At 51.3% G+C, this 231,987-nt stretch overlaps 12 protein-coding genes across 27 annotated transcripts; 5 read left to right on the plus strand and 7 right to left on the minus strand.

Annotated features, from left to right (window-relative positions):
• Positions 1–10,788: 10,788 nt before the first annotated feature.
• Positions 10,789–23,647, plus strand: CCDC167 (coiled-coil domain containing 167). Of its 2 annotated transcripts, none has more exons than XM_036379701.2 (4): positions 10,789–10,834; positions 18,123–18,217; positions 20,637–20,689; positions 22,801–23,647. In XM_036379701.2, exons 1-4 carry the CDS (start codon positions 10,796–10,798, stop codon positions 22,902–22,904), a joined length of 291 nt encoding a protein of 96 aa, XP_036235594.2. In that variant the 5' UTR covers positions 10,789–10,795; the 3' UTR covers positions 22,905–23,647. The 2 variants fall into 2 exon arrangements, with proteins under 2 accessions (XP_036235594.2, XP_036235595.2); XM_036379702.2 differs by having other exon boundaries at positions 23,404–23,647.
• Positions 23,648–24,056: 409 nt separating this feature from the next.
• Positions 24,057–50,659, minus strand: CMTR1 (cap methyltransferase 1). The gene is given in 25 exon segments (XM_036379700.2): positions 24,057–26,504; positions 28,220–28,328; positions 28,884–28,996; positions 29,577–29,624; positions 31,005–31,073; positions 31,680–31,771; positions 32,473–32,595; positions 33,089–33,220; positions 33,398–33,466; positions 34,121–34,178; positions 35,132–35,188; positions 35,596–35,775; positions 36,714–36,846; positions 37,972–38,068; positions 38,324–38,442; positions 40,937–41,135; positions 41,333–41,405; positions 41,510–41,604; positions 42,865–42,936; positions 43,682–43,774; positions 44,231–44,307; positions 44,310–44,388; positions 45,120–45,262; positions 48,511–48,654; positions 50,568–50,659. Coding segments are annotated over 24 exon segments (2,493 nt in total). The 5' UTR covers positions 48,641–48,654; positions 50,568–50,659; the 3' UTR covers positions 24,057–26,371.
• Positions 50,660–53,095: 2,436 nt separating this feature from the next.
• On the minus strand, positions 53,096–108,822 carry RNF8 (ring finger protein 8). Of its 3 annotated transcripts, none has more exons than XM_036379613.2 (8): positions 108,807–108,822; positions 63,303–63,431; positions 61,035–61,772; positions 59,895–59,957; positions 59,432–59,521; positions 58,167–58,274; positions 56,978–57,182; positions 53,096–55,111 (listed from the first exon to the last, which is right to left on the minus strand). In XM_036379613.2, exons 2-8 carry the CDS (start codon positions 63,369–63,371, stop codon positions 54,966–54,968), a joined length of 1,419 nt encoding a protein of 472 aa, XP_036235506.1. In that variant the 5' UTR covers positions 63,372–63,431; positions 108,807–108,822; the 3' UTR covers positions 53,096–54,965. The 3 variants fall into 3 exon arrangements, with proteins under 3 accessions (XP_036235506.1, XP_036235504.1, XP_036235505.1); XM_036379611.1 differs by lacking the exon at positions 108,807–108,822 and adding an exon at positions 65,693–65,906; XM_036379612.1 differs by lacking the exon at positions 108,807–108,822 and adding an exon at positions 65,693–65,907 and having other exon boundaries at positions 54,980–55,111; positions 56,971–57,182.
• AARS2 (alanyl-tRNA synthetase 2, mitochondrial) lies at positions 66,061–83,435 on the plus strand. The gene is given in 23 exon segments (XM_036379610.2): positions 66,061–66,123; positions 66,126–66,284; positions 66,638–66,826; positions 67,472–67,617; positions 68,370–68,564; positions 69,060–69,204; positions 69,622–69,767; positions 70,068–70,176; positions 70,504–70,542; positions 71,187–71,298; positions 71,836–71,963; positions 72,692–72,842; positions 74,613–74,782; positions 75,786–75,899; positions 76,642–76,782; positions 77,419–77,556; positions 77,960–78,069; positions 79,185–79,293; positions 80,796–80,918; positions 81,258–81,368; positions 82,217–82,300; positions 82,440–82,550; positions 82,918–83,435. Coding segments are annotated over 23 exon segments (2,958 nt in total). The 3' UTR covers positions 83,083–83,435.
• TCTE1 (t-complex-associated-testis-expressed 1) lies at positions 97,698–108,660 on the plus strand. 2 transcript variants are annotated; one of them, XM_036379614.1, is made up of 5 exons: positions 97,698–97,772; positions 101,840–102,097; positions 104,024–104,592; positions 105,612–106,061; positions 107,978–108,660. In XM_036379614.1, exons 2-5 carry the CDS (start codon positions 101,914–101,916, stop codon positions 108,152–108,154), a joined length of 1,380 nt encoding a protein of 459 aa, XP_036235507.1. In that variant the 5' UTR covers positions 97,698–97,772; positions 101,840–101,913; the 3' UTR covers positions 108,155–108,660. The 2 variants fall into 2 exon arrangements, with proteins under 2 accessions (XP_036235507.1, XP_036235509.1); XM_036379616.1 differs by lacking the exon at positions 97,698–97,772 and having other exon boundaries at positions 101,794–102,097.
• A 343-nt stretch (positions 108,823–109,165) lies between the features above and the next one.
• TMEM151B (transmembrane protein 151B) lies at positions 109,166–128,891 on the minus strand. 3 transcript variants are annotated; one of them, XR_004979994.2, is made up of 3 exons: positions 128,715–128,891; positions 119,641–121,625; positions 109,166–114,309 (listed from the first exon to the last, which is right to left on the minus strand). XR_004979994.2 is itself a non-coding variant. In XM_036381163.2 (2 exons), exons 1-2 carry the CDS (start codon positions 128,805–128,807, stop codon positions 120,189–120,191), a joined length of 1,530 nt encoding a protein of 509 aa, XP_036237056.1. In that variant the 5' UTR covers positions 128,808–128,891; the 3' UTR covers positions 109,166–120,188. The 3 variants fall into 3 exon arrangements, 1 of the variants encoding a protein (XP_036237056.1); XR_004979993.2 differs by having other exon boundaries at positions 119,166–121,625; XM_036381163.2 differs by having other exon boundaries at positions 109,166–121,625.
• Positions 128,892–138,262: 9,371 nt separating this feature from the next.
• NFKBIE (NFKB inhibitor epsilon) lies at positions 138,263–151,809 on the plus strand. The gene is made up of 7 exons (XM_036381346.2): positions 138,263–138,571; positions 138,630–138,760; positions 148,989–149,091; positions 149,981–150,212; positions 150,385–150,473; positions 150,752–151,000; positions 151,320–151,809. The coding sequence occupies exons 1-7, from the start codon at positions 138,368–138,370 to the stop codon at positions 151,383–151,385; spliced, it is 1,074 nt and encodes a 357-aa protein (XP_036237239.1). The 5' UTR covers positions 138,263–138,367; the 3' UTR covers positions 151,386–151,809.
• Positions 151,810–153,815: 2,006 nt separating this feature from the next.
• SLC35B2 (solute carrier family 35 member B2) lies at positions 153,816–161,234 on the plus strand. Of its 2 annotated transcripts, XM_036381343.2 has the most exons (4): positions 153,816–153,879; positions 156,573–156,766; positions 156,993–157,153; positions 159,105–161,234. In XM_036381343.2, the coding sequence occupies exons 2-4, from the start codon at positions 156,607–156,609 to the stop codon at positions 160,041–160,043; spliced, it is 1,260 nt and encodes a 419-aa protein (XP_036237236.1). In that variant the 5' UTR covers positions 153,816–153,879; positions 156,573–156,606; the 3' UTR covers positions 160,044–161,234. The 2 variants fall into 2 exon arrangements, with proteins under 2 accessions (XP_036237236.1, XP_036237238.1); XM_036381345.1 differs by lacking the exons at positions 153,816–153,879; positions 156,993–157,153 and having other exon boundaries at positions 156,616–156,766.
• Positions 161,235–163,087: 1,853 nt separating this feature from the next.
• On the minus strand, positions 163,088–169,975 carry HSP90AB1 (heat shock protein 90 alpha family class B member 1). Of its 2 annotated transcripts, none has more exons than XM_036381342.2 (12): positions 169,906–169,975; positions 169,652–169,798; positions 169,268–169,474; positions 168,822–168,981; positions 168,499–168,632; positions 167,721–168,032; positions 167,125–167,290; positions 166,740–166,930; positions 166,308–166,455; positions 165,773–166,041; positions 165,012–165,345; positions 163,088–163,665 (listed from the first exon to the last, which is right to left on the minus strand). In XM_036381342.2, the coding sequence occupies exons 2-12, from the start codon at positions 169,796–169,798 to the stop codon at positions 163,556–163,558; spliced, it is 2,178 nt and encodes a 725-aa protein (XP_036237235.1). In that variant the 5' UTR covers positions 169,906–169,975; the 3' UTR covers positions 163,088–163,555. The 2 variants fall into 2 exon arrangements, 1 of the variants encoding a protein (XP_036237235.1); XR_008508257.1 differs by lacking the exon at positions 163,088–163,665 and adding an exon at positions 165,561–165,667 and having other exon boundaries at positions 165,235–165,345.
• Positions 169,976–172,273: 2,298 nt separating this feature from the next.
• On the minus strand, positions 172,274–206,063 carry SLC29A1 (solute carrier family 29 member 1 (Augustine blood group)). 8 transcript variants are annotated; one of them, XM_036380265.1, is made up of 14 exons: positions 205,897–206,063; positions 199,836–200,000; positions 179,734–179,816; positions 179,174–179,255; positions 178,781–178,953; positions 178,415–178,554; positions 178,073–178,207; positions 177,823–177,920; positions 177,411–177,501; positions 177,208–177,296; positions 176,957–177,065; positions 175,576–175,661; positions 173,803–174,002; positions 172,274–173,262 (listed from the first exon to the last, which is right to left on the minus strand). In XM_036380265.1, the coding sequence occupies exons 3-14, from the start codon at positions 179,760–179,762 to the stop codon at positions 173,151–173,153; spliced, it is 1,344 nt and encodes a 447-aa protein (XP_036236158.1). In that variant the 5' UTR covers positions 179,763–179,816; positions 199,836–200,000; positions 205,897–206,063; the 3' UTR covers positions 172,274–173,150. The 8 variants fall into 8 exon arrangements, with proteins under 8 accessions (XP_036236158.1, XP_054370295.1, XP_036236160.1 ...); XM_054514320.1 differs by lacking the exon at positions 205,897–206,063 and adding an exon at positions 205,394–205,409; XM_036380267.2 differs by lacking the exon at positions 205,897–206,063 and adding an exon at positions 205,151–205,246.
• A 1,564-nt stretch (positions 206,064–207,627) lies between these two features.
• On the minus strand, positions 207,628–214,524 carry LOC118685260 (uncharacterized). The gene is made up of 11 exons (XM_036380710.2): positions 214,069–214,524; positions 213,636–213,755; positions 211,004–212,503; positions 210,513–210,593; positions 210,205–210,291; positions 209,987–210,078; positions 209,698–209,783; positions 209,064–209,130; positions 208,776–208,939; positions 208,373–208,507; positions 207,628–208,164 (listed from the first exon to the last, which is right to left on the minus strand). Exons 1-11 carry the CDS (start codon positions 214,522–214,524, stop codon positions 207,935–207,937), a joined length of 3,018 nt encoding a protein of 1,005 aa, XP_036236603.2. The 3' UTR covers positions 207,628–207,934.
• On the minus strand, positions 214,460–228,684 carry LOC118685259 (spectrin beta chain, non-erythrocytic 5-like). The gene is made up of 24 exons (XM_054514226.1): positions 228,617–228,684; positions 227,382–227,461; positions 226,335–227,350; positions 223,169–223,276; positions 221,808–221,963; positions 220,982–221,113; positions 220,667–220,858; positions 220,502–220,585; positions 220,268–220,386; positions 219,999–220,113; positions 219,648–219,734; positions 219,226–219,341; positions 218,904–219,048; positions 218,581–218,687; positions 218,382–218,460; positions 218,116–218,217; positions 217,909–218,040; positions 217,393–217,649; positions 217,152–217,275; positions 216,801–216,986; positions 216,338–216,493; positions 215,655–215,875; positions 215,163–215,340; positions 214,460–214,846 (listed from the first exon to the last, which is right to left on the minus strand). Exons 1-24 carry the CDS (start codon positions 228,682–228,684, stop codon positions 214,529–214,531), a joined length of 4,278 nt encoding a protein of 1,425 aa, XP_054370201.1. The 3' UTR covers positions 214,460–214,528.
• Between the last annotated feature and the right edge of the window lie 3,303 nt (positions 228,685–231,987).

The following is a 231,987-nucleotide window of genomic DNA, read 5'->3' on the forward strand; positions in this document are numbered from 1 at the left end:
ATGTTTCACTTCTTTACATTCATCAGACAGACAGTCTGAGAGGAGAAGGTAATAAGGTTATTAGTCTGCTTCACACAGCTACAGCCTCTGCTGTGCCCAGAAGGAAAACGTCACAGCCCAGGGAAGTCCCTTTTCACACCAGCATCCTGATGGTTGAAATGTCACCCTTGAAACAAGGCAGAAACACATAAAACTGTTCCTGAACCACCTCCCAGCTGAGCTAAAAAGTCTCTTGGACTATATCCACATTGCTCTGCCAGAGCAGCCTCCAGAACCAGCAACAAAAAGGATGCTCCTGCATTCCTCCAGCACAGCTTGTACTCAGGACCCCATCCAAACTTCAGACTGTGTTTAACCTGTATGCACAGGTTCACCTGGTCAGAATTCCCATAATTGAACACGCTTTGACTGGGCTAAAAAATACACTGTCAGTGTGGAACAAATGCTGAGAGGCTGGAATGGGCACTCAGCAAGGGAGCTGTAGCTCATCCAACTGTGGATTCTATTCCTGTTCCTATAGTCAGAACTGTTCAGGCCCAAGTAAGAGCAGCATTGCCTAGCACAGCCCAAAGCAGGTGGCCTGAGCCCAGATCCCCATAAGGGACATGAAGACAATTGAAAGTTTGTGTTTCAGAAACACAGTCTTTGGGGTTCACCCAGGACTAGTTTATCTTATCAGGGAGAGGGAAAACACTCAGCTCTCAGCAGTTATTTCAGGATGATGCCTATGTGGGGTGTTACAGCCTGCAGTCTTGCTTGTTGAAGGGAGAGGGTTGGGGACATTCCTCCATGGGCTGCTTTGATGCTACCACTTCAGGAGGATCCAAAAGTTGAAGGGGGTGCAAAGCATCTCTAAAATGGGGACACTGTTGCATTGCCAGGAAAAGGAAGGAAGTGGGAGTCTGAGCCTCATGTAAACACAGCCATCTCTTCCTAGCAATTTCACAAGAATTGTCTTCATGCTGTGTAGGAACAACCCCTGCAGCAATTGACAGGGAGAATTTCAATCAGAAATACATCTCCTGTAAGGACTGCTTTGGGGGCAAAACAGAGAAAGCAACCTGCAATCTACTTCATATTGCTGAGCAATAATGGGACCAGGTGAGATGAAAAGCAGATAGAAAGAAAGAGAATAAGGCTCCAGTCACTGGGGAGAGTGGAAACAATCAGAACAGTGACTGCCACAGTACAGGATGATGCTGTTTCAACCAGCTCTGCACTAATCAGAGCCCCAGCTCTCACTCCCCTCCAAATCTACCTCAGGACATTCAAACAGTAAGCAAATTCCTGACCACAGACTAGATTTAAAAACACTCTGTCTGCAGCTTATCTCAACAAATAAAAGACCAGGAGCTGGCCTGAGTGCATGACTTCACTCAATTCTTCCTTCAGATGGCTTGTGCAGAGCTGCTTTCACTCTCCCTGCAGGATTAGCACCCAATGTACTCACAACCTGATGGATAAGGTGATATCCGACCATTGCTCTGTGCAGTGCCTAAACCAGACACACAGCAAGCTGGTCAGGCTGTTGCTGCCAGCTGATGAGGGGGAAATGAAGGGAACATCTGCAGGGAAGAAGAGAAAAAAGTGGGTCACCGTGCACATCCCACCTCTTCTCACCAGGTGGAAACAGCAAACCTCCGTATCCCCAGGCTCACCCTTTCTGGGATGGCCTTGGCTCTGGCACTCACTCCTGCCTTCCTGCCAGGATTTGGCCAGCTCTGCCTTGTCACCTCCACCAGCTGTTTACACTACAGGGAAGCCTGGAGCTGCCTCCCAGCAGGTCAGCCAGGGGCAGCATCCCCCAGCCAGCTCCACCCAGGCACGTTCCAAAAGCTGCCTGGCAGACAGACTCCTGCCCTGGAATGAAGCCCGAAGGACACAGCAGCCAATGCAGGGCAGCAAAACCTGATTTTCTCAGGCTGTCAAAGTAGAGGAAGCACTTTTTTGATGACCTCTGCACTAAATGGAAATCTTCTGAAACTGACTTTATTCCCCAGATCCCTGCTCCAGTAGGTGCAAGGTTCAAAGGGACAACCTGGAGGGAATACAAACCATAGCTAGGTTGAAGAAAGGCTGGAACATATCAACTGAAGTAACACAGGAATGGCTTCTTAGTGCCCAGAAAGATTTCTGAACAAAACAGAAGAAACACAGGGCAACTTTAAGGACCTGGAGTATCCCATGAGGAGAGGAGCAGCATCCTGCTCTCCCCACTATGTGCTTTTCATTATTCTTCCCCATCAGGCACAGCACCTGCCATGGGTCCTCCTGAAGCCAGGGCACTGGACAGACAGGACTTCCCATCTGCCATAGAACCTCTGTTCTTCCTAAAGAACTTTGGGAGGCCACAGACACCTCTATGAAGGGAGCAAAAGGCGCTGCAAAATTTCAGAAAGTTTTACATAACTGTGAAACCATTTCCCAGGAAGCTGTATTTGTGCCATCTTTTTATATTTCAAGCCTGTTCTCTTTTTTTTTTCCCTTCAGTAGCAGCAGCAGTGTACTTAGCCTGGTAAATAATGCATACTGCTCTCGCTGCTATGCAGATAGACAAAGGCAGGTAGTGTATCAAAGAACAAAATTGTACAGCGAATTGCAGTGTAATAGCTGTAATTTAGTGCCCTGTGGGCGATCCGGAGATTCAGAAAGTATCAGAGACCCATGCTCAGTGCTGACTGACAAGGTGACTGGAGATACAGCACAGTGTTTGACCTTTGGATTGTTTCCAACCTAAGCAGAGCCATAAAAAATTCAGGAGACCATGCTGTCTTCCAGCAAAATGGTTTGTGGGGTGGATAAATAGATGGATTTTGTGTGAACACACACACAGTATATTTATGTGGGTGCACAGAGATAATTAAAGAACCACTGATCAAGACCCAGACTACTTAAAGAACAGAAATGGCTGGGGAAGCTGGGGGTGTATCACGGTTGTTTTTTATTGTCTGCTTGCAAGAACGAAAGGAAGTCTTCATTAGGGTGCCAGCTGGATCCCAGCTCAGGAAATCTCAATTGATTTCACATTCAGGCTAGCAGCTAATGATGTGTGTGCGTGTCTGTCTGTCTGTCTGATTTCAGCTCTCTGGTCATCTCAGACTTGGGGGCATTCAGGTTTCTTGCCAGTTTCCCATTTCTGGAGCACTTGTCTCCCCCAATCACCCAGTAAGTCATTTGAGAAAGGAGAAATGATAGCAAGAGAAATAATGCTATTTTCAGACTCCCTACTAACCTCCTGATCAGAGGCAGTGAGCCGCACGTTCCCTTGGAGCTCAGCAAAGACCTGGAAGGATCTAATCACTCTCTTTCTACCTAAACAAGACAAGAGCATGCAGGGATGCACAGGGCTGTCATCTCCCATTTACAGATATCTTTGTGTAGGAGCAAACTTCTCTATTCTCTCTCTCAGGGAGCCCAAAGCACCCCCTGTCCTTACAAGCCTCTCTCCCATTACCCCAGGGAAAAAGAGAAGCAAGGGGTCAACCCATATTCTCCTAGGAGTACAGGGGCCTGATGACCACCAGGATGAACAAGAGGGGCTTTGAAGCAGGAGGGTGACTGGGAAGGACAGTGCTTAGCATAAATATTAGGCACTTTTTTTTTCAGAAAACCTTTCACTGTCCAGAAAACCACAGGACACACTAGAGGACAAGTCCCTCACTGTCCCTGCAGACGAGGATGGACTCAGTCTGACAGCACAGCAAGGTGCATGAGCCAGGGAATACATTTACATGACTGTCCTCTCTCATAATGACTGACAGCTCTGTGAGGATTGGCCACAGCACTCAGCAGCCTCTCTGCCACATGATAGGCCTGCAGAATGTAGAAAGAGGGACAGATTTGGTTTCTCCTGACTCTGTCAGCAAGACTACAGAATCCTTGAACACTTCACTACTCTAACAGCACCTGGAACCTTGTAGGACAAGTTCCCCATGGGATCTGAATAGAGAATGTGGTGCTTTTGACAAACAGCAGATGTGATTCAGCTTCCTCATGCCTTTTACAGCACTGTCATCTGATACCGGAGATCTTAATGCCCGTGGGACAAGGAGATGAGGGAATGCCACACATAAATTGAGTAGAAAAGTCAAGATGGGAACAGAGGAGGATTTGCCACCTGGCCATTATCTCCTAAGAGACAGGCAAGGAAGTAAAGCAGGTGAGAATGGGGTGACAAGGGCAGTAATAGAGACGCTGTGCACCAGATGACTGAGCTAGAAACCAGACACCCAGCACAGGACTACAAATGCAGTGTGAGCAATGCATCACCAGGCCAATCTTGCCACCTTAAATCTCTGCAGCCTACTTGCCAAGTAAGTACTTTCTGGTTCCCTGAAGCCTATTCAAGGGTATAAATCTCCAAGAAAGGTCTTGGGTTCTGAACATAGCTGAGGGACCCCGAGTTAAAAATATTGTATAAAGCCAAGTCACCCAATTTTGAACTGGCAGGGGAGCTCAGGGGGTACTCCTCAAGAGACACTTCAAGATCCCTCAAGCACATCAGAAGCAAACTTGTCTGGGGTAACTGTGATGGCCACATTTTCCCTGCCCTGATACTTGGCAAGTGTTAGAAGCAGGGCACGCTGTTCTTCTCAGCCATGCCCTGATTCAGAAATGCACAGCTCCCTGTGACTCCCAGGCAAGCCACAGGACCCTGCACTGCCTCTGCATCACGCTGCCTGTCCCTGTGATGGATGCACCTCTGCTGGCTGCAGAATAAACTCAGGCACAGGGTTGTGGCCCCAATAACACAGCACTTCATAAAGCTGCTTGGGTCTCTCTCTCTAGTCTCAGATATTTATAAGGGACCCATCCCCACAATATATCTGACCACTTCACACTCAAATAGATTTTTTTTCTCTCTTGTATCTGCGCTGTTATCCTTGCTCAATAGATAGAAACCTTGCCTACACAATTTCTTAGATCCTCAAGATGATGCAGTGTGGTTTGGGGAGGACAGAAATACTTTCATAAAGCATAGAACAAAAATTACTGGGACAGGCTTAAAAGAACGCCTCCAAACTGGTACCTGGCATAAGAACAGCTGGGCTGATGTGCTGAGGTAATGGGCAGAGACTAAAGCAGAAGGGAATCTCCAATTTCTGTAATCCATTTGGGCAAATCTGTACCTCTGTTTCCAGGTCTGCAGAGTGGGACACATCCACTGGACCCATGGAACCCTCTTAGATCACTTCTCTAAAAGCCATTGCTCCAGTTCTCCTGCTTCCTCTGCATTAACACACCACAATTTGGAGTTCAGCTTCATTCAGCATCAAAGCAAGATCTGTGATTACACGTTGTGCCTGGCTCTGTGCAAAGCAGGACTCCATCTGCTCCCAGTACAATTACTGCCCTGCATGGACAGACGTGATCCTGCATGAGGCACACAGCTCCTGAGAGCCCCTCATGTTTGACTGAGCTGTATGTGACACAGGCTTTCATCCAAACACAATCTATTGATGAGGGCAGGCATCAGCCTGAACTACAGAGTCCCTTCTTGGTCCAACTCTGCATTTCACTGATGCCAGTTTTGTCTCCGGTAGGTTGTTTTGATTAATTTCATTTAATTAATTCTATCATCTCAAGTTGTTCCCAGAATGTGTGTGAAGCCCATCAAGGTGGAAGCAGAGAACATGATGCACACAAACTGAAGATGCAGTCTGTTGGATTCTCAATATTTATCTTCCCAGAGGAAAAAAACATCCCACACTACAGGAGCATCTTTCAAACATCTGAAATCTGACAGTGCTTTTTGTTGCTCTTCTGCTCCCTGGTGGAATTTAATTCTACTGTCTTTGCTGGTAGGGGCAGACATGTCTGCACTGGAATTTTTGTTCCCTGGTCTTCATTGCAAGGAGGCAATTTCATCCCTGCTTATAGAGCTTGGGGAGAAGGCAGGGAATTTATATGTTGGTCCTACAAGAGGGAAGTGGGGGAATAATTAAGCTACATAGTTGAGTTCTAGCTCACGGCACCTCTCAACTTGTTTTCTGCCTTGTTTGCACTTAGTTTTTGTTTCCCCCAGGAGGTCAACACACAACCTCTGCCCCAGAGAAATCTTCTACTTGTTCCAATGTGTTAGAAGTCATCATGTCCCAGGGATTCCCCATTCCTGGCTGCCTTCAGCATCATGAGGCTTCCTTCTATCTCTTCACAGGTGCAAGTATACAGACAGAGGCCAGCTCACCCTGCCTCCTCTCACCTCTGCTTCTCCCTGCAGAGAGGCTTCTCCATCAACATAGCACAGTGATCTCCTTCCTTCTGTGCTCCCAGAGGCCAGCTGCATGAGGTACAGCAGGGCTGGGAGGGGAGAAGAGACACAGCACCAGGCTAGAGCTGGACACTCACTATGCTGGGGCACAACTGTTCTCAGAAGGTTCCTGGAAGGCTCCCTCCTGTCTCATGGCCTGGTCTCAATTGAGACTTTGCCTAACAAGCTGGGGAAGGATGTGCTTAGGACACAAAGGGCTGCTCCCCATGGTATAGCCAAGCATAAGAGGTCAGGCCCCTGATTCAGTGCTAGCCCAGCTACTTCATTGCTGTGAAGATTGGGTCAGATACTGCCTCACATCAATAAAGTGAGACATCTAGCCTCAGCTTCCTCTCAGACTTGTCAGAGGACTGATTCATTTGTCCTTACAAAGCACAGTGAATCTTGCAGATGGAGAATGCAAAAAGAGGTAGGAAGGCAGTAAATCAGGAGTGCCCAGGAACATTGTCCTAGATACATCCTGTAAACTAGCACCAAATGGCTCACATCCATATTATTAAACTCTCTTCACCTCTGAAACCATGACCTCATTGAGCAGCCCATTGGGAATGGTCCTCTGCCTATAACTCCCAAATCATGCCTGGAAATTGTTTGGGACAGTCCTAGTGGGACCAAATAAAATCATGTCAGTGGTTTGCTGACACTTAAATCGGATGATTGAGTTTGTATTCTAGGAACGTTTCCTGATGTTGCTTAATTTACTAGTAAAGACTTAATTACTAGTGAAGACTTAATGTCTGTTCTATTAAATTACCCTCAAAGTCAGCACTGCCCTGATAAAAATCAGCAAGTGCTCCTAAACCTTCCTGAAAACTTTGATTCCTCAGTCATTACTTTCGCATCTCCTCAATAAATGTGGAAAAAATTATTAAATAATCAATTTGTTATCACTTAAAGATAATCAGGTAATTCAAAAAAGCCAGCAGAGAAAAACCAAGAACAAATAATGCAAACTGTTTAGCTTTCTTTGTCACAGTAACTGAAATAGTAGAGAGAGCAAGCCCAGCAATACAGGCTATCCTGATGTGTAGTAAGGCTTTTTGAAACAATATTTGTCATAGGTATGCACTCTGAAACTAGTTATCAGTAGTTTGTCATCAGATCAGGAGGACTTACAAAGAACAGATCTATCAACTGGTTTCTCCAGTGACTTGGATAATCAAATAAAGTATATTTATAAAATGCATAGTTGGCTTCTGGAAGATCATGCAAGAAGGCACAATAGGGGAAAAATATTTTAGCAAAATGGAGAAATAGCTCACATTCAGCCAGCTAAAATTTCATAAAACTGGTGCAAAATACTGAACTGAGAAGGGGAAGAAATTAAATGCACCAATAAAGAAATTGGGTAATAAGGTATAGGGTAAGACCTACCTAGACTTCAGCACTGAGGAAACATTGAGAAATTACAGGGCTGTGAAGCAAATATGAATTGCCATTGTGAAAGTATTGCATTAAAAGACAAATTTCCTTCTGCATCAGTAGGGCATACTGCCTATAAGACAAAGGGGATAATTTTTTGCTTTCTCAATACACCCAAGTTAGATAGGATTAGTCTAGGTTTGGATGGGAGAATGGTAACAAACAGTATAAAAGGTGCAAAATGCACAGGATTGAAAGAAGAAGACTGAGTCTAACAGGAAGAAAACTGAAGAGGGCATATGATAATGAACCTCAAATATATAAGGTTGTTAGAAGATGCTGATCAATTGCTCCCCATGTGTGCTGACAATAGGTCAAGATGCAACAAGCTCAATTAGGTTACAGAGAGGAGACAAACCTTCCCTGCTGCCAGTCAATAAGCAGTGTAACAGGTGCTGAGGAGGTGCCAGCATTCCTGCTGTGTTATGCACGGGTAAGGAAAACACCTGCTTGAGTGGCATCAGTGTATCTGATCCTGGCTCTGGACACACAGCGCAGTGTCTCCTGAATGTTCCTTTAAGGCTGACACTTGTGTATTTTTAGTTTCTAACACCACTTTGTCACTCATTTTGGCTGCAAGGATGCAGTAGGGACAGCATAATCAGGGACACTGAGCAGGGTCTCACCAGGACCATATCCAGTCTCATTACTGGATATGTTATTTGGTGCCCACCTGTATGTCATCACATCCTGCACCTTCCTCTCACAGGCTTTCTTGTTAGACCGTCCCATTCCAGAGCCTACTAAAAACCATTTCATTCTTTTCTTCCCACCTTTCTGGCAGGAGATGTGTTCCATAATATGACTGCTCTCAAAGCTAAAAACTTTTGATTTCCAGCTTAGATATGCACGTTGACAGTAGCAGCTGCTTGATATGGAGTAGTTCAAATTCATACTCATGTCCATGAATATTCTAAAATACAGAAGCTGATGTCATTGCATGTGAAAAACCCCCAGATCTGTTCTTCATGTTTCAAGAAGAAAAATACCATAAATTTGCAGAGGGAAAGGAAGTTTTTCTTTCTTGCATTAGCACGTAGATGACATGAATGACATTACATAGGAAATGAAGACATAAGAGGGATGGATGAAGAAAAGGTGCCAGCTGAGGGCAGAACCAGGAGACTCAAGACCAGGTAACAGGCATAATGAGTTTATCAGCTTGATGGATTTAGGAGTGCCAAGAGGAGTAATGCATGAATTGAAAACTGCTGCTTGCAATGGTGGGAATGGGGGCTTGCTTGTGAGGGAGGAACCAGTTCCCCTTTTCTGTCTTCCCAAAAGATGCGACAACAAAGGTCACAGTCATCTGCCCGCAAAATGCTGCATGTTTGTCTCTCTGTGGAGAGGTCTATGTGAGAATTGACAGTCCTCCCCTGAATCAATACTCACCTTTGTGAAGGAGAAAATGCTTTCTGTTGAACTAATGGCTATTTCAGCCCATTGTAAACCATAACAGATGGGTTTCTTCAAACCTCTATGCATTTTTAGATTGTATTTACACTCACTAATCAAGTCTTCTGTCTAAGATGGGAAAAAATAACATTCTCCCACTTTTTCATTTTCTACCTCCCCCTGATGCTGTGCTTCCCCAGGACTGCTGGTTGGGTCCTACTCAGCTTCTTTACTGCCTTCTGACTAGCTGCTTCTGCTTGGAAAGCAGTTATCTCACAGTATCTCAGCTTGGAGATGGGAGTTCTGGCTCCTTTGGGTTCCGAAGTACAGACTCTGTTGCATAGAGTCAAGTACCACACTGGGAAGCAGAAAAGAGTCCAGCTGTCCCTCATTTTTCTCCAGACATTAAATGAGAGTGATGCTGTTACCAACACATGGTATCTCTCACAGTAAAAATGAAGGAAGGGGGGGGTGTTTGAAAGAAAAATGAAACACACTAATTAGGTATCAGTATTATCACTGTTTGTGTGGCACACATCTTCGCTCCTGCCATTCTAGCAAAATTTCAGTCAGCAGAGGGTATTTAGTCAAAATGAAAATTCAGTCTGTATGTCTAATAAATGGTGCTGCTGCCCAGCCTTCCTTTTTTCCAGCAAATAGCACTGCTGCTCTCTGTCATGTAGCAGCCATGTCCTACCCTGAAGATAGATGCACTTCAGTGGTGTTGGCTTTTTTTTTTTTTAATACAAGATTGCAGCGTTTCATAAAAAGCTTTCTTGGTCAGAACAAGTGTTGTCATGCATATGTAACATCATGATTAGTATCTTGCACTGAACTGGCTGGCATGCACAAAGTGCTATTTCCAGGTAGATCACACAGCCAGTTTTTCCTCAGCTGCTTTAGCACAACGCTAGGGTTTGAGTAGGAAGCCACAAGGACAATCTGAATAAGACAGTCACAGAATCAATTAGGTTGGAAAAGACCTCTGAGTCCAACCTGTAATGAAATACCACCCTGTCAACTAGACCACGACACTGTGCTCCACATCATCTTTTCCCTAACACCTCCAGGGATGGTGACTTCACCACTTCCCCGGGCAGCCCTATTCCAATGTTTGACAACCCTTTCAGTGAAGAAATCCCTCCTGATGCCCCAAAAAGTTCTCATTTATCCCAACATGCCACAAAGCAGCCATTCTGGGTTTGCCTGGTGTTTCCGAGGTTGCCTTCTTCCCGAGTGACCCCAAGCACTACAAGCTCTGGTCTGGAGTAGCCAGGAATGAGCTGGCTCTACCTGCGGGAAAGCCAAGGGATCACTTCGGATCTCGCCAGACAGCACCCGAGGGAGCCGAGGTCCCTGAGGGGCGGAAAGGCAGGACCACGCATGACCAAGAAGTCCCACCTCAGCTTCCCAGCCTGCTGGTCCTCCCGCAGCCATCCCTCACCCGCTATCACTAGAGAGGGCAGAGCAGGATGGGCCAGCAGCGGCACAACGCGGGAGGCGCCGCTCTGGCTGCCGCTCGCCCTCGGCTGTGTCGGAGCCACCCGAGCGGGCTCGCAGAGCCGGCCCCGGCCCCGGGGCAGCGGCTCCATGGGCGCGGACAGGCAGCGCTGCCCTCCCCAGCATGGCACCCGCCCAGCGCGGCCCCGCTCCAGGGCGGTGGCGCGCGGGGAGCCCCTGCGCATGCGCGGCGGGCGGGGCCGGACCATGGGCAGGCGGCGAGCGGGGCCCAGCGTGGCCCGGGAGGTGAGGGGGGTGCGGCGGCCGGGCTGGCGGGGGGCCTGCAGCTGCAGCCTTACTCCCATCGCTCCCAGCCTTGAGCGATGGCGTGCGGTGCCCTTGCTCCTGCCGAGCCCTTGAGCCAGTGCCATGAAGGGCCGTGGGGGTGTGTGTGCCCGTGGGGGTGTTTGTGCCCGTGGGGGTGCTGCGGCGGGCCGTGACCACCAGCCCGTTGTGTGCGTGCGGCGCTGGAAGTCAGCCGTGTGCTGCTGCTTCTTGAGAGGAGCCCAGTGGTAAACCGGCATGTGAGGGGCCTGTAAATCACAGCAAGGAGAAAGGGGAAAGGCTGGGTTTCAAGAGTATGTCTCCCTTCTAAGGCTGTCTTTTCATTGTGCTTGGGTGTTTTGTCTGTGTCTCCCTCATTGGAGATTGCATCTGTGCCATGTGCTTGAGGATGGCTCTTCTTGAGCAGGGAGGTTGGAGCAGATGACCCACTGTGGTCCCTTCAAATCTTACCCATTCTGGGGTACTGTGATCTCCTGGGTGGCAGGAGGGCTGCTGGTAAGCTCTGCTGAAGCTTTGTCTTTCTCTAACCAACCTGAGTTGTGTTAGTTAAGATCTCCTTGAAGCTTATGTCTTTCTGGCTCCTGCACTGAACAGTCCAGCTGTCTGGACTCAAGTCTGTTTTAGTTCAGGTCTGTGGGTTTGGATACTGTGGGGACAGTAAATCCTGAATGTTCCTCACAAATGGCTGCAATGGGGCAGAATTCATTCCGTGAATCTCACCGGTCACCTCTCTGCCCTGAAGTGTTGTCAGGTGAGCACATGCACAACAGACCAATGTAACCAGAATGGAAAAGCCAGGGAAATGGCAGGGCATGTCATATATGTGTCACCAGCTAGTAACGTAAAGGTGAGTGTCACAGAGTCCTTAGGGCTGGAAAGGACCTCTGGATATCATCTCGTCCAACTCCCTTGCCAGGGCAGGGTCACCTAGAGCAGATCACACAGAAATGTGACCAGGTAGATTTTGAATGTCTCCAGAGAGGGAAAGCCCACAGCCTGCTTGAGCAGTCTGTTTCAGTGTAAAAAGTTTTTTTCCTCATATTGAGGTGGAACTTCCTGTGTTTTAGTTTACAGGCATTGCTCCTCCTCCTGTCACTGGGCACCACTGAAAAGAGTTTGGCACCAACCTCTTCACATCCACCTTTAAGATATTTATATGTATTGATGAGACCCCCTCTCATCCTGCTGTGTGGAATGGGAGTTTGGTTTATGATTATCTGGTGTGTTTCATTGGTTAGGCTTTTATTAGAGAAACACAGTTCTGGGCACTCTAACCCAAATATAACCACCAAAGGGAGTTCAGAGGGCTTTGCTGACTGTCCAGGCTTCCTTTGGTGAGCCTACCAGAGAGAATTGAACAGTGACAATTTTTTTTTTTTTTTTTGTGGTTGTGGTTTGAGAAGTGGTAGACAAGAAGTGTTGAGATGGTAGGGTCTAGGGTCTACCTTACAAAAAGAGACGTGGCAAAATGGCTCAACCTGTTAGGGACCTGCTGTTCACAGAATGAAAAGGGACTGATTTTAGCTGCCACAGAAAATTCCTGCAAAGTGTTTGAGGACTTGTAGTAGCTTTAGATTAAGTTTTGTTTTTTTTTAAAAAAGTTTTCAGGATGGAACATACTAGTTTTGAAAAGATTTTAGAACTACTCCTTTTTATGTGTTACAGATAAAACTGTCTGTGCAAAGACACTACTACCAGATAAAATTCTTTCCACTTGCAGTCATGAGAACACTACTGAAAAGAGGTTAGGGAGGAAGAAAAAATAATGCCTTTTAGCCAGAGAAAAATAGGGCTGTGTTTGCATGACAACCAAGATACTTGATTCATAGGTTAAAATTACTCTGTTCAGTATTATCTTCTGAGCAGTTGTAAAGAAAACTTTTCAAATGCGTCTTAATATGGTGTGATGCATGACTAGCTTTAAAAGGCCTCATCTAGGCAGAGTCATGCTTGTTTAACTGAAGTCATGATGCTAAATGAATGCAATTTTCTATATGGACACTTATCAGATTAGCTTGCACTTACAAATTGCAGGTGTAATTGATATGATCTGGTTTAAATAGATATAAATGGGTCTCCATAATGTTGTGTTGGTTTAAATTCATGCCACTTCTTTCATATAGCTCTAGACTTTTGACAGGCAGCCCTATTGACAATGCTGAGCTGCATAGGACTTGCTTGAGGAAATTCATCAGGAAAATAAAACTGGCAAGACTGGTCCATTTTGTACCAGAATAGTGAAAATGAAATTAACTCAAGAGAGTGACAAGGATGACCAAAGGTGTGGAGAGCTTTATGCAAGAAACTACCAAGCATTTCAGGTCCTTTTAAGCTGGAAAATATGACTGCAAGGAACCAAATATAGGCCCATATCCTCTGCATGCTATTTGTAGCTTTAAACAAAGAATGAACATACACTGTCAATACAAAGTTAGGGCTATCAAATGAAACCAGCAGCTGACAAGCTCAGAACAAACAGGAGGGGTTGGTTCTTTCCATAACCTGCTGTGAAACTTCTCACCAAAGAATATTGTAACCACTAAAAATATACTTGTGGCTCAGGCAACAACTGAAAAAAAATATCAGAGAAGCAGAAAAGTGCATTAAATTAGAGGCAGTGCCTGGGCAGCAAAATGTCAGGTGTGTGCTTCTGTAAAGTATTGTTACATGTGTTGCTGCTTCTGACAGGGCAATGGCTGATCGGTGTCTGTGAAGGAACATAAAGAATAGGGAAAAGGCCGCCACAGTTTGTGCTCAGTGAAGCTGTTCAGGCAGAAGTTTTTGAAAATGTGGCTTACTGCTCTGTGGTCACGTCTGTGTGCGGTCCTGCAAAGCTGCTGTTCTGCGCTGAGGCAGGATGGGCTGACTAACGAGATGGTTCCTGCAAAGCTGAAGGAGGAGGTGGAGGTAGGATCCAGCCTTTCCTCCTTTAGCAGCACACAGGGTTGTTCTGTAGGAGCCATCTTTGCTGGTGGATCATCGTCTGCTGTGAATAGCTTGTCTGGTAAATATTTCCAAGCATGCTGTGGGCGGCATGTCTCTGAAATGATTTTCCAGTGTGCAAAATGATTCCAAGAGCATGGAGAAAATGGAAGTGTGTCCATGAACAGCAAGTTAGCGCTTGAATTTAAACAAAATTTGTCTCTGCTGGACTGATTTTAATAATCCAGCCAAATTTGTGGATGCAGGAACCATTAATTCTTCTGTGAAAGAACAGCTCAAGTGTGCTGGCAGGTGACAAGGCATGTAAAGACTGCTCAGGGAAGGGGGTTTTTCTTTGCCCCCCCCTCTTCAGTTGGCTTTGATCTGTTTTATTAGGGTCAGAAGATAAAAACCTCATTACCTAATGCTGTTGGATGTCGACGTATGTGTGATATGGCTCTTTGCCAGTATCTTAATTAGGGAATTCATAAAAGCGGAGGGTGGATGCCAGTTCTTGAAAAGCACTTTTAGCCTTTCTGCTGGAAAGAAAGCTTTCATTAATTCGCTACAAAATGTATTAAATGGGATCCAGCTCAATTCTATAAGCAAACCTGCTTCTTTTTCACTTCTCTCTTTCTCTCTGCCTTTATGTGAGCCATTTTGGGCTCACTGCCCAAGATGGTCCCAACAAATGGAATTTGTAATAAGCATGTAAGTCAGTTTGGATTGAAATCCATTCCAGGTCTCTCTAGTTTAAAAAGGTTTCTAGATCATGAGCAGGTGTTGCCAGAATTCAGCAAAAGTAGCTGAATGCCTTGTCAAAACTGTGGAGCAAAGGAGGCATCTGGTCTTAGATCCCTGTGTGGATCCAAAGCTGCTGGGACTTGACTTTCTGGAGTGTCTCCTGAGGACCTTCAGAAGGGCAGCTCTGTGTGCCCTGATTGCTGCCTGGATGTGAAGCACATGTTTCCTTCCCCCTTTTTAACTGGAACTACTTAAAGATGTTGCTGTGAATGAAGTCCTGTGTCCCTGTTACCATCTGTGTGAACCTGAGGAGCTGTCATGTGAGCTTTCTGCTTGCTCCATTTCAACTCTGTCTCAAAGGATCCCCTTCAAGGAAAGGAGAGCTAAAGGGAGGAAAGGTTCATCTTTGCAACTTAGGAGGCACTGTGCTGAGATTGCCACTAAAGAAATAATGCAAGTGTGAAGTGCAAGGGTGGTTCAGCTAAGCGAGCTCGGCTCCTTGTTTTCCTCTGGGCTTCCATTGTGCCCAAGTATGTACCCCAACTAACCTCACATATTATTCAGTAGGAGGGAAAGCTTTCCATCCAAAGCAAGCTCAGGTGAGCACCTGCTTCTAGGATTGCTCTCCTGGAGGGCTAGCTGTAGCAGGGAATTATGGCAAAGCCCTACAGATTTTCTTGTGTTACAATTTTACAGACTACGGCTCCCCCTAGGAGTTTCCTTAGCAGCCCAGAGGGTAATCAATAGTTCCCAGATATTATTCTGATTTTTTTCCTTGTGCTTATTTTCTTTTCTTTCTTTTGTTCTACAGTGAAGAGTTACTTGGGTGGCTGAGTTGCTGAGAGATTCCTGGCTTGCAGGAGCAGCTCCTAAATGCCAAGCAAGGCAATGCCATTGACATATCAAGATAGTGCTCTGCCCATAGTTTGGGTTGGTGTCTGAGGCTTCTTGTTCAAATGAGCTGCCTTCAGGAGGCAGAATTTATTGACTTAATTTATAAGTGGGGAAACTGAGGCACAGTGAATGGATAACATCTGTGAATCCCCACTCTTGTCCTTCCTTCTAACCCCTAATAACCCAGGCTAGCCAGAACAAAAGAAGTAGTGAGATTCTGAAAAAAAAGTATTTTGTTCATTCAGCAATCTTCCTTGCTTGCTTTTTCTTTTTTTTTCTGGTTATTTTTATCCCTTGTGCCCCCAGCTCAGCACAGCTGATGGTGCAGTTCTGGGGCATGTGGTTTATTAGCAAATTATTGCTCTCCAGCAGGGGACCCAAACTCGGGTTTTGATTTAAGAGCAGTAAAACCAGTTGAAACTTTAAAGTATTATGTGGAATCTGGAGATTTTTAGTCAGCAGAAAGTGAAAGCACTGACAAAGTTGGGCAGAATATACTCTTGTTAAGTCTCATGAAATGAGGGAAGTATGGGCAGAGAATGTACTAGTGAGAGCAACTGCCAGCTAGGAGGAGCAGGCATGGAGGAGAGGATTGGAGTGCAGTAGCATGGATAATTTAGTGGTGGGGTTGGCAGCTGACTAAGTAAAGCTCTCATTAATTCTATAATGTATTATTTAGCATTATTTTTAAATATATTTCTAGAGAAGCCATGGTGCACTGTAATAATTTAACAGGCTAAGGAGGAGCCAGGTAACACATGCTGAGGAATCTTTTCCTGTATGTGCATGTAAGGGTTTCCAACAGCTAAGGGAGCAGAAACAGCCATTTGCAAATGGTAGGAACTGGTGAGGGAGATGGTAATCCTTAAATTTCACTGGGCCAACACCCTACCTCTGCTGTACCACACTGGTACTTAAAGTAACTTGTTGGTAAGTGTGGTCATAGCTGGCCTGGGTGAAGTCCTTTCTTGGTCCTGAAGCAGACTGGAGCAATGCATCCTGCTGAGTTGTAGTGCATGACATGGCCATGAGCAGCTACAGTTAACAACCTTAAGTGTCACAGCTGGAAATGGAGGAGGACAATTATCCTCATCCAGGCAAAATCAAGCATTGCCAACAACAGAAGTGCTATTCCCTAAGCTTTGGGATCAGGTGACATGCCCTGGTGCTCCCCTTGGGCTCAGGAAGCTGTGCATGTGCCTCTGGGAAGTTTGGCATCTTGAGTACTGGCAGAGTTGCCTAATAGCCCAGGACTTTGAGATTGCTTGATAAATCAAAGATTTATTTGAGCCTTCTTATATGTCCCTCTCCCCAGCTCTGCTGTGCTCCTTCCAGACTATTTAACTGACTGGTTAAACTTCTTTTCATGGTCTGCTTTATGTCAAGCCTCTTCTCTCCAGTCCTGCTTAGTTATAATGCTTGCCTGCTTTTCCTGAGCAGAAGGTGTGAGATTGTTAATGAGCTCATTAACAGGAGCTGATCAGAACAGAGCTGATCCCAAAGCAGCAATAATTAGGGAACAGTACCTTTGATTTTGTTTCCCTTATTACTGTTTATGAGTGTTTGTGCTCTGGGCTGCTTTTGAGGCTGGTGTCCAGGCAGCTTATTCCACCTTTACCCGGCACTGTGCTGCCTCTTAGTGTCTGGTGTGTGAAAGCTCCCACCACAGGGAGGCCGTGCTGCCAGCCTCGGCCTTCCCTGGAGAGCCAGGCACAGCAGCAGTGTTGCACTAAGTAGCTGAAAAGAGAGGTCACTGCCACCTTAGTGCACCGAGGCCGTTTTCTTTCAGGCTAGGTTGTTGTGTTCATGTTGTCTGATTAGCCCACTGTTTCCCTGCTGGAAGCAAGCTTGAAAGACAAAGTTTTCCTTGAGATGTCTATGCTGTGGTTGCCAGGCAGAAGAGAGGAGTGATTCCCAGAACTGTTGCCTATGGTAGGGTCCCCTCCTGGGCAGTCTGTTTGCATACAAGGAAATGAACCCTCCTATGCCTAGCTGTGGTTACTCCCCTCCACAGGAAGACACAGGGGTGGCTGTTTGGATACTTGATGAAGAGACAAGGAGATAACCAGTGTTTTTCTGCACAGAAACTTGTTGCTGCCAACACTTGGTACAGGTTTGAAGGAGGCAGTGGCGAATGCTCTCTTGACTATACTGTGCCGACTCCTGTTGCTGTTGTAGATTTAGTTGAATAAAAGAGACTGGAAGTATCCCTTTGTTCCCTCTTCACCCAACCAGACAGCTGGGGGTGCTTTGTAGATTTCTGCATCCATTCACAGTGCTAAAATAAGACCCTGTCCCTCAGGCTTTGGTTTAGGCCAGTGTCTCTGCTTTTATCCTCTAATTGCATAAAGATACCTAAGATCACACCTTTCCTTGTAGACCCACATGCAAAGAAACTAGAGCAGGCTGCAACAGGATCAGATCTAGCAAAAGGGTGCTGGCCAGCCACACAATAGGTAGCGTCAGGGCTGGTTTGGCTTTGTCTGGGGTGAAGATGTTATAGTTGTCTGGGCTAGAATACAGGCTGAGCTGGAAGATGATGAGTTCTCTGTGGTGTGATCTCTACACAGATCTGGGATTCTTCCCTTGATCTAGGGAGGAATAGTAGCTGAACTCCCACCATTTGAATGGGGATGAGTCCTTGTAAACTGGGAGAAGAAATGATGGTGACTGGAGTGATGTTTTTCAGATTGATGGATTGGAGGAGAAGCTGGCACGCTGCAGACAGAGCATGGAAGAGGTGGACCTTAAACTGCGCAGGGAGAAGCTCAGCCCTGAAGGAAGGTATTGCTGACCAGCTCCTTACACAGCTGTGTGTGTGCACTTCAGCTTAGCTGTCATCCTGCTGTAGGACCAAGCAAGGGCTCTTGAAGGGGTGGGAATGTGTGATTTGCCCATGACAAGACTTTCTTCCCACAGCTTGGAGCTTTCTTGGGGAATTTGCCTCTGTGAGAAGTGCAGTGATATAGAGAGAGAGCTCTATCTTATTAACAGCCTGACTCCAACCTGTGCCACAACCAGACAGTAGTGCCTGAAACTTGCCAGTTCATTTGCAGGCCTGGCTCCTGGCCTGTTAGGAACCTGCTCTGTGAATCTGGCAAAGGTTTTCTGCACACTGCTGCTCAAGCCTTGCAGAAGCCACCTGGGTTCAATCAGGGAGATGTGCAGCAACTACTACTGAGGGCCAAACCAGGCTGGGATCCTGCTGCAAAAGCAGCTGAGGGAAAACATCTGTGCCTGTGTTGCTAATGTGTCTGGATGTAGGGATGACAGACACAGCCAGACACACTGGCTTTTCTTGGGAATGCTAAGAGGGACAATTCCCCTGAAATCTGTGGCTGCCATAGAGGCAGCAGTTGTTGGCTTCTAGAGCTGCGACTCAGGCAAGGACTTTGGCCTGGATTTTGTAGTAGACATAGGCAGAACCTGCTGTTTCTCTTGACTGTGAAGCAAGAGAATTAGATGTCCCAGCTGATTCTCAAATCTCTCTGCTTGAGGACATTTTTTCAGTCACTAGCATCCTACTGCTCTGCTCCAAGCAAAAAAGGCTGGGAAGCTCAGTCATCAGTCCAGGGAATGGTCCTGATGATCCTGGTGTTTGCTCTACACTACTGTCCTGTAGAACCCCATTACAAATTATCATAGCAATAGTGATGTCTCCATCCCCTGATATTTATCAAGCTTACTTTAACTTCTTTGTTAAATTTTAAACTCTCCTTTGCACTCCCCCCTCTTCCTTTACTGGAGTTCTATATCCCCATCAATATTTAGACAGGGTCCTGTCTCTTCCCGTCCCTCTTGTCAGTAGCTCCTCAATCTCAACAATCCTTTCCTGGCCTAAATTCTCCTTTTTAGTGTCTGTATTCTTTATCTGGGGCTTAGGTGGCCAACAACCAAACCTACAGCTGTGGTAACTTGACAGGATGTGATATATGATAGTTTCTGACTGAAATATAGGGCCTAGAGCAAAGAATTATGAATTAAGATTCTTGGGGCCTTCTATGAGTTTTACAGCTTGTATGGAAATAGAACTTCCATTGTCCTCTTCCAGACCCTTTGAAAAACCCTGGAGGGAAGGTACCATGATCAAAATTATCGATTCGGTGTATAGCACACAAAGAGGAGCTCTGCTTTTCCACTTTGAAGTTCAGTTGTCATGGTTTCTTCATGTCTCTTTCTCAAAGCTTCTTCCCTTGACTCTCTTCACAAGGCAAATTTTTAAGTAGCAGCTCAGTCATGTTGGTAAATCTGTCTTCTCACTTCCTACTGGCTGCCCTCCACCCAGTTTTCTTCTAGAGCCCTTTCCTCTCCTGCTGCTCCTGATGTAGCTTGCTTTCTTGCCCTCCCTTACACTTAACTAGCTGTACACATAGATTTGGATCTTTCCTCCTACAGGTTGTTCTTGCTGTGCCCCAAGGGGAACAACAAACTCTGTTACACTTTCTGCCTTCTCTGAACCAGGAGATAATTTGTTAGTTCATGTTTATTTATGTGCGGAGTCTGAGAGGACTGACCGTGTCCTCACTGCCATAATGGAAACACTGCTGCTTTCAGGAATTTCATTTTGGGTTTATATTTTAATCTGCATATTAATTAATCATCTTGTGCAATTTAAGACAAGGGCTGGGTTGGCCTAACTTAGTCTTTTCTGTTACTATGAGTCTTCAGTCTAATGACAGGTTGTTTAACTCTATTAGTACTGGGCTTGGATTCAGCTTGTTTCCTTTGAGTTCACCAATTTCTGTAAATTGGATACCTCTGACAAAGGGATCCCAGCTTCAGATGGTGAGAAGAATTACTATTCGAGCTCTAAGCCCAATGTGGTGGGGGGGAAGGATCCTCCAGAGAGCACATAAGGACCTTGCCCCATCTCATAGCTGTTTCAGAACTTCCTGCCTCACCTAGGGGGAACTGGAGCAGGGAAATGACCCAAGAGCCCTTTCTAGCTGTTTGCCTACGCTGCTCTCCTGAAAGGAGAGATAGGAAGCAATTTGGGGGAAGGGAAAAATAATCTAAAATGCTGCATTTCTTCTGTTGCACAACTGGGTATTTCTAAACTGTCACCCTTCCAGCAGGGAGGGGTGAGGGGCTCATCCTCTGAGCAGATATCCCCCGCAGTGGGGACAGTCTCTCTTCCATCATGTAAGCAAAGAAATAGGCTGTGTTCTGCCTTGCAGGTAATGAACTCCTCTTCTCATTACAGAAAGTCACTGGAGAGAGAGCGAAACTTACTAATGACCAAAGCTGACAACTATGGTAAGAGCTTCATTAAAAATGGTCCCTCTGGGCAGGATGGGATCAGTGCTGCAGCTTAGCTTTGTCTTCAAGCTCCTGCCACCTCTGACTTCTGCTTTTGAATTTAGCTTCAACCAAAGGGAGCTAGACTAATGGAAATGTAGTCAGCATATTATAATAGGAGTCTGCATCCTCCTACTTGAGCTGTACTTCCATAGGGAAAAAAATAAGCATCAGCTAATGAAGGGGAGAAAATGTCCCCGTCCACACACCCCAAATTACCAGTCTTTAGATAATCATAGCTAACAGATTGGCTTGAGTAGCTAGCAACATCCCTCTCCCCAACCTTTTTTTTTTCCCTTAGTAGAGGCTTGCTAGGCAAGAAGGTAAGTGCTATCAGGAGTTTAGCAAAATATACCTTCCTTGGGGAAGGTTCTTACTGCATCAATTTATGAGCCTACTCAGCACAAGAGCATAGCAATTCACACTGATGTGCTGCCTGCACTTCTAGAGAGCCAGGGTCTTTCCTTGGTGCAAGTCCTGCTGTAGACACTTAGAATGAAAGCCTCTCTGAGATACCATATTAACAGGACTTCCATTCCACTAGAGGTGATGCTTTGTACATCTTTGGGTATTGATCAGTGCGTTACCTGCTTGGCAGTACTCTGCAGCTGTGCAAGCAGCAGAGCTCACACAAGGGAAAGAGGCACAAGTATTCTTTTGGGTCTAGAGGGTTGAAAGCTGGGGGTATGGCCAGCAAATTTGTAATTGTAACTCATGCTAGAGGACTGTTTCCAGAAGAGTAACAGTTATTTTAAAAAGACTGAAAGCTGTTCCCTAAGGGCCTACCACTAGAGACAGCAGAAGCCTGAAAATTGCTGCCACCCTTTTACCAGCCAGCAGCCATCCTTTGTGGCATCAGCAGAGCAGTGTGACAGCAGCTCAGAGACAGCAGCAACAGCCTCACCTAATGGTGACATCACTGCTATGGCCTCTGACTAAATCTTTCCTTATTCCAGCTGATGCACTTGAGGCCATGCATCACTTTAAGTTGGCACTGCTGTGCATGAGGTTATGTGACCCCATCACCTCCTTTGTGGCCTTGCAGATTCAAGCAGGTTGCTCTGTGGCTGCATGAGAATGCTTGTATTAGGTGAAGAATGGGGCAGAAAGAACAGCTACAAGTCACTTTTGATTATCAACACCACTTGGGGAACTGCTGGAGGCTGCTTGTGCAAACTGTAGAGACAGTAAGGTGTGCAGTCTCTGCAGATGACCTCAGCAACAGAAGCAGTCAGTCTCTGGACAGTGCACACCCAACCTTGCCTGACACACACTTGGTGCTGTTTGGCCTTGCAGTCTGTAAGGCTGGAGGCCTTACTACTTGCCTGTACCAGCCAGCAAAGTTTTGTGGAATAGAACTAGTAAGAGTGGGATTCTCATCTTTGGTAAAGGGAACCAAACAGAAATGGAGATTGGCAAGACTCCATACTTGAAGTAGCCACTCTACTAGAGTGGCTAGAGTGTTCCTCTCTCTGCATCTGTGGTTCTAAGGTTGCTTTCCTTCTCCCTGGTTTACCTATCTCTAAAAAAACTAAAAGCTTCAGACCAAACAGAATAAGAGTGTCCAGGTTTAGAGTTTTTCCACAATGATCTTTCTGAGGTGTAAGGAAACACAGATTCTGCAGCATTCAAAGGTGGCTACAGTTGTGTTTAAATTTTAGCACTAGAAAGAGCTACCAGGCTGTTACATCTAGAATATAGTATAAATAGCTCTCTGCCCTCCTGTCTCCTTCATTCCCCTAGGGTACAAGCACTTATTCTAATGACACACAGTCTGTCCTTAGTAGAGGCCTACAGCAATGTCATTTCCCAACAGGAACTGGTCTGGCACTGAAGTATTCCCAAGCACAGCTACTATGAGTGTCAGGATGAGAGCGAATGAAAGGGCTCCTACTAGTTTGGGTAGTTACTTCCCATTCAGCACAATACTCTGTTGGCAGCTTTGCATACTGCTCCCAAAATTTTTGCCTGTGGCCAAGGTAGCTTTGTGCTTCTTAAGAGAGTTTTGAAAGGAGATGCAGCTGCAACATGAAGAACCTTCACAGGCAAGTCTTTTGTTTGTTTCCCAGAGAAAGAACTGAGTGTACTTCGTAAGGAAAATCGCAAGAATGCTGCCCTTGCTGTGGCCATGGCATTGCTGATTGCTCTTATTTACGCCTGCTGGACAATGTGATTGCACTCAAGAATTCTCCCTGCTGAACAAATGACTCCTGCAAGGAGCTCTTCCTCCTCTCACCATTGTGCCTCCCCCAAGGGTGAGGATCAGCATTTCAAATTACTGTTCTTGTTTATTGTGTCTCCAAGTCTTGTTGTAGGGAAGATTTTTCTCTGCAAATTGAGGAGGACAGGAGACAAACCAGAAATCACAGCACACTTGCACTTGGAAATCAGGTCAAGCAGAGCTCAAGGTGGTGCCATCTTAGCCAAAACACAGTCAGGACCATGCAGCCTGATCCAGGAAGGCAATACATTCTCCCTTTTGAAGAGGACCTTTGTGATTACAGACAGGTGCTTTCTGCCCAGCCAGGTAGAATACACACCTTGGCTCCCGTGACACAGTCATAAACTGAAGGGACCAAGCTCTTGATGCAAAGGGTAATCTGTAGGTGTTGCAATTCTATATATTTCCAGAGCTGAGCTAAAGATGCTTCCTCTTCCACCCTGACTTCCAGGACCAAAGGAATCCTACATCCACAAGAGCAGATGGGATGTAGGTATCTCTGCAAGCAGGGAGCATCCACATTGAGATATGGGTGCTTGGGCTGTGATATGATCTGCCTACCTCTCCAGTGCATCAGAGCTTGGTAACCATTTTGTGCCTTTGAGAATCAGCATTTGCAGAAGACAATTTACTATCAACCCTCAGAGATGAAAGTGCTTCTGTAGAGCTTTAAATAAAATAATTTGACCTTTTAATTTCCTGTTTTGTTTATTTGGTGGATTTTTTTCTCCTGTTCTGTCCTGTTTTTCAGTCACTGCTTTATTCTCATCCTACTATTTCCTTACTGGCACATATTGCACTATGGTAAGCCTAGACTAAGTTATGCACTTAAGCTCCTGGTCAGTGAGCTCTCAGCAGTGGGTTACTGGTCTGTTGTGGCCTGGAATGTACTTCCTTTGACTGGAACAGGAGCCTGTCCATGCTGCAGGAGTTCCAGAGACTGTCCCCTGTAATGCCCTCTCATTCCAATGCTCTAAACTTGCCACAAAAACTTATAAAATGGACTGCCTTGAATATTTAACTCTGCTGACATTTCTCTGCTGCCACACTGACAGACACTGCTGGCCCGAATTGTGTGGGAAGCAAAGGAAAGAAGGACTGCTGTGAACTAAAGGGGCTGTATTGGTAATAGAACATGAAAGCATAGAAGTCAACACAAAATGATACAAAGCCTAATAACAATACATTGTGCAATTAACATACATAAACATTCCCTTCAGCAAGACCTTCCTCACCCGCCCTTCCCAACATAATCCCTCAGCAGGGAAGCAAGTAGCTTGGTGGCTCATGCCTGCCTTCTTGAAGGGAGATTTAGAATCAAGGTTCAGTGCATCAAAAATAAAAATAAAAGCAAATTAAAATGAGCAACTAGAGACAACTGAATAAACGAAGTATCTATTCATAAAAGCTAGCCTGCAGACTGACCAGGTTTTTTTGTACCCTCCAAGGCCTACACTGATCCTAGTTTACTTCCTAGTCATTCTTCTGTCTGCCAGCCCACAGGAGTCAAAGCTCTGAGCTGAGGACACAACACTGCAAAGGAGCCTGGCAGAGGGAGCAGCATGCATTGCTGGCACTGGAACAGCCTCAAGGCAGTCCACAGAGGTCCTTAGAACTCAAATTGCTGGTTGGTTTAAAAAACCAACTGTACACAGGGTTGGACACCAGAGGTTGAGGTACTTTATTGCCCACTGGGAGAGATTCCTCCCCATCCCTCATGGAAGTGCATTTGCCAAGACAAATCTACTAATGACACACCTCTTGTTGTTTAGGGGGAAGAGCCATCATTTCTTTCATACACGTTTTACCAATGTTTGAGAGCAGAGAGGGTCTACAGATCAGCCAAGAGGATGCACTAACAGCCTGCAGTCCTCCAACTGCTTTGGCAGACCTGTGTCTAAGTCAAGGTTTCTATGTCTTGCTGCACAGGCTTGTTCAAATCATTCATATGGATGTGGAGAAAAAGACAGTCTAAACAACTGCTATAGATACTGGAACTATAGCTTTCCTTAAGGCACAGTTCAGATAAACCCCTAAATCACTTTTCTCCCTACTGCCAATCAGTGTTTAAAAACAAGCCAAGAACAACAAACAAAACAAAACAAAAATTGGACTATCTTGCTGTTTATCCCAAAGCATTCAACTATGTGTTATCTTCTGATTTATGCGGAAGACTTGGCAAAGTGCCATGGAAACCAGAAATGAAGGTAAAACATGCAACAGAAGCCAACTTTGAGGCTGGCACAGAAGTGCATGGAGAAGTCTTGACACAAATGCCATACTGAGAGGAGTTTCCTGGCTCTGTGCCTTCACCTCAGATGCAGTTCCAGAGTCAAATGAGATACAGAGGATTTCAAAGCCAGTCTGATATTTTAAAAGGAAAGTCTGGTTACCTTTCCAGTGGGTACAGTCAGGGGACAGGAATTGCTTCTTATTAACCTACATGGTTAAAGTTGAGATACCTTTCTACTGAAGCCCTGGGTCTTTTTAACTAAGTTAGACATTCCCATCATTCGTTCCAGAGACTTCAGCATCCTAGCTTTTCTATGTCTTCCCTCCCACATCCACTTTCCTCACTGAAGGTTTAGGTAATAATGTTAAGTACCAAGAACCAAAGCACCTTGGTCTCAGAAGTACCATGAAGCATGTACACCACCCATGGTACATTTTCACAAATTAGGCCCAGGCTGCTGGCTTGGCATCAGTCACTAACCTGGAGAGGGGAAATCCTTGTCACAGCAGCTTGCAGAGGTGTGAGCACATCAGATCTATGCCAGGAACTGTACTCATCACCTGCATTGGCCTTTGTCCAACAGGGAACCATCACATAAGAACTGCCAGTGGCTAGCAGAAGCGTTGGAGACACTGACAAGAATATATAACTTTTGCCCACAGCTCACCAAAGACTTAACACCCTCCACTGGATAGTGTAGCCTTTGACAAGGCCAAGGAGACAGCTGGCAGGGGGAATGCAGGGCCTCTTCAATGTGCTGTTGCCCAGCCCTGCTATCAAAACATCTCTGCTCCTTCCCACACTGCAAGAGAAGCAGAAGCCTGGGGAGTTCTGCACACACAGAGCTCCACAAACCTTGCTGAATGTTTGAATAGGAGCAAAGAAAGCTGCCAGCCCCTTGGCCTCATGCATGCAGTAGGTCAGGACAAAAGGACACTAGGCCTCGGCTCCAGGAGTCACCTTGGGTACTCTGGCAGCAGGTGCTACCTGGGCTGTACTCTTATATACACTACCAGGGCAAAGCCTCATCCTGTGCCTTCTGCATACCACCCTCTGGTTCCATCATCTCCAGGAAATCAGCTCTGGAGAATATCAGGATAGGAGTTGTGGAGCCTTCCCAGTCCCATCAGTCCCTGAAGAATCCAAGCTGGGCTCAGCCCCTCCCTGCACCCTCAAGAGAGCAGGGTTAGGGGTGGTGTGCTTGGATGAAAGACAGAACAGTCTCCTTTGATAGCTTCTCTGGATCTTGTCTTTTCTGAGAGTCGTGCACTTTGACACCTTCCCCCCATTCCCAGAAGAGGCGGCTGTAATGGCAGACACTGTGGGCAGAGAGGAGAGCAAGGTTAGTTTGGCAGGGAAGGGAAAGGAAAACACTTCCTTTCCAGCGAGGGACAGCTGCCCTTGCTATGGGAGCCACACAAAAATACTCAGGTGCCTTAGAAAAGACCAGTGCATTTATTCATTCACCTTACAAACTCTACAGCCCTCAAAGTAAAGCAACAGCCAAGCCTAAGAGATTTCCATGGAAACAAACTTGTTAATTCTAGCTTCACTCAAATTCAGTTCAGTATTTGCTGCAAGGAGTCAGGTCATTAGGGAAAAACCCTACCTCCCCCTAAGTTTCTCAGAGGATGAAACTGTCATTGCAGGCAATGGAAAGACCTTAATGAAGAATTTAGAAAGCCTGCCAGGAGCAGCAACCTAATCCCTCACCACATACCTACCATAATCAGTAACAGCTGTCCTATGTAGCTTTGCAAACAAACAGCACTTCCCACGGCACAAAAGCAGCTAGGATCATTCCCTCCTTCCCCTCATGTGAAATAACTGAGCTCTGCTTTGCTGCTGAGAGTTCTGGTCCTACAATGCCATCTCCCACTCCATCCATCAAGCACAGCCCTCCCTCACTGCATCCACACAGTCCCAGCCATAATGAAATCAGAGCTGCTAATTACTGCCAACACAGCAGCCTTTAGTTTTGTACAATTACTGACACTTAATATTCATAGCTTATTTAATGCTTCTGTTCTAACAAAGCAGTACTAGCACAGCGACAAGAGCACATGTCAGTGGCTAATTATAGACATATTAGTACTCACTAACCACAACACATCCCTTCTGGAGTCCCACACAAGCACTCCCTCCACCTCCTCAGCCATTCCTGTAGATTCATGCTGGCCTATTTCAGAGTACATAGGCAGAACTAACCCCACCCTGACACACTGAGGGAAAAAACATCATGTGCCTCTCCTTTTAAGCCTGTTCTGCCATTCACCACATGAAGAAAGGCTTAAGGATTCTTGAAAGCGCTGCTCTTAGACAGTAAGGAGGTTCAAAGTGAGAAAATCAGGAGTGCTATTTCATACCAAGTTCTTACTCAGAGGCACAGTCTTGGGTAATGGTGGTAGTGCAGAACATCTCTACCGAGGAGCCCTGAGGCATCAGACTCAGGATTTGCTGTACTTGGGTAATGCCCTCAGCCTAGTACTCAGTAGATAGGGATGGTTTTCAGCAGGCACAATGTTAATAACTGTCCAATGGCATGCCACTTCATCCTTTCCCAAGGAGCTACTGTTTTACTCTCTCACTCTCTTAAAAAAAAGCTCCCAGCTTCCCACAGGTTATTCCAGAGCCTGGGCTAAATGAGCTGGGATTTGCTTTTAAATTAGCAACTTCCAACCAAACATGTTAAATACAGAGGTGCAGCAAACTACAGTTGCTGGGCTCAATTTCTACTTCCCTGCATGCAGGAGGTTCAGTAACTTGTAGTCTGCTGCAGACAGCGGAACGAAGTTGTGACATGTTCGCTATTCATAGCCATTAATTGCAAAATCCATGATTCCACATCAGCAGTTTCCTGACAGCCTGACAAGGTGCCAGCTCCTGCAGCACACCCTTCTGGTGATCAGCTACACTTGCACTGCAAAAGACTGCAAGGACACAGCCCTGCAGAACTCCCTTCCAAACACCCAGGCACACACACACATTGGCAGACACATACCCGTCCACAGCCTCAGCTCTGGCTCATACTCACTGAAAGGGTGCAATGGCTTCGGGAAGGAGGTTGTATGTCGCTACATTGGTCATTTTGTTGAAGAAGAATTTCTTCTTGAAGTTTTTGCTGTATGCCATTGTCCAGGGATCTAGCAGAGGGGTTACAGGGATCAGGTAGAAAATAAAAGAGGGGGAAAAAAATCACAGAAGAAATACACATACAGTAAAAGTAGGGAGGAGGAATCTAATCTGTAAGAGTAACTGTGATCCTTCTATTATTCCTTTTTCCTTCCTTCTCCCAAGACAACCTGCTTCCCAAGCTGTTCTCTATTCACTGAGAAAAATCCCTTCTCCCTCCATTTAGAAGCTAACATTTGAAACAGGGTATTTCCACTTCCTATTACTCTGGAAACCATCTTGATGAAAAATTATGATCTCATTAAAAAAGAAGGTAGTCAGTCATGTAAATAAATGGAATTACCCACATGATATCTAATCAACCCACAACAGAAAAACTTACATATAACACCCTAAACCTCACCCAAGTCCAAGCTACCCTCATTACATGCAAACCCTTAATCTCTAGCCATTCAAATATTGCCAATAATTTTTTACCAACTTACAAAATAAGCAAGTTTGGTCAGTACTTTTTACTTGGAGAGACAAAGAAAAGTTGAGAGGGAGTGGGGACTCTCTCTTCCTACCATTCATAGTCCGTACGATGTAGAGTCCCGTGGGCACAAAATGCCGATCATCTCGGCCGGTGTAGGACAGCCGGGGCATTCCTCCTGAACTCTTGATGACTTTCATCTCTAACCTAAACATTGACAGAAGGCAGTGATAGAGAGTGTTTCTTCCTTTACTGTGCTTGTACACACCTGGTACCACCTGCAGCCTCTTCTCCAGAGTGTCACAGTGAGAACTGACAGCACTGCACAGCATAGGATTAAATCATCACACCCTGAAAAACTGGAGTTTTTGCCGTTCCACACAGGACAAAAGAAACCAGTCAGACCTGTCTAGACCAGGCTGCAAATTGAGTGCTGTGGTGAAAAATCTGTGATAAGCTACCATAATTAATCCATATAGGGTTCCTATTTCAAGTGTGAATTCTTGACCTTTCAAGCCACTGAGAAGTCATTGATACTTCTGCACCCAAACTCAGGCACTGTTGCTACTCCAGCTGTTATGAAGTGCATTGGCCACATCTATGGCTTTAGAATGCAGCAGAATAATGCTCTGAGTGAGCAGCATCTCAGGAACAGCAGCCACCACGAGCTCTAACAGCTCTTTCTCCATGACCACACTAGCACAGATCAGAACATCCCTCCCATTGCTCTGCACAGTGACTGATAACCTCAGTGGGCCCTAACATTTTATTTGCACCAATTGCTTACCTCACAAAAATCTTGTCCATTTCTTCCAATCTGTATACTTCCTTCACTCTGGGAAGACAAGACAAAAACATTATTTCAAAAAAGTTTAAATTGTGCTTCTTTTTTCTGCCCAGCTAGAGGTAGCAGACAAATGGTTGGTTTCATATAGCATGAGATAGTCAGGCTCAAATGAGTTTCACCCTTCTTTATCTCCTCTATCTTTATGCTTCAGTGCCTAGTTTTTCCTGGCTTGAGAAAACCTGACACCTGCATGCTCATGGCTGGATTGCTGTAAGCAGCAGATAAATGTCCTTGCTGCTAAGGCAACTGTGCATTTTTACCTCGGGTTGACTATACAGGAAAGTGAAAACAGTGAAAGTCAGGTGCTTTTGCTTTCCCATCAGATAAATTGACCAAGGTCAGTCCCAGGCATGTTCTGGCTTCAACATGCTGGCCTCACAGTAAAATTAACAATCTGATCTTCACCATTACTATCCTCAGAGGTACAACAAAATTGTTAGTTACACTGAGGTAAAAAGAGCTTTTTTTTTTAAATCAGGAAAGATTGTTTTGAGTCCTCATTCTGTCATTACATCAAACTGGTTTTGTTGTTTTGAGATACAGAAAAACAATCAGTAAGTTAAAAAAGCACTGCCTCTGATTGGACACCCCAACCACTCATTTCCCACATACTGCTACAAGCATCAGGCTTCAAAGAGCACAGCAGAAACACTTTAACACCTTTCCACAAAAGCAGCAAATGACCCCTCTACAATCCATTTCCCCAGCTCTCCTTCTCACTTCACCTTCAGCCTGCCCCAGCATTTTGGGTTCCTCCAATTATTACAACTGTTCATTTGTCATTAGGCAGAGATTCCACTCGTTACCTTTCATTAAGCCATCAAGGAGAAGATCCTCTTTTCCCTTCCTCCAGATTTTTTCATGATATTGCTGCACTTCAGCTTGTGAATGAGAAGCTGTTTTGTCAGTAGAATTAATGAAATAGAAGGCCAGGAGACAAGCAAAGCTGAAGTCCTTTGTCAGGAACTTTCCTGGGGGTTTTAACTAAAGCCTTGTCCTCAGAGATGCTGGTCAGTCCTGCATTTGCTAACAGTCAGCATCACTGTACTGCTGCTGACCCTTCAGGGCAGACAAGGACAGAATTCTTTGCAATGATTAAGCTCACTAGGTACTAGACCTACAATCACACATATTTGGAATCAACACCAGCCAATCCACCTATGATGAAAATGTGACTGTTTGACATGTGAAAGGAGGGCACAACTTCTCCATTAACAATATTTACCTTAAATGTATAAAAAGCTTTTAGCCCCTTTCCAAAGAACATAACAGAACAATGAATTTCAGCCTGAAACTTAACTCCCCTTCATGTCCTCCAACACACTGACACCAAAGCAAGTGAGGCTGAGGGAAGGAGGTGTCACTCACCGGATGGGGTTCATATCCGGCCGGCTGGGTTTGGAAACAGCTTTGACAAACTTCTCTGCCAGCCGAATCCTGAATGAACATGGAAAGAGAACCCAGCAATTTAACGGGGCCTTTGGCACAGCAGGTAGGGAACAGCTTCAACAGAGTAAGTGATTTGACAACTCAGGACATGCAGACTGCTAGGCAAATGGGTCTAGCAAGACTTCTTTTCACTCCACCCTCCCAATGCAGTACCCAGTGATACTGCCTATTATCCATTACAAATGAATCTCCATAGTTTACTCTCTAAGTCCTCATGCTGTTGAACATGGATATATTTATCAGGCTAGCAGGATTAGCAGAGACCTTATGTTCCCAAAGAAGGAAACAGAAGGGCTCGTTCTTTCTCTCTCAGCTCATTCATATTCCCAGAATGGTCAGTTTACCCCAGCCGTGCCTGGCTCACCCTAAGCTAAGAAAGAAGCTAGAGCTGCCGTCATACACAGAGAAGATACAGTTGGAAAAGCCTATATGTACTTCAGTTCAGAGCAGCTTCATTCCCAGTTCATCTTTATAGCAGTGTTTCAGCTGAATGCACTTGTGTCCCCATGCTCAGCATTCTGCTTTTTGTCTGAACACTGTTTCCCAGTCATTCCTAGACATGTACAGAAAAAAGCTTCTCCAGAACCTACATACCTCTGGTTGAAATGCTGCGTTCGAACATCATTGCCATTCAGCACCAAGACATCAAGGATGTGGATGGCACTGATTTTTCTCTGGGCTTTCCCCTAAGGACAGCAATACAGAGATTGATTATTCACACTCTTGATATTTCAGCTTTGATTTATAGCCTGTTTTTTGACAGGACATCTCTTCTAGCAAGAAGGCACCTTTCCAGGTATTAGAAACACACAAATTCCCTGCTGCCCATTATACAGGAACATGGCATCCTCCAAGAACTGGTGCATCTCAAATACCCAGTTCTGTCTTATGGGAGGGAGAGGGGGCAAGACCACAGCTGCCATCACCAGCTATCTGTGCTTTAACAGGTATCACAAAGCCCAGCACACTACAGTATCCTTGTCTGAGGTGGAGGAGGACAGGGAAACTTCCCAGGCAGCTGGGATTTTTCACTTTACACTGTAAATATACCACAAGGATCTTCTCCCCATAGCCTGCAGTCACTGCTGAGCAGTTATGTACCCACAGAGCCACAGACACATGAAGTCATGGTGGCAATGTCACGTGCAGCTCCACTTAGAACAGCTACACATCAGGTCCAGAATGTTTTCAAAACAATGCTGAAAGATCATATTTCTAGGACTGGACAGAAAGAACTTAATCCAAAATAGCTACTCTAAAGATCCTATAAAAAAAAACACCTTGTACCCGGCACAGATGGAACATTTATTCTGCAGTATCGTACAGAGATTAAGTGAAACTGCTTACCATTTGTAGCAAAATGGTAAGAGAGAGAGTAAGTTCCTACCTCTCCTTTCAGCTCATGAACAATCTCCACAGAGAGAAGGGTATCTCGTGGCAGCTCAGTTTTCAAATCCAGCTTTGTCCAGCGGTCTGACTGGCGACCACCCCAGGTGTAGATCTGTGATTTCTGTACATAAAGACAGAGTCAGATTCAGCCAAGGTTTCCTGAGGGCAGGGGTGGAGAAGAGACCTCTAACAGCAGAGCAACCCTCAGACAATGTTTTTGTCCTAGGCTGTCACAGGCAGTTTCTTTGTCATAAGTTTTAAGAACCTTAACCGCTACAGCAAAGGAACAAAAACACCAATTCTAATCTACCAGTGACTTTTCACACCCACACAAAGAAGCAGAAATAGAACACCTTTAAAAGGACAGTGAAGATAATTAGAGACACTAGCAGGAGTGCAGGTCTCTGTGTAGGCTGAGATTACAGAAAAAGGGTTAATTAGTGTGAAAGGCAGTGACATCAGGAGAAAGAAACATAAATAACTAGCAGTCTCAGCTACTGCTGATGAGATTCTTTTAGGCCTTTAGGGGCAGAAAAAGATGGGATGAAACTGCAAGGCAGAATAGTAGCATTGAAATTAATCAGCAGGACTCCCAGACTGTTCTTAGCACTTACCCCTAACCCCAAGAGGAACTTCTGCTCACTTCCAGACACCATACACCGGTAATCTAACACTTGGCGAATTTTTTCCAGTGTGCTGGAATTCAGAGGAGTGGGTTTGTAACTGAAGGTATCAATGTCTGTGCCCTAAAGAGCAAAATATGGAAAAGGCAAGATAGACACAATGCATCAACAGGCAGGTAAACATAACTTCTACATGAAGCAATAATCCAGGACTAGCTTCTTCATCTCTTAATTCCAATATGAAAAGAAAAAAGTTATATTTGTATGAAAGGACTCAAAGGACTCTAGGCAAGCTCTCACCTGAATCAGCTCAAAGAACTTGGACTTGGGATCTGAAGATGAAGGAGCAACACGAGCCTGATCAGGAATCTGAAAACAAATTCAAACAATTGATACTGAGTGTTAATTCTTTGGCACATTCAAAGGAACATTTCTGGTTTCAATATATGACAGGACATTCTGCCCCTGAAACTCCTGCTCTTGGGATTCAAGATGAAGAAGAGATGTCATGTGGCAAATAAAATGTCTCACATGTTTTGCAAATTTAATGTAGGCATGCCACATCTCACAGAAACCAACCAGCAACTCCAGAAAGATTTCATCTAAACCTTTGATGTCATGCATGTTTTGATGAAACATCCTTTCATCAAAGACACACCATCAGGCTGTGAAACTAACTGCCATATCTATGGCCCCACTGCAGTCAAAAGCTTAAGAAACAGAAACTGCAGACTCATAAAACAAGACCTTTTAGAGAGCTCTGCTGCTTGGGATCTAGGTGCTAAGTTCACCCTGTGTACAATGAAATATTCTCAACTGCAAAGAAGCCTGCTCAGTTAAGGCATACACAGTAAATCAGGGACATCCTGTTTGATTACATAACAGCTTGAAACGTTTTCTGACTTTCCCACAAGACAAGATATTCAACCTCTGTCTAGAAAGTCCTATCTTTACTGCAGCTCCACTCTTGTTTCACTATAGCAAGGACACCTTCACAATTTGCCTGCTTGACACCTTACTTACCCCCCATAACTGGAGACATTCCTTTCGGATTTCAGCCTGCCGCGGCTCAACCAGCGTTCTAAAGAAAGACCGCAAACTGTTAAAGATGGTGAAACCTCTTTGATCTTGCAGCATTATATATCTCAGACTTATAAAATCTGGAACTTTCAGCATCTGGCTTGAGAACAACAAACAAACTGCTCCACAAAGGGTTGTATGAAAGAGGCTGCTGCTTTCCCTCCTCACCCTCCAGTTCCTGTGTTTAGCTATGTTTCATGGTTTGCACTACTATCAGCCATCACTTCATTCCATGAAAGTACCACTGGGTATAAATATTTTCACTGAGTTATGTATTTGTACAAACTTATGCTAATCTCCAAGAGCTGGGTACACAGACCTACTTAAGAATAACAGTGAAAACCTGCTGAAGGCCATACAAATTACAGTTTCAAGGTAGAATCAGCTCTAAGATAACTTCTAACAACCATATTCACTCAACTTTCTACCACATATTATGTCTGGATAACACCTGAGCAGAAAAGCCATAGCAGGGAAACATTGCAATGGCTTTATTTTTATGCAAGCAATTAACATCAAACTTTAGGTAATTCTAGGTCTGTAACATAGATGTTTTGAATTGCCCCTGGAAAGATGAACAGCTATGAACCACACTCAACTTGGATGGTTACTGTTGAATTGAAAATACCAGCTGCAAGTTACTTTTCTGCTTACATTCCTGGTAAGAAGCAAGCTCACTTATGGTAACTGGAAATCATCCAATGCATGGAAGCCTTCTCAACAAGGGTGATAACAGGCCATCAATTTTCAGGACTCCTCCAGCCACCCACACATCTCTGCAAATAACTCAGGTGGAGACACAAACTGAGCTACCTAAAAGTACTTTTCACTTTCCTGGCTCCAAAGGCCAAGACAAGTACCAGCTCAAATCAATAACTTATTAAATAAGGGCAAAACAATTCATTAATAGTAGGTTAATTCAGTCTTCACCAAAAGGCAGAGGAATATACTCACGTGTCTTGAACAAAGGCACGGATTTTGGCTAGTGCCTTTATCTGAACTTTGCAGTGGCTAAAAGAGAAGAAAAGTTTTAGTCAGGGAACAAATTAATCACCACCAACATTGTTCTACTGTTCAAAACAAGAAAGAGTGCTGGGACAACAGGGGGAAGCCAGTCTGATTCACAGAGCAATGAGGGATCTTAGCCAACATGATTCAAACTGACAGGAAGATCACTGGAACAAATTAGGCAGTACTTTCTTTTCTACACAGTATTCTGAGGCCAAACAGTCACTAACAGTAATACAGAATTTCTGTCTGCACAGAGACCCCTGCTCAGCTCAACCCCTCAGAGAACAAAAGCAGAGCAGTGTGGCAGCATCAACAAGTACTTCCATGAGTGTAGGAAGTTAAACCAGAAAGCCATGCTAAATTAATCTGCCTACAGCCAGCAGCCTTCATCACCCACAGTAACTCACTTTTCATTGGATTGGACAATGTAATTGTAGAAGTCCTGGTTGTCTTTGATCACGTTCAGCGGGACGATAAGATTCACATCCACGTCGGAATTGCGCAGCTGGTTGAGTCTGATGTTCACTGTGAACAGGTAATCCCGCACATCTTCAATGCCTGACTTCAGGCCTTTGCACACCACGTACCTGCACAGCAAGGCAGAGAGATCAGTTCTTTCACACAGCCAACTTTTCTGCCACACTCCCATTATAAGGAGAGCTTCCCAAACCCCAGGAAGTCTTTCTTCCTGAATATCCTTAGGAAGATGCAAACTGACCTATCACTGAGTCATCGTACATTTTCTAAGCTCTGGAAAGACGGGGAAATGCAACCCTATCTAAACCCCTCACATATCTCTCCCAAGTAGTATATCAATGCTGCTAAAATTGACAGGTACAACGAAAACACAGATAATATCACAGAATCATAGAATGGTTTGGGTTGGAAGGGATCTTAAAGATCATCCAGTACCTTCAAGTACTGGAAGGCCCCAGTTAGGCCACCCCTAAGCCTTCTCTTTTCCAGGTTGAACAATCCCAATTCTCAGTCTTTCCTCATAGGAAGTGTGCTCCATCGTTGAAATCATGTTGGTTTTCCTCCTCTGAACTTGCTCCAACAGGTCCATGTCCTTCCTTGTGCTGGGGACCCCAGAGCTGGATGCAGCACTGCAGGATAGGTCTCACCAGAGCACAGTACCAGGGCACAGTCCCTTTCCTAATCCTGCTGGCTATGCTGCTTTGGAAGCAACCCAGGATACAACTGGCTTTCTGGGCTGTGAGCACACAGTGCCAGCTCATGTCCAACCTCTCATATATCCTCTAGCTTCACTGAAACCATAGCTGTTTCATGCAAAACAAGATCTGTTACATACCCAGTTCCATAGCTTCCTTCCCATAACAGCAATTTGGCAAATAATCATCTCTACCTTGTCTGTAATTTACCAAACATCTAAAATGTTTCCTCCTCTAAGACAGCTGCTAATTGAGGCAGGTCACAAAGCCTCCACTAGGCTTACCCAAATCCATCTATCACTGTATTTAGAGGATTGTTTTCTTTAGTAGACCGTCAAGCTCGAGCATCTCACCTCTCCGAGTTAGCAGGGCGGCTTGTCACAGGTTTAAAGATGCAAATTCTCTCAAAGCAGCAATACAGCAGATAAACAAGACCCACACTGAATGGAGTAAACAGGTCAAAGGTTTTGCAGACAAAATGTCCTCCTGTAAAAAAAAAGAGGAAGTATGCTGATGCCAGCAGAAAATAAGGAAATACAGAGATACTGAGCACCTCAATCCTTCTGCAGAACTAGTAACAGAGTTTTTGTGCAATTAAACAGCATCCAGAACACAGTTATGAAGTGGGCCAGCAAGACTTCATGAAACATCTTCCCTATATCTCTGCAGCAAAGAGAGAAAAGCATTCCCTTGGCAAGAATCTAAGCTGTATGTAGGCTGTCTCACAAGCAAACCTCCTATCTGCCTCCCATCCTTCCCTTCCAGGCCCAGACTGTGCCCTAAGGCCTGGCAGCATGCTATCCCAAAGCCTCCAGGGAAGAGGAGCCCTGATATATGCAACAAGGAACCTCAGACTAGAGGAAAAGACTAATAGATGTTACCTAAACAGAACAACTTGTCATCTAGAGAGAAAAGAGTCTGTGTTGCCCCTCTCCTTCAAACAAGATTCCCAATTTCTCCAAGCAAAAAGCAGGCAGAACTATCATCATTTTTACAGAACTATCATCTACCCATGTAGGAAAGACTTAAAGAAAGCTGCCCCTTTTATCACATCACATTTGAGACTACTCCTCAGTAGATCATAGCCTCAGGTTCCTCTAAGCATAGGGCATAAGGTACAAATTATCACTTTGTTACTATTTGTCTTCTAGATCAGTGCCAAAGGCTAACTAAACTCAGTGGAAGACAGGACCCATCGGAACGAGACACAGTGTAAGGTCCATCATTTACCAACAACGAGGTGCAGCTAAGACAGGGTAAGGCATCATTAGTTCTTATCCACCAGATGACAGATTTAAAGGAGAAAAGCTAGAGGAAAGAAAGAACTGGATAAACACCACTCAGCTCCAATCAGCTGGGATATTGAGGAAGTTGGTCCAGCTAGTGCCATAAATCTCAGGTAGACTGCCCAGTTATCACAACAGATTAGCTTATTTTTCTCACCAGATCTCTTAGCCTTGTGACAACCATCTCAGGACTTATGCATACACATTCAATTCTGTGCAACTCATGGCAGAGCAGACTTCAAGGCACTAATAAAAATTGTACAGCAACGTTCCCCAGTGCCATAGACACCTTAGAGAAGGAGGAAGATTAATGGACAAAACATACCTGTCCGGACAATGGACAGTGCTGTGAGGAACTGGCAAAGCATGAGCTGTTTGCTCAGGATTTCTTGCAGATTCTCCTGGCCCTCCACTGAGAAACCCTGCAAAGTGCATAGCATATGATTAGTATCTCCACAAATCTGTTGGTCAAGCAAAGGATTCTGAGGAACTAAATAATGGAATCATGATCATTTCTGTTTGTTTAAAGTAAAAGAATCAGCACTAGGAATTTTAATGGCAAGGCTTGTACAATTTCATATTGTAACTACACGTGTCAAACACCCTATTGCATGCAGACAAAGGTGTCAGCTTTGTCAGGGTTTTTTTAGTGCAGGAAGAAAAAGAAATTAACCAACCCCATCAGCCATTAAGAAATGCACTCCCTTGTGATCAGTATTGTCCAAAACAAAATTCTGGAAAGCAGTAATGTTCTCTGATCGAGTGATGTCTCCATCTCCATCAATCCCACCCTCTCCTAAAGAAAAAAAAAGGAGACAATCAATAATACATTTGCAAGTACAAATAAAAGATCAGTATGTGCAGATGATCTATTGTATTCAATCAACATTTAGTCAGAAATTACAAAGACCTTGATAGGTGGAATAAACACTACAAAGTTCCTTGTTTACCACCAAAGATACTTTTTAATTCAGAAAAATTATTCAGATTGAGTGGTTGGGGGGCTGAAACAAGACCATACAAGAACCATGCTCAAATGCTGAGTTGCACATTAGCCTCAGCACAAGACAAATGAAGACTATATGACAACATAATATTCTCATCCAAGCAGGAGTGGCACATAGCTGAACCTACTGAAAATGTAAGATCCAACTGCACTGCACTGCACAGTTCACCTGTTAAAAACTTGTTATTACAGACAAGGCAAAATTCTTTATATTGTGCATTTGTAACCTTCTACTAAGAATTCAAATCATTCCAAAGAAACATAATAGCCTATCTTCAAGCACAGTGTAATTTGGGCTTTAAAAAAGCAAACCCCCCCAAAAAAACTGTGAACAAGTTTATAAAGGGAGTAGGGAAAGAGACGTAGGATTTGTGCACGAATACTCATACAGTTTTCCTCTATGGCTCTTTTAAAAGAGCTACACTGTCCCCCAGCTGCTGTTTTAGAAAGCTGACCTAAGGTATATTCTAGAGCTCCAGTCAGTTGTGCCTCAAGTAAGCCCGAACTTCTATTTAATATTAGACCCTGTAAATCTTCTACGACTACAGATTCTATTACCTCAGCTGGAGGACTAGAAAGCAGAAGAGATCAGGATCCATGATATGGTTTTGATAACCAAACTCCTCACAACCATCCTGTCAGTAAGTGAAGTGACACTGGAATTTTTTACCATTCTTCACAACAGAAATAGCATGCCAGGCTACTTCCTTCCCATTAGTTTGTACACACCTCACTAGACTTTATAGCATAACAGAAAGGGATCAAGAAAATTAATCAAAATCATTGGGCTATTAATTTCTCCAGGTATCTCCTCCTTTCCGTAACACCAGTTTGCTGTGAACTATGAAGATCTAAACACTGCAACCAAGGTGTTTATTTGCCTTGCTGCCCTTGCCATGAACCTTCACTTTAACTAAGATCTAATCCTTAAGTGCTACTAACCATTCTCTAGGAAGAGCTCATAGTCAGGTGTCAAGAGTGGCAGCAACATGAGTAAGTGGTGGAGAGAAAAAAAAAAACCACACAAGGCACAACAACAGAAAAGCAAACTCCCTGCTCTACACAACAGTCACCTTACAGTTTCTTTAATATAGTCTGAAATAAGAAGCACAAATACTAGCAATCCTTGGATTTCCCCTCCTAGTCCTAAAGGCAAGGCAGATAGAGGGCTCAAACACATCATCAAGATTAACAAGTTACAATGCATGAGATGAGATGCAGCAATTGTCTGTGTACACCTGTTTAGTCCTTCTCAATGCTAGGTAAAACATGTTAACATAACAAACCTCCTTGGATTAAGCAGCTCATTTAGTCACAGTGATTCAGATACAGCCTCTAGCCCAAATCTGTTTTATTTATCTTTACTAAGAGCCCACAATCAATCATGAGAGCACAGCTAGGAAGGTCTGATACAGAAACATGCTGACAGTTGGGTAAATGAGGTGTCTAACTGGCTCTGCTAATAGATCTTTGGGCACATCAGGAGGCTGGAGCACCTCTCCCAGAAGGATAGATTGAGAACACTGAGGCAGTTTAGCCTACAGAAGAGAAGGCTCTAGGGAGTCCAGGCACCCTTCAGTATCTAAAGTGGGCTACAGTAAAGACGGGAAGGGACTTTTTATCAGGGCATATAGTGATAGAATAATGCATACTGGCTTTAAACATGTTAAAGAGGGCATGTTTAAAATAGACATTAACAAGAAATTCTTTACTCAGAGTGATGAGTCACTGGGAAAACATTGCCCAGAAAAGTTGTGGATGCCCAGTCTCTGTTCATGGCCAGCTTGGATGGGGCTTTGAGCAATCTGGTCTCTTGGAAAGTGTCCCTGTTCACAGCAGGGGGGTTGGTGCTAGATGATTTTAGGTCCCTTTCAATCCACACAATTCTATGATTCTATGACAAGTCATCTCATTCACAGTGTTTCAGGCTGAGATCAGTGATTTGAGAAAAACATTGTCAAGCAATCTTTAAGCACTCTATAATGTTCAGATAAGCAAAGAACTCAAATATCAATTGCTACAATGAAACATATTCCCAGGTCAGACTGGTAATAAACGCAAATGATTTTGAAAAAATGAGAATTACTTGTCAGAAAAATTTCTCGATATGCAAGCTCACCAACCTCAACCCTTTTCTCCAATGGCAGCCCCCTTCTACCTTGCAAAATGCTTCCCTAGGCTTCTCCTAGATCCCCCTGCTGGTATCAATACCAGTCCTGCCACTAATACAGAGGCTTCAGCATAAGCAAAAACGTCAGGTAACACTCATGGGTGCACTACATACCATAATAAGGCTCAAAGAGCTCACTGGAAGCAGAATAGAAGTCCTCCAGTTTAAAATCATTTGGTCCTTTCAAGGTCATGCCAAATCCTTTTGCATGCCACTTGCGCCTCCACAAGACGTATTCAGAGAAGCCTCCGGGACCAGCACACACATCAGCAAAGTAGAGCAGCTCTGCATCATACTCCTTTATCAAAGGCACCTGCAAAAGGAAACTGAGGAAATTCTTCTGACCCGTAACAGCTCCCGTCAGTCAAACCACATACATCATAAACTACACTGTGCAGAGGAATCTTTCAAGGACCTGTTTTCCCAGCTAGTATCCTAAAGATTCTCCTTTCTTCCCACCTTCCACATTCTCTGAGAAAGCACTGCTGTTTGAAAGTTAGAGGAACTCACCCCTTGGCAGTCCTTAGGGTTTGTAAACATGTAGTCAAAGACGTGGTCCATATTTGCCATCTTCATCGCAGCCCTGTGAACACGTAAATAGGGCCTTGATAAGTTTCATCCTTGGCTCCCTCAGCTGCAAATGGACATACATGGAAAAGGGACTGCAGTACCAGACATTCTACAAACCTGTTCAGGAAGAAAGCTCCACGGATCATCTCATAGGGGTTAGACCTTGTTCGGGCTCGACGCATTTCTTCTCCATCCAGCTCATCAAATACACTCTGCACAAACAGAAACAAAGCTCATCTGGACCTGGCATTGGCTGGAGGGATAGGTAGGCATCAGCATTTCCTATCTTCTTGCTTCTCTCTCCTTAGACAGCAAACTCCATGCAGGATTTGGTTCACCAATACAAAATGATTTTCTGTCTCATAATGATATTTGCTCTTCTTCTAAGCCACCTCAGCTCTTAAGCAAATTTAATAACACTGACAAATTCTGTACTGATAGCTCCAGAGCCTGATAACATGGTTAGCCACCTCAAAAGCAGTCCCAGCCTAAAGTATTTCTTTCACATATATAAACACACACTCTACTGCAGTATACAAAAGCATGATAAAATCTAGGAGAAAAGACTGAACAGACAAGAAAAGAAGGGGAGCTCATTTCCTTAGTTTAGTCAAGCCTTCAGCCTTTCAGTCGGACTAAGGGCAGGTGACTGCTTTCTGTCCTCTTTGAGCTGGTTTTGGCTGGGGGTAGTAGTTTCATATTAGCTAGTATTGAGATACATTTTGGATTTGTGATGGAAACAGTGTTGATAACATAGAGATGCTTTTGTTACTTCTGAGCAGAGTTTGAACAGCATTAAGTCCTTTTCTGATCCTCATACCGCCCTGCCAGCAAGTAGGTGGGGAATGCATTCTTGCAGAGTTTGGAGGGGACATAGCTGGGACAGGTGACCCCAACTGTCCAAACAGATATTCCATACCATACCCCATAATGCTCACTATATAAGGCTGGGGGAAGAAGGAGGAAGCCAAGGACATGGGAAGACAAAACCCTAACTCTCCAAGTAACCCTTGCATATGATGGAGCCCTGCTCTCCTGAAGATAGATGGCTGAACACCTTGCCCATGGCAAGTAGTGAATTAATTCCTTGAATTAATTCCTTGTTTTGCTTTCTTTCCATTGAGTGGCTTTTGCTTTACTTATTAAATTGCCTTTATCTAAACCTATGACTTTTCTTCACTTTTACCCTTCCCATGCTCTCCCCAATCCAGCTGGTGGTAGAATGGGTGAGCAGCTGCAGGGCACTTAGCTGCCAGCTAGAGTTTTACCAAGAAAATCTCTCAGAAGGCTGAGATTCAAAACAGGCTGCTGAACAGATAGTAAAAAAAAGGATGCTAGGTCATCCCAGTGACATCAAGGTGACAGAGGACATTCTGAGCTCTTGTCAATTACCTAACTACTCAGTCTTCTTTAATTACTTATTTCACTTGCTTCCCCAAAATTTCAGTTCCTCTCTAAAAAGGGGGGCTCACCTTGCACTGCAGGACATTATGTAAAAGCTCTTCATTACAGAACTCTGTTTCATCTTCAATCATCAACTTCCTCTGCAACAGGACAAGAGCACAGGGAGCAATTAGCAAGCATGATATTGTCATTTCAGAATGCAGCATGTACCAATAATGGATGAAGGCTGCCAATCACACACTAGGCTGTATCAGCAGAAGTGTGGCAATTAGGCTGAGGAATTTTCTCCCGTGTTAGGCATCTTGAGATAGCATATGAAATACTATATCCAGTTTAAGCACTCCCCAGTATAAGAATGGACACACTGGAACAAAAGCAGCAAAAGGGCCAGCAAAATGACAAGGGTCAAAAAACACCTGGTATATGAGAAAAAGCTGAGAACAGTTTGTTCAGAATGCAGAAAGGGAGATCCTATTGCTGTACCTAACAACGGGACAAGTCCCTAACAGGAGGCAGAAAAGGTTGACCTAGGCTCCTAGAGATGTACAGCGACATGACAAGAAACAATGGACAAAAGCCACATTAAAAAATGCTAATTAGCCATATGTAAATTTTCTTTTGTCAACTGGGTTGTCAAACACTGAACAGATGCCCAAACAGGCTGTGGAGCTTCCATCCTTGAAAATACTCAAAATTCCATTAAACAAGGCCTTGAGCAACCTGATCAGATCTAGCTGGATCTGCTTTAGGTAGGAAGCTAAACTAGCAACCTCAAGAGGTTGTTCAGAGTTCATGCTATTCTACAGCTATTTGACATGGCAACTGTCCCAGGCTGAGTATCCTGCTTTATCTTAGGCTGGTGAGTACCAAGACATAAAAAATTACCTTCCCCACAGTCATCCACTCCTTCAGCTCCTGAGCATCTGGGATCTCTGTGGTACACTCAGGGCACCAGTCCACCTTCTCATAGGCACTAGGCTGCAAACACAAGTCATGGGAAGAGCCAAAGATGTTTTTACTAGAAAAACATAAAAACTAATTGCTCCCCAAAAGTTTGCCTCCCAATGCTAGCATAAGGGGTTATGCCATGACTTCAGCGCCAACTGTAGAGTTTTTTCCTCCTGGACTAAAACATGTCTTATTTATTTTTAAAATAAAAAACAACCTCAAACACCTCCATGACAAAAAAAAAAAAAAAAAAAAAAAAAAAAAAAAAACCAAAACCAAAACAAAAACCAAAAAACACCCAACCTCACCACATTCCCCTTTATTAGAGTCTGATAATCAAGGCAGAACAGAAGTCTAGTACTCAAAGTACAGTTTAGAGACACTGGAAAAGAGACAGCTGCCAAGAAAAACCACAGTTTACACATTCTTTCACCCAGTCTTTGCTGAACACAACAAGAGAAATGGCTTAAAACAGAAAGTACTTACCTCTGGCTCATCCTGCCAATCAATATTGAGCTCCCCATCAAACCCTTTGAGGGTCAGGCCAAAGCCTCTCCTCCCTTCTGACTGGAGGCCTCAACAATATCTTTCCTGCCTTGGCCATATTTTCCCAGACCTTCTCCTTCCCGGAAGCCCATCTTGGCCTAAAAAGGAGCAAAGGGAGCACTCTGAGGCAAGTGGACTTGAGTTTCTGTACTACTGCAGAGGTCAAAGAATAGTGCAGAAAATGGCACATCGCCCTGAAGTGACTTGAAGGCACTGAGCACTTTTAATTTCAATTGTAGCTTTCAGGACTTTCGAGTGAGTTCACTTCACTTAGGCAAGATACAAAAAAAACTAGATCTGAAGAATGATGTTTGAAATGACAGCAAAAGGCTCAGTAATGCGGGAAGAGCCTGCTCAGAGAGAAAAGTAGTGAGGAGCCTGGAGCCATTCATCACAGGGTTCAGTAAGCATGAATGGTTCATAAAAAAAGACGGTGGTATAGAAAAAAATTCATGTTGTGATGATATTCTTTGTTGTGAACATGCATTCACATGCATTTCAAATACCAGTTAAAACTTCACATAAAACTCAGAGGAGGAATGCAAGACATTGCACCTGAAACACATACACATCTCTTAGGTTAAAAGAACTATGACCATTATCTGCTAGTTTTTCAGGTTTTCTCTCAGTAAATTTTAGCAATAAGAGAACAATAACAAAACATGGGGATGCAGTCAATTTCATGTATGTACAAAACAGTAAGGAAATAAAAGACAGAGAACCCTGCTACAAAGAGGATCAGAATCAAAGTATTTTTTATAACAAACTGGTCTTTTCACTTTGCTCTCATCAGTTCTTAATAGTTTGGTCCAAAACTGTTTTGACCTACCATCAGCTTTTGGGAGACACTGTTATACATTGAGTAGCGGGATGAAGTACCCTCCACAAGAGAGTCTTGTTTGAACTCATTGCTGAAGACTGGTCTTTTTTCATCACTCTCACTGTCAGAGCCACTGGTGCTACTGGAAGATTCTGAAAACAAACAAAAAAGTGAGAATGAAAATATAAATAAAATGGAAGAAAGACATCTCAGTAATCACAATACAGTGAGACTCATTAAATCATCTGAACACACACAGAGGACACTTCAGTATCTCAAATGAGTTACAGGAAGCATGCAGGTGCAATATAACACACCCTGTGCAACCAACACTTGGTTATCTTCCCTGTTGCTTCAGGGAAACACACAGCTTCTCTGACCCCATGGATTCCAGGCCCCACAGAGGGCTGGGCAAACCCCATCACACAGCAGAGCAGCCACAGCATGACCACAATAGTACTGTAGTGTGCCTGACCTTTGCAATGATCCTGAGGAGCTGAGAAGGTCCACAGGGATTCTCTCATGAGAATAGTGACAATTACACCCTGATGAAACATTTTGAATTTTCTTACATATCCTATCTAACTTCAAGTGCCAATCCATCCCTAACTTAGCCAAAACCTCACATCAAGTACACAGGCATCTACCAAATGGCCAACACTGCAGAAAGAAGAGAAAGCTACATTTATTATACTTCAGTTAAATAGCAAGGATTCCCAAGTTCACTACAGCAAATGAGACAGTTTTTCACCTCTAGAATTTACAGATACATACAAGCTCAAGTGAAAGACAAGGTCAGAGGAAAGCAATCTTTTTTAAAATACCATGAGAGACGTTTGAGGAAGAACTTAAGTCAATGGTTCAGTCAAGGTAATATCAACATATATAGCAAGCACTCAAAATAAACCTTCTTCACCAGAAACTGATGCACCAAAACCTTCCTGGGCACAAATAAAGAAGCTCTGTCTGTGCCCAGTTCCACCTTGGGATCTAGTTGATAAGAACCAAGGCCTGTATGAACTGTGAAGTCCTCACTGCTACTCTCCAGCTGTGAGATGCCCAAATCTACTTGCTCCAGGCAGGATGTAACTGGGATCTGGGCAGGAATAATGGCAGTTTCATTTGTCTCAGCCTACTCTGTACCAGCTGGGTGCCCAGGGAGGCCCTACAATCCAATGAGTCCTTCTGGTTTTCCTGGGGTAATATCACTATGAGGATGAAGCAGTGGCACAAGTTTCTCACTACAGCTAATTCATACAGACTACAGGAGCAGCAATTCACAGCAAGCCCAGCCATGCTCTGTGTTGGCCCTCTGCCTCTTGAGCTCCCTTGTTTGCCAAGTGCTAGAAATAATTTTGTGCTGGTTTGTACAAATAGGGGAAGCTGAACTACAAAAGTTGTCCTGACATAAAACACAAGATTGTTAGCAGAGTTGATCTTTTTCTGTTTATCTCTTAAGAAGGAATAATTTAATTCCACAAAAGTGTTAAAAAAACCCAAAAGATATTAAAATACTTAAAAGAAGGATTGAACTTTTCTTAGATTTGTCTAATTTAAGGAAAAACACAGACTATTTCTCTCTCAACTCACAGATCTCTGTATATTCCTGTTCTGGAAAACTGAGCATCAGTGAAGTAACAGGACACAACTGAAAATCAGCAAAAAAAGGCCATTACAAGAAAGTGAAGTAAAAATGAAGAACACTACTGTAAAATATACAAGTGTAGTTAAAACCCTTTCAATGTGTCCTCAGTGTTTGTTGCTGAGCAATCAGTTTTTAAGATTCAGGACTTGTGTCCCCACATTACTACATTCGAGTTTTACAGTATCAACATTTGAGGCTTCCAGCTCCAGACAAGGAAGGCTATGATTCAACCTGTGTTTGCAACATTCTGTACCCATCTTGATTTTCAAATATCTATCACACGATATACTCCTGTTTCTTTCACAGAGCTTTTACCTAAGAACACACTTACAAAGGATTTTTGCTTTAGGGTCAGTTACTGCTTTCTGCTTCTTCAGTACAGAGCTTCAGTTAACTTTGCTACCTGCTTTTTAACTTTTTGCTAACTGCTACCTGTCTTATTTTCTAGAGACTCATAAAGTGCCTTAAACACAATTACCTACTGCATAAGTTTCAATGGAGTCCCTTTACAACTCTTCTTGTTTTTAAGATATGCTAAGCCATGCTCAGCTGAGATTAAATCTTAAATCAATTCTTTCCCCAACCTCTCTTCTTTCATTAGAAACCACAATGGGTGTAATAGATTAATAAACAATTAACTGTACCCATAATATTGTCATTGAACTGTATCAATTTGTTTCTTAAACACTAAGGCTTACAGCCTATTTTGATTCACGTATGAACTCAATAAGCAAAAGGAGGGGGAAAATGAAAAAAACATCAGTTTGGATTTTTTAGCTCAGCCCTGAGTGCACAGAGCACTGCCTACCCCAGCTCTCACATGCTGCACCTCTGGCCTCCTCCCTCACCTTGGGCCTTGTCAGACAGGTACACACACTATACACTGCAACTACAGCTACTCCCACACCAACCCCCTCACCTTCCACACACACCCCTTCCATTTTCACAAGGGAACGCTTCTTTATGTGTTCAGGCACTTGAACACCTCATGACCATGAGAAATCCTAAGACTCTGACATAGCAGGCACACAGTGAGGCAACCTGAAGTACCATCTTGGGAGAGTTTAGAGTGTCCCACAACAGCGACACCGATTGTGTGGGTCACATGCCTCATCTGTGGTATATCCCAACTCCAGGTGAGAAAGCACACTCCAAGAAAAAGTAGGCAATTAGTTAATAGATCTTTCTGAAAAGAAAGACATAGCTGTGAGCTCTCACAACTCTGCCCCCTGGCAAAATCACACTGAGCCAGCAGAAGAGATAATCCTACAAAGTAGAAGCCCCAACCAACTGGCTCCATTGTATTCGTCTCAATTTCTCCCATCTGCAGAAATGTGGTAAGACTACTGGTTTCTTTCTTCCTTTTTAAACAAAATTATGATGCTTCTTTATGGTGTAACACCCACAAAGCCTCAGTACTGAGTTTCCAAACCAGAAATAACTGCTGAGACTGAAAAGATCAATATGACAAGAATGTTTAGAGCTTTGGATCATGCACGTCATGATCCAAATCCAGTTTTCTACGTCTGAATTCATACAATTCCCAGATTAAAAGGTTTACATAAGATTTTTAAAAAGCCTAAAAGAATTCACACCAATCCAAGGTTGTGAAAAAGAAATAAAGTAGCTTTTTTCCTAAAAAAGGAGAATATCCTTGAAATTCAGGCTATCAATCAGGATTCAGGAGATGTAGGTTCAATTCCTGGTTATTATTTACATCCCCTGCAGCAGCACATTCCAGATCTCCAACCTTACCTTGAGTAGTATGATTACTAAATTGATTTTCATCATCTGAAGTAGAACTGAGGGTTAATCCCAAGTCTTCTATCCTCTTCTTCTGCTTATTTTGGGGGCTGCTAAATATGGGTTCTGTCCTTCTCTTCATGTTTTCCTGAAAGGCTAAAAGAAGAAGATCACACTTGGCAAACATTAAGCATAACTTTTTGTAATGCACAGCAGCGTGGTGGCATAGATCATGTTATGCTGTTCAGTATTAGGCTTCTCAGCTTAAACGTCTTCAGGTAAAAGTCTTAGCTTCTTTTGAACTCGCCTTTGCAAACACCTAGTCTAACTAATCAAATGGGAAACTGATATGGAAATTCCCCTATAACCGATGAATTTTAAATCATTTCTACAACCTACTTATCCCCAAATGCAAGTAGATGAAGTCAACCCAGATGTAGACAGCTAAATAACTTAAATATATGGCAGTTCATTACTATTACTGAATCAAAGATTCATTTTATCCAAACACACTGAAAAAATGTCAGATCCATCTAATAGAGATTATGCAAGGTGGAACCAATTTCTCACGAGACTCCAAACAACTCTGACCTCACCTCTGCAAATCTTAATTAATAAAGGAGCTTTTCTACACAACCTTTATAACAGAACTTCATTAAATATGTGTGCTCAAGTTGTGTGTGCAGTTGTGTTTTTCACCAGGCATCACTGGCAAAATATCCAGCTTCTGGATGTGGCTGATAATTTTGCATAAACTCAGAGAAAGGTCTAATGCTTAAGATGGAGTTAATAGAAGCCAGCTTGGAAGGCTTGCAGAAGACAACAAGCAAGGAAAGGGAAAAGTGTAAAGGCAAAAATACTTAGCACACCAGCTAAAACCTCCCTGCAACTGAAAAAAAAAAAAGAAACCGTACCTTGATTAGTGTTTATTATTGTACATAGGATTGTTGGGCTATAAAAGATGTCCCAGGTCACCAATTCAAACCTTTAGTTATCAAACTTATTTTCACAAACACATACAAGGCAGCTTAAGGCCAAATCCTTTCTTTAGCCCCACGACCTCACTGCACTATGGCTAAGAAAACTTCTCCCTTCCACCAGAAGTTCTATTATAGACAACTCACCTTTATCTGCTCTTACCTTAATTGAGGGGTTTGTTTTTTTACCCTTGTTTATCTCTAACAAACCAGCCATTTTCTATTTCTTCTGAGAGAGCCAAATGAGAGACCAACACTCTCAGCTCACTCCTGCCAGCTCCCTATCAAGATCCTCACCCTCCAAACTCCACCAAGGGTCCCTCAGCACACTTGACTTCCCAACAAATTTCAAACCATGCAAAATTAGGTACAACTTAGGGACACCCGGTCCCTCAGGAGCCCCGCAGGTGCGAGGGAAAGCCCCTCCACATCCCCAGCCATGCCCCACAGCCCCCTTGCACCGCACCAGCGGCTTCTCACAGAATCGTTTAGGTTGGAAAAGACCTCTGAGGCCGTCGAGTCCAACCCATGACTGAACACCACCATGGGAACCAGACAATGGCACTGAGTGCCACGTCCAGTCTTTCCTTGAGCACCTCCAGGGATGGTGACTCCACCACCTCCCTGGGCTGTCCACTCCAAGGTCTAATCACCTCTTCTGTGGAGAAATTCCTCCTGATATCCAGTCTAAACCTCCCCTGGCGCAGCCTGAGGCTGTGTCCTCTTGTCCTGGTTGCGTGGGAGAAGGGGCGAACCCCTCCTGGCTACACCCTCCTTTCGGGGATTGCAGAGAGCCATCAAGTCTCTCCTGAACCTCATCTTCTCCAGGCTAACCACCCCCAGCTCCCTCAGCCGATCCGCAAAGTCCTTACCCTCCGAACCCTTCACCAGCCCCGCTGCCTTCCCTGCCTCTCACCGCCGTCACCCCGCCCGCCGCGCAGCCCCCGGTCCCAGAGGCCGAGCCGAGACCCCCCCGCAGGCGGAGCGCGGGCAGCGGGGAGACCGCGGGAGCCGCCGGCGGCCGCGCCCTGCGCTGACCCGCACACGACCGGGGTCGACGGACAGCGCCCTGCTGGAGCGGGCGGTACTCACGACGAAAGCGCGGCGGGCTCCGAAGGGCTCCGGCGGGCTCGGGCTCTCGGGTGCGGAGAGGGGAGGACGCGAGGCCGCTGCCGCCGCTTTCGTTTCCCCGCTCTGACGCGGCGCCGTGCCCGCCCCCGGCCCGCCCCTGGCGCGGGGCCTCGGCGGCGGCCGGCGCGCGGCAGTGACGCACCGCCCCAAGGGCCGCGCCCGCAGGCGGGGCCGGGCAGCCGCGGGCCGCGCTGAAACCCCGGGGTTCTGTAGAAAACGCTGCAGACTTAATAATTTGTAAATATATGGATATAAAAATGTTTATCGATCGTGTAGCGTAGCGGAAGGTAGGAGTGTTTTAGGCTGGAGAAGAGGAGGCTCAGGGATGACTTTATCGCTCTCTACAAGTCCCAGAAGGTCGCAGCCAAGCGGGGATCGGCCTCTTCCCCCCCAGCCATCAGTGCCAGGACAAGAGGCTATAACCCCTGACTGCGCAGGGGAGGTTCAGGTTGGACAGCCGGAGGAATTCCTCTACAAAAAAGGTGATTCGACATTGGAATGTGCTACCCGGGGAGGTGGTGGAGTCACCATCCCTGGAGGTGGCTCAAGGAAAGACTGGACGTCTTTCAGTCCAATGCACTCAGTACCATTGTCTGGTTCCCATGGTGGTGTTCAGTCATAGGTTGGACTCGATGACCTCAGAGGTCTTTTCCAACCTAATCCTGGGAGCCGTCTTGTAGTTTGCATTAAGCTCGAACCCTGGGGACACAGAGCTCAGCACACAAGCTGGAATGCTTAGTCTCACAAAACCAAAGCAAACACAGTAGTATCAAGAGACAGGGGATCCTACTTGGGAAGTGTGGCTCATGGTTATGTAGTTGCCGTAAACTGTGTGTCTAAATAGGTTGAGTTATGGCAGGACAGGAGGATGAGGAGGAGAAAGTAAAACATTGACTAGTCAGAGCATACCTTTGGAAAAGAAAACCTGCACTTCACTTGGGGGAAGGGGGGCAGAGCTGGATTACTGAATTGTCTGTTACATGTTCTGCAGTTAGATTTGACAGTTGTTGCTAAGGCTCTGTAGCAGGATGCTTGCCTGGAATGGGAAAAACAACTTGAACAATGACTATGGGAAAAGCTATCAATTGTAAATGAAGACGCGGTCATCATGATGCTTTAGATGCTCAATAATGCTGAAACCAGTCTGACTCATCAGTCCCAAAATTAAACATTCTGATAGTGAGATGAAGATGTGGTAGACCTAGTAAAATACCCAGAACCAATAAGCGATACTACGGATAATTTATCCAAAGTTGCTGAGCTGACACAGCTAGCCTGGAGACCTATGATTGACAGTCAATAACTTCGTACTATAAAAGCCCAGTCCCAAATATATTTTAATATACCCTTTCTTGAAGTGTATGTGTGAAGATTTCTCCCTTGACAGAGGATGCTGCTCAAGTTTACTCCTCATGACTGAGCAGAAGAAATTAGTCATGGGTGAATAACATTATCTCTACTTAACTGGGTTTTTTCCTAGCTTTAATACAATTGCTTTAAGACAATTGCTTCAATATTGCATCATAGTGCACTGTAAGAGCTGTTCTACCTCCTATACTGTTTAGTAAATAATTCTGATAAGATATTTTTGTCCAATCATTATCATAATAAATCATACATATTTATATATCTGGTTTACCATCCTTAAATCCTCCAGGACCAAGTTGTATAAAGGTTTATTTACACCTATATAATCCTTTACACATGAACCACTGGCAGTCTGGGGCTAAGATTGGATCCAGCTGCATCCAGGCTCCTCTCTGAGAAGAAAGCAAGGGGGCCCTGTCTGCACCTTGTGACTCAATGGGAGGGCTTCTTTAATAACTAAACTTTGTCTGAAGCTCCCGCTCTGCCTGCAGCAGGCTCACCACACACGTGGTATATTTTTCCTGCACAAGATTGTCAGATTGGTCTTGGACTCCACAGATCTGTATGAGGTAAACACCCCTCTGTGGTGATCCTCTTTTACCAGCACCCCTTCCCAACTCTTCCACTGATGCTGACATTGTATTGCTCTGAAAGTGTCTGATTATCACACTACCTGACAGCTGTCTTCCAAGGGAAACAGCAAGTCTTGAACCTGCCCTGCACCATCTGTGACTAGCTCAGTTGTAGCCTGACATCTGGAAGCACTTGATGCCATCCCAAGACAGGTAACAGTTCAGGGCATAATATCTCCGAGGGCACAGCCAAGTAGAACCAAGCAGACAACCAAGTAGAAGAAAGGATCCAGACCTTAGAGCAAAGGAGAGCACACTGCAGATACACAGGTCTGCTTTTGTCAGTGGACACTATTAATACTTAACCTCTCTCTGTGGACATTTTCACACTGTGCATCTACCAGTAAGAGTGAAAATAATTTGTAATACACCACTTACATTCTTTGTGTTCTAGTGAAAAGAGGACACAATCAGAAACCAAACCGAAGATTACCACTCTGCTACCAGGGGAAGTATTATCCTTCTCTGCAATATGCATAAACACCAACATAATAAAATAAATATGTATTTTGCAAAATGAAACGAGAAAAAAAACACAGCAGTATGGAAGAGATACAGAGTCGAAGAATTCGCAGTCCTATGTAACCAGAGTATTTTCCTTCCACTTCTCTTCATCGGAAATGCCTGTTCCACATCAGCCTATTTCATGAGCATTTTGAGTTCTCTTCTCTTGCTCATTCTAGAAAGCATCTATTCACAAAAGCAACTCTCAAGAGCACATACAGAAAATGAACATTAAAAGAGAAAGAAGAATACAGAAGATGTAATGTCTCCTTCACAAAAGAAACCTTACACTAAAGTTTTAAGCAAGCTGCCTGGCCCACAGATCAGGCCTCCCCTGTTTGAATCCTACTGACCAAATTTGTCAGCACTACTCCCTTAGGACATCATTCATGCACCTTTCTAATGGGATCTTTCTCGGGGGAAGCAGGTAAGAGGTATGATTGTAGCTATTAAATTAGCATTAGGGTAGTCACAGTCTTGAAGGATTGGGCTGTCTTTGATCAGTTCCTGAATACAAATGTCTTTCAATTAACTTTACAATAGTCACACTGCATACAGCAATCAAAAAATGAAGCAAAGTCATTAAATTAGATAGTCTGTTTTCTAAAGAAAGTCTAAGACAACTAGACGACATCTCAGTGGCTGCACCAAAGAACACTAATGCAAAAATGGATTTATATTTTTGTTCTTAAACAAAATAAACATAGAACCAAAAAGGTATATACAAAGAGCCAAAGAAATATTATAGATGAGAAGGGTTTCCCCATCCTGTTCTCACAGTGTAAGAGTCCTTTCTATGTAACAGCTAAGTCAAAAGCGTAAGTCACTAGAAAATGGAACTCAACAGACAAATACATGATAGGATGAGGCAAGACTTGATCAATCTCTTATGAACAAGTGATTTGGCATGAGAGTAGTACAACCCACAGCTCAACAGTTAGGTCTTGTAAACAATAAAAAGAAGTGCTTCATTCTGTATCTTGTGGTTGTCTATGGATGCTGCTTTCCTACCCTGCCAACAGGACGTTTCATTAATTTGGAGAGCAGTACACCTAAAGATGCAGAGGTTCCTCTCTTGCTGCTGATTATACGTTTTTAAAGTCATTGCTAAAAGTTTCTGGATGTGCTGCTTCCCAGTTCTAAAATCCTTTATGCAAAAGCCTGAAGAGGGAACAAACCAAAGACACTAAATGAAAAGAACACTAGCTAAAGGCTTCTGGAAGATTTAATCTCCTCTATCCCTATCTAATGGAAAATGGGCTACATAAACAGAGCAAGCTGATGGCCAGCAGCTAGCTTACAATGCACTTGCAGCCAACAGTGTCTGTATCCCACCCTTTATCACCTTCAATGCCAAAGGCCTGGGATGACTCTAGTTGCCATATGAAATTCAAGAGGAAAACCCACACTGGCACTTTTTCCTGCTATACCTATCTCCTGCCTGCGGGTGGGGATGGCCAAGTTCTCAAAAGGCTTGGGACATTCCCTCTGTTGCCTGAAATAAGGGATGCTGATGTAAACATGTAATTTGTTAGGGAAAGGGCAATGATTCAATACAAATTCTTTCATTACACTGAGCAGGTCACAAGCTAAAGTAGGAAGTTTAGGGTTTGTAATTCAATTAGCCAGCATAATGGCAGTCTGTTCTCTCACAAACCCAATTTTGCTTTAGAGATCAAGCTTCTGTGTATTCATTTGGAAAACAAGATCCTTCTTCCAAATGCTGCTAGTTTACAGCTCCAGCCTCCTGACAGGTCCTTCCAGGTGCCCAGTCCATTCCTCCAGCAGCAGTCAACCAAACACCATTGGGTTGGTTCTAGGCAGCACAGGGGCAATAAGTCTACAGTAACAATGTTCAGATAACATAGTAGCTTTCACTATAGGCAGAATCCTCCTCAGAGTCCTCACTGTCACAACTGTTCATTGACAAGATGGAGTAGGTGGTAGAAGGGACACCGTTGTCACTGTCTGTGGCTGGCTTCACCATCACATTCTGTTTCTCTGCATTCAAAACACACAGATATAAAAGTTAGCTGTGACCACTGTACCCACAAGTGCTAAATTACGACTTGTCTTTGAAACTATATTTGAGCTTCTCACGGTCAGTTTGCAATAAGTCTTTCAAACTGCAGGATATAGGCCTTTTTCATTTCAGTTTTCAGCATTAAAAAAAACCAAAGGAATGGGAGTTATTTATTTGCTTGTTTTCTTAAGTGCTCTAAAGTGTTCGCTATGTCTTTTCCTATTAAGGTAACACAGGTGAGGAGGAGACCTTCTCCACCCCTTCACAGGGACACAACAGGCAATGGAAGTGGCTAACAGTGTCTTGACAGGTAAGAAAAGGAAAGAAAAAAACGTGGTAAGGGGCTCTCAAACAAGTACTGTTTGTTCAGGACATTTATAGCCTAATCAAAAGCTTCATCTATTTAAGACTGCAAGCTGTCCTTCTAGTGCTGGGGCTACTAAGACTCCTAGAAAGGTTTCTTAGAAAGCCTTGACAGCTTCTTAAGTGCCACTTTCAACATTACTCTTCTTTTAACGGGTATATTTCTTAGGAATTAATTTTAAAGAGACAAATGGTTATCTTCATTTCAATCAAAATGTTTCCATCACTGCACAAAAAGAGGCACAGAAACCATTTCACCTTCCAGCTGAAATGTGTCACAGTAAATTTAAATTATTTCCTACTGGTAATTATTTCTGAAGGTACGCTATGAACTCATTTGCTTTTTGTTTGAGCAAGGATGAAGACCACTGGTGTAGCACACAATGGGTTGCAATGAAGGCACCACTTCAGCTAGTGCCCATCAGGCACCTGAGCAGACACTTAGGAGCACTGTGGCACTCTGCAGATGCACGCATTGCACAGGGGCTGCCTCAGTTCCACAGAGGTAAAAGCAATTCTTGTAGCTGAGCTGGGCAGCCTCTCAGCAATGCAGCATTTCCTGAGGGAATCAGACTGAAAGGGTTACATAGGTTATCATTTCAGGCTTGAACTAGCACTGCTTAGTGATGTCACTCCATGTCACCATGGAACATCTATCAAAAGCACCTTTCTTTTGGTAAAAATACAATTTGATACACTGCAAAATTAAGGATCATGCACTCCTCTCTATGAAGGGAAAACAAAACAATTACTTAAGAGAATACAGCAATAGAAATTTAATGGGTAGCAGGAACAGACATCTACATTTCAGCACCTAGATACCAATGTCAAGTGCTCTAGAAAGAAATTTAGAAGGAAGCAGACTAGGAATAACCCATACTGGGGTTTTTAATAAACCAATCACCATCATGCACAGTATTTTAGCAACAACTAGGCAAGATGTTATGCCTGTAAGCCACAGTGGCTTTAATTCCACAAAAATAAACATCTCAGAGCAACTGTCAGTTCAGCCATACTTACATGATATACCAGTGTCTCTTTCAGAGACTTCCTACATAAATCTAGCACATAGAAAAGAATTCAGAGCTTCTTGTCAGGTCTGCTGAGTTTCTGTAATTAGGTACTCCACAGTTTCATCAAAAGTGCCTGGTAAATTTTTCAAGGACCATTCTATGTATTTTTGCTTTTATTTGTTGTGATCTCTTTCAAAGAGCATAACCTTTAGCATGGTTAAATTAAGTTTTCCTGCCAGACCATGAAATTCATACTGAAGCCTTTTTCCAAACTTTGTACTAATTTTGTTTTACTGTGCAGTAAAGCTAGTTAGTTGAGAGATCTCTTTTCTTTTTTTTTTTTTTTTTTTTGTGTGTTTCTGCAGCATTCCCTGAGCATCTTCTTGGTATATAGGTGCCAAAGAAAGTTGTGCAAAATAGATGGAATAAGAGATTGTACTCATCATGCAACATCCACCCACCTCTCACCTTTCCGCTCTCTGATAAGGCTCAGGCGATGCTCTTTCATTTCCACATCCAGTTTTTCTACCATCCTGTTAATGCAGTTGTCCAGCACCAGAGAGCGCGTCTTTGATTTGATCTCCTGCCTGCAGATAGGGCACTCCACTTTACGTTTTGTCCACTCATTGATGCAGTAGGAGCAGAAGCTGTGTGCACAGTTCAGAGTGACCGCCTGTGGGATTCAGCAGAAGGACACTGGTCACAGCAAGCTCACACAGGCACTGTCGAGCAAATATGTACTGAATACAGGGAAATATTAGATGAATATTTTGTATAGGGAAAGGGACTGGAGAGCCCAAAGCCTTTAGGGCCTTCACAGGAGTCACACACAAACTCCCCCAGGCCAGCATTACAAGTCAGTTAATGGAGTCACTGTAAGTCACAGCAAGTCAGAAACAGGAAAAAGTAATTAATTTTATTACAAGTTACCCCAATTTGAAAAGGATAAATTATGGAAAAAACTCAGATACTGCAAAATAGCATCTTAATATACTGAGAAACCAGAAATTAAAATTTCAGCTAGCTCTTAAGCCATTATAACAAGGCTAACACATCAGGTTTCCCATAGTAAAACAATAATGTAATGAAACTGACCTTCTAGCAAAACATAAACAAAAATAACAGTCTACACGACAAGCATACACTATAACTTGTAGAATCAAATGAAAACAGGCCAATTTCTCAAAGAAAAAGTTTATCTGAACAATATAAACATCCCAGGACTTGACTGAATACTGTACCTCCCTTCCTTTACTAACCTCTCCATATAGCTAAACCTCAAACAGTCCAACTCTAGTCAGCTTAAAGCAAGGTCCACTACAAAATAATTCTTTCCCAAGCAGCTGTCAGCAGCAACTCAGGGCACCAGTTCAAAAACCTACACAAGTGCTCCAAACTTATGTGCATTTTAGGATTAAGCACTCTTGTCTATGCAGATAGAGACATGAAAGCTGAACTTGCTGTCAAGCAAAGAATAGTCAGAGCAGATGGAATAGATCTCTGGATCAACTCTTTCCCATAAGAACTCACTGTGGGTCTGTTGGGACTGTTAAACAAGGTAAGTAAAGAAAAGGGCTTAAATATTGTGTTACTAGAGCTATGGAAAGCTTCTCAAGTCTCTCTTTTTACTGGCAAACCCATACAGGTTTAAACATACCTCGATAAAGTGCTCAGAACAGATTGTGCACTGCAACTCATTCTCCAACACATCATTCATCTGATTCAACACCTCTTCTTTTTGGGCTCTCACCTTTTCCTTCTCCTCCTGGTGGAAAAGTACATGTTGTTGTGTATCAACAAAGAACAAGATTTTTCTCAATTGGCAGGAGTGTGTGCAGGGGAAGAAAATCATACTGTAAATCTCCACACGTCAAGTGGAGTGGATATCTATCACATACCCAGATCTGTAATCTCTTTCCTCTTTCTAGTCTCAACAGTATTGAGAATATTCCCACCTACTATGGAGAACTTGGAAGAGAGAACAGCCATTACCCAAAATTCCCTTCAGCCTAAAGTAACTACCAGCAGATCAATCTTTTCAGAATCTTTTTCAACCTGTTCCTAGCAAGAGTTTGGCTTTAATCAGTATTTTTTTTGTGTCTGATATAAAAAGCACAACAACCAACAGACTAAACACCTCAAATACTAAAAAAAGGAAGTAATACAGTTTAAAACATTTACTTGCATTTAACAACCTAATCTTTTTGTTTGCCTGTTAAGAGTTAAATTAGGTTGATTAGGCTAAGTACCTGCTCTATCTTCTAAAAATAACAGGAAAATTCTACTAACTGAAGCAATAGTTGAAACTAAATTTCCAAAGATGACATTAAAAAAACAAAGCAAACTGTCAGTGGTGGATAATGTGATAACTTCCAAAAGTAAGACACAGGAAAGGATCTCCTTAATTATTTTCCACTCATCACTTTGTGTCAAGGGCAGGAAGAACTGTGGTTTATCTCATTCATTATTCAAATTCCATGTTGGTTCTGTCCTACAATCCCTTCTGGAACTGCTGTCACAATGCAGTTTTACTTGAGTACACTTTGACTGAAAATGAAGCACCTCACTTTTCAAACACTTTTGGTTTGCCAGTGGATTTTTTCCTGTTATTTCTGGCTTGATTTTTTGTTTGTTTTTCAAAGAAAGTGTGCGATGGGCCCATTTCTCTTCCAAAATGCACTGTTCAGCTGCTTTGGGCTTTCTTTATGATTGAGAAAGATCTAATAACAACTGTTTGACATCAATTTATGAAAAGGGCAAGGTGCCTCCTTCCAGTGTTGGCTGCCACCTCAAAACACAGAAATTTTGCACTATAGGAAGCCAGGCAGAGCCAAGATTAATGTTAAATAAACCATTTCCTCTGCTCATGCAGCATATCGTGTTTCACTTATGAATAAAACTAAGAATGCAGTTATTCCTTACCTTGGTTTCCTCCAGTTCTTTATTTTTGGCTCGAATTATCTCCTCAAAATCTTTTTTATTACGATTGAGTTCTTCCATCAAAGCACGATGCTGTAACAATACCATTCCAGAAGTTATAAGAGTACCATTCTAAGCTATCCTATTAAAGATACATCGTCATAGTCATAAGGTTCAGCACACTCATTTCTCCTATTCTCCTCTAGAAGAGCAACACATATAAGTTGAGGTGTTAAGGCAGTTTATCTTTAACTTAAAATTGGATTGCACTGCCAGTTATTTATGACCTTCCCCGTGCCATCACTCTTTGCATTCCCTCTTCCAGGTTATTCTTTCACTTCAGTTAGGCTTTTATTCAGTCACCTAAGGCACAGTCCTTGTCTTCTACCAAGAGTCCACAACATTTGGAAAGATTTAAATATCCGAGTTACACAGTTAGACCAAACCTAGACTCATAATCACTTGCCTCTTGCAGGACCTGGGCCAGCTGCTCCTTCAGATTCTCTTCCCCTTGTTGACACTTTTCTCCCTGGGTGGGGTAAGAAGTGGGGGGAAAAAAAAAAGACTTGAAGAACATAAGAGAGAAAATTACTACTCTGCACACTCTCTTTAGAGGATATGCTTAAGGAAACAACACTGATTTTCAACAAGCGGTGAGATGTTCCACTCAAGGGTTACATGTGTACAACAGAAATTAGACCGATCATTTACTGAGTTAAAATGGATATATCATTTACAGTTCCATATTTGGAACACCTCCACATTATTCTAGCTCAAAAGGCACCAGCATATTCATAGAAGCAAAGAGATCAGCAACAGCTTAAAAGCTGCAACTCTGTCTCTGAGTACGTTCAAAGACTTCAGAGATACCTAAAGCTCCAGGTAAATGTCCCATTGTTTCCAAGGACACAACTCCAAACTTTCTGTACTTCTGATACTGGTATCTTGCCTTTAGCAGTAGACTTTAAGTAAGTAACTAATAAATTATTAGACTCACTCCAAGATGAATCCTCACTTTCTTTAAACCCGATTTTGAGCAGTCTCATCAAACAGATTTCTGTCTGTTACCAAAAAAGCAACTTATCACATATACTTACTGCTTTAAGGTACTTACAGATTGCAAGAGAGGGTTTTTTGAAAGTAGGAAAATAATCTACTTCCCCCCAGGGATTAAGGCATACAGAATTTCATTGACTGTAAAGACAGTGCACTTGCCATGCAAACTGGGCTTTATTTCAGCCATATACTGAGAGAAATTCACACTTTAAGTGATTATTTTTCTACTTGTCCTCTCTATAAGCAAGAGAGATCATGCAATGACTTTCATTTTTTTATTTAAAAACATGCTTCTTTACCAACTAAAATGCTTTATTTTGCACCTTTTTCTGAATTCCCCATGCAGCCAAATCTCTTGTGTCTCTGCACTTTCTTTTGGTACGTGCACTGTGATACATGCTAAGTTAAATACTTCCACGAAAACTTTAGTAGGGGTAAATCACACAAGCACTATTTTTGTTACTGTTCAAGAGCTATTTTGGATCAATGCCTTATATGAAGCATTCCATCAAAGTGAAGACACAGGTCAAAATTATTGCCACCACTATACCTCTAGCTTCTGCTGCTCTTTACAGAATGTCCTCTCCAGCTCTTCCACCTGCTGCTGCTGATGCTCTTGTTCCATGCAGAGTTGGTTCTGCAACTCCTGCAGCTCCTGTTCCATTACTAGGATCTCCTTCTGATCACATTTCCTGTGCTTCTGCTTGACATTTAGAACTGCAGTCTGCTTCTCCTGCACTTTGACCTTTAATTTCATTGTATCTTCTAGAGATTTTCTCAGCTTTTTCAAGCCAGTCCATGACTCTACAAGACCAGAGCCTTTCTGGTCCTGCTGGGGGACAGTCACAGCTTTGGACTGAACAGGGCTACCATGCACTGGACCACTATCCCCCTCACTGGGTCCAGGAGAAGGCAGCTTGACATCCATCTTCTCTGTTAGCCGTCTGGCCTCCTCTGCCTGTCTCCATGATTTATCTAAAGGTTCACTGCCACAGGACATTCTGTCTCTTTTACATCTGGAGTTTGAAGGGCCTTCTGATTCACATGTCTCCAATTCCTCCAAACTGAATTTACGTTTAGGTCTTGAACTCTTAGCTTTCCCCAGGTCACTTCTTTGGGCTAAAAAGGGTCTAATTTTCTCCCATTCATCTTTAATTACTTCATACTCATATTCAGCAGTCTCTCTGTTTTCCAAAGGCACTCCCAACTCGATACGGTCTCCTTCAGCTATAGGATAGACTTTTGATGGATCCAGGCGCTGTTTATTAAGCCAAACTCCATTTAGACTCTGCCAATAAACACAGAACCACCAAAATTTAATATGCAGTTACAGTGTCCTCTGAAAGTTATTTCTGGCAACTGTAAATAAACACAGCCAACCTCTTCAGTGCTTTAATCAGAACAAGCCACCTCTTCAAATAAACCTTGTGATATCCAGTTTACAGGCTCAGTGTTGCATTTATTACAATTACTGCACTGTATTATTTACTGCACATTATTCTTGCATTATAGATTTTGTGTACAAGCACCAAGAACAACATTCTGAAATACATGCTTGTGCAGAAGGAAAACAATGAACTCTGAGGGGAAAAACCTGCACAAAAGCCTCAGAAATAAGAACCAAATAATTAAAAGACTCCACAATAGATCATTCTCAGGAACATAGAATACTACAGTAATTTTTCCTGACAATTAATGTTACCTGAAATTCCAGAAAAAAAATAGGAAATTGAAAGAAGCATTGGCTATACTCCTTGAAGAAAACAAAGTTTTTCATTAATGCAAGGACACTGTAAAGAAGGAAAATGTTCTTCTAGAGATAATGTTCAAAGCACAAAAAAGGTTTCAAAATTAGCTCAAGAAATAGTTTTCAAAACCAGCAAAACTGCTCTGTGCTCAGGATGAACTGCAGAAACACTAGGAACTGACATAATGAGATTCAATGAAACAAACTGACCAACTGGTCAACAGTGAAAACTTTTAATAGTTAATCTATGGCAGATGTTTCCTATCATGCAATAACACTAGGTTTTCAAGTTTATACATGTACTACAAGAGGGTTTTGTTTAAGAGCAGTGTAATTTTAATAGTAGCCACTCCATTCCTTTCTGACTAATCGGCTGTCAACCCAAACATCCTTCAAATGTACATGACGTGTTGAACATTTTTGTTCTACCAGTGCTGTTTTAAAGCAAATTATTCATTTTACTGTTTTCAGACCAAATGAGAAAGTGAAGAGATCATGATATAAAAAACAGATTACTGAAGTCAAAATGAGACACAGCTGAGGACTCTGACACCAACATTTTATCCTAATCAGCTGAGGAGAACTTTCAGGAGAAACTCATTTGAACACAACATGAAGCTTGGTTTTTCTAACACTAGATTCTTGTTGAAGTTGATTATCATTAAAGCAATTGTGTCACTACAATAAGGAGTTGCACTTCATCTTTTCATTAGCACTCCAATAATGTTATCCTTTTGAAAGGATAAAATGCTATGTCAAAATTCATATAGGGTATTTTTTAACAAAGCAACACCAAACAGGTTCATAGACTGCAAAGTGCCCTTGGCCAGGCCACACTGGTCTGAAAAATGCTAAACCAAGAGGTGGATCTACATAGAGAAAGTAATCCAGTTTGCATCCCTACTGCAGCAGACTGAAGTTTCCTGCTGGAAGTGCACAACAGGTAAGACATATTCCCATGGACCTTCTATCACACTTTTTCTGTATCAAAGCCCATACATTCCTAGATCCAAAACAATGGATTCTATTCCATGAATCTCAGAGTACCAGGTCTTCAACTGGTCTCTGTACCTTGTTATCCTTGACAGTCCACTGCCCTTCTGCATTCTGCTGGAAGACACAGTGCTTACGAGAGATCATCAGGGGACAGGTTTTTGACACCAGCTGGTACGTGATATCTAATCCTCGGCCAATAGTCACCTAAAAATAAAGTAGTGTAGTTACTGTAATCAGTAATGACATGGTCAATTCAGTTTATGGCATTTCAATTTAAGTACAGCAAAACTCTAGATCAACATTTTATGGTTATTCCAAAAAGTTTGGCATATCATGATTTTTTTCATTGAAATTTGAGAGTACATAGAAAATGGAAGCTTACAAAGTATTATCCTTCTCTCCCACTTAGGAAATTTTTATTTCTCTGAGGCACATTACAACCTTGGTTTCATGGAAATCTTCCTCAGCAGCAAAGCTGCTCAAAGCCGCTCACAAACCATCTGTGTCCCACCTCAGTCATTACCTAACCATTTCTTCAAACTAGCACTATTGTGTGTGGGACCAAGATTACTTCTTACCCTTTTCTTTTGCTAGATCATCTGTTCAACCATTTGTGAACCGGAAAGATACAGGAAAAATATAGCCCAGAAAACTGCCATCAAAAAAGTGCACACTCAACATTGCCCTAAATACACAATACTTTTGTAAGTCACACCATCAATCTTATGGCTCAGAACCTAAGCTACATGCAGCTCATAACCAGTAGTAAAAGTGATCTAAGTAACTGGATTAGACTCTAATAGTATCTTCTGGAAGAAGGGACATAATTTAATTGTACTATTGCACAGTATCTTATTGAATCTCATCTAATTTCAGATGGCTATTTAAAGCACATCCCTACTCTCCCTCCCTCTGCTGCCTCCTCTGCACACTTCTCTTAATTCATGTGTGCATTGCATTACCTGAGCAGTTCTCAGCTTGACTTTAGAGCAAGAACTCAGACCCCCATGTCATAACCAAAGGCAAGGAAGCAAATTAAGATGACAAAAGCAAACTTAACCGTGTTAGTGTCTACCCCTTAAATGTTTCATATAGTTTTCTGTCAGCATGGATTACATATGTAAGAGGTACAGAGATTCAAATGGATAAAGACTCCCTTCTTCATGAGGATTCAAACATAAAACCAGCTTGTTCCTGCAGTGGCATCCTCAGGGGCCAGTCACACACATATGCAGGACCTCACATACCAATATGAGTGAGAGCAAGCAGGGCCAGTCACAAAACTCCCCCTTAATCAAGTTCATTTAGCAAACAGGGGTCCAAGATGTTACCTCTCACCTGCTGGAGTTCAGTGCTGCTCACAGCAGTACTGGCAAATCACATCCTATCCCCATATCAGCTGTGTCCTTTGGCACCAAAGTGGTCACAGCACCAAGCCTGATAATGTTCAAGAAGCGTTTGGACAACACTCTCAGGCATGTGGTGTGATTCTTAGGGCTGTCCTGGGCAGTCAGGAGCTGGACTCAATGATCCTTGTGAGTCCCTACCAACTCAGGATATTCTATGATTATGATTTAAGTCTCCAGCAAAAGCAGTTTGTGCTCTGTGGCCTGGCACACCTACAGCACCAGAATGCCATCAGCCTCCCTGCTGCAAATGACAACCACTGTGCAGACAATCAGAGCAGTAACATCCCAAACTGGATTCCCTACACAATTATCAGTGCCCTGGCTGCAAGCTGAGTTACCTCCAGTCCTTCACCGAGGAGATCTGCACATCTCAGGGCTTCAAATCCATGATGGGAGAGTAACAAAAGCATTGATTTGGATGGGTGCTTTTTGCAGTGTGTGAGCACAAGGCCTTGCCGACAGCATCAGCCACACCACCTGATTTTGACCACCATAACAGCAATCCTCTTACACTGCCCCAGCGTGAGCACACATCTTTGCCTGCTGGGTTTTAGGGAAGAGTACCAGAGCACATTTTTCAATTAAAAACCACGATCGCTGAGAAAATGGCTATTTCTGTACTGCACCAAAACATAACTAACACAATTTAAACATGACCTCGTTTACACCTGAATACCCAATGCCTTAGGTACTGTTAACCTCGCCAAAAGCATCGCCTTGTTAATTAGGCTACGGACTCCCTGCGTCCTCACTTACGTTACCGTCACACGAACAACTCTATCTAAATACGACAGAAGAATTTAAAGATTTAAACAAGCGAAGGCTTGACCAAGGCGACTCCAGCGCCGGGGTCCGCCCTCCCCGCCCTCGGGCGTTACCGGGGCTGAACGGCGGCCGCTCCGAACGGCCCCGAACGGAGGCTGCTCCTTAAGCGGGACGAGGCGGTGCTTTTCCCTCCTGGGAAGCGCTGCAAGAAACCACGAGACCCCACCAAACTGCGCCCCGAGAGCCGTGCCCACCCGCCCGCTCCGAGGGCCGGAGCCCGGCGCGGCTCACCTGCGTGCCGGCCTCCAGCAGGAGCCAGTCGCCACTGGCCCCGACTCGGCGGAGGCACCAGGCCAGGCACGGCACCCCGCGCACCGCCATGGCGCCCGCCCGCCGCAACCGGCGGCAGCGATCGCTGCGGCGGGGGCGGGGACGGCGCTCTCAGGGGGCGGAATGGGATGGGGCGGAACGGGATGGCCGCCCCGACAGAACGCGGGCTGCGACCGGAGCCCGCGCGTGCGCCGCGGGGCCGGCGGCGCGGCGCTTTCCCACCGTCCCGCGGTGCTTCCCCGCAGCCCCGCCGCGTTCCTCCGTGTCCCGCCTTCGCCTCGCACCGCCCCTTCCGGGCGCCCCGGCGCTGCCATCCGCCGTGGGGCACCATGGCTGCTGCCGCCCGGCTGCGGCGGCGGCTGCTGCTGGAGGTGCCGTGGCGCTGGCGCTGCAGCCCCCGCGCGGCGGTGCCGCCTGCCCCTCGGCGGGGCAGATCCGCGCCGCCTTCCTGCGCTTCTTCGAGGAGCGCCACGGCCACCGCCGCCTGCCCTCGGCCCCCGTGCGGCCCCGCGGCGATCCGCGCCTCCTCTTTGTCAACGCGGGCATGAACCAGGTGCTCTCCCCGCTCCCCGCTCCCCTCCTCCGGCTCACTGGCGCTTCCTTGTCTCAGAGGAGCGCGGCCCGCCTGGGGGTGCCCCTGCCACGGAGATGTCCGGCGTTGCTTTGGGCTGCCCGCACCGCCGTCCTCCCGGGCGCCTCTCGTGGTGCTGTGGGAGTCTCCCTCGCTGGCCATGCTTAAGAACCATCTGAACACAATCCTGTGCCGTGTGTTCTAGAACGAACTTGCTTAAGCAGGGAGGTTGGACCAGATGATCCACTGGTCCCTTCCAGCCCGCCCAGGAGCCCCGGGCGCAAGGTCCCTGCCCTGGGTGGCATCTGTCCACAGCGGGTGTCTCTCATTTGCAGTTCAAGCCCATTTTCCTGGGCACGGTGCACCCCCGGAGCGAGCTGGCCCAGCACCGGCGCGTGGTGAACAGCCAGAAGTGTGTGCGTGCGGGAGGGAAGCACAACGACCTGGAGGATGTGGGCCGAGATACTTACCATCACACCTTCTTCGAGATGCTGGGAAACTGGTCCTTTGGGGATTACTTTAAGGTGAGGTGATAGGAGTGCACCCTTTGTAGGGGAAAACATAGCCTGCCTTTCGGAGCTGTGCTTAGTGCCATAGGACTGCGTGCAGAAGACGTTTTGGTAAGATCCATATTAATTCCTGGGAGCTCTGTGGCCTGCAACAGAGGTGGTCAACTCATGGGCTCTGTCACTGAATGTGTCCTGCAGACTCTCAAAGCTCTCAGCCTGCCAAAGCTGTGACCAACATGTAAAAATCAAAGTTTTCTGTGAGAATGCCAGTGTTGACCACTTAATATAGTGAAAAGAGGTTACCAGTTCATTTGATGCTTAGTACTAGAAAGTTTGAAAAGGGAAGAAGAATAAAGGATGCTAGGTTTTTTAGGTGGCGAATACATTTTTTTCTTTGGAAAGAAAATAATCCATGTAACTCTGCCAGTAAGCACAAAGATGCACACCATGCTGAAGGTCTCACAACATTTTAGGAATGTCCATTTTCCACTGGCAGCAGTGAGCTGTCTCACTCTCCTGACCTTCATCCTGCCCTTTGCAATACACCTGAAAATTAGCAAGGGAGAGAAGTGGTTGAAATTAACTTGTTTGTTGTTCAACTCCCATTTTAAAGACCCTTCCTGAATTACTGTGCTTCATTTATGTTCCCCACCTGCTCAGGAGGAGGCATGTAGCATGGCCTGGGAGCTCTTGACAGAGGTTTATGAGATCCCCAGAGATCGTCTCTACGTCACCTACTTTGGGGGAGACCCCTCGCTGGGGCTGAGCGCAGATGAGGAGTGCAGGGACGTGTGGCTCCGCCTGGGGTAAGTGTGTCACAGAACAGGTTCTGACATCTCACTTTCTACAGTTCTGCATTTGCTCTTTAGTTGATCAGTTGTAGGGGCCAGAGAGTGTGTTTTAAACCCATTTTGTTTCTGGTTTCTTTGGGCTGTTCAAAGTCAGCTGGGCTCTGAGCTCACTGGGTCTCTTGAACTTCTGGTTCATTCTCAGACAGTGTCGGTGAGGGTGGGTATGTGCCTAAAACTGGCACAGGGCCTGGATGAAGTATGTACAGGATCTCCAGTCCTTTGCTTCCTCTCCATCACGAGAGTACGTTCTCTGAAAGCAGGCAATGGCTGCTTCATGAGAGGGTGCAGCCATTGCAGAGAGCACTGCTGTGCTTTGGGAGCTTGTTCCAGCTGTATGTAGGCGTTGAACCCAAGGCAGCCAGCTCTGTGCCACTGATGGTGTTCAGGTCTTGCCTCTGCCCCAAGAGCAGGGTGCTCCACAGACCCAGTGGAGAGCCTGTCTTGGTCATCAGGGGCCAGGCTGTGTTTGCCTGTCGTTCTGGGCTGAGACTAGGGTCCTGTATGGTTTGGCTCACTAATCTTGCTAAGGAGTGTAATTCTGTGTGAACAGAAGGAAGTAGAGAAGCAGAGGAATTCTGCTGTGTTTGCTTATTGAGTCTGTAGTAGGAAGAAAGGATTCCTTTCTTTCAGCTTTCTCTATGATCTAGGCTGCTGTGTGGTTTGTGTGTATGCCTCGGCACTGCCATCTCTGTTATTTGCCTTTCCAGGGTTCCTGCCAGTCACGTTCTTCCTTTCCCATTGAAGGATAACTTCTGGGAGATGGGGGACACAGGTCCCTGTGGTCCCTGCACGGAGATCCACTATGACCACGTGGGTGGTGGCAGAAATGCTGCAGCACTGGTGAACCAGGGCAGCCCCGATGTAGTGGAGATCTGGAACTTAGTTTTCATGCAGTACAGCAGGTACCAAACATCTCATCTCAACTCCAGAGCCTTTCCCCCTAGCCTGACTCCAAAATCAGGTGTATATTCTCAGACTTATCACTGTTTTCCAGAAGGTGGCAATACCAGGAGCAAGAGAGAAGCTATGGAGATTTGTCCAGCGTGGCTCTTGGTCCCCTTTGCTTTATTTCTCTGTCTTCTTCAACCTTCACTGCCTATTCTCCCTTAATGCTGCATTCCAGAGGTCTCTTGAGGTCTGCAGCAGCCTGGAGGAGGAGGCCTTTTTCCTTACATTGTAGCCTATCCTGACTATGTGATGGTCAGATCCTGGCTACCTGACAGGGCCAAGGCATGCTGCTGTAACTCTTGTGCCTGAGCTTCCTTATGCTGGGTCACCCCCTGTTTCCATCCCCTATCGTTTCCCCTAATTCTCTTTGATTCACTTGTTCCTTATTTTTGCCCATGAACTGATCCTTGCTTCTCTTTTGCCTTTTATTTTTCCTGCCTGGCTGACAGAGAGGTGGAGGGGAATCTCCTTCCCTTGCCGCAGCACCATGTGGATACAGGAATGGGTCTGGAAAGGCTGGTGACAGTTCTGCAGAACAAACGTTCCAACTATGACACAGATCTCTTCACTCCCATCTTGGATACCATTCACAAGGTGATGGTGCTTCTGCTCAGAGTCACAGCTCAACAAAAGCTCCTTGAACGCAGACTGTTTGCTGGGTACTGAGCAGTATCTTGAGACAGGAGGTTATGTCCTGCCAGGTCTAATGCAGTGTTCTAGAAAAAAGGGAGAATTCCAGCTTTGAAATCTGCTGGAATATCAGCACTGCTGATTCGTTTTTCCCTCAAAGTATCTTAAGTTTCTCAGTTCCAGGGCATTGGCTGACCTGTGTTGGGTACAGAAGCCTTGGTCTGTAGTGCTGTGGAAGGATTTAATGAGTACATCGTAGGTGCACGAGGTTCAGAGGTAGTTGAAAAACATGATGTCAGGGGTAGCTGGCTGCCTCTAGCATTGGAACTTCTTCTGCAGCCACTACTGTCTGATAATTTGTCTCCCTACTTTCTCTTTTAGGGCTGCAGGGCACCCAGATACCAAGGTTTGGTCGGGAATGCTGATGTTGGGCGTGTGAACATGGCCTACCGCGTGGTGGCAGATCACGTGCGCACCCTGTGCGTGTGCATCACTGATGGCATCTACCCAGGCTTCTCTGGAGCAGAGTAAGGACATAAGGAAATGGCAGGGGGTGGAGGAAGTTAGGTCTAGAAAGGAATATGAACAGCCAGGGAAGAAGTTCTGGTGTGGGCCCCAGATAGGGAGTACGTGGGCTTTTGGGGAGACAGGAAGATGAGAGCTGGGAAGGGATGCCAATCTGCAGACTTCCCCTTGGATGGGTGTTGAGTGTTGGGAGCAGCTGGCCTGTGCTGATGAATCAGACCAGATGAGCTGGGGGATGCTGGATGTGGCAGCTGGGCAGGGATGCTCACAAGGCTGCCTGAGGAATCCTGCTCTGTTTTCAGACTGGTGCTGCGTCGGATCCTGCGCAGGGCTGTGCGCTTTTGCTCTGAAGTTCTACAGGCGCCACCTGGGCTCCTGGCCTCCCTGGTGCCTACTGTAGTGGAAGTGCTGGTGAGTAAAACTGTTGTCTTGGGGGAAAAAAGGTCATCACACATCCTATTCAACCCCATGTCCATTTTCTGCACACTGTCAGGAGTCAGTCTTGGATGGGAAGGAGCTCCAGGAAAGTGTACCTGATGCTATGCATTCCAGTATTAAAAACCTCTTCTCCCCATATCACTTGTGATGGGAGGGAGGGGGCCTAGTGTCATCATTGGTACAGTCAGCACAAGTGTGTGTAAGTGTATGCAAGTAACCTCTATAATGTTGTGACATGCTGCAAGATCCCCCAAGGAAGATGCTGAAGATATTATCACTAACTGAGGCTCACTTCCACAGGGAGATGCTTATCCAGAGCTGACAAGGAATGCCAACCAGGTGAGCAATGTAGAATCCCCTTGTCTCATTATCTTTGTGAGGCACTGCTCTCAAGCCCAGAAATCATCCTCCCTGGATTTAGCTGGAGGAGTTTGCGTAGCCTCCTCCGCAGCCATGTTCTCGTGGGTGGACTGAGATGTTCTGGGCACAAGCATCTGTGGCAGATTTCCATATGGTCCACTAGGTCCCTACCAGGGACTGCATGTGCTGTGTAAGGTGGCTGCTGCTCTAAAAAAGCTACAGTGGCTTTTTTGGTTGAGTGCAAGTACAGCCTGTCCTCGCCCGGGTACCCTTTGCCTAAAATGGAGCGATGATTTAAGGCTAGTCCCAGCTTGCTTCCACTGACAGCAACTTCTCTGGCTGTTCCAGACATACAGTTGTAATTGGGTCACAGATATGAATGCCCAATAGGGAACATTTGTCAGCCTAAAGCTTTCCCCACGTGGATGGTCAATATTTCTTTGACAGGAGTGGTGACAGGAGACACAATGACTTTGGCACTGTTCAATAATGCATCAGAGCCATGTTGTGATGGATACGTGCAGAACAAAAAGGCTGGTGATATGCTTTGAGCTGACTGAGCAGGGCTGAGCTGAGCTGGGGAACTCCCTGAAATGTGGGTAACCCTTCTGATCCTTGGGCAGATCAAGGATATCATCAATGAGAACGAGGCTGCATTTCTGTCCTCCCTGGAGCGTGGGAGGCGCATCATCGAGCGCACAGTGCAGCAGATGGAGCCCTCCACAAATTTCCCAGGTGAGTGTCCCTCCTCTGACAAGCTGCACTTAGAGACAGTTTGTTCCAGGTCCTCACAAGCATTGCAGTCAAAACTGGTGGATCTTTGCCTCCCCTGCATTTTCTGTGACACTTAAGCCCCAGACAGAGGAGCAGATGTTCGTTTCTCCAAATTGCAGTTGATTTCTAGTACTTTGTACTCACAACAAACTAGGTACCAGGCAAGTTAGAAACATTCCCTTGCTGTTTTACTGACTGATCAATGAAGTCATTGTAGGACACAGCTGAGAGGAGTAGCACAGGACCCAACCAGTGCAGCTGCCTGTGTAGATGTGCTGCACTGAATTTTAGCAGGAAGGGAGCTGTGGAGCATTATTAATACTCAGTCCCATGCAAGAACTCCAAGGCTTCTGTTCCCTATTAACTGTGCAGTTGCACACAATACAGGTGGATCCAGTTACCAAAGCACACACTAGATTGGTCCCATCCAGACAAATCTTGAGATGCCTTTGCTTTCTGTGTTCTCACAGAGTTGTTGACCTTCTTTTTGTCTTACAGCTGAAGTAGCCTGGTCTCTCTATGGGAGTTTGGGATTCCCTCTTGATTTGATTGACTTGATGCTTGAAGAGAAGGGAATCAGTTTGGATTCAGCTGCTTTTAATGAACTTGTTTTGGAAGATGCGAAGGTAAGAGGGAGACCTGCCTTGTCAGAATAATTCAAAGCCTTACCAGTCTCCTGTGAATGTGGAAGCAGGATCCCTTTCACTGCTGAGGCTCTTCAGAGCACCACAGGGCTACATGACTTCTCCCTGAAGGGGAAGTGAGTCTGAAATAGCAGTGTCATCACAATCCCCTTGTTTCTGAATGTGGAACTGAAGTATTCGTTGGTGATTTTTCTTCAGGTATTTTATGATGCTGGAGTGAAGGTTATGAAATATTTATATAGGTTAGGACAGTCCTCTGTTAGTCATGTAGTCTAACTTCTCACGCAAAGTAGAACCAGCTTAGAGCTGAAGCAGCAAATTATTTATGAAGAGTTTACAGAATCTCCATGATCTCTGTAGTGCTGAAATACTTGCACTGCCCACCCACCACCACCACTCCCTAGTGCAGTAATTGGCTTGAGGCCTTGCTCTCCTGAGCTTTAATGGCTTGGAAGCTTCACAGCTACACAGCAGGCTGTGCCAGCTGGGATGTGTTAGCAGTTGGTATGGCCTGGCTCAAGGCTAGCACAGAATGGTATTCAGTGCTTGTGAGGTTTGAAGGGATGGGGTTAGTTAGCAGTAGCCTACACCAGCCTGGACCTGAACAAGCCATGGAGGTGGAAGAAGCCATTCCTAGCCTTACAGCTCCAGTGACCTGTTTGCTTGCCCCCAGGGATCTCCCATCTAACTGTGCCTTTGCTCTGCTGCAGCGGAAGGCTGGTGGCCCACAGGCAGGACAGCCAGGGAGCACAAACGCCCCCCTGGATGTGCACTCGCTGGCTCGGCTGCAGGGCAGCAAGGTGCCTGCCACGGATGACTCTCCCAAGTACGCCTACACCCTGGGGCAGCACGGCCACTACGGTGAGTGCCCGGCCCGCCTGCACAGCAAGCCCTGCTGGAGTCCCTCGCGTGGCTGCTTTTGCTGCCTAACCCCATGCATGCACAACGTGTACTTTGTGCTCCAAACCTGTCCACCTTGCTGCCACATCTGTTCCCTACCCCTGTACCAGATCCCAAACAGGGTGCTTTTCTTAGTGCTGTTGGCATGTCCCTAAGAAGGCTCCGGGCTGAGCTCTGGGTTGTCACCACTGGGTACAGTGGTGAAACAGAGACTGTTGATTTCTTCTAGAGATAAGTCTGTCTCCAGCAATTAGGCTCCTGGGTGTGTGCTCGGGAGAAAGAAGGATGGTTACGCAAGGGTTTTAGGTGGCTGTGTGGAACCGTGCCCTGGCTGTTTCCCTGGCAGGCCGCTAGGTGCCAGCGCAGGCTCTTTGTCACCGAGGGTGACTGAGGCTGCTGATGCTCCAGGGAAGGCATCAAGATAAGCCACAGGGAGCAAGAGGTGGTGTGGCTGTCACAGACAATTAGAGAAGGCTGTGTACAGCCAACTCCCTGTTACCCAGTGTGCTGGTGACAGCCCACGCTAAGCAGAAAGGGAGGCAATTCAAGCTGTATATACTACAGCAAGAGCACAACAGAGGAAAAAAGCCTAGCATTGTGACATTGGTGCAAATCCCCAAACTAGAGCTGTCCCACCTTCTCCTTCTGAGTCATGGAATAATTTGGGTTGAAAGGGATCTCTGGATGTCCAATTTCTTATTAAAAGTAATATCAGTTTCCCAGTTGGATCACATTGCTCAGAGCTTTGTCCATTTAAGTTTTCACTATCTTCAGGGACAAAAATCTCACAGCCTATCCGTTCCCTGTTCTTTATCACTCTTAGTGTGTAAAGGTTTTTTTCTTTACATACAGCCAGAATTTCCTGTACTTTTGATGTAGTCTCCCAAATGCTAAATAGGGATGAATAACCTCTTTCTTTGACTGCTAGCTGTGTTTGTGTTCATACAGCTCAGCAGGCAGGCAGCCTTCCTTGCTGCAAGGGCACCCTGCTGGCTTGTGTTCAGCTAGCTCCTGAGAACCTCAGATTTTCTGTCAGTTTGTTTCTGTAGACTGGTCAGATGCCTTCAAAAAACAGTCCAGTTCTTCAATGTATCAGCCAGTCCCTGCCTATTTAGTGGGATATGGGTACATCCCATTTTGTCACGGATAGTCATTGAAGATGTGAAGTGGTGTTGTCTCTTAAATCAGCCACCAAGTAGCTCTGCCAGTAGCTGAATATCAGTTGAACATTGAACTACTGAGCAATTCTCGCTGGGGCCCTCTGCCCAGCCAATTGCACACCCACCTCATGGTCCACTTGTCCATAGTGCCCAAATCTGGGTTCAAGGAGCCTACAGGAAAGCATGGTAGAAGCTTTCTGCACCCAGGAACATGACATCCCTGCTGTCCCCTATCCACAGCATCTTCAGAGTCAGTCAGGTTTGCCAAGCTTGCAGTGTAGCAAGATGCAGATGTGTCTGTGTCACATTTTCTTTTGCCAAGCTCATGTGGAGCTGGATTGGGTGTCCCTGCCTGCTTAGCTGCTACTCTGTCATTAGGAGAGTGAGGGGTGACTTAGTTCCAGTCCTTTGTCTCTTCTGCCAGTAGCTGTTCCTCTCCTACCAAGGCAGAGTGCCAGCTTTCAGTGTAGCCAGGTGTTGGCAGGGTTGGCACAGGGAAGTGATCCCTCCTTTCCTGTTGCAATCTGACAGGCTGTGTGCACTAACTGCTGCTGTCTTCTTCCCCTGACAGAGTTCAGCCCGTGCCAGGCCACTGTGCTGATGCTGTACAGAGACCAGTGTCTCCAGAAGGAGGTTGGGGCAGGGCAGCGCTGTGGTGTCATCTTGGACAGGACTAACTTCTATGCACAGCAGGGAGGGCAAGACTCTGACCGAGGCTACATGATACGTTTAGGACAGCAGGTAAGGCCCTTTGCTGCCTAACCCAAGGCTGCCATGGCTTCTGAGGCCAGGCAGAATTCTCCAAGTGATGGGTTGTTCTGCTGTGTTAATTTGCAAGCTGCTGACTCTTTGACAGTTCCCTTGGCATAGCATCAGAGTTGGTGGGGTAAGGCAGAATCAGCAGTAACTTCACAAGGGCATTCTTGCTGCTCTGATTGTCTCTTACAGCCCTTTGCAATTTCATCTTGCTGAGGAAGACTGAAGTCTCTTCCTTCTCAGGTCTTCCTTCAGTGTCCTGTGTTCTTGCCAGCTGGGTTGTAATGCTGAGAGAAGGGCAAACATAGATAAGAGAGTCTGTGAACTGAGTAACTTCTCTCTGGTCAGTCCTGGACAGCTGCAAGTGCTGCCCAACCTGAGACCCAGTGCAAAAACTCTTCTTCCTCCCAAGAGCATCAGGGAGGACCTCCACTTCTGCAGCATGTTCCTTCAGCCTTGCGAAAGGGAGAGCTTTGACCCTGTCCTGGGAAGTTACACAGAGTGCAGAATTTTCTCCTTTCCCCATTTCCTGGTCTTGATAATCACCCCTGGGCCTTTTTAGCCTTGCAGAGGGTTACAGTGCCTTGCTCAGCAGTTCTCCCCAAGATATAGTGGTGGTCCAGTTTTGTTGCCATCCCAGTGAGGCAGAAATGGTACCTTGGATGCCACAGACATGCCTTGGGAGATGCTGTTCATTTTCTCACAGATGAGCATAGTTGTTAAGAAAATTTGTCAGCCTAGATGGTGTTACTGCCCCTCCACTGCAAGCTGGCAGCCTCAGCATACTGTGTAGTGAGTGGCTGGGTACAGGTGAGGTCTGAGACACCTTGGTTATGTTTGCAGTAAGCTTCTCTCTGCTTTTCCCACCCCATCCCTGTCTTTAAGGGATCGGTGGGAATTGTGTTTCCCAGTAGGGTCAAGCAGGTACATAGCACAGATATTTGGATCTTCCTTATGTCCTAACTCATTTTTCTGTCTCTTTGCTCAGGATGTACTCTTCCCTGTAGAGTCAGTTCATCTCTGTGGTGGCTACGTGATCCATGAGGTCACTGCTGTGGAGACCCTGCGTGCTGGTGACCAAGTGCAGCTCTTTGTGGATGAGGTGATGACTGAGTGCTCTTAACCTTTTCCTTGTGATGTCCTGAGTAACCCAGGCACAGCAGATCTTTGTCCCTTGTATTCTTGAGACTGTTCTTCATCATAGTGTGCAGTGGGAAGGAGATACCACAGCTGACTGTAATCTTTGTGAACCATTGTGTTGGCGATGGAGAGAGATGGGGAGACTGACTCGGTGATCAGAATCCAATTTTATTGTGGGATACAAGTGCTTATATACTATTTCAGGGAGACTAGTAATGTGTTTTGCAGTGATTAGGTTAAAATCACATAGACAAACTTGTGCATGTAACAACATCTCTTGCTTGCAGAGTTTAATAGGATTTTCTTTTTCCAGTAAACCTGTTTGATTTAATCTTCTTGCAATCTAGGTCTAATTTTCAAGGTTCTGTTTGTTTTTGCCAAGGCATCCTGTTATCAGATCTCTTATGTTAACCAGGTTCAAAGTCCATCATCTGTCTTTTGTCCCCCAGCATTCCAACACCATTGGTTTGTCAAAAAGTCTCCAGCTTACCCTTTACTGTTTTACAAAGATGATCCCATGGAGAAAGGAGTTAGATCTGCCCTGTCACATAACTCATCTGACAGCTGTACTGCCTGTTGGTTTTCCTCCATCTTCTCCTATCCCCTGATAGGAGGGGTTAGGAGCCTTTTCTTTCATTCCATCCCCTGCTCCCCTGAGCTGAGGAGAGCCAGCAGTCCCTGCTAATGGTGGTGTGTGCTTTCAGGCGCAGCGCCTGGCCTGCATGACGAACCACACCGCCACTCACCTGCTGAACTTCGCGCTCCGGCGCGTCCTGGGTGACAGCACCGAGCAGCGGGGCTCCCACGTGACAGCAGAGCGGCTGCGTTTTGACTTTGACACTAAGGTGACTCTGAAATCCAGTCCCCTGGTTCTCAGCACTACCAGCATTCCAGTACAGCTCTTCTCTCCAGGGATTTGTCCCCTCTCCCCATAATCGCTCCTTTAGAGACAAGTCACGTTTTATCTGAGTAATGAAGCTTGGTCCTCTGGATGTGACTGTGTCCATTGGCATTGATTTGACCCTGAGCAGGGCTTGCTGAGGGGATGAATGGGGGTCAGAAGGGAAAGGACTTAGCAAGGCCAGTGGCCATGGGACTGACACAAAATAGTGTAAAGGAGTCTCTGAGAGATGGTGCTTGGCTGTGGCATGTATCTGATGTCTGTACAGGACATTCAGGTGAGAGTATTTGTGAAGCTTTGGGTCAGGCTGAATGCTGGCCCTGGTAACCTGTCATTCATTCTAGTATCTCTTTTGAAGACTTTGGCTGATGCTCTTGCATCAAAAATCCTTATCTCTCATGGGAGGAGAAGGTGGGAGGGCCATGATGTTCACAGTTCCCTTTTACAAGCAGAGAAGATGAGATGTAGGGGAAGAGTGGTGTGCCCAAGCTGAGTCATCTCAGCTATGCCCCAGATCTCCCTCCTTCATTGTGTACCTCTCAGGAGGCTTCTCCTGAGTGTGGCTGATTTGCTTCTTCAGGGCCATGTGACTGTGGAGCAGCTGCAGCAAGTGGAGCAAGTGGTCCAGGACCTGATCCAGAAAAATGAGGTGGTGCATATGGCTGAAGTGCCCCTCACACTGGCAAGAAGAGTTCAGGGACTCCGTGCAGTGGATGAGGTATGACAGGATGGCAGCACACATCTTCATGAGCCTTCTCTTCAGCAGGAATAGTCTGGGACACGAGATGTTGACACGACATCTTTCTGCAAGGGAATTGTCTCCCAAAACTCAGATGGGAAAATAGGACAGAGATGAGGTCTCAGGACACTGTTGTAAAACATGAAGACTGGTGATGCACAGGCTTTCTGTTTATGCCTGTGGATCAAAAGCCTGTTGTGTCACCAACTGTTTCTTTCTCCCACTGGTGGCTGGTTGTGGGGGAGAAGCAGTGCCACCCCTGACTCAGGGGCTCCTCTAGAATAGGGGGAAAATGAGGCAGACACCTGAAGCTGTGTAGTTAGTCTGTAAGTGGCCCTGAACAGCCATGTTGTTAGCTGCTGATCCCTGTCTCCTCTGTCAGGGCTATCCAGATCCAGTGAGGATAGTGTCCCTGGGGGTCCCTGTGGAGAATGTGCTGACCTGTGACTCCAAGGCTGCAATGCAGACCTCTGTGGAGCTCTGCTGTGGGACGTAAGTGACTTTTGCTTGCAGCCAGAAGGCATGTGTGTGGGCACTGGTGGCTGAGGTAGAAACATCACTACAAGCTCACATCCCTGTCCCTGTGAAACTAAGTTTCCTCACTGGAAAAATATTGCGAGGACAGGATGGGCTATTTACAAAGCTTTGGAAGTTCCAGAGTGAGCAAGCTTTAACAAAATGCACAGCATTTTTCCTTACTTCATAGTCTGAAACCAACCTGGAAGCCACAGAGCACCAGCAGAGTATGGGAAAGGTGTGTGTGACTTGTCACACCAGGGTTGTGGTGCTTTGTCTTTGGTGTTACAGAAGGGCTGGGTACCCAGCTGGAGACTCCAATTCAGCTGTGAGAACTTGAGACTGCTCTGATTGTTTTAATTAATTATCTTCACCCTCTTCTGCTTTTAGCAGTAATGAGAGTAGAAGAATAGTTAATCCATCTTAGGACAGTGCTGACATAAAAAAAAAAAAAAAAAAAAAAAAAAAAAAACCTGGCCTTAGAGCCCTTAGAGCAGATAGAGCTGAAAATGAGCAATTTTCTACCCATGAGATCTTCTTGTGGGAGTAGTGGGACAAGAAAATGCATGGGAGATGATCAATTCTTTTGAAGATGTCTGGAATGATTGCTTGTGGTAACAGAACCCAAGACACCATAGTTTTCATATCCAGCATTGAATAAACAAGAAGGAAAAGGGAGGTTGTCAGTGTCCTAAGACTGCACAACAATCCTTTTTCTGGAGTCTACTGGCCAGGCAGTGAGCTGGCCTGACAAGAGAGTGGTGGGGTAGAGGAGCTGAGTAGAGGAGAAAAACACCAGTTCATCTCACTGCTGAAGGAGAGGAAAGGAGGACAGAACTTGGCTGCACCATTTGGCTGAAGCCTGCTGGACAGGTAGCTCAGAGGTTCCTCTGGAGTAGCCTCAACTCTGCTGTCTCTTGCCTGACAAGGTTCCATCAGGATTTTAGGGATGGAAAAGGATTCAAGGTACTGGGATTATGATTAGGAAAGAGCTGCTGGACTTCAGAGTTTTTGAAAAAGAAAGCAGCGTTCCTGATTTCTGTTTGCAAAGAGCAACTTGCTTTCTTTCCTGTTCTCTGCTGACATTCTAGGCACCTTCTCCAGACAGGATCTGTGGAAGACCTGGCCATCATCAGCGAGCGCCAGCTTGTCAAAGGCATTAGCCGTGTCATTGCAGTGACAGGGGGACGAGCCAAAGAGGTGAGAAAGAGGGAAATGAGATTTCTGCCATGTCAAGGCAGTGCCAGAAGGACCAACCTTTGTAGGTTCCTCATAGACAATTAGCTCCCCACTGCTTTGGTTGGAGCCTCCCTGCTGTGCCACATCTGGCTTCCTGCTTCAGCCTTGGACTCAGCTCTGCTTCTGTACCTCACTGTTCACTTCCTTTCCCTCCCATCCTAGTTCTCTGTCTCCTTGACCTTCATTTCTCCCTTCAGACTCTCCTTTCCAAGATAAAAACTTGCACAAAATATCAGGAAGCCTCTGGTCTATAAATTTCAATCCCCCAGTAGGTATTTTAAGGTGTAATTCTTGGTGCATTGATTTCGCCTCCTGCCTATCACAGCTGGATTTGCACTTTATGATTACAGGGTTTTGGCCTCATTCTTACAACCCTTTTGCTTCCTGTCTTTAGTCTTTCTCCTGCTAAACTGTGATTCTGGTCTGGCTGGTTCTGTATAAAAAGTGTACAACATACTATTGTGTTTGTGAGATCACTCTGTCCTTTGAGTGTTTGGAAGTGTCAGGTGCCCCATAAGCCTTCCCTCTTCCTTTAAGGCTGCTGTCAGAGGAGAGTGACTCATAGTCACTGGAATTGGAAGGACTAAAAGCAAAGCCCACCCCTGCAAATCTGTTACTTTTTGGCTGGCCGTCCCCTGTGTATCTGTGTCCCAGAGAGGCTTTTCTTCATGCAGAAGAACAAAAAGCTGCAGGGCACATCTGCACGCTTTGTTGGAAGTGCTGACCTGGAGAGCCCCTGAGAGGAGCTCTGTGCAAGTGTTAATGAGACATGGGAAACTGCAGAGAGATTTACTTGGAACAAGGGTTGTGTATCCTAGCTAGGCAGAGCAGTCCTCTGCTGTCCTGCTCTAAAGTCTTGCAGGACCATCCTGGGCACAGAGATCTGGCAGGAAGGAAATGCTCCAAAACATAAGGATTGGCACTGGTGAAAAAAGCTTGTAATCATTCTTTTTAAAAATTATTTATAGTAGCACTATCGGTGAAAAACAATAAGAGATATATCAGGATAGGTAAACTCAGGAAATATGGTTCAATGGCTGATGAGGTTTCTTTTAGTGTTGGTGTTTCTCTTGTTTCTTCAGTCAGCAGTTTCAAGATTGCATTTGCTAATGGAAAAAGATTTCTAAGATGCTCTACAGAGCTCCCCAGTTTTTCCTCAATGAAATCCTGATGATTTTATTGCAAATTTTTGAGGAAACATGAATTTTGACCATAAATATCACCTAAAGCTCGACAGCTTGGTCTGCCTGAGTGTGACCATCTAGTGTTGGTTGCAAATCTAGAGAGGAATGTTGTATTTCAGAGTCTTGCAGGAGCCATTCCTAAACCATCTGTAGGTGTCTTCTTACTGAATTCTGAGCAGCACTTCAGTGTTCATGGCCCTGCTGTCTCCCTGCTTTCTCCATCCCTGTGGACTCTTTCTGTTGCTGCATTTGAAGCATGCATTCCTTCCATCTCTGCAGGCCCGGGAAGTAGGCCAGTGCTTGGCTATGGAAGTGGACTCTGTCTCCCTACGGATGAAGCAGAGGATCACCTCTATTCCTGAGATGCAGAACCTCTCCAAAGAAGTGGGCCATTTGACCAAAGTAAGGGTTACACTCCTGTACAGAAAGCCCAGCATGGGCACATGAGACACATAACTCTTTCCCTATCAGGTTCACATCTTACCGTGGTCAGTAGCAAGGGCAAGTTGCTACCTGCTGTTGCCTCTTTGGTCACAAGGATTTTTGCCAGTGTCCAGGTGGCTGTGTTGCAGATGGGCAGCTGAAAAGAGAAAGCTGCTCAGCACAGTGACTGGCTCCCCTGATCACCTGGTTAAAGCAGTGTCTGGGGAGAGGCCGTGCTGCAGCCTGACCTCCCAGAGAACTGGCAGTTTATGTCTAGGGGTACAGTTTAATGTTCTTACAGAGCAAATTGTCTTGCAGGTGGTGGCCAGCACTGCAATGCCCCAGTGGCAAAGAAAAGAACTGCAGACCATCTTGAAAGCACTACAGCGAACAGCCAACACAGCTGTCAAGAAACTGGAGCTGCAGCAGGTACTGAGGCAGCAGCACACTGACTTGCAGCCAGCTGATAGCACACAGCAGTGGACCTGATGTCTCTGTCACACTTCAGAGCCACTCAGTCACTGGGGTCTCAGAAGGCAGAAGAAAGCCCATACAATCACTCATGGTGCAACACAGGCCCTCTGTTGGGTTGGTTTTGCTGGCCATTGTTTATGGGGCCCTTGGTTAAAATGCAGAGAATGACTGGGTGGGCTTTTAGCACCTGCAGAATTTCCATGTCCCCCTGCCTGTGAGAACAGAGAGCCCCGTACCAGCATTTTAGGCCAACACCAATAGGCATTGGGCATCACCTCCTTGTTTATGCATGGAGAAGATGAGATGGTCCTTGCAGAGGGCTTAACAAAGTTACACAGTCAGTGACAGGACAGGTCTTTCCTCCAGCTACGTGGATTTTGCTGTGCTTCCCATATGTGTTTGTGTTCTGCCAATTTACATTAAAAGCAGATTAGAAATACTTACTGCTAACTTAGATATCTCAGGAAGAATTGTCCCCTTCTTAAAGTAGGAGCATCTTGCCACAGAAGCCTTCCTGAGACATGTGGCACTGTATAGGTCTAGGAAAGAGGCTGGGGACTGAATGAGTCACTTGCTATTCCACTTTTGACAGGGGTTCATCTCTGCTTGCATTTGAGAAGGAGGGCTGTACAGAGATTTCAGGCTGCTAGTCTGACTTTGACTTCTGCTATCAAACATCTCCCATCTGTCCCACGGAGCAGCGCTTGCATTCCCTTTGTGTATATATTACATGGATACATCCCCATGCAGCCCACCCTGTGCCACCTGTAGCCCTTCAAAGTGCTGTGTTTTTCTCTCTCCAGGCTGAGAAGGTGGCACAAATCTTGCTAGCAAAATACTGCAACCAGCCTGTCATCATTGATACTATCCCAGCTGATTCCCTCTCTGTGAGTAATCCACATTCTTTGTTGGCCTGACAGTACCTCAGGTGCTGCAAACAGCAAGAGGGAGTTGCTGGGCACATTTTCTGCTGGATGCTGGTCTTCTTTGCTGTTGCCTGACCTCTGTTGTCCCTGCCTCTCCTAGATCCTAATGAAAGTAGTGAACCAGCTGTGTGACAAGTCTCCTGGCACCTCAGTCTTGCTGCTCAGCCCTCAGGCTTCGGGTGAGGTGCTCTGTGCCTGTCAGGTGTCCAAGGTAAGCAGAACCCTGATAGAGACAAGGGGAACCTGCCTGCCAAGGGGGGCTGCACCCACTGCTCAGCAGGTCCTGCTGGAGACTTTTCCTGGGGTTTTGCCCAGTGTTGGTGGTTAATCACACAGGAGCAGGACCTGAGATGACTGTACTGGGACCAGATGTGCTTTCAGTCTCTGCTGGGCACAGATATCCCTGGATCCTCCAGGCTGTGTTTGCCCAGGGGCAAGACACAGTGTTACCAGCCTTTGTGGTCCTCAGGGTCAGGACTGCCTCAGGCTGGGTGAGGAGAGGATGCTGTTACCTTTCTTTATTCATAGACTGCAGGCTGCCCCACAGTACGAATAACTTGCCTGTGTCTCTTCCCCAGAGCTGCCTCCCTGGGTTCTCTGCTGCTGACTGGGCTGTGGCTGTCTGTACACAGATGGAAGGGAAGGCAGGAGGCTCTCCCATCGTGGCTAAGGGCAGTGGAAATGCCAAAGGCATGCAGGGAGCCCTGACCACTGCACTGGAGTTTGCTCAGAGCAAACTGTAATGCTTTGGTGCCAGCACAGCTGTATGCACCCAGCTGGACACTTGCTACCAAGCATATACTGTGCCTATCTGAAAGGATTGGCAGCTGAACATTGCTGCAACCTCTGCCTTGGAGCACTGGACTTCGGACATCCAGGATCAGCAGAGATCCTACTGACAGAATGGTGCTGCCTGTTCTCAGCACGAGCCTATGGGGATGGAGCCTTGGAAAGCACCAGTTGCAAGAGCAGATCCTGCTTCTCATGGAACACTGCAAATCTTCCACAAGACCAGCACAGAGATTTTGTGAGAACATGGGGAGTTGGCACTGTTATCTTAACGCCATTAAAGGGTAGAGAGTATCAAATCACCTGATGTTTCTTGTAGCTGCACCTTTTTTTTCCTGCCCTGGCAGAGGGGTTCGTTCTGCCCCTGCAGCTCCAGAAGTCATCAGGTACTCTTGTCTAAGCAGTTCCTTCCTACTGCAGAACTCAGGACACCCCTCTGATTAAAAATGCTACTCTAATTTAGAAATTAGAGAAATCCCACCTTGCTTGTGGACTCAGGCTTGTTAGGCTGTGCAATGGGTAGAGCTGACGCCAGTCCTCAGCACTGAGGGAACAAAATTGTCCCCCTCTCCACCTCTTTGCTTTGGATGAATATTCTTATCTCTGTTTCTTCCTGCCACTCCCTTGCAAGTTCTTCCTTCTGGCTTCTTACTGGCTCATACCTAAAAACCAGCACTGATCTAATGAGTTGTGAGAATGGAAACTGTTGCTGTGTTGCAGTGTGGAAGTCCCTGCAGCAGGACTGTGCCCTGCTTTGTCTTGAGGTGAGCACATCTCATAAACTGGTTCTTTTTCACAAGCAGTGTTGGACCCAGCAAATTCAATTCATAAAAACATTTCAGACTACAGTGTTAAGAGCTCCTAGCCAAAGCATCATTACTTTAGATACAGTATTGACCTAAATAGAGATCATAAATGGTAGCTGAGCCAAAAGTGCAACAGGATAGTGATACAAGGCAGGTTTTCACCCTGTGAGCAGCAAGACCAGCCTGACACAAATGAATTTCACCAGCAGGTAGGGTTGTCTGTCACTGTGAAGGGAGGTGGAGGACCAGTAGCTGCTTTTGGGGAGGCAGGGAGGGAGGAGGTATAGAAGCACAGTGATGCTGATGGACAGGTAGCAGGAAATGGCTGTCACATAGATACAGATTACTGAAGAGGATGTAGTGGGGCATGGCTGTGTCCAAATGAGAGGCTTCCCACCTAACTATCTGCCTGAGGGAGGGGAAATAGCTGCTGTGAGCAGAGCCTCATTTCCCTTCTCTTCAGTGAACAGCTTATCTTAGGGGAAAAAGGGATGTGGACTTTGGGGGCATCATTAGCAGACAAGGGGTTTTCTTCCATATCCCAGTGGTTGTACAGCCAAAATCTCATATGTGGTCCCTGTGGCTTAATGTGGCTCCTACTCATCTTTGCCAGCAGCTGGTTTTGCACTGGAAAGTGCTAGATATAAATGTGAGGACTCAAAGGCAGAAGGAATGGGGAACTTTTAGAGGCTGGTGGTGCTCCCAGCTGTCCTTCCCCTTCTCCCCCAAATCACTGACAGCTTCTGCAAGAGTGCAGACCTTAAGCCTTTGGTTCAGTGAATGCTGCTTCCAGCCAGGAAGCTTAAAGCAGGGCTTATTGCAAAGGGATTTGTGAGCCAAGGTCTCAGGCATCTGCCCCTGCTGCCAAGAGTTCAGCCATCAGAGGGGTGCATAGGCCCCTTTCCTTGATCACTGTCAGTAGGGCAGGTTGCTGCTCATCCCAGACCCTACCTGCATTCACTGTAGCAGAGCTGCTTGGTGCCTTCTCAAAATTCTTTCAATTTCTGGATGCAGGAGTGCTACTGGTGCTCCTAACATCCCTGCATCTGAGCAGTGGGGAGAGCTGGAACACCTAGCCCAGTGCTTCAGGGCCCTTGTAACAGGCTGGTAGGGTGCTGGAGAGGGTGTGTGGAGTCCCAGAGGATGGTTCATGCCATCAGCTGAAAGCAGCATCAGTGCCTGTTGTTGGCACAATTCCTGTGTTTCACTTGGGCCCCAGCAGCACCAGGTGGGGATGGCAAGGGGTGCTCTGTGTCACTGGGAAAGCTCTTTCCCAGAGTGCTCTTGTGTTACTTTATTAATAGCTGCTACAGGAGATGATGTCTCCTCTCAGTGTTGGAGAGTAGGTGTGAGGAGGAGGAAAGGAATGCTGGCTTGAGCTGCTCCTGCATGATGCTCCAAAAGCAGAGCCTGAGCTTGCCAGCAGCAGCAGCCTTATGGAATTAACCTGCTTTGGCTTGATTGTTAGCTTAAAAGCCACTGACCTCATAGACTTTTGCTCAGCCCCTTACAGGGCAGAGCTCTGGGTGCTGCCCTTCCAGGTAATGCCTTTACTGAGCCCCTGACACCACTCCCATGGGAGAGGAAGAGCTGCTGCTAGAGGCACCACAGAGCAGTGGCTCTTGGAGCTGTTGGGAGGAGATCCATCTCCACTGAGGTGCTGTTGGGCTCTCAGCACCGTGTGGTGAGCAAGCAGCAAAGACCTGATGCCTTGGCATTTCAGATCTGTTCATCCCTCCTGTGTTCCATGGGAAAATAACTCTGTTCCCAGGGTATTTGCAGCAGCTCCAGCACCCACTGCTGGCAGGGCTGCTGCATCTCCTGCACCACCTTCCTATAAACCTTAAAAACCACCTGGTCTGTAAGCAGGCCTGCAGCTGCTGCAGTGGTGCTCCTCTGCCTCATCTGGGGCTATCTTGGGAACCCCATTTTCTTCCTCCTCCTTTGCTGCTCTTGGCTTTTGTAGACATGACACTCAGTATTTCCCATATCCTTTCTGAGCTTGCAAGAATCAATGATGTCAACATAACCAAATCCTGATCCTGTAAGTGCAATAGCACTAAAAGCATTCTGGAATTGAAGGAGAAAATGATCTTACCCTACCAAAGAGTGATTCTGTGGAGTCATCCATGGTGCCCATGTCACTTCAGGCTGGTAAAGTGGGTCACTGCAGTAGAAATGCTGGAGTTTCTGCTGCAGCCATGCCAGGCTGCTGATTCTAGGAGAGGGCATTTCCTGTTCTCCTGATGAAGTCCTAGTGCACAGACTTAGATCCCGTGCTCCTCTTTCCCTGCTGCAGGAGGACAAGACATTCACAGACTGTGCTGCAGCTGCAGTAGCTGCCACGTTTGTGCCTGGCATACCCTGCATGTCAGCAGCAGGTCAGGCAATGCTTAGCTGGGAAGGCTTTGGGAAATGAAACACACATTTGAAATAGAGTTCTCTGGCCAAAATTGCAGCCTACATTCCCTTACCAACATCAAAGAGCAGTCTAAGGTGCGTGCAGTATCCTGGGCACACACTTGCACCTCCTAACACATGCACACAGAAGGGACGGCAGGAAGTGGGAAACTAATTAAAAGATGATGGGGTTTTTGCTGTGAGCCGGTGCTGTCAGGTTGGCAACACCTTCACAAGGCCAGATGGACCCCGAGGTCCCTTAAGGGCACCTGCAATGCAAGGGCTTGCCAGGATCAACCCCAAGCAGCTACCTGACATTGGCAAAAGGGGAGCAGAAAGCACTTGCATGTCTCTTCTCACAGACTTTGCTACAGAGTTTCACTCTCAGTAGCCTGGGAGGCTGGCCCACAGTGCCAGGGAGAAGCCCAGCTCTCCCTAGGCACCCCTGCCTCCCCAGGCCCTGGGACAGGCTGATGCAGGACCATGACATGCTGCACCTTGAGTGCCATAGGACTCACTTCAGGAAGGTCCTGGGATTGTTGTGGTAGTAGCAGAGCTGAGCCATGCAGAGGATGTTAACAGCATGCTGAGCCACAGGCTCAAAAGCTGTGGGGCTTGGTCCATCAGATCTGGTGCTGAGCCATTTCCCAGCAACACTGAACATAATGTAGCATGTCCAAGCTGAGCCCCCCAGGGAGGGAGAGCACCTCAGGGGCAGGGAGCCAGAGGTGACCTTTAAATGTCCTTTCCAGCCCAAACTGTTCTATGATTCTGTGATTCTACATGCACAGTGATAGTGTGCACTGGACTGGTCCCACCACACATGCACGCCTGTAATCCAGGAACCCAGGCATGTACATATCTGGAATTCTGGGTTACACTTGCAGGCTCTTCCTCTGCACCACAGGCTCCCTGTTCCCGCAGCAGCCAACACTTGTGGGTGTTTGTGAGGTCCCCAGGACAAGGTAAGAGATAAGAATTTGACTCCATGTTCTCAGAAGTCTGATGTATTATTTTATGATACTATATTATATTAAAGAATGCTATAGTAAAACTATACTAAAGAAAGAGAAAGGATACATCAGAAAGCTTCACAAGAATGATGAAGAAAAACCCATGACTCCTCAGAGCCTTGACACAGCTGGACCATGATTGGTCATTAAATTAAAACAATTCACATGTTTTGATAAACAATCTCCAGACCACATTCCAGAGCAGCAAAACATGGAGAAGCTGAGGCTTCTCATCTTCTCGGAGAAGAAATCCTGGTGAAGGGATTTTTCGGAAAAAACTCGTAGGCAGCTGCTGCACGGCACACATGAGGCTGGGAAGGGGAACCATGGACTCAGCAGCCATGGCGAGGCGAGACTTCCCATCCCTCGGGAGCAGCTCAGGGCCGTGTTGAGCTGATGCTGCTGCTCACCTCCTACATCCCGGATGCTTAGGAAAGGAGAGGAATGGTTCTGTGCGTGAGGTGTTCAGCTGTGGGACAGGCAGCATGGGCTGGGCAGGAACACCCCATGGCTGAATCACCCCTCCAGCACTGCGTCCCCAACTTCTGGGGAGCATTTTTGGGGAGAGAAGTTTCCACGGCATGAGAACGCTGTCCACAGCAGCGAGCCGAGCGGCCGAGGAGGCGGGAGAGGCATTTCCTGGGGAATCCCAGCAGCCCGCCTTTGCCTGCCCTTCACGGCCAGCTGGTTCCCTGTGCGAGAGCACTTTGCATTCAGCTCCTCACGCCCGGATTGCAGCTGGCGTTTCCATGCCGCTTGCAGAGAGGCGTGACTTCCTCAGCTGCAACCCAAAGCTCCTCCCTCCTCCAGAAAGCACCTGGTGGACCCACAGGGCTGGGAGAATGCTTCTGCTTCCCCTTACATCTCCTTCCCATCACCATCCTAATTGTTGTCAGGGGCACCCTGCTATAGAGCCCACCTTCCTGGCTGGGAGCAGCTCATTTCCATCGAAGGCTGAATTTTGATTGATTGATGTCATTCTGGGTCGCTGGAGGGTGGCTGTGGGGTCTCAGGGTGTCAGCACAGAGGGAATGCAGTGAGGCTCTCATGATGTTCCCCAATCTGCATCCAGAGAGCCATGTGCTGCTGCATCCCCTGTGCACTGCAGAGCTGCTCATCCTGCAGGTAGTGTCACCATGGCAGGCTCCAGTAGAAGGATGAGCAAAGCTGCACCCAAAGCTGCACCCATGACCAGCCCCAGGCACTGGGGTGCTGCTGCCCACCACTTACAGTGGTGGGGATGGAAGATGATCCTGTAGAGTCTGCTGTGTTGTAGACTAGAAGGAGCTCCATTGTGCCTGAGTCCCTATTGCACTCAGTGCCTGTGTGTTCACTTCTGTGGGCTGGAGGGCTTCAGACCAAGTTGTGAAGTCCTACTGTGCACAATCACTTAAGATTCCTATGGGGGCTGTCAGTCTCAAAGTACTGGAGTACCTGTGTTTTCAACTGGCTGTGGGATCCTTATCCCAGAACCATTGCCATCAGATTGTCTGTTTTTTCTGGGACACACCACCCAGAGCCTGCTGCAAAAGTCCCTGAGGCTGTGCAGACACTGGGTTACTATTCCAGTCCCCAACCAGGATCCTGCATCTCCTTCTAGTCCTTGCCCAGCCTCATGTCACGCACTTTCCCCTTGCTTTACATCAGAGGTTGCCTGGGCTTGAGCTCCAGGAACAGGAAGATAAATCTGAGCCTACGTAGACCTTCTTTTCACATGGTGAAAAATTATTTACACTCGGGTTGGGATTTGCTGCTCTACTAATTTCGTTGTCTCCTGGTTTGCCTGTTTGTCCCACATTCCACACAGTGTTTCGTCCCTCCCTCCCCCCCTTCTTTCTCTCACTGCCCTCACGGGTGTCTTTTCTCTCTCCTCCTCCTGGATGGCCAGGTTAGGCAGGTGCAAGAAGAAGATGCACAGGGAAGATAATCCACCAACTCAAATATCACTGAGTTTTACAGAAAAAAGGGGAAACAGAGGCAAAACTAAATGACCTTTAAAACAAGCGAGTTCTCATGTTCCCTCCCCCACCCAGAAGTGGATCCTCTGCTCTGTTATAACCTTCTCCTCTCTACCCCAGCATTTATTTATAAGCACCATCAATAATTAAGAAGCTGCCTGCCTGCCTGCTTGCCTCAGCTGCAGTGTTGACAGAGGCATTTCTGATGTTTCCTGGCTCAGCCTGGCTGCTTTGCTCACTTGGGCTTTTAATTTTCTTTCCCTGCCTTGTTAGAAACACAGGAATCACCCACCTGGAACAGACTGGACATCCAGAGAGCCAGGAGAGTTTTCTGCTGGCTGGTGCTGGTTATCCCAAGAGGTGCTGGCTTTCACAGCACTGCAGCATCAGGATGAGCTGGGATATCTGGGGTGTCCCCACCACGGGCACCATCCCTCCCTACCAGAGGCAGGGTCTGGGAGAAGTGGCCCTCCCTGTCCACATCTGAGGGCAATGGAGCTTGCACACTGGCATTTCTTTGTGGGAAAGACAGCAAGTGAGGGCTCTGCAGCTGAGCTTCCCAGCCCTGGGCGAGCAGCATCACCCTGGGCACCCAGCCAGGGAGATGGAAGAAGGAGAGACCCACCAAGCAGTGCAGCCAAAAACCACAGCTGAGCAGGATGAGTTGGCCCTAGCAGGCAAAGCCAGAGGCCTCACAGTGGAGGGGGACAGCTGGACTTAGAATCAGGGATGGAAAGCTTTACACTGGTCCAGAGGAAGCACCACAGGGCATAATCCAGGGACAGACCAGGCACAGAGGCAGCAGCTGGGCTTGGCACATTGCTGGCACTGCAGAAGTCCTTGGGAACACTCCAGGTTGCTTCTTGTAGGTTCAAAAGCACCCTGCAGGCATCAGGCAATCTCTGACCCTTGAACAAATCCTCAAGTGTAGAGTTTCCAGAGAGCCTGGCTCAGCAGCTGCAGGCAGAGCCTGCACCATGCCAGTCCAGCTCCCTTTGCCAGTGTAACCCAGATGCAGCAACGGGGCAGAGGAGGGAAGCCCAGTGGTTCTCCCTGAGCTGGCCTGTGATGCTGCAGACACAGCAGAGACTTTCAGGGAGGCAGTGGCAGAGAGCTGCAGGGGGGGCATCTGGCAGCGTGCATGCAGCTCCCCCCAGCACACAGCAGGATGCTTTGGGGCCCTGCTCCACCAGCCGAGCCCTGCAAGGGAACACCAAGGGGACCGTGGCTCTGCCATGGCCCCCACACCCTGCAGTGAGGCCAGGGGTGCCCGGGAGCTGGGCACAGCAGCAGGAAGCAGATCTGTCACAGAGCATGGCTCTGGAGGGACAGTGATGGCAGCTGGCAGCTCCACAGCCCTACCGGGGCTGGGTTCCACTGGGCTGGGGAGAGGGCACCAAAGGACAGTGTCAACTCAGCAGCCCTCGGTGCGCAGGCTCCCGGCTGTCCTGTCCCATCAGTGTCCGACTGCCACCACAGCCACCGCCCCAGCGCTGTTCTGGCTGTCACAGGGGGAACAGGGCCCCCTCTGCTCCTGCAAGCTGCCCTGCACCAGGCCCTGCAACTCCTGGTACAAGATATATATGGAGCTGCTCCTGGGAGACACCAAGGATCTGAGAGAGGGAAAATGTGCCTCCTTCCCCAAGTGCCCCCACCTCCCCACCCCATACAGCCCAGCTGAGACCCTCCCAGTCCTCTCCTTCTTCTGTTGGTCAGGCTCCAGGGAGCATCCCCAGCCTGCAAGGGAAGGGGAGACTACTTGTGAGGGGCGTTGGTTGTTCCCTCTGCAAAGGATATCACAGCCCAGCTGGCCTTGAAGGTAAATAAGGCAAGCAGGGAGGATGCCCTCATTTCAAATATAACAAGGACCATGGACCTCTGAGCTGCTTTCTGGTGGCCATACAAGGGAAGGATGATGCACTGTCTCCTCTGGGATGTTCAAAATCTCATGGTGCACTGCCTGTGCTGTAGGATCTGATCCTGCTTCATGTCCCTCTAGAGCACCTACACTGTTGCAAGCACTTGGAGTTATCTAAATACAGCACAACAAGGAGAGGTGAAAATTGGGGCAGGGAAGGGAATGACACAGAGTCACAAGCTAAAATGCAAATCATGGACCATCCTGTGGGGAAAAAGAGACCAATGTAAAACCAATGGATCATCTCCATGAGAGAAAACAGCCTCCCACTAACTCTCATCCCCAGCCTGGTAAGGGAAAAGCTTCACACCTGCTCTGAATGTCGTGAAGTCTGCAACAAGCCCAGACAGGAATAGAAGTCCCTAACTAGAAGCTTTCCCTCCTCCAAGCAAATATGCAGCCAGCTCTCTTCTCCCACATGGCACCCCAGCTTGGCTCACGTGGCCAGTGACAGGCTGGCCAAGTGGTGATGCCACAGCTCCCTGTCACACGGCCCTGCAGCCAGGTGCACAGGGCAGGGCAGAATGTGACCAGCATAGCCAAGGGAAGCTGGCCACAGCTGGCATCCTTGGCAAGGACACAACAGCACCCCATTCACCAGGAACTGAGGAGGAAGGCCGGCAAAATCTCAGTGGTCAGTGTTTCTATATTAATCACCTCTGTCATGACCAGCCCTCTTGCAGCAGGATGCATCTCATATCTTCTGTGCATGTCTCCTCCTGGACTCTACTAAGGGTTATGTCTTCCTCATCGCCTCCATGGAGCTGAGTGACAGCAACCTGGCAGTGAGGAGACACCTGCTCCAGGGACAGGACCTGTGGGGATTGCTGTGACACAGTAGTGACAGCAGAGACCCTAGAGCTGAGGCAGTACTAATGGAGATGCCCATCCCTGAGCATCAAGAAGAGCCAGCAAAAAGTGCCAGAGTCCCTCCAGGAAAGGAGGGTTTATTCAAGGGGCCAGCCAGTTCTGAGCCAAAAGCAGCAGGCACTGTGCTAACGCAGCTATCTGAAGCAGAAAGGCTGGAAATATGTGATCACATCCTCCCCAAGTTACTTCTGCTGTCCAAACACAACCCCATGCTCCCAGCAGAACTCACAAACAGGATGTTTCTGCTGCCCACAGCCTCTGTGATCCACACTCTGGCAGGGCAGTTGCTCTGCTTTTCCTCCCCTCCTCCTCATTTCAATACAGGGGGCCTGGGCACTTGTCCTGCCCAAGAGGAGCTTGCTAAACCCTCAGACCTGCAGACCTTTGCAGGCAGTTACCCAGTGCTGGCCAGCAACCCCAGACAAACAAGAAATTTTCCAACAAGAAAAGAAGGAAGCAGGGCTGGGGGAGCATGGAGGAAGCAGTGGCTGTGGTTGTGTCCTCAGCATTGGTTGTTAATTATAACCCAGAGCTGGACACAGAGGGGAGTTTCAGAGTAGGTCCTCTCTTCCCTGGCACCCCTTGCTCCAGGGTTGTGCCAGTACCTCCCATGTCAATCCCACTGGAAGTGGGGCTGAAGACCACAGAAGCTGGCACAAACACGGCAGCCTGAAATCTGGCAATGTTGTTTCTCTGTCTCTTTTGCCTAGATTGAAGGGTGGAGAGAAAGGGAGGGGAGCCTGGCACAGCTCCTTCTCGATCCTAGAGTGCCATCTGGCACTTGGATGCAACACAAGGGGCTGAGTGGGAGTCAGCAGAGGGACTTGAAACTTCTGGTCTGACGTTGGAGGGATCTCAGAGAGAGGGGAAAAAGAGAGGACTCCAGAAGCAAGGAGGCAGGGGTTTGCAAATGGAAACCAGGAGGTCCCTGGGCACAGATCACAGATCCTGCCTGCAGGAAGGCTTCTTTGATTCAGTCAAGAAAACATGCGATATGGAAAAAAACTAATTAAAAACTAAGAGGCAAATAAACTGTCTTGCCTGGGAAGTTTCAGCTTGGCAAGATGGAGCAGCCTTTTACCTCTTTCCCTGCTGCAAGCATCAAGTGTCAGTGAAGGGAAGGGGTTCCCATGGTTTAAAGTGTTACCAGATGCTAAGCTGAATCAAGAAAGGAAAAATCTAAGTTTTCAGGGAGTGGTAAAGAGTCATTGAGCCATTGTGGTTGTCCAGATAGGAAGGACAGCACAGAGGTGGGGTTGTGAAGTGCAGCCTTACCAAGCATCTTGGGCAAAGACTAATGCAGAGGTTATCCTGCCCCAGAGCCAGAGTCTGGGATGTACAAGAAAGATTTAACATTTGCGTCCATCTACTTGGAGGTGATTCCTAGGAGGCACAGCCTCCCAGTGGATGAAGAAAACCTCCTGCACTATTTATCAGTATTATTTTGAAGTAACCTGAATGAAGGAAACCTTCCTGCTTCAGAGTTCAGGCCAGAGGCACAGTGGTGTGAGAAGAAAAAAACCATCCCACTTGTGCAGGTCATACCCTGATTAGCCCCATGGCAGCTAGACTGTGCCCTGTGGAAGATGGGGGCCAAGTCCAGGAATACTCTAGGGCTGGTTTTGCACCAGCAAGGGAAGAAGGATACCCCTTTTCACAAACCTTGGTGTGATACATGATGATGGGGATGCCAACCATGGCAACAGGTCAGATTCCCTGATTATTTGTTCCCCTGTTTTGTTTCTTTAATTAATCTCAAAGAGAGAGCATCCAAGCCAGCTGCACCCTCAGCCTGTGGTGGGATCATTTATCTCAGCCCCCCACAGGGCTCCTGTGAGCACTGGAAAGGCCAGGCTGAGGGGAGCTGCTGCAGCCTGTCAGCTGGCAGGCTCTGCCTCCTGCCCTGAGCCCAGCATCCACGAGCAAGGCCTGGGGGATGTCCTGGGGAGATGAGCCTCCACTCCTGCTGCCAAGCTCTGCTCCCCACAGAGCCAGTGCAGGCAGCAGATGGGCTGGGCTCTCCCTGCCAGCGCAGGCAAGGGGGCTGGAAAGTAGGAGGTAGAACCAAATCCAGTCTCATTAAGGGTAATTACCATTCATCCCAGGAAGCAGTAGGAAAAAGAGCCCACGTTCTCCCCATCTATTAATAGCTGTCAGCAGCTGCATGGTTCCTGCTGCGACCCAGGGAGAGCAGAAAGCTTTGGGAGAGCAGCAGCCCAGAGAGCATCCTGCTCCCCCATCCTTCAGCACTGGCTGTACAGGGGCAATTTTCCTCCTTCCAGGATGTCATTTGTTTTGCCGCTTCCCCCAGGACTCCAGGAACTGCTGGCTGCTTGTAAACAGTGTTTTCCAGCAAGAGCTGCAGGGAGCCAGCCAGAGGAGGGCCTGGAAATATGGCTTTGGAGCCAGTCCCTGCTCCTCAGCATCCTCAGTTTTCTAGTCCTGCCCAGTTTTGGCAACTTTCTGTGCTTCTCGCTGAAAGGATAGAAGCCATTAATGAAAAAGGACTCCAGTGCTGAGGACAAACCTCATTGGCTCCTACCCTGGTGAATCCCTTTGGTGTCAGGCAGACATCAAACACCAATAAGCTCCTCTCAAATCTGACCTTCAGCTGTGCCCATGGTTCTTCCCCACGGAGAGATGAACCACATGTGACAGATGGAGGTTGCCTCGCTGCAGGCATCAGCTAGAGAGGCTGCCCCACATGGAGCACAGCACTCACATGAAATGTTATCCTGGCTGGTGTGGTGACTTCTGGCCATCATGGTGTGATGTGAGGACACTGCAGGAGATGCACTAGCAGAGCTGACCAGGAGGACACATGCTCAGAGAGGTTTTTTTCACTCCTTCTACCTCCAGCTGCCACTGGAGTGGCACTTCAGTACCACTGCAAATAAACAGCTTGCTACTCTCTGTGGGCAGAAAGCTCACCAGATGTGTTCCTGTAGTCCCTGAAAAGACAGCTGGTGCTGGTGTAACTGGAGAGAAGGAGAGGGTCAGGAAGATGGAGAGGTAGAGGAAAAATGCTTGGCTGCAGGATGTGTTGGTGGCTGGGCAAAGCCAGGGAGGATAATATTTCTAGTCCATCATGCTGGGACACTAAAAAAGGTTGTCACCCTACAGCCACAGCTTTGTTTCCAGAACAGCACCTGAATCTTCACATTAGCAGCAGAAGATGCCCTGTGGGATGTGTTCCTCCCACACAAGGTACTGCAGGACCTGGCTCCTGTCCAATTTATTTGTTGTGATATGAGGTTTGACTGTTGTTACACTGTCCTCCAACTCCAGGCAAAGCTGGCAGAGCTGATAATGCACAACACCATCACAGGTGCTGTCTAGGGGAAACCTGAGAGCTGGTAGCTGGAGGGATACAGAGGGCACCTGGGGTCTGCTGGTAGGACAATGCCTTAGTCACGGGGCCAGGAAGCAGCACCTTCCCTCATCCTCACTCTCAGCTGTCAACAGTGAGGATGGGAATGGGAATGGATGCAATGTTTTACCCTGCATCCCTACTCCACAGCATTTAAGGAGCAACAGCCACTGCGCACCCCACTGGGAACAACACTAATGTCTACACTCATGGAAATAAATGCTAAGGTACAGAAAGAGTTAACACAGCTATTTTTGGACTACCACTACTTCTTTTCAGCATATGATTCAACACCTGATTGCATCCATTTTGACAACTGACTGCAATATTGGGCGCTGGTGTCTCTGGGAATCAATGACTGGGTAGACACAGCTGAACTCCTTTGGACTGTGAAGTCTCCAAAACGTGACATTCACATTATACTGTCCATGAGGTGGGCTAAAAACCTCAGTGTTGATGCCTTGCTGAAGGCTCAGCTCAGAAATTGATCGCTGTTATGCAGGCAACTCAGGGGTGCCATTTCTGTGGATGTGGTTTGGCTATCTCCTTTGCAATTCAGGAGCCTGACTGAATGTGTGCATGGAAATCAGTGCAAGAGAAAATACCCCTGGCTTTATGTTGCTCTCATTTCTGCTTTTTAAGGTCTCAAAAGCCCTGGCGATGTGTTCCCAGGAGTAACATGGTCAGTGTGAGACCAGCGTTTGTGAAGGGCTTTGCAAGCCTTCTGATTACCCCACTGTGCTAAACACCAGCTTGACTCACAGGCAGTGTCACTGACTTCTGGGGAGCTGAGTGACAGAATCAGGCCACACCTAGAAAAAGAGGTACATTGCTGCCAAGGTCTAACTTTCCATCTTTGAAATTCACAAAGGAAGCCTCAGAGTCTTGATCCTTTTTTTAATCTATGCCTCTTTGCATTTATTGTTTTGTTGCTGAGCCTTTGGGGTGATCTGGGATCATGCTTTTAACATCTTCTTCATGACCAGGAGGTAAATTTTACATGAAAGTCAGCACAGCTTCCTAAAACTGCCAGCTATTATGGGACATGCAGGACTATCATGAGAGCTGGCACCAGTGTTATGTATGCTCCCACAGGGCACAGGCTGGCTGCACTCCTCTTGTGCCCGCTACATCAGCATTCCAAAGGAGTGAAAGAAAAACCTGTCTCAGGCTGGAAATACCCTGGCAAATACTGCAATGCTTAGATCTGAGAAATGGGAAAGAGGAGATGCATATTTTCATCCCCTTGTTTACTCTTTATATTCCACAGCATGATGTTTGTCTCGATGAGGATTCTGGTCTTTCTCCACCTCTGTAGAGGATGTTTAACAGCAGAATTAAAAATGAACAGGTCAAGGAGAACATGCAGCAGATGGACCAAGATCTTCTTGCCATCAGTGGAGTTCTCAGATTTGCTTTCCTCCCCCTCAGACCTGACTTTGATGTCACTCTGTCCCAAAATATGAGGCCTTGAAGCAAGCCCATTTCAGAAACAGACAGCGTACCTTTAGCCATACAAACATGCAAGGAAATGGGTATCTTGAGGATAGCGGTGTATCCATGCTTTGAATACTGACTGGTACTGAACCATTCGCATTGCACACCTTGCCCCATTCTCTCTCACATTAGCAGCAGCTGCTGCTGCCGCAGGAGCGTCCGGGACTTCGCCAAATGCTCCCTCCCACCCAGCCCTCGTGGAGCATGCTGGTGAGCTCACACATCCCCTCTGTGCTGCAAGAGGGGGCTCCTACTCCCCACGGCACTAACTCTCAGCAGCTGCACGGGGCGGGGTGACGGGAGAGCCCATCCCAAATCCCGTCCCTCTGCCTTCCCGCTGGTTCTTGGCGCTCCGCATGCCCTGGTAGCAGGCATACCCTGGTAGCGGGCAGGCCCAGCAGGGGAGGCCCATGAAGGGAGCCCGGCGCCCTGCCTGGGCCTGGCTCGGGCCGGGCCGCGCACCCGGGCCCGGCCGCCCCGAGCCCCACGCGTGCCCGGCCGGGGGTCGCGGCCCGCGGCAGCCCCGCCCCGGCAACGGCCGCGTCCGTGGCGACAGCGGCGGTGGCGAGCGCAGGGGCCGGGCTGGTCCTGGTTCCCCTCCGTTCCCTGCCCCGCAGCAGAAGGACAGAGCCGGCAGCCGAATCCCCCAGGCCCAGGTGTCGGGAGGGACCCTCGCGTTTCAAGCCCCGGGCCCTCCCCCGGCGGTTCGCAGGTCTGGGCACGTCCAGCGCCCCTGAGCGGCCCTTCCCCGGCCCTGCCAGGTCTGGGCACACCCAGCGCCCGTGACCGAGCCCTTCCCCGGCGGTTCGCAGGTCTGGCTCGTAACGAAGCGGCCGCGCCGATGAGTTCCCGTCCCTCTCGGGGTCTCTGGAGAGGAGCTTGGTTGGCCGGGGGGAGAGCAGGGCCGGCATCCCACGGAGCTGGGCTGGTGGGGTTGGGGGGCACCCAGGCGTTCTCCTTGCCCCCTGGGGAAGGGAGCCCTCTCCGAGCCTCCGGGGGCCGGCTCGGCAGAGCCAGCTGCGCGGAGTGACCGGGGCTGCCGTGAGCAGTGCTCAGGTCCGAAAGGGTTTTTGGTTTTCTGACATCCCACTGCGGCAGTGGCCCTTCCCAGATCATGCTGACAGAGATGCAGGAGCACAGTTTTGGCCCTTCACACCGCCAGGATTACAGTGGTGACATTAACCAAATTCCCAAACGGCCAGCTGGCCTCACTCTGCCCAATCTCCCATTACAGACAAATTTCATTATATCTGAAGCTAAATAGATTCCTCATTTGGCACTTTTTTTTTTTTTTTTAACTCACTCAAAACCCACTGCAGTGTCTCAGGCCCAGACTTAGCCTGCGACACAGTGTCCTAATGCACTCTTAGCATTAGCCTATGGAGGTGCCACAGAGCATGGCAAGTCCCCACAGGTGTCAGTGGGATCAGTGGTGTCAGCCAGACTCAGGATGACTTGCCTGGACTACACGTAACAGCATTAAGGTCAGCACACCTGCAGAACAACTGGCATTTTCAGGGTGCTGCTGCAGTGGCATAACAGCTTCCTCAATTAATGGGCAGGCAGAGCTTCAGTGCAAATGCAGTCTTGGCTGGGGCATAACCACCCTCTGAAATAATTGATCCTGCTCTTACAAACTCTCCAGTAAGCACGGTGTTTACTGTTGTTCCATTTTTTTGGATCTCTGTAATCCTGGTAGGAACATCAGCCAAAGGTCACCAGTTTCCATGCAGCTCTTTGTTTTTTTTGGTCTCTCTGGGATTTGGTGTGAATGAAAAGAGCAAAAATCTTTTATTTCCAGATCAAAACAGGTTTAGCTGAAGAAGGTTTGTAAGGCATGTTAGTAGCAGCATAATTTGGTTGTGTGAGTAGATTTCTGTCAGTTCCTCCTGGGGAAGGGAAGTGTGATTTCCTTTATTTTTTTAAGTTCAAGCATTATTTACTTTTCAGTCTGATCTGGGTGTTAAATGACAAAAACTGGGAATTTACTACATGGCTCTGTTCATTGTATGTTGTCTAATAAAGCCTTTTTAGGATAGATGACTGATGTGTATGCAGAGTGGGTGGGAAGGAGCATGCATTAACAGTGTTGACTTGGTTTATTGATAGTGAATTATGGCACTACCCCTGTGTTTAAATACGTGCTTAGCAAACCCGGCTCTGGAAACTGGCTTAGAGTCTCAGCTCTGGCTGGGTGAGACTCCTGCAGACAAGGCAGAGGGGGTGAGCAGTGAAGGAGACCCTTCCCTGGTGCTAAGGGCACCTGGCAGGTGTGCTCACCACGCTGGTGTGGTGGGATTGGATGTACTGGGAGCAGTGGCTCAGCGTCAGACCTGGCAGCACAGGCATGGGGTTAATTTGGATGCTTTGCAGACTTGCTCCTGTTGGCTTTGCAGTGAATGACAATGGGCATGGTGGAGTCAGCTGAGCTGACTTGCTCTGGGGCTCAGATCAAGGGAATGCCTCTCAGCAGCCTGGGCAGCACTGCCTCAGGGCAGCTATGTCTCCTGCCTGGACTCTTGGAGCCCATTTGGCAGCCCTGCATGTGCCATGGGTTACCTACCCTCTGAAAATCAACCTGCCATGGGTAAACAGGCAATCCCATCATCTGCTGGAACAGACAGGAAATAATCCTAGGCCATCAATGCTGCACTGGCTCTTCCCAACAGCTGCCTTTTAATGATTGTTTCCAAAAGGTCAGGAAAGCCATCAGAAGCTCCAATCAGCTGTGATTGGCCTGGGGGACAAAATGATACAGATGCTTTTTGAATAGGACAAAGGACTGAGCAAGGAGAAAACAATTTTCCCAGTCACTTCTATTAATGCCACCTCACTGCCTTCTAGCTGTGTTTTGCCCTTCCATAGAAGTCCGTCAAGCACCAGAAGTTGGGTCTCAGCTAGATTAGTGTGGTGTGGAGAATCAGGTCTCTTCTTTTCCCCCTGAAACGTGACCCATCATTATAGCACCTTCCATAGGCACAAGGACCTTTGCAGGGAAAGGATTCCCAGTATTCCCACAGCTGCCTAACACTCACTCCTTCTCTTTCCACTTCCAACCTTCATCAGATCAGGCTCCCTTTTTCTACAGCCTTTACCTTTGTCATCTGTACACTACTGCCTCCGAGGAAATACAGCTTCCCTGTCCTTGGCACTCTTCATCCTCCTGCTTTGGGCCAGAGAATGCCCTGCCTCTGCCATCCCCACCCTTTCCCGACTGTCCCTCTCAGGCCTGCCTCAAGTGCATTTGAAGAAGCCTTTGCTGACATATTTGCAGCATGAATCATTTGCTTCTCTCTTCTAGACAGCATTTCACAGATCTCTCTTCCCTCTTTTGCAGGCCCTTCCTCGGATGCCTTTTGGAGGGGGAAGGAGCAGAGGGGGTAACACTAGCAAAGCCAGCTCCAAAGCTTTCAGGGAGAGGGCAGAAGCAGCACCAGCTGGGAAAGCAGAGGTGAAAGGAGCAACCTTTTGCAGGGGAAGGAAGGACTAAGGTGGTTCATCTAGGGACCACTGTCTGGGTCACATCCCTCACAAAGGAGGAGCTGGTTGGGACAAACCACCCTTCAGGTGAGGGATATGGTGGCCAAAGATACTACATGGCAATTATCCTTCCACAGGATCCTTTGACCCTATGGTGGTGCAAGGCCACCACTGCCCTGAGATATCCTCTTGGTCATGCAGGAAGGTGTTCTCACCTCTGGCACTGCCATCCACCTCTGCCTCGTGCTTCTTTTAGGTGTCCTGCAGCCTGTAACTGCCCAGCCCTGTGCTGCAGCCCTGTTAAGTCCAGTTAGCCCCAGTAAGGATCAGCATGGGTCTGTATGCCCTGGGGGATGCTCACCAGACCTAGATGCTCTTGTGGAACCCAGAACTCAAGTGGATGCTTCTTTCCTGGTGTCTTTTCTGCCTCTTTCAGACTGGCTGGTTAGAGAACCATTAGGACTTCCAGGCAATAACCATATGTGTGGGATTCTGAGAGCACTGGCCTTGAGGTTGGAATAGGAAACAGCAAATGGAAAACTTTGGTCTGGGAAAGCTCTGCAAAGTTAATAGGACCAGGCATCCTTCCTTCTGCTCCAGGCTGATTCTTTTAGCTCATATCTGCTTAGGCTCAGTGTGGTCTGAACAGGTCTGACCCATCTCATCAGTTAATGGATGTTTGGAAGGAGTTCAGCCAGAGAATAATGGAGAAAAGCAGGAAAAGAATACACTTAAATGTATTCATCTGTAAAGCATCTGTCTTTAGAGAGTCATAAGAACAGGCATACCAGATCAAACCAGGGGATAGCTGGCCCAAAAACCCATCTCTGACAGTGGCTAGAAGCAGACACCTGGAGAAGAGTAGAAAAACAATGCAAGTATGTGTTCTTTCCTCCAGCACTCTCCCCACCTCCAGGTGTGTTCAGCTGCTCACACTGAGCCACATGACTTCTGTGTATTTCATCATTCTCAAAGGGTTTCTCTATCATGGACTTTTTTTTGAGTCTGCAGACTCCTAACATCCACAGCATCCTGTGGCAAGGAATTCCCCAGTTCAACTGCAGCCTGTGTGAAGAACCCTTTGCTTTAAGCCTAGCTCCTGCCAGCTTCCCTTATTACTTTTATTGGAATAGGCAGTAAACAATCAATTCCTGTCCATCCTCTTCAACAGCACTCTGAATTAACACCACGTTATTATCTCATTATTGCATGTGGTGCCTAGAGACCTCTTTGCACAGGGCAGGGTATAAAGATGAGGCTCAGTAATAGTTGTTTGCCTGCAGTGCTTCCAGTCCAAAGCAGAGGAGGCAGGCAAAGGGCAAGTGTGTTACAGGAGAGCAGTGTGAACTGACCATTAATATTGCTAGCTTCTTTCTAAAGCTGCCTTTTTATTTTGCAGGTAACCACTTAGTGGTGACTCTCAAGGAATTTTCCCCTTGCTTCTCCTGAAGGAGAAGTAGGTCCTGAGCAAGGATGCTGCAGCCAGAAGCTGGTGATAAGAGCAGATCCCTTCCCTCACCATGTCCACCTCAGGCCAGCCTCACTGATGTCTCATTCTACACACGCCGCTGCATCACTGAGGATCTCAGCTGGTCCCTGGTCACTGTCCCCCCCCTCACGGAGCTCTGCCTCCAGCACATCGCTCACAATTTTGAAAGTAAGTGGGACTGCATTTACTCTAGGACATGTGGAGAGAGGGTCAGTCCCAGAGAGCAGAGGGTCAACAAGGCAGGCAGATGCATCTGAAAGGCAGTGTGGCACCCAGCCCTGCCAGAGGAGCAGATGGGGAGAAATATCCTCTTGGGCAGCCAGTTAAACAAACTGTTTAGTTGCTAAGTATGTATCTGTACACTCCAGGGACAGCTGTAGTCCTCTGGGCTGCACTCCAGGATATGACTCTGTACTGACCTTGTTCTATCACATCTTCTTCCATCCATGCTCTTCTGGACTCACCTCAACCATGACTGGGGCTGTGCAGTTGCTGTTTCCTGCTCTTGATTCATAGAGACGTTAGGGTAGCACTCGAGGATGGAGCCCTGTTGTACTGAGTGCTTTACAAAGAGATGCAGAATTGCTCCTGCCCAGAGGAGCTATCATCTCAGTATTGTACTCACAGGCTCAGCCCTCCTCCATGGCTTTTGGTGGTGATGTGACAAGTTATATCCTCAGGCAGGGAATGTGCTTTTGAAGCAGGTGGACTGATGAAACACAGCAAAACAGAAGAAGCATGTCTCATCTGAGAACTGACTGGGAGGGGGAGAAGAATGGCCTGTCTTTTTGGCTGACTCAGTGAAGTGGCAGCAAAGACCAAAGATAGTTTTAAGGCTATGTCCACACTGGGACTGTAAGACAGTACAGAGGAGCCCAGTGCTGCCTTAAACCAGGAGCTGAATGTACTTGAGGGTCTGAGCTGGGACAACCTTGCAGTCCCAGCAGCCTGATCAATCAGTTTGATACCAATTGCATTGGACCTGCACTGTGCACACATAAAAGCAGTGTGCTCATTTTCATGGGGACCCTCGTGCTATTACCTGAGCTGTGAGGCTGCACCTTGCCCACAGTTGGGCCTGAGTGAGCCTGAGTGAAGCTAGCCCAGCCCTGCCCATACGTGTCCCACCTCTGCTTGTGTCATGGGACTTTGCAGAGGAGGTCACCGCAGTGTCAGCTGTGGCACACTGGAAATAGACTCCAGGAAGAGGCTGTGGTAAAACTGTCAGTGTCCTTAGGAAGGGAATGCCCCAGAAATTGAGGAACTATAAAGCTAATCCCACTTTGTGTTTCATAATCTGGTTTCCCACACACAGATAAGTTTCTTCACTGATGATTTATGTTACTCAACACAACTGTGTACACATGACCAAATATTCATGGTGTGAGTGCACATGGCTTTTCTCTGGCATTTCTGGGCACAAAGAACTTCCACCAGAGAAGACAGCTGTGACAGAGAAGACAGCTTAGGGCAAGCATTGGGAAAGAGACTCAGGGGAAAGAGTACCTGGGAAAACAGAATTTTTATTTAAACAAGGTGGACCTAAAAGCTAGGAGTGTGCCTCAGCTGAAAGGAACAGGAATCAATTTGAGGTAAGACCAATGCTTGAATTAAGATAAATAGGCACAAGGACCTGCATGAAAAGCACACAGTTGTTCTCAAATACTGTTCTTCAACATGCTTAGAAACCAAAAGGGAGAAAGTTCAGCAAATGGCAGGCCAAGCTCTCCCATCACTCTAAGGCTGAATTAGTTCTCTTCGGAACAGAATTCCTGCCCTGAATATAAACTGCATTCAAACCAAGTTGAAATGGGGAGCTCAGTGTCTGGCGCAGTTCCCAAATATTATGAGAGTAAACCAAATTGCACTGATGTTTCATTGTAAAAGTTAGAAATCATACATGGAAATGTACAGATGAATCCTACATATGTTCTGCCAACTTAGCTCTGTGCTCCAGCTTCTGGCAACCAAGGAGAGAGCCAGTGCCAGCAGAGGGGAGGGCATGGGCACACAGCTGGGGGCTCAGGCAGAACCATAGTGCCAGCAATTGTTCCTATGCCCAGATCAACCTCTCATTCTTTTTATCTCTTCCAGACAACCCTATTTTGAACGATCTTCTGCCTGAGCACCAAAAGAAGGTGGTGGAGAAGCTCTCCACCAGCCTTCCACTCACTGTGACTGCCAACACAGTAAGCCATGAGGAGTACTGGAAGAGGTGCTGTATGGAGCGCTGGCAAGTGTGTGACGTCTCCAACTATGGAGACAGCTGGAAACGGATGTTCTTTGAACGTCACCTGGAGAACATTCTGAAGTTTTTCATCCCTAACACCACAGACCCCGAGCAGGTCCTAGAGCTCATCCCACTCTGCAAAGGCTACGTGCGGAAACTGGAGATCAATCAGTTCCTGCCACCTTTGCAGGTGGATCCAAAGGAGGAGGGCCATGACCTCTCTGACGCAGAGGATGAGGCTGAAACTGGTGAGGTCTACAAGCATCACTACAACCTGAAAGAGCTCATTACTTCTCTCCCTCACCTTGAAGAGCTTCATCTCATTTATGATGTGAAGAGCTGTGGCATGAACTTTGAGTGGAACCTTTTTAACTTCACTGAGCTGGACTGCTCCAACTTGGCTTCTGCCATGAAGATGTGCCGTAACTTGAAAGTAATATACTCCAAACTGAACCTTACTGCCTCAGCTAGATCCTCAAATTGCCTGTGGATAGAAATACAGGGACCAGTTCTGCTTGCTGGTACCACCCTTCCTTTTGCAAGTTACAGACTCTGACAGAGTGCGGAGATGTTAACCAGCTGGCCTAGTGCTGAGTATCTTGTTCTGCCATGTCCTTGTTAGAATGGGTTGTCAGGGGATCAGTGAGAAGAATACTTGCTCCCACAAAACTTGTTGCTTGTAGCATAAGAGGCAGCAGCACTCCACTGTTTTAACTCCTCATATAGTTGTGGGAGGCAGGAGAGGAAAAGTCCAGAGGGAGCTTTTCATAAGGAGTTTTGGTAGTTTTGCTCAGTAAATGCATGTCAGCCTCTCCCAGAGGAGCAAAGACCTCCAAGAATAGCGTGGGGAAACACTCACACTTGCCTGAGCAATGAGGGACAGTGCAGATACTCAGCCCCTCCAAAACATCAGTGGGCATTGCTATCCAGAGTGGAGCCAGAGTGAGCTGGATGAACTCCCCACAGACTCTCATGCTTTGGGAAATATGGCTTCCAGAAGAGAAATTACCTCTCTTGTGGCTATTAGGATGCCCCAGGCACACAGAACATTGTTCTGTGGTTATCACTGGTGCATGTGTTCATTCAGACAGGTTCAACTGTGATCTGGGCTAGGTTCTGCTGCCAGTTGCTGCAGATGTTTGGACAGCTTTATCTTGCTTTAATTTAGCCCCCAGTTAGAGATTTTATGCAGTCAGAGGAGAGGAACAGGCATTTCCAGGAGGCAAACCCTTTTTCCCTAGAATAGGCATGGGACATCAGTGGCATGCCCTGCTTTCTGGAGGTATCAGCCCACTAGGAAAGAAAATACTTGAGCCTGCTAGGTAAAGGTGTCTGAAGTGAAGGGAGCTGAATCCTGTCTGGTGGACCATAGGTTTAACTCCGTGATGATCTTGTACAAAGCTCAGTCCAAAGCACTGGCTGTTGTAGTGACCCCATTTTTTTTGCCCACAGGTTTTCAAGCTGACACGAAGCAAAGTGGATGATGACAAGATCAAGCTCCTGGCCCGTAACTTGCAGCATCACCCTTGCTTGTTGGAGCTGGACTTATCCCACAATCTCATCAGGGACCACGGGGCACAAGCTCTTAGCAAGCTGATCAGCCACAGCAGACTAGAAACCCTCAATCTGTGTAACAACCAGATCTGTCACCTGGGGGCTCAGGCTCTTGCTCAAGGCCTGGCTGAGAGCTCCACCCTGACCTCCCTGAATCTGCGCCTCAACTTCGTGGAGGACAAAGGTGGGGAGGCGATTGGCCGTGCCCTGCTGACCAACACCAGCCTGAAGTGCCTCCACCTGGGAAGTAATAACCTGTCAGAGCCAACTGCAGCAGTGTTCTCCCAGGTCCTGGCTCAGAACACCTCTCTGACGAGCATCAACTTCTCATGCAACCACCTGGGGCTGGTAAGAGAAGCCTCTTCTGCCTGCAGTCTGTGACCCTCTGTGGTGGCCTTGCAAAGCAGATCCTGAGCCTGTCTCAAAGTCACAGAGGCAAATGCATCCCTCATTTTGTATTCTTGCTACGATAACAATCAGTTGTGAGCAGGGAAGAGACTGTAGCAGATGTCAGGAAAGAGAAGGACACCTTCTCTGCATGAACATGCATTTACCTCACTTGTTACATCTAGCTCTGTTCATAGCGCTGAATCTGTCTTTGAGGCTTTGGGCTTTTGGGCAGAGAGGGATTTTTCCCCCCAGGAAACTGAAAACCAGGAAGCATGTCTGCGAAAAATCACAGACACTTCACACATGTAAGCATAGTTAATGATAGGCAGCATGAGATGAGGGTCTCATGCATATCCTCTGTGCTTTGGATCTGCTGTGCCATCTGTCACTCAGCAGCACACAGATAGTGTCACCCTTCCCAGAATTTCTCCTGTCCATCACACGCTCAGAGGAGACTGTTAGAAAATGGGCATGGTTGTTGAGCTTCTTTAACTCACCCTGCGGCCTGGGAGTGGTGCAGTGGGTCAGGAGTGTCATGCCTGTGTGCTTGTAAGTGGCTCCTAAAACACAGGCTTACATTTTCTAGACAGAAGAACATCCACAGATTTTACTACATCCCTAAGAGCTGCAGTATGCAACATGCCCACAAACCAGACCGCTTCTCTTCTGCTGATTAAAAAGAGCTTTAGAAATCTGAAACTAGACAGCCAAAAGCAATCATGCTGGCTTTTAAACTTTCTGTGCTGCCTCGATTATTCTCACTGTCAAATAAAGAGACAGCAAGACCAGCTGTCCCTGCTGGCAGGAATATTGGCATCAATGTGTTTGACAAGGGTTTTAAAAGGATTTGATGGCAGAAAACCTTTTGTGAGTTCTGAGTTTTATGGTCCTGGATGTGGAAAACCATTTGAGTTTAATGATAGAAGGGGGCAAAGGTTGGAAAGGATAGAAGGATTTTTGTTTAGTAAATAATAATCTCTGTGCTTAGAATCTTCCTTCTGATGAGTTCTCCTGTTACCCATTTGTGAAGTTCCATGGCAGCCCAAAAGGTGGCTGGTAGTATTATCTATGGGAAAATTGGGGGTTTTGCTAGAGATGCATTAAATTCTGACCTCTGTAGCCCATTAAAAAGAGACCTCTTTCCAGTCATTTTTTGCTCTCCTCTTTTTTGGCAAAAGGGCTAAGAGGCAGGGTGCTGGGATCAGGGGACCATCTGGGGTCCCAGAAGGGGCAGGAGGTGTATTTGGTACCTGGAAGAGAATAGCAATATCAGAAAAAAGTTCAAATTGTCACATCCCTAAATACAGTGCTTCATGTATGGGGCAGAAATGCCTCTGAGTGGATTGCCTCCCTAGGGCTACATCACATTTTCTGTCTCATGAAGGCTGGTCTTCAGTTACATGAGATATTCTTCTCAGGAAAGCCAACCCAGCCTGGGAAATGGCATCCAGACAGAAAACTGCTAGTTCTGGGGCTCTCACAACTGCCAAGATGAGGAACAGCACTCTAATCCATTTGTGCCCAGCCAGCAGTAAGCTGGGAACTGGGGGACAGGGGCGAGCAGACTCCTCTCAAGGTTATCATTGCCAGATGCATTATTAACCAGCATGAGTTTGAGAACTCCTGACATGGTACCCAGAGGGAGTCACTAGCATGTGTCATGTCACAGAGAGCTGCATAAGGTTACACTCCTCCTTTGCACTTCTTCTGTGAGCAGCATTTCAGACCTGGGTGGAGGCCTTTATCCCTTTTGGCACCATCTCATGGACCTCCCACTGGCAGCAGCAGAAGCTGCCCTGGGGAGGAGGGAAAAGGAGCAATACACTTCTGTTTTGGATGTCCTCCTTTAACCATCCCCTCTGATCCTTTTGCAGGATGGTGGGAAGCAGCTGCTTGCAGGGCTGGCAAACAACAAGACTTTGACCAAGCTTGATCTCCGCCATGCAGAGGTGGAACAGGAGACAGATTTCCTCATTCACGAAATTGTATGGGCCAATCGGGAAGCAGTGAGGCTGGCACCTCTGCAGCACCCCAGCACTGAACCCCTCTGAATAAAGTGCTCCAGGGAGCAATGAGCTTTGGGTGTGCAGTCTTAGAAACACTCTACTTCAGGGTCTTGCTTTTATTCGCTTTTCTGAGAAACACAACTTGTGACTGCCACCACAGCCTTTCCCAGACCCCCATCATCCAACCTGTGACTTCATTGAACACAGACACTTGATCTCAAGGCACTGTAGTGGCACCACAGAGCAATATTCCTCTTAAGCCCTCTCTCTCACTGCACCCTAAATCTCACTTCCTGTGATGCTTTTCTGTGCTCCAGCAGCAAGCTTAGTTCAGGCAACTGAATATTATTTCACCTGTAAAGCAGCTAAGATGAAGTCTCTGCCACCTAAATGGTCTAGTCCAGACCTAACTTTAAGGTTTTGCTGAGGAGGATGTGAGAGGCATAGAGAATTGAGGGAATGTTGTTTCTAGTTCCTCAGCAGCTTTTTCTGGCTATTGCTCTGCTCAATAATCTATTTGAATTTATAGTAAATTTCTCTGGACTCTGATATGGGTGGCGAAAAGTAAATAGAAATAAATTCGATAACTCAAAGAGGTCTCACCATTGTGGTTTTCTGCTTTGGGCTGCTCTGCTTTTAATCAGTGCTAGCCTGCTTTGCAACTGGTGAATTCTTTACAGCCAGATGCTTAACTTACCTAGTAGTGCTCTTCTCTGCAAACTTGTCCAAAACAATCTGTGTTTTGCATAACTTCAATCTAGAGGGGTCCCTTCAGGACTGCTGGCCCACATAGCTCACAAGTTTGAAAACAGTGCAGCTTCCTTGGGCTTGGAGCAAAACGGAGCAGCTTCCTTTTGCTCTACATGCTGTAGTCACCTGAGGATGGGACAAGGCACAGACTTGAGGGAGTTGGTCCACTGACCTACCTGCTCAGGAGATACCAGGGAATTAAGCAAGTGGGTTGACTTCCATCCCCTCCCACCCTCTGAGCAATGCAGGAGCTTCCCACACCTCTGAGCCCTGCCCAACACCACAGACCCACTGCTGGCAACCACCTCAGTGAATCATCTGAAACTTTTATTACACCGATTTGGTTTACAATCTTTGTACTTTGATATTTCCAACAAAAAAGGCAACATTGTGATATACTGTTTGTACATATATAGAGAGACAGACAGAGCTAGATCATATTGACAGAGTTGAAAAGTAAAAACCGTTTCCCAGTGTTCACAAAAGGATTTATTCACCACGTACCCGCTTCTGCCTTGCCCTGCCTGATGGATACAGACACCGAGGTGCCACTGGCCCCTGGCTGACAGGACCTTTACCTGCACCGTGTCACGTCCACATAGATCAGAAAGGATGGAGTGCAGGGCTGCCCTGGCAGCAGGGGTGCTGACAGGGCTCAGCCCCAAGCCCTCACAGGTTTGTGTAGCTCCCTTCCCAACTACTGATGGATGCTCCAGGGGCCACGTCCAAAGGAATTCCTAACCAGTAGTAGCAGCTGTGAAACCTCCCTACCTGGGCAACTCCCACTACTTGTTTCCCATCCTCGAGACCTGAGGTATTGAATATACTTATTTATTTTTATTTGCATTTACAAAATATTTTCACTGGATGACACACCTCAATGAGATGAGAACTCATGTTCAGAAACAGCAGAAAAGACCCAGATCAGCATCAGGCTGATGAAGCAACAGCTCCAGCAGCGAGGGTGGGGGTTTAATGGGGGTGGCCTGGTCCTAGGCAAGCCTGCCTGTGGCTCCAAGGACAGGGCTGCAGCTGGTCAGCCAGTTGTGCCATGAAAGCTCATGCTTGGAGGGTAGCAATGAGATCCTGCAGACATGCTAGCAGACACATGAGGAGGAACTGGCCACCAGAACGAGTGAGGACAAGGGACGGAAAGAAAAGGGCTTGGGAAAACATGTCATCACAAGAACAACTTCTGACTTGCTTTCCAGCATATTCACTGCTCATTTCCCTGCTAACAGCTTGAGACTGTTAACATCACTTAAGCACCCTTCAAATCCACTCCTGGGCTGCCACATGCAGGAATGCCTGGACAGGTAGCTATTGCCTGAGAACTCTTTGCCCTCTCTCCCATCCATCTCTTAGCCAAAAAGCAAAGTCCAAACCAAGCAGCCTGCAGCACTTGCCCACACCCAAGACCAACAGTCATCTATCTGCCAGTCTGCAAGGATTGAAACCATTTCAAATGCCACACACTCTGGCCAGACAGCAACAGCAGATTGTTGGAGTGTGAACATTCCTGCTGTTGGTGGGTCACTTGTCAGCTCCGGGTCCAGCCACCACAGGGTGGGTAAACTAGCTGGTCACTCTGTGCTGAGTGCAGGGCCAGAACAAACCTTAGCTCTCCCATGAGATCTATCTCCAAGGAGTACTGGCAGGCTCTGAGGAGGGGGGGGTCATTTGTGGAGGAGGGAACGAGCTTGGGCACTGCCACCACCCCCAACACAGCATCAGCAGCACTCAGCAGTCAGGCTGGGAGCACCCCCTCACCCACGGGTCTGTGCCAGAGAGAAGGTGAGAGACAGGGGTGGCCGGAAGGTAAAGAAGGGGGAAAGGCCCTCGGGCTCTCCCTCGGTCTGTGCGGGGCGTGTCCCATCAGGCCGGAGCGGGGCACCCGGCTGGCTCCCTCCCACAGCAGATGGCGAGCCCGGCTCCCGCTGCTCTGAGCAAAGCACACACGGCAGCAGGAAACAGTGGCCAGCTTCCCAAGCCTGGCGGTTTCTGCTCACAGAGACCCAGGCATCGATTTGCAAGGTGTCACACTGGCATATGCCACAAACAGGATGGCAGGTTGATTTTGAGCACCGACTTGGGGAGGAGGAGCAGGCTGCCACAAGGATGAGCAGAGGCTGTGCACAGAAATGGTTGCTGTGTTCAGCCTCCCTTTGCTCCCATGGAGCTGCATTTGTCTAGGCTGAGCTGTCCCTGCCCATTTGGTACCTGCTGGCCCTCTGCACAGTCAGCCAGGGTGCCGGTGGCTGGGGTTCACACACAGAGGGTCCTGAAAATGGGGGTCCTGTGCACTGCCTGTGGGACAGCACAGTGGGGTGAGGAGGACACAGCACGCTTCTAAAACATAGTGCCAAGCACTCCTGCCCTGAAACACACGCAGACAACTAACACAAACTCTTCCAGTCACTGGAGACCCACCGCTGTATTCCATCACCCCTACAGCAGGTGTGCCCTGTGTCAAGCAGCTTCCCTCCAACCTCGATCACCTGCTAGCCCCATGTACCACCCTGCTGACAGGGCAATTTTGGCTAATCTAGATCCTTTCGTGCTTCTTCAGTTGCAGCGGAGAGGGATGAAGCCTGAGCTCGTGTGGCTGGGAAGATGGGAAGTGGCACAGAGCCAAGCCCTGCATCGGCTTCCCTAGGTGGAGGGGACAGCTCAGAAACGAAACGTTCCTCCTCCCTACAGGGTATGCCTGAAATAGCCAGGCTTGTCAGATCCCTGTCTCTGGCTGTGATGGATTAGCCTCTCCAAGGCACAAGGCAATTTATTCATTAGTGACATTTACACCTTGTGGCCATCGTGGTTGATGACACGTGCTCAAGCTGTCACTGCTGGGCTTGGAGGGGGCATTGCTGCTCCAACAACGCAGTGCGACATGGCCTGGGCACCTCAGCTTGGGAATACCTCCTGCCTTTCTCCTCAGCCAGAGCATGCACACATTGCCTTGAAAGCTCACTCTGTCCCCGAGCTTCTCAGGATGCCCTGCTCCATTTCCCCCCACCCTCCCTGCCGTGCAGCACCATTGCTCCAGCACTGCATCCTCCTGCCCCATTTTGCCTTCTGTTTCCTGTAAAAACCATCACCTTTGCAAAGCCTTTTACAGATGTTCTCAACCAGCTCTCTTCCTCCCATGTGTTGCTGAGCATTCACATCCTATTCTGCCTTCTGTCAGCTGCCCTCAGCCCCAGCAGAGAGCACAGAGCCCATGTTTGCAGACTTCTCCAGCAGATATGCTGCTTCCACCATGATGCTGTCCCCAGCTCCCTCACTGCCACACATCTGACCTACCTCTCCTCTCCTCCCTGGTCTGGAGACCAGGACCACCAAAACATCAAGGCCTTCTGTTTTCTAACTTAGGACAAGTGCTGCGAAAGTCTCTGGGAAAGCACGAAGTGATGGCAGGATGTGCTGTGGTTGCTCTGCAGCAAGCAAGCAGTGGGCATGCCAGGGCAGGGAGCGCTGCTGGAAGGCTGTGCACAGGCAGGGGATGGTGAGGTCTGGCCACCAGCATGCCTGTGGTCATCATGCATCTGCTGGCATTCCATGGCACCCAGCAGGGAGGGACCAAAATGAGGGGAATGCACGGCCTCGGAGGAGTTCAGGGGAGTGAGTGCTTTGGCTAGCTCAGAGGAATGACAGTTTGCACATCAGGTTTGGGGAGAGTGAGAAGAGCTGGAAAGCATTGTCCAGGGAGCAGATCCGGCAGCTCTCCAGTTTCAGACAGCCAGCAGTGGATTAGCTTGTTCTCAAACACAGCTTGCTCCATGCTTTTATCCCTGCTCCCTGCCACTCTCTGCAGCAAATGTGACACTTCACACCATCTCCTCACAGAAATCAGGTCAGGAGTTTCCTCTCACAAAGAACAAGCAATGCTCTGTCACCCTGAAAAGCCCTTGCTGCAAGGGTGGATGGGTGTCACCACACCAAAGCCACAAACATATCAACCCTCTGCAGGGCCACACATCCCAGCTGTGCAGGAGCACACAGAACCCCACCCTGCCACATCTGGGTGGATAGCCACGTCACACCTCCAGGGGCAGAGAAAGATTTTAAACTCTGGCTTTCATTCCTGATCAACCTATGCCACTGTAAAGCCACAGGGCCACCATCCTGATCTGCTCTGGGCATTCCTTCTCCACCAGCATGGCACATTACTAACAGAGATGGAAGGAGTGGAGAGTGTAAACCCACATCATCACCAAAAATATATTTTTTTTTTTTAAGCAAGGAACAGCAATGTGAAACACTTCTAACAGCTGTTAAGGCCTTCCTGTGGCATTTCAGTTTGAAAAAGCCGTTGGCATTCCCAAAGTGAAATCCTGTTATTTTGGGGTCTGGCTGTCACTGCTGTTTCCCCAGTCATCTGAGCAGTGCTGCTCCATCAGACACACTGCTGCTCTCACTCCCCTCTGCTCAGCCCCTGGGGACAGGTTCTTCCTGGGGGCAGGTGCAGCACAAACAGAGTGCACCAGCTTCTGCCAGGGCTGAGCAGGAGGCGAGGCCTGAGTTCAGCTGATCCTCCCTCTGCATCTGCTTCTGGAAATGTGCATAGACTCAGGCTTGGGATTTTCCAAATTTTCACCCTGACTGGTTCATGGGCTGCCATCCAAAGTCTGAATTCATGTCACGGCAGCTGACGGCGCTGCTAATGGACGTTGGGACCATGGGACTGGTACAAAGCACTACGTCATCTCACCACATTCTAGCTAGGCTTCTTCTTTCACTAATGTGAGTAGCTAAGATTGCAGAAGCAGCTTGTGCTGATGGAGAGTGAAAGAACCTCATGTGTCTGTGTGTGAAGTTATTTTGTTCTACAAAATCCACTAATTATAATCACAGTAGGTGATCCATCCATTCACAGAGTTCAAAGGACTGGGGAGGGTTCAGGATGGGCACCAATTTCTCACGAGCTTCATTTCCCCCAAATGAAGTTTACAAAAACCAAACAAACGAACGAACAAACAAAATGGCCCAACAAAAAGAGTCTTCCTGGGGAATGGGGGAGGAATAAAACCCACTTAGCTTTCCAGCAGCCACTGTGCTTATTCTCAGTGCTGGATGGCCATGCTGCACACTGTAATGGACTCCTGAAAATCTGGCAGCTTCTGGAAGAGTTGCATAGGTGGATGATATACCTGTTAGTAGAGCCTGTTCACGAGCCGCAGGAAGAGGAGCCTGTTGAGCTCCACAGGGAAACTGTCCCTCCCCCAAGACAGACATGAGGTAAGGAGGGAAGGAGGAAGGGCAGGCCACGAGGCCATGGGTCTTGCAGGTTCAGTTCTGTCCTTGGGACCTCTTTGAGCTCAGAGGCAGAAAGGCTGTGGTCCTGTGGGAGAAAGCTCCTCTCCTGGTGCTGTGGAGGTCAATTTGCTTGTTAGCTTGCTTTTGAGGGAGTTGACGAGATCACATCCATAATGTTCCCCTTGGCAGAGCAGCTGTGAGGCAGTAGAGCAGAACAATTCAATCCACTGCTTGTAGAAACTACAGATATTCAACATTCATTCATGTTGGCCAAGTCCCAACACAAAATCTATGCATCAAAGCATCTCTGTGACAGATCAATCTTTCAGGACTCAGGGACAGACCCCTATGAGGAGCTGCTAAGCCAACCTCACATTAGTATAGTACCACTGGCTTCAGTAAAGTTACCCCTAGGAACGAACATAGCCCATTAATTTCTACCTGAAGTGTGACTATGACCCCTTTCCACTTTTTCCAGAATGCCCACAGGGAAAACAGCCCTAGGCAGGCTCAGCCCCAAGTTCCCACTGGGGTCCCAGGTGCTATGAACCAGCCTTTGGTCCCCATGCATACCTGGCTCAGTGGAGAGTGTAGGCCCAAGTGCATCACAGGAAGCAGCAGCACCAGATAGAGCTATCACTTAATCATGTTTCATTTCTGACATTACCTGGATCCAAATCATGTTCCTACAGACTTTATTCTGACCACTGAATGTGAATGAAACACGATCAGAAGGACATATCCCACCTTGAGACTTACAGAGCTTTGGTAACACAACATCTTGGTTGGTGGTGTGGCACTGCAGACCCAGCCCCTACAGCGACTGCAGCAGAGCAGGAGCACACTGCAGCACAGTCTGTCCCCTGCTAAAGGCAGCACCCTGGTGACATTAGACAGCAGTACTGAAGCCACGGTTGGAAAGGCTGGAAGGAGAGCTTAAAAGGCATTATTTGTCCCACCCCCTAATCAGCAGGTGCTGTTTTACTGGCATTGATGCTACCTATCTTTCTTAAACTTCCACTTCATAAATCTTTTCCTGCAGTTCTCACCCCATGGGCATCCATCAGTTATTAAACAACTCTGCAGCCTTTTGAGTGAAGAGACAGCAAAGAGGGCAGGGACCAGCTGGATTTCTAATGTGCATTTGAGGGGAGCAGAAAGGAAGGGGGGTGCATTTGTTTGACAATAGATTAACAGCAGTTTCCCCAGCCTTCATACTGTATTTGCCTGGAAGGCCTGGCCTTGGCCATAGGCTGAGATTCCCTCTCCCCATCCTAATGAATCCTACAGCTGCTCACCCTGACAGCCCTCTCTGACACCTCCCTCCTTGGTGTGGAGTGAGACATGACACACAGAGGGCTCAAAGAAGTACCACTTGGCTAGTTGGTGTCATTTGCTTGCTCTGCACAAGCAAGGTGCTAGGCACTTTTTGGGAAGCTTCCACTGTGTTGAAAGATAAATAAATGGGTGGTGATAAGTCTTGATGATCAGGTAATCCAGAGCTTCTCACACACTTCTTCTCTCTCTCTCTCTTTCTCTAGTTTAGAAAAGCTGGAGAGCTCTGAAGTACCTGACAAGTATATTGAAGAGTGGGAAATACCAAATAGCCCAAACCAATTCTCCAGCCTTGCAGAAGTAAGGACTATCCCTCTTCTGGGTTGCATTAGCACCATGAAGGGTCACAAAGAGGAGCTGATAGCATTCCTGCCTCCTTCCTTTTGGTATATGAGGAAGGTCTGCTGCTAAGTGCAATGCTGAGCCTGACTCTCAGCCCATGGAAAACTGCAATGTTCGAATGATGTATGGAAAAAACCAAAGCCATCTGACTGCAGAGATCCTCCTAATTATTGCCCCCATCATACTGACAAGCACCCAGCTCTGACCTTCCCAGAGGGTGATGTGTGCTGTCCTGCTTTCCTTGTGTAAGCAGCCAGCAGCTCTGTGAGCTCTGCTCACTTCAAAGAGATCTTCTGCACCAGGAATGAGGACACAGCCACCCTGACAGACCAAGGCATTGCTTGCACCTTTGGCCCTCCTGCCCGGGCCAGGCTCAGAGCAGGACTGACATACTCACTACACAGTGAAAACTTCTGCACCACCACTCAAGCCAGGGTCTGGCAAGTGAGATCAAGACTCTGGGCTTGGTGAAAGGCTACAGATAAGAGGCCTGCTTGTGTCAGGAAGGCCATGAGAAAAAGGAACAGAGCCAATCAGACTCACCAGTCAATGGAGGAGAAGTAATGGGATTAAGCTACAGCAGGGAGAACTCAGGTTAGATGTAAGGGAGAAGGCTATCCTGAGAGGAGCCCTCGAATGAGCTGCCAAAGGAACTGTCATCACCAACGTGGAGAGGGCAGAGAGCAGACACACGTCTCAGGAAGAGCACAGCCTGACTGCTGCACAGCCCAGAGCTGTGGTGGGTGGTGTCTATGTGCCAGGAGATGGGACCACTCCACCACGGAGAGGCTGTGTGCCCAAACAGGGACAAGCATATATCTGTCTCTGCGTACCTATGCTCATAGCCATAAGGAGAATTACAGCAGCTGGCCTTGGCCCAGGGCACTGCGTTCTCTCACCAACACTTAGGAGAAAACCCTCTTTGCTGGTAGTGTCCCGTGCCAGGAATAGTGTCCCATGCCAGGAGACAGGAGGGAGAGCCCAGTTTTCTGCTCTGAACTTTCCTGCCTGACTAGACATGCCAGGATGAGCCCTGGTTTCAGTTTCTCCTCTTCAGCTCCATCACTTCTCTGTCAAGCCACCAGGCAGCTCCTGTCCCTGCTGCCCAGTCCTGCTCCCCTACCTTGTCCAAGTGCACCATCTCCCTTTCCTGAGCCTGAGTCATGTCTCCAACCTTGAGAAAATGGAATGGGATGGACCAGGGGGGCAGTTCTACCAGGTGCACTTGGGTAGCACCAAGAATATGAGGGATGGGATCTCTGAGAAATCCTGGCATGCAGTGGGGAACACTGACTAGAGAGGTCCCACTTCTCAGGGTACTGTGGGTCTGGACCAGCCACAGACAGAAGCACTGGGACTACAGCTGGGACCTGGCTGCAGCTGGCACCAGGTACATGGGGAAGGTCTTCAGCAACAGGAAGACTGTATGGATCCTGTGGGTCAGAACAGCAGCCGTGCCTCAAAGATCCACCTGGACAGACCACCTCCAGAATAAGATTTCACAGGTGAAAATGGGGCCAGAGGAACAACGCCAGGCATTCTCATGGAAAGCCCCAGAAAGAGCCAAGGACAGGTGCCTGAAACTCTGCTGCAGGTGCTAAAAGCTGAGGGGCATAGAGACCCTGCTAATCTGTCCCTCTTGTGAAGACTGTCTTTGCCCCAGGGAGATAAAAGGCCTGCCAAAACTGAGATAAATCCATCTGTCCAAGGCACCTTGGAGGCTGGAGATAGAAAGATGAGCCATTACAGCCTAATTTAAGCAACAGTGCAGATTTCAAAGAGAACATGTCAGGAAGGACAAGCAGGGACCTCATTCCTCACTAATGACCCATTGCAGCTCCACTGCCTCAATTCACTGGGACATACAAGCACACACCATTATCTCCCTGGAGTCAGGAGAACACTCCACATTGGCCTTGGCTTACATTAGGCCCTTGGAGAGAGAAGCACGAGTGCACAGCAAGCCAAATGTCATTACTAAGCAAGGAAATCCCAGGGCTGCTTTCGCCCAGCCTGAATCTATGCCAAAAGTAATGAGAACAAAATGCAGAGAGGGATGTGCCTACACCAGAGACCTTAATCTTCTCTGTCCTCCAAGGGACCCTCTTCTTTAAGCCAACATCTAGCTCTGGTGGTGAAAGTAAGGGCAGAAGTAAGGGCTAAGACAGAATCATAAACAGAGTGAGATTTTAAGAGACTTCCTGTTCAAACCACTGTTGTTTGTAGTTTAGCACCCCAGATCCAGGAGGACAAGCTGACTTGAAGGGCAAGAGACACTAACCGGGATATGCAGGGCATACAGAGCAGAACAGACTGCTCTGGAGGAAATGAAAAGTGGAGCCCTACAATGCCCACACGTGCTGACCGCTCCAGGCTTGCCAGCAGGAGATGACTTTAAAAATAGGACCAGTGTGGTACATGGGTGCATTTGCAGCCTCCTCAAGACCTGGGAGGCAAAGCAGTACAGCGGCACGATGAGAGAGACAGACTCCTCATTAATATCTGGCAGGAGGAAGATGGCAGGACTAAATACAGTGCCTCACTGTTCTGTGACAGATGGGGAGGCAGACACCAAGCACAAATGCCCAGGTGCCACTGGACTTGACCTTGTCACCCCAGATGTGCTGCTCTTAGCTTTTGTTTGCCACAGCTGATGCAGGAAGCAGGGTGAAGCTGAGGAGTAGGGCTGTCTGGAGAAATCACTGGCTGATTTGGCATGCACTCCCCAAAGAGCTGACTGATTCAGGAGACAGCTTTTCTGAGAACAAGGACGCAAGAGATCTGGGGATGTGTTGCTGGAGGAGGAAAAGCTGGGTGTGTGCATGCTACAAACACTGTTCCAACTTCAGTGACAAAGGCTCTTTGCCCAGTGTCACTGAGATCCTTTCCAGTAGGGTAGAAGGGGCAGCACAAAGCTCAGAGCAACCTGCCCTGACAAGAGCAAGGCAGAAGAACCCAGTAGCTAATGAGCTACACAGAAGAGTCACCTCACTTCTGACAGCCTGACACCTGCCTGCAAAAACCTCTGTTGTGCAAAACGTTTCGTTTCAATCAGGTTTTCCTCTAACATATCCCCAGCCTCTGTTCTGCAGAGCATCCCTCTTGGCAGTGCCTCCTGCACCAATAGTGGGGTCCCACAGAAACAGAATCCTTTTGATCCTCCTTTCCCCAGCCAAAGTTCCCAATGCTCCAGCATACTTTTGCATTTGTTCCTCCTATCCCCTCAGAGCTCTCTGCCAAAATGAGGCTTCCAGGAGCCTGCAGCTCAGAGTCCACAGCCAGAGCCCAGCTGGATCGCATGCAAAATTTACTTGTGCAGACTTGCACCAACCTGCTGCTCCATTATCAATAGGTGAACTGCAGCTGAACCTACCAGAGACTTCCTTGATGCTTGGCTGAACCAATTAGGACTCACTTCAAAGCCAGGAAGGGTCCCCAGCCACTTGATGTGCCACCTGATACCACAATGTCTCTGCCAGTGCCATCCTCTTCCCCATCCCCAGCTCACCAGGGGCCTCCTGTTTTCTCTTTCCAGCTGAGCCCTCCTCCAGCAAACACATCAGTAGTGCTGCAGATCTCTGCTCCATCTGGATTTGCACATTCATCCCTTCCCCGGTGCTGCATGCCCAAACAGAAAACCCTTTATCAAGGGGATGCTGACTCACAGCTGGCACACCGAAACTTCCTAAGGAGCTGAGCATGGGATCCTCTGGAGGCAAAAATGCCATTCCCAGCAGTGAGAAAAAAGTAACAGTCGGAGCATGGTCTAAAGAAAAAAGTGGGGAGGGTGGGGAATGGTCGGGGGAAGGGGAAGAGGTGGATTCGTGGCTTTGAGCCTTTGCTCTAACCTGCCATTGAGCTCCACGTGCCTGGGCACCCATGACCTTCTGTCACAGGCAGCGACACCCTGCTCCAAGGGGCCTGCTCTCCTCCACCCTGTCAGGGGTCTCGCTCCAGTGTGGGAAGCAGGGTGGGCAGGGGTGCAGCAGGGTGCTTTTTGGTGGCTGCTGGTTCCTTGGAGCACGAGCCAGCCTGGAGCCAGGGCTGGGAGCCAAAGCCACCCCCTCCCTGCATCAGGCCTGTTGTCTTATTCCCCCCTTTGGGTCTTGATACCATGAATTATGGTCTTGCTGTTGGTTTGGTTGTTTTTGTTTTTTTTTTTGCATGTGGTGATCGGTCGAGAGTTCTGTGCCATGTCAGGGGGAGCATCAGCATCCACCCCTTGGGGAGGAGGTCAGAGCCACAGCGGGGGAAGCTTTCGCTGGCTGCCAGAGCAGGATGCCATGTCCACTCCATCCTGATGTCCTCCTGGGCTATCCCCCTCGTGCTCCTCTCCCCAGATCCTGCGCCGGCTTGGGCTGGGCAATGGACAATGAGATCTCACCGCCTTCTGCTTTCACAGTGAGGTCTCCACGCAGGACCCATTGCGGTGGAGGTGACGGTGGTCGTGGTTCAGGCAGCCTTCATTGCGGTGTACAATGAGGACGGGGAAGTAGAGGGCATCCTGATAAGGAGGGGGGTCTTCCTCCTCCACAGTCACCTGGCTGGAGAGGCGTGTCTGCTCAGTGGGGCAGCTCTGCTCATTCAGGCTGCCACTCCGGCTCTGCCAGAGGCAGCTGCGGCGTGAGCCGTACAGGCGGCCCAGAGAGAAGCGGCTGCTGCTGAAGGGAATCCTGGGGCTGCCGTTGCAGATGCTCAGAGCGCTGCGGGAGAAGATGGAGGAGCTGCTTATAGTCCTGTGGCAGCGCTCGCAGTTCTGCCGGTAGCCCCCGTAGCGGCAGGCAGAGTAGCTGGTGCAGCCGGAGAGCCCCACCAAGTCCATCAGCACCGCTTCCGAGTAGCTGGGCACCAGCTGCTGGTTGGAGCGTATGTGCCACTCCAGCTCCGTGCTGTCCACCGTGTTGACACGGGGCATCCTCCGGCAGAAGGAGCGCTCCTCGGCCGGCGTCACCGCCACATAATCGAACCCAAAGAGTTTTTCCACGTGGTAATGGACGTAGGAGGTGCGGTACTCATTTAGCACCCGCAGGGGCCAGGATAAGGTCAGCAGAGCTGCCACCCAGAAGACATAGTGAGATACATACCAAGGCAGGTTGTCTGGGTCAGAGAAGGCCACCATGTATTCCTTGAAGTCCACATTTTTGAGGTGCATCCCCTCCCTGGCCTCCATGTAATCGTCTAGGCCCTCGTTCTCTGTGAAGAAGCGGGCCCGCTGGGTCAGATAGGAGTTCTCGGACTCCACGTTGGCAAAGCTGAAACACTTGGTGAAGCGGAGCCGTGTGGCTGGGTAGCTCTCCAGGTCGATGAGATCCTTGGAGATGTCCTTGACCCCGCAGTTGGAGTAATCAAACTCGGCCTCTGCCACGTGGGTGTTGACCCGCTCGTGGTACACCTGGGTGGTGGTGTAGGCGTCCCCGTTGCGGTAGCGGGTGACCTGCCGGGTCCTGCGGACGTAGTGGTAGCTGATGGCCTTCCACCAGATGCAGGGGGTCGCCTGCTGCATCCGCTGCACGCGCTCGTGCACGCTCTCCACGTCCACCTTGTACTGCAGCTCGTTGCGCGTGTAGCAGTGCCAGCACTCCACCAGGTACACCACGTAGAGCATCACCAGGAAAGCCAAGGGGATGTAGACGTAGCCGTTGGAACAGGGGCTGTCATGGTACATCATGGACTTGCCCTTGTAAGCGCTGTCGAAGGTCAGCCGGGTCACCTTGGTGACGTGGCACCAAGTCATGGCTCCCATGCAGCCATACATGAGGAGGGACAGCAGCAGGCATTTCCAGTGGGACTCTCGGCACAGGGACTTGCTGAGAGACTGCTTCACTGGCCGCTGCTGCTCCGGGGCACCAGGAAGAAGAGAGAGAAAACAAGAGAGGAGTCAGTAGGCTGCAGCGGCAGGGGAAGGGGTGCAGGCAGCAGGGTGCTGTGGTAGCACCTATAGCTCTGTGAACAGAGACCAAACAGCAGATGCCATGGGGCTCCTGGCCTCAGCAGGCAGGGCAGAGGCTGGGATCTCTCACAGAATTACAGTCATGCAGTGCAGGCAACTATCACCTCCATTTCTGGTGCTCTGCCCCTCCCTGGGAGACAGACAGAGCCCAGCTGGACATGGGGGGAGAGAGGCAAAGGACAACTCTGTCAGCCACACCCTGAGCATCTCCCTTGTCCAGCAGGGAGTAAACCCTACCATTGCCATTTCCTAAGGAGAGCTATTGGAGCACCAGGTAAGAGTCTGGGTGATCTCCTCCACATTCCTCAGCTCTTGCACCCACCCCACCAGTACAGACAGCTCTAACTGATGTCATCCCACCTGAGCCCCTCACCACAGCTCATCCCACTGCACAGGAGTCTCTTCCCTGCTTCCCAGTAATGACCAACAGCAACATTGCAATTCCTCCACCAGGGCGGCACAAGCTGCCCGGTGTGCCTGTCAGATGGAGAAACAGACCTTCTGCAGCTGGGAAGGTCTGTGTTTGCTAATGACAATTCCCACTACAACACTTGGCAGCCTAAGGAGCTCTGAAGTGCTTCTCAAGTGCTTTATAAACCATACCAATGAGAAAGTACTTTTCCACTATTGAAATGGAGCCATCCCTGGTAGGAGAGAAAGCAAATATGGAGTAATATCATAAAAAGTGTTCAGACTGGAAGGAAGGAGCATCCTACTAATCTGCAGCAGCAAGGAGTGCAAGAGGCCACTCACAGCTGCTGGCAAATGTGCCTGCTTGCACTGGGATTCAGATGTGACAGTCCACACTTCTGAAAAAATTGCTCTTAGGTCTTTCATGGTGAGGAAAAGGCAGAACTTCAGCAACACGACTTTTTAAAGGGATTGCACTGGTGCCTTTACCACAGTACAGTGCAGGGTTTCACACAAACCCATGAAAAAAACTTGGTTAAGGAAACCTCTGTCACTCTGCAATACTCTGAAGTCCCAAATATCGATCCATTGTCTGTGAGATCTGACATCATCCTACCCAAAGAAAGAACAGACAAAGTAACTATTTGCTTTCTTATACAGAAGATTTCATCCAGCAATCTCCAAAGGTGCAACCTGAGAGAGGGGGTCAAGAACCCCAGCCTTGTGCAGATGCCACCAAATTCACTCAGAGGCTTCAAGCTTTGCTCTCCCTCTGCACCTGCAGGCAGCAGCAGCTCCTGAGCCCTCCAGAGGTGGGCTCTGCTGTGGCAGGGGCCAACACCAGCTGTAATGACACTGCTCACAGCACTGCAGTTCAAGCCTGGCTCCATTATTCTCCACTCCTCAGCATGCTGGGCTGGAGAGGTCTCTCATCCAGGAATCCCAAACAACTGAATGGGCTCACACTGCTAGGAAGCAGGAGGGGCACTTTCACTCTGGTATGAAAATGAAAATTAAAGCAAGAACCAGAAATCACAAGGGCACTGGCAGGTCTAGGAACAGACCTGGGCCTCTTCTTTCATTTAAGAAATGCATCTTGCTCTTCTGAAGAGCCCCTCACTCCTGGCTTGGTGCTCTAGAGTCCCACAGGCCAATCTTTCCTCCCCACCCTTGTCAAAGCCTGCCATTGGGACGTCTGTCGCTGCACTCATGGATCCTGCCCAAATCTCCAGCAGAGGTTTCCCTCCTAGAAGCACAGAGCTCCCCTGCCTGCCCACCCCAACAGCCAGCCCATGATGAGCAGAGCAGGCAGCACATCCAGAGACACCACTGCTGGCAAGGGGAATGGTGGCACATCCCACTGGCACTCCCAGCCATCAGAAATGCTGAGCTCCTCTCTTTGAAGTCACTAGCTGAGAGCAGGACCTGGGGACAGACAGACAGACAGAGCCCAGGGCTGGCAGGTGGGGTGGTGCTGGCCTGCAGGCAGCTCAGAGAGGTGCAGGGTGGCCCTGCTGGCAGTGCCGGCACGGACACATGTGCAGCCCAGTCTTCCCGGTGCAACTGACCACTGCAGCAGCCTCACAGTCATGGGGCAAGGAGGCAACCCCAGGTAAGAGAAAAGGGAGTGAGGAGAAGAAGTGGGGGGCCTTTCAGGAGGCAGAGCCACCTGAGCTGTGCTCTCCCTCCTGAGGTCAAGGCTGCAGTTACCAGAGCCTGCTCAGACCCCTCTTTCTTTGCTTGGTTGCAGCACAGCTCTCCCATGCTGGAGTACAGTACCACTGCCCAGGCAGCTAAAGGCTTCCTCTCTCACTGCTGCCTTCTGCGTTGCAGGCTTTCCCTGGCAGCGGCAGCTCTGACTGTGAGGATCTAAAGGAGCAGCTCAGCCAAAGGAGGAGCATGGGGAGGGTCTGAACAGGGCCCTTGGAGTGGTACATGCCAAACCTGGGGTGTCTGTGGGGTGTGAATGCTGAGAAACAGCACCTTGTTTAGGAGGTAGATATGCAAACAGAGCACAAGGAATAAAGCAAAGCATCCAGCTCATTCATTTGCCAGCTGGGGAAGGGGCACCAGAATGACAGATCTTTGGACACGTCTGTCTCAGAAAAGCAAATTCCACCTCACAGTCAGTCCCCAGCCCGTGACATTCTGCACTGCCTGTGTCGCAGGAGAAGGGAGATGCTGGCTGCCACCCTGCAGAGATGTAGGCAAGCCCCACTGCGGTTACCCACCCAGGGCAGGGAGCACGATGCAGCCCAGGCTTGGTTCCAGGAACTGTGTTAGCAGGGCTCTAGTCCATGCATTAGTCTCCTCCTAGGACTACGCAGTATTTAGATACTGCAGCGCTTTTACAGGGTCACACTAACCCCTGCTGTAAACTGTTTACAACCCAGCCTTGTCCTAGGCTTTTGAGGCAAAACACACACACCTCAGCTGCTCTGGTGGGGGCTCCGAAAGCTGAGCAAGTGCCAGTGACGGGATACAGCCACAGCAGAGACAGAGGAGGAGCCAGATGCAGAGTCTAATCCCAGTAGGAACTGCAGCATCCCTGCTCCTCTCCCAGGCTGCAAAGGGCTCACAGGAGCAAACAATCAGCTCCACAGATTCCTCCGCAGAAGCAGCTGAATAAGATTGTCTCCTTGAGCTCTTAACCAGCTTGGTTAAGTCCAGCATAGCAAACAAGCAGATGAAAAAGCTGGGGAAAGAGAAATCTGTCTCAACAGTGTCACTAGGAGGAGAGCAGGCACTGATATAAATGCCATCGTCATCTGCCCGCTGCAGTCTGATGGAATGAGGCAAAAGACTTGCCCTAATTCACTGCAAAGAGGGTTTCCCTCCATCACCGGGAGCCTCCCTCACTGCTCAGGCTCCAGCACTGGAGAGTGGTGAGCAAATCTGCTATTGCAGGTGCACTGGAACATCCCTGCAGTGCTAGGGGGCAAGGCTGGCCATAGCTTAGCCAGACCTCTTGTGGGATCCCAACCAGCTCCCTTCCCTGTGCTTCAGTTCACCTCAAGGAACACATGGTGCAACCCACAGCGGGCACTAACTGAGACAGCTCGAGAAAGGCAAGGGGGGGGCTGCTCCTTGGGCCTCCCCTCCCTCCTGCCTGGCACTGGCCTCTGACACTGCCCCTGAAGCGGACAGAGATGGAGGCCCACACCTGCAGCTGCTGCTTAGGATGCGTGGGGAGGGATGGAGGGATGGAGGGATGGAGGGATGGAGAGATGGAGGGGATGACTCACAACCAGCCATGAAGCAAAAGGAGACACCCACAATGCACAGGGCAGAGGCAGTAGAAGAGAGGACCCCCAACACTGCTTGCACTAAACTCCTTTGAGGTCTGGGGGATCCTCTTTTGAAAAAACAGCCTCAAGGAGACAAACCTGCCCAGCACATGGGTCAAAATCCCTTAATCACCCCTGCAACCTTGACCCTGCAACTTTGAATACTAAAACCCATCAAGTCCTTCAAGCTACTCCCAGTAACAGCCTGGCCCTGGCCCCATCCACTGTCCCCTTTTTTAACAAGCATTTCCATGTCATTACCTCCCATGCCTCTCACCTGCCTCTCCCTGCAGAAACCTCTGTGAAATCTCTGATTCACCTCCAGAATGCTAAACCTTCATATTTCGAGACAGCCTGGGATTCAGAGGGTTAGGAGTCCTAGAGACAGCCCTCTAGAGGGCTGAAAAAACAACCCAAAAAAAGCCCCAGAGCAGCAGCCTGAAGGCCCAGGTAGCTCCCGAGTGCCAGGTGGTGGCAGCAGCCTGCAGGGGACTCCAGAGGGACTCCTGAGCATCAGTTTCCATGGCTCTTCCCCAGGATTCACTTACATCATGCAAGAAATGAATAAGCCCTGATTCCTTTGACCTCAAATCCCCAGAAAAAGGGAGGTAGGGAGGATCCAGTCATTTCTAGGAATTACCACTGTCTTCGAAGGCTCTGGACAAACATTGGCAACTCCTGGCCAGGATGGTCCCAGCAAATACCCACATCACACACCCTATGCCTACAGCCCAGGTTCAGGAACTACCTGCCTACAAGCAAGAGGTGGCTCAGTCCCAGGCTGGCAGGGTTGCCAACTGCAGAGGACAGAGGAAGGCTGAGCATCGACAAGCCAGGGAATCCTGCCAGCAGTCAGCTCCTGCAGTGGTACCAAGGTCTCCATTTCACACAGCAGCTTGGAGGAGGACTGCTTCCTTCCATCAGATCCCTCCTGAGCAGCAGGACGAGGACATGCTTTTGCTTGTTCCCAGGCTGAAGAGCTTGTCCCTTGGCGTCTCCTACCCTCCAAGTATGAACTGAGGAGTGAAATTCAGTTCACCACCACTAAGTGTGGGTGTAGGCATGTGATGCCAAGATGGAACAAGGGCTCAGTCAGCTCTGGTTAGTAGCTCTTGCTACTTGCCTTACTGGGACAAGATGAGAAGCACCCGAAGCCCTGCCTGGCTCCTAGACACAGCAAACTGAGATATCAAGATGAGACACCTTCAAACAGGACAGGGTAAGTTTCCCATTTTCCAGACATCTCCCCTGGCTTCCCACTTGCCCTGGCCAATGGACCCTGACATGGGATTGAGCCACACTGCAGGGACACTCGGCAATGCTGGCACCAGCAGCTGGCTCTGATAGAAACGAGGACATTGCACAGCCTGTATGGCACTGCATAGGCACTAGAGGGGAGGAGGAACATTCTCCCCTCCTGATAGTTCTGAAGACAAGAGGATTGCACTAGGTCAGCCCATGAATCCAAGATTGCCACTAAAGTCTCTCCTCATTGCATCAGGTGAGACACCAGCAAGCATGGCACCATCACGAGAGGCTGCAGCTTCCCTCTCCTCCATCAGCTGCTTCCTGCAAGTCTGTGATAGCTTCTGGCCACAAGAAGGATGCCCTTAGCCTAAACAGGGCAGGTCATGGACTACAGCCCTTCTGCCTGCTCCCATGGTGTGTTATACTGACACTCTCGCTGGCAGCCACCACAGAGTAACTGTGGTGCCCAGACAACCTTATAATCCCTGCGAGCCAGGGGGCACTGTAGGTGAGGGAAACTCGTCTGGGCACTGCCCCTGCTACACTTCTTTCACCCAAACTGGCTCTTGCTCTGGCACCTCTGAAAAGTCTGTGCCATCTAGAAAGGAGAATCAGCACTGCCAGAGCACCGGCAGTAAGAGACCACATCACAGTAGGGCACAAGCACATCCTCACGAGAAAAAAGCACCTCACAGTTTGGCTACCCTCATCAGCATCTGTTTGAAGAGCTGGGCTCAGATCATCAGGAGTTGTTGAATGCAGGCAGGAAGAGAGGAACAGACACAGAGTATACAGTATTTGTACAGCTTCCCAGTCCTTGAACTTCAGCATTCCTCTCCTGCAATTATTTCTATCTAAATATAAATCTGTATATATAGAATAACTGTGCACGGGCACACATGTTCTGCCCAAGCCAAGGAGGCAGAGAATACCAGGATTATGCAGCACTCACAAACTGCAGCTCCTCATCAGCAGAAGGGGAAGTGATGCACCAGTTTCTGAGTACCCCCCAAGCTGCCCTTTGAGCTGTGGTCTCACCAGACGGGGCAGCCCACCACCTGCAGCAGAACACTGGCCTTCCTACACTGCCTAGTTGCCCTCCATGGGTCAGCACCCCCATGGCATAAAGTGAGTCCCACCAGTCAGAGCAGTTGCCTTCTCTCTTCTTGGGAAGCCCAAGCTGCAAGCAGGATCTGTAGAAGCAGACAAAAGGGCTGGCACTCCTGCCTCCCGGCGGTGCTCCCAAGGCACAGGGCACCCTGCTCTTGACCCTTTCTGGCGTCTGCTGCCTGGACTCCAGAAAAGTCATCTGCTGAGGGAGACTGCAGCACACCTGGAGGCAGCACAGGGGCTGTGCTGGTACCTGGCCTGCCCCAGTCTGCACCTTCCACTTCTCTAGCTGGGAGCAGCCGCCAGCCAGCAACAGCCCCTGGCTTTGCCATGTCCCCAAGCCCTCTACCCTGCTGCCCACCGCGTCCTGCCTCACAGCGACCCAGGCAGCTGTGCCACATCCTAGGTGCCCCCAGAAGCCAGCGCACAGCAAGGAGGGGGTCTCCACGTCCACTCCTCCCAAGCATAACAAGCTCTGCCCGCGGCTGTAAGCCCAAACGGTGCCCCGCGCTTCTCGTTTCTGATTTTTTTCCTTGCTCCTCCATCCCGGCCACTCCAGCTCCGGCCCCCGCTCCGGACGGCGCTGGCTGCTGCCTCCCTTCCAGCCCCGGAGGCTCCGCAGCGATCCCCAGGTGACTGGCAGCGATGGAGAAGAGGCGCGCCGGGGCAGCCCTTTGGCGGCGCGGACCGACGGCTGGGTATGCTCGCCCCCCGAACCCCACTGCCCCCCGGCCCGCATCGCATCCCCGGGGCCGGAGCGGGGCGAGAGGGGCTCCCAGCGAGCGGCTCCGTACCTGGGCGGGCAAAGCCCGGCCCGGCGCGCGGCGGGGCGGTCAATGACCGCGCCGTGCAAAGCGCCCGGGGAGGGAAGGGTGGTCGGGGGCAGCCCCGGGCCGGGGGCGGCCGCTCTGCTCACCTCCTCTCTGGCCCCCTCCGCCTCCTCCTCCGGAGGCACCGGCGTGCTGCTGCCTCCCTCGCTGGCGGCGGCCGCCGAGGCCGGGGGGGACATGGCGGCGGGGGCGCCCCGCTGGCGGTGCCTGCGGGCTGGGCAGCCGCATTATCCCGCCCGCCGCCGGGCGCTGCCTCGCCGGTGGCCGGGCGGGCGGCGGGGCGGCGCGGCGGGCGGGCGGCGCGGCGGCATCGCCCCCAGCCGCGGCTCGGCGGCAGCGCTGGCCGCCCGCCGGCCCCGGCCCCGGCCCCGCCGCAGCGCAGCGCCGCTACACGCGGCGGAGGGCGGGCAGAGCCGCGGTGGGAGGGCCGCGGCGGAGGCGGGGGGAACGGCACGGGCATGGGATGGGATGGGATGGGACGGGACGGGACGGGACGGGATGGGACGGGACGGGATGGGGATGGGGATGGGGATGGGGGCACGGCGGGATCCGCGCCCGCCCGAGAGGAGCGGCGGGTGACCTTGAGGCGCCGGCCGGCAGCGGAGAGGGAGAGAGCCCGGTGCAGAAGCCCCTCCCGAGCCCCACCGGGAGCGAAGCTGCCGCCCGGCGCTGTCGGGGAAAGCTCCTGCTCTCAGCCGCGCCGAGGGGTCGTCAGGCTGTCTTCGGTCCCAGCTGGCCAGCTGATGGAGAGGTGAGGGGTCCCGTGGGTTTTCCTTCCCTCGGGATGAAGCGGGAGAACCGGGAGCACTTTACATGTGCCCCGTCTGCTTTTCTAATCTGTGGGTACCCCAGCTGGTCGGCGTAGTGGGGTAGTGCTGACCGTCAGTGTTGATGCTGACACTCACGGAAAAACCTTAGGTTGGGCAGGATCTTCCCTACTGTGATCTGCACCGGGCCCAAAGGTTCTCAGCTAGCTATTGCAGAGCCAACTGCAGTTTATATCTCCACAGAGCTAACATTCTTAGTTACAGAGATGAGTGGAAAAGTCTCTTCAGACCCTCAGCCTAAACTCACACGGGGACACAAACAGAGTTTGGGAAGGGTCCGTACTTGTCAAGATCTGGATATTGTAGGTAAAGCCCAGCTTCCTTCATAGTCAGGAAATCGGGTGTCTCTGTAGGTGCTTCCCCAGATCCAAACTGGGGAGAAGCATAAGCTGCAGAATTTGCTGGAAACTTCTTCTCTTTTTCTGAGCTCTGAGGCTCAGCCTTGGCAATGGGATGATCGGCATGGCCTTGTCTGCTGTTGCCTGGGATGAGGAAGGAACAGTGTGTAGGCCTGATGGTCTCACTCAAGGAGATGCATCCGAGGGGAGTTGCCAACCCCTGCTTCTTATGGGAATAGATGTGATGGCCGGGGGTGCTGCTGAAGGAGCTCATCTTCAAAAGAGGCTGGGGATGTGTTTCCTCTCGCCTTTCCCCTGTTTCCATGGGAACAGCAGCAAGCAGGAGCAGCCTGCTTGGAATTTCACTGCTTACCGCTCAGACACCCCCTGCCCGATCATCCCGGCAGACTTTGGCTCTTGAGGGTTTCAGACCCACCCTCATGTGATGGATCCCATGCTCCAAGGAGAGCTCACCCATGGATGTGTGTCATGGCAGAGCAAGGCAAAGAGGCACAAGGCCAGAGCTGCCACAGTTCCTGTAGCAGCATGTTATTCCATGCACACTAGCAGACAGTTGAAAATAATTTGCATTCCTATATGCATTTCTGCTTTTTATAGGATGTGACCTCAGCTAGACCAAAAAGTGCCTGAGGGATGATCTCCCTCCAGGAACAGTACTGGCTTTATCTCAAATATGTGAATATCACACAAAAAGAGCAAAGCAGAAGGGTGAAGAGGGGGGAGAGGTGATACAAGGTTATGCCTTTGCATTTAATAGCCCATAGTGTCTTTTTCTCCAAGGAATTTGTCCATTTACTTTTGAATTTGTTTTGATTTCGGACTTGTAGATGCTTCGTGGATTCTGTGGCAAGGAGTTTCACAGACTCAAGGAGCTTCCTTTGATGTTGCCCATCCTGGGCTTTTTATCCGCTAGGACTAACCCTTGGGAAGCAGGCTGCTGCCACCCTTATGGAGCTACCCACAGTGCAATTTATCCTACACTGGTGGAATTGGAGGCTACTGGTGAGCCAGAGGTAGAGTTTTTTGTGTCAGGCATCTTTGATACTGGTCCTGGCAGCATATCTTGGAGACAACGCTGTCAAGCACATCACCAGCTGTGCTATTTTTGAGATGAGGTGGTACAAAAGAGGTTGTGTGCCCTGCTTTGTCTGAACTGGAGTTGTATAAGTTCTCAGCCACTTTCTGAGGAAAACAGAGGCACGTGGCAGATTTAGACCCTCGGGCAGGTACCCAAAGGCATGGCTGAAAATGTGCAACAAAGGGCACAGGACTCCCAGGAATGGGAGAAATAAGACTATATATGATGCTTAGGCCTTTCAGAAACTAAAGCAGGATGGACAGCATCCAAGACTGTGTTCTGTGTCATGATCACAGGGAGGACCCAGAAGCTGTAATTACAACACACTGCCTGATCCACTCAACCCTTCTGTTCCTGGGGGCAACAGACAAAAACCTACAGTTATTCCTGTAGGTTTCAGGATGGTCTAGTGGAAAATCATGTTGGAGAGTGGGATATTTCTGGGATGGAGGCATTTCTGATGTGACAAAATGGTTGAAAGAAGCAGGGAGGCTTTTAAGAAGACACAGCAACTGAAGTAGAGGTGGTGCCCTTACCAATAGGTTTGTTCTCCAGAAACCCTGTATCTGCCACCCTGCAGAGACATTCATATCTGTTCCAAGCAAGCATAAAGCATGACATCATATTAGCAGGATTCGTTCACTTTCCATAATGCATCAAACCGCAAAAGGTCTCACTCTTCTGTCTCTGGTACAGAAAATAGCCTTTAGCTCCTGCTTAAATATATTATTAGTTCTTACCCATGCAGCAAATTTGCATTCAATTTCTAGAAAAAATTTTGATGGAGGCTGCATTTTAAAACAGATGGTCATAGATAACCTATCCTTGTGCTGGTATTTGTAGCCTGAATATAAAAATGGATTTCACAGCACCATATAGATATATATATCACTGTGTTTAGCTTTATTTTTTCCAATAGACCAAGTGTGATCAAGATCCAGTCTTTTGTTCCAAAGCAATCAGTGATTCCTAGCGGTGTGCTGCTTTTTGTCTCTTAAGAAGATGCGTGGTAGAGAATCCCCTCGTGTTAGGATGCAGGATTTTCTATGCTCAGAAATTAATGCCTATTCAATTTAGAAATTTCAAGGATACTTTGTGCTGGCTGCCTGAGCCTTCCAGAATGTGTCACTCCAATTAAATTACTCCTTATTAATGCAACAAGGGGAGTGTGGGTAAAGGAATGCGCCTCTTGCTCCAGTTAACAACATCCCTTTGCCACTGCTGGTCAGTGGTGTTGACTGTCTGAGTGCCATATACCTCTGCAAGATTTTTCCTCAAGAAAATCTTAGTGCCATTAGTTGTGTTTTCATCTGCTGCACTCAGGATTCATGTCTGCTGGGAGGAGATTCAGGTGTGCTTTTTTATTGTGGGAAGGAAACCCCAGGGGTCATTAATTGGTGACTGGAGAGCTCATTTCTGTTTAGCATCACTAGCAGGGGTACACATCATGACTGCAGTCTCCAAACACTCAAAATCTCAAACCTCACAAAGTAGGTGGGTTTGTAGCTGCTGCTCTGGGGCACATTTCACTGAATAGAATTGCTGTCATTGAAAAGTCTTTGATCCCCGCTCTGATCCTTTCTTTTCCAACAGGCTGCCTGTATCCAGTTTGTTTGTTTTCCATACAGCCTCATGAGAATCTATTTTGTCATCATCACAGCTTTTGTGAGGCTCCACAGAGGTTTCTGGGTCAGGTTAAATCACTTTCCTCTCTGCAGTAGCCCAGCAGGATACCCAGGGCCCTCCCTCACATCCCCCCTAGAAATGAAAAGCGGATTCAGCACTGCCCAGATGCTGTTTGACAGTCCTCAGGACATTTTGTCCGATATAACTCCAGAGCAGCGGCAACCGCCCCGAGTGCCTGGAAACTGAGCCAAATCCTCCCTTGCCAAATGCTTTGTTCTCACTTAAATTTTTGGCCCATCACCCCCAGAAAGGAATAAACCACGGAAACTAATGGCTCAGGGAATTTAGTCTATCTCTAGTCCCAGGAGTCACCTCCCTAAAAGCAGAAAATAGGTTTCTGTTGCAGTTTGCCTTCCCCACACTGAAGGGTTGGAGTTGACGTACCCTGACCTGGAGAAGCATCCCTGTCCCACCAAGCTCTCCCCATGGACCTGGCCAGCAGGGAAGTTGCTGTTCTAGGGAAGGGGCTAAAATCCACTACATGCTTAGGGGTCACTGTACAGGCCAGGTCTGTCGGTCTGGCCAAGATCCTGGGGGATGGCTGCAATCCTACTTTCTGTGTGCCCCATCACCTGGGCAACACAGACTCGGTCATCACTTTTTCATGGTGTCAGAACTGCTCTGTCCAATGGGATGGCCACCTGCTCCTGCTCAGCATCTGAATATTTCAAACAGCTCACTCACCCCCATGTCCCCTCCCTGCCACCCTGCTCACTCCTCTCTCCCTGCCCCTGCTCGGGGTTCTCACTTGTTTTCAGTAGTGTGGCTCCACCAGGCCTGTTCCCAACTCACTCTGATGCAAGTGTGGAGAGACACAAGTCCTAATTGAGTCTGGCAGCTGGGAGGTTTAACTCTCCTGAGAGCAGAGCTGAGCTTGCCTGAGTAATACCTAGCCACTTGCAGCACTGCTAGGAGACAAGGACTGGGCTAGTGGGGATGCAAGGCTGCAGTGAGGGGCTGAGGTGATGCAGAAAGCAGCTCAAGCAGAATGAATTCAAAAATGAAAGTTAACCCATCCTCCCTTCTACCAGCCATCAGGTCCAGTGCAGCAATGCTGAAGCCCAGGAGCAGCACTGGCAGCATCTGTCCTGTGCTCTCTGGCAAGGTGAGCTGAGGGACGCTTGGGTGGGTTGAGGTTTTTGTTTTGTCTTGGGTAGTCTCTGCCAGATGAACTGTACTTAGAGAGTCATGAATAAATGATAGCCCGGCGATGGAGCACTGTCTTCCACAGCTATTCCATGGGGAGAGAGGAGCATTCTTCATTAGAGTGATGTGGCCAGACAGAAGTTATCAGAGCCACCCTCTGAAGTGAGTCTGTCTCATCACTAGCTATAAAGAGAGCCCCAGGTGACAAGATTTCTCACCTAGGGCACAGTTTCACCATCTATTTAAGCATGGCTTTATTATCAGTTCTCCAAGACCATCTGCCACTCCCTCCCCATTCATAACCACATCTGCCATCTCCTTTGGGAGAGCTCTGAGCACACACACACATAAATACATAGCAAGTCCTATCAGCCATGCATTTGCCCAGATGCAAGCAGAGAGCGTTGCTGCAGCAGCCACCAGGCTGACAGCAATTACACAAGAGTGATATCATTTAGAATGAAGTTTTGTTAAAATATCACGGGGTTTTGTTCATTCACTTTGTAAGGTCGAGGATTTTTAGTGCATCTGTATACCAATCACTTTCTGTTTGTGGAAGTGAATGCTGAGAGTGGAGTGAGTTAGGTGTGATCCCCATTTAAGGGATTAACTAATCCTCTTGTCCAGCTTCCTACACATCATACACACAGTGAACAACAGAAGGAGGTAGAAACTTCCCTGTTCACTGGGACTCAGAGCAACAGTGGGAATCTTCTCAGGAAGGGTGTTTGCTGGGCAACTTGCCGACCACCTACCACATGTGGACAAACCTGATCTGCTCTGGGTTGTGTCACCACTATGGCACGATGGCTCCCATACATTCCAGGAGTGCACAATGGAAGTATGAGAGGCATCCAATAGACTACAAGGAGAAAAATTCTGGCTGGAAATAATCCCATATTAAAATAGCAAGCAGATGCCCAGAGCAGCATCTCTGGAGCGATTCAAAGCAACCCTGTGACTTCAGCCAGACTTACCAGGAGAGGGCAGCCACTGCTTTCTGGGCTGACTACCCCAGAAAATGGGTACCCCAGGAGGACCTGCATTGCATTGCTCTGTTGGAAAGCTTGGCCTTGCTTCTGGGCAAGGAATCTCGAAAAGTCATGTTCCTCCTTTCCTTTATTGGGGCAGAAAGTGAAGTGACCCAGTTTGGTGCACTACAGAACTGATTTGCTGTCAGATATGTGAAACCACAGTCAGAGCAGAGAGTCTGTTGTCTTTCCTGCACCTTTCATCACTCTTCCAGGGCTTCTGCTTCCCTTGAATGCCCAGCTCACAGGCTGAGCTCTCTGAGCTGGAGCTCCAGACAGAGGTCCAGGTTGTTACTTGGGGTGCCAGCAACATCTCTGGTGGGGAGAATGCAGAAGGAGCTTCCTCAAATGGGGATCTAGCACCTTTCTTATGGACTCAGCATTTCTGATTCTGAGGATGAGGGAAAGGGCTGCATCCCCAGGGAATGAGGCAGCTCAGTGCTCATGTGGGATGAAAGCTGTGCAGTGGACAGTCTGCATGGGGGGAAGGTAGCACCAGTCATGTTGCCTGGTGTGAATTATTGTGGCAATAACTGCTCCTCACAATTTCAGGTAACCCATGTTGCTTACAAATGACAGGACCACAGCCAGTAATTAAAGGGCCATTATATTTTCTCAGCTCAGACACAGACTGGGTATAATTTGCCTTTCTCCATCTCTCTCAGCTGCATTTCACTTATTTTACCCAGTTAACAGCTCAAAGAACAGAGAAGATGCTGGTGCCAGGCCAGGCCTTCGTTTAATTTAGTCAGTCAGGGCTGTGCTTGGGGACATGACATTATCAGGGACAATACCCGGGGGTCTGGGTAGCCTAGGGATTGCTTCCCATGTCCATGTTCTGACCTGATGCTCCTCGCAGCGCGGTGTGGTGGGAAAGCACTGCTGCCTTGAACAGCGTGTGCTGGCACTGACCTCTAGTGGGAATAGATCCCTTCCTCTTTAGATTTTCCCCGCAGTTTTAACCATTTTAAGTGACACATATTAAAGGGGACTGGAGAGACCCAAGAACCAGAGCTTCGTTTTTTAAAATCTTCAAAAATAAATCAGAACATCGAGATTTGCCTCGTATTAGATTTAATTATTTTTAATCCCTCTACCATTGCCTTCAATACATTATATATAGATATTTATGCATATGTGTATCTCTCTGTATTTAAAGCCTCTGAAAATAATAGAAGTCCAAAACTTGCACAGCCAGACAGAAAAGTTCTCTGTTAGGAAGACAGCATGAAAGGGAGCCCAACCCTCAGAGAATGAGTAACAGAAGGCAAATAATGGGGCAAAGTGGCCAAGTTCCTCTTTCAGACTTTCCAGTAAAATTGTTTGAAAGGTTAATAGAAGCACACCCAGTCACAGGAGGGATGGCAGGAGATGGTGCCTGAGCTGGGGGCTAGTGGGTGCAGTTGAAAGGTCAGAGCAGAGGGTGGCTGGCCATGGATGCCTGGGGGGCACAGCTGATGGCAACGGGGCACATTTGGTCTCCCCACTCAGCTGCAGCTGACCATGGCAACACAGCCCTGCCACAGCACTGGCCAGCTAAAAGAGTTCAAGGCTCACTTCAAGGAAGCTGCAAGATCACAACCTCCAGATAAATTCACATCAGCAGCAGAGGAAGGCCACTTCCAGGGGCTACTTGCTAGCCAAAGGTGTAGACAGCTTGCAAGGGACTGGACTGTGGAGTCCCTGGTGGTGGGTCTTGAATTGCCTCTTTGCTAGAGCTGGTTCAGGGCTTACTACTCCAGGTTCTGTGCTTTGGCTGAACTGTTCCTGGACATGTGCTGATCCTGGAATCAGGATCCACACCTATTTCCCAACTGGAACAGCACATCACAATATAATCAAGGTGTGACTGATGCCTGATGCAAAGATAAGCTGCAACTAGCTGACAGAAAAATTAAATCTCTGTGTATCACCACAGAAATTTGTGTTGATTTGATCACTTTATCCACAGGAAAGTGTACAAGGAACCATTCCATGATGGAGCTGAATCTAGTATGTTACTAGAGAAAAAAGCAAAGGCATTTAGGAAGGCAACTGGTGGATAACCCAGTAGTAGTTGGGAATGGAAAGCTGAAAGAATAGCAATTCTGCGTGAGGATCAGGAACAACAGCTACAGGTGGAGCTGGGATGCAGCCACCACCAGGGTGTGAGAGGGAGTGACACGGATATATGGCCCAGATCCCCATACTGCACTGAACAGAGCTGACAGACGTGGGAGAAGCTCCTTTCCCTCAGTAATTGTAATCTTGCAGTGACACAGTGCCAGAGACACAACTGGAGACACTGAAACAGATCCTGAGCATGGCAAGAAAACTTGTGACTGGAAGTCATTGACACCCAAAGAGACTTATCTGTCTCCCTGCTGCCGCCCTCACACCCCAAACCTTTCTTCCTACAAACTCAAAGCAACAGCTGCAGTGTGGGATAGGGAAATATTTGTCACTCTGTATGTGGTTCCTGTGAGTCCATCCAGTATCCATCACCAAGCTCTTCCCAGGTAAGCTTCCTTGCAGGAGATTGTTCCCATCCTGCTCACATGAACTGGAAGAATGGGCATCCTGCAGAGACAGAAAGTCCTCTCAAGTAATAAAAGCAAAACGTGAAACTGATTTTCAAGTGTCAGCTGTGTTCAGAGCTATCTAGTTTGTCTTTTGAGGAAAGCCCACTGCTTGGGACACTGGAAAGTAATTACATGACATCTATGCAGATCCATAGGAGTTTTGGCATTGGGAAGAGAGTACTGAAATGCAGTCTGGTCAATCATTCACAGGCAGTGAGCTGGGCCTTCATTCGACCTTCTATTCCCAGCTTTGATCTCTATGTCTTGGCTGCTCTTGTGTGAGCCCTGATTGCCACTCTGGGCTTTGAAAGGATTCCTCTTTGTCCCACAGAGTGGTGGTGACAAGTGGCTGGACCCAGAGGCTTGTGCAGCCAGCTACAGTGACGTCCTGGCTTTCCCTGTGAAGGCAGAACAGATGAGAAGGTGTCTCGGTGGGTGGAACAGTTTGATGTACGCACAGGGGAAAGGCGAACGCCTTGTTCGCACCTCTGCTGCAAGTGACATCCACCATATTGTTTCCCACGGAGCCTGCGGCTTCACCCAGCACCTGCACAGGCTGCAGCATCCTCACCCACACATCGCCTGCTTGGACAAGGTCCCGCTCCCTGCCCTGGCAGACCTGCCTGCTATTTAAAGAACCCGAACCAGCCGGGCAGGGGGAGGCAGGCCGAGGACAGACCGGCGGGCACCGCCCGGCCCAGGGCAGCGCAGCGCTGCCGCCTCCCTGGCCCGCGCACCCCGGATGCCGGCCCCGCTGCCGTGGCCGCCGTCCCTCCTCCCTCTCGGTGCCCGTGCGCTCCCCCAGACAAGAGGGCGGGAGCAGCAGCCCCTGGTTGTGCCGGGGCGGGGCGCGGCGGGGGAATCCCGGGCGGGCGGGTCGGGCGCGGCTGACTCAGTGCGGCCAGGGGCAGGAGGCGGTGGCGGAGGCGGAGCTGTGGCGCCTTAGACCCTGCGCCGGCCGCCGCTCTCCGGCTTTCCGGCCATGAGCCCCCCGGCAGCGGGGCCGGGATCGGGACCCGGGCCGGGCCGGGCGGACGGCGGGCGCTGAGCCATGGCGCGGGCGGCGGGCGGCAAGGAAGCGGCGGGCTGGGAGGGCGAGGACGGGCAGTGCGACTCGGGTATCGAGTCGCTGCGCTCGCTGCCGGGCGGCAGGGAGACCCCCGCCGCGCCCGAGGGCCCCCCTGCCGCCCCCGAGGAGACCCTCGCCGAGGCCGCCGCCGCCGAGGAGCGGCTGGATTCCAGCTACGGCTCCGGCGCCCTGCCCGAGGCTCTGCCCGAGGCTCTCCCGAGGCTTGCCTGAGGCTCTGCCCGAGGCTTTGCCCGAGGCTCTGCCCGGGCTGCCGGGGGCTCCGGGGGACCGCCCCGAGGAGCCGCCGCCCCGGCCCGAGGGGCTCAGCCGGCAGCAGCTGGACGCCCTCACCTACCTTTCGGAGGACGGAGACACGTGAGTGACCCCCGGGGAGCTGCGAGCCATTGTCCCCCGGCCCCGGGCTGCTCCCCTGGCAGCGGCGGGGAGCCGGAGCCTAGAGATAAGCCAGGCTGTGTTTGCCGCGGTCTCCAGCCCTCCCCCGAGGAGCATCCGCTCAGCCGTGTTGTTGAGGTCTCCCCCGGCCTCTGTCCTAAGAGCCTCCCGCCTTGCCTTGCTGTGCGTGGATGCTTGGCATCCTGGTTTGGGTGGGTGACCCCTGTCACCAGCCTCAGGTGTGTGAGCCACCCTGAGAGGTATCTGAGCCAGGTCCAGCGGAGTGAGCAGGAAGAGAGGCACCCCAGAATGGACCCACCATAGAAGCCCAGCTCCACTTGCCGTGGGGCTGCTAGCAACTAGAAGAAAGGGGAGAGCAAATCAAGCCTCCCCCACTGCCTCTTCCCCAGAGAATGCAACGTTTCCTCCACAATGGGGAGGGCTTGGCTGCGTGCGAGGGCACGTAAGCAAGTCCTGAAACAAGATTAGCCGTGCAAGGCAAGACCTTGCGATGGCTGTGTTAGACGCTGCTCAACCGAGCAACCCAAGAACTATTTGTTCTCAGGTGGGAATCGCCTTGCTTTGCCAACTTACCCGCAGAGCCGCGGGTTTTGGCAGAGTTGTGACGCACATCCCGATGTGGGGCTGCCCTCCTGAGCTTCTGTGACAGAGACAAGTGTTTCTCTTAACGAGGGGGGCTTCCCACATCCGTAAAGCCCTCTCAAGGGCAGAGGCATCACGCCAGAGTTATTTGGTTTGGCTTCTGGTAATTACCTTCAGCTAATCACAGCATTTTTTCCTGTTGTACATTCCCTCGATGGAAGGTTTTCGTCATGAGTGTACACACAGAGCATAAGCGAAGTGTTCTCACAGCTGAGGGCGAAGCTTTGCCCCAAAACCAGGCTAGAGTTTAATACTGAGTAATGGTGCAAGAGGAAGAGAAACTTAGAGGCACTGATATGATCAAGCAGTAGTGAGAGCAGCAAGAAAGCTCTGTCCTTGCCTGGCACAGCACATCTGGATTGAAGCTGAAGATGAGCTGGGCGACAGCCTGAGTGTTTACTTCCCTGTTAGGAAGGAATCTGTGCATCTGCTAATTAGTTCATTAATGCTGACTCTGGGATCTGTTCTGAGGATTGGCTGGAAGTCTCATGGCAAGCAAAGTTACACTAAACCCAGCCTCCCACACTCCCCAGACAGGCTTTCTAGTCCTGTCCTATCTACAGGCTGGTTCTGTGGCTCCTCAGAATGGGGGAGCTTTGCCAGTTTTCCCAGCTGTAACACTAGAGCCAAGGTGCCCATGAAGAGATCCAGGCGTCTTTTAATCGGAGGTGTGGAAGTACCACTTCCCCCCAGGTTTGTCTGTCATGGTGTGCCCAGGGCTCCTCGCTTACGGTTTCATTAGTGAGCCCTATGGATGCAGCTGCTTGGAGATGCTTTTAGTGCTTGAGGCTGTCTTGTTTGGTGCTTGAAGCCCTTTGCCTGTCAGACTTGCTTGGAGAGACCTAATGCAAACATCTTATTAACTAGGAAAACATTAATCAGTGGTGCCTTGGTTACTGTAGGCAGGAGAGGCTCTCAGAGGTTGCCTTTGCTCTTCTGTTTTCTCTCCCTCACAGTACATTTCAGAACAGGAAATCTGTTAAGACGGAGGGAGGGAGCTGTAGGTCTGCTGGTTGTACAGCTCTGGGCTCACCATGTCCACACAGGAGACAGGCTTTCCTGGGATCTACTTCCACTGCTGGGAAAAAAAAACTATTCTTTTGGTTAGAGTGGTGAGGCTGTGGATTTGTGCCTCCGCTATTCTTGTCTCTCCTCCTGACCCTGCGGCAGAGGTAGGTGGCATTTATATTTAGAAGTGCTGAACATCCACCACTCAGGTCGATGCAGATGGGGACTGTGAGCACCCAGGAACTCACTGAACTGCCACCGGTTTTGTATGTGAAAACAAGTCAGGGTTGATAGTAATGCTAAAGTCTATGGTGCAATTGGTCATGCAGTGACAGAATGTCCCCAGAGAGAAGGGATCAGATGGCCACAGGCTACATCCCTTTCATCCAGCCAGACAAACCCATCTTCATTTCTTCTTTTCATCTCTGTCAGCAGCATATTTCCCTGTGTGCCTTTTTTTAAATGTCTGCCACAAAACAGCTCCAGGCAGAGAATTAAAATCATACTATCATTATATTTCAGAAGACTTGGGCAACTACACTTTCCTGTAATTGTAATTTTGAAAATAAAAAAAGTCCAGGGGTTGTTTTGCCTAAATAGTTCCTGTTTCCCCAGATGCCCTTGCTGGTACTGAGCTGAGAGGAGCACTGGGCTTGCACAAAGGGAGTTGGCAAAAGTCTTGCCTCTACATCTAAGGAAAATCCTCACTGTCCATAGCTCCCTCAGACTTACCCACTGTGCCATCTCAAGGTGTGCCTGTGTTTGTCAGCCTGGCACTTGTGGAGTAAAAACAGGAGGTGGAGGCAGAGGTGAAGAGCAATGCTTGGGCGGTTGGAGTGTCAGCAGGATCCTGCTTGGATACCTCCCTCCCTGCCTGCCTCCGCAGCAGAGGAGCGTCAGAGCCAGCAGGATGAAGCAATGGGGCTAAAGCTGTCTCTCCTTGTGCCCAAAGTTAGAAGGAGTCTCACTTTGGCAGGAAGGAAATTGGCTGACAGGAAGGACGGGGATATAATGGTCAGTGAAATGCGTGGGTGCCGCCTTCCAAGAATTATTTGCCCAAATGTCATCCTCTTCTTGGCTCCCTCGTGCCACTGGCAGCCCCTCTGCCTCAGGGAAGTCAGAGCTGCAGTAATAAGGCACATTGGTTCCCAAGAAGAGTGTGGCTCAGCTGTGAGGGCAGGAGAAGTCAAGCATGAGGAGTGGGGTGGCAAGCAGAAGATGGTAGGTGCACTTTGGGCAGTGATCTGTATCCTGCTTATCGTGTGGGCAGGTGGAGAACAAACCCTGTGCACTCAAATGGTCTCCTCCAAACATCCATCTTTTCCTTGTGACCTACAACTCCAAGTATCTGTCTCTTCCATGAAAACAAACTCCTTTTCTGCTGACTTGGGTCCTGATGGGACTGCTCTGTGTGGAAGTGAAGAGAGGGGCTTTCCAGCTGTGGGCCTGGCTGCCTCTGAGGGGACTGCAGGCAGATTTATTGTTGTGCCCCAGCCTCCAGACCACCTCAACCTTTGTGAGGATTCACTGAGGAAACCAAGTCCTTCCCAACCTCACCTGGCAGATGCACAATTCCACTGTCCTGGGAAAAGGATGAGTGTGGGACCAGCTCCTTGGAGGTGAAATGGGGTATGAAGGGATCACCTGTTTTTGTTCCAGCACAAGAGAAAACCTCCCTATTTCCTTGGGCTGTTGTCAGCCTCTGCCAGCTCTGGAGAGGTAGAGTTGATTCATGAGAGTGTGAAGTTAAGCACAGTTTCCTCTCTCTAGGACTGTATAGTCTATCTTAAACTTAAAAACATGTTTTCCTTCCTGCCCTTGCTGGTCCTTGGGCCGCACACAGCTTTCTACCATTGTACCTGATGTCGTGGTGATGGAGAGGCTGGGGACTGTGCCTCTGCAGGAGAGTGACTGTCTTCTGCATGGGGCTCTGTATGCAAAGCAGTGCAGCACCTCTGCAGGGTTGAAGGTTGAGGGACCCCAGCTCGATCACAGAAGGAAGACCTAGGCCTCCTTGAGATGGAAAATGGGACTGCGTGGTTTTGGTTGGGTGTGTGTTTCAGGGAGGGAGGGGAGCAGAGGAAGCCTGACTTCCTCCTTCCACCAGAGACAAGTGGTGCCCCATCTGCTGATAAGAAATCACGTGCCAGTGACTCGTGGGCTGAAATGCCGTAACGAGGGCTTGGGGACAGTTAATCGAGTAAAATCAGGGCCCCGTGGGAGCTGATGTTCTGAACTCTTCACATGATGGTAGTGAAGGGGCCTCCCTTGCCTGCACGGGCTGTCACTGAGCATGAGGCTCATCTTCAAGGGGCCAAGAGCCACTTCTAACCATTCATTGCCATGTGCCAATCATAACCCTCTCCAGACATGTGGTCTTGGGCTGGAGATTTTCCCTGATCAGGGGAATAGAGGTTGTTCCCATTCAGGTTGTCTGCTCCAGTTTGGCTGCTTTCTCACTGCTTGCCCTGCTGTACAAAGGTGTTGCAAAACCCCTGTGCACCTGAGGGAGTGCTCAGAGTGTGACATCAAAGATAAAAGAAAGGGAGGGAAGGAAAAAGAAACAGAGGAGTGGAGAGACGCAGTTTTAGGAGAAGGATTAAAGAAGTCAGATGCAGGGAGCACACCTTGTTGCTGGTCAGGCTGGGAGTCCCCCTGCTTTGCTGGACTGTTGCCAGCTGCCCAGCAGTGGGATGGTCATAGTTAATGAAAAGTGGAGATGCTCTTGGTTTTACCAGAGGGTCTTCAGAAACCTTGCTTGACTGCCAGGATTCAAGTCCATCCCAAGTTATTCCCTAGCATGTTGCCAGTTGTGGGGCATTAGAGAAAGTGAGCCCTAACACGGGTCTGCCAGGAGGGAGGTTTTCCTGTGTCCAGCTCCCTGTCCCTGAACTCTCAGCTCTTCCTCTGTGTGTGCTCAGGAGTTTGGTAAACAGGAGAGCTTGGTGTCCCTCTAAGCAAGGCCAGGCAGCTCTGCACAAGTTGCTTTGGAATGCCCCAGAAGTTTCTGGCTGCTGCAGGGGTCACACACATACAGCCTTGGCGTAAAGTGGGTAAGTCCTGGCAGCCTTCTGAGCTCCTGCATGCAAGAGGTTTTTTTCCCTGTTTGGATGACTTCAGCCTGGCCTGGAGGAAGTTTCTTCAAACTTTCCACCTGCCTAGGTTTGCCTCAGAGCTGGGGACAAACACAGGGAACTTCAGCACAGAGGAAAGGAAAGAATGGCTGGAAATTTCCGTGTCCTGGGATGCAGAAGCCTGGCTGTAACAGATCAGGCAAGGTGCAGAGGGCTTCAGGTCCTTGCACTCTGCAAGCAGGCTTGACTGCTGCTGGGACAGAGTTGAGCTCAGCTAATTAAACACAAAATTTGTTATTTTTTATTGGCTTGAGTCTGGGTTTTTTTAGTATAATGTGAAGAATGAGGAGTCAGCCATGACTGTAGGAAGAGCATGTGGGCTGTGAGCTGTGAGGGTGGTTGCTGCGTGCCTATCAGTGGGCTGCGTGGGATGCTCTCCATGTCACAGAGCTGGGAAGCCCCTCTGACTGGGGCACATCCAGAGCTGAAGGGGGGCCCTGAGGCATCTTAGACCCACAGCTCGTGCCTCATTAAAAGAAAATCCTGAGACAGTGAGGATATCTGTGGGGTTGTAAATGATTGCTAGGGTGTGTTGTACAGGCTCTGTCAAAGTCCAGGCACTTTTCTCTTGTAAGAGGCTCTTCTGACCTCAAGATAGCTCTTTGTGTACAGAAACTGTAGAATGTATTTGCCTCCCAAGGAGTCAGGTGTGAGTTTGCTCTGTTTGAAACGGACTGTCCACAGTCAATGGACTTTTTGGGATGTTTGCTGCTTTTATTGAAGTTGTTCATCATGCTTCTCTGATGGTGACTGGCCCCTGCTTGGATGGGCTGACCTGTTTTCTGGCTTGGCCCATCTGTGCCTAGATAGTAGTGTCGGACAGGCCCCTTGTTTTGCAGGGAACAGCCCACATGCATCTGATGTGTAGTGCTTCTGCAATCCCAGAGCCACCATCTGCTCAGAAATGGAGCAAAACTCTCAAATGTGTGGGTGCAGAATCTAGAGGTTGTGAGGTCAGGGTACCTTCTTGTCCCTACCTCACCGAAAAACAGGGTACCCACAGCCCTTCTGCCTCTCCTGCCAGTCAGCCTCCAGCTTCCCTCATCCTCAAGCACTCAGACCAGACCCTCTGCAGAGCACCCCAGGAAAGGTGAGACTGTCTCCTCTGCTCACCTGCCAGTTCCCTCACTGGCCCTAGGATCAGCAGGCTGGGAAGCAGCTGCTGCCCAGACTTGAGATTAGGAATGCTGAATCCAACGTGGCTGAAAGGGCTTTGCATCCCTCTAGCTGCAAGCTCCCTCCAGTCCCATCCCAAACCCCCCTCCACTCAAATTCAAGGATTGCCTTTCCCAGGGAAGGGGTGATGAAACCTGCAGGGCAGGAACACAGAAGATGGGATAAGGCAGCTGAGATCCACTGCTCACTTGGAGCTGCCAGAGGGCAGCTGGAGCAGCTCTATGGTGCAGGGCAGCATTGCACTGGTATGTGGGGAGGAAGGAAGGGAGCCAGGCTGGGCTGGTTCAGGGCTGCAGGGCAGGATGAGCTGTGCTTGCTAAGCCACTGGCAGAGGTTCATGCTGGTGGCTGAGGAAGCGGTTAGCAGTGCAGGTTACAGGGCTGGAACAGGAGAGTAGGGTAAGCATGGAATTCCCCTGCTCTTTTCCTCCTCCCTTTTCTCTTTTCTATTGCTGCTGGGCCATTTCCTCCCCTGAACAAGTTTCTCCTGTGTGAATTGTTTGCATGATCTACTGCTCCACTCAGCCAAAACAAGGAGCTGGGAATGAGCTGTTCCTGCTGCAGGCAGGGACCTTATCTAGAGAGGAAAGAACTTTTCAAAGCAAATTCAGTTGAATGCTGGATCTCCTGATTAAGGTGCTTCTGGGGTGATATGGTGAAGGGTGAGGCTACTTTGTGGACAAGGTGTCTTGCTCTACAGATGGAGGGATCTGCATGGTCAGCTCCTTTTCTAGAGAGATGGAAAAGGATAGCCAGAGAACTGGTGAGACTTCATCTGTTCTGCTTGTTTGACAGAGCTGGGTGTCACTCCTTACGCTGTTCTCCTGCCTCCAGTCCTCATGTGTGGAAACTTTTCCTACTGGACACTTAAGGTCACTCAGAAGTTGGAGATGGACAGCACTGTGGAAATAGATACTTTCCTGTGCCTAAGCTAGGATAACTTTGGGCATGGCAAGTTCATTTCCCTGGGATATCCCCAGGGATAGCCCCAGCCTCTCTGCTGCAGGGGTAGATCACTTTGTGCCGGGGATGTCCTGTGCCTTTGTGATTCAGAGTGTTGAGTCCCTTATGCCAGGACAGAGTTGGTGAGCAAGTGGAAAAGCTGAGAATGAACTCAGCAGTCTGTGCTCCTGCTGTGTTTCCCTTGCTCACAGCTCCTCCATCCTGTGCCCTTTTCAAAACTCCCTGTTGCCCTTTCTGACAGTTCTGCTGGACACCCACCCCTGTGGCTGCAGCCAGGAGCACTGCAGGCAAGAGCATGGGAGGGAGGGGGCAGGCAAGTGGAGGAAAGCAGGGGGGAGATGTGCAGGCAGCCCGGGATGAGCAAGGATCTGAGTATGGCAGGGTGGAGGGCTTGTTTGGCAAGGGCACACTGCTGTGGCTGGGCATGGAGAGGTTCTGGCAGTGAGTGGGTCTCTCCATTGCCATGCCCTGGCTCTGGCACGCCATGTGCCAGCACACAGCAGCCCATCAGCAGCTGGACCACGCGGCTGCTGTGACACAGAGACAGGTGGAAAAAAGTGGAGATTGGCACGATGCCTGCCCCTCGGGTCTCCTGGGTGTAAGAGGTTTCCTGAGTGAGGACACAATCCCAGTTCCTGGCTGGCAGCACTGCCGGTGGCACAGAATGCCTCAGTGCACATGTGCTCATGGTGAGCTCCTCCCAGCCCACTGGCCTTGTGATGATTCCCCCAAGAAGCTCAGGTTCTTGCAGCCATTTCAGGAAGTTGAGGGCTGATAATGAGGAAAGGCGGGAACGAATGCAGAAATGAAAGCCCAGGAGGAGGCTGCATCCGGGTGGAGAAGGAAGGGGGAGGGGGAAAGCAATCCTTCAAAGCAGGCACATCCCAGCTGGAGGTGAAAGCCGGAGCTCTGCCCAGGGGAATTGTCACCCCTGTTGCCTCTGCAGCAGGGATGCCCAAACTAGCTCAAGGTCAGCCCAGCCCTGAGTCTTGTTGAGCTGCAAAGGCAGCCAAGCCAGACAAGTGAGGTGCTGGCAGTGGCAGAGGCTGCTCGGGGGTTTCCATCTCCCCCGGGTGACCGCCCCGCTTGTCCCCACATGACAGTGCAGTGTGGCGTGGGTAGTGACAGAGGGGCCCGGGGGATTCCTGGGGCACCAGGGCTGCCTGCCGTGGGACACAAGCATGAGCGCTGCTCTCTCCCCTGGGAGCCCAGCGAGGCTCTGGAAAGCGAAAGCACCAGCGGTTTAAAGTTCAAGCTGAATTGCTGTGGAAAGCCCCTTATTTGAGCAGTCTTAACTCGGCTGTACCTGAAGAAGGCAGATCCTGCAGCCTCTTCCCGGACGTGGTGCCTGGGAGCAGGTTTGGAGAAACAGGGGCTGTCCCTGCAAGTGTGCAAAGGACACCTCAGCTGAGGTGCTACCACAGGGACTGATGCCAAACCAAGCAGGGAACCTCCCTGCTCAGATCATACCTAAGCTAGGTCAGTAAAAGCCTGATGAGGGGAGCGCTGTCCTTACGGCTGGTTGCCTTGTTCCTGGGGTGGGCCCCTTGGCTGTGCTCTACCTCATGGTCCATGGAGGGTGGCCCATGGTCCCTGCTGGCAGCCCCTTCCCCTGCCCTGGGAGTGCTGACAGTGAGGGGGCACCCCATGGCTGTGCAGAGGCAAGCAAGTATGGGTGGCCTCCCCTTCCAGCGGGGAATTCCCTGCTGCAACATAACCTGGGGCTTCCCCGGGGACAAAGCCTCTCCTGTTGGGCACAGCCTGTCCCTGGCAGCAGGTGGAGAGGAACTGGCCTTTAGAAACTGTAGAATGTATTTTGCCTTCAAAATCAGGTTTCAGCTGAAGATGCCTGGGGTCCCAGATGCTGGCCTGATCTTCAAGCAGGACTTGGGAGGAGATCACTAAAAGACATTCTTGGGGACTGGCCTCTGAGCTTCTCAGCACATTCACGTCCCAGTGCAACTGGCAAAAAGACAGCCCCAGCCCCACTTCTTGTCTGCAGTTCTTTAGGGCCAGGTGCTGTTCTCCTGCCTGTGAAGGGATGCTCTCCATGCCCACATTGCAGGTGGCATCCCAAAGCTGGGCTGTCTGGAGAGTGGGGTGTCTTGCCAGGGCTGGCACAGCTCTCACCCTCCATCTCTTGGGCCTGTCAGTCTCTATCAAAGCATCATGGGTGGCAGAGCCCAGCCTTTAGTTTAGAGCTGGTTCCTTCCAGAGACAGAGGCCACCCAGGGCCTCTAGTGCAGTGGTGAGGGTCAGGAGCTAAGCTCATGCCTGCCGTGCTGTGCAGAGTGGGAGATGCTGCCTGCTGACCACAATGGCCAGGTTTGGCCTGTGGGGGCTGCCCTCTGGTGGGAGGATGGGCCCTACAGTGCGGGGGGGGGCAGGGGAGGCTGGAAATTCCCTCTCAGCGCTGCCTCTGTTCTGCTCTCGCTTCTTTTCTGACTGTGCAGGGGCTGTCTGGAAATCAGACCTGTCCTTGGGCTGGGGGACTCGGGTGCCTGGCCACCCTATAGCTCTGGAGACCACAGTCCTGGGGACCAGAGCTCCCTGCTTGCCGCCAAGCTCTGACAGCTGCATCTCTGGTGTCCCTCTGTGCTGGCAGGCTGCGTGCCAGCCCTGCCATGGCAGTGCTGAAAGGGAAGGATGTGGGGGAGAGAAGAGGAAATCAGTGTGGGACTGGCAAATCGCCTGCCATATGGACTGTGCCATGCAGGTGATCTTGGACCAGCCCTGGGCTCCTGCCCAGCTTTGGCTGTTTGCCTTTGTGGAGGGGAAAGCAGAAGTACAGTGTGCAGCTGGCAGGAGGGAACTGGAATTCCCCGGGTAGCTGCCAGAGCCCAGACCTCTCTCCACAGCCACCAAACCCAGCTCCTGGACTCTGGGAAAGACATCCCAGGCTCTTTGGACCACCACCAAAGGCTTGGAGTCCTGGCTTTGGGCAGTGCCAGATTGAAACTCTACACATGCTGTGAGGTCTGAGGGAGGACCCTGTGTTGCTTAGCAGGGACAGGAGGGTCTGTTCCCCGTGGGGATCAGAGTGAAGGACTGCCATGTGGAGCCTCAGACCATGTTCCTGCCTTGGCCCTCTGCTGAGTTTCCCCAGGGAGAGGGCAAGATGGAGTACCTCCAAGCTGGAGGGAAGGAGACTGGAGGAAGCGGGGAGATTATTCCTTCATGCAGCAGGGAAGGATCTCTGCTCCTGAGCATGGCACTCGGGACTTATTTCTCTTTTTTTTCTCTCCTGTACCCATTAACCCTCTCTAGGTTGCTTCATCTGGCCATTATCCACTGTGTCCCAGCTGTAGCACTCTGCTGCATCGCTCAGCTACCCAGGGAGGTGCTGGAGATCCAAAATGATCTTTTCCAGGTATGCTGTTGTGATAGGCAGAAGATGGGAGGAAGAGAAATGCCACAGGCTGTTCCCTGGATAGCTGCTCAATCCATCTGTCCCTTCCCGAGGAGCCCACACCTGCTTCCCCCAGAGCATGGTGAAGGTCCCATGTGTGCAGCCTCTTTGCAGGGAGGGGAATAAGGGAGGTGGAGGTACCCTGAGAGAGAAGTGTGACAGCTCCCAGCACTGTGGGGTGAAGAGTTTCTTTGCAAGGCCCCAGGACATTGCAGACAGCCATGGAAGAAGCATGGCTTGAATGTGGCAGGGTAGATAACTTGGGAGAATGAGATGTCTCCATGGGTGATCCGTGAGCTGAGGTGCAGGGGAGCAGCAAGATGTGTGACCCCACCAGTGCCAGCCACAGTGCCAGCCACATGTAATGTCACCACAGGGATGGGGGCGTCCTGCGTGGCAGTCAGCTCTGGCTGCCAGGCTGGCTCCTGGAGACTGGTGGGGCTCAGCATACCTCCTGTCCTAAGGGCATCCTCCACTGTGGCAACAGCTCTCTGGCCACAGAGAGAAACACAACTTTCCCAGGCATCGTTCTGGGAAAGGATGTGAGAAGATCAGAGAAAAGAATGAGAAACAATTCTTATCTTAACTTACTACACCTAGTATTGTGAACATGTTGAATGTGTTATAGAGATTTGTTTACCAAAGGGCAGTTTCTTAATTAACCAATAGTGATAGTATTTTAATTAGAGGACCAGGTAGGTCCAGCTCTATCATAACTGTCTATAAAAGCATGGGTTTCTTAATAAATAAAAAAAAAACCAACCTTCTATAAATCATGAAGTCTATATCACTTATTACCCAGCTGAGGACCCCTTGGGTGACATCTCTCCCCTCTCTAATTTCTCTCCAGACCCCGCTCCACCTGGCTGTGTACCTGGAGCAGCCCAGCGTGATCCAGGCGCTGATCCACAAGGGAGTGAACCCCGGGCTGCAGGACCGTAATGGCAACACCCCGCTGCACTTGGCCTGTGAGCAGCAGCACCTGCAGTGTGCCCAGCAGCTGCTGAAGGGCACAGCCACGCCGGATGGCACAGCTCAGCCCCGTGGGCACCACCAGGACCTGCAGCTCCAGAACTGGCAAGGTGAGACCTGGGGGCAGCACGGTGGCAAAGCTGGTGACCAGATTAGGGCAGAGACCATGAGATGTGTATGCGGGGATCCAGGAGGACAGCAGAATGGGAATGCGGCTGGGATTGGTGTGGCCCAGGGTGGTCTGGGCTGACTGTGGCTCTCTCTTCTGCCTCCCCATCACAGGTTTGGCGTGTCTGCACATCAGTACCTTGAAAGGGAACATCCCTATGATGTCTCTGCTGCTGGAGAGTGGTGCCAACATTGATGTCCAGGTAAGACTGGGCACAGTGTGATGTTTTGTAAAGGCTGGGATGGTGGGTCTTTCCTTTGGGCACTCCCTTCAGCCCTGGGGCAGGCACTGCTGTGAGGCTTGGGAGCACTGAATTTTGAGGGAGCAGAGAGTAAAGGTCCTTGAGAAGGTTGTTGGGTAATGTGACAGCAATCAGGGTGGGGACTGCCCTCTGCACCCAGTCAAGGGGGTGTGGGTGGGTGCTGCAGGGCCCATCTGAGGGGACCCCCCACCCACACCCTTGTGATCTGTGGGTTGCAGGAGGGCACGAGCGGGAAGACCCCGTTGCACCTGGCTGTGGAGTGCCACAACCGTAGGGCTGTGCAGTTCCTGCTGCGCCACGGGGCCTACGTGGATGCCCAGATGTACAACGGGTGCACTCCACTCCACCTGGCCGTGGGCCGCAGGGATGCTGCCATCGCCGCCATCCTCTCACACTCCGGGGCTGACACCCTGCTGAGGAACATGGAGAATGAGACAGCTCAGGACCTGGCTGATGGCAATGATGATGTGAGTCTCTGTGGGAGGAAGCCTGTGGCTCTGCAAGTGTGTTAGGGGCTGCAGGAGCTGGATGATAGAGGGACTCTCCTAGGAGGAGTTTCTAGCTGTTCCTATCCTTCCCTATATGTTGTAAGCATTGGCTCTGTGATGTGTGGGATAACTGCCTTTTGCCTTGAGCCCGAGGAAAAGCCTAGATAGGGCTTCTTGGCACTTCCCTGGGGATGTAGGAGGCTGGAGGACTGGGTGGGGGGAAGATTTGGGCCCCTACCCCAGCTTGGTGGAGACACAGCCCTGGATGCTTACATGTCCATACCCTTGGTCTTTGCAGCTCCTTGCCTTGCTGCCCTTCGATGACCTGAAGATCTCGGGGAAGCCTGTTGTGTGCTCTGAATGAGCAGATGGACTCCTTTGGCCCATTGGGCTGCCTCCTTCCTCTGTGCTGCTGCCCACTAGGATCTTACCTGCCTGCGTTTCAGTGGGAGCAGAGACAATTTGGGAGACTTATCCCACTGCCCCTCCCCTCTTTGGAAAAGTTTTGTTTGCCTCAGGCTGCCTTCCCAGATGGAAGAAGGTGGCATTATGAGCACTACACAGGGGAGGCTCTTCTTTTAGAATCTGTGCACTGCAGCAGGACTGAATTTCTCCTCCCTGCCATGGGTCTGACTTGTGGGGATCTCCAGCATACACAGGGAAGGAGCAGGAGAGGACTCATTCTCACACTGTAGGCAGGACAGAGCATTGTCTGGCACCATCAGAATAAGTGTGGGGTGAGGAGAGTCAACACTCACTCTAATAAATGTTTGTTGTTGCTGTGGGCACCAGCAGTCTCATGTGATCTAACCCCCGCACACCCCACAGTGTCACAGGAGGCTGTGCATCACCGCGGGGGCTTGGGGACACGAGCGCTACAGGGCTTTCCCCGGTCTGCCTGCTCCCTCAGTCCTTCACACCGCAGAGGGTGAGTGGGAGCACAGGGGCCTTCCCCTCTTGCAGAGCCTTTCTAGTGCTCGGGGGAGGCTGGGGATCCCAGCAAGGTGCTCTATTCCCATGCTGTCTTGCCAAATATCTGCCTGCAGGCGTGGAGAAAGAGCACAGGAGATGCTGAAGACCAGGTTGTGGATCCCTGCTTCTGCCATTGTTCCTTACGCCTTGCTGCTTTACTGTGTTGTCGTTTCCTCTCTCACAGAGGACAGGAAGATCCTGCCTCCCCTCCTACCTTGGAAGGGGGTTAAAAAACTTAGGGTATGGGTTTTCCCTGGGTTTTAGATCCTCCCAGGCTGAAAGTGGAAGAGGTGGCAGCATTATCTTCCCATCCCTTCTGTTGTTCAGCTCACCACCCTTCCCTGCCACTTATTTCTCCAGCCAGAGGAGCACATGCAATGCATTAGGAAATCAGCCAAAGGTGCTGTGGGAATGGAGGCACAAATGACTTGCCCAATCTCAGCCAGGAAAATTCCTCACTTGTTGCTGGGAGCAGCTGCTATTGTTTGGGACAAATACTGGATGGTGCAATCGACCAGGATGCTCTAGAGTTAGGCCTTGTCTTCTTCCTCCCTTCTTGTAAGGGAATGCTGCCAGGAAAGCAACATAAGGACCCCCCAGGCCTCGGGACCTTGCATGGTTTCCTCAGGAGTCCAGGGCTGCATTGCTCTGTTTCTTTTGAATCTTTGCCTCTCACCTTCTGGCAGGGCCTCAACCCTGCTGCAAACCCATGGGGTTGGTTCAAGGACATCTTTCACAAGGGACACGAGGCACTTCCAGGCTGCCCAAAGAAGAGATGACCGATGCTGCAGGGCAGTGTGGGATGGTGTGGCCAGGGCTGTAGCTGGGAGCAAAGGGAAAAGGCAGAAACAAGTCATCTGCACCTTTTTGTTTGTCTTGTTATTTTAAAATAAAACTATTTGTTTTAAAATTGTGTCTTGTAAAACATCACTGGGTGGCCATGTGCTGGCTCCAGCTGGCCCTGCAGCCATGCCTGGGGCTGGGATAGGGGATTTGGAAGCAGGGCTGCAGTAGGTGCCATACTGACTGCAGTCCCTGGGCAGCACCTGTGCCAGGGAGCAGCTGTGGCTGTGCCCAGTGCAGGGCTGGCAGCTCCAAGGGGGCTAACCTGAGACAGAGGGCAGGGATGGGGCTGGGGTTCAGCTTTGAAGGCTTTTAGCTTGAATCAAGAATAGTGTGGTCATCAGACTAGGGAAGTCATCATCCCTCTGCATTTGTGAGGCCTCCCATCGTGTCCTGTGTCCAGTTCTGGGCCCCTCACTTCAAGAGGGTGCTGGAGCATGTCTAGAGAAGGGCAACAGGGCTGGTGAAGGAAGGGTTTGGAGCAAAAGCCCGGTGATGAGCTGCTCAGGGAGCTGGGAGTGTGTAGCCTGGAGATAAGGAGGCTCAGGGGAGACCTTGTCGCTCTCTACACCTCCTTGAAAGGCGGGTGTAGCCAGGTGGGGATCGGCCTTTTTTCCAGGCAACCAGTGCCAGGACAAGAGGACATAGCTTCAAGCTGTGCCAGGGGAGATTTAGGTAGGAGGAATTTCTCTACAGAAAGGGCGATGAGACATTGGAATAGACAGGCCAAGGAAGGTGGTGGAGTCACCTTCGCTGGAGGTGTGTAAGGAAAGATTGGCTGTGGCACTCAGTGCTACGGTCTAGCTGAGATGGTGCTGTTCGGTCATCGCTTGGGCTCGATGATCTCAGCTCTCTTCCAGCCTGATTGATCCTGTGCTCCTGTGACCGCGTCCCGCCCCGCCCCGCCCCGCCGGCCGCGCTCCCTCCGGAGCGGCAGGGGCGCTGTGGGGCGCGCAGCGCGCCCGCCGGGCGGGGTTCCGCCGCCGCCGCCGGGAGCGGAGCCGAGGGGAGCCGGCCGACACCGGGCCCGGGCCGGGCTGCAGGTGGGTAACGAGGCCGGGGCGGGAGCGGAGGGCGGGCCGGCCCGCGGGCGGCAGCTCCCGGCGAAGGCTGCACCGCGCTGCCGGCCTGCTCGCTGCGAACGTGGCCGCCGGGCAGGGAGGCAGCGCCGGGGCCACGCTCGTCCCGCACCCGGCCGCTCGCTGCTTCTCCCGCGGGGCCGCCGGAGCCTCGGGCAGAGGAGCCCCGGAGCGGTAGGCGTAGGGCTCGCCCCTCCCGGGAGCCCTGCGCCGTGCCCGGGGCGGGGGTGCCCCACGGGCGGCGTGGAGCGGCGGGGAGCCCGTGCCTCTGCTGTGGCCCCCGGGCAGAGGCGGCTGTCCGTCCTGGGGGGACAGGGGCAGGCAGCTCTGCGACCCGGCTGCGTGCAGGGACCGGCTCAGGGAGCAGACACGAGATGTTAGTATGGACTTGTCAGCTCCAAGCTTGCATTTGACCTCAGCCCTGCCAGGCGCTGGAGGCGCGCTGAAGAGTATCAAGGCTCTAGGCAGGGATCTTTTTCAGAGCCGGGACCCAGACTGTCCATGCCGGGCAGAGGGCTGGCTGCCAGCCCGGCTCTGAAGCGGTGTCTTTGAGAGCTGCCCTTGCAGTGCCCAGGGGAGCAGCGGCCGGCTCCGTTGTCTCGGCTCCTGGGCTGCTCCGCAGAATAAGGCTCCTTTCATGCCTCAGCATGCTCCCTGCTCAGCCCCCCCGCTTTCTACCTGTAACACTGGCGTCCCTGTTCCTTCCCAGCCTGGGCAGAGAGGGCAGGGGCGCTGCACTGAGTCAGCTCTCGGGGCCTGGGAATTGTAGCGCAGGCATAGAGAGCCATTGTCCCTCCATAGCCTCCTCTTCACGGTCGCTGTGGGAGAGCGGAGCTGATTCTCCGCCCATGGCAGCGCTGCAGAAGCTGGCTGGGTAACAGCAGGCGCAGTCGTGCTGAATGGAGCTTGCACAGTCCCTCTCAAGTTGCAAATGTGGCAACAGACCCTGTCATTTATATCTGACTTCTGCAAAAGTGAACGGCGTTTCTGCACCCCACCGTCAGCCACGGTTACTTAATACGGACAAACCCAGGAGCACTGAGCCCTGGTTTTGCATCCCACAGCATCTGTACAGCCTGCAGCAGGAGAGATTGAGTGGAGGGGTCAGACTGTCTTTTCCAGGGAGGGGGGAGACAGAGGAGTAGGAAGCAGGCAAAGAAATCCACCCCTAGCCTTGTGCACCTCTCCCTGGTCTGGGAATTTCTATGTCTTTTATGTCACAGAAGGGAGTTTTCTGGGTGAAACACAGCCCCAGCTTTGGTCAGGTTATTGAACTCCAAGGGCCTGGCCACAGTAGCTGAGGATGAGAAAAGTCCCTGAGGTCTTTCCCAAGAGGTTGATGGGAGCGCTTGCTCATGAAATGGCAGGGGACTTTCTTGCCTTTAAAGTCCTTAAAGTTTGTAATTTTCTAAGTAAAGTCCCTAAGTTTGTAAATTTCTGTTTGTAAGTTTCGTGTGGGGGCTACTAGAGGTCACAGTTATACAACATTGGGGCCAGGTACACCCCTAAATAGGGCCTAAATTCCTCTGACTCGCTTGTTTCAGGTGGAGGCGGAATTAACATCTGTGTCCCTTTCAGTCACAGGAGCTTTTCTGGTGTGTGTTTATGTAGCCAGCCCACAGCACTCTCACCTGGTCCCCAAGGAACTGGGAGGCTTTTTCAATTGAGGGAACTGGGGCAGGGATGTAGCATGGACCAGGGAAATGTTCTACCCTGATAGCAGGAATCTGCAGCTTGCTTTGTGAGGGGGGATGCAGGTGGCCTTGGGTGTAGGAAGTTGTTGCCTGCTTGCTCATTCTGTTGAGTACCTGGTACCCCTGAATATTGCAGGTCTGCCTCTGTGAGAGAGAGAACAGTGAAGGGAAGAACTCCTTCAAGGCCTGTTAAAGCTGTTTTAAAGCTGGCTAGATCACTTCCTACAGCTACAGCTGAAGAATATCAGCTATACCTCATTGCATAGTCCTTTTAAAATCCCAACCAGACAGCTGGTAGGAAAGCTCCTTTCCAGTCTTGCTTTCTGGCTGTGTTTTGTCAAGTGGGTGAACCCTGGTAATTTCCTCTGAGCTGTGAGGAATGCCTTGGCACAATTCCAGGGCTGCATGGGGAGGTGGGGGAGGCTGGCAGCCCCAAACCCTGCCTCTCTTCCATTCACCTGGTGTAGCTGGAGGGGAAAACTCTGAACTGTTTGCTTCCAGAGAAAGGTTGCTCATTGCCACAGGCTTGAAACATGAGCTTCTAGGTAGGAGTAAATTCTTATGTTCAGTGACCTTTTCGTTTTCCACCCAAAAGCTGTGCTAAAGGTTAACTTATAAAGGTGAGGTGTGAGGTGCTCCTTACATTTGGAGTAAGAGTGTAATCAAAACCAGATGGTTACAGCAGTGTTCTCTCTAATCCTGGGAATCCAGGGTTCTCAGTCCACATGTTCCAGAGCAACCACCTTTACCAGAAGCAAACACAGATGTCTGGCCTGTGCTTTTCAGCTCCAGAGGACTCTTCCTGCTCTGTGTGCTGCCAGCATCACTGTTGTCGCTGCAGTGGGTCCAGGTGGCCGTATTACAGGTGATGAGGATCGGGCTGGATGGTGGGTGTTACAGGCATGTGGAGTGGAGCTGTCCAGGTACCACTAGCCCACCACCTGCCTCTTTCTCTCTCCGCAGATTTTGCATTCCCCTCCTGCTGGCCTCCCGCCCTATGATGGCTGCAGGTGAAGAGATTGCCCCTGCCCTGCAGGACTCGTGGGGGGACTTCTGGCTCTTCCATTTCTTTGTTAATGCTGCTGGCTATGCCAGCATTGTGGTACCAGGCTTCCTCCTCATCCAGTACTTCAAGAGAAGGAACTACTTGGAGACAGGTAGGAGCGGGAGCTTCCCTTCCTCAACCTGCATTGTCAGGCGTGAGCCTCTCACAGAGCTGTGTCCCAGTGCTGTCCAGCTGCTATCCTGAAACAAATTTCTCTGAGGCCCCCGTGCTAGCAGATCTGGAGGCTAGTGAGGAGGAAGGCTTCACCTCAGGCTGGTGCAGCATGTGGTGCCCAGACTTTGGTTAATTATGTCTCCATCTTCTTTTATCCTGTTCAGGCAGAGGCATTTGCTTCCCTGTCATCAAATCATGTGTGTTTGGCTCTGAGGTGAAGTCTGTACATCAGGATGATGGCTCCCTGCCACCCCGAGCAGAGCCCACAGAGTCCTCCACAGCCCGACAGATCTTCAAGCTACTCTTGTGTGCTATTGGTCTACAGGTAGGGGTCCTGTGCATGTGTGGCTGTCCCATTCTGGAAGGAGGAAGGGGCCAGTGCATTAGTGACTGTCAGTTCCTTGGAGACCAAGCATGCAATGCTGTCCTTGATCAATACAGGGTTGGAGGAGGGGAGAGGACACTCCACCTCCAAGAGCTGTGGAGGTCCGATTAGCTTTTGTCATTTGGGTTGGAGCATCCTGTCTGTCTGATCACAGTCCTCTAGAGTCTCTGAAAATTCTGTGATTCAGCAGGTTGTTAAGGCTGCTTTTGTTCTGGCTCTCATGCCATATTAGCACATAGTTTGAGCCCTCTTTTATCCCAGGCTCCCCCAAGGGTCACTGCCTGGGGCTGATGCATTCTGTCTTGATGGATTGAATTTGAGTACTGGAGAGAAAATACTTAATTCAGCTACAGATAAACAGGAATTTAAAATCTTAGATTCCCCAAGTCTCAGTCACAGCCTGAGCATCATTAGGAAGGGCAACTTTTTTGATCTATGAGGACAAGAAATAGCAGTGTGGGCAGTGAGATAGAAAAACTGAGGTGTCCTGCAGCCAGGAAACAACTCACTCTCTGGCTTACTCCCCCAGCCTATTCAAACATGCTGTGGGCCACCAAATTCTTCCATCTCTCTGTCTTACTTTCTTGGAAGATGTGTGGTGAGAGGAAGTCTGTTACTTCTGTGAGAGGCTTGGTGTTGCAACAAAAGTAGTGGAGATGACAACCACGACAGTGATCATCCCTCGTGGACAGTTTTGTCTGCTGGTTTTGAAATTAGAATTGATTTGGATGTAAAAACCAGGCCTAGGGTGCTGGAAGTGAAAACCAATGCAGAGGCCACTGGGAAAACTGCCAGGACCTGCCGCAGGGAGCTGGCACCAAAACCGCAGCTGTGTATCAGTAGTGCTCCCTGATTTGGTCAGTCTGGTTCCACAGGCTTAAAGCAGCTCAAAGCTAACTGTTCACTCTCACCAGGATGTTTGCATTGTGGGCTTTTCTCCCCTGCCCACTGAGCAGCTGTGCTTTGGAACAGTATGTTCCTGGTTGTAACCACATGGATCAGCAGGTTGCCTCAAATGGGTGGAGTGGGGGGTGGTCCTGTCTCCCAGTGTCTCAGGGAAGCATTGCCATGCAGAGGGTGAGCAATGCTGGGGATCTCAGGACTTCTGCTGGGTAGAGTGACCCTGAGATGCGTTAGAAAGTCTTGTTTCCCAGCCTGGCAGTCAAAGAAGGGGTCAGAATTCTTCTGTTCTCATTCTCAAGGTTGTTTATTGTTTATCTATAAAATTCCTTCTCTGACCTGCCAAGGTCCGTTCAGCAGGTCAGACAGAGGCACACTGGCCACCCTTGGGGCGGTGTTATCTTTTATACTAAAAACTACATGTACTTTATTTACCATAACTTCCCAGTACCTATCACCTATGCTAGACAGTGAGTTTCTACCTTAAAACAATCCAAAAGTGGCAGCATCACAGCAGAAAATTGGAGGCCAAGAAGAAGAAGAAAGACTGGACATACCCAGATTCCTCCATCTTGCCTCCTGAACCCCCATTCTAAAAACCCAAAAAAATCTATTTTTCATCCTGTGCCAAACTAATGTCCTGCTTAGACAGGACATTAGTCTAAGAAAGTCTAGAAAGTCTAGACTTTCTTAGACTAAGAAAGTCTTAGAAAGTCTAAGCTTATTCTGCTTAGACTTTCGTGGCTTGCAGATCCTCATATAAGGTTGGTAATTTTTTCCGTGGGTTATAATCAAAGTCAGAGGCATCTTGGGCTCTGTGCCAAGGTCTCTGAGCCCCTTGGCAGGGGTTCAGGCAATCCAGGACAGCCAGAGGGATGTCCTGAATTCCAACATGGGGAAAGCAAGGATCTCCTGGGGTCTGTTCTTCCTGTTGTTGCTGGCAACTGCTGTTGTGGGTCCTGACTCTGCCTGTGCTCCTGCTGCTTTGCAGGTTTCCTATCTCACATGGGGTGTCCTCCAGGAGCGTGTGATGACGAGAACGTACGGTGCCACTGAAACAGACCCTGGAGAGAAGTTCAAGGACTCCCAGTTCCTCGTGTTCATGAACCGCATCCTGGCCTTCACAGTGGCTGGTCTGTACTGTGCCCTGACCAAGCAGCCACGCCATGGGGCTCCTATGTACAAATACTCCTTTGCCTCCCTCTCCAACATCCTCAGCAGCTGGTGTCAGTATGAGGCACTCAAATACATCAGCTTCCCCACCCAAGTGCTGGCCAAGGCCTCCAAAGTGATCCCAGTGATGATGATGGGCAAACTGGTGTCACGCAAGAGCTATGAGTACTGGGAGTACCTGACTGCTGCCCTCATCTCCGTGGGGGTCAGCATGTTCCTGCTCTCCAGCGCTCCTAACAGGACGGTGTCCACTGTCACCACTTTCTCTGGCATAGTGCTCCTGGCTGGCTACATCATCTTTGACAGCTTCACCTCCAACTGGCAGGACGCTCTCTTCACCTACAAAATGTCTCCCGTGCAGATGATGTTTGGTGTCAATGTTTTCTCCTGCCTTTTCACCGTGGGCTCGCTCTTGGAGCAGGGTGCCTTGCTGGAGTCGCTGCGCTTCATGGCCCGCCACTCGGAGTTCGCTGCCCACGCCGTGCTGCTCTCCGTGTTCTCCGCCTGCGGCCAGCTCTTCATCTTCTACACCATCAACCAGTTTGGGGCAGCTGTCTTCACCATCATCATGACACTCCGACAGGCCTTTGCCATCCTCCTCTCCTGCCTCATCTACGGGCACACTGTCACTGTGGTGGCTGGGCTGGGCATAGCTGTTGTGTTCATGGCCCTCTTCCTGCGTGTCTACGCCCGCAGCCGCATGAAGAAGCGCAGTAAGAAGCTCCCGCCGGGCGAGAGCCCTGTTCAAAAGGTCTAAGGAAGCTGAGGCCATGGCATTTAAGCCATGCCTGCTGTCCTGCCTCCACTTGAAGGCATTTGCTGGATTTCTCAGAACCCACCGAGAAGAAGAGTGGAGTATGGATAGGCAGGACCAGTGACTCAGTTTTCCACCTGCTTTTCCTGGGAAAGGGGCTGGAACAAGCCCAGGAAGCACTCTGGGCTGACACAGGTCCAAACTTTTCCATTTGCCTTAATAGGTCAAAGACTTACAGCCAAGGCACAGGCCTGGGGACACACCAGCATGGGGCTGCTGGTATTCCTGCCCCACCTCTGTCTTGTGGCTTCTCCCCAAAGTCACTGATGAACAAGGGAACTCTTCCCTGGCACCGTCTTGCCTCTGGCTAAAGCTCCTCCATTTCTGTCAGTACTACAGAGCTTGGCAGGAGGAAAGGGCAAGCAAAACACTAGGTTTCTTTTTGAAACACCTCTGAGTGAGGCAAGTCCCAAGCTGAGCCCATCGAAGGGTGGGGAGTGCTCTTCCTCCATTCCAGGAGGGGCTCTGGGTAGTACAGGCACAGGCAAGGGAAGGACTCCCAGCCTGTCCTACCCCAGGCCTGGGATCTGCTCTGGGAGGGCACTGCAGTGAAAGCCAGTACTTCCCAGTTTGGTTTTATCAATCCTTTACCCCTGCTCCAGGACACTTTTCTTTGCCTCCTCAGCCCAGGCTGATTTTTATGCAGTACCTGAGCTGGACAGTTCCCAAGGCTTGCCGAGTCCTTTGAGGTTGCTTTTTGGTTACATCTGCTGCTCTTACAGGCCAAAGGCTGCACTGCCCAGAAGCCCCAGCACCACCTCGGGGTCCCTCAGTGCTGTGATTTCTGGGCTTTGCAGTTGCCATTCAGACAAGCACAAAGAAGCCCTCTTTTTCCTGCCAGCTGGAGGCACTGGCCCTGGTTTTCCCAGGGGCTGGCCAGAGTCTGTGCCTGGAGGGCTGGGACACAGGGCAGAGCCCGCTTGCGGTGCCTTGTTCCTGCTCCACAGACAGCTGGGGATGGAGCAGTGAAAGCTGTTCTTCCCCACAAGCCTGGGTTTTATCTGTCAATCCTTTTCTCGTCAACACAACCTGACTGACAAACCAGCAGGTTTTGGTACTTTTGCAAGGCAACTTTTTTTCTCTTTTTATTTTATTAAATTAAAAATATGCTGCATATAGTGCCATGGGCGTAAATGTTGGGGTTTTTTTCCATGTACCTGGAAGGAGGGAAGAGATTTCCAACTCTTCCTGTGTCCCTAGTCTCTCTGGGACAGCAGAGTTGTCTTTCCAAATACAGGTGCCTCTCACTGTCTTTGCCAAGGCTGGAATCAACCAGGGTTGCACTCCAAGGGCCTGACAGGAGATCATTGCACACTCAACTGGGGAGCACAGCCAGGTTTGGAATGCTGCTTGTGCTGGGGGGCAGCTGAAGGAGCCATTAGCCTGAGCCTAGTTTGGCTCCTAGGTTCTCTGCATGGTGCAACTTAAAGAATTCCCAGAGGTGATACAGAGGCCTGCTGAGCAGGTGCCAGCCAGGGCCAGCGGTGCTGCAGCACTTTCTGGGGTGTACTGCAGCAGCCAGAGCCAGGAGAGGCTTGAGGTGTGGAAGGTCCATCCTCCTGGTACATGTGGGAGGCCTGGTGAAAAGCTGTGTGGGCAAGGGTGAATATGGGGTCAGAGAAAGGGCTGGGGCCTAACACAGCTAGGGAAAGGGGACACTCAGGTGAGGGTTACAAGGGAAACAGAGGAGGAGACTAGGGACAGTGGTGACTTAGCTGAGCCTGGAGGGATACCAGAGCTGGTGCTGAGCACAGCCCAGGCTTCAGAGCACTTGGCTCTCCAGCAGTTTTACCAGTGCTCCTTTTTTAGTTCTGAGCTTTTGGAGGTGCCTGTACAACCTCACAGCTTTTCATCCTGCCTTACAAATTCACCCAAATGTCTGCACTCACCATCTGCTGACATGTGATTTCCTTTGATTAAAAACAAAAAAACACATTTCCAGGTTAGGAATGGGATACAATGGGATAACCTTTCTAATTTAAATGTAGATTTAAACAAAACATTAGTGGAAAAAGAAAACCCAGGACATTAACTTAAGAAGTTAATTTTTACTGATTCACTCTTTGGCAATACTTGCTATCGAGACAGAAATCCTGGTTTTAAACAATTTGCTAGCTCAGCTCCACCGCTGTCCTAGCAGACTACACCCACACAGCTGCCACACTGGCAGCACAGTCAGTGTCTTGGTGTGCAGCAAGGGATTCCAGCAGGCTCTGCCTCCCTGTTGAAGATGGATACTTGCTAAAGGCCATTCCATTTTGTGCCTGTGGCAGCTGGCATGTGGGCAGCAAAAGAACTTAATGCAGCACAAGAAGTTAAGTGTCACTTTTCTCTGACAAACCCCAAGGGCCATTGTGGCCAGGGGTGACAAACCTCACAGAGTTTGAGCTCAGTGCAAGGGGCAGCTCAGTCAGAGGTGATGTCCCAGGCTTCTCTTCTAGGACACAGATGGAAAGAAGGCAGATACTGCCCAACACCCAATGGCTGCAGAAGGCCAAAAAGGGCAGGCTGGAGGTGGGAGGAAAGGAGTTGAGTCTTTGGCCCAACAGCTGAAGAGAGGCTGCTTGACTACAGTCCTGAGCTGTCACTCCACACCCTGCTCCACACTGCAATGGAACAGGCCGATGGCTCCTGCCACTGTCCTGCCCCAGAGGTGCTCAGGTCAAACCTGCCAGCAGCAGCTCAGGCCTGGCACAGCTCAGCCAGCTGTCCCACACAGACTGGAAATTTGCTCCCAGGCTGGGGGTCATGCAGCTCTCCAGGTGGAGAACTACTGCTCATTGGAGATGACCCCACCTGCACAGCAGGTCACACGTTCCTTCCACCCGCTTCATCCTGCCAGGGCATGGAAGAGATAAAGATCTCCTAAAGCAGGGCTCAGCAAGCATTCAGGGCACAGACCTACACAGCAGAGTCCAGTGCCCCCGGGAGAGGCTGAGACATTTTCCTCAGCAGAGCAGCCATGAAACACAAGGGACTCCACCATGTAAATCATCAATTCTTTAATTCCAGTAGAACAAAATTCCAGAAAAATAATCAAACAAAACCCAACCAAAATACATTATGCTATCCTGGGGCTTCAGGGAGGCAGCAGTTTGGAGGAAGGGCTCTCCCACCCCAGTAGAATAAGGACAGTTTGATGCCTACTGGTAACATGGGACACTCCATGAACGGGAGAGAGGGGAAGGCCTGATGCCTCCTCACACCTCCACTCCCCATCAGCTGTTCCTACACAAGCAGAAAGACACAGAACAGACAGGCCTCAGGCTACCTGAATCACTACTAACAAACAGGGAATCGTGCCCTCCTGCACCCTGCCAAAAACAACCCCAACCAAACAGAGCCAAAGGAATAGACACCACCAAGAAGTCAGTAGCAGCTGGTGGCAGCAGACCATCTTCTAAGCAAACATGATAGAGCAGGGGTCTGGCAGGTGAAGGAAAAGCCTTCCTCCTTTAGTCTACCTCTTCCATGCGGGATGTATCTTCATCTCCCTCCAGAGGGGGGATTTCCTCAGGGGCAGCTGCACTGGGCTCCTCTGCAGCCATCTCATCTTCATCTATGCCTGGGAGAGGGGAGGAAAGGAAGAGATAAGGCCTCCAGATGACACCTAATCCTAGATGTACAGCCTCTCCCAGAGCAAACCTGGCTTCCTACCCCCAGCCTGAGGAATGAGGCTATTAGCATCCAATAGTCCACAGAATCACAGAATATTCTGATTTGGAAGGGACCCACAAGGATCATTGAAGTCCTGCTCCTGGCTCTACACAGGACAGCCCCAACAATCACACTGTGTGCTTCAGAGTGTTGTCCAAACACTTCTTGAATGCTGGAAGGCTTGGTGCTGTGACCACTTCCCTGGGGAGTCTGTTCCTTGGCCAACCACTCTCTGGGTAAGAAACCTTGAACTAATATCCAACCTAAAACTCTCCTGACAAAACTCCATTACATTCCCTCAGGTCCTGTTACTGGTCGCCACAGAGAAGATTCAATGCAGGCCCCCCTGCTTCCCCTGGTGAGGAAGCTGTACACTGCAATGAGGTCACCCCTCAGTCTCCTTTCCTCCAGGCTAAAAACTAATAATTGCAAGTCAACATTGTTACAAGTTATTGTCAACTCCAGCACTAATCCTGAATCAGTAGCATCTTCCCAGTAACATCTACACTAGTATATGGATACTACCTATGCCATTAGAGTGCACTCCTTAGCCAATTAAGATTAACTACAAAACATTTGTCACCCAGCATCACAAAGCCTGGAGTTTAAGCCAGGAGAATGTGGTTTAAGCCATGAGCATTTCTCTAGAGAAAAATGAAGTAAATCCAGTCAAGTCACAACTAAAGCAGTTGCAAGATTCTAGAGCTCATCAGTTTCAAATCCTGCAGGTTGCTGTTTCAGTATACTCTGAACAGAAAATTGTACTACCATACAGTCCCCCTACCTGCAATTTGACTAACAGAACACCTGACTCCTACTGAGACTAGGCAGCACAGAGTTACCAAGTTAGTTGTGCCAAGCCACAGCACCTTCTGACTTACATTTTTAGCTGAATTTGGAGGAAAAGGCTGTGTGCAAGCACAAGCTGTTTCTCCAGATGGGTCACCTAACCTATGACAGACTTTCACATTTACTCTGAAGGAATAAAAAGTGTCAGCTTGTCATCTGAACATCCTGGTGTGGTGGCTCCTGGTGTTGTGGACAACAGGGCAGTCCACCCAGAGTTCTGAGCCCTCCTGAAGTACCTTGTTCCAGGTTTACACTTTCTCCTGGCCACCTTATGTACCGAGCCACTTCAGCACACCATAGCAGCATGGCTCCCTTACTGGCCTCCCCGTGCCCCAAGACACCAGCCTGACCAGTTAACCTGCTTTCAGGCCTGCTGCAGGCTTGAGAAGTGGCATGGATACTCACCAAGCCCAAGTTTGATCATCCTGTAGATGCGGTTGGAGTGGGTCTGGGGATCTTCCAGGGAGAAACCAGAGGACAGCAGAGCAGTCTCAAAGAGCAGCACCACCAGATCTTTAACAGCTTTGTCATTCTTGTCAGCGTCAGCCTTCTGGCGAAGGGTTTCTACAATTGGGTGGTCAGGGTTGATCTCCAGGTGCTTCTTGGCCATCATGTAGCCCATGGTAGAGTTGTCCCGCAGTGCCTGAGCCTTCATGATGCGCTCCATGTTGGCTGTCCAGCCGTAGGTGCTGGTGACAATGCAGCAGGGGGACGAGACCAACCGGTTTGACACGGTGACCTGCCAACATAGCCAAGGGTTAGCTGAGCAAGGCCCCCATAAGCCCTGGACTGGGCCCAGCCACAGCACACTACAGCCCAAGTCTTTGCCCCTGGTTCACCTGGGGACACCCCAAAGCAAGCAGAGATGCTCCAAGCAGCTCCAGGACTGCTGCAGACTAATTTGGACAGCTCAGCCAGCACTTAGAGCACCCACTGCATGTTTCCCACACTTACCCTCTCCCATCAATGCACGTATTTGGGTCAGTGCCCCTCGCCTGCAGCCTGGCTGCTTAGAGCAAGATGGTGCATGCTGGGACCTCCAGTCTCCTCTAGCGGCTCCTCTGCAGGAGATGAGAGGCATGCATTGAGCGGGGGCCCCCACCTGCAGCACGGAGGACCCAGCCCTCCTCCCTCCAGCACAGGGCTAAGCTCCCTGCCCATCTCACCTTCTCCACCTTCTTGTCCAGGATTTCCTTCATAAGTTTGCAGAGGTTCTCAAACTTGGCCTTGCTCTCCTCCATCTTTTTTTTCTCTTCCTCGTCCTCAGGCAGCTCCAGCCCCTCTTTGGTGACTGATACCAGGGTCTTGCCATCAAACTCCTTGAGCTGCTGCACGCAGTACTCATCGATGGGCTCTGTCATGTATACCACCTCAAAGCCACGCTTCCGCACACGCTCCACAAAGGCTGAGTTAGCAACCTGCTCCTTACTCTCCCCTGTGTTTGTGGAGGGTAGAAATGAAACATCACCAAGAAGTAAGAGCTGGTTACAGCAGGACAAACACCACCAGTCACTTGGGACCCCTAAAATAAAACTGGCAGCAGCCAGGGTTCTTGGCACGGTGCCTTTTCTGCAGTCCCCAGGAATGAGCTGTAATTCAGCAGAGATGACCTGCTGAAGGCAGCAGGAAGTGTTTTAAATTAGGGTTCGCATGCAGATTACCTGCATCTACCTTGCTAGGCTCAGAGGAGCTCTGGCTCACCTGTGATGTAGTAGATACTCTTCTGGTTCTCCTTCATACGGGACACGTACTCCGAAAGCGAAGTCACCTCCTCGCCTGACTGGGACGTGTGGTACCGCAGCAGCTCCGAAAGGCGCTTGCGGTTGGTGGAGTCCTCGTGGATGCCCAGCTGGGAACAGAAGAGATGCATGAAGTCTCCAGGACAGGACTTAGGTGCACTTGGCTGCCCCTGAGGCACAGCCATCTATCTGCCCAGCTCCTGATCATTTGAGTGTTTGGCCTAGGGCAGCCAGAGGGGGCAGGTGCCCACAAAGGCACTCCGAGGCATTCACAGGCTCCACTCCCTTTATCCTAACATCCATGCAGAGGAGATACAGCATAGGAACAAGGTTGCTCCTCAAGCAGATGGGTCATGGGCTCTTCCCTCCTCCAGGGGTAGAGTGCCCAACTCACCTTCAGATTCTTGGAAAAAGCTTCGTAAAATTTCTTGTAGTTCTCTTTGTCTTCTGCCAGCTCAGAAAAGAGCTCCAAGCATTTCTTCACAATGTTTTTGCGGATCACTTTGAGGATCTTGCTCTGCTGGAGCATCTCACGAGAAATGTTCAGAGGAAGGTCCTCTGAGTCCACAACACCCCTGATGAAGTCTGCATAGGGGGAATGAAAACAGGTGTCAGGTTAAGGATTCTGAGCTTCAACACAGCAAGGAAAGAGCTAAAACACTGACTGCTATGCACCCACACCACCCAGCGCCTCATCCAGTCCCTCTGTACTGGAAGTGGAACCACAGGCTGTGGGGATCCCAGCTCTGCACTGGGAGGCTGAGGCAGGGGGCTCTTACTTAGGTATTCAGGGATGAGCTCGTCACAGCTGTCCATGATGAAGACTCGCCTCACATACAGCTTAATGTTGTTCTTCTTCTTCTTGTTCTCAAAGAGGTCAAAAGGGGCACGGCGTGGGATGAAAAGCAGGGCCCTGAATTCCAGCTGCCCTTCCACAGAGAAGTGCTGTGGAACCAGGAAAAAAAAACAGTTGCTGGGGTGCTTCACTTCTCCTTTCTCCAGCTCCCACAGCAGGGAGGCTCAACTGCCACTCCTCAGCACTGAGGCTGGCAAGGGGGCACAGCAACATCTCTAGCATCCAAGCAGCCTGTATTTCCTTCTGCTCAGGCCTACTTTCCCCTGTGTGCCAAGGTTCTCTGGCATACAGCAGGCTTGGACAGAGAAGTCAGTGCTTCTCTGAGACCCCACATCCTCCTGTCTTGCTTATGGACTGGCACTGCCAATCCTTCCACCTGCAGGGGAGTCACAGTGCAGGTTGCTCCATCACCAAGTGGCCTGAGAGTGCTCAGTCTCACAGAGGCACAATCATGTGGTGACTCTGGATAAGGGCTGGAAAGGGGCCTCTCCCTGAAAGGCAGGGTAGCCCAGCACCCACCTTGACAGCCAAGTGGTCCTCCCAGTCATTGGTGAGGCTCTTGTAGAACTCGCCATACTCCTCCTGGGTGATGTCATCAGGGTTGCGGGTCCAAATTGGTTTGGTCTTGTTCAGCTCCTCCTGGTCAATATATTTCTCCTTGATTTTCTTGGTCTTTTTCTTCTTGCCTTTGTCTCCCTCCTCCTCCTCATCAGAGCCCACATCCTCAATTTTGGGTTTCTCTTCATCTTTGGACACTGACTCTTCATCCTTCTCATCTTTTTCCTCCTCTGCTTCATCATCACTGATCTCTTTCTCACGTTCTTTCTCCAGCTGTGGAGAAAGAAACAAGCAATAGTCAGGTTTAGTCCCAAGTTACCAAGAATCCTTTAGCTCTAGATGAGAAAAATGGTATCCTCCAAAGCCAAAGAAGTGTATCATCTGGAATGAAAACTCTTGGAACCAGTCCTCAAAAGTCCCTCATCATGCAACCAAAAGCTATGTCTGAGAAAGTGGCAGGAACCCTCCTTTTTCCATGGCTGATTTAAGATGATCTTCAGCTGCAGAGATCAAGGGCCTTTAGTGTGGCTGGATACCCACCTCCTTCACCTCCAGTAAGCCCTCAGCCTCAAACCACCTTTGGCCAGAGAAGCTGAGAGCACCACTGCTCAGTACCCAAGAACTACAGAAGGGACCCAAAGGGATCATACACTGGGCCTTTTGTGTGCTCCTGTTTCAAACACCACCCACCCCTGCCTCCACCTTTCCATCTGGCTCCCACAGCCCTTTCCTTACGTACATAGAGCGTGATGGGGTAGCCAATGAACTGGGAGTGCTTCTTCACCACCTCTTTCACACGACGCTCCTCCAAGTACTCAGTCTGGTCCTCCTTCAAGTGCAGGATCACTTTGGTGCCACGTCCAATGGGCTCACCTGCAGTGTGGGGAGAGAAATATCAGCATTTCAGGGCAGAGAGCAAGCGCGACCAGCTCCTCCAGCCTCAATGTATGTGACAGCCAGCATTAACCAGTGTGACTGACAGTGCAGCACAGCTCTGGGGAGCACCAGCAAAAGGGGAGCTGCTGGCAGGAAAACGTGCTTGGCTTTTTGTACAGTACGCACCGTGGTCAGTTCGGACAGTGAATGAGCCCCCAGCTGATGACTCCCAGGCATACTGCTCATCATCATTGTGCTTGGTAATGACAACCACCTTCTCAGCCACCAGATAGGCAGAATAGAAACCCACACCGAACTGCCCGATCATGGAGATGTCTGCGCCAGCCTGTGAAAGCAGAGAGCACCTGCTAACACCAGGGTGGAGGTAGAAAATGTCTGTGACTGATTCACAGCAGCAGAGAACTGGGTCAAGCACACTGAGAAAAACATGCAAGTGCCAACAGGCAACCAGCTCTACCCTGAGCTCCTCAGCTCCTCCCTGGTGTTGGAAAGGTGGGGGAAGCACACTTGAGTAGGCCAACATTTCCCATGGCAAACAATGTTTATTTATTATCTGTACATTCAGTGCCAGCCTGTGACCCAGGGAACCCATGCAGCCCAAGGCAACCCACCTGCAGGGCTTCCATGAAGGCTTTGGTCCCAGATTTGGCAATGGTGCCCAGGTTGTTGATAAGGTCTGCTTTGGTCATCCCAATGCCAGTGTCCACCAGGGTCAGCGTGCGGTCCCGGGGGTTGGGGATGATGTCAATTTTCAGGTCTTTCCCACTGTCCAGCTTGGAGGGGTCGGTCAGGCTCTCGTAGCGGATCTTATCCAGGGCCTAGGGGAGAAAGGGATGCTCGACACGGCCTCCCTACTCGACAGCCTCCTCCACCCCTCCCTGCACAAGCCTTCCCGGAGAGCCAGGAATCGGCCTCTCCCCGGGCACCCCTGCAAGGACAGCAGTCCGACCCCGACCCCCCGGCAGAGGAAGGAGCCCGCTCCCGCCCGGGCTCACGTCGGAGGCGTTGGAAATGAGCTCCCGCAGGAAGATCTCCTTATTGGAATAGAAGGTGTTGATAATGAGCGACATGAGCTGGGCGATCTCCGCCTGGAAGGCGAAGGTCTCCGCATCCTCCTCCTCATGCTGCACTTTCTCGGGCATCTACAAGACAAACACATGCCTGTTTTCAGTGCATTTTCAGGGCATGAGCACCAGAGAGGGGGCGGTGGGGGCATCAGGCCCAGTCCCATTCCCCGTCCCGTCCCTACCGTCTCGGGCGTGAGGGACCGGCGAAAGAGCTAGATACTCCCACCGGCCGCTTTTTATAGGCACGGAACGAGGGGGGAGCCTCACGGCACATTGTATCCTTCCGCCTTAAAGGGGTCTTGGTCAGCAGACCACAGATCCATGGTGTATGGGAGGCACCGGCGTTGCCGTTTAGCGGCGGCCATAGCGGGGGCCGGGCGTGCAAGGGATACTCGGCTTCACGCGGCCGCCCTGCGGTCGCCAGCCGCGGCTCCCCGCCGCCCTTCGCCGCGCCGCTCGGAGGGCCGCAGGAACGGGACCTTCGAGCGCCACGGCGAGGGGCGGCGGGGAGCCCCAGCGAGGAACTCTTTTCCGCGCCCCGTCGCGGAGGAATACATGCGCGGTAGAAAACCATTCCAGAGTATTCCGCAGAGGGTACGGCGGCGCCTCCTCGGCTCCATGGCTGGGGCAGGGAGCTGGGAACCCGCACTACCCCAGCTTCAGCCTGCAGCTCCCCCCGAGGCCGGGAGCCGCGTAGTTCTGCCGGCCTGAGGCTGCGTGGAACTTAAGCCCAGCGGCAGCAGGGGCGGGGACGGAAGGTGTCAGGGCCGGAATGTGTGGCAGGCCCGTGTCACCGCTGCAAAACATTGTTTGGAGACGTTGTCCTTACAATGTCCAAGGGAAATAATAATAAACAAATAATCTTAAGCCTTACCATTCCAGTATCTGCAGTACTTGTCCGCTTCTGAGCTCCTCAGGACAAGAGAGACAAGGAGTCCCTGGAGCCGGCCCAGTGGAGGGTAAAAAAGATGATTAAGGGACAGGAGCATCTCAAGGGGAAAGAATGAGGGAGCTGGGCCTATTCCGCCTCGAGATGAGTGAGAGGGGAGCTCATCAATGCCTATAAGTATCTCAGGGGAGGGTGTGGAGGACAGAGCCAGGCTCTGCTCAGTGCTGCCAAGCAATAGGACAAGAGGCAGAAAGCACAAACTGGTGCACGGGGAGTTCTACCTGAAAATGAGGAAGAACTTAACTGTGTGGCTGACCCAGCACTGGAACAGATTATCCACAGAGATTGTGGAGACTCCATCACTGGAGGTGCTCAAGAACTGCCTGGACACAATCCTGTGCCCGTGCTCTAGGATGACCCTGCTTAAGCAGAGATGGTGGACCAGATGATCCACTGTGGTGCCTTCCAACCTCACCATTCTGTGATTCTGTGTTGAAGCCGTGGGTACAAAAGCCCTGACCAGCAAAGGAAGCTGGAAGTGGGATGGGGCACCCGAGCTCCCACATGGGTTTTGGTGCCTGGTGGTGCAAAGAGGTGATGGCTGTGAATGATATGGGACAGAGGGAAGAGGATTCCCGCTGGCAGGCTGGTGTAGTTCACCCCAGGAGCAGGAGGTGGCACTCTGGCTGTTCCCAGGCACAAGGAAAGCTCCCAGATGCAGTGCTGCACATCACTGCACCTCAAAATATGAAGGTGCATCTGCTCTTTGTCAGAGGTGTCAGTGGTCCCTTGGTGTACCTCGAGGGCAGCATCCCTGGGGTGCTGGTGGATGAGAGGCTGGCCATGAGTTCACCACGTGCATTCACAGCCCAGAAACACAGTGGTGTCCTGGGCTGCTTCCAAAGCAGCACGGCCAGAAGGGCAAGGGACAGTTTTCTGCCCCTCTGCCCTGGTGAGAGCCCACCTGCAGTGCTGCATCCAGCTCTGGGGCCCCTGCACAGGAAGGACTTGCACCTGTTGGAGATAGTCCATAGGAGGAACAGCAACATGATCAGAGGGATGGAGCACTTCTCCTCAAGGGATGTCTGAGAGAATTTGGATTGTTCAGCCTGGGGAAAGCTTTGGTGTGATCTAATTGTGGCCCTCCAGTACATGATGGGCACCCACAATAAAGATGGACAGGGACAAAGAGCATGTAGTTACAGGACAAGGGGGAATGGTTTCAAACAGAGGGAAGGTTTAGATGTTGGGCAAGAAATGTATTGCTCTGAGGGTGGTGACGCACTGGAACAGGTTGCCCAGAGAAGCTGTGGATGCCCCACCCCTCAAAGTCTTCTGGGCTGGGCTGGATGGGGCTGCAAGTAACCTGGTGGAGTGGAAGTTGTCACAGCCCATGGCAGGGGGTTTGGAACTGGCTGATCTTCGAGGCCCCTTGCAACCTGAGCCATTCTGATGTTACGGTTCTACGATCCCCTGCCCACACTGGCTGTGTCCTCACAGCTGGGCCTGGCTGTGCAGGGCATGCACACACCATTCCCACCATTTCTGATGCTGGTGGCAGGGGACTACAGGATGGTAAGGAAATGCCAGGGCCCTCTCACTTCAACCCTTGACCCTCCACAGCCCCTCTCCCCTGTGGTGACAAACACACACATCCAAAGGAGCATTTTGTCCTTTTTATAGAAAATGGCAACTGTATAACACATTTACACAACAAGGGACAGGAAAGCCAAGGGTAAGGTGAGGCCTTCCCTTGTAGCACACATGGGTAGGGAAGGCAGCTTTATTGGGAAGGGAGTTGCTGCTTTTCCTCTTGTAACCCACAGTAAAACCTCCTGTCACACAACCAGTAGGCTGAAAAAATACCCAATGTCAGAATCACCAAAAAAAAAGGGAAGAGAGGCAGGGAGAGGGGGAGAAGGCAGGGGTGTGGAGACCTCCTCCTCCCTCAGCCTAGCCACAGGTGTTGGCTCTTTCTGTGGCTGGGACACAGATGTCTACACTTTTGGGACACACTGGTTGGGGGGATGTGCGTATAGCAGAGAGCAGGGATGGGAGGCTGGCTGGGGCTCTCCTCCCCATTCACAAGTCTACCAGCAGGAGGGTGTGGGATATTTCCAGGCCCCCTAGGAGGAGAGGAGAGTATCTCCTAGGTGCTTTGGAGACAAGGGCAAGAGAAGGAGTAACACTAATTACCAGCCTTTCACTCTCTCAGAGAGAAAGAGGCTGAAAATGGCTTTCGGCCTTGAGCCAGGGAAGTTACACAGCATGGGAGGCAGCTGGAGATCCCGGGGGTCTTACAACACACACAGCACGGGGAAGGAGAAGGCACGTAGGCCTGAAGGCATCACACAGCCGAGCGTGGCAGGAACCAGGCCAAGCCTGCGGGAGTGGAACCGTCCCTGGGTGTGCTGTGGCAGTGTGATTTGGCAGGGACAGGTGGGAGCTGTTATTTCCCCACAGTGCTGAGGTGTCCAGGCCCTCAGTGGAGGATGCGGAGCCATCTCTTGGTGTCCCTGCACCCTCTGTGTGCCTCTGCTAGATGAGCATTCGGACCAGAAAGGAGAGAGCAGCTCCTAGGGCCAAACCCAGTGACAGGAAAAACGCCATGACAGCTCCAGCTGTCTCTGCTTCGTGCACAAGCACTTTCCTAGGGGAGAAACAAGTATCAGATCCATCCTCAGGATGCATGTCCAGTGCCCTGCTGTTCAGTCTGCAGCAGAGGAACGGCAAGAAGAAATCCCCCTTGGCTCCCAGAGCACAAGAACTCCAAGTCTCCACACTGTTGGCTCATAAAGTGCATCAGGCAGGCCACCCTGAAGCTCCTGGCACCAGGGACATCCCTCTCTGACCCCCGTGGGACTCCTTGAGCTGCCTGTGCTGGGCAAGGCTGCTCACCCTGCTGTGGGTGCTGTGCCATGCTTTGCTCCCCTCCAGATCCCCGCTGCACCCAGCCCCTTCCCCTGTGTGGCAGGTGGGGAAAATGGAGAGCCCAGACAGCTTCCTCATCCCTAGGATATGGAGGCACAAGCCTGGGAGGTGGGACACTGTGGGTAGTGACAACTCCTTTCTGTGCCTGTGGCCTCTTCTCCAAATGCCAGAACTGGGCAGAGCTAGACTCCACAACTCATTCCAGGGCTGGCATCTGGGAGCATAACCAACCCTTCCCTTGTCCCCGGCTCGCACTCACTTTGGCCCGAAGCACATGCAAAGGCTGGCCAGGTAGCCATTGGAGATGGAGAAGAAGATCATGAAGATGATGTACCAGGCGTCATGAGAGAACACAACAGGCAGGTAGTAACGGGGCTGCACGTTGCACAGCATGAAAAGAGGGACAAAGATGACACGGAGGACCACCATCACTGGCAGGAGGCAGCTGTCCATCCCGGGCTGGGAGAAAAACACAGATTGCTGAGCAGCTGAGAACTGCACATTCCCCATCCCATGGCATGCTGGCAGGGCTGTCCCTACTGCACCAGGGCTGTGGAGGAGCCACAGAGATGCCGAAGCTACTGAAAGACTTTCCTGGCCTCAACAAATCTCAGCATCACCACCTGCAGTTGTAAGTAGGTTCCAGGTCTGAAAGCCCTGTTGCAGGTGACTTGAAGCAGCACTAGAGCCAAAATACTGAGCCAGGCTTGTGGGCAACTGTTAAGCCCCTGCTGGCAATAGTCAGGCAGGCCAGAGAGCTTTGTGCACTCTCATGCAGTGAGCCAGGGTGCAGAACAAGGCTGGCTGAGGTAAAGCCCCTCTGGCACCTCAGCGCCTACAAACGGCTTTAGCCAGCTCTTCAGCGTCCTATGCCATCCCCTGCAAGCAGGGCAAGATCCAGCAATCTGAGAAAGGGATTATGCTGGGGCTGTTCTGGAATGTGCTGGGAAAGGCATGGACTGAGTTACAGTCTCCTTAGGTCCTACCAGAGTTCCTGAGCAACTAAGGCTGGGACAAAGGAGGTGCCATCCCCCTGTGTTGTCCCTGCAGCTGGGACTAAGGCAGCCCCTAGACTGAGACAGACCTCATCCCCACCACAGCTGCCTTGGGAGCAGCTGGGCTCCCAAGGTGGTCACAGGAAACTCCATGAACACAGGAGGAAACTGAGGTTAGGCCAGCTGCTATGCCCATGGGGCAAACTGGAGACAGCAGCTGCCTCTCCTGCTTGAGGAGAAAAAGAGTGAGCGGGGCCCCAACCAGGGAAATGTGGCCTAAACCACATGCAGTCAGACTTTCCACACAGCCTTGTTTTGGAAACATCTCCTGCTGGGTCATCCCACCATGGAGGCTGTGGCCTGGACACCAGGCAAGGCGGCTCATGGCCAAGACTGAAGGCAACAAGCACTGATGGCCAGCAGAGAAGCAGCTCCAGGCCACGGGGAAGGCAGGCCCAGGCAGACCCCATGGGGCATGTGGTCCTGAGGAGCTTCTCCAAACAAACATCCTGAACAATACAGGGGGAAACAGGGGTGTGTGAAAGGGCAGGAAGAGACCCAGACAGGAAAGCCCCTTTCCTTGCCCATCCTGAGGAGATGAGAGCAAGGGGATGTGACAAGGGACAGTTCTGTGACCCACATGGCATGGCCCAGCCCTGCTCCAGGACAAGGGTCTTTGAAGCAGCTGTGTCCTGTGCCAAGGCCAGAGGTTTTATTTTGGGCTGCCCTGTTTTCACCCTCTTTCCCTGTCGCCATCCTGTCTCATCATTTGCATAGCTGGAGTGAAGGTTTGTTTACAGAGAGGCTGAAATGGAGGAGGCACCTTCATCCAAGCCATGTTGAAAGAGAGGTGGGAGGACAGAACAACACTGTGGTTCTTGGCTCTGACCCATAAATCTGCGCTTAGAGCTTAAAGCAGGAGTTATCTCTGCACCTCCTTCCTGCTCCAAGGCCTGGATGGCAGCCCCAGTGAGAGCTGTGGCTGAAGGACCTAGGGATAGACACTGCCTGGCATTTGCTCTCTGCCCCATACTTACCCATGTGAAGAGGGCAGTGAGACTCCGTCCTGTCCAGTCAAAGACGTTAAAGAGCAGGAAGCAGGAGACAGGAATGAAGTAGAGACCTGAAGAAGGGCATGGTCAGTGAGAATCCAAGTGTGCCCCAGTCCCTCATACCCACTGCAAGGAGACTGACTGTCTTTCAGATCTAGGTCCTACCAGTTTCCCACTAAGGCCTGGAATGGTCTCCCAGCCAGGCTGGTGTCCACATCCAAACCATCATGCACAGTGGTTCCCTCTTCCCTTCCAGCATTCTGTATTGGGCTTGTGTGGCAAGGTTTTGGTAACAGGGTGTGCTACAGGGGTGGTTCCTGAGAGAAGCTGCTAGAAGCACCCCTAGGTCTGACAGAGCCAATGTCAGATGGCTCCAAGATGGACCCACCACTGGCAAAGGCCATCAGTGACAGTGGTAGGGCCAATGGGATGACATATTGAAAAGGGAAAAAAAAATCTCAACACGTGCAATTGTACCCGGAGAGAGAAGTGAGAATATGTGACAGAAACAGCTCCGCAGACACCAAGACCAGTGGAAAAGGAGGGGGGGAAGGCGCTCCAGATGTCAGAGCAAAAATTCCCCTACAGCCTGTGGTGAAGACCATGGTGAGGCAGACTGCCCTCCTGCAACCCAAGGAGGTCAAGTGAGTCAATATCCACCTGCTGCCTGTGAACACCACCCTACTCTGAAGCAGGTTTGCCAGCAGGACTTCTGACCCTGCAGGGGATCCATGCTGGAACAGTCTGTTCCCGAAGGATTGTGTCCCCATGGAAGGGACCCAGGATGAAGCAGTTCATGAAAAACTGCAGCCTATGGGAAGCACTCACATTGGACTTCAAGGAGAACTGCCTCCCATGAGAGGGTCCGCATGCTGGAGGAGGGGAAGAGTGGGAGGTGTTCTCCCCCTGAGAAGGAAGCAGTGGCAGAGGAAATGTGTGAAGAACTGACTGCAACCCTCATTCCCCATCCTCCTGCACTACTGCAGAGGGAGGAGATAAAGAAATCGTAAATAAACTTCAGCCTGGGAAGAAGGGAGGGGTGAATGGAAGGTGTTTCAAGATTTAGTTCTTATTTCTCATTATACTACTGTGATTTGACTGGTAAATAAGTTAAAATAATTTCCCCCAAGTTGAGTCTGTTTTGCCTGTGACAGTAATTGATGAGTGATCTCTCACTGTCCTTATCTTGACCCAAAAGCCTATTGTCGTATTTTTTCTCCCCTGGCCAGCTGGAGTGGCTTTGGTGCGCACCTGGCATCTAGACAGGGTTACCCCACGACACATACCTTCAAGCCCCACCATCTTTTCTCCCATGTACCTTGTTCTCAGTTTTTCCCCACCTCACCCCCATCCCTGGCACACTTACTCCATTTGTTTCCCTCTCCAAGGACAGTGGACACGTTAGCTGTGACGGCAGGAAAGACGCCAATGGTGACAGTGAAGACGAAGCAGACAGACAGAGCCAAGACCCAGAGCTAGGCAGATGAAAGAAAAATGCTGGTACCAAACACAGGGCAAGAGACCAGTGTAGGGCTGGTCTCCTCTCCCCATGCTCTCCTACACCTGTGCCCATCCCGAAAGGAAGGGCAGGACAAAGCTCGCTGGAAACTCACAGACCTTCTTAAAAATAGCAATGACAGAGGGCTGCTCATCAGGGTTGTGGATAGGGATGATCTTTGAGTTATTCTGCTCCATCCCATTCTCATCTGCAGGGAGAGACACAAGTAGGGCATAGCAGGCCCCAGAAAGCAAAGATCTAATTCAGTCCTTCTGTCTCATTCTTTAAGTTCTTTTTTCTTTTCCTTCTCTCAGCCCCTCACCTTTCTTAATCAGGTCTCTCTTGGTCTCCAGCTCTGCATTGTACACGCGGTACTCTGTCTTGTCCTTCATGGAGTAGTATCGGAAGAAGTCCTGCAGAGAGACAGCAGGGAGGACTCATTCATGCGTGCTGAAAGAAGGCTGCCAGGGGCTGTGTGACAACAGCAGATATGGGCAATATGGGCAGAGTATTCCTTCCAATTATGTCTGATATTGATGCTTTCCTGCTTAGCCAGGGACTCAGATACCCCAAGTATTCTGGGGTATCTGTGGTGGGAAGTATCCCAGAGTGCTCAGGGAGAACAGGAGAACCTGCTCTGATACAAGAAGTGGAGGCTGCTAGTGGGTTCTTGTGCTGGGATGTGCAAAGGTCCAACGTCCCCAAGCCCTTCCCTACCAGGTCAGCAGTCTCACCATGTGAGGCAGAATTACGTAGGAGACGATTGCCAGCACGATTGTCACACAGGCCGTGGTGAAGTAACCGATGAAGCTCTCGGGTTGCTGGGCACCAACTGAGAGCACAGGAAGGGAGAGGAAAGGAAGATGATGACAGCTGAGAGGAGAAAAGCCCTGCTGCCATCTTCCACACAGCATGACCTCGACAGATGCTGTGACAGCAGCGGTCTGGGAAGGCCCTGTCACCTGCAAGGCAGGGATTACTCACTGGCAATGCTGAAGATCATTGCCAAAGCAGCGAAGGTGCCTGCCAAACCCTGCCCACTCATGATGGGGGCCGTGTAGCTGACAGGCAGGAGCCCTGCCAGCCCAAACAGGCTGCTCTGGAGAATGGCGCCGAAGGCTGCAAAGGGGAAAGATGAGCATTTATGAGAAACCAAAGGCAAGGACGAACTGCACCTCTGCAGGGAGCCAAGGCCCCTGCCCTGTGAGGCAAGGCAAGTCCCCCTCCCCCTTGGCTCTCCCACTGTGAGGTTCATGCTTTTCTCCCAGAGGGATCAGCCCTAGCTATGGGGCTGTGTCCCTCTCCTTCCCCCAGTGCTTCACTCACAGTTGATGAAAACAATGCTGATCATGGTAAAGACGAAGAAGGGAAGAGGGTCTATGGGGACTTTCACCATGATCGCGGTGACTAGAAACACCAGCCCAATGGCCACCAGGCTGCCTGAGATGCGGATCTGCTGGGGAATCCTGCAAAAGAAGGTCTCAGTGAGGAAAACCCAACCCCCTAAAAACCTGGGGCTTGACTAAGCTCTAACTGTGGGAATCCCAGCCAAACCCTGAGACAGGATATTGGTGTTTTGCCTTTGACTTGACCAAACGGGCTGTAGCATGGCTCAGTGCTGGGACAGGCGAACAGGCCAGGGCAGGGTGGCCCTATGGGGGCTGGCAGGGGCAACGACGGAGCAAGGCTCACCGCTGGTGGATGAAGGAGTTGAGGCAGGTGAAGAGAAGGAGGGGCACCATGGCGCAGAGAGTCATGAAGTTGTCAAACACGGACTGCAGGTAGGAGGGTGTGATGGTGGTCTCACCAGTCTGGTTCCTGACATGGCTTGTCTGCTCCGGGTCCCCAAGGCGACTGATGAAATACTGCAAAGGAGGGAGCCTGGTGGGGCTGAGATCCTATGAGGCCTTTCAAGGCCACCCTTATTCTCTGTTCAGACCCATCCCCATCCCTCCTGCTGCCTCAGTGCCACTCATCCCACCCAGGTCACACATGCTGTGCCATGCTGCCACATCTACACCATGGTCCCTAGACATGACAAGGGACAATTACTGTCATGGACAACAGCAGGAGGGAAGCCCTCACCTCCCTGGCAGTCATGAAGAAATTCCATGGCAGCAGCGTTCCCAGACCAAGAATGAAGAAGATCAGCCAAACAGCCTTGTACCTGTGAAGAGAACAGAGTGGGGTTTGGAGCAGAAGCTGGGTATTGCTTCTGACTGTCCCTGACCCTGCAGTGGGAGACACCAGATAATATTTAGCGCCCTGCCCCACAGCCCTTGCTAGCCTGGGCTGCCAGAGATGTGGCACTGCAGAGGGGCAGTGGGAGGCCCTCCCCAGGAGGCTACGAATGCAAGGAGAGGCTGGCTGCTCCTCAAAATGTGGCACCCAGATACACAGCATCCATAACAAGGTCTGGGAAAGACCTTGGTGTGTTTACAGGGGACTGCTCCCCAGGTGTGTTTACAGGGGACTGTTTACAGTTTACAGCCCATTTGCTGTGGAAAAGCTGAGAAAGAAGGGACAGCTTGGTAGCCCAGTTAGCATGCAGGAGAGGGAGTCTCCCAGATGCTGGGGTCCCTCTGTCCTGTCACCCCCTGGTATCCTGGATGTGCCCCCACAGCTACATCAGAACCCATCATTACCTATCTTGGGGCCCGTCTCTTGCTGTCATCTTGTGTGGCAAGAGTTAGGACAGGTCCCAGCAAGTCTTATGGCTGCTCTCCGTCTGGAAAACAAACAGAAGATTTTATGGGAAAGTGAAAGACACATGCCAGGCAGGGGCAGCACTGGTTTTAACCCCAACCCATGCTGCCAGTAAGTGCTCCACAGTACTGGGAGCCAAACACCAACCCAGAAAATGACGAGAGGACAGTGCAGGAGCTTTGGAAACCCGCAGCTCAGAGTCCTTAAGCCAAGGGGTTGTGGCACACAGCCTTATTCTGCTGGCCGGGCACAGCAAGCTTCCCTCTGAAAGGAAACTGCTTTCCCGAGATACCCAGGCTGCTCATGCTGGCTGCCCAGCTGCTTGCAGCAGGCTCTTAAGGGATTTGTGAGCCTGCAGCTCTCTGTCCCCAATCCTGGGGCTGTGAGTGAAGCATGTGCGCAGTGGGCTGTGTCTGCCCACCCTGCTCGCCCCAGCTCCCTCCAACGCCCGGGGCCCGGTGGCACAAAAGACATATTTAATTCAGCAGCCTCTCCGGCCAGAACCAGCAAATCTCCCCTTTTCAATTCCACTTCCCTGGGGCTCTCACAGCCCTATCCTGGGTCACCTTGAAAAGCCAAGGGCGTTCCCGGCACTGCTGTCGCCTCCCGGGCACCCACCGCTCCTTTTTCCCCGTCACCGCCTGCCCAGGCGCTGCACCGCTCAGGCACCGCTCCGAGAGCCCCAGAGATGCGGCTCCCACAGCCCCGAGAAGGGACTTTCCCTCCCCGGTCACCCCCTCTTCCCGGCGCAGAGTAGGATTAGCCGCCAGGAGGAACCGCGGGCCTGCCTTGTCCTTTTCCAGTCGGGGCGGCGCAGCATGGGGTGCTCCGGCACTTGTCCCAGCGCTTCACCTGCAGCGGGGCTGCCGGCGCCGTGCCCCCGGCCCGCCCGGCACATGCCCTGCCGATGCCTGCTCCAACGCCGCCTGCAGCATCCCTGCCCGCGCCCTGCCAGGTAGGGCGGAGGAGGAGGAGGGGGAGGAGGAGGAAGAGGCAGGCAGCAGCATGCTGGGATCTGTAGTCCCTGCCAGCCCCGGCTCGCACTGAAAGCAGCGCAGCCCGTCCCTGGCGCAGGTGCCGTGGGGTTCTGGGCAGAGCTCGCCTCCTCCCCCGGTAGGACCCTGCCGGCTGGGGAGCCTGAGCTACCATGGAGCCGAAACATAGCCGGTGGGATGTGGAGAGGGATTTTAGAAGCCCCTTGGGCCGCTTGGGAAAGACAGAGCAGGACAGTATATCTGCAGAGGCACCAGGCCGGCAGGTGCCACCCTGTTGATGTCGCAGCCATCTGCAGCACCGCTCCCCTGGCTTCCCACACAGAGAGCTCGGGGGCATGACAGCTCCTGCCTTGCCCTTGTAAGCCAACCGGGCTTCCAGAGAAAACATCCCAAAATCCCCTCCTGACAGCCTGCCAGTGCCTCTGCGGGGAGGAGACATCCTCACTCGGGATTAGCAGAGGGATCTGCAAACACAACTGCAATCCCCTCGCACACAGAAACCTCACCGGGGCCATTGCTTGTCTCTGAGCAAACAGATCTCAACTCAAAATAGGCAAGAGAACCTCAGCTTCCCCCGTGGGTCCCCAGCAAGCCCCAACATGCTTCCCTTGCCAGCCAAGCCGCTGATCCCCCTTCCAGCCCCCACCAGGTCACACTGCTGTCCCTAGAAATAGAGGCAGGGCCTGATGCCATAGACATACCTGGGAGAGAGGACAGAGCCAGGGTGAGCCCTGTGTTCGGGGTATTTGAAGGCAGTGTGTCCTCTGCTTCCACACCCCCTGCCCTTGGGGGCGAGCAGCAGGCCTGGCTCAAGTCACGGGGGCCGGAGCCCCGCGGGTTTAGTGGCACCCGCAGAGGAGGAGAAGAGGTATCGGGTACCAGAGCTGGCACACAGCCCAGGTCCTGCTGCCCAACCATCCAGGGAAGGGAGGAACAGAAGGGTGCTGAGGAGGAGACGACAGGAGCCGGGGGTTCTGGGGAGGAGGCAGGGGGGGTCGGGAGTAGGACTCTGGGGGTGCTGGGGCAGGGCGCTCCACCATGCTGCGTTCCCACCACCTCCTGCTTCCGTCCAGAGAGTGCCCACATCCCTGTGTCAGGAGCCCAGCCTCCTTGGCAGCCCTGTAGTCTCCTGCCCTGCTCTGTTTGTTTTCTGTCTCACTTCGCTAAATGCCTCCTCTAATTTTTTCCACAAAGAGACAGTGCCTGCCAAGGGCAGAAGTCATTACAGCAGGAAACACTTCCAGCTGCTGGCTGTTACAAAGAACCCTACAAACAAACAGAAAAGGTTACATGAACCAACACCAGCAACAGGTGACAACCCTGCTCCCACTTGGGGAGAGCTGCCCTAACCCATGGGATGTGGAACAGATGCCACTCTTCCAGCTGGCACAGCACAGCTCCAACTGCCCCCTCTTCAGGAGTCTGCTGGTGTTTAGCCCAGCCACCAGCTTGGTGGCTGCACATCCTGAGGGACACAGAAAAGGAGGAGAAGGGGGGGCCTTGGCGTAAGGACATCCCTTTTCTTCCTGGGCATAGAGCAGTCTGTCTTACCCCATGGAAATGATGTCTAAGCAGAAGAAGCAAGATCACAAAGAGTGGGCTTAACAAACCATAAGCTAGAACATTTGAGCAGGTACAAACAAGAGATGGCACAATTTTAATTGCCCATTTATGACACACAAAGACTGTGACAGATGCTGAGTGATGCCCTCGGTGGCCATGTGCAGCCCCATTGCCAGCCAAGCCCTGGGAGCTGACAGCAGGGCCAGCTGTCACCAAAACTGCCTAACCTCTGCAGAAAAACCCGCACTGCAGGACAGCCTCACCTGCAGGCAGCCATTTGTCACCTGGCGTTGGACACTTCCTACCTCTCCTTTTCCCCACATCACATTTTCCTGCTGCCTTTCACCAAGTGTGAGCACAGTGCATGCTTAGTTTCCCACTTAAGCAATTCCCTTGTGCCATATAGGCATGCCATGGCACCATGGAATTATACCCAGAAACACCACATTTTTAAAGAAAAGCCGTTTACACCACACCAAGTGTAGAAGTGTCCTGGCAGTCCATAGCCAAGGGGTTGCCAGCAGATTCACCGGCAAGCACCTCGTGTCCTACTGGCACCACTTGTCAGGGGATCATTTTGCAGGGATAATGTCAGTACTTCCTCCAAGGCCAAGATGGGACAGGACCATTTGCTTCACCAGCCTTTCACCCCATCCCCGATGTCTGCTTGCCCACTGGGTGACACCAGAGTTCTCCTGGCAGGAAGGCTGATCCAGGTGCCCCTCAAGGTTTATCTGCAGGAACAAGCCCAGCACAGGTATGCAGGTCACATGAAACCTTGGTGGCCATGACTCAGCTGAAGATAGGAAACACTTACAAGACGGCCCGTTTCATGAGATTTCATATGCGTGCCTGAACTCTGAGCATGCTGCTTGTGGATCCTCCTTCCTTGTGCTGGGCTGCAGGCAACTCCACCTTCAGGACACACACTTGTATTGCCCAAGACAGATGAGTGTGTGCAGTTGTGCAGCACCACTGTGGGGCTGAGACAAAAACAAGCTCTTGTGCCTTGAGTCAAAGCAGAGGCTGGTCCAGCTCAAAGGCTGTCTCCATCCGAGTGCAAAAGCAGATGCTAGGAAAGAGTAAATGTGGCATGAGCGTGGACTAACTGTCCAACTGTTTCCCCAGCCTCCGAGCTGGAAGGGAGATTATGTTCATGTGTTTTGTAGCCATGGTGGGTTTCACTTCTGTGAAATTCTGCTTCCCCCTTCAACTCAGGAACTCCTGAGAGGGGGCAGCAGCTCTCCCCACATGCAGGGCCTCACCAGGGCTCCCTTGCCTTCAACATCAAAGGGTGGATGAACATTGGAGTGGCTACTTTACAGACCTGGATTGTATCCACCCAACAGCACATTTTTCAAATAGAAATTCTAGCTCACTTAGTCATTCAGGCATGGCTCCATGTCTTCCTTGTTAGTCTTCCTTGTTGCTTTTCTCCAAATCTTCCCTGGCTCCTCTCGATCCTGCACCAGAGACGCTGGTGCAGGGGGCACACAGGGACTGTGTGGGGGTGAGACACAAATTTGAAGAGTGGCACAAAGCTTTCCTGCTTTGTTTCTGCTTTGTAACTGGGAAAGATGATTCAATGTGTTTTCATGCACACTGAGTTATCTGAAATCGCCCCAGGCCTTGCTGAGAGTGGCCGCTCATGGCTGGCTCAGTGTATAATCTTGTTTATGGATTTGAGGCTTCTTCCCTTCCCCCCTTGTCTATCACTTGGTATTTATCTAAACTGAATTTTCAGTTGCCTGGTGTAATGGTTGTCAGTGCTCCTCCTAGCTGGCACTTGTCCCCATGAACCTGAGTAATCCAATCACCTCAGCAAAGCCCTGTCATCTCATTGCTCATTCTCTTTTTCAGGTCACTCATGAATGTGTTGAAAAAACATCTGACCAATGCAAAGATCTCTTTTCTCTGGAAAAACTGACTGCTGACTCCTACACTCTCCTTCCTGTTTTCATACTAATTTTGGAGCTAAGGACTTTCCCTCTTGACCAGCAAGTTCCTTTAAGAACTAGGCTGAAGGTTGGAATTTTTTGGAGGAAGCAGTGTGGGCACTCTGAGCCCAGACTCCCTAAGAAATGCTGCTCCAGTCCTGAGTGCCTCCCCACCTGCCACAGGCCCTGTCCCTGCACAGACACCCAGGACATGCAGCAGATTCAGCAGTTGGCTTTTCCCTGAAGTTCCTTCAGCCCTTCTTAGAAAATAACGTCATATCTTTCCCTCCTCCCAGTCCCTGGGGGCTGGAGCAGTTGCAAATGAATGACGAGGGGCCACAGTCACAACCAGCCACATCACCCTCCCTTTCCTTCTGGGGAACATTGCCCGGCCCAAGACACTTGTTGCTGTTTACCTTTGCTTTCTAACCTTTTCTCTGCTCTGAGGAGCTCCCCCAAAGGAAGGTGGAAGAAACTGCTCAGGCTCTTGTAGAGCTAACAGTGAGGTAAAAGCTTCATCTGTCTTTTCTGCTATGGCCTCTCTTCCTCTGATCACTCATCCATTCAATATCCTGCAGCAGGTTTCCTAGTCCTGGAGTGCTTTTTGGCTGTTCCCATCAGCAAGCTGATAGCACTTCCTCTTCTTCTTGTCCTCTCTGCCTTTCAGTAAACAGCCTTGTGATGTCATCTGCTCTTCCAGCCCTACTCCGTCCCTGCATCCTGAGGAGACAGCTTAGCAGGGGAGCAGGAGGGAGCAGGTATTTCTGCTTTCTCCCTTGATTTGCTGTCTGCAGACAAAGTCCTCTGCTTTGCCAAGGCTTGGACAGCAGGAAAAAAACTCTTACCAGGTGCTCTGTGCAGCACCCTCACCCCACAGAATGAGGGTCCCTGGGCAATGTTTCTGACCCATTTTATCTCACTCCCTTCACTCCTCCATGGACAAAAGAAGAGGCACCTCTAAACCCCCTCTGCCTTTGGGCTTGCTGCACCACAAACTCCTCACAAAGCAGCAGCTGTGGATCCTGACCCTGCTCCCAGCACTAGCTGTTATCTCAGATGCCGGGTGGTGCAGGGGGAGCATTCAGCCCTGGTGTGTTTTGAACTTGTAGACCAACCAGGCTGAAGTTTCTTATCTGGAGAGTTCAAGGAGCCCTGAGAGGCTCCCTGGGGGCCCTCGCCCCAGGCAGGTAAAGTGATCTGGCTGGGCAGTAAATTCCACAGCAACTCCAGCACTCTCCCTGAAGGGCTTCCCACCAGGTAGAGGGCAGAGGACAGTGACAGGGAAGAGCCAGCCTTAAAATTACCCCAGCTGGCACAGCTGGGACTATCCCAGCTGTCTGACTATCCCTGTCAGACCATTACTGAGTCCCAGGAAGTCCTGAATATCCACCTTTTCAGCAGGCCAGCTGAGTGGGTTCCCAGCCCTGACTGATACTGGTCAATCGACGGCAGCCCCAGGATGAACCCACACACCTCTCTCCTCAGCACACAGCGAGTGCCCAAGCCCAGGTGCAATCTGGTCCCTGGTCAGAGAAATCCCCCCCAGGAGCAGAGATGGACAAACGCTGCAGAGGGACATTGCAATGTCACCACAACAAGCTTACCAGAAGGGCGGGGCGGTCCCAGCCCCTTGCTCCTTGTCACTTTCAAGCCACAGGACCATGCAGGGAGAACGCAGCCTTGGTAGAGGTAGGAAAAGCCCCACAAATATTTGAGGTGTTGCCTGCTCCAGGGCCAGCAGTCTGGGGATGCGGGAGGAGATACAAGCGCCTGGGGAAGGGCAGGAGCAGGGGGAAAACGTCATTTATGAGCAGGCGTCAGCAGAGGAGAGATAAGGTGATCTCAGGAAACTGTTTGCAGAGACAGGATTCTTCCAAGAAGCTGGTTTCTCTGATGGCACCTGCTCAGGCTGCTCTCCCCAGGGAAAGAACCGTCCTCTCCAAGGCACAACCCCAACCTGCTTCTTGGGAGGCTGTGGAAGGAGACACGTTTTTCCAGGGCTAGGTTCAGTCTCTATTCGTGGAAATTTAGAAAAAAAAATTTCTTTCTCCCAAGGGCAGAGGGAGGGATTTGCTCAGGGCTTCACTCAGTGCAGCTGCAGAAGCCTCCAAGCCCAGGCAGAAACCATCTCCAGCACCTGGATGGTGCTTCCAGGCAGCTTTCAGCACCTCCAGGAGCTGCAAGGAGTGGGAAGGGGCACAGAGTGACCCGCTATGGGCATGCACAGCTCACCAAGCTCACCACCTGACCATGGCTTCTTGAGGGACCACCATGGGTTTGGGGAGAGCCTGGGGATGCCTTGCCCCAGCCCTTCAGCCTTATCCAGCAATCCTCTGCAGCCAGCAGACCCTCACAGCCCATGTCTGCAGGGCTGGTCCAAGTCCCCAGGGATTCCAGGCTGGCCAATGGAGGTGCTGCTTGGGGGCCATAGGGCAAGGGAAGTGCTGGAGGAAGGGGTACTTCCCTCTAATCGATCTGGGGGCTGCAGCAGGAAGAAGCACAATGGCAGGAAACCACGTTTCCGCTTCCAAATGGAGAAAACCTTACAGGACACCTAGGGAGAACAACCAGATATCATTAATGTAAACTTCATCTGGGAGCACAAGGAGCAGCCAGAGGCAGCCCTGAGCTGGAGCGGGTCCTCCTTGCATGGAGGAGCCTGGGTCCTGATGCAGTAGTGGCACAGGCCACCACACGCCAGGACAGCCATGCACAGAGGACAAAGGCAATCCCAACCATGCACAACACAAGGCACAGTTATGGCTCTTGCCTGCCCACAGGCAGGTCCTTATTTCCACCCAGGCAGGTGGGAGGAGGGATGCTCCCTGGTGGTTTGGGATAGCACTTAGGTAAGACCCCTTGGGATGTGGCTGTCAGATGCACCTCTTTTGCATTAGCAGCTTTCCCCCTCCCTGCTTTCATGGTTGCTCAAGAGGAATCCCTGTCTCTGTCTGCACCATAGTATCTTGGTTGGCCACACCTTGGGCAGCAGCTAAAGCAGGTCAGAGGGATGGCTTGAGCCTACAGGACCAGGTCCCACTTCCCCCTCCTGTCTGCAGCTGAGGGGAACAAAGGTGAGACACAGAAAGAGGAGCCCACAGCAAAACAAGCTGAGAGCAAAACAGCTCTTAGCCAGACAAGTCTGAAGATAAGGACTCACTGAATGTGTGGGAGGAAACCCAGTGGATAGAATCCCACGGCTGAGGAATGAAAAAGGGGTAAGATGAATTTTTCCATAGCCTGCCATCTCCTGGGCTCAGCAGGGCCATGTCTACCATGGCTACCCCAAGGTGACTGCAGGAGGCCATCTGCCACTGGCACTCCTAGGGTGCTGGGATGTACAGTGGAGATGATTCCCCCTTCATTGTTTCATGCTGCTGGCTACAGGACTGAGCTCAGAGCTGGCAGACCCAGGAAGGAGTCAGGCCAGGAGCAACATAAGAGAGCTGAGCATGGAGAAACCTGCAGTGAGGGTCTGGAGGAGAAGGATGGGGACAGCTTACATTCTGTTTGAGAGGTCCTCAGAACAGTCCTGCTGTGAGGGGCAAGGCAGAAGGGGCTTGGAGGGCTCAGCTCAACCACTCTCCCACCCCAAAGGCCATCCTGTACTTTAGGAAAGGAACTCCTTTCCCCAAGGAGAATCTGAGCCCTCACTCTCTTGTCCCCAAAACAGGGATGCTTCTAGAAGAGCAGGAAAAGCCAGCAGCCAACCAGCAGTGAGAGTACCTGCCTGCAGCAACCCCCTGCCCACTGCCACCTGGCCACCTCCTGCACCCCACGGCACCTCCACCTCCCAGGAGAGAGGCTGTCCTTCCAGCTCTGGCTCCTTCCTCTATGGAGCCAGATTCAAAGGTGCAGCACTGGCAGGACCCTCAGCAGGCAAGAGCTGCCCAAACCCAGTGGGAGCTGCTGAGCTGCTGCCCCCCAAGAAGGTCAGAGAGCATCCCCAGGGCTGGGCAAAGTGAACCTTGCCATTGTACCTGGAGAGCCCAGCAGAAAGCTGCAAGTCCTGTTTGGGGTACTGGCCCAGGGGCAGAGATCATTTTGGCCCCCATCAGCTCCCCTCAGTTTTTTGGAGGCTGGTCTGGGCTGCACAGCTGTTTCCAATTTAGTGGAGGACAGAGAAATGAAACCAAAGCCAGAACAACACAATCTTCCCTTGGTGTCGCCACCTCCCCAGCTTCCAAAATTCAGAGAGGAAATTCCTCCCCACTGAGCAGCAGCCCCCTTGGCAGAAGATGGGACAGACATGCAGGAGCCAACCACCACTGGCCTGTGGTGAGTCGAGGCTGGCTCTGTCCTCTGCATGTCCCAGTGGCCAGGACAGAAATACATGGGCTATTTTGGGTCCCCACAGACCAAAGGGGCCTTTTGCTTGCAGGCCAGCTCAGACTAGGGGCCCTGGCTGACCGCTGCTTTTGGCATTAAATGTCTCAGCCCTACTGAGAAAGGGGATGGTGAGCACAGAAGCAGGTTTTGGGACTTGTCAGGGTCCTGTGCAGTCTGTCTGTCAGCCACCTGTCCTGCCAAGATCCTGCTCACTGCCCAGACAGCCACAGCATCTTACAAATCCCAAAGTGGCTTCAGATGCTAAATGCAGCTATTTCACAGTGGCTCTACTCCAAGAGACAGGGAGTATCTATCATGCCCTCACCTCAAAAACCCACTGTGTGCTAGCCTAGGGGCACCCTACAATCCCCAGAAACAAAAGAAAGGAGAAGGGATGGATGCCCTGTGTGGGTCTGCTTGTGCCAAATGCACTCACTTCCAAAGCTGCAGCCATTTCCAAAGAGTGGAAGTCCACAAGTCCCAGGAGCTGAAGGGACTCGAGGAGCCACACACACCTGCACGTTTTCCAGCAGGGAAGATGCTGCCTGCTGACAGCTGGGTTTTCATACCCCTGTTCTGTGGCAGACACAGCAGAGCTGTGAGTGCAACACACGATCTGTGGAGTGAGGAGTGGAAAGCCAAGGAGGCAGCGATGTGGTGGGAGCAAAGGAGTTGGAGCAAACACTCAGGGCAGAAGCACCATCTCTGGCACCCTCTTCCCTGAATAACTCAGCTTCCCCAAACAGCCTGGCAGGATTGAGGTCTCACATGAGGAGCCAAAGCAAGACTTGAGGCAGACACCTCCTTTGGAGCAAATAAGTCAGAGCCCAAACCTCCCACCCTTGGCACTGGCCTTGGCTAAACAGCGGCAAACAGGAAAATCTTTATGCAAGTAGGATCAGGCGGGGAGAGCAAACAGGAGGTGGGGACCGCTGTGTCTGCCCAAATGCCAGCAAAACAGAATCTCACACACAACCAACAATAATAAGCCCAGCCACAAGCTGGGAAAGAGCAAGTCACATCCTCTCCAAATCCCAGCCTGTGCTGCTACGTCAGTGCAAACAGCCACTGCCCAGTGTGCCACAGCCATTGTATCATAGCCTGTCTGGCACCCTGAGCATCCTCAGGATGTCTCAGGGAAGCACGAAAAACTCTGGGTGAGAGCCACTGAGTGCTCTGCTCTTGTGGAAATGTCACTTTGCAGCCACTGGCTCTGGCTGGCAGGCTCCAGAAGCCTCTGAGCCTCCCCAGATTAATGTGGGGAGCAGAGGAGATGAAGGCAGCTCTGGACACCCTGCTGGGAGACCCAAGATTCCAGCAGCCTCCATTGAGGTGAGATGGCCATCTGGCAAGGTGTTTTGGTTTGCCTGGGTGGATGCTGATGTACCTCCACAGTGGTGCCAGGTGATAGGGAGCCCAGGGCCCGAGCCTTGCTGGAGCAGTCCCTCTGACACACTGCATCCCCTTCACAGCCACAGGGAAGGAAGGGAGGCACAGCAGACTTGTGTGTTGAGTATCAACTGCCAGGCTATTTACTGATGCCGGGTTTTGTTTCTGGTCAAAGGCTCCACTTTTGGAGCAAGCCCAGCTGCAGAGCCCAGGCAAGGGGAGTGCAGTGCTCTTCAGCACCTTCGTCACACCCCCGCAAGGCATGGATTCGGATTCTGACCCACATCACGTGGGCACCCCGCAGCTGCTGCCTCCAGCCCTATTCAGAAACATGCTGGCAGATCAGTATCTTGACGTGGTTCACCACACAAACATGCCAGCCTTGTGTGTGTTGCCATGAGGAGAGGGTGTGAAGATGGGAAGAAGAAGCTGCAGGGTAGGGTGGATCACTCCACAATAGCTTGGCTGTGTTGCCGTTGGTCTGCGTCCTCCTGTGGCTAATGGATAACATTCCTGCTCTTGCCAGGATGCCATGAAGACCCACCCAACCCTGCCATCCCCAGCCCCAGCCCAACACCTACAAACCCTGATGGGATGAAAGCACCATGCACTGTGTGCGTCCTGCAGCAGTGGGCTCCCTGTGGGGGCTGAAGTCCAGTCCAGAGCAAATACCATCAGGTAAATGAGGGTACTAGGGAGGATAAAAAGGGCACTAAGGGAGGATAAAAAAGGGCAATTGCCTCCACCTTGGTCCTGAGGCCAGGAAATTATACTGCCTGTCACAGGCAGAGCAGGCAAGATAGTTAAGGCTAGCATCTCCTTCAACCCTGAGCCTTGGGCAGGACTGAGAAGCCAGATCTGCCACCAGTCCCTCCTTCCTCCCTGGCTGTTCTCCAGGAGTCATCCCCAAGCTTCAAACAGGGGACTTTCTCTCATGAGGGTTTACCATGCACAAAAACTCTAGTGAAACTCCAAAGTGCTCACGGGCTCGAGCCAGGTGAACAGGGCCCCAGCCACAGGTGTAACTGTGTCCATGGCTGGAGGTGCTGGGCAAAATGAACCAGGCAGGGATGAGGACCATGTTTGGAGCCACAGCTTGGGCAGCAGAGGAGATGCCAAGCAGGGCAACCCAGGCAGGACACCCTTTCCCCAGCAGCTTTGCAGGAGGCTGGTGCCACTTCAGTGTCAGTCCGGGGCCACAGATACACATTCAGGTGGATGGCTTGCCCTTGGCACAGCACAGCTGATGACACAGTCCTGCTGCCATGACTGAGCCTCAGTAGGAGGCCAGAGCAGGCTGGCACAACCCTCCAGTCCCACTGCTGCTGCCCACCCAGTCACGTCCCTCCGAGCCCTGCTCTTCACCTCCAGCCCCTGCCTGCCTCCTCCCTCTGCAGCTTCCTGGTCTGCTCACTCCAGGAATTTCCAGCTGGAAATTTCACAGCAAGGTGCCTTCCTATCAGACTAGTCCTAAAGGAAATGAACTAAAGCAAGTCTCACTGGTAGTTGTGTGATGGGAAGAAGCAAGCGGGCTCTGCGGAAATCTGCCTGACTTCCTGCTGACAGTTTCTGCATGAGCCACCAGGCAGGCAATTGGCCTCTGCTCCCTTTTGGCCCCAAGGAAAGTCAGTCTGCTGGAGATGAAGCCTGACTGTGCTCTCCCACGGCTTAACCAAGAGGCTGAAAGAGAGCCTTGAGCACTGCACCCAGAATGCCAGGCCCACCAATTTGTGTCACAGCTAGTGCATGACAGCCACACACACAGAGCTTTGAGCTTGCCCTTTCTTGGGGAATGGCAAAACCAGGAAAAATCCTGCTCCAAGCCAGAGCAGGACCAAAAGTCACAACAGGGACATTTTTCAGACCATTGCCATCAGCAACGAAATTACAAAGAACGTATTAGTGTTATTCCTACGCAACAGCTTCCCTTGTATTACGGGAACAACAATCCTCAGATGCATTCCTCATGCAGCATCACAGCTCCTCTCTCACACAGGGACCCCAGAGCCCATGTACAGCCTCCCCCCACCCCCCAGCTAGGTCCACAGAATCTGGAGTGGAAGATGGGGTATGCAGCCTCTGCTGGGGAACTGAGTCCCTCCAGACCACACCTCCTGCTGTAACCAAACCCATCCAAGCTCTGCCCCTACTCTGCATACTTCTTTCTCCATCCCACATCTTACACACTCTTAACCTAAGAAGCAATCAGTCTTTATAGCACTGCTTAATCAAAGATAGCTGTGTGGTGAGTAAAACTCTGACTCCTGCCCAGCTGCAAATGCCTGTAGCTCATTTTGCATAGTGCTTTGGGCCTCGGTTTGTTGGCAGCTGAGAACAAGTTAGCATGGAGATGAGACTCTGAGAGCCGGCAGTCCTGCAGCCCCCTGGGCTGGCAGGGGTCTCAGGACAGAGCTCAGTGTTGGGAAGGCTCAGGAAGGTAAGTGAGGTTTGCACTGTGGGGTCAGTACAGAGATGGCAAGGAGCGCAAGCAAACAGAATTCCCTGGATGAGAGCAGGCGTTGGCAGCTTCCATAACACTCGCCAAGGGCCTGGATGTTGTACTGAACAAAAACAACCAAGATCTACATGTGTCCCATGGAAACCACCTGAAGCTGCTTGCTGGCTTCCTAAAGCACCCGGCTGGTGCTTTCCCATTTGGACAGGGCACACAGGTGGTTCTGGGCTCCCTCTTTCCCAATGGGCTGGCCCCTGGGCTGTGCCTCTGCCAGGAGGACTGGGAATGAAGCTGGGCAGTGAAGAAGGTGTAGCACGGGAGTGGGGGAACGCGTGCCTTGTCCTCCGCACCCTGGCTTACCCCCATACCACAACAAAGAATAAGACAGGTCAGGCCAGGGCAACAACAAAGCCTATGGCTCATCTTCAGAGAGGAAGAGGCTCATTAACACCTCCCAGCCCAAGATAATGAGAGCAGCGATGCCATGCTGGGGAATTGATGCCAGTAGTTAATTATGCAGCTTGGTGAGGAATGGAGAAGAGGGACAACTGCAGGACGGAGGTACCATACTGTCTTGTGTGCTGGTGCCACATCTGCTGATTTAAGCTGAAGTGAATTTCTTCAGCCTCCTCACTCCAGGTATCTGGTACAGCCTCTACCTCTTGTCTGCACTAGTTGTGGAGGGACGAGTCATCCTGCAAAGCATCTTTTGGGGCTGATGTTACAGCCCTTGGTGCTGAGAAGAAAGTGCCTTTGCTCTTTGAAAAGCTTTTTGGTGAGCCAAGAGCAAGCCTACTTCTTCTCTTTTCCAGGAGCAAAAAACAATGGCGGGAGCAGGAGTGCTTTGGGGGGGCATATGTGTGGTGTCAGCACTGGACTGACACCATCAATGGCCCATGAGCTGCACAAAGACAACCAGTGAAGCCAAGGGAAAAGCATCCCTGCACAGTCACATCCTGAAACAGCTTTGTAGAGAAGGCAGGCTCGAGGGAGCCTGAGGCTGTCCAGCAGCTTGCAGGTGCTGGTGAGTGGGAGCAATGTCACCAAGCCGGGGTGCAGTGCTTGGGGGGAGTGGGATTTCCCATGTCGGCACTCACAGAAGTCCCTCAACTGTGTCTGCTCACAACAGGCAACTGAGGGGCCGTTGGGTTGTTTTCTGTTTCAGAGCAGTCGGGAAGTGCATCCAGCTGTGGCCAACAGCTGCACAAATTCCTCCTGCAGCCCCTAGCCCTGGGATCAAGGACACAGGCTTTACTTGTCTGCGATCCCACAGCTCAAGGGCTTAGCTGCTGCTGCCTTCCCACACAGTCTGCAATTCCACAGCCCATTCCCGAGAGGCAGATGGGAGCGCTGGTGAGTACAGGCAGGGACTGTTGGTCTGGCACTATTAACATCTAGCAGGGGTGTGAGCCTCAGATTTAACTACAGAGGTGAGGAGGAGGACAGCACAAAAGGCTCCACAAGAGCTCTTGGCACTTCTGACTGGACCCGCTCTCCATTAACGCTGACGGTTTACTCAGGAATGGAAAGAAACACTCACTGAAATCACCCCGCAGCCAACAGGCAAGATTTTCTTGAGCAGGACGTGGGGCAACCTCGACCCAGCAGTTTTTCTGCCAGCCAAGGGGCTCTGCCCCACTTCTCGCACAGCAGCAATGGCACCCTGCCCACGCACCTGCCAGCGGGTCTCCCCACACCCGCAGCTGAGGCAAGCTGGCAGACACTGCCCTGCACACTCACCACCCGGCAGGGATGTGCACCTCTGCAGCCGCAGGACCGCGGCACAATCCCCTCGGTGCAGTCCTGCATCCCAGGTACCAGAGCATCACTGCGCTCCGCATCCCTAGAGCCACGTGCCGGCCGCTCCGCTCCGCATCCCCAAAACGACATGCTCTCCCCGCGGCAGTGACTGTGAGAGGGGATTTGTAGTTGCCGTGCAAAGTAGCAAGGAAGGACCCCCCCCCCCCCCGCCAAAAGCACATCTATGCATCACACACCCCCCGCCCGGTCCCCCAAGCCGCGACTCGCACGCCGCCTCTCCGCACGCCGTGGCACCGAATCCTGCGCTCGGGGAATCCCCCGGGTCCCTCTGAAGGCTTCCCCACGCATCCGGCAGCTCTGAAACGCTGCCAGGAGCCTCGGAGGGAGCCGGGGTGGCCAAAAGCTCGGCGACTTTGAGCCAGTACCTGGAACTGGAGCGCGCACCGCTGCCTGCCTGTTTTCTTCTGTCCCCGGTGCGGATGGAAACCCGCCGCCTCCGAACCGCGCTCCAAACTCCGCCTTCAGTGCCACGCGGTTCCCGCGTGGGAGAGGCGGCGGGTTTTCCCGCTTCCCGCCCGCTCCCCGTTCCCTCGCCCCCGGGAGAAGAGGGCTGAGAGGAGCCGCTCTCCCTCAGCGCACCTCGGGGCGAACCCACCTGCGCCGCGCTCCCCGCGCCGCCCGGCGCTCCGCCGCCGTCCCCGGAGCCCGTCCCGCCCGTCCCAGGCTCCCCCCATTTCCGCACCTACCATCCCCACCCCCTGCACTGGCGGGAAACCCTCCGGGCCGCGGCCGCTGCTGCTCGGGGGAAGGAGCGCAAAGCAAGCGCCCTCTAACTCCCGAGCCGCACCCAGCACCGGGCTTCTCCTAATGTCCGTGCATTAGTAGATATTACAGCTCTAAAGGGAGCCATGCATTAAATTATGGCTCTAAATGGAGTGCGAACTGGCCTCTAGTTCCTCACTTGTACCCCATGCTGCGTTCTAATTCAAACAAAAACACTCTGCTGGCAGTCACCTCATAAGGGTGTGATATATATAGATATATATCACATATATATAGCTATACATATATATATATACAAACATATATGTATGTATATATGTACACACAAATATACATATGCATGTTTATACACACACACACGCAGAGTCATATATATATATATATATGCAAAGGCACCTTATTTTTGGCACCAAGGGCTGTAACATCAGCCTCAGAAGATGCCTTGCACACATGTGTATATATGTGTGTGTATAAATATATATTATAAATATATATAAAATGAATTTCTTGAGTTAGTGATCTAGAGGATGTCATCCCTGCCCATGGCAGGGGGATTGGAACTTAATGGTCCTCAAGGCCCCTTTCAACCCAAGCCATTTACGATTCTGTAAGTCACAGAAAGGATTGAAGACAGCTTTTTGCACTGTGTATTCCTGGTGGTGCTACCCAGGATGGCAGGCAATGTGCAGAGCCCTGTGCACCTTAGCAATCCCCTGTATTTGGAGGATATAAGTACTGTGTGTATTCAGTATCCAAAGGGCAGGCACAAACTCTAAGGTTAGTTTCTTATGGCTGCTGCCTCCTGGTTTCTATCTCTCTGGAACTGATATCTACTCTGCTGTGATCACAACATGTTACTCAGCTGAAGTGCAAACGTGGAGGATTCCCCAGGTACTTTGTCCCCCAGCAGAGGGGAGTGCACCTGAATTTAACCTTATATCCGTGCAGTTAAACAGTGACAGAAATAGTTTTTTTTATGTAGCTGGGTGTTTAAAGGAAAACCAGGCCCTCCTGGCTCTCTCCATTCTCTGTGCTCTGCAGGCACAGGCAGTGGCACCAGAAAGTCCCTGAAGCAGCTTTGACTATTAAAACATTTGTTCCATTAATAAACACCCTCAGAAAATTCTCTGCAGATGGTGATCAGTTTGGGTTAGAAATTAAAACCAGAAGTTAAAACACCCCCAAAAGCTCTGGCAGATTCTTGTTCTCACGCTCTCTCAGCAAGATGATCCCTAACACACATCTTCCTGCAAAATCCAAGCACCAAGCTTGTATTTTAAGACAGACCTACAAAACATTACCACGTAAGCAAAAAGTCCTCAAAGCCCAAGAAAAAGGCAGTGGTAACAGGGCTGAGACAGCTACCGGTGCTTTCTGATCTGCAACAGTGACACTGTGAGTATCACCCTGAGGAAAGACCTCTCCACTGATCTGCTCAGAGGCAGCCTCTGCAGCTGGATCTCTCCCTCTGCACTGGCCATGGATATTTGTCATGGTTATGGGCTTCTAGGGGCAGGTAGTAGGGCACCCTAACAGCATGAGGAGAGCGGCAGACAATGCTGCCAGATAGTACAACAGGAGGCTCTTTTCTTAAATTTAAGATCCATATCAGATCAAATTAAATTTAAAAGCTCTCATCTCCAATTAAAGCTCCCAGGCTGCATCTCCCAGGCAATGACAGATCCAAGCCTTGGGCCTGCCTTTCCTCAGCCCCCTTTCTGTAAGCCATTCTGATCTGGAAAGTCTTCTGGGTAAGCTGCAACAGAGACAAGACCTCTCTTCTCCCCATCTTGCCTCATCTTTCCTCTCCTCTCCTATCTCCCCTCTTCTCTGCAAAATCCAAACAAAACATAAAAGCAAGGTTGTCCACTTGGGATGTCTTATGTCACCTCCTCTCTAGCTTTGAGATGTGCCATTTTGTCACCCACAGAGCCCCACAAGCCCCCTTAGTAATCCCTGGAACATGAATGCTACAGCAGCTTGGGCACCATGTTTCTCCTTGTGATATCCACGCTTGCTGTTCAGCAGCATGAGCTAACATTTGAGCATCTCTGCAGTTTTGTTTTTCTTTATAAGCTCCAACTTTAGTACAGACTAAAAGCTGTGAGAACCAATTCCCCCAGGAACTTAAGCCCAGGGTCCAGACAGGCGCTGCTCAGCCAAACTGACACTTGTGCTTCCAGAAGCCAGGACAAGGCTCTCAGTCTCAACCATTATAACCTCAGACCCCATTGGGAGGAGAAACACCACAAAATTTACCTTTGAGTGGATATTCCAGGAAGTTTCTCCTTCAGGACAGGGTGGGTGTAGCCGCTGCCTCACCCCGGGCTTTCAGCAGCAGGGCTGTAGCACTTACCAGCACCAAAGCACAGGATTAAATGTTCTCTAATTTGCAGCTCTGGTCCTGTGTGCACAGCCACTCCCCAATCACCGGAATCAAACCTCTCTCCATAGAGACGCTCTCACTGGAGATGGGGGATGAAATCCATTAGCGCTGAGCAGTGTCCCAGCCGCTGGTGACCGCAGGCAGACAGGAGGCCAGCAGACAGACAGACAGACCCCAAGGGAGGCACGGACAGGGGTGGCTTCCAGCTCCTAAGTACAGCACTGGCTGCTGGCTGCTGCCCTGCACAGACCTGTGCCCCCACCCATCACCAGCCTGCAGGACAGGGTCTAACAATGTCTTCTCTTGTGCAGGCAGAACACCTGGAGCGAGCAAGACACCGTGGGGTGAAGCAGGCTAAGTCTGGGAGAGAACGTGTCCTTTATAGTCCAGCCCTGGCTGCTGCAGGACAGGAGACATTTTGCTCAAAGTTCTCTTTTCTGTAGAGGCACTTTAGCCCCTCAGGGAGCTCAGCTGCTCCCAAGAGCGATGCAAGTCCTTGGGTTGTGTAATGTCAATAGCAGCATGCATTTTCAGAGGGGTGACACCTCCTCTGTGGTACATGGGAAGGTAACAAATTGCACAGCCAATAACAACTCATTTATTGCCCCAAAAACATGAGCTCTTGCTACAGGGCCAAGTGGCCTTGCTTCATCTTGGCAAAGGTGTTGCATTTGAAGAACTCTCTGCTCCCTAGTGGCTCTCATGTTATCATCTTCACCTCTGTGTGTACAATAACAAACCTCCTAGAAACAGCAAACAGCTACGAAAATAGTCTCTTCTCCAAACTGGAAACAGCTGTGCTTTGCCCAGCACTGGTACTGGGCCCACTCCTGTATGACCCACAGAGCTGGGTGTTTCTCCCCTGTGTAATTCGGGCAAGGAGAAAAAGCAGCCTCAAGTGGGGCCCGGGGGCTCGCTGTGTTCCCACCCTCTCCATCCCCAAAGCAGCAGCTCAGTGCCAGAACATGCTGCTGCTGTTGGCAGATTGCTACTCTCCCCAGAGCAAAGGGAGAAAGCAAAGGAGGAAGGCAGCCAGCAAAGCCTCTCCCTCACATAAATAAGGCTGGGAGTCCCATGGACATGCTGGTGGGGCTGAAGCTGCTCAGCCCTTTGAGTTTTCTTTCTGAAAACTCAAACATGCACTGCAGGCATTGAGATGCCATCACCTGGAGCCCAGTTTGCTCACAGCTAGTCTGCTCACAGCTAGTTTGTGACAGGCAGAACAAACAGGCAAAATGCTCTCCCTTCAGTGATGCTTGCTGCCAAACCTTTCACAAAAGCTGCTTTTTTTCCCCCCCTTCTCCTTTGTAGCAATTCCCTGCTTTAACTAAAGCTGTGAAATCCAAAAAGGGGAAAACAAACAAACAGCTGGTTTGGAAAGCAAGAGCAAAAAGGGAGATTTATTCCAGGCAGTGGATATTGCATCATAAGAGCTAAAGGAATATTTTTAGTGCCTCTTGGGCAATATTAGAGTTTTAGGGCCTGAGGAGCTAGGCAGTATTTGCAGGCACTTAATGTTTCCAGAATCCTTTACACTTGGCACCCACGTCCACCGTTTTCCTTGGAGATTTGCAAGCACTTTGCAACCATACATTAATTAACCCACCAGCCCTCCTCTGCAATGAAATTTCCCTTTCCCTGTAATGTGCCTGTGCTAGGGACAGGGTAAACTGAGGCACGGCAAGGCCATCAGCCAGCAGCAGAGCTGAGGCCAGGGGGCTGCATGCCATCCAGTTCTCCCTTCCATTGCAAAAGCACCCTTCCCTTTGTGAGCATGACCCGCACTGACTGCGTTTCCCTTCATTGGATGGGAATTGGATGCTGCCTGCCCCATTCCAGAGGAAGGCACGGGCAGGTCAGCTCATAGAGCCTCTGCGCTGGCCCTCGGTGCCACAGAGCAGAGAAACAGAGAGCCAGTATGTCTGAAAGGCAGAGCAGGCAGGCAGGAGTGGAATGGCAAACAGATTAGCAGCTGTATCCAACTGCCTGGATGTGTGACAAGGCAGCTGTACTAGGAAAGGGGGAAAAGGGGCATTTTAATTAGTCACATGAAGGGAAACATAGAAGATGCTGAACCTCTGTCAAGTGTCAGCAGGTTATTAGTCTATTAGTTAATGAGGGCAAAAAAACCTACTACAGGCTCCTGGGAATCCAGTTATAACAAGACTGCAGTGATCATGGATGCTTTGATGGCCAACAAAGCATCTCAGCCTGTTGCTGAGGTCAGCGAACGGCTTGGGGACTGATCGTTTTAGTTTTGCTATTCCCTTGCTGGTCCTGGCTGGCCCTGGAGCAGGATCCTGGCTGAAGAGCTGCTGGCAGACTCTTTTTGGGGTGGGAGATCTCCAGTCATTGCTTGCAGGACTCCTGACGGTGATCTCTGGGCTCTTGGTGCCCTGCCCTGTATTTTGGGATGCGGCGGTAGGACAGAGGTCATGCTCACCTGTTGGCCTGAGCCTTGCTGGGACGAGCTGGGGAAGGAGCGGGCTGCGATACCCTCCTGAACTCTGCTTGTGGCACAGAGATCCAGCTGGCACATCACCGCTTGCAGGGAGCCACGCAGACCTCCAGCATCCTGTCGTCCCTCTGCTTCCTTGCACGGCTCGACCTGCAGGGATAAAGTCAGGCAGCTGCCTGAGACTTCTTCACTAGTGGCCCGAGGGCAGCAGGACCTCGCTGCCAGCAGCAGAGCAGCCTTGGGTGAAACCCTGCAAGGAAAAGCAGGGGAGATGGAAGCCCTTGCTGCCCCTGCCACCTCCCCATGCTTAGCATCGCCCTTCACTGGTAGCACTGAGATGCAATGTGGTGACAAAACTACCCCTGAAGCACTCACAGCCCTGGTGAGCAAATGGTTTGGAGACATGACAAGGAAGGGCCTCCACATGCCTCCAGCCCAGTGGCAGGGCCATGGGTGTTTTCCAGCTGGGCAAGCAGAAACAAATCCCATTGTCCGCTGTTTGGACACAGCTCAGCAAGGGGCCCATGGTGCCTACAGGGCTCCTGGGACCTGGCATGCACAGTGGGGTCCAGTCAAGCTCCAGCCTCCTCTCAGGCTGCTGGAGGTGGGGGCAGCCTGCCCCAGTGGAACAGCAGCATCTTTGGGACACAGGACATCTCCCTGCTGTCAGGCTGGGGGACACAAGCATCTCTGCCCAAATCACTTCTGAGGGTCTCCCATCCTTACCATCTCCTGGGCACAATCCTTCCACAAGCAATCCCTCCCTCCTCCCTCCCCATCCCCATCCCTCTGCCTCCCTCCCTGCACTGCTGCTGTCCTCTCCTGAGCTCCAGCTGCCCATTTGCTTTCTCCTACAAGCATTAAGGGAGTAAATACTGGCTAATGGTACCAATTAGCAGCTGAGCTGCTGGGTGCTAGTTACTGAGTGACAGCTGTGCCGCCACGGGCCAAGGGTGAAGTGTTACCTCACTGCAGGCAGTCTCCACCTGCCAGGGCCCAAGCTGAGACTTGGATAAACTCAAGACACACAGTTCAGGCTCCCACTTGTACCAGAGGAGGCAGGGTTAACCCCTGGCTCAGCGGCAGGCCGGAACACCCTGTGGCTATCAGGGCACAGACCACTCCAAGCACCCTGTCATGGTGTCACTCCAGGTCTCCTTGGCTGAGGATGGAGCTGGTGCTGGCAGAGGGAGCCACTCTATAGCCAAGGTCATCTGGCCCATTGAAGCAGTGCCGGGGGCATATCCTCCTCCTTAACTGGCAGCACCAGTCTCCCACGATGGAGCACAGCCATTAAGAAAGAAATGGCTGGCACTCAGCCACACTTGTAAAACACCGCAGGGGAGTTGTGCGCTGCTGGGAATCAGGGAACCTGGTGAGAGGAAGAGGGGTGGCAGCTGCTGTGTGATCCCGTTCCCCCTTCGACAAAGTCCATCTACAGCCCAGTGGAGCTAGGTACCCAGTGACTCCCAGGGTCTCCGAGAACCATCTAACAGGCACAAGGTGGCTCTCTGTAGGATGGGTGAATGCCAGCTCTGGAGGATAACCTGAAGCAATGGCTCCCCATCAACCTCCCCGAGGCACCATGCTCAGCTCTCTAGGAATGCTGCTGCAGCCAGAGTCTGCCCACCCTGCATGGCAGGGCAGGGCACAGGTGCCTACCTGTTCTCCCAGCCAGCCTGCTCCCTGGGCAGTCTCTGTGGTCACTCCGTGGCACCACGGGGACCATGGCACACAGCCACCTGCAGAGATGAGGGCTCCAAACATAGGTCCAGGAGCTCTCCCAGTCGTGCCAGCCCTGGTCCGTTCCCAGCCCGACATTTGCTGGCTGGCGTGGAGGAATTCCGCTCTGTGCAAATGTCTGGCAGGGCTGACTAAATCCTGTCTGGAGACTAAGTCCATCCAGTCATGCTTTCCCCTTTGGGCAAATCAGCAGCGGAGCTGCGGCTGAATGCTCCTAAACATCCCCCAGGGAGGACTCCAGGAGGGCCCTTTCCCACAGCTCCCAACAGTACCAGCCGTTCATCATTTCTTCTCCTTGCCAGTCATGCTTCCGCGGGTTCCCAGGCTGAAACGAGGCCCCCAGGCCACCCAGTGGAGCACAACCATGGGACATCAAAAGAAGGCCAGGCCAAACCCATGACCAGCAGCCCAGCTGCCAGAGTACCGCTGGGACTGCCCTCCCCCCCTTCCTCAGCCCCTCTGCAAAGCTGAGTGTCCACCGGTGGGCAGAGGATGCTCTAGCACGGACCATGGAGGAGGGAACCTCGGGGCGTCCTGCATCCCTCACACGAGAGGCTGGGGTACATGGCTGGGAGCCTGCAGTGCCCCGCGGCCATGCTGCCGGGGAGCGCGGCAGAGTTTCCCTGTCCCTGCGGGGAGGCACTGGCGTCGGGCCCCTTCCCATTCCCTCTGCAGAGCTGCCCCGTCGCGAGCGGCTCCGGGGGCCGCCCCGGCTCGGCGCTGAGCCCCCCAAACTCATCGGCGGGCGCGGGCCCGCGCTGCCGCCTGGCGGCGTGACCGGGAGGGCGCTCCGGGAGCACGGGGGGCGCACGGGGAGCGCACGGGGAGCGCACGGGGAGCGCACGGGGAGCGCACGGGGAAGGAATTAGTCGGGCGCGGGCTTAAGCGGCTCCGCGGAATGCGGGAGCCAGCGTGGGGAAGCAGCGTGGGGGGAGCGCAGCAGGGGCGAGCTGGTGGCTGGTGGGAGAGGGTCTGGCATTCCACGGTGGAGAGGCATCCCAAGCCACCCCTCGGGCAGGGCAGGCACGGCTCTGAGCACTAGGGTGAGCATCCTCATCCACCATGAGGATGAGGAGGCAATGAGCGGCAGCAGGGAGATGGGGGAATAAACGGCACTGGGAGCCAAGTGCACAAAGTGGGACAGGGCACCCCGAAGTGTGGGCTTGTTGTGTGTGCTGTGCTAACCCATGGAGGGACTGGGGATGAGTGGGAGCTGGGAAATCTGGGAGTAAGCAGACAAGTCTGAGGGCAGAAGCAGGAGCTTTTTGTTTGAAGGTGGTTTAAAGAAGCACAGTTTGCCTATAGGTAACAGACTGTGCAGAAGGGCAGGGATAGTGTTGGGAAGCAGATTTCAGGGCCAGGATGGATCACATGAGGGCATAAGACTGTGACAGTCACCCTGAGCACAGTAGCTGTCCTGCAGGGCTGTGCTTGCTGCTCAGCTGCAGGCCTCAGAGGAAGGAGTTCTGGCTGGTCCCCTGCTGAGAACCCCAAGTTCTGCAGGGATAGGATGGGAAAAGGCTTGAAGTGCACCTCCTCAGCATAGGTTACTTCTCAAAAGGCAGCTTGTCTGCTTCTCTCCTCGTTCCTGAGCTGTGAGACGTCCAGGAGCAGCCTTGTGCCAGGGACCCAAGTGTCTCAGGGACAAGAGGGGCTCCTTGCACTACCCTCCCAGGGTCTCGGGGCCTCAGGCTTTATTCTGTACATCCATCCTCAGTTGATAGGGACTCAGTCTCCAGGGAAACAGCCTGCTGTTCTAACACTGCTCCCCAGACTCAGTAAATCTCTTTTCTGGTAAGCCAGATGACAAAAGTCAGCCCGGACAATAGTGGTGGCTGGCTTCCCACAAAGATCCCTCTTCTGGGGAGGAGCTGCAGACATCACCAACCCCCTGTCTTTCTCCACTCTCCACACAGGATCTGCCATCTCCAGAGGATGCAAGCAGGTGGGAAAGTCTCTTCTGACTTTTGCTAGTGCTGTGTCCTGGGATGGTAAAGTTGGGAAGCTTCACAGCAGAGCTGAGCTGCTATGCAGTTCCCAGCGGTGCTGCTGCTGGCCCTGCTTTGCATCTGCAGTCACAGAGGTGCTGGGTTTCCTGCAAAAAAAGCAGGCTTCTCAAGAAGGAAAATAGCTCCACAAACACCTAGCTTTCTGGAGAGCCCTGCAGGGTCTTGTTGCTGGTAATAGCTCAGGGCAGGGCTGCCTGCTCGGATGGAGGACAGGTTTCTCTGCCACTGCTGCTGGGTCTCTCCCATACTGCTGGTCCCAGAGACATCCAGCTTGCCTTCAGGGATGCTCTGGGCATTTCCTGGCAGGGAATACCAGGACTTCTTATATGTCTGTGCAGAAAACAGGGCAGCACAGCTGGTGCTCCTCCACCACATCCTCCATCACCTTCCCTGCACAAGCCTGAGGACCATTAATAAATTTCACTATCTCTTACCACCCAGCTATGCCAGCTTCCCTCACTCCCTACATTTTCTGATCCATTTCAGCCCCTACAGCACCTGCTCCTCCCTTCCCAGGGCAGCACCAGGACACTGAAGGGATAAGGACAAAAAGCAGCAGTGGGGACCCTGTTTTCTAACCTCTTGCTCTAAGACCTTTACAGGGGCAGCAGAGCAGTGCCCTGACCTTGAGAGGCACCACTGATTTGGACTGATTTCGGTCAAGGGCCATGCTACAAAACCTGCTCTGTCTGTACCTTCACCTCTCTTCTGCCTGCCTGCGAGGTCAGGCTCCTCCAAATAAGCCTTGGGCCATGCCTTGGACTCAGAATGCAGCCAGGACCTCTGCCCTGGGCCAAATCACACCGAGGGCAGCCAGGGAATGGCGCCTGGGGAGAAAGGACCTGCATGGGGAATGGTGCAAGGGGGCAGGGCAAGCTCCCAGCGGTCAGCCTACAAATAGAAAGGGTCATGGGACAGTGCCCAGCTACTGGGACAAAGGGCCTGCAAGAGGCCAATGGGGTTGTAGAAGTTGTTCTGGCAGGGAGGTGAGCGGTGGCACAGCCCCAGGAACCCCAGGAACGGGGAGGGCTCCCTAGAGGTGTTCCCTGTGGTGCAGGCACCCCCGAGGCCATTCAGGAACATGTGACTGACGGGGCAGGGAGGGAGCCAGCACTCGGAGAAAGCTGGGACTGACACAGGACGGTGACGGGGCCAGTAAGTGTTGGCCGTGCCAGTGGTCGGGTGACATCCCCGTGGGCAGGGTAACCAAACACCATCCCCAGCTGGCTGTTTCGGGGGATGGCGAAAGGGGAAGCGTTTCTTGCCCCGTGGTACAGCGTTCCCGGGACAGGCTCCCCGGCCCCGCGGCGGTCCTGTAGAGGGAGGGGAAGGGAAGGCAGCAGCACCCAGCCCCGGCAGGAGCGGGGCCGAGCGCGCCGGGCTCGGAGCCCCGGTCGGACGGTCGGACAGTCGGACAGCCGGCCGCTCCGCACGGCCGCAGCACGGCCCCAGGGCTGCCCCGAGCCCGCCGCCGCCGCTGCCGGGGCCCCGCTCCGCCCCAGCACCCACCCGCACTCGAGGCAGCCGGGGCACCGCCGCGTCGCTTACACGTTTCCCCGGGGGCTGCCGGCTCCTTCCCGCGGCGCCGCCGCCTGCAGGGCACGGTCCGGTCCCGCAGCGCCCGGTGCCAGCGCTGCCGGCCGCGGCAGGCCGGGTCCTAGCGCTCCCCGCCCGCCAAGGGCACCGCGCGGGCGGGCCGGGACTGCCCTCGGCTCCGCGGCCGCCGGACTGCAGCCCCGTGCCCCCACCCCTCGCACCCCGCTTTGACCCCCCCAGCTGCATCGGCCGCACCTGAGAGCGGGAGGCAGCTGCGGTGGCCCCGCTACCGCAGCTCCGGCACAGTAATGTCCAGTGCTCTGGCTTTTGGCCAGTGTCTCCCCTCTTCCTGAACAGACGGCTGGCCCTGCTGCCCTGGGAGAGGGGCATAGCCGTGCTGTCCTTTTGCCTAGGCAAGGAGGGCAGGGTGCCGGCAGGCAGCCCCTCCACTGCTGCTCCCCGCTTTCAGTCCCGCCTGCGCCGGGGTCAGGCTCCGAGCCCTCTTTGCAGCTCTGCGACTAGAAAGCTCCGGACCCGGCTTGGGGTCCCTCAGTGTGTGACAGCCGCAGAGCTCAGCACAGGCTCCCGGCTGCAGGGTGACCTTGAGCAGGACTGCCGAGCCGCCGAAACGGGGGACAAGACCTTGGCTCAGCAGAGGAGGCTGGAACCAGACCCTCTCTCCTTGGTGCCTGGCAGAACAAGGCACAGCAGGGACAGTGCTTTCTCTGGTCACCTCCCTGCCTGCACCCTGCCCTTACCTTGATAGCTCAGCTTTCCTGGTGCCAGGTGATGCTGCCTGCAGACTCCTCACTGCCTGGTGCCAAGCAGGGCTGGGATTTCCCACGGCAGCAGGACCAGGGTGCAGAGGCTTTGCCACCCTACAAGCTCTGCAGCCAGAGTGGGTTTTAGAGCCCTGGCGCTGGCTGGGGCTGGCTGAGCACGGCTTCCGCTGGCTCAGCAGGTGGAGGCTGCATGCACGGGCAGATTAGTGGGGGGGGGGTGGGAAGAATTGGCTTCTGCCATAGGAACTCCAGGCAGGATTCGTCAGCGGGTTGCTGTGGGGCCAAGCGCCAGCACAGGGGAGGAGAGTGGGGAGGCTCTGGGTCGGCAGCAGCCTCGGGGGGACAATGAAGCCTGTACGGAGGGGATACTGAAAATGGTGCTGCAGGTGCCAGCATCGTCCCTGGGATGGTGCTATCTCTTGAGTGGCACATGTCACCCTGTGCTTCTGTGCTGGACTTGGGCCATGGTGGGACCCTTGCTGAGCTCCCATGGGTCAGCATCGAGCCTGGGGCCAGCAGGGGGGCCCTCAGTGAAGCTCCCTGCACCCACTGCCCCTGTGCCGGGCCCCGCAGCTGCTCAGGAATGAACTGGCACCAGCCCACCAGCTGCTCTCCTGGTATGTGCAGCCGGAGACGGAATGCTGTGCTTTGACCTCCTCGCTGGTCTGGACAAGCCTGGCCCCTGCCCAGGGCATCTCCCCTCCCAGCCTTACTATCCTGCTTGTCTTTTCCCATTAAGGAAGTGCAGGCAGCTGAGCTTTGGTGCTGGAGGAAAACAGGTGTCAGAGCCAAGAGTGATGGAGCCAAGGAGGGGGGGGTGGTGGTAAGACACAGGGGAAGCTCAGAAAGCACACCCCTGCCCACACCAGGGCATTCCCCACCCCTTGCTGGGAACCTGGAGGAAGTCCAGGCTGGTGACCCTGGTGTGCCCACCTCCACCTCACTGCCTGTCTCCAGCCCCAGGAGCACTGCAGGAGGGAGATGGGGTGGCAGGAGCATTTCTGCTCTCCCAGCCCTTGCTGCAGAGCTGGGCTGCAGCCAGCACTTCTATTTTAAGCCCCACAATGTGTTTGAGGAGGCGAGTGGTGTGCACAGCTGAGCCTCATGGCCTGACAGGGAGAGGCCCTGCTACCTACATCCCTGGAAACTTCCCCTTCTCCCTTAGGGCTTGTACAGGCTCAGGGCAGGTTGGACCAGCTGCTTTTTCCCCTTTCCAGTACAGGTGGCAATTGGGGCAGTTGAAACAGGCATGGTCTGGTGAAGTTACTGCAAAAATATCTGGGTTGTAGGAATGGGGGTCTATCCACACATCCCTGCCCCTGTGTCAGGCAGTGTTCACCTGCTGTGACCTAGGCTGACAGCCATCCTGAGAGAGAGCAAGGCTAGGCAGGCTTGGCAGGACTGTGCAGGCAGGAGTATTTACTCTGTAGGTAGTGACTTTCCTGCTAAGCTCCCAGGGCAGGGAAAAGGGGCCCAGATAGCCTGCGGGATTAGCTGGGCTGAGTGCAGGCACAGAGGAAGCATGGGACAAAACATCCTTGTGAAAGGCACCAAACAGCTCAGGCTTCCCCCTCAAGCAGGACTGAACCTCATTGCAGGGCCCTCCTCCTCTGAAGCTCCCTGACTCCTTAGCAAGGACCACCTTGCAGAGAGCTCCTTTCCTCCTGTGCTGATGGATGCTGCTGGACAAAAAAGCTCCACACTAAGTGTCCATTTATCTTTTAATAAAAACCATCATCCACCCCCCTCTGCTTGTACTGTGAGTCATTAGGATGCCTGGGGAGCCAGCAGCACCCAGGGAGAGCACTGGGCAGGAGGGGTGCTCAGCACCAGGCTGAGGCTGGGGGCTGCAGTGGCTGGGGCACAGGGCAGCCTCAGGGCTGGCTGAAGCAGAGCCCCTTGCCCCTGGGGAGGCAGTGAGCCATTAACTGCTGCTGGGAGTAGAGACCACGCCAGAGCGGCCCAAGAGGAGGATAAGAGGCAGGTTAGGGCATTTTCTCCCTTAGTCTGGGGCTCACTCTTTCTTCCCAAAGAACTTCTTGAAGACAGATTTGTTCTTGGTGCGAGGGGGGCTGGTGGTCTTCTCCCCCCGCGCGTCGCGGGGGCTCCCTGTTGGGGCCACGAAGGAGTGGCAGCGTGCCCGGGGCACAGCCTGCTCCCCTATGTACAGCGTGACCGAGTAACTGCTCCCGGCCCCCGCTGCCTCCTGGGGCACCGCCCGTGCGCTCAGCTTCTGGTACGTGGCTGCAAGAAGGAGCAGTCAGCGCGAGGAGCAGAGTGCCAGCAGGCCCTGGCAGCCCCCTAGAGCCCTCCCCAAATGGGGGCTGCAGCCAAGGGCACAGGTACGTAGGACCAGGTGTGTGCTGGAGCAGCATCGCATCTGTCCTTGGCTGTCTGGGGACAGAGGCAGTGGTGCCACCTCCTGGCTGTGACAGAGAAATCAGGACTGTACCTGAGGTGAAGGAGTAGGACCTCCTCTTGTTGGCCACCAGCCCATAGTCATCCTCTGGGCAGATGTTGTCCCACAGCCCGGGGGATGCCCTGGATGGCCACTGCTGCTCCTTGTGCCCAGCCCCCTGAGCATTCTCTGAAGCAGAATGGAGACATGTCACAAGGCAAGGCCATCACAGGACACCCCTGTGTCAGCCCCAGAGAGAAGAGGGAAATGTATGACTATCTCAATATCCCAGGAAGTGAAGTAAATGTTCCTTTCCCCATGTCCCAAGCCCTGGGACTCCTAGCCCAGATACCACCAAGTTCAAGACTGACCAACAGCCTTCAGCCTCCCTCAGCTGTCTCTGGGCTGGGGAGAGAACCTGGGGGACAGTAGCAACCCAGCCAGACAGGAAAGTCACCTGCTGCTGTCACAGTCCCATCGACTGGGCCATCCTGGCTGCCCAGAGACCGCTGCAGTAGTGGGCTTGCACAGGGTAACACCACAATCTCCTGGCTCTTGGTGCTGGTGACCTGGTGATGTCCTTGGAGGTGGGAGGCCCCAGGGCTGGAGACCTTGCTGAAACTGAAAGCAGCAGAGATTTAGCAAACCAGACTAGCCCACCAATGTCCTGCTGGAGCAGCATGCTCTGGGAGATGTGGGACAAGAGTTATACCAAGAGCCAGCTGGCCAGCTCCTGGCTACTCACCTGCCAGTACCACCAGTGCCCTCGACATGCTGTGCTGCTGCCTGGAAGTAATCCACTTTGGGGAAACCTGGGGGCACAGCAAACATCTTCTGGATGCTGGCAGTGCACAGGACTGCCACACAGAGCCAGTCCCTGATCTGACTGCCTATGCTGCATGGCAGGCTCCTCCAACCTCCTGCTGTAGCACCTGCTCTTGGTCTTGACAACCAACCTAGGATTTCATAGCAGGGCTTGAACTCCTCAGGTATGGGGACAGCAACAGGAAGACCTCAGTATTACAGGTGTCCTTGCCTCAAGGGCAAGCAAGGCATTTCCAAGCCCAGCGGATATGGAGGAAGACCAAGGCACAATTATAATTTTCCTGACACGGGCTTTTTGCTGCTGAGGCACCACTGACGTCAGTTGTGCTATTCCTGATTTATAGCTGTGTATGTGGTGTGAAAACAAAGCCTCCAAATCCTGCCTGGCGGAGAACTGCTGTTCCCAAGGCAGGCTAGGAGGATGCATAAATCAGAGTAAAATGTTGTGCTGCTTCTCTTCTGACCCCCCATGTATCAAAAAGCTCAGTGGGGGCTGAACAAACATGGTAACCACATAGAGCCGGGCCTCTGCTCTGCCTGCCAGGGCTGCTCACCTGAGTTTTGCTGCAGCTTTGAGACCCATTCGTTCATAAGGGGCTGGGTGGGGGCCCTCAGGAGGTATTCAGAGCCATCCTGCAGCCTGCAGGGAGAGGGGAAGAACAATGTAGGGTGCAGATACAACAGCCCCCACCAGACCACTAAAGAAGAGAAGCAGGTGAGAAAGAAGGAAGGAAATCCTCATCTAAGCAGTGAGCTGGTCCTGCCTGGGGATGTTGGTATGTGTCTGCTCCAGCAGGGACACTCTTGGGAGGGCTGTGGTTACTGCCCTGATGGGGCACTCACTGAAGCCTGAAGCAGTTGGTCTTCTTGGTGTACTCGGCATCTGGGGTGCAGACTGCCCCGGAGAGGTTCAGGGGAAGGGCCACCACGGAGCTCTGCAGCACAAGCGAAAGCAAGGACAACAGCGGGATTGGATGGCTCTGCCTTCCCTGGCCACGGGGCCCAGAGCCATCACCCTGCCACCAGCCCCCTCCCTTGTCACCCCAATGTCCCCAGGGCACCTTGAGGCTGTCCCTGCGGTCCTGGTAGAAGCACAGTGTCTGCCTCATCAGCACGGCGTGGAAAAGGCCCCAGGCCCGGCAGCTGGCCTGTGGGACGCAAGCAGGGAACAGCTGTGGTGCCAACAGCTTTGGAAGAAGACAGATGGTCTCATGGCACTCAGAATGCGGCCCAGGGCCTCTGAGGCTGTGCCCTTCCAGAATGGCCAGCAGCATTGCTGTGGTAGTTCCAGGAACATCCTTGCCTTCTCTCCACCCCCTGACATGTCCCAGCACCTCTGTCCCAAAGAGCCCCACAGCCATGTCTGTACCTTTCTCCCTCCTGTCTGCAATACGTGCTTCCTTTCCAGCGTCCCCTCCATCATCTGAAACTCCATTTTACCAGGCAGGACCTGCAATGGCACAGAGGGTGAGCAAAAACTTCTCTGGGGCTGGTGGTGCCAGCTCAGCCTCCATGCACATGAGGTCTATATGACCCATCCCTGGTGAGCGATGCCAAAGTGGCAGTGGGATGACAATGAGGAACAACTTTCTCACCTGGGCAGGGGCTGGGCTGTGTCTCAGCTTTAGGGGTGAAGTGCCACCTTGCTGAGGCTATGGATTGGTGGAGGGTGTATGTGCTGCAGGAACCCCAAATACCACACCTAGCCTTTCCCCAGCAGCTGAAGAAAAGGGGCCACTGGAGTCAGGGAGTCCCCAGATAGAGGTTATGTTTGCTGGAGTGGATAACCCAGCTGCTGCCTTGGCTGCTCCCCAGCCCCTACCTGACCCTGAAGGAGAATCCCTGGCCTGTGGATCTCACCTTGCTGCTCTCTCTCTCCTCTTGCCGATGCCTCCGCTGATCCCAGGCACTGGAGGCATCTAAGGGGGCTGCAGGCACCAGCTCCTCCATGTGGGGGGAAACCCTGAGCCCACTGGGACTGCCACTGCCACTGTGCACCACCCTGGGGCTCTGCTCTCCCGAGGGGCTCTGGAGCAGCTGGGCAGCAGTGGGAAGGGTGAATTTGGCCACTAGCACATTGTTGGCTGATGAGAGGATGAGGGGCCCGCCAGCAGTGGCGCTGGGGCTGGCCAAGCTGCCCGCCCTGCTGCCCGTCCTGTGGCTGGCACAGCTGCCTCCTGGTGAGCTCTGTCGCTCGTGTGCCCCATCCCAGATGGCCTGCAGCTCCTCCTCCTCTTCCTCAAACTGCCTGTGGGCAGGGTGGCACACTTCCTTAGTGCCCAGTGCAGGGCTCTGGGGCTGTGGAGAGCCCAGTGCCCACTCAAAGACTGAGAGCTGGGTGGGGGCAGCAGGGGAAGCCGGGGACCCTCTCGGCTGGCTGCTGCTGGCTGGCTGCTGTGTGCAGGCAGGGCTGGGGATGGCTCCAGCCCTGCCTGGGGTGCTGGCAGGGGATGATCCAAGCTCCAGCCAAGCAGCTCTGTGGTGCCTGGCCCTGCCAGAGGCAGTGGGGCTGTCAACCTGGACAAAGCGGGTTCCCAGCTCTTCCCCCATGCCAACACGGGATGGCTGACTCGGCCTCAAGTCCAGAAGGTCTTTACTGGTGCTGCTGGGGTGCTGTGGGCTCCAGTGCTCCTTCCCAGCACGGTGTGCTCTCTGCTGGCTGTAGCTGGGCTTCAAGCTCACCTCCTCGAACCACCTTTCTTGCTCGCCCTTGGGGGACATCCCCAGCCTCTTGCTGGGCCCCTGGGGACTGTGCCTATCTTCCTGCCATCCAACTCCATGTGTGCCTGTGGGCTTCCACGGCCTCACCCCTTGATCCTGCCTCTGCTCCTGCCCCTCTGCTTCCTGCTGCCGTGCCTCAGCCCCTCGGCGGCAGCCCAGAACCACTGCATCCCGTGGCAGCTCCAGGCTGAGCACAGAGCCCAGGGAAACACGGGGGCATGTGATTTTGGGGTGAGGGAGGCAGGGTTTCTGAGGGGCTGCCCCGCACTCGGCATCGATGTCCTGCACCAGCGGGTTCCTGACGTAGAGGAGCAGCTCCCCAGGCTGAGGTCCAGCGGCAGCTGCCCCCGGCCCCCCCTTCCTCCAGCCACATTTCTGAGGCCACGTGTTGCTGGGGCCGTGGCATTCCTCGGGCGTGGGCCTCAGGGAGCTGTCGCCCATGATGCCCCGCAGGGTCAGGAGCCGGGCCTGCTCTGCCCGGGCCTGCTCCCGCCGCTGCAGGCTGTTGAAGAGGCAGCCAGCGCTGGCCTTGGGCAGGGTGTGGGACACGGCCGCCATGCCACCGCTGGGCGCTGCAGGGCGCCGCACAACGGCGGGAGGCCGCTTTGCCGTGCAGGTTTTCCTGGCCTCCGCCTGCACCTGAGGAAACAGAAGGAGAGAGGCGTGATCCCCGTCGCTGGAGCTTCCACCACCCTGTGCCAACTGCCCCCTTTCCATGCTGCGTCTGGGAAAGCAGGGGGCTGCAAGGGCAGGCAGACAAAAATGCTCACCAGCAGCACATGCAGTGCTGGGAATGACAGAGCGTCACCTCAGTCCCCTGAGGGCTGCTCCCACACGGGTGCAGGCAGGGTAGAGGCAGACAAGGGAATCTGCCCATGATGGAGTTCTCCAGGTGTGGTACAGCTGGGGCTGACTGCCATACAGCTTTTCCCTGGCACTGCTGACCTCCAAGCCATCACTTTTGGGTGGCCACTGAGACAGCAGTCACTGCAGTCCATGCCTGCCAGCCCTGGATGCTCCAGGCAATAAAGCAACGAATGCAAGGGCAGGGACTGAGTGCAGACCCCTCCCCTCCCGTTCCTTGCAGACCCTCTCCCGAGCTTCCACAGCTGCAAGAGTCTGCAGGAGCTGGAGCAGTGTCCCCCTGGATCCCTTAGGCTGGGTGGTGCCCATTACCAAAACTCTCCTGGCAGCCCAGCAGCCCTCCCCCTGCCTCAATGCCTTCCAGCCTCTCTGTCCTTCTCCCCTCTCCCCTGGGCTACTGGGCCAGGCTGCCCTTGGGGCTCCTCACACACAGACCTTTTTGCACAGGCTCTGGAGCAACAAGCAGATGTGATCCCCTACAAATTTCCAACTCCCAGCCTCAGAGTTACAAGCCAAGCAACCTGGAGTGAGATTCCTATCCCACCAAAATGTGCACCTCACACAGCCCCAGCCATCCTTGCCCCCTTTGGCTGGCTACACAAGAACTGCTGCTGCCCCCCCAGTAATGGAGCAGGGAGGCTCTCCCACTGGCCACCAGCTAGCCATACCTCCCATGGCCACCAAAACTACTTGAATGGGGGGGGCAAACTGCAGCAAGCCCTGCCTGAGTCCCCTCCTCACACGTCCCAGCACCCACACTCTGGACCCCACAGCACCAGAAGGGTTTTCCCTCTCCCAGCAGACCACTGCCACCTGGGCACCATGGCCTGGCCAGGAGGGTTGGTGGCAGGCAGGTTCACGCCATGCAGCCACTCTGCCCAGCATGCAGCCTTCCCCGGGACGTTACCTCTTCCACCAGCTGGCGTGGTGGCTTTCTTTTTCGCTTTAAGCTACCCCAAGTGTTTCCTAAAAGCCCCTGGCAACGCTTCCAAAAGGTTTTACAGCCTGAGTGTTTAGTGGCGGGGAGCTGAGCAAGGGGAGAGAAAGAGACACAGAGAGGACAGAGTGGGCAAGAAGCTGCAGCAGGAGAGCACAGGCAAAGTGGGTGGCGCAAGCCAGCCTCAGCCCTAAGGCATCACGCAGCATCAGCATGGCCAAAGGCCCCTCTCCTGAGACCAACACAGTCCCAGCAGCTCACTTAGAAAACGTCAGAGGGGTCTCAGCTTGGGGATCACCCCGCTGCCTTCCCAGTCTGCATGGAGCACAGCTCCAGAGAGCTGGCCTGGCTGTGTGGCTGCTCGCCCATGGTTCTCCCAAAGCCTCCCACCATCCCCCCGTACCGCTGGCAGTGCCTCCTCGCCTGGCCGCTCACTGCTGGCCAGCAGCTGGGCCTTCTTCTTCTCGCCCTTCTTGCCAATGCTGAGGATGAGGTTGACCGTGCCCCCGAGACCACAGGGGCCCCGTGGTGGCAGCAGCAGCGTGGAGGTCTCAGCAGGATCCCAGGTGCCAGCTTCCTTGGGGGATTCCGCATCATGGGCTGTTTTGCTACTGGGCTCCCCCCAGCTCTGCTCCACTCCTGACAGGGCATCTAAGAGGGGTGATGTGGGTGGGGAGATGGCTGTTTTCTCTGGAAGCTTTGGATCTAATCTTTGCACAGGCTTGAGGAGGGAGGAGGGCGTGAACTTCACTGGGCTGTGGATGCTTTCCAGGTGGGGTGAAACACGTGAAGCATGCTGCTCCTGGGGAGCAAGGCAAGAGAAGGAACATGAAGGAAGGGCTGCTGGAGTACCAGGCATTTTCTCAGGACAGCCTTCCCTTTGCCATGCCTGAACCCCAGAGACCTCCAGGGGTATTGGCATGCATTCCTCCCCACCTTCTGCACCACTCACTCCATCCAGTGCCTCTGCTACCCTCAGCCTCAAGGCTGGTCATTCTCCCTGGCAGTCTCAGCATGGCTGGGTACTCACTTGACCTGGTGGGGGATGTCCTTGAGAGATTCTCTGGCTCTCTCCTGTCCTCCTGTCTGCTCCCCAGATCCTGCTGCTGATGCCTCTGTGCTCGCCAGCGCACCAGCACCCAGCCCAGCATGCTCTGCAGCTCTTCCAAGCGCTCCTTTATCTGATGGGAGGAGAGATGCTGGGCAGCCTGCAAGGACTCCTGGCCCAGGGACACTGGCCCTACCAGGATATCTCACAGCAGAGCAGCTAGGAGGTTTTTGCGAGTGGGATACAGTCGCAGCCACATCAAATCAGATCTCAGGATCCACTGGATGAAACTTCTTCCTGCCCTGAGCAGCCCCAGGGATGCATAGCTGTCCCCCTCCCACTTACTGGGGCTCTGCACCCACACCGTGCTCTTTCTTTCATGGTCTGTGCCCAGAGGACTTCAGGAAGTGCTGAGAATTTTCCCCCAACCCTACTTCCCCTGTCCTTACTGTTGCACTCAGGTAGTGCTCCTCAGACACCAGCTGCTGCCCTGCTGCTGCTAGTGCCTCAAACTCCTTGAGTTTCTCTTCAATTCTTCTCTCCAGCTCCTCACATGGAGTCTCCGGGATACTGGAGCTGCTTGGGCTTTCAGAGAAGATCTGAGCCCGGGTGTCCTCAGTCCAGGAGCTGTGAGCACGTGAAAGACAGGCTGAGGAATGACCCAACCCTTCTCCAGCCCTGCAGGCCCCAGGGAAGCCATTCCCATGCTCAGTGATAGCTGGAAGCAGCTCCCTGAGGTTGTGGCAAGGCTGTTGGGGCAGGATGAGATGCTGCAGGGCTGCCTCACAACAGACAGCTGTGGTGCAACCCTGCATTCCAGGCTCCCCATGGTCACGCCTGGCTGCAGCTCCAGCACTGCCCACGTAGTTGCCAATGCCATGCTCTCACCAGCTCCCCCTCAACCCCCACAGAAGCAACCCCAACAGCTCACTGCCACTTACATCATGGCTAAGTAATCCTTGAAGAAGTGCCGGAGCTGGCTGGCCTGCTGCACGCGGAGCCGGGTCTCCCGCAGCAGCTCTTGCAGCCCTGCCCAGGCCCACAGCGTCTCCTGCAGCTCCTGGCTGATGGGGCACTGCCGAGCAGGACACAGCTCCTGCAAGCGGGCAGCCACCCTCTCCAGCTCCTCCAGCTGCCCTTGCAGGGTCTGGGACACTGCATGCTAAAGATCACAAGGCAGGAAAGGTTTGGGATGCATCCAACCCCTCTGAACCCAGGCTGCACTCCCCTGCATTCTGGGATGCAGGGACAGAGGAGAGGATGCTGCTACATGGGCAGAGCTAGCCTCAGTGGGGAGCACAGCAAGAGCACAGAGCTGCCTGGCTTCCCCTGGCTTCCCTGCCCTGTGTGCACGAGTCGCTTCCCCACCAGAGGGAAGATGAGTGAGGTGCTGGCAGCTGGGTGTTGGCACATGGGAGCTGATGCAAGCTCTGTCCCCTTGCCTGGCCCATGCTATCAGAGGGGAGCAGAGCAGGCAGGTCTCAGCTCCACTGGAAAATTCCAGCCCGCCCTGCCACAGTGTGCCAAGGCTTACAACACCTGGGCCCCCAGAGGGGGGCCAGTGCCTCACTGGGACAGCCCCAGCCAGCCGGGACACCTCCCTGGCAGTGCTCCCCTGACTCACCTCCATCTCCTGCTGGCAGCTTAGCAAGCCCTGCAGCCCTTGCAGGTCCTTCTCACTCTTCACTGTGGTGAAGCTCTTCTCTGCTAGGGCAATGTCTTCAGACAGCGCCTTGGCTCTGCACTGAAGGGCCTCCAGCTGTGGGGAGATCTTTGCCACCTGGATGGGCAGGAGAGGACACAGAGGGAGATCAGCCCCGGGGTGGAAGCCCCTGTGCTACCACCTGCCACACAGCCCCAGCCCACCCCAGCCTGGGGACACCCTGCCATGCAGCTGCACAAGGGCAGGTGCCAGCCATGTGAGAGACAAGGATGCCAGCCTTGCACAGAGCGGTTCCCATGAATCCCAATGTCCCCGAGTCCCACTGAGGACAGCTGAAGTGGGTGCCCTGTCCCAATCGGCCGGCATGTCTGGCTGCAGATGAACCTCCCGGATGCATCCCCAGGTCCCAGCCTCTGTTCCCTACCAGACGCTCCAGGCTCTCCGTCTCTGCTGCCACCTCCATGACCCGCTCCCGCTCCTTCGCCGCGTCATTCAGCATCTCCACAGCCTCCTGCAGCTCTCCCAAGGGTCGACTCATGATTGGAGACTTCTCAGCCTGGGCTGAGAGCGGGGGAAAACACCCCTGCGAGCCGCAAAGCCCACTCCCTGGCTGAAGCCAGCAGAAATACCAGACATAAGAGATGGGGAGTGACACCCCAGGCAGCTGGGCTGGAGGGGAGCACCCAACAGGGCCCCCATGCCAACTGCAGATCAACCCTTGGTCCAGTCCCAGGGATGCTTGTGATCCCAAGGGATGCTTGCCCTCACTACTCACTGCTGCAGATCCCTGCTGGCTCTGTGCCTCCTCCTCTTGCAGGTCCTGCAGGAACTCAGACAGCACCAGGGAGTCCCGCAGATCTGCTGCCCGGTGCCGCAGTGCTGCCTGCACGTGTGCCAACCTGCAGGGAGAGGTGCTCATCAGAGGTGCCAGCAGCTTCTGCACCTCCTCAGGGACAGCATCCTCCTCCCCACCCAACCTGGGCACCAGAGAAGAGGCACCTTCCTCCAGGACTCACTTCTCCTCCACCATCTCCACTTTCCTCTGCATCTTCCTTGCTCCCTCGTGCTCAGTGGGCGCCTCGCCTGCTGCTTCTTCCCGCAGTGCCTGCAGCTTGAGGCCACAGAGCAGGAGCTGCTTCTCCAGCCGGCTCATTTCTTCCAGGTCCTGGCGCAGCTCTGCTGGGCTTCTCATGGCAGCTGGCTCCAAGAGAGACCCAGCCACGTCTTGCAGCCATCGCTCAGCCTGGTCCAGCTCCCCCACCAGCCTCAGGGCCTTCAGGGAGAGCAGGGAACCCATCAGCCTGGCTCTGGGCCCCCCAGAGGAGGCAGGAGTCATGCTGGCATCCCACTGGGGGTACCTGGGGCACAGGCAGCATTATGGGAGAAGTGTGCCCTCTGCAAGGCCAGCCAGAGACATTGGTGCCAGTGCTGCATCTCCAATCCCCAGAGGTGCCAGCCTCAGTTGGTGATGCCCAGCAAGCTGTTCCAATTGGAGCACACCCTGTGCCCCCAATAGCCCTGACTCCACATACCTTATCGATTTCTTGCAGCACCACACCATTCTCCTGGTGCCTCCTCTGCAGGTCCTCCCACAACTCGCCCAGTTCACGCAGCATGGCCTCCACCTGAGGGCTCCCGGGAGGCCTCCCTCGTGCTGACCCCTCCTGGGAGGGAGGGAGGGCAATCAGGATGGGCCCCACCTGGTGTCTTCCCCCCACCTCACATCCAAGTAGGCTCACCAGGAGCACAGCCCTGGCACTGAGTTCTTGCTGCATCTGTGCTGCCTCCACTGGACGTGGGGGGACTCCCATAGCCACACTCTCCTTGTATGGGGACAGAGTCTGCTGAGAGCAGGAGACATGCTGGTTAGTGCCTAGACCAGGCGTGTGGGCACAAGCCCGCATGCCCACGAGCAGCAGGAGGAGGTTAGGGAAGTGAGTCCTTCCCCAACACTGTCTCCTCTTGGATGGGCAGGGAGCAAAGGGGACTCTTGAGGATACATTACCGTGTTCACCACCTGGCAGACGTCCTGCACTTGGGTCTCCAGCTGCTGCATCCCCCACTCAGCCTCTGCCTCTTTCCTCCTCCAGCAGAGAGAAGAGAGGGACAGTCAGGACTGCGAGGCTCCCCCTTGCACAGGGGAACCCCATCCCTGTTCCCTTTGACTCTGTCCTGATCCCATAGCCACCTCCACAAGCTGGTACCTTTTGTTGTCCCCTTGGTGAGGGGACTGTCCCACTGCTGGAGAGCCAGGGTTGCTCTCCTCTCCTTTCTTGTTCTCTGCCATCTTCTCCAGCACATCTTTTGGTACCTGCAGCACAAAGGTTCCCATTCCTCCTTGGCCAGCACAAAGCACATGCCTGCTTTGCCCCGGGCCTGGCACTTATCACACCTCCTATAACTGCTGGGACCAGATCCAGGAGTGCTCAGCTTGAATTCTGCCCAACACCTGAACCCCTTTCCCCTAGGCTCCCTTGTCTTCTCGGAGCAGAGGAGCTGAAGATGGCTGGAGGAAGCCAGTGCTTACCATGCTGCCGAGTCCTCTTGTCCATTTGGCTGCTGCTTCCTTACCCACAGCCCCGTGACTGCTGTCGTCTCCTCGAAGCTCAACATTTGGAGCTGCAGCTCTGCCCCCTGGGGAACTGCCTGCCCATGCTGGAGCCTTCCCTGTCCTGGAAAAGGAAGGCAAGGGAAGCCCAGGGGAGCAAAGGATAAAGAGAGACCTTGAGTGGAGCTGGTGCCCCAGAGACAGCCTGCTAGGGGCTAACCCAGGTCTTTCCCAAGCCTCTGGCTCCAGTGCTGGGAGGTCAGGGTTGGGACCCTGGGGCTCCTGCCCAGCTAAGCCCTACCTCAGTGCCTGCTGGAGCTGCGCCCAGCTCTCCTTTACGTCTCGGTGCTTTGAGGTGACTCGGGCTGCCAGGCTGGGCTGCAAGTTTAGGAGCTGGGACACGGTCACATCCAGCATCTGGAGAAGAGAGAGCAGCTGAGAAGTGATGGAGACAGAGCTTGAGACTGATGAACCACCATGGCCATGGGCAGGGTGTGGGATGACAGCCAGCCCTCTAGGGGCAGAAGAGGCAGTGAGTGCCTATCCCAGTCCTTGTCTGCGTGGGGAGACTCCCCCATCCATCACACAGCCTCAGCCACCCACAGAGGGGTGCCTGCAGAGCCCACAGCGCTGCTGGTGGCAGAGCTGGCCTGGGAAGGCTCACATTTCCCCTGTCAGGATGCTCCCCAGGGCTCAGGGAACAAGGCAGAGTCTTGCACTCACCATCACCTGGCTGGCTATGTCCCTGACATCCTGATCCTGGCAAGGCTCGCCCTCCCCTGGCTTCCCTGTACTGCAGATGCTGCTCTGCTGTAAGAAGAGGCCACAGTCAGCAGTGGGAGGAGGACAAGGCCCTGCTCCCAGCTCCAGCAGAAAGAAACAGTGCAAAGCTGCACTTGCCAGCCTGGCTCCCTGTCTCCATCCCCTGGTTCTCTCCCCAAAGCCCAGGCTGAGAGTGCTGGGACCACAGAAGCTTCCATGCAGGGGACAAGAGCAAGGTGCTGCCCACTAAGTTTCATTCAGGCCATGCAACAGCCCCACACACCAGGGTGAACCTGGCTCCAGGGCAGATACCTTTGCATGGATGACCCCGAGCAGGATATCTGCTTGCTGGAGGAAGGAGGCCACCTCCAGGGCCAGCTGCAGAGCCTCGTGGTGCTCCTTCAGGGTCCCCTGCAGCCGCAGCCACCTGAGCAGGTGGAAGGGGAAAGGTGAATGGCAGCCTGTGCCTGTCAGGGGAGCTGTGCAGAGCTAGGCCAGGAAGTTTGGGGGGTCCTGCTTCCCAGCTGGTCAGCTCCTGGTGCCTGACTCTGCCCTGTTCAGCCCGTGTGTCCTCCACTCACGCTTTGTTGAGGTGCTTGCGCCGGGCTGAGACGTTTCTGCTCTCATTTTTGCCTTGTTTCTCCAGCTTCTGGGCCAGGCTGTTCAGCTCCTTGTGCAGACTCTGGAACTGCTGCTCCTCCTGGCCCAAGCAGAGAGGAAAGACTTCAGCATCCCGCCTCAGGGACCTGTGCCATGCCCCAGCCTCGAGGCGTTTGGGGTCCCTGACAGCTTGGCAGCCCCCCAGCACCTCTCACCTGCTTCAAGTCAAGGATGCGGCGAGTGAGCTGGATCTTATCCGGGCATTCCTGCAGGAGGGCTGCCAGAGAGGGCTTCTCCTCCTGGGCCAGGCAAGGGTGTGAGAAGGTGGGGGGACAACTAGGCTATCCCTTTCCCCAGACCATGCTTCCCATCCCTCAAACCTTGTGCTTGATCCATGCCTCCAGCCGCTCAGCTTTCCTGTTAAAGTCCTGCAGACTCCGCAGCCCGCCCAGGGCTTTGCTCTGGCTGGCAGCCGTCTGCTTCAGGAGCTGCCACTGCTCCTGCAGGGCCAGCAGCTGCCTCCGCACGGCCTCTGCACTGGGGCCTGCCCTCCACATCAGCTGCTCGCCCATCTGTGGGGCCAAGGGAGCCACTCAGTGTCAGGGATTCCCAGGGACCCTCTGCTGCAGAGAACCCATGACACAGGTGCTGTGAGTAAGGGGAGCCATGCCACACCATGCCCTGCCTGACCCCACCTGATTGAGCTTTATCAGTGTGTTCTCAAAATCCTTCATGTCCCGCTGCAAGGTCTGGGCCACCTCCTCCCAGTCTTGGAGTTCACAGCCGTCCTTCAGGTCCCGCAGTTTGCCTCGCACCCAGCTCTCTGCCTGCAGCACACAAACAGCCACGTGGCTGGGGCCTCCACCAGAGCCTCAAGGACACGGCTTTGGGGGCCCAAACCCAAACATTCCCACAGCTGTGACAGGGACTGGAGTGCACCCTTTCAGCTCTGGGAATCAACAGGCCAGCACAGGCACCGAGGACAGCATCTGTGGCAATGGGGGTGTGAAGGTGTGCAGCACCTCACTTCTTTCCAGCGTCTGCCTCAGCCCAGCAGGAGAAGCTGGGTTCGCCCAAGCAGGCCAGTCTGCACAGAACATCCCTGCACAAAGCATCTCTCCTCGCTGCATCCTGCTCCCCAGTGCAAACATCCATGCATTCTTCCCACCATGGCATAGAAGCAGCCCTCCCACCATCTCAGTTCCCACGCTGCTGGGGAGGGACAGGGTCTGAGAGGAGGAGGAGGAGGAGGAGGAGGAGGAGAACGGGGCACGGGAGGAGCATGCGCACACGGAGAGGAAGAAGGGCCCTGGTGTGGGCTGACCCCCTCTCCCTGGGGCTGACAGCCAGGGAGAGGCAGCCAAACATGATCTCATGCCACAACCATGGCTTCGCTCGGGCTGGGAGATCAACCCTCCCTGCTGTGCACCCCACCCCACCCCAGAGCTGACATGAAAGGCTGCCGGTGGCCCTCTGTTCCGCTTCCCACACAGACCCTGGGAGAGGGCCCAGCTGCCTCACCTGCAGCATCTCCCGGTTGAACTGGGCTATCAGAGGACTCAGGTCAAGGAGAGGGGCTGCTCCCACGCCGCTGCGCCCGCTGCATCTTGGTGCTGCAGCAGACTCCTTGCCCTTGGGGCTCTCTTTCTGGGGTGATGACACTGGGGATGCTGCCAGCTGGGGAGAGCAGAGGTGGGGTGGGGAGTGTCAGTGTGCTGCCCCAGGGAGCCCTCCCTGTCACCTCCCAGCAGCATTTCCGAAACCCAAATGAAGTAGGTCAGCACGCCTTATTCTTAACTCCACTCCTTCCCTGACATATTTGGGGTTCTCCTCCAGCACACCGAGGTACCACTTCCCTCTACCAAGGCCACACTGGTGGCTTTGGCAACCCCAGCAGGGGGTTGCTGGGCTCTCCCTCAAATGGGTCACTCTCTAGGTCATTCCAGGCTGTTGGGATGGCACCCAGCACCTGGACTGGTCCCAGCACCCACACTGGAGATGGATGCAGTGCTTGCTGCCCCTCCAGCCTCAGGCAGTGCATCCCTGCGAGGAGCATTTGTGTCTCTTCGGTGTCATGCAGGGGGATGCTGCCAGGGGATGGATGGAGGACCATGAGGCAGGTTCCTGGTAAGCCCCACCACTCCTAAGCACCCAAGACCCCCATTCCTGGTGAGTGGTTGGAGGGGGCAGAGAGTGCAGCATCTCCCTTGGGATTTGGCCTTGTGGGCAGCCAAAGCTGATGAAACCCTCTGTCAGGGTTCCAGCTCTGCCAGGGGTGACAGCAAAGGTCAGCCAATGAAAGTGCTGGCCCTTCTCCAAACTCAGCCCTGGGCCCAGCTGCACGCTGCCCAGGGGACAGCACCATCACCCGGGCACTTACTTCCCACCCTTCTGCCACAGGGTCTTAGCTGCCCCCGAGCCCACCAGGGAGCAATTTTCCAGGAGCCTGTGGAGCAGTGGGGTTTAGGCAACTGTTTCAGGCTCTCTAAGCACTCTGGCATGTGCTGCCCTGCTGACAGCACGGGACTCACTTTCCAATGCCTGTTCTACTTAACCACAAGAACTACAGAAATCCTCTGTCTTTTTTTTTTTTTTTTAATAGCAACACAGATTCTCAGGCCCTCCTATGACTCCGTGACCTTTAGTCTCTTGGCTCAGCCATGGCTGGAGGAGCCCATAATCTGGCTCCCTTGGAAGTAGTAAAACCCCTGGGTGCTGCCTGGGGGGCTGATTCCTGGCCCCATCATGCCCAGCTTGTTCCCACACTCACTGGAAGAGGCAAGGCTCCATTCACACCTGGGCACACCACCAGTGACCAGCCTCAGAGCTCAGCTCCAAGCTGCATGTCATGCCCCCCTAATGTCGAGGGCAGAGGCACATACCATATACAAGGGAGAACATCTGTCCACTGGAGAGCAGAAAACACTGGCCTGAACACTCCCAGGCTCCTGCTGCTTGTCCTCCACATCCACATCCTTCCTGAGGAACACCTAGAGGCAGGAAGGCACAGCTGTGAGCCTGGTACTGTGCTGGCAGCCAAGGGGACAGAGGAGCACTCACCCACCTCCCCCTGCCCTGGGGCCAGACACCGCTTGGCTGCACTTTTGGCCATCCCTCCTTACACATCTTCTTCTTACCAGGCTTCTCCAAACAGCATCCACAGCTCCCCCAAGTGTTCAGCAAGTGGAAAGAGCTCCTAAGCCTGCTTTGCTCACTGCCTTCTCCATTTTAGCTCCCAGTACCCCCAACACCCTTTTCTCTCCTCGAATTGACTCCAAAGCCAGCAGAAACCCATTTCATGATCACCACTGATCCCTGGTCATCTAAGGATGTTCAGAGAGAGACTCTCCTGCCCTCTTCCAGAGCAGCAGGGCAGAGGCATGAGGGCACAGGATGATATTAGCTCCAAAATCATGAACTTGAATCCTCTCAGCTGCTGATCCCTGATCTCAGCCTAGCTGGAAGATGAGTTAAGGGGGCAGCTGGCTTGCAGGGAAGGGCTTCCAAAGGACAGGGGTGAGGGTGGAAGCAGGAGAGGCAGGAGGAAGGAAGTCCAGGAACTGCAGCCAGGCACAGAGAGGATGTCCAGGATGAACTCCACATTACCTTATACTTGATGCAGCACAGCCCCAGGAGGAGAGGTGCGTGGGATTGCTTGGATCATGCCCAAGGGCATTAAGCCTCATCCTCTACAGATGGATCTTTTCTTGGGCTGTTGGATATAACAGGCTAACTTAGGGACCTCCTTCCACTCCCTTCCTGGGGCCACCTTGCTGTCTCTGTAACAGCCATCCAAGCAGGCACAGGGCAACAGAAACAGGGTGGTGGACAATGTGTGCTGCCCTGACAAGCCTCCTCTGAGACCGCTGCAAACAGGGTGCTGGATCAGCCAGAGCCAGGCTACTGCTCCTCAGGCTACTCCAAACTGAGGACACTGTCCAAGGGAAATGAACCTAGGAAAATCAGAACTCCCTTCCTGAACAGAACACAGCTTCCCATCATCTCTCCAGCACTGCAGAAGAGTCTTGACATGAATGGCAGCCCCCAGCATAGAGCTGCTCCCACCAAAAAGTCTCAGAGCCCCACAAACAGCCCAGCAGCTCTACAGCCCAGCAGGAGAACACCACCACTGGACCTTTCCAAGGGCCTACAAAGCTGCTGAGGACAGACCACTGCCACATGCCACAGCATCCCATCCCAAGCAGGAAGAACAGTCAGGGTACAAGGCTGAATCACAGCCCAGCAGGCACAGTGAGAACTCAGCAGGACGGTATCAGAAGGAGAGGACACCTCCCGGCCTGACCATGGGCCTGAGAGGTTTGGATGCATATTTAGGGAATGATAGGGAGCTAAATGTGAAGTGCCTGTGAGGCATAAGACCCTAGAAAGCTCTATGCAGTAATGTCTCAGGCTGGCCCCCAGGGCTCAGCCGTGGGAGACAAGCCTGCAGGTGACACGGGAGCTTTAAATAAAGTCCCTGTCTCACGATCCGTCAGCCGCAGGAAAACAGGGCTGCCAGCACAACGATGACTTCATCCTCCCGCAGAGCTGCTCCACCGGGACTACCCCCCCCCCCCCCCTTCTCGGTCCCTCTGGCTGGAGCTGGGTCCTCGATCCGGCAAAACAACAAACTTTCTCAGCAACCAAAGTCCGGGAGAAGGAGCTGAGCCTGCCTCCTGCCATCCATGAGGTGCTGTGCTAAACGCTCCCTAGCAGGACACCAGGCTCGGTCACACGAGCAAAGCCACACGTGAAATGAGCGCAGCAGCCTCAGCTGCCGCCTCTGCAAACACTTCTTTCCCCCTCTAAAAGCAAAATTAACACGGCACATATGCTTTCCGCATTCCCACAGAACGGGCACCATGACTTCCCACGAACAGGGGAAGACCCTCCTAGGCAGCACTGTGCTCATCCTGGAGGAGCCCCTCATTCCTACGGGGCAGGAGGGAAGGGCAAACCCAAGGGCTGCAGGGTACGCTTGGGAAAGCATTACCGTGCTCTGTGTGGGAGATAGTGTCCCTCCTCTCCTCCAGCTGCCATCCCACATGTTTTCCCCTGCCCCCCAGCTCCCTCTTTCTTCCAAAGCTCCATCTTGCCCACCTCTTTCAGCTCCACACGCTTGTGCTGGACAGGCAGGAGGGGCCGATCCTGGCAGGCTCCCGGGAGTCCCACACCACCGTGGCCAGCACGTGTCCCTGCCTTATATGACAGAGGGGAGCCCTCACGCCGATGCCCTCCGGGCTGCGCAGGCTCCGGCCGCCCAGCGAGGAGCTGACTGCGTGCCGGAGGAAGCGGCACCTCTTGCGAGGCTGTGCCTGGCCTTTATTGGCAATGAAGATGAGGGCTTTGGCAGTGGGCTGCGCGGCTCTCCCCAGCACTATCCTGCCGGGAAACCAGCTATGCAGGTCAGGGTTAAATCCCAAGGAGTTCCTGCCTGCTCTTGCCAGAAACTGCGACGTCTCCGAGATGCCTTCCTCTCCATCCCACCCACAGGGGGTCTCCTGGGCTCTGGCACGGTTGAATTTGCACCTCTGTGCCTGCTAGCGCTCAGACTTGGAGGGCAGGGTGCCGAGAGCCCTGGGTCCTGATCCTAGCCTTGTCCCAGCTTTGCCTGGCTGTGTGGCCCTTCATGAGTCACTTCCCTTCTCCCAGCCTCCGTTTCCCCTCTGGTAAACGAGAGAGTGAGTTCCCAGCTCCCCGCACTCAGCTGCATCACCACAGGCATCTCCAAAGCTGAGCCCTCCATAGCCAGGCTCTGGGGCAGGGCTTTCCTGGCTCATCTCAGCCCCGGGGAAAGCTCATCTCGCTCACCCGCGAAGACTTCCTGCCCTCCAGCCTGATGGGACAGAGAAGTGCGGGGGCGGGGGGGGGCACATGGCAGGAAAAACAACTACCTCAGGAGCCCTGCAAACACTGCTACCTGGACGGCACGGGCAAAAGGCAACAGGGATGGGCGCAGCCTCCCCAGGACCTATCCGTCCCTTGGCAGCGAGGAATGGGGAATTGCAGGGAAGACGGGGCGAGAGCAGGGCACCGGGTACCGCTTACCTTGAACTGAGCTTTCCCTGTCCGGCTGTTGTTGTTGTTGTGGTTCCTCTCGCCGCCGGCGCGGGCAGGGTCCCCGTGTCCCCCCGCCTCTGCCGTGCCAGCGTCCCCGTACCAGTTGGACAGCGTGATCTTCTTAATGGAGCGGGCTAGGGAGCTGCGGTTCAGCCGGTCCTCGTCGGGGCCCCCGTCCTCGCCGGGGCTGGGGCTGCGGGGCTGCCCCGCGGCGGCGGCGGGGCCGGCCCGGGCGTGGGCCAGGTAGAGGGAGATGCGCTCGTTGATGCTGCGGCGGAGGCCGCGGTGGCTGTCCAGCGCCGAGGCGAGGGCGATGCCGGGGCAGGCGTCTCCAGGGAAGTCCGCGGCGCACTTGGGCAGCGAGAGCCTGGTGCTGATGGTGAAGGGCTGCACCTTCCTCGCCGTGCTGCCCGACATCCTCGCCCTCCCCGCTGCCCGCTGGGGGCACTGGGGGTCCCGGCCCGGGCACCGTAGGGTGAAGCGGCCGTGTGGGGCCCCCACGGCGCGGGAGAGCGGGTGATGGAGATGGCCCGGGCAGCGCCGGCTCCGTGCCCGGGGCGGGCAGGGGCGCTCAGCGGCGGGGCGGCCCCGTGGCGGGGCGCAGCGGGGCGGGGGGCGGCCCAGCAACCATGGCCGGAGCGGCGAGGCGCGGGCAGCCGTCCGGCCTCGGCTGCCTGGGCGGGCCCTCCGCCCCCGCCGGGGCGCGTCCCCTCCCCTGCCCGGTCCCTCCTCCCGCGGCGGGAGGAGCCGCCGCGCCCTGCCGGGTCCGTCCCGTCCCGTCCCTGCCCGTGGCCGGCCGGCTTCAGTCGTCCGCCTTCTTGCGCAGGTTGAGGAGGCAGAGCAGGCAGGTGAGCAGGGCCTGGCGGCTCTCCCGGGAGCGCAGCCGGCGCCCCAGGCGGCGGAGCGGCGGCAGCAGGCGCCGGCGGGCCAGCGGCAGCAGGCGGGCGAGCAGGGCGCGCAGCAGCGGGGCGGCCAGCGGAGGGGCGGGCATGCTGCCCCCGAGCCTGCGGGCACAGCGGCACAGCCCCGGCTGACCTGCGGTAGCGGGGGCGTCCGGCAGCTCCTCACGTTTTGGGACGTCTGAGCTGAGCGGGAAGTTGGGGGTCCGCACGCCCCTGAGAGCGGGGGCTGCTTGGGGCAGGCCCGAGAGAGAAGCGCGGGAAGGGGCTCCTTCCCGCCTCTTGCCCGGGTCGCTCTTACCCTCTTTGGGATCCTTGCTGCTCCGGGACACCACTCAGCTCGTTCTCCCGGAGCAGCCTGGACTGCTCAGCTTCCCCAGCGTGAACCTGCCCCCAGCCCAAATGGCAGGAACAGCTCCAGAGCAAGGGACAACAAAAACCCCCCAGCTGTTCATTTAAATGCCCCCTCCTCCCAGGCCCGACACACACTCCCTGAAAGTGATACTGCTTCACAGCCGAGGCCCCATTTGTCGGGGTGGCAGTGTAGGGGAGATAAGGGGGGCAAGGGAGGATCAACATCTGCCCACCACAGAAATGTGGGCTGGTAGGGTGGGGTTCTGTTTCACTGCAAGGCTTTGCCATAGCCCTTGAGCAGACAGCTGAGTCCAAAATATGCCTGCCTGTCATTCCCTGCTAGTGCCAGCAATTGTCACCTGCTCCTCTAAGGGCCAGGAATGCAGGGCAGGTGAGCCGGCAAGGCGAGTAGGCAAGGGATGGCCCAAGGCGTAATGTACTGAGGAGCAGATGGGTACTCCCCTGAGAAAGAGCTTTAATTTGGCTCCATGAGTGGCTCAAGAGCAGGATGGTAACGAGTGTCCTGCACTTTCCAGCTGTGTTCCAGTGTTCCCAAGCTGAGTTAGCTTGGGGCAAGCCGCCAGGGGAGCACAAGCTAGCCAGAGTGAGCGTGCAGGCAGGAAGGTCCATGGTCATGTCTGTGCCCTTTCACTTCCCTCCTGTGCTGGACCTTTGTTTTGTTCCTGGTGGATGTCTGTTTTCATTTCCTCCCCTTGTTTCCTTCCAAAATCCTGCCAAGGCCCTACTTTTGGCTCTCGCTCAAGAAGAATTTAGGAGAATGAACAGACACGAGGGACCAAAAACCACTGTTCCATTTCCCTGCCTGCCTGCTGTAAGCTGTCCCTTGCCCAGTAAGTCCCATCCAAGGGTGGTTAGCTCAGCCAGGGTGACCTTTCCCAGCCCCACGGATTCTTCCCAGGGAGCCAGCCATGGATGAGGAAAGCAGGCTGGGACACCATGTGCTGAAAGCAGAAACAGCTCCCCGATGGCCCCAGAGCTTCAAGGAGCGGGGCTGACGTCAGCCCCATGGGACTGGCCTCTGGAGGCTCCTGGGCTCCGGGTGGGCTGCTCTGCTCAGAGGCCATGGTGCAGGCTCAGGGCTCCGTGCTGGCCACCAGCTCCATGCTGGCCACCGTGCTGGGAGCAGGAAGAGCTCCCACAAAGGAAGCAGGAGCCAAAGCTTTGCTGCAGCTCTGTCAAGGTTTGCATTCCCCCAGGAGGGAGCATCTCTCCTTCATCAGGGAGGCAGCGGGTGCAGTGCTTGGCCTGCTCTTGAGACTCCTGGGTTCACTGTGCTGCAGCTGATGCTGGATCAGCCTCGCTTAGTGCCTCGATTTCCCCAGTACAGCTCCACTGGGAATATCCTCTCTTGTGCAGAGGGCACTTGCAGCACTCTGAGCACGCTGGGGACCACTGGGATGAAAATGCAGCACCCCAGGTCAGTGTTAGTGATGGCAGTAACAGAGGAGAGTGGACATCTTATTTCCCAGGGAGTCTTTTCCTAGGAAAAGCCCTGCCTGGGCTGAGGGAACTGATCTTCCTGCCATCCCCACTGGAGGAATCCTGTCCTCCAGTCCCACGGGGAAAGGGAGGTGTTTACCAGGTGCAGAGATGCTGCAACACATTCCTGGGAGCACTGCCTCTGAGTGTTAGGTTGTATCTGAGTGTAATGTTGCCGAGATAGATACACAAGGGAGTGGATGGAAAATTCTTTGGGAACAAAGGGGCTGTAGTGTGTGGCCTCTGCAGAAACCTGTTCCTTGCCAGGGAGGGAGTGCAGAAGGCTCTCACCCTGCTTTGAGAGCCAGATGCTTGCAACATCCCAGCACTGAGAAGAAGGTGGGGCAGGGCTTAATTGCCAAGCTCTTGGGACTCATTGAAAGGCAGATTTTTGTCTCTTGCCAAAAATTCAGAGATCTTGCCGAGTCGCTTTCCCCATCTGGAAGGTGTGGGTCCAACTGGGCAACAGTACAGCCCAGGGAGATGAAGGGATGTAAACTTTATCCTCTGTCAAGTAGAGCCCACAGCTGGGAAGAGAATGCAACCTTGAAAGAAAACAAAATCGCAACAGTATCTACTTCGAAACCAAAGATTTAGGGCAGCAGAGTCCTGCCCGTGTGTTTCCTAGGCCAAGGCACCTAGAGCCTTGCTGTAACTTCTCTGAACCATGGAGGACTTTCTGGTCCTGCAATCACTGCTCTGTCTCCCAACACTTTTTGCTGGTCTATGTTTCACCCCTCTTCACCAGAGTACTCAAAATTCCTCACTAGATGGTTGGCTTATGTTTGGCTGGGTATGTGTCAAGACCGCTTCCTTTCAGGCATCCATTTTTTCTTTATTGTATCCCCTATTAACTGATGGGAAGGGCTGAGATCCACTTCCTGAGCCTAAACAGGGACTGTATACCTCTCCATAGCACTTAATTCTCACAGATGAGCAGTTAACAGCTGACAACAGGGAAGAAGGAGCAGGAGATTCCCCTGGGCAGCACGAGGAGGATGTGGGCTTCTGGTAAGCATGTGAGTGGAGCAATGCTGGTGAGATAGCAGGGCTGGAAGCAGCCCACACAGGGGTCTATCCTCAGGGTGGTGGCAGGACTGCACAGAGCTGTCCTCTTGTCTTCTCCTCCCTGCCATCCCAAAGCCCTGAGAATTCAGCTTGTCCAAAGCCCAGCCCCTTCCTTCTTGCTGCTGAGCCTGGGTGAGCTCACAGCCCGCACATCCTCTGGGCAGATCTGGAGGCTGGAGCCAGCCGGCACCTCCATCTCCTCTGGGAGAGGATAGACCCGTTGGGAGGCACGGCTGGAGGGTCATGGATGTGTGCTGTGCCAGCATCTGGGCAGGAGAAGGCTGCGCTACCTCCTAGTACAACTCCCTTCTGTGGAGGGAATGTCTTCTGAGCAGTCCTGTGCCCCATCACACAACAGCCAATCTGGCACAGGCCACCCCAGGAGTGACCTGCCAGCACTCAGCCTGCACCCAGAACAGCACCTCTGCTCCGTGGGAGGGCAAGACCCTCATGCCATCTCAGAGGCAAGGGACAGAGCAGCCATTGGCACAGGCTGTTTTATGATAAAATCTCCAAATGATTTAGCAGGTATCATGGGAAGAAGGGCATCTCCAATGGATGTATGAGACTTGCTGCAAGTTTTGCTCTGGGCAGCACTGGGAGCTCTCAGAAGCGGCAGGGGAGGAAGATGAGAGTTGGGAAAGCCAAGAGTATTTTGTTTTAGGAAATCTCACCCTTCTGGCAGGGATCCCAGAGGGTGCTGGTGGTGGGGACAGTGGTGGCACCCAAGCACTCAGCCCCGTGCAGGAGGAGCACAGGCCATTCCTGCTGAGGAGGGACACAAGTGCTATAAATAGGTTGTTTAATGCACTGTGGCCAGGCCTTGGAAAGCCCCAGCCCAGGCACATTCCCTGCTGCCGGTGCTGAGACGGCAGCTGTTGAAAAGGCCGAATCCAGCAGCTGCTGGCTGGCGCTCCTGGCCCCAAGTCCCAGCCCTCCTGTTCCCCTTGTGGGGTGGCTGAGACCTTAGCATCCCTTGGCACAGGTGCCGAGGCTCTGTACTGGTGTGGGTGCTGCTTCCTGAGCCAGCAGTGACTGCAGGATGCTGCTGGTGCCAGAGGGACAAGGAGGATGAAGAGAGGGCTTTCTTCCCTGATACCCCTTGCAGCAGTGGGGAGGCTGCCGTGCCTGGCTGGGAGCTGTGGGGCCATGCTGGAGTCAGCTGCTGCCCACTCACGAGCCCTCAGCTGTGCCTGTCCCCAGCCCCAGCTTGGGATGCTGGGCTGGGCCCCCACACCCTGTCCCTGCTCACACAAAGGCCCCTTGTGCCCACGGGAATGACATTCCTGCAGTCGTGGGCCTGGGGCAGAGTGAAGCGTGGCCAAGGGGGAGATGCCAGAGCCCAGCCCAGCTGCTGGGGCAGCTGCTGGGGCCAGGTGGGGATGGGCTGCAGTCCTGGCCCCCTCCCATGCCTGGGGATGGACATGAGCAGCTGGGGGGAGAGGGGGAACCCCCAGAAAGGGCAGGCAGCTCTGGGCTGTGGGAGGCAGGGCCGTATGAGCTGCAGGAAATTCTGGGATGTAGGGGAGCAGGAGCAGTGGTGCTGTGCATCCATGGTCGCTGCTGGCCCACCCAGCACACACCTATGGGACAGGTGTGGGAAAGGCAGAAGTGCTGGCTAGTGCCTGTGCCAAGAGAAACCCAAAGCCAAGAGCAGGTCTGGTCCCCTGCCCCCCTTGCTACTCAGCTCACCTCAGGGTTTAAGGTCTCTGCTGGGCATCTTTTCTTGTTCCCTTTGCAACGAGGGGGATGAGCCAGGCTACTTATAGTGGCATTAGCTGGGGAAGCCCCCACCTGCCAACCCCCTGCTGATACTGTCC

This window comes from Molothrus ater, chromosome 3 (assembly GCF_012460135.2).
Source record: "Molothrus ater isolate BHLD 08-10-18 breed brown headed cowbird chromosome 3, BPBGC_Mater_1.1, whole genome shotgun sequence".
Taxonomy (NCBI): Eukaryota; Metazoa; Chordata; class Aves; order Passeriformes; family Icteridae; genus Molothrus; species Molothrus ater.

Bases quoted from the DNA above. Each gene is read 5' to 3' on its own strand.
- CCDC167 (XM_036379701.2), top strand. From the start codon at position 10,796: ATGGGCAGGCGGCGAGCGGGGCCCAGCGTGGCCCGGGAG. The intron at 10,835-18,122 runs GTGAGGGGGGTG...GATGTTTTTCAG, and splicing joins GGCCCAGCGTGGCCCGGGAG to ATTGATGGATTGGAGGAGAA. The intron at 18,218-20,636 runs GTATTGCTGACC...TTCTCATTACAG, and splicing joins AAGCTCAGCCCTGAAGGAAG to AAAGTCACTGGAGAGAGAGC.
- RNF8 (XM_036379611.1), bottom strand. From the start codon at position 65,782: ATGGCGGTGCGCGGGGTGCCGTGCCTGGCCTGGTGCCTCCGCCGAGTC. The intron at 59,522-59,894 runs GCAAGTGATTAT...GTATTGTTACAG, and splicing joins TGGCCCAGGTCCTGCAAGAG to CATCGTGCTTTGATGGAAGA. The intron at 58,275-59,431 runs GTAAGGAATAAC...CTTTTCCACCAG, and splicing joins AAGAACTGGAGGAAACCAAG to GAGGAGAAGGAAAAGGTGAG.
- TCTE1 (XM_036379614.1), top strand. From the start codon at position 101,914: ATGCTGCAGCCAGAAGCTGGTGATAAGAGCAGATCCCTTCCCTCACCA. The intron at 104,593-105,611 runs GTAATATACTCC...TTTTGCCCACAG, and splicing joins AGATGTGCCGTAACTTGAAA to GTTTTCAAGCTGACACGAAG. The intron at 106,062-107,977 runs GTAAGAGAAGCC...ATCCTTTTGCAG, and splicing joins CATGCAACCACCTGGGGCTG to GATGGTGGGAAGCAGCTGCT.
- TMEM151B (XM_036381163.2), bottom strand. From the start codon at position 128,807: ATGTCCCCCCCGGCCTCGGCGGCCGCCGCCAGCGAGGGAGGCAGCAGC. The intron at 121,626-128,714 runs GTGAGCAGAGCG...GCCCCGGAGCAG, and splicing joins CGGAGGGGGCCAGAGAGGAG to CAGCGGCCAGTGAAGCAGTC.
- NFKBIE (XM_036381346.2), top strand. From the start codon at position 138,368: ATGGCGCGGGCGGCGGGCGGCAAGGAAGCGGCGGGCTGGGAGGGCGAG. The intron at 149,092-149,980 runs GTATGCTGTTGT...ATTTCTCTCCAG, and splicing joins TCCAAAATGATCTTTTCCAG to ACCCCGCTCCACCTGGCTGT. The intron at 150,213-150,384 runs GTGAGACCTGGG...TCCCCATCACAG, and splicing joins GCAGCTCCAGAACTGGCAAG to GTTTGGCGTGTCTGCACATC.
- SLC35B2 (XM_036381343.2), top strand. From the start codon at position 156,607: ATGATGGCTGCAGGTGAAGAGATTGCCCCTGCCCTGCAGGACTCGTGG. The intron at 156,767-156,992 runs GTAGGAGCGGGA...TATCCTGTTCAG, and splicing joins AAGGAACTACTTGGAGACAG to GCAGAGGCATTTGCTTCCCT. The intron at 157,154-159,104 runs GTAGGGGTCCTG...GCTGCTTTGCAG, and splicing joins TGTGTGCTATTGGTCTACAG to GTTTCCTATCTCACATGGGG.
- HSP90AB1 (XM_036381342.2), bottom strand. From the start codon at position 169,798: ATGCCCGAGAAAGTGCAGCATGAGGAGGAGGATGCGGAGACCTTCGCC. The intron at 168,633-168,821 runs GTGCGTACTGTA...CCCACACTGCAG, and splicing joins CACTGTCCGAACTGACCACG to GTGAGCCCATTGGACGTGGC. The intron at 166,456-166,739 runs GTGAGTTGGGCA...TTCTGTTCCCAG, and splicing joins CTTTTTCCAAGAATCTGAAG to CTGGGCATCCACGAGGACTC.
- SLC29A1 (XM_036380265.1), bottom strand. From the start codon at position 179,762: ATGACAGCAAGAGACGGGCCCCAAGATAG. The intron at 177,297-177,410 runs GTGAGGGGCTGA...CTCTCCCTGCAG, and splicing joins GAGAGACCTGATTAAGAAAG to ATGAGAATGGGATGGAGCAG. The intron at 173,263-173,802 runs GTGAGTGCGAGC...TTTCTCCCCTAG, and splicing joins TGCATGTGCTTCGGGCCAAA to GAAAGTGCTTGTGCACGAAG.
- LOC118685260 (XM_036380710.2), bottom strand. From the start codon at position 214,524: ATGCCTGGTACTCCAGCAGCCCTTCCTTCATGTTCCTTCTCTTGCCTT. The intron at 209,784-209,986 runs GTGAGTGCCCCA...CTCTCCCTGCAG, and splicing joins ACCAACTGCTTCAGGCTTCA to GCTGCAGGATGGCTCTGAAT. The intron at 208,508-208,775 runs GTGACTTTCCTG...ATTCTGCTTCAG, and splicing joins TGGGACTGTGACAGCAGCAG to AGAATGCTCAGGGGGCTGGG.
- LOC118685259 (XM_054514226.1), bottom strand. From the start codon at position 228,684: ATGGCCTCTGAGCAGAGCAGCCCACCCGGAGCCCAGGAGCCTCCAGAG. The intron at 220,586-220,666 runs GTTTGAGGGATG...TGCCTGGCCCAG, and splicing joins AGGCATGGATCAAGCACAAG to GAGGAGAAGCCCTCTCTGGC. The intron at 217,650-217,908 runs GTATGTGGAGTC...CTCTCCCTGAAG, and splicing joins TGCTGCAAGAAATCGATAAG to GCCCTGAGGCTGGTGGGGGA.